The 259,299-nt window shown below is 37.8% G+C and overlaps 11 protein-coding genes and 1 long non-coding RNA gene across 18 annotated transcripts; 5 read left to right on the top strand and 7 right to left on the bottom strand.

Annotated features, from left to right (window-relative positions):
- Positions 1-19,787: 19,787 nt before the first annotated feature.
- Positions 19,788-145,206, top strand: LOC105837671 (angiogenic factor with G patch and FHA domains 1). Of its 7 annotated transcripts, none has more exons than XR_004963953.1 (11): positions 19,788-20,270; positions 21,181-21,417; positions 21,513-21,674; positions 21,863-22,016; positions 37,346-37,506; positions 59,532-59,974; positions 60,083-60,182; positions 66,807-66,926; positions 66,986-67,061; positions 83,810-83,937; positions 84,029-84,148. XR_004963953.1 is itself a non-coding variant. In XM_036289196.1 (8 exons), exons 1-8 carry the CDS (start codon positions 20,103-20,105, stop codon positions 145,084-145,086), a joined length of 1,455 nt encoding a protein of 484 aa, XP_036145089.1. In that variant the 5' UTR covers positions 19,790-20,102; the 3' UTR covers positions 145,087-145,206. The 7 variants fall into 7 exon arrangements, 3 of the variants coding, with proteins under 3 accessions (XP_036145089.1, XP_036145088.1, XP_036145090.1); XR_004963956.1 differs by lacking the exon at positions 19,788-20,270 and adding an exon at positions 20,310-20,490; XR_004963955.1 differs by lacking the exon at positions 19,788-20,270 and adding an exon at positions 20,310-20,572.
- Positions 31,519-37,339, bottom strand: LOC118646410. The gene is made up of 2 exons (XR_004963957.1): positions 32,655-37,339; positions 31,519-32,564 (listed from the first exon to the last, which is right to left on the bottom strand). It is a non-coding gene; the product is annotated as an uncharacterized LOC118646410 (long non-coding RNA).
- A 1,685-nt stretch (positions 145,207-146,891) lies between the features above and the next one.
- On the bottom strand, positions 146,892-149,455 carry LOC118646247 (glutamic acid-rich protein-like). Its single transcript, XM_036288719.1, has 3 exons — positions 149,229-149,455; positions 148,879-149,011; positions 146,892-148,339 (listed from the first exon to the last, which is right to left on the bottom strand). Exons 2-3 carry the CDS (start codon positions 148,985-148,987, stop codon positions 147,501-147,503), a joined length of 948 nt encoding a protein of 315 aa, XP_036144612.1. The 5' UTR covers positions 148,988-149,011; positions 149,229-149,455; the 3' UTR covers positions 146,892-147,500.
- An 850-nt stretch (positions 149,456-150,305) lies between these two features.
- LOC118646125 (putative uncharacterized protein DDB_G0271606) lies at positions 150,306-152,311 on the top strand (the record flags this gene model as incomplete). Its single annotated transcript, XM_036288429.1, is given in 4 exon segments — positions 150,306-150,750; positions 150,753-151,811; positions 151,844-152,106; positions 152,138-152,311. Coding segments are annotated over 4 exon segments (1,941 nt in total), but the record flags the coding sequence as incomplete, so codon positions are not given.
- A 22-nt stretch (positions 152,312-152,333) lies between these two features.
- LOC118646127 (ice-structuring protein 4-like) lies at positions 152,334-153,285 on the bottom strand (the record flags this gene model as incomplete). The annotated part of the gene is made up of 1 exon (XM_036288430.1): positions 152,334-153,285. A coding segment is annotated over exon 1 (393 nt), but the record flags the coding sequence as incomplete, so codon positions are not given.
- Positions 153,286-154,302: 1,017 nt separating this feature from the next.
- LOC118646209 lies at positions 154,303-160,969 on the bottom strand. Its single transcript, XM_036288596.1, has 2 exons — positions 160,711-160,969; positions 154,303-156,289 (listed from the first exon to the last, which is right to left on the bottom strand). The coding sequence occupies exon 2, from the start codon at positions 156,279-156,281 to the stop codon at positions 155,118-155,120; it is 1,164 nt and encodes a 387-aa protein (XP_036144489.1). The 5' UTR covers positions 156,282-156,289; positions 160,711-160,969; the 3' UTR covers positions 154,303-155,117.
- Positions 160,970-177,378: 16,409 nt separating this feature from the next.
- On the bottom strand, positions 177,379-178,590 carry LOC118646358. Its single transcript, XM_036289057.1, has one exon. It carries the CDS (start codon positions 178,588-178,590, stop codon positions 177,379-177,381), a length of 1,212 nt encoding a protein of 403 aa, XP_036144950.1.
- A 14,727-nt stretch (positions 178,591-193,317) lies between these two features.
- Positions 193,318-195,775, top strand: LOC118646204. The gene is made up of 3 exons (XM_036288591.1): positions 193,318-194,947; positions 195,027-195,209; positions 195,325-195,775. Exons 1-3 carry the CDS (start codon positions 194,789-194,791, stop codon positions 195,493-195,495), a joined length of 513 nt encoding a protein of 170 aa, XP_036144484.1. The 5' UTR covers positions 193,318-194,788; the 3' UTR covers positions 195,496-195,775.
- On the top strand, positions 195,659-196,792 carry LOC118646205. Its single transcript, XM_036288592.1, has 3 exons — positions 195,659-195,800; positions 196,389-196,477; positions 196,575-196,792. Exons 1-3 carry the CDS (start codon positions 195,665-195,667, stop codon positions 196,764-196,766), a joined length of 417 nt encoding a protein of 138 aa, XP_036144485.1. The 5' UTR covers positions 195,659-195,664; the 3' UTR covers positions 196,767-196,792.
- Positions 196,793-196,881: 89 nt separating this feature from the next.
- LOC118646203 (putative nuclease HARBI1) lies at positions 196,882-198,219 on the bottom strand. Its single transcript, XM_036288590.1, has 2 exons — positions 197,987-198,219; positions 196,882-197,464 (listed from the first exon to the last, which is right to left on the bottom strand). The coding sequence occupies exons 1-2, from the start codon at positions 198,141-198,143 to the stop codon at positions 197,028-197,030; spliced, it is 594 nt and encodes a 197-aa protein (XP_036144483.1). The 5' UTR covers positions 198,144-198,219; the 3' UTR covers positions 196,882-197,027.
- Positions 198,220-203,972: 5,753 nt separating this feature from the next.
- Positions 203,973-205,557, top strand: LOC118646357. Its single transcript, XM_036289056.1, has 3 exons — positions 203,973-204,087; positions 204,295-204,399; positions 204,725-205,557. Exons 1-3 carry the CDS (start codon positions 203,973-203,975, stop codon positions 205,264-205,266), a joined length of 762 nt encoding a protein of 253 aa, XP_036144949.1. The 3' UTR covers positions 205,267-205,557.
- A 1,129-nt stretch (positions 205,558-206,686) lies between these two features.
- Positions 206,687-209,113, bottom strand: LOC105839190 (putative nuclease HARBI1). Its single transcript, XM_028192732.1, has 5 exons — positions 208,713-209,113; positions 208,131-208,356; positions 207,469-207,579; positions 207,308-207,427; positions 206,687-207,025 (listed from the first exon to the last, which is right to left on the bottom strand). The coding sequence occupies exons 1-5, from the start codon at positions 209,111-209,113 to the stop codon at positions 206,687-206,689; spliced, it is 1,197 nt and encodes a 398-aa protein (XP_028048533.1).
- Between the last annotated feature and the right edge of the window lie 50,186 nt (positions 209,114-259,299).

Here is a 259,299-nt window from a genome sequence, read left to right as displayed (position 1 = left end):
GTGTGTGTGTGTGTGTGTGTGTGTGTGTGTGTGTGTGTGTGTGTGTGTGTGTGTGTGTGTGCGCAATAAATATATTACAAGATAAATAATATTGACTTTTATGAATCATTTTTTTTAATTTATAAATTCATACCATAAAAAAGATACATTTTTGTGAGCACAATTTTGATCTTGTTTAGACATAGAAGCCACATTGTGTTGGATGTAACTTTGGTTTATACTGTTCAATAGTAAATGCAATTTTATTATTATTTTTTGAATATATTATATACAATTTATAATAAAGTCTTACCTGTTATTTGTTGTTAAATTATCCTCTGTGTTCCATGAAAATATTGAGGGTATCGCTGATTGTTTTAATAGTTTTACACTGTAATCTTTGTGTTGTTCAAAACTATCTTTTCTAAAATGTTCGGAACATATACGAGCTGTTTTAGGCACAGGTTTTTGTAATTTGCATGCTTTTTCCCAGGCTGTTCGAATGTTTGTTGTTTTGGGAAATCTGAAATACATAAATTTATAATTATTATACATCTATTATAATTTATACTGTATTGTTTTATTAATCTTTAGAGGACAAATAGATTTTGTTCTCTGAAGATTGATGAACAAATATTTGTACAACAAATTATGATATGTTATAAATATGTACAAAATTTTGGCCAAAAAATCACTATTTTTATGAAAAAATGTCGGTTCTCTAAAGGTTAATATGCATACTTACAGATGAAACGATATGTCACTTTTTTTTTCATAACGCCTTTTACAAATGTAGCACGTTATTACCATTATAAATAGTAACTCAAATCAATTTTAAGTTATTTTTGTTTAATACGGCCCAAGTAGGTAGGCTCGTACCCAGGCCTGCTCGGTTTAGGAGTGGGGGTATAGGTATACGTAGAAAAGGACAAACGTAGACGTTGAAAAGGGACGGAGGATATATCAGGTATTTTCTTCTCTCTCACACGCAGGCGTGTGTAAGAGAGAAGGAAATACCTGTTATATCGTACGTAAGCTTTATCCCCACCCCTGAAATTTGGGACAATCCTCGGTCTAGATATACAGCTCAATGAAGTTAGCCCCCCCACTTTGACTTTTCAAATTTTCTTTTTACCAATCGTTTGGTGGTCGTTTGGTAGTGTTTGGTACCGTATTCCAAACGTTTGGTGGTTCTTCGTTTTTTCAGGAAATCAAAAACCAATTTTGGTTCTTCTGTTAGCCCCCCCACTTTGACTTTTCTTAATTTTTTTTTTACCAATCGTTTGGTGGTCGTTTGGTAGTGTTTAGTACTATATTCCAAACGTTTGGTGGTTCGTCGTTTTTGCAGGAAATCAAAAACAAATTTTAATTCTTCTGTTAGCCCCCCTACTTTGACTTTTCTTAATTTTTTTTTTTCAATCGATTGGTCGTCGCTTGGTGATGTTTGGTACCGTATTCAAAACGTTTGGTGGTTCCTCGTTTTTTCAGGAAATCAAAAATACATTTTACGCGACTGACCAATCAGGAAGCTCGTTTAAAGGCAAACATTGGGTCTGTTCACATTGCTTCCAACGCCCGGATACATATTTATCTCGTTTCAAGTACAAACATTTTTGAGGATTTCAAGCAACGCGAACAAACCTATTAATTAATGATTTCCTTGTATTTTAATGGTATATTAAGTACCCAAATTCAAGCAGTTTCTACATATGGTTTCTAGTAACAATATAATATATTATGATACAAATGCATATGAAAGTGCATGGAAGTATAAGGATTTTGTTAATCTTTTGCATGGAAAGTCGCAAACCCATGTGGTGCAAAGAATGCTTTGCACACACACACACACACACACACGCGCGCGCGCGCGCGCGCGGGGGGGGGTGCAAGGGGGGCCTTCGGCCCCCTCCCGCACCCACCCCGTCCAAGTCGCTAACCCATGTGGACTTTACTTTGCTTGCAACGTACATTGGCAACCTATGTATATTGCAAGCAAAGTAAAGTCCACATGGGTTAGCGACTTGGACGGGGTGGGTGCGGGAGGGGAGGCCAAAGGCCCCCCTTGCACCCCCCCGTGTGTGTGTGTGTGTGTGTGCAAAGCATTCTCTGCACCACATGGGTTTGCGACTTTCCATGCAAAAGATTAACAAGATCTTTATACTTTCACGCATTTTCGTATGCATTTGTATCATAATATATTATATAGTTATTAGAAACCATATGTAAAAACTGCTTGAATTTGGGCAATTAATATACCATTAAAATACAAAGGAATCATTACAGATACACGTACATTTTAAATTCGCGCCTTTATTTCATGCACACATGACTACCGAGAATGCGTATATGGCCGCAAAGCATGTACGTATAACCGTAGAGCATGCGCACATGGCCGCGGAGAGTGTTCGTGTCGCTACATTTCGTCGATGTGACATGTTACATGTACCAAACGATCACCAAAAATCGCCTTATTACGCCGATGTGCAACTAAGGTGTAGTTACATTGTAAGAAAATGGACCAATCCCAATCAAGTATTGTGTTGTCCGGAATTTTATGTGTAATGGCCTTTAGGACAACGCGCTCGAATCGGGTGTTGATGTTATTTAACGCAATGTTGAAATAGTAATTAATGTTATGATAGTAATTAATAGGTTTGTTCGCGTTGCTTGAAATCCTCAAAAATGTTTGTACACTTAAAACGAGATAAATATATATCTGGGCGTTGGAAGCAATGTGAACAGGGGCTCTATTCTTGAATTCATTCGCAAGAGAAACGTATTCGCAAATTCTGATCTTACAGAAAAGTTGGAAATTTATTGGCTATCGTATGGCTATTAACCAATAAACTTACAACTTTCTGTTAGAGCGAGTATTTGCGTATACGTTTCTCTTGCGAATGACTTCAAGAATCGAGCCCCAGACCCAATGTTTGCCTTTAAACGAGCTTCCTGATTGGTCAGTCGCGTAAATTGTATTTTTGATTTCCTGAAAAAACGAGGAACCACCAAACGTTTTGAATACGGTACCAAACATCACCAAGCGACGACCAAATGATTGGTAAAAAAAATTAAGAAAAGTCAAAGTGGGGGGGCTAACTTCGTTGAGCTTAGATATACTATGCTCAGAGAGAAGCCTGAGAGCGGCCACCGCGGCCTTTTTCATGCGACCGAAATGTGGATGTAGCATCAGCGCCAAACGTGGATGTAGAATTACGTACCACATCCACTTTTCGACCCTGTCAATAAAATCGTTCGTTTGGTGTGCGTCCGTGCTACCTAGTTCTGTTCCGTGCTATGTGGACGAAATGACGGTAACAGAGTTACTGATTTTTCGTATGTGTGCGAGCGAGAAAATACAAGAACGAACGAGATATTCAATAAGAACGAGCGAAACAGTAAAAGGAGCGAGCGAGAGATCATTAAGAACGAATGAGATAGTAATAGAAGTGAGCGAGATGAGAATAACAGCATGCTGAAGCCCAAGAATCGGATCGAGCTTTCTTGTACGTTGTTATTCTCATCTCGCTCGCCCCCCTTACTGTCTTGCTCGCTCGCGTAATGCAAATATATATATTATGTTTTTGAGACCAACACCTTTTTTACTTAGAAAATTTAGAATATTAACAAATTATTATATTTAATATTTTTTATATACATCATTAATATGTCATTTTTAAAAATTAATTAAAATAAATTAAATAATTTAGTAATAATATTGTTATTGTGTGGATTTTTTAAGCTTTAAAAATTTTGTAACAAATTATTATAAACACATTTATTTTTAGCATAATCATCAAAGAACGACACAAAAAATGTTATACACATATTATAATATTTCTTTCGTTATTTTTTCTGATTAGCATAATTAGTTTGTACAGTCAATTTACAATAATTTGTTTATAAAAATTTGTTGCAAAATTGATTTTTTCAAGATACTTTTTATATCAATTATAGTTTTTTACACTCTAGTCTTATTTTTAATAGTTATTTTTTGTTAACTTTATTAGTTTAGCTACAGGTTAGAACAAGTTACAATGAATCCTTTTATTTATTTTTCGCACAAAGCCACAACAAAAATGTTATTTACGTTTTCTTCGAAATTTTTTTCATAGAAGCGGCGCAGTTTTTTTTAAGTCAATTTAATATGAATATTAATTATGTGTGTATAATTTACATTTTATACAAATTTTATCTGTTGAACAATTCCACTAATGACATCTTTATTTTTTTTTTGGCCCTGTGATCAATTCCAGTTAAATTATTTGAAAACGTGTAAACGACATTTTCATACATAGTGCACGCTTTGTGTATTACACATTTATTGATTACTTCATCGGAATTTGTTTAAAAAGTTACGTGAATAACTGTTGTTTTTTAAACGTTTGTTTCATTTTTATCATACTAAATACTTTGATAGTGAAAAAAAATATCTAATTAGTGCGGTAAAATTGATAAATTTTTCGACATGTGTGTTTATAAAGATTCTTTAAATGGAAGAATTTCCAATGAAACGCATTTACTCTAATTTCCACTAAAATTGAATTACAGACATATTTTATATGGTTACGCAATAGTAGTAAGTTTCTACGTATTATTTCTTATAATATTAAAAATATTACATGACTTTTTCTTATAGCGTTACTTATACAATTATTTAACTTTAAGGAAGCACATACCTTTCATGAATTTTATTATTCATGAATTTTTTTAGAACCAAGAGACAAACTGCAAAAATGGAACTTTTTGCACAATGAAGTACATCTTTTGTAGTTTTCATACAAATGTTACTACAATGATTTTGTTGAAAAATCCCCCCCCCCCTCCCTTTACCGTCATGTAGACAGTTGTGCATGATTCCGCGATTACAATAATTTCTCTTTCCCTGTCTAAATGAAATACAAAAACCAAACGGCATCTTAAAGAACAGTAAATTTCAAGTTAATGTAAATAAATATAAAATTATTAGTGCAATTTTTCATCACGTACAGTAAAAATATAATCGACGTACAGTACATTATACAAACGTGTTATGAATTGTTACGTCCGGCAGATTCCACGATTTCCCTTCGTCAGAGGAACAAATAATTTTACAAAAGAAATTCCGTTTCAACGGTCTCCGATAATTTTTTACGCGTTTAGGATTAATCTGTTAGGAACGTAATGACAAACATAGATGGACGAAATGACCAAGTAAATAATTCCGATTCCTTTTAAATTGAGTCAACAAATAATAAATTCTGAAGATAGAAATTCAAAAACAAACATGGGATCTAAGCAAAGTTTCACGTTTCCTCACAAAAAATGAGCAATAAAGTATCTAAACATAAGCAAAAAATAAATAACCGTTTCCTCCATCTGCAACCCATACCGTAGCACGTCTAGCACGATAGAAAAAATTATTTATCTCTTAAACCCAAAGGGAAGATAACCTACGCGATAGGTCGGATCCCTTCGATAAAATTGAAAGAATGTGGGAGGAAACAAAGAAACTTTTGACAGAGTATACTCAACGTATGATTGGTCAAAAAGGAAAAACTATTTTTCTAATAAGAAAACGTAGAATTCACCCACCACACAATCCTGCAAAAGAATCCTACCAATTAGAACAGTGCTCGGAATTAGTTGCACATTTCGCCTCGATTCCTGAGGCACCGCCTGCTATGCCCCCACTACCGCTGTAGGCTCGACGGTCGAGCCGCCGATCGCGCGCATGGCTTTGTGTCTCAGGAGCGTTCTACGATAGATATGCCTGGTCCATTCGCGTGATTAAAAAATTTTCTTGCGCTGTGAATAATTTTTTTATTTTTACAGACAATTAAAGTTATTAATATTATTTTTACGTTTATAAACATATTTGTATATACATATAATGAGCATAATATAACACAATGTAATAATTGCAATTTTGTCAATAGCTTTCCACATGACCCAGGAGGAAAAATATTATTAATAACTTTAATTGTCTGTAAAAATAAAAAAATTATTCACAGCGCAAAAGAATTTTTTAATCACGCGAATGGACCAGGCATATCTATCGTAGAACGCTCCTGAGACACAAGGCCACGCGCGCGATCGGCGGCTCGGCCGTCGAGCTTAGAGCGGTAGTGGGGGTATAGCAGGCGGTGCCTCAGGAATCGAGGCGAAATGTGCAACTAATTCCGAGCACTGAATTAGAATATTTGAACCACTTACATCTGGATCCTCCCCTTGTAAGACTCTGTATATATAATACAAAATCTTGAAGAGAGTCAGTAGTAATAGTAGTAATGGTCAGTAATAATCAGTTAGTTGAAAGTAGTTAGTTGTGAGTTACGTTCAGTTACGTTTAGAGTTTTTAGTCAGTTCAGTTAATAAGAGAGTTAGTTAGTAATCATGTAGAATCAGTGCGCAAGTAAACTTTAGTGCCGTTCCATCCGGTCAAAAAATCCCTTCGATTCCAACGGATTTATTCGAGAACCAGTAATGAGTAAGTCCTACAATAACAATTTCTTTCTTTGTTTTTACGTTACTCATCTACTCCCTTCCGTTTTAATTTTTTAAGACACGTTCCTATTATTTTATAAATAATTTCCAACTTAGTGTTCCTCGACCCTCCTCTCCAGCTACCACCTTCGAAGAACTTAGTGTTCCTCGACTCTTCTCTCCAGCTACCACCTTCGAAGAACTTAGTGTTCCTCGACTCTTCTCTCCAGCTACCACCTTCGAAGAACTCAGTGTTCCTCGATTCTCCTCTCCAGCTACCACCTTCAAAGAACTTAGTGTTCCTCGACTCTCCTCTCCTACCACCCCCTTCGAAGAATTTAATGTTCCTCGACCTTCCTCTTTGCCTCCAATTACTGAAGAATATGAACACGTTCCTCAGATATTCCCAACATATTCTTTTTCTAGTTCACCTCCTCCTTCTTCAAGTTACTCTCCCATAAGTTCCCCTGAATCCGAAGACATTCCACCCCCACTCTCTCCCGCTATGCTTTATCCTCTTATGACACCAAGCATCCATGTTTACCCCATCTAACCATTTAATAAACCCTTTGTCTATTTCTTTGCTCCGCGTTTACCGTTAATACTGTAGAATTAAAAAACAAAAATCTCTTTGTTTCCCTTTCTCCGCCCACTATATACTTATTTAATATTTGTACAACTATATTCATACTTACTATGCGTCTTAAATTTAATTATACCGTTATTACAAAATTGTCAAATCACGACTTCAGCGCTTATTTGTATTTCTTTTTATTTTCATTTTTATTTGTTATTAGAATAAATACTTTTGTTAATTTTATGTAAAATTTTATCATTTATTTTAATTAATAACGACCTCGCCTATCCCGAACAAAGACTGCATCTGGTCCGATCCCGAGTTAAAGCGATTCAATTCGTTGACTCGAAACGGGTTATAGCGGCCCTATCGGCACGTTGACCTATATTTTTGAGTCATAAAAAGTGCGTTCGACCCGAGGCACATACCCTCTCTTAAACTGTGTGCCTACGGGATTTCTACACGTTTTGTTACGTTCTTCCCTCCCTTACCTGTTCTCCCTGAAATATCCTTCCTACCGAATAAAGAGTAAAATTCCATAAGGCTGGACGTAACAAATTAAAAGCGCAAAAAAAGCGGTGTTAATGAATGATTTAAGTATAGAGAAATGCAATTGGCCTAAAAATGCATTCATATTCTTTGTAGAACCAATAAAATAAAATATTAGATTACGGAAATATATATACATACATAAATATGAAATTAACACATTCAAAAGTATGTATTTTATTTGTTCTGAAAAAAATATGAATGCATTTTTAGCATTTTGAGGCCAATTGCATTTCTTTATACTTAAATCATTCATTAACACCGCTTTTTTTGCTCTTTTAATACATAACATATTTGTATAATGTACATTAATTATATTTGCACGTGGTGAAAGATTGCATTAATTAATAATTTTGTACTTATTTACATTGACAGATGTCTTTGTCGTAGGTATAGATTTAATATTTAGATTTTTAATTTTTTTAATACAAATTTTGAATAACATAGTTTAAAAATTAAGAATATTGTTTGATTTTATTACATCAGTTTTTTCAATTATAGATTTAGTGTCACAATTAGTACATAATTTTCTTACGTTAATCTAATGTGAAAAATTATATATATATATATATTAAATATTAAATAAAATATATTAGATTATAGAAATATATATACATACATAAATGATAGGATATGAGGGGCGAAAAGAACAATTTAGGATCACTCGTCAGATCAATATGCTCGGTATATTTTCGCACAACGGTACAAGAGAGCCAAATATGGCGAACGCGACAAGAAGAAGAAGGGGCGCGCAGAAAGAAAGCGGAAGTGAGCATTTAGTACATAGAGAATCTAGAAGGGGGACTCCGAGGTACGCGGCATGAGCGCCGCCGCTGAGGGCGCCATCCAGTAGGGCGAGTCCCCATGACGGGTCGCATGATCGAACTTAGGCCAACACTTCCCCTCGAACCTGGCATGCTCGACTCTGATCATTGGATGGAAGCGAGCCCGAGGAGTTCCATGCATTTTCCGTGTCTTCCTCTGGGCAGTCCTTTGGTCAGGATGTCCGCCGTCATCTCGTCGGTGGATACATGCTGGATCGTGATCAGGTTACTATTGACGGCATCGCGCACGAAATGATGTCCAATATCGATATGCTTGGACCGTGCGTGGTGAACCGGATTCATGGCCAGCCTTAGAGCGCCATTATTGTCGTTTTTGATGACGATTCCGTTCAGAGCAACTCCGAGTTCTCCAAGTAACCCATTGATGTATAGGGCCTCCTTTGTAGCGTCTGACAAGGCCATGTATTCGGCCTCGGTCGATGATAGGGCCACCGTTTGCTGCTTCCGGGACTCCCAACTGATGGAAGCGCCGCTCATGACGAAGATGTAACCCGTGTATGACTTACGGTCGATGCCGCAATTGCCCCAGTCGGCATCCGTGTACATCTCGGGAGGATTGCTGGAATCAGAATAAACCAAACCAACATCATTGGTGCCCTTCAGGTAACGCAATACTCGTTTTGCCGCCCTCCAGTGAACCTCCGTGTGACAGTTGTTGAACTGGCTGAGCCGACTGACGGTGTGAGCAATGTCAGGTCTGGTTGATGTCGATAAATACATCAATGCTCCTATCAACTCCTGATAGGGGGCTGTGTGGGCGTCGTCTCCCCCAGGGTCTCCTTTGATCAGTTGGACGTTTGGACCCATTGGTGTGGCGACGGGTTTACAGTCGAGCATGTCGAATCTCTTGAGAATGTCGTTGATGTATCCCCTCTGCTTTATGGCAATCTTCTTATCGTCTCTCGAGAACTCTAGGCCCAGGCAGTATTTGACAGTGCCAAGGTCTTTAATCTCGAAATAAGAATTAAGGTGACTTTTTATCCTTTTGAGTTCTGCATCATCTCCTGATGCAACGAGTAAATCGTCAACATATGTGACGATAAAGCTTCTGTTGTCGATGGGTCCGACGAGGTAAACGCATGGATCAGCGTTTGACGGGACAGCTCCGTAATCCCGAAGCACCCCATCCAACTTAGAGTGCCAGGCTCGGCCTGCCTGGCGAAGTCCGTACAAGGCCTTATTGAGAGAGCAAACGACGTCGGATCCTTGAATCTCCTTCAGCATCTTCTTCGCTGCTTCTTTGATAGGTTCGCTTGTCCGTCTGGATCGAAGCATGTGTTCCAGGATATCTTCCAGATACTCTGGTGCTTCCATAAAAATGTCCTCCTCGACGTCGCCATTCAGATATGCCGCAGCAACATCGAGTTGTTCGATTTTAATGTCTCTTTGGGCCGCGACAGCTACCACGGCTCGTATGGAACTCATCCTTGCTACAGGAGCGAACGTTTCGTGGAAATCAATTCCGGGTCTTTGGGAGAATCCCCTTGCAACAACGCGTGCCTTCCGCTTCTCGATTGATCCATCGGAGTTGAATTTGTTGCGCAGAACAAATCTGCTTCCAATTACCTGTTGATTTTTCGGACGCTCCACCATCTTCCATACGTCATTCTTAATTAAGGACGTCGTCTCCGCAGCCATAGCGTCCATCCATTCGGAACAATTTGCATCCGACATCGCCTGTCTAATGGGAACTTCAGTCACACATGCAAATTCTGCTTGCTCGTCCGCGTTGTGACTATAATCTTTTCGAGGCCTTCCGGGTCTTCCTGTCCTGATAAGGCGTGGACGTCCTCTTCTTCGGATTTGTGTCTGCTCTACGTCCGGATCATCGACTTCCTGTCGTTCCTCGATATCTTCCTCGACTTCTCCCTCGTCGATACTGTCAGGCCCCGAAGACAACTCGATGTCCGTGCCGTCTGTCGTTGGTTGATCCTCGGATTTATCTTGTGAAGAACCTTGCGAATAAAAATCTTCAAGAGCTCTAACCTCTTTTGAGGGGGTTTCCAAAAATTTCACATCTCGAGTGATCTCGACCCTTTTTGAATCCGGCAGCCAGATCCGAAAGCCTTTTGATTCCTCGGTGTATCCAATGAACACTCCTTCCTTGGACCGAGCGTCAAACTTTCCTCGCGTAGGAGTCTTATCGACGCAGAAAGCCTTGCACCCAAATTCCTTGAAATAGCTTACGGACGGAGCCCTGCCTTTCCAAACCTCATGAGGAGTTCTACTGTCGAGTTTCTTCGTCGGACAACGGTTTCTGATATAATTTGCCGTAGAAACTGCTTCGGCCCAAAACGACGCAGGCAGGCCCGATTGAAGTAGAAGACATCGCGCTGAATCCACTAAGGTTCGATTCTTCCTCTCGGCCACGCCATTTTGTTCCGGACTGTAGGCAGTGGTCAATCGATGTTGTATTCCTTCGATCTTCAAATATTCGTCGAATTCCTTGTTTACGTATTCGCGACCGTTGTCCGATTGGATCGCCTTTATCTTCACATCATGCTGTTTTTCGACAAACGCTTTGTAAGCCTTGAATTCTTCGAGTGCCCGATCCTTACTCTTAATGAACCTTATCTCCGTCCATCTCGAATGATCGTCAGTGAAGGTTATGAAGTACCGTGATCCGCCGTTCGAAGTGACTCGCATCGGTCCACAAATGTCAGTGTGAATTAGCTCTAACTTCTCGGTATTCCGTTCCGACTTCTTGGGAAACGAAGGTCGCACCATCTTCCCCTGAATGCAAATCTCGCAGTCCAAATCTTCGGATCCGTGTCGTAGGTCGATGCCCCGAATAGCTCCACTTTTGCTTCCTTGGACGAGATCTCGAAAGTTAAGATGACCCATACGACGATGCCAAGTTTTGCTTATGTTCGTCGCCGTCGCAACCTGGCTAATTTCTTCCGCACTTTCGCGACATTCGGATGGTCCCCCATCGACGTAGTATAGGTTGTTGATCCTTCTGGCGATCAGTTTCGTGCACCCCTTTTGATCGGTAACCATTGCCTTCTGCTTGTCGAACGAAATTCTGAAACCTTTATCTGCCATCTTCGAAACTGATAACAAATTCATGCGCAATTCTGGAACGTGTAGTGCTTCGTTCAGGGTTACTTCACTTTTCTTTCCGTTCATCGTGGTTGCAATCTTTGCCACGCCTTTGGCTTTAATCTCCGCTGACGTATTGCTGGCCAGTTTCAGTGTACCGGACTCATCACTGTTTACTTCAGAGAATACACCGATGTCCTTGCACATGTGGGACGTGCACCCGCTGTCGAGACACCACATGTCTCTGGTCGAGCAGTCTGCGATTTGGCAAGTGTCGGACGAGCCTTCAGTCAATAGAAGAGATATGCGAGAGGAGTTTTTGTTTTCTACCTTTGACGACGGGCACTCTGAAGCTTTGTGTCCCTTCTCGTGGCACTTATAACACTTGAATTTGAAGCTCTTATCCCCTTTCTGTTCCTCCTTACCAATGGCGTTGTGTTTCGAATAGTTCCGCTTCTTTCTGTTGACGAGCAAAGCATCTTGCGATTCGGTCAATGTACTTTTCCTTGCGTCGAATTCTTCCACAATTTTGGTACGTAGGTTCTCGGGAGTCGGAAGCTCATCACGACTTTCAATTGCAATCCTGAAATTTTCGAAACTTGAAGGCAAACTATAGAGCATCATTACGGCAAGCTGATCGGGATTTATAACAACGTCCATTTCCGATAATTTATCCACGGCGTCGAAAAAGTCATGCAAATGCTCACGTACGTCGCCGCCCTCGCACATCTTCTTCAAAGTAAGTGTTTTCAATAGCGTGGCTTTACGAGCGGGTCCCTTTGATTGGAATGTACTCTCCAATTTCATCCATAATTCTCGCGACGTCTCGCAGTTTTTGACTAGCTTTAATTGACTCGCTCCTATAGATAAGATTAAATCTGACCTCGCTTTCTCGTCCTTGGTGCGCCATTCTCGTACGTCTGCTGCGTTCGTTCCCGTTGGCTCAGGCTTCGGTATCTCGCCGCTGACATAACCCCACGCGTCGTTTTTGATCAGTAGCGCGCGCATTTGCAGCTTCCAAGTGTCGTAATTTTCGCGCCCGAGCGCCTCGATACGCACGATGCCACTCGTGTTCATTTTCACGTGTCGAACTGTCTGATTTCCACGAAACGGTGTAGATACGTTGATGCGCCCGACAAGGAGTGACTTTACCGATCACTTCACGAGACGATACGGTAGCTTCAATATTTTCGACGCGAAACGACCGACCTCCTTCTTTTCGCCGGGTACGCGACGACTTCCGTGTACGCACGACGAGAGATTTTTTTTTCTTCACGATCGCGTCGTTGTTGTTCTCTCTCGCGTTCTCGCGACCGCACCGAAACTTCTGGAACCGACGCTACGAGCCCTCGCTACGAAGCTGGATGTTCCCCCGTATTCCGCTAATATTCACGAGTTAATACGATCTCGGATGTCTGGGCCCATAACCTGATAGGATATGAGGGGCGAAAAGAACAATTTAGGATCACTCGTCAGATCAATATGCTCGGTATATTTTCGCACAACGGTACAAGAGAGCCAAATATGGCGAACGCGACAAGAAGAAGAAGGGGCGCGCAGAAAGAAAGCGGAAGTGAGCATTTAGTACATAGAGAATCTAGAAGGGGGACTCCGAGGTACGCGGCATGAGCGCCGCCGCTGAGGGCGCCATCCAGTAGGGCGAGTCCCCATGACGGGTCGCATGATCGAACTTAGGCCAACAATAAATATGAAGTTAACACATTCAAAAGTATGTATAATCAAACTTAATGTAATTTAAAAAAGACGTAATTCTTTTATTTTTACAAAAAAAGTAAAATTTCATTAAAAAATTTTAAATAAAAAGATAAAAAAGATATGCCAAATATATAAATGCGTGATTTCAAAAATTTTGAGATTGATAGTCTTCAAGGGTCTTTTGCTATGCTGGCGCGGAGCGAGGTCTTCCACCACCTTATCTAGGGATTTGGTGTGCTTTAGCCTTTTAAACAAGTCTTCCCCAAATAAATCTCCCGTTATTTCTGACTTTTTGAGTAGTTCTCGATATTTCTCATCGATGCTAGGAAGTATAAAATGAACCAAGTATATTTAAAAAAGAGACTTAAAGAAATTTAATAAACATCGTCTTAAAAATTATATAAGTAAAATTAACAAATAATAAGATTAACCAAGTATATTTTTAAAAAGCTTAGAAAAACCGCTTAACTTAAAAATTTATTCAAAAAGTATTTAAAAATGATAATGTTATCAGTGATAAGAGATAGTGAAACAAAAAACTTGACATTTCCGGCTCGTGTTTTTTCTGTATTTCCAAAGCTCTATGTTATAGTATTGATAAATGTATATACAAGAATGCAATTGATACGAACCAAGTTTTTGTTTCACTATCTCTTATCATTGATAACAGTTTTATTTTTCAAATAATTTTTGAATAAATTTTTATGGGGTTTTTCTAAATTTTTTAAATATATACTTTGTTAATTTTATTATTTTTTAATTTTATTTATATAATTTTTTAATCAATTTATTAAATTCCTTTAAGACTTTTTTTTTAATATACTGGCTAATTCTATTGATCTCAAAATTATTTTTGAAAGCACGCGTTTATGTACTTGGCGTTACTTTTTTAAGATTTTGTACACTGGAAAAAAAGTTTTGTTGTTTTATGAGAAATTCTGGTTGATTCAACCTGTCCGTTTGTTCGAAAATGGACGATACAAATTTTGTAGTTGGAATTACCAGAGGATTCTGGTTAATTCCATCCTGTTTGAATCTACCAGAATTTCTTGTTAATCTTACTACATCGTTTTGTTAGGTTTACAAAACTCTACAAAAATTTCTTGTTAATCTTATTATATTGTTTTATTAGGTTAACACAATTTTTTGGTTAAAAAACGAGTTTGGATAGAGTTTTTAAAATAATAACAATATATCTTGGTTTAAAGTACACTGCATATATTTTACATATATTTTACTAACCTCTAAAAATCTCTATATAGCTGTCGAAATTCCATTCGCGCAGAAGAAAAGACGTTTTTTCGTCCGCCATGCCGTTGAACAGAATAATGTAAATACACGATTGTAAGATACACGAAACAAATATAAAAGCTACCTTATGGGTACGTGATATTAGTATCGCATCGATACCGCGTTGGTTTGCGCGAGATTGGCATGCACCGACTTGCGCTGCGAGAACGAAGGCGCCAGCATTATCGCTATTTTTGTAAATATAACAAGAAGTTTTGTATTATTTTGTAGATTCAACAAGAAGTTTTGTAGATTCAACAAGAAAAACTTAATCAAATCCTTATAGTACAGTTAACCAAACGATGTAGTTATAAGCTGTAAAATCTTGTTATGATAACCAGAAATTCTGTTTCGTTTACACTGGAACCCCGCGTTAGCGTATTCCGCGTTAGCGGAAACTATCCCCTCCATATGCACTCGGCCCACATGAGTAGCGTGTGTGGGGATAGCAATGAGCAATGCAGTCGCGTATTTTACGGAGTGGGAGTGAAACCAAGCAATGGCCTAGTTTACATCGTGCATTTGATACGCGTATCAAGTAGTGAATTTAAGCTGATCAGCCAATGATTAAACACATTCACTAGTTATTTACTATTTGATACGCGTATCAAATGCACGATGTAAACTAGGCCAATAGGAGATAACCCCGCATTAGCGGACCAAAGCCCCGAACAGTCCGCTAACGCGGGGTTCCAGTGTAATAAGAATACGCTCAACCAGAACCGTTTTATTATTATAATAAAACCATTTTTCTCAGTGTAATCATATCAGAAATATATGTATTTAATACTTTATTTGTAAATTGAAGTTATATTAAATAACAAAAAAATGTTGTAGTTTATATAGAAACGTATATGTTTTTTATATTTTTTCTTTACACAGATAAATTTTTAACACTGTGAAAAAGAGATAAAAAAAATTAAAATTGTGTTTCAAAAATACCCAAGTTAAAGTTAAAAATCGTTTTCATATTAGTTTTAAAAAATTATCTGTGTAAAAGGAAAAATTATAAAAGAAAAAATACATTTTTACATAAACGACAATATTTATTTGTAATTTTATATAAATTTAATTTATAATAAAGTAAATTAAATAATTAATTTAAATAAAGTATCGAATATATTTCTGATCTAAATATAATTGTTTTAGTAATTTTGTTTAATAAATTTATGATTTTTTAATTTAATATAAATATATTAATGTTTTGAAAATTAATTTTAAATTTAACTTGTTTTAATTTAACCCAACTTTCAACTGACAATGAGTCAGTTTTTTGTTTATATAACCTTTAACTTGTTTATATAACGTTAACAAACAAAATGATTTATCCTTCTCTTCAACTAAAATACAAAAACTAAACAGCATCTTAAAGAAGACTTGTCATTGCCGTATCCGATTTTTAAAATTAGAATTTTAAACAAAATGACGGTCCTTTAAAATTAAAGTGCTGATTTTTGGTAAAAAGATTAATTTTTATTTGTTAAAAAAAAATAAAAAGAATTTAAATTTAAAAAATGGATACGACAACTACAAAAAAATTTACTATTCGTCAAGATGCCGTTTGGTTTTTGTATTTCATTTAAAGGAGAAATCATTGTAATCGCGGAATCATGCACAACTGTCTACATGACGGTAAAGGGAAGGGGGGATTTTTCAACAAAATCATTGTAATAACATTTGTATGAAAACTACAAAAGATGTATTTCATTGTGCAAAAAGTTCCATTTTTGCAGTTTGTCTCTTGGCTCTAAAAAAATTCATGAATAATAAAATTCATGAAAGGTATGTGCTTCCTTAAAGTTAAATAATTGTATAAGTAATGCTATAAGAAAAAGTCATGTAATATTTTTAATATTATAAGAAATAATACGTAGAAACTTACTACTATTGCGTAACCATATAAAATATGTAATTCAATTTTAGTGGAAATTAGAGTAAATGCTTTCCATTGGAAATTCTTCCATTTAAAGAATCTTTATAAACACACATGTCGAAAAATTTATCAATTTTACCGCATTAATTAGATATTTTTTTTACTATCAAAGTATTTAGTATGATAAAAATGAAACAAACGTTTAAAAAACAACAGTTATTCACGTAACTTTTTAAACAAATTTTGATGAAGTAATCAATAAATGTGTAATACACAAAGCGTGCACTATGTATGAAAATGTCGCCCAGTGAACAACACGTTGTCAAAAAGATCTCTAAAAGATATTTTGTTTCTGAAAATGATAACATAAAGAGACTTCTAAAAGATAACATAATGATGTCAGAATGTTAACCAATGCGCCGTTTTTTGAGAACAGAAAGATATCATAAAACTGATATCTAAAAGATTTCTTAAATCGGATATCTAAAAAATTTCTTAAATCGGATATCTAAAAGGTTTCTTAAATCAGATATTTTTAAACTGCAACTAAAGATAAAAAAATAAAATAAAAATTCATTTTTTAAAAATTATTTTTATCAACAGTAACATACTAAATTTAGGACAAATTTTTATTGATTAATTAAATTTAAATTAAATTATTTTATTCTTACTTGCCGCTGGTAGGTTTGAACCCGGAACCTTAGGATGACGAACCTTGTACTCTATCTGCTACGCCAATTTGACTTATCGATATGGGTACTTGTTATTGTCTTATACATATAATACCAATATGTTACAAACTGACGCAATTATATTATTTTTTATAAAAGCAATTAAATTTTGCAAAACATTAGAAATAAATAGCATTAATTTATTTACTTATTAATTTCATATTGTTAAATTTATCTTTTTCCATAGCCTTAATAATTTGATGGAAATTGCGATCTATTTTTAGCATTAATAGTTTGAAGCGTTCAAATGGTTAATTAGATGGTTTTTATTATTCTGTTTTTGTTTAGTACATGATAAATTTAGATTTTGTGCATTTTTTGTGCACAGTAATTGTAGGCAAACCGTTATTTTTGAAAACATTATCTTTATAATAATTTTTAAATAATATCAAATGGATTTCTCATTTAAGATATTATAATGTTATCTAATTTATGAGTCAACTACAACGCGCATGGACGGCTCAAAAATCGGACAGCATTGTGATATCTTTTATGAGACATCAAGCTGATATCATTTAGCTGATGCTATAAAGATAACATTTTCAAGAAACTTAAATGAGACTCTTCAATTAGATATCTCAAAGACCTCTTAGTGTTGTCTGATTTCTGAGTCAACTACGACGCGCATGGACGGCTCAAAAATCGGACAGCATTGTGATATCTTTTATGAGATATCAAGCTGATATCATTTAACTGATGTCATAAGGATAACATTTTCAAGAAACTTAAGTAAGACTTTTCAATGAGATATCTTAAAGACCTCTCTTAGTAGACGTCTCTGGTAAATGTTATCATTTTGACATCATTTCCAAGATATCGAAATGTTTTCTTAAAAAAGTTCTCTTAAAGTTTTCATTCTGACAAGCGTGTTGTCTGAGCGTTTACACGTTTTCAAATAATTTAACTGGAATTGATCACAGGGCCAAAAAGAAAATAAAGATGTCATTAGTGGAATTGTTCAACAGATAAAATTTGTATAAAATGTAAATTATACACACATAATTAATATTCATATTAAATTGACTTAAAAAAAACTGCGCCGCTTCTATGGAAAAAATTTCGAAGAAAACGTAAATAACATTTTCGTTGTGGCTTTGTGCGAAAAATAAATAAAAGGATTCATTGTAACTTGTTCTAGCCTGTAGCTAAACTAATAAAGTTAACAAAAAATAACTATTCAAAATAAAACTAGAGTATAAAAAACTATAATTGATATAAAAAGTACTTTTTATAAACAAATTATTGTAAATTGACTGTACAAACTAATTATGCTAATCGGAAAAAATAACGAAAGAAATATTATAATATGTGTATAACATTTTTTGTGTCGTTCTCTCTCTTTGATGATTATGCTAAAAATAAATATGTTTATAACAATTTGTTACAAAATTTTTAAAGCTTAAAAAATCCACACAATAACAAAATTATTACCAAATTATTTAATTTATTTTAATTAATTTTTAAAAATGACATATTAATGATGTATATAAAAAATATTAAATATAATAATTTGTTAATATTCTAAATTTTCTAAGTAAAAAAGGTGTTGGTCTCAAAAACATAATATATATATTTGCATTACGCGAGTGAGCAAGACAGTAAGGGAGGCGAGCGAGATGAGCATAACAACGTGCAAGGAAGCTCGATCCGATTCTTGGGCTTCAGCATGCTGTTATTCTCATCTCGCTCACTTCTATTACTATCTCATTCGTTCTTAATAATCTCTCGCTCGCTCCTTTTACTGTTTCGCTCGTTCTTATTGAATGTCTCGTTCGCTCTTGTATTTTCTCGCTCGCACACATACGAAAAATCAATAACTCTGTTACCGTCATTTCGTCCACATAGCACGGAACACAACCAGGTAGCACGGACGCACACCAAACGAACGATTTTATTGACAGGATCGAAAAGTGGATGTGGTACGTAGTTCTACATCCACGTTTGGCGCTGATGCTACATCCACATTTCGGTCGCACGAAAAAGGCCGCGGTGGCCGCTCTCAGGCTTCTCTCTGGTGTAAACTAGGTCCATGCTCTAGTTTACACTAAAGACTTATAATCAAAGATTCGCCAATGGCGAACACAATTTTGGTTGGTCACTTGAATCACATGGTTTATCCGCCATTGCGTACCCACGCTGGGCGAGGAAAAGGGGAGAGTGCTCTGTGTTGAACAGTATAGATTAAAGGAATATGTGTCAGAAATTATAAGGTAATTCAATCTCTGCACTCTCGAAGGTCACTATATTTTGACGGTACACTCAGGAAGAACAAGAAAATTTAAATTTGCATCTGTTATATGGCTGCGTACAACTTGGAGCAGGCTCGCATTGTTTACTATCTACTAGTTTACACCGAGCACTTGGTACGCGTATCAAGTAGTGAATTTAAGCTGATCAGCCAATGATTAAACACATTCACTAGTTATTTACTATTGGTTTGTTCGCGTCGCCATGCTCCGACATGCTCCTACTCACTCCAACGCATTCTAATAGGTTGGCGTCATCGGAATCAACGTATGAGAGTGCGTTGGGGTGAATAGGAGCATGTTGGGGCATGTGACGCGACAGACCCATGATGTAATAAGAAAGGAGAACCAACACACGTATGCGCAGTAGTCGACCAATAAGAATTTGGTTCAAATGTTCGAAAGAAGATTATTTGCGCGGTGCATTTGGACCCAAATTTCATTGGCTCCGCTCATCGTGCCGGCATCGCTATATGCGCAATGGTACACCTTTCTTATTACATCATGCTCACTACTCGGTGAGCTTTACTACACTGACGTTTCCGAACGCAGCTTCTGGCAGCCTAGACTTTGCATTAAGGAAGTTTTTATTGTATTATCTTAACCTCTATTAACCTTTCGTATTATTTTTCTTAAGATAATACAAATTTATGAAATTTGTAGGGAAAATTAAAATTTGAATTTGTAGTTAAGCTAAACTATTTGCTGTATGTTTTAATTTTGTCTTTGAAAAATTCTTGTGGACGTGATGTATAAGATGTTTTAAGATATTGAATTATATATGAATGTAAAATGCATAGTGAAAGTGAGGAAGGAGAAATTGTATCAGACTTCGAAGAAGATTTTGCAGAAGAGTTATGCAGTTTACCTCATGTTCTAAAATTCATACATAAACGGAATGAATATATAAAAAAACAACGGAAAAAAATTGATAAACTTCGAAAGAAACTCAATCAGAAGGTGTATATGTTTTCAATAAAGTTAAATTAATATTTTACATTCAAAAAAGTGATTTTGCAACTACAAAATTATAAAAATTGTATATAAAAATTGAGATAGCTAAATGATGAGTAAATACTGTGATGAAATATGTTATACTTAATCAATCTATGTGATGCAAGGTTTACAATGTCAGCAGGAGTAATGGAGTAGGAGTAAAGCGAGGTTTACAATACATGGAGTAAGCATGGAGTAAGACGTAAGAGTAGGTTTAAGCAGGCGTAAGCATGTCACTTCTGGCGTAAGAGAGCTGGCGTAAAGGCGTAAGCGAAATAAATTTATTTTATTTCTTACTCTTACTCTTACACTTACGCTGTTATACTCAGCCAATCAGAGCAGTTTGTTTCCTACCCTTGACATTGCTAATTGGCTGTATTTCTTACGCTTACTTTATCGTTCTAGACAAGACTGTTGTAAGCATCTTACAACAAAATTGTTACTCATACTCTTACGCCTTACTCTATGCTTACTTCGTGTATTGTAGACCTTGCTTAAGAAGTAAGAAATATGAAATGAGATTTGCCTATTTTGTTTAATCCCGGTTTTTAATTGATCAATTGTTATCTTACTTCTTACTCCATTACTCCTGCTGATATTGTAGACCTTGCATGACAGAAGCAAAATTTACAAATTTTACATGTAACTGCAAAAATTCTACCAGATAAAAATTAACGATATATTTTGGTTGTGACCAAGAAATCTATCTATATTAAAACATTTTTTTGGGTGTATTACATTTTCTAATTAACTTTATTTGTTAAGAGAATATATATTTTTTTTGTCCTTTTTTATTCTCTTCTTACTTCTTAAATTTTATTAATATAAAATATTACTAATATTAATATAAAATGTGATGTATTATTTTTCACAGAAACAGCAAAACTTGATATGTACAAAAACATTTGTACACTGCGGGACTCAGACAAATCCTTTAATTTTTAATGACTTATTATCACAAGATTGGAATATTAATCACAATATTAATTCATCAAGTATAGTAGATCAAGTGAAGCAAGTAGCAGAATCAGCTTTATTACAGACTGGATTTGTTTATGAGCACACATCAGGAATGTATTATGATTATAAAACTGGATATTATTATGATACGGTATGTATTTAATGAATATTATGATTTTATATCATATATACATACAATTTTTTATATGCTATATACACATGTACCAAGTTCTATTGTTTTTTTAGAATCAAGGTTTATATTACGATGGAAACACTGGAATATATTACTATTATGATGAGGATAGTAATACGTATCAATTCCATAGTCAAATCTGTATAGACAAAACTATTCCTACATACCTTTCAACTTTCCAAAAGAAGGGAGAAGATACTGAAAAAATATATAAGGTGGATTGTGATTTATCAAATTTTATATAATTTGTTATTTTGAAGAAATATTTGAAATATTGTCTTGAATTAAAAGTTTTAAATAGATGAATTAATAAAAGACTTTTTAAATCTAATGGTTGAAATATACAAACAATAAGCTTTTGGTAACTGACTTGTGTATTTTCATACATGTGTCTTTCTTGCAGGATGACATGAAAAAGGGAAAATATACAAATGAAGAAAATTTTGAAGATAAAGAACCAGAAGAGGGTGAATATTTACAGAGTGAAAATGAGGGCATTTCTGACAAAATTATTCCTGATGTATCTACAAATAGCGAAAGTGATGATGAAAAACAAGGTTTATTATTTATATATTGAATTTTTTCTTAATATTCTTTATGTTTAAATAGACGAGGTATTTAAACCATTAAAATTTTCTTATTTTTTAAACAAAAGCAGATAAAAATATTTGATATCTTACAAGGGAACCCGTTTGCTATATACGTAAAAGTCAATTTTATTGAAAATTTATTTTAATTAAAAAAATTTTTTCTCGAAAAATCAACAGCGTAGTTAAATGAAAGTATTTATGCTGTAAAACTTTTGTATAAAACATTTTTTTATATTTTGTTTAGTTTACGAAATATATCGAAAAAAGGTAAAAATATCTCAACCTTTGAAGGATAGTTTCACTCCTTCAAACTATTTATAAGCCTAAACGGAAAATTTTTTTATTTTAATGAAACTTGGCATAAATGTAGAGGGGGTAAATACATTAATTTAGAAATGTTTTATTTTGGTTCAAAACTGGCTTGAAGGGGTGAAAGCACGCTTCAAAGTTGAGACATTTTTGCGTTTTCTCGATATATCTCGTGAACTAAACAAAATATAAAAAAATTTTTCATACAAAAGTTTTACGGCATAAATACCTCTATTTAACTATTCTATTTATTTTTTTCAAAAAAATTTTTACAAAAAAAAAAAATTGTTTTTGAAAAGAAATTTTTTTAAAGAAATAAATAACATCGTTAAATAGAGGTACTTATAATGTAAAACTTTTGTATGAAACATTTTTTTATATTTCGTTTAGTTTACGAGATATATCGAGAAAAGGCAAAAACTCTAAATTTTTGAAGGATTGTTTTCAACCCTTTAAACTGTTTATAAGCACCAACTTATAATTTCTAAATTCATGTATTTACCCCCTTTAAATTTATGCCAAGTTTCATTAAAATCAGAATTTTCGGGTTCGCGAGGTTCCCTTGTTAGATCAAGCAGACATTTGTTGAAGATTAGTAAAAAAATTTGCATTTGGTTTAAGTGTATAACACTTTGTGTCACTATTTGAGTTGGAAGCATTTGTAATAGAAATTTAATGATACAAGAATGAAACAATTGAAAATTGAGCAATCGCACAGTGTTTTCGGAAAAAATCAAACATGTATTTGCTCTGTGCACATTTTACAGGCAGTACCCCTTCGTTGCAAGTGTTTAAAAGAATGGATCATCAAATAAAGTATGAAAAGTGTACGAAAATTATTAATATTGAAGCTTTTTTGCATTGATAACGTCAGTATATTTTTTTTACAAACTAGGCATAAATTAAAAATGTATACTTGATTGTCAATCACGCGGAAAAGCGATGATAAAACGCACACTTCTCGTGTTTACACGATTTTTATATATATATATATATATATATATATACAGGGTGTCCTGCATTAGGTCTGCAATACTTCATGGAAAGATAGACGGGATCAAGGTGAACATAAAAGTCCATTATAGTTTTTGGATATCTCCAATGATAGCCGAGATATTAATTTTTTATTTACCTGATGTGTTTATATATACAGGGTGTTACAGAAGCATCGGATTTGCTTAGCACCGTGCGATAGAGAATGAAAATCTAAGAAGAAATGTCTAATATTATTTTTCAATACGGTAAATAGTTTCGCCTTAATTTATCATTGTAATAAGTCAATAAGCGCGGAGGTACAAGAAAAAGTCAGTGACGGAGAATGCGTGAAGTTGACTCCTTGATATTAAAAATTGAAAAATGCTTCTAATGCTAATAATTATCGATAAAATTTTTTGAAAGGCTACCAAAATTTTCAATAGAACTGTCAATTACCGAAAAATATTTCTATTTTGACGGAAAGTGTCATAAATAGAGCAAATAAATGTTTGGAAGCTAATGGTGGACACTTTGAGCACTTGTTATAAGAAGCACTTGTTATAATGTTTTATTGTTTTATAATAAATAAGTTTAATTACCATTAAATTTTTTCTTACCTTGTCTGATAGACAAATCTTTGTAAGACCTATAGCGGTAAAATTTTTTTCGGTAATTGACAGTTCTGGTAGCCGCCTGAAGAATTCTATCGATGATTACACAGGCACACAAAAAAAAGTGGTTGGTCCGGCGGATTAGACTAGTCAATCTTAATGTATTTCGACCCGCTGAATCCGAATCTAAAGTCAGAATTGCAAAGTTAGCTCGCATTTTCTAACCACAAAAAAAATTCTTTTTTAATTACACAGGCACACAAAAAAAAGTGGTTGGTCCGGCGGACTAGACTAGTCAATCCTTATGTATTTTGACTTGCTGAATCCGAATCCAAGGTCAAAATTGCAAAGTTAGCTCGCATTTCCTAATCTAAAAAAAAATTTTTTTTGAGGTTAGGAAAAAATGTGCTAATTCAGCAATTCTGACCTTGGATTTGGATTCAGCGGGTCAAAATACATAAGGATAGACTAGTCTGGTCCGCCGGACCAACATTAAAAAAAAATTTTTTTTTTAGATTAGGAAAAAATGAGCCAATTCAGCAATTCTGATCTTGGATTTGGATTCAGCGGGTCAAAATACATAAGAATAAACTAGTCTGGTTTGCCGGACCAACATTAAAAAAAATTTTTTTTTGAGATTAGAAAATGCGAGCTAACTTTGCAATTCTAACCTTAGATTCGGATTCAGCGGGTCAAAATACATAAGGATTGACTAGTCTAGTCCGCCAGACCAACCACTTTTTTTTTGTGTGCCTGTGTTATTAGCACTTGAAGCTGTAAACTGCGGAATAAGAAATTTCTTTAGTTGAAGATACAAATTCGAAAATTTTCTAAGTCCCGTCAAAATGGAAATATTTCTCGATAACCGACAGTTTCATTGAAAATTTGGGTAGCCTTTCAAAGAATTTTATCGATAATTATTAGCATTAGATATTAGAAGCATTTTTCAATTTTTAATATCAAGGAGTCAACTTCACGTATTTTCCGTCACTGACTTTCTCTTGTACCTCCGCGCTTATTGACTTATTACAATGATGAATTAAGGCGAAACTATTTACCGTATCGAAAAATAGTATTAGACATTTTTTTTTAGATTTTTATTCTCTATCGCATGATGCTAAGCAAATCCAATGCTTTTGTAATACCCTGTATATACATATATATATATATAAACTCTGTAAAAAAAAGATAACATTATCAAATGTGTGATATCCAAACAAAATTACTTAAAAAAAAAAATTTTTTTTAAGCGCTAAGTGTGTGTGCGTGCGTGCTTTTTTAAAGAAAACACCATAAATAAAAGGATAAAAAAATTGTTTTCTTTACAAAAATAATAATATGAGACCAATTATGTATCAATTATAAGAACAGATACAAAATTTTTTTATTATTACTTTTTAATGTTACAAAAAAAAACTTAAACGGGCTTAATGATTAAATAATCAAATGATTAAAATCAACCAACAGGATTATAGTGAAGCAAAAACTTGGCGTGCTTGGCTCGTATTTTTTCTATATTTTCAAGATTATGTTATTGATATATATATATATATATATATATATATATATATATATATAATATCAATAACATAGTCTTGAAAATATAGAAAAAATACGAGCCAAGCACGCCAAGTTATATATATATATATATATATATTTAGGGACACCCTGTATTATATATACCTATATATATATAGATAGATAGATAGATAGTGAAGTAATAACTGATAATAAAACAAACCCAAGCCACATTAATCACAGATAATATATTTTAAATAATATAAATTTAAAGATGTGGGATGGTTTGTTACGGATTTCGCTGTTTCGCAGATAGGTATCGAGTGGTAGAAATAACCTGGGAGAATTGTTTAAACGCTCTTAATAAATATTATTTCAGCCTTTTATATACACTATATTTAATCTATGTATTATCTTTTGCTTGGTTTAAGAGCCCCCATTGGGTCAAAAAAATGGACGCCTAAAACTTAGGCTTCTACGCTATTGGCGGAAAAACTTTTATTACCCTGTAGCCGACGGAATTGTTGGCGTCTAGAGTGAGAGAAGATGCTATTTTCAGGCACGGCCGGTCCGAGCGTTCCCTGTCCCTTCGCTTCTTCTCATGTCGGCGGCCTCGGTCTTTGGTTCGGTGTCGTTTTCTCTTGCGGAGGATACTATTTTCTTCCTTGGCCTTGCACGTAAGTTCACTCTGGTTGTCGGCCATCGCCGGTGTTGTTAAGTCGTCCTCGAAGGTTTGCATCCCGATTTGTTGCCGCTCCTGTGATCCCTCAGCCTGGGTGCCTCTCTCCGTTACCATGGCCTCTACTTCTGTCTGCATCCCGGTCATCCTAGTTTCCTTAATCAGGGTTTCCAAGAGATCCGGTAGCTGGTACCTTGGAAAGGTATATCTCCACACTTGGGGATTGTCCGCAGCCAGCAGCACTCTCTGTGGACACGTCCTGGAGATCGGTCCTAGCTGGGTGACGGAAAGCTTCCACACTTTGTTGTCGGTCGCCAAGTTGTCGTGGTAAAGTATTACCTGTAGTTGGGTAGAACTAGCGCTCTACTACGAAAAAATGACTCGTCTGCCTTAACGCAATGAGTGACTCAACTCTCTTTGCTCGCTTCTTATATGTCCTGTGTGCTGTCATTTTACTTGGGAGAATCGCGGTCCTCTGGTGGTAGCGGCGCATACTTCCCATTTTCTTACAACTCAGGTGCTTACTCCCGAGTGCTCCGGAGTTTGCCGGGTTGCGCGATGACTAGGCGTTGTCTGCCTTATGTCGTCACAATAGGATTTATTTAAACTTTTGTTTCAATACTTGGCTAATTGTATTGATCTTGTATCATTTTTGAATGCGTTTATGTACTTAACATCTTTCTTATCTTTGTAAAGTTTTTGATAGGTTATTATTTTTTCATTATTTTATTTTTACAAATAATTTTCATATTGTATAACATTGATGGGTTATTGCGTTTTAACGATCCGGGCACGCCAAGTTTTTGCTTCACTATAATTCCGTTGGTTGATTTTAATCATTTAATTATTTAATTATCAAACTTGTTTAAGTGTTTTTTTTTGTAATATTAAAAAGTAATATTAAATAAATTTTGTGTAAATATCTGTTTTTATATTGGTGCACTTACTTTATATTATTATTTTTGTAGAGAATTTTTTTGTCCTTTTATTTATAGTATTTTTCTTAAAAAAACACGCACGCACACACACTTGGCGGTTTTTTTTTAAGGGAAGACCCCATTCTTGGTTAACTTAAAAATCAGTTTGCGAATTTTTTTGGAGAAAACGAATGATTAAAAAACTAATTTAAGGGTTTTATTTTAAAAACCCTTAAAGTAAATTTTTTTTAATGTAAAAAAAATTTTATTTTGTTTGAACTACAAAATGGCGGCTTTTTGCTCCAATTATGAAAACAATTTTTGTGAGATGGGTTCAAGCGGTGCATGATTTTGGCAAAACAGTTTAATCTAGGTAAATGTAAAAAAATGACATTATCTACACTGTTATAGTTATCGGCTCACGTAGATTTTTTAAAATATTGATTTTTTTTGAATTCGCGATGATTTAAGAAAAGTTTTAATTTTTTCGAAAAAAAATTGTCTTTAATTATCGATTTAAAAAAACTACAAAATATTTTGCAAATAATCCTACGCGAGCCGATGGAGAATGTTGCTAAGAATATTTACTTAAAATTTGAAATTAATTGGATGAAAACTTTTTTAGTTATCTTGCACACTGTTTCGGAAAATGCAGTTCCGAGAAAAACGCGTTTAAAGTTTTTGAAACATTATACTGTGTCACAGCAAGAACTTCCATCTTATAATTAATCTGCAATATCTGCTTTATAAAACTGACCTGTCAAATCATTAGTCTCATCAGCTTCCTTTCTGATCACTAATAATGATTTAGCCTCTTTTGTTTCTCTGTGGGACTTTTTTCTTTCTTCCTCGCGCGCGCTGCGTCGTGCTTCTTGCTTTGGAAAATTCACTTTCGCGACACTTTGACTTTGAATTTCGCTTTTGGACCTTTTTTCTCGTATTCTTGAGGGTTTAAATTAATGATTAAAGTAATAAAAAATTTTTGATTTTTTGAAACCTCAAGGGTGAGGTCCCTTCTTAAGTAATTTTGTTTAGATATTACACATTTTATAGTGTTAAGCTTTTTTTTACAAAGTTTATATATACTAGACACCACAGACGTGCGCTTCGCGCGCGCTATTTGACTTTTTAGTTTTTATTTTTAAAAAATATATTACAACAATAACCATCTATATAAATTTGACAGCTCAAAATACAATCGCAATGACAGTTATTCTCGCAACACGAAATAAGCGCAGTGAGAGAACCAATTAGCATCGCGGAAAAGAGGCTTCATTATATGCTTTTTTAAAGATAGGATAAGAAAAGTCGCGTAGGCCCGAGAAGTGTTTATCATCGCTTTTCCGCATCCGTGATTGACAATTAAGTCCGCGACGAGTTTCATGGCAATTATGTGACAGTTTGTATTTACGAATATTTATTAATATTTTTCACTTTGCAACATTTTTATTACTTTTAATTAAAAAAAAAAAACAATATTTTTGTTTATAAATTTTTATCCTTCCTATATATTTACTGGGGCCATTAGTTCCAAAAATTGCTATGGATATTACTGCAATCAATTTTAGAGATATGCACGGAGCGAATAGGTACAAAGTAAACTTGAATACAACACATTATGACAACGTACCTTGATGACCAATTTTTAAATATTTTTTATTTTTTATATTAAATTTTATATTTAAGATAGATCAGAATAATAATATTAATAATAATAATGGATCGGGAGATGGTTCTCAAACAATGTCTTACCTCTGGCACTCAGCTTGGGTCTATTGTGCTTCCCTGTTTATCAGCTTCTCTTAGAGAATCCCGCTTTCTCCTAAAAGCGGAACAAGTCCTCCACGGGCAGCTGTTCCTGACCTGGTTCCAGAATGTGTGATCCTAGCAGACACGTTCTTGGTCTGACTAGTGCTGGACAGTACCAAAGAATATGGAAGCTAGTTTTCTTCTCTTTGTCACGCAACCTGCAGTTGGACTGTAGTCCTTTGTCAGGATATTTCCCTAACAGGGCTCTGGCCTGTCTGCATTTGATCTCTGTTTCCTTCCTCCAGTATCTCAGGTGCTGGTCCCGGAGCCAGCTCTTAATCTTCCTCCTTGACAGAAGGAGATCCCAAACGTCGCACATTGGGGCAAAAAGTACTTTTTGTGATTAAAATTCAAGCCGCACTCTAATTCTTAACGGATTCAAAGCATTTTTTTTTAATTTGTTGGAAATTGTATAGCCTATACATATTTTCTGCGGAATTTTGTTTATGTTTTAAATAAAAAATGGCGCATTCAAAATGCTGGCATAAAATGTCAAAACCGTACGATTGCGGATAAATTTGCAACAAAAAATGTATATATTTACAGAAAAACGTTATTATGTGTTGTATAGTCAATAATTATAAGCTTCAATTTAAATTTAAAAAACGGCGGATCCAAGATGGCGGAAAACAACAACAGGATTTTATGAAATATTTTAACAAATAACAGAATTTTTATGAAAAACGACTTTTAATAGGTTTTTGAAATTGCTAATTATGAATCAGAATAAAATGATAAAAATTAATAAGACGAATGCAGTATAACGGATAAGAAAAGAAAAATCGTCTTTTGTTGTATTAATACATAATATGAATGCTATTGTATCATAAAACAATACATAAATATTCTATTACATATAACATCAAGATTAAGATATTAATCATGAGGATAGGTTTTTTAGGCTATATACACATATATTTTTTAAATTGTATTGTTTATATTAAACATTTTTTTGGTTTATTATTTTTTAGCTTTTTTTACATTTTACATTTAATTTTTAAGTGTTAAGAAAAAAATTATTTTACATTTACCTTACTAACAACTGTAATATATCCTCGTCTAATTCTATTACAGTTTTCCGAGAGTTACTTCTAAGACTTGTAATATATGGATCCGATGTAAAAAGTAATGTATGAAACACATCTCCGTTTGTAGCCAATCTAGAACATTTCCTGGCATGGTGTAACCTGAACTTTTTATAATCTTTATTTCTAGATTCTTGCGCATCTTCGGACAACTGTCCAAGTGGTAAAATGGCATTATAACGAATAATATCCTCTCCATGAATTAGTACTTTATGTACAGATGAAGGCATATAATACCATTTATATTTATTTACATACAACTCTGCTGTTCTATAAGCATATTCACCAAATTTTTGAGCATTTATTTGTATTCCAGAAGCCATAGTTTGCAATAAAACATGAAATCGTCTTATCAGTTCTTCATTTACTCCTGTAATGTCAGCAGTACAAGCTTCATTGCCAAAAAATCTACGCGCAGTATTACCATCATTACTGTTTCCACTAACTTGGCGTGGTTTATCAATGATTAAACTGAACTTAAACTTTTTGTAATGCGTCGACTGATGGCAATTGTATTGTATATTATTCAATTTGTCGATATTTTTAGATAATATCTAATTTATCGATATTTTTACATTAGATATATATTATATAGAACGGACCTGTCCGAACTCAGCTCGCGAGCCAAAAGCGCTTTCCCCCTCTCCATCTTTTCAAAAGAGTGAGACGAAGAGTAAACAAAGAATAAAAGCGCTATTCTTTTGTCGTTAAAGCATCTATCCTTTGTTGTTTACTCTCCGTTTCACTTTCTCGAGAAGTTGACGCGTAAATTTTAGTCGCTTGCGAGTACTCTTTTGAATAACTTTATCCACACAAACATAACGGTATGGCATTTTTCAAAGTTATTAAACGTAATATCTGTCTTGCCTTAATAGAACACGGCAAGCATTTATCTACAGCTGAAAGATATATCAGGAAAAATTTCAATCTTTCTGAAAACGAGCTGTTGTGCGTACTTAATAGGATACAGAAGAATTTGCTTCCTGAATTTAAAAAACGTTGGAATCAAGCTTATAGAAAGAAAGAAGTATTTCTGCGAATTAATACCAGCTGGTTAAACAGCGAATATTCTGTGAATTTTCACACATTCGATAAATCTTCTACATCTGGGAAGAAAGCAGGAAGACCATGCAAGACTTTCGAAGAATCGGCCGAAGTAACACAAAGACAAAAAGCTACAAAATTATTCCGCGATTCAGGACTGGATCATATCTATCACTCATACATTCAAGGATTGCGTTCAATTGGTGAGATAAAAGAATCAGAAATTATTCAAAAGTTACGGTCTGCATCACCAGAAGTAAAAGAAATAGTACACCAACAGCTAACAAAAGCTCATACTTCTGTAGTTCCATTTTCTAATGAGGAAGCCTTGGCAATGTTCGTTGATTTAGATTTAACAAAAGATCAATATGTACACCTTAGAAAATGCTTAATAGAAAAGGAATGTAGATTATTGCCATCTTATAAACAAATAGGACAAGCGAAAGAGAAATGTTACCCGGATAAATCAAATATTAAAATATCCGATACTAGTGCAAAAGTAAGTTTGCAATATCTTTTAAATCATACTACTAATCGATTGCTAATGATAAATTCCCTTCAAATAATGAATTCACAAAACTTAATTTTATACAGTAAATGGGGTTGTGATGGTTCATCTGGACAAAGTGAATATAAACAAATACTTTCCGGAGAGAGTGAATTAATTTCTGATGCCAATTTATTAATATCATCTTTGGTCCCAATAAGATTAGTTGATGAGGACACAAATAATGTTATTTGGCAAAATCCAACCCCTTCTTCCGTTCGATTTTGTCGACCTATTTCTATGGAATTTGCGAAAGAGACACCAGAAAAAACAAACAATCTTATCCATGATATTGAAGCACAGATACGTGTACTTATACCTACTTCAGTTATAATTGAAGATAAAACAGTGGCGGTAAAACATAAATTGTTCTTAACAATGATAGATGGAAAGGTAATACAAGTATTAACAAACACACCATCTGCTTCAACTTGCAATGTATGTCAAGCCAAACCATCACAAATGAACGATTTAAATTGCATAATACAAAAGGTTCCAAATGAAGAAACCTACAGATTTGAACTTTCCACGTTACATGCTTGGATTCGATTTATGGAGTTGGTTTTGCATATATCATATAACTTGTCCTTCCAAAAATGGTCTGCAACAACTGATGTACACAAAAAGGAGAGAGAAATCAAAAAGCGATATGTACAAAAACGGTTTCGAGATGAACTAGGTTTAATCATTGATAAACCACGCCAAGTTAGTGGAAACAGTAATGATGGTAATACTGCGCGTAGATTTTTTGGCAATGAAGCTTGTACTGCTGACATTACAGGAGTAAATGAAGAACTGATAAGACGATTTCATGTTTTATTGCAAACTATGGCTTCTGGAATACAAATAAATGCTCAAAAATTTGGTGAATATGCTTATAGAACAGCAGAGTTGTATGTAAATAAATATAAATGGTATTATATGCCTTCATCTGTACATAAAGTACTAATTCATGGAGAGGATATTATTCGTTATAATGCCATTTTACCACTTGGACAGTTGTCCGAAGATGCGCAAGAATCTAGAAATAAAGATTATAAAAAGTTCAGGTTACACCATGCCAGGAAATGTTCTAGATTGGCTACAAACGGAGATGTGTTTCATACATTACTTTTTACATCGGATCCATATATTACAAGTCTTAGAAGTAACTCTCGGAAAACTGTAATAGAATTAGACGAGGATATATTACAGTTATTAGTAAGGTAAATGTAAAATAATTTTTTTCTTAACACTTAAAAATTAAATGTAAAATGTAAAAAAAGCTAAAAAATAATAAACCAAAAAAATGTTTAATATAAACAATACAATTTAAAAAATATATGTGTATATAGCCTAAAAAACCTATCCTCATGATTAATATCTTAATCTTGATGTTATATGTAATAGAATATTTATATATTGTTTTATGATACAATAGCATTCATATTATGTATTAATACAACAAAAGACGATTTTTCTTTTCTTATCCGTTATACTGCATTCGTCTTATTAATTTTTATCATTTTATTCTGATTCATAATTAGCAATTTCGAAAACCTATTAAAAGTCGTTTTTCATAAAAATTCTGTTATTTGTTAAAATATTTCATAAAATCCTGTTGTTGTTTTCCGCCATCTTGGATCCGCCATTTTTTAAATTTAAATTGAAGCTTATAATTATTGACTATACAACACATAATAACGTTTTTCTGTAAATATATACATTTTTTGTTGCAAATTTATCCGCAATCGTACGGTTTTGACATTTTATGCCAGCATTTTGAATGCGCCATTTTTTATTTAAAACATAAACAAAATTCCGCAGAAAATATGTATAGGCTATACAATTTCCAACAAATTAAAAAAAAAATGCTTTGAATCCGTTAAGAATTAGAGCGCGGCTTGAATTTTAATCACAAAAAGTACTTTTTGCCCCACTGTGCGTCGGCCCCGGTCCAGCAACTTTACCGCCTCCCTGGCAAATAAGTCGGCCGTTTCGTTGCTCTTGATCTTTGAATGCCCGGAAACTCATACTAGGCCATCGTTGTCCTTGTCCAGTACGCACCCAGACCAGCCGCGAGTTAATTCTCGGACACTCCAGTGCCTTAAGCACCGCTTGACTGTCCAAGCAGATTTTGATGCGCCTTTCTACTCTATCGAATTTCAATAGGCTGGGCACATCTCATGATTGCTACCACCTTCACTTGAAAAACCGTAGCGTATTCTCCAAGTGGAACGGTTATCTTTATATCATCACGCTGGGAGTACAGACCGACCCTGGAGCTCATGCCCATTTTGGAGCTATCTATAAACCAGACGTCCCCGTCTCGGGGGACGGATTCCTTGGAACCGTTCCAATTCTAGTGCCCGGGAAAGCTTATCCTGTACCTCCTCTCGAAGATACGAATCACCGACCTCCTGTCTTATCCCATCACAAAAATGGAATTTGACAGTATGTCTCCGAGTAGTTTTGTGTGCAAGGCTCTTGCCTTCCACCTCGATTCACACTTCAGCCACCATCACCCGATCGAGTGTTCCAACGCCAAGCAGCACTCTCATCGCCGCTACCAGTGTGGTCCGCATGATCCTCAGAGCCCCTCGTAAAACCAGAAACCTGACGTGCTTCAATGCTACCTTGGCGGTTTTCTTTAGCACCCTCGACTACCCACGACAGACGCGTATAGTAGCCTGGGTCAAAGTACCGCCGTGTAGATTCAATAGACTATTTTCGGTTTCAGACCCCATGTCTGACCGAAAGTTTTTCTACACGTCCAGAGGTAAGAGCACATGCTCTTACAGCGTTTCTCAAAATGTTCCCCCTATGTCAGCCTCTTATCTAAGGTTACTCCCAGATATTTAACCGACTTGGCAGGGACCAATCTTGTTCTACTATAAGAATCGGCCCTTTTACCGGGCCTATTTCGTACCTGCGAGTGAATACTACAAGCCCGATGTTTAGTGAGTTCATCGACAGTCCGATTCTACTGTACGATTTCGAGAAAAATGCGTTTATAGTCTTAAGTAACGGTATTTCTTAAATAAAATAAAACTTTAATTTATCACTAATCTGCTATTCTGGCACTATATAGTTGCCTTTCTGGATCGATATTTTGGGAGCATCCGATTGACCACGTTGCAATTGACCACAATCATTTACAGCAATGAATACTTAGAGTTTTTTTGTTAGACCGCCAAAAAAAATTGTGGTCAATTGAGATGTGATCAATTGGAGCGCTCCCAGAATTTTTCACAGAAGTACATACGGATTTTTAATTTTATTATAATTTTATTATAAAAATAAAGTAGTCGTCTCACAGACCTATTACTCGTGTGACGTGAGTTGTCATGTCTCTGCGTTAGATATAAGTTCTGCGACATATAATACACACTATGCGTAATCGCAATTTACTTTTAGTGCTTATCATGTTAAAAATGACATAACATGTTTTATCTTCGCTGGTCCGAAAACGTATAAACTGTTATGTCATAATTAAACTTTGTATGTACACCTGAAGAGGACCAAAATCAATGGTCGAAACGTTGTGTCTCTAATAAACGGATTGCCAGACAGTCGACTAATAAATCTATCAATTTATTATTTTTATATACCACTGGCGACAAAAAGCATCACTTTAATATTTATTATAAACCTTTTCTGTTATCAACAATTTTTATCTTTTTTTTTTCTAAAAATAAAACTTTTTAATATGTACGTCATTTTCGCAAAAAAATGGAAAAAAACTTCCGTATATACTTTGTAATCGCGTTCACGAGCGACGAACAACTTCGCCTTTTTGTCACGGCCCTGCATTATCCGGGTCACGGGGCGACGGTAATCTGATAAGTGTCGTAAGAAAGAAAAGTTGGGCGCCAGGTACGAGGGAGCGTACCACTTATTCGTGTAAACGCTAATCAACAGGCGAATAATTAAAAGTAACGCGGACATCACCCTAAAATTTGGTAGAGGGAAAGATTTGGTACGGACGGATGGAATCGGGAAGGCGAGAGAATTATCTGAAATCACACAAATTTTTAACAAGAATAAAACAAGTGTATCTACGATCGGAGATGACTACTTTTTGGACACGTAACGATTGGACACGGTTCGATTGGACACACACGATTGGACATAGCACGATTGGACACGCACATTGTACGATTAGACACCGCACGATTGGGCACCGCACGATTGGACACCGGACGTTTGGATACCGTATGATTGAATTACACTAGTAAAACATACATATCGCATGATTGGACACCGCAATATTGGACACCGTACGATTGGACATCGCATTATTGGACACCGCACAGCCTTTTAGTGAAAAACATTTATATGACAGATTATCTAACCTTAGAAAAAAGCGTCGCTCTGCCAGAAAAGATGTGAATTTTTACTGTCTATATACGTATTTTTACGAGCATCTTGTTTTGCGTGGAAAGTCGCAAACCTATGTGGTGCAGAGAATGCCTTGTTTGCGGTGTTTAATAATGTGTCCAATTGTGCGGTGTGCAATAATGCGGTATGTATGCTTTACTAGTGTAATTTAATCATACATATTCAAATGTTCGGTATCCAATCGTGCGGTGTCCAATCGTGAAATTTGCGTAAAATGAATCAGTAATATAGTCAGTAATTTATTGATATTATAAATTAAGTTTCAGCATTATTCCAATGTCTGGAATATGCCTGCAATTTGTCAGTCAATTATATTATTATTCCTCCATCTTTTTTGTAACCTCTAGTAGTGTTGACATATAATATATGTCATATATGTATAGGGGAACCTGGGGCAGAATGAGATAGTGAGGTAGAATGGGACAGTATTATTATTTTTATTGTACGCTGCCGCAACGGTGTTAAAAATTTGAATTGCTTCAACAGATCGTATAATAAGACTGAGATAACTTTGTTGATTGTAACGAATTTTTTGTACGATTGCGGCACCATACAATGAAAATAATAGTACTGTCCCATTTTACCCCGTTATCCCATTCTGCCTTGGGTTTTTCTACATCTTTTCGTAATTTTACATAGTATAGTTTAAAAATACTATGGCCTAGTACTGATTTGTCAACTTTAAAAAAAGAAGATAAATTTGATATTATTAAAATAAATTTTTATACTATTTCTCATAAAATTTATAATGAATATCCAATAATTTAATAGCAACTTAATAAAATAGCGTCACTGGACTATGTGTTTACATTTTTGATTGACCAGCTGGACACTGACATTCCAAAGGCTGCTCACTCACAAGCCGTGAGCCAAAATCCTTAAACAAATCAATCCATAATTGAATCAAATATGGATGCTAGCTGTTCAAGTATAAGGTTCTGAGTGGAAGCACTTGTACATGTGTTGCAGTGGCTTTTTTTGCCAATAGAGATGACTAACCCACTTTTCAAAACCTCTTCACTTTCACGTATTGGTCTCACAAAAACATCTGTGACTTTATTACGTTTATTACAAACATTTTAAAATAAAATAAAATTACAAATTTAACAATGTATATAATAAATCTGTCTAATTTACGCTAATTTGATATTTTGTTACCAGGGGCTCGGAAAATCTTTGCGTTGCCAATTTTTTGCTTATGCGAGTGAACGTATTCCAACGAAATAGTCAACTTTTTTCACTTGTAACACAAATATGTATTTTTTAATTAATTTTTGTTATAATCAAATTGTTTACAATATTCTTAAAAATTTGTGATACTAATTCAGATATAAAGAAAAACAAACTTGTTTTGTGAGAAACTCTTTAGTTGTTATCTCTTTTTTTACATAAGATAATTTTTGTATGTCATTTTAATTTCAGATTTAGCGAAAAGTTATCCACCATGTATGAGACTTATTGTTAAGGAAACAGATTTAGCAAAATTAAAATTGGGTTCTCTCTTTCTCGTGACATGTACAGGAGGTACGTTAGGTCGAGAGGGAGATCATTCAGTGCTGATATCGGATATAAATATTAGCAAGGTATATCAATAGAGAAAACACTTTTTATTACAATAAGATATATAAGCATTATATATTCCGTTTATATAAATGGAATGATATCACTAGTATAATGAAGTCACCTTAACTTTAACATGTGTTATACGTGCCCAAAAACTGAGTAAAAGATTTAAAAATCACCAGAAAATAGTAGTAAAAATGCGTTAAATGACTCCGCTGAAGTAAATATACGAAAATATAATTTTATGTGAAAAGTTTTAAAAATTTAAGTCGAAAATCACTTTTAATTATCTACGTTTGAATTTCTTAAATTATAAATATGTATTATTAAATGAAAAACCAGCGTGCCAGAGAGAGATGAATAACTCCAAGTTTTTATTTGTACTATTGAGTTTTATACATAATCAAAAATGTTGTCTAGAAATAAAAAGAGGTTAGCGCCTGAAAAATAAAACATTATTTTACTTTGCTTACAGTGAGTTTGTGATACAAACAAAAAACATATTACCTTACGTGTAACAATCTTTTCATATAATGGAAACCAAACAATATTATCATTTTAATATTCAGACAATTTTTATGACAAAGACTCACTCGTTTATCTCACACACATGCGCGACAGGTAAACTAATTACATGTAACGTGGCGCTTTCTACTATTCAAATCCAACAATATGAAATATGATACAATTATAGAATTTTTTGGTTTTTTAATAATATAAGAAGCGTAGCACATTTATATGCATACGTAAATCATAAAAAACTGTTAGAAATATACAATAATATTTTAAAAATAAGTTAATAGGTGTCAAAATGTTTATAAGATACATAAAATCTTTCATTATTGATAAAATAATTAACTGTGAATATTAAGATGAGTATTAAACAGTTAAAAAGTTAAAGATGAAATAATAAACTTGTTTAAAAAGTTAACTTATATAAATATATAAATTAACTCGGGAATTACATATCTATTTTTTTCTACCTCAAGTGTCATACTGGGTCATACTAAAAATATACCCCATTTCTTCTGAAGCGTTTTGCATTGTCAATTCCTAGGGTATTAACAATTAATACATTTTATTTAGTACATGATCTGAACTTTTAATAATATAATCTTTTATACAATGTAATCGAAATGCAAAATGTACTTAAATAAAAACTACACATTTATAGAGAAATTCTAATTTGTATCTTATAGAACATTTATGCTGTATACGCACATATACTTAATTCAGCGAGAGATGCCGTTCGGAGTGCGCATAATGGCGGATAAAAAGATCAGAGTGGGAAGGGTGTACCGTCTTACTTGATACCGTATATAGGGGGATTCAGAATGAGTCTTTGCAATGACATACTTCTGAGTTAATTCTGAGATGATTTTTCCTTTACGAAAATTTTATTTAAAGCTTACTCTTTGAATTATTAAATAAAATAGTTACCGAATCACGGGAGACATACAAAAGACAGCGGCGGTGCAACTCACCATCGAACACGGGTGATTATAAATTTGATGTCTTTATACTGCTTGACGGATGAATAATTTTACCGGGAACAAACATTACTTTACATGTAACACTTTACATGTAAGAAACTTAAAAGTATCGATAAGTCATAAGTTTTTTCTTTTTTGCCACATAATACGTATCGAATTTACTCACGCACTTGATTGAGTGATTTATAAATCTATTGGTTTATTAATGACTACCGAGTAATTATTTCGCGGCTTATTTTTATTAAGAAACAATTTAGATTACAGTAGTTACAGATTACGCAATTACAATTATCAGTCAGAAAATTATTGTTTTTTACAAAATGTATCACGTATTAATCTTACAAATTTACACACACTTATACACAACAAATCTATCTGTTTGTTGCTATTAATTACCGATTAATTATTCTGCGACCGAAAATTGTTTGAAGAAAACGCGTTTATACAACGCACGCAATTCGACGCGGAGAATCGATGTCAACAGAACGAGTCAAGGTTGTTTTTTGAAGAGCCATTAAGTGTAAATCTGTCCATAATTGCAGTTGATAAATCAATCACTCTGATATTATGATAATACAGAGTTAATTAATTGACAGTACAGTATTTAATTTAAGAGCATAGACTTTTCTACTCGATAAGAGCCCAGATTGAGGACCAAAACGTTGTAGTTTTTCAATAAATTATTGCCAGTCTGGACTGTTATTCTTAATTTTTTTTAACTTTCTCCATAATTTTGTGTCCATAACAATCCTTGATTGAAAAAAATAGCATGATGAAGTTTGTTATTTAATTTTTCAACGTTCTCAAGAGGCCGTAAATTATTTCCTTGCAGTAGCCCCATGAAAATATCCAATGGATTGAGTTCTGGAGATAACTTGCAGAGCAACATATCCAATGTTTGGTAAATCGCTGATTAAAAAAATTTGTGACGATTGTTATGGGTTATGTGGACTAGCACCGTCTTGTTGAAATATAATTTTATTTCTATTTAGTAGTGGTATTTCTTCAAAAAAATTAGGCAAATTTTCTGCAAGAAATTTTATATACGATGCGCCAGTTAGTCGTTCAGGAAGAATAACTGGACCCAATATTTTTAACCGTTAAATTTACAGACGACCTCCTGAGAATATCGAAGAATTAAATGACAAACTTTATCATGCCATTTTTTAAATCGAAGATGAAGTTATGAACAATGTTTAAGAAAATTTGTTGAAACGCATGAAAGCTTGCATTACAATGAACGTCGGACACTTCGAATATGTACTATAAAAACAAAATTAATCTGTCCTTTCCAGGGCAACCAAATATTTTATCTACGAGGAACTTTTTTTTGAGTTTGCAATCAATTATTTTTAAAAAATCGACCTTCGATGTACACCTTCGAGGCAGACGCTTGATACTTTAACGTTATCTACTTATTCACTTGGATCACCAATATTATTTTGGATTTAAGATGGATGAGATTTATTTTTTTAAAATAAAGACTGATACATATTTAAGTTTCGCTTAAGGCTAAAATAAAGTTGATGTACGTTAGCAATAAGTGTATAATGCTTTGAGGCGTTCTAATACCGATTAATTGATACTCTGCATTATCATAGTATCAGAATGATTGAATTATCGACAGATTTACACTTAATGCTTTTCAAAAAACATAACCTCGACTTGTTCTATTGACATTGAGCCTCCGTGTCAGCTTACGTGTGTAACAAGCCGTTTCTCCAGTGCTACTAAGGCAAACAAATAAGGGGCCGTTAAGGCCCTCACACATAAATTGACATAACCATAACGTAAGGTTTTGACGCGTCGGATTGGGCGATCATAACCGTAACCTGCCGTAATCGGCTAATTCAAGTATGTGATTGGTCGAAACCTTACTGTTACAGTTATGTCAATTCATGTGTGAGGGCCTTTACTCCTACCCTACGTAGTCCCCTCCGCTATATTGATCCCCCGAACGCCTCTATCCCTGTTGCCATCAAGGATTGCAAATTCCTGCCCCGGTAGTATACGGTCGCATGGGGAAAGGATGAAGAACCAAGGACCAATCATATTAAAGAATAAGTGAATGCTTAGTATATGATTGGTTCTTGCCCTTAGTTCTTTATCCTCTTCCTATACGACCGCATGCTACCGGAGCCGGAATCTGCGATTCTTGCTCGCCACGAACGAGGACTATAAAAGTCTTCCACTGATTCACATAAGACAGATCTCCCCAACCTAGCGCTGAGTTGGTTGATCTCCCTGACGTATTGAGTTGGGCCTCCTGGTGCGCGCATTGAGCCGGGCCTCCTAGTGCGCGCATTGAGCACTGAACATAACCTAAACCCGAGTCCCGTCCGAGCACGACTTGAGTGCCTCCCACGCGAATTGAGTGACACTACACCGCCCGGGTCACGATCCGACTCTCGGTCCGCGAATTGAGCGACCGTTTCTCGATGCCGTCCTCGGGGACCCCGAAGTTAGGGGAAGCCGGTAACCGAGTAACCATCCTCGCAGGATGGACGCGACAGCTGATCAAAGCGCGAGCACACCGCACTAACAAGGAGATGCCGCCATGCTAACCTACTTTTGAATGAGCCATAGTGCATTCAAAAGGGGAGGTGAATAGTAAAAACCGTGTTTTGGCTTTTGGATGAATGGGCCTTAATTTCTGAAAAAATTGTATCTAAATATGTGCAATTATGTCCGGTGAGGTAAGTATGGTGAGGAAAGCCATTTCTCGACATAAAATGCGTAAAACAGTAGCCGCGGGTGCTAAGTGCGCGACTACTGTTTTACTATTCGCGAACTTGGTTTGAGAAAGTTGTGACACTTTTTCCGTCTGTATCCCAATTAAATTTATTTTTTTATTTTTAAAATAAATTGTTTTAGCAGTTTTAGGGAGGGAGGAAGAGAGGGAGGGGAGGAAGGGTGAGAGAGAGGGGGGGGATTGATTGATTGATCTTTTATTAGTTTTCTCAGCTATTTTTAATACGTACATATAGAATCTTATGCTACATCATTTATAACACTCTTTCAACATTTGTTTAAAGATTTCTAAACGATTACAATGTTTAATTTTGGGTGGTAATGCATTATACATTAACACACCCTCATAAAATATACTTTTTCGCGCGCTTCTTGTTTTGCAAAATTCAATAGCAATGTTCCCCGTCTGCCTAGAGAGAGTTTCACGTTCTTTTCCTACTATTTTAAGTCTATTATTAAATTGCTCCGGCATCATATTATTTAAGATCTTAAAAATAAATATGCACATAGTATTGTAGTACAGCTTTTGTCTTATGGTCATAAATTGCATACATTTAACTTTGGTACGTCTATTACATTGCAATATGACTCTCATTGCTCTATTTTGTGCTTTTTGAAGCCTACTTAGCTGTGTATCCCCCATATCAATTAGTAGCGTCGTACAATATTTAAAGTGAGGTGCTACAATTGTCTTATATATCGTACATCTAGTGTAAGTTGAGGTATAGTTCTCTATTCTATTTAAAAAACTTATTTTCTTTCCTATTTTCTTTAGCATGTAATCGCAGTGATCGCTGAATCTAAGTCTATCATCAGTAATTACACCTAAGTACTTTATTATTTCTACGCGCCCAATATCATTTCCATCTAAACATCTCACAATAGTATTGCCTCTCAATTCTTTTCTTATACTTTTAATTAACATATATTTAATTTTCCTCGCATTCATCTTCAGTTTATTAGTATTCATCCATTCCTCCACTATGTTAAATGCAATATTCAATTTTCTCTCTACCTCCGCACTACTCTCACCTGTTACGTATATTAAGGTATCGTTCGCAAACATTTTTATACTATACACATCCGAGCAAAACATTAACAATATCATTCATACATATTATAAACAACAATGGGCCCAATACCGAACCTTGTGGCACTCCGTATTCCGTAGTCAGTATCTTAGATCATCCATTATTAAACTGAACTTGTTGCATTCTATCTTTTAAGTACGACCTAAACCATTCTAGGATTGTTTCTGTAATACTGTACTGATATAATTTCTCTAATAATCTTCCTCTATCAATTGTCTCGAATGTTTGTTTAAGATCTATCGCAAAGATAACTCCTACTCTTTGTCTCTCACTAATAGTCAACTTCCATTCATTTATAACTATTTGAATTGCTGTTTTACACGAGTAATTCTTTCTAAAGCCCGACTGATGTTCTGTTATGATATTATTACTTTCTAGGTAAACTTGGGGGGTGGGTTGCGCGATCGAATTTGCACATTATTTAAGCGATCTGTTTTATATTTACAGGTAATTATTCAAAACAGATCAATCAATTCTACTCCTATTTCTTCATCTTGTTGATTGTTCCTATTATCAGCATTTCTTATGTAATTATAATCCAACCGTCAATCTCCATTGCACGTGGTGCACATCGGGTTACTTTGATAACGGCGGTATGATTGAGTTAGACACGAATAAAATCAATGTGCAATATCATATTGATATTCAAAATTCATGATATTCAAAAAATACTTATTCGCTAAAATACCCTAAAATGCAGTGCAAAATTTGAAACTCGTGTACAATTAATAAAAAACATCGTGTCGACATGTATTTTCTTTGAAATTGCTTAGAAAAGAATGATCTTAAGAATCTGGATTAATATTAACAAAATTTTAACAAGAAACTTGTGAAAAATGATAACAAACTTTTACTTTTTTCAATAAAAACAACTTGTTTGGTTTTTATGCCATACAAAAGGTTTGCACTTAACAAATCATACTTTTGTGTAGGGATTTTTAAAGTAGAGTCTTTGCCCTTTAATTAAAAAAAAGTACATGTAATTTGGATGGTTTTTCGCGAAGTTGCATCACTTTAAAGATTGCCTAAATATTTGGTCAAAATTTTTGTCTCGTTTTTTTTTGCGCCAGTGTATATCAGTTTCAGCTAATTTGTCTGTACCTCCTTTTTTATTTGTTTTGTGCAAGGTCCTTTATTACAACCACAAAAAAATGTTTATCTTAAAGAATAAAAGAAATAAATTTAATTGGGATACAGACTGAAAAAAAAATGCCACAACTAGTCTCGAACCCAATTCGCACGGATAGCAAACTGTAGGCGCGCACTTAACACCCGCGGCCATCGCGCTTTATACCGAAAAGTGGTTTTCCATTGTACTTACCTTACCGGCCGAAAATGCACAGATTTAGATGCAATTTTTTTTAGAAAATGAGGCTTACTCGAAAACCAAAACACAGTTTTTGCTTTTTACCTTTTTTTTCGAACGCACTATGGCTCATTCGAAAGTAGAGTCAGCAGTCGTGGCATCTCCTTGTAAGTATTATAATAAAAATTTACTCGTAATATATAACTGAATCGTTCGACGGTATTTACATGCCAAATATTTCCTGCGTTATTTGTTGCTAGCACTGGGAATTAGCGCGAGCAATAAGATAGTGTGGTTGGGGTTGTTCCTGCGCGAACCGGATGAAAACTCGTCTATCCCAAGCGGCGCCTCTTGCTGAAGCAAGTATAGTAAAGTGTCTGATTTTTAAATAATTTTTTCAGTTATTTTATTAAATACTGCATGATTTTGTTTAATTTAGTTCTAAATGCCATTAAAGACAAACAAATACAAAAATGATAGGTAAGATCGACCCTTACAGGAACAAAATTGTATGCGAAATCACTTAAAACATTTTTGATTTTTATAATAAGCGTAAACATTTTTCGAAATAATAATTGTAAAAATATGATGTATTGTCACTTCCGAATAAAAGTTAATTCAGAAGCCGTTTGAAAAGAGCGTTAACTCGGAAGCCGATTAAAAAAGGTGTTAATTCGAAAGCCGGTTGAAAAAGACATTAACTGAGAAACTCGTTGGAAAAAGGCCTTAATTTGCGTCGAAATTTTTCTTTTTAATTCGCTTCCAAATGAAAGGATGTTAACTCAGAAACCGTTTGAAAAAGACGTTAACTTGGAAGCCGATTGAAAAGGGCGTTAACTCGGAAGCCGGTTGAAAAAGGCGTTAACTCAGAAGCCGATTGAAAAGGGCGTTAACTCGCGCCTTCATATTTTTCGCTTCAATTAAAATTTTAACAGCATTGTTGAAATAATTTTGGTACTCTATCTATATATATATATTAATTTTTGTTTCAATATGTTTATGTTTTAAATCGAGCGCCAAAATTATTTCGGCAGTACTGCGAAACTAAAATAAAGCGAAAAATCCTAGTAGGCGAATTAACGTCTTTTTTAATCGGCTTCCGAGTTAACGCCCTTTTTAATCGATTTTTGAGTTAACGTTCTTTTCAATCTGCTTCTGACAAGGGAACCTCGCAAACTCGAAAATTCAGATTTTAATGGAACTTGGTATAAATGTAGAGGGGGTGAATACATGAATTTAGAAATTTTTAGTTGGTGCCCAAAAACGGTTTGAAGGGATGAAACCACTCTTCAAAGTTGAGACGATTTTTCGATATATCTCGTAAATTAAACAAAATATAAAAAAATGTTTTATACGAAAGTTTTACAGTATAAATACCTTTATTTAACTATGCTATTTATATAAAAAAAAATTTTATAAACAAAATTTTTTTTTGAAAAATAAATAGCGTAGTTAAATGGAGGTATTTATGCTGTAAAACTTTTGTATGAAATATTTTTTAATATTTTGTTTAGTTTACAAGATATATCGAAAAACCGCAAAAATGTCTCAACTTTAAAAGGTGGTTTTACCTTTTCAACCGTTTTTGGGCACCAACTAAAAATGTCTAAATTCATGATTTTACCCCTCTACATGCCAAGTTTCATTAAAACCAAAATTTACGGGTTCGCGAGGTTCCCTTGTGAGTGAACGTAATTTTAGTGGTTGATTTAAAACATAAACATATTGAAAGAAAAAAATAGTATGCACATAGATTTTTGAGGGTGCTGATTACGAATTTGATGTCAATCTGATATTTACTTTTCTTTTACCTCAAAAGTTATTTTAACTAAATATACAAGTACAAATTTTAGTATAAATATTTCAAAGCTATTAAAATTTATTATTCAGTTAATTTTTTATAAACACAATCTAATTTTTTTATTATCATTAACTATAGTTACATATATTATGCTTTTACACAGAGGAATTTTGTAATCATAAAAATGTTTTAAAAATAACAAATATATTGGAATAAAATTGAAGTCGCAATATTATACTTTTAGAAAATACATGTGGGTGTGTTTATTCATATGTATGTAATAATATGGTTCACAATTGAAAAATTTAGCTAATTTAAATTTTCATCTAACCAAATTAATTTTCTTTTTTTTAAAGAATATATATATATATATATATATATATACACACACACACATGTAATTATTTTTTTTAATATTTTGATGCTGTTTTTCATATCAGTTTTTTGATAAAAAAAAAATAGTTTTTTGCGATTATTTTAATAAGATTTTTAAATCAAAACTTTTATTATTAATAATTATATTAAAAGAAAAAAGGACTTTCGGTGATGGTGTGAGTGACAGGGTGAGAGAAGTGTGCCAGTGTGAGAGAGAAATAAAGGTGTGATTGACGAAGAAGGAACATTTGGGGGGCCGTGGGAAGAGCCGGAGTAGGAGGTGGTCGTAGGGAAGAGAAGGTTGCGGTAAAAAAGTTGGGATAAGTTGGAAAAATAGAGAAAAAGAAGAGTGTACCGGAGTTTAGTCAGATTGAGGAGTATATGTAGGTAAAGGATAAAAAGGAGTGAGTACAGGCGAATAGGAGGGCGACGGCAGCGCCGTGGATGGACAGTCGGAGAAGCGTAGAGTAGACAGGCGTGTTAACTGAATCAGAGGTGTGTTCGATAGTAGGAATAAGGATAGAGAAGTAAAAGACATAGGGATGGAGGGTAAAAGAAAGGAGATTAAGAAGGCCTTCAAATTTAGAAAGGTTAATAAGGGAGAGAACACGTACCACGGGAAGTATTGAAAAGTTATTACGCAAGGAAAAGAGGAAGGAAAGAGAACATGAGCAGGGGGCAGAAGGTAAAGAGCAAGGAGAGGTAGAAGAATTGTGTAAAATGAGCAGGATAGGAGAAAGCTCATTAACGAAGGGCAGGATATTAAGGGAGATGTGGAAAGGTTGCTAGAGGGAGAATTTGAGAGAGGACATAACAAAAGAGATAGAAAAGATAGGGAAGAAATTGGACGAAGGGAGGGCAGAAATGACAAGGCAGTGGATGGGGTCGAGAAGTGGGAGGAAAAAAAGAAGGGAAGTGAAAAAGAGACTGAGTGATTTGGAAAGGAGGGTGGATGAATTGGAGAAAAACGGAAGTGGAAGGGGGAGTGTGAGGATGGTAGAAGTGATGGTAGTAGAGGGGGAAAGTGTGGAGTAAGGAGATTGAGAGAAGTGGAGATGAAATAGGATAAGGGTGAAAGAGGGGAGAGAAGGAAAAATATGGTGATTAAAGAAATAAGATTGGAGGAAGGTAAGATAAACGAGGAGCTGTAGAGGAGTTTTGGAAAGTAATGTATATTAGGGAAAGAATGAAGGAAGTAAGGAAGATGAGAGGTATAGATAGAGATGGGAAAGGAATAGTACTGGTGAAGCTGGAGGAGCTGGAGGATAAGAATAGGGTAATGGAGGCGAAGAAGAGATTAAGGCCCGCATTCATACTTATAAATAAGACTCAAGTTGATGCAAGTTCACTCTTTGATTCATCATTAAAATTTCCAGTGAACTTGAGTCGATGAAATTAAGATTTACTTGGCAAAGTTAGACTTGTTTGTTTATAAACTCATTGCACTTTTGTGTGTGTGTGTGTGTGTGTGTGTGTGTGTGTGTGTGTGTGTGTGTGTGTGTGTGTGTGTGTGTGATGTGTTCATAATACCTATTTATTTCTAATAAGTAATTTCTTAAGTATAAATGTATTCATAGTTTATTTAGCATAAACTTATTGACTAATACATTCACAAATAAGCCGTACTTTGTTAAGTCAAGATCCAACATGACTTAAGCACGATCAGAAAGATGAGAATGAAATTTTTGACGTGCAAAATAGTGTCATCATGGATAATGTTTGTGAAATTAATCTTTTAATTGATCTTCCTGACATATCTGAAATATTGGAAAATTTAGAAGAATTATTAGAAGAAAATCCGATTATATGCATCAAAAAGATATACGTAATGTGCAAAATCCATTTGAGTATTACAATAATGTGGACTTTAAGAGACGGTATTGATTCAATAAACATAGCATCTTGTAATGAATATTGTTAGAAATTCGTGAACCATTTTCAAAAATTAATAATCGTGGACTACCAATATGTTCAGAATTTTACCTTCTGACATGCCTACGAGTCTATGCAATTGCAAGTTTTCAGGTTAAATAAAATTGAATTTTATGTTTATGTTTTATAATAAATATAAACAAAAATTTTGAATTTTTTTAATAAATAAGAACGATTGTTAAAGACGACGCAACGTCACAATTTATTAAAGTACAACGGTTACGACGTTTTGGCCTTCACTTTGGGCCTTTCTCAAGTAAAATTCAAACCACTATAAATTTGTGATTTGTGTCAGCGTATCACGATTTAAACTGCAAATTACAAATTAATTACAAATATAAATGTGGTGAAAGGATTAATATCTACGTGTACATAAATAAACCGCAACGCTTGCAATTTACTTGTTAATGAGAACTAAGAATCAATTCGATAACTTATAGAGTGAAGAAATAATAATTTAACAAAGTACATAATACGAATACAAACGTTGTACGTTTTTACTGATAAGCAGTAACCGTCAAACTGACTTAAAATAAAAAATAATAAAAGAAAAAGAGCAAAATACAAGTAAAAATTTGAATATTTATGTGTATTTGATGACTTGGTTGTAAATCGAGTTTAAATTTTCCCTGTCTTTTTGCAGGTTTAAGTATTGTTTTTTTTAAATGAGAAACATTTTAGCGATTTTTCTCTTGCGAGTGTTTTTCGCTATGTAATATTGGGTTGATCAATTGAAGTCATGGTTTTTAGAAATTCGATGAGCTGACAACTGATCTGAGTGTCCCAACTATGAATACATTACTTATATAAGGCTTGTTTCTACCAACGTAGATTAACTTTAATCTTGGTTTAACTTGCTTGTTATCTCATTCTAGTTCCAAAAATTAGAAAAAGATAAAGGTCAAGTTGAACCGAGATTAAAGTTAATTTACGTTGGTAGAAATGGGCCTAAGTAAAACTTCGTTAATAAGCTAAACTTTATCAAGTCAATCTTAAGTTAAAATATGAGTTTGGATTATGAATACTGGCCTAAGAGATAGAAGGGAGAGAATAGAGGATGATCTGATGATGGGGGAAAGAAAGACGAGGTGGAAGAGCGGAAGGCAGAAAGGGAAAGAGGAAAAAGAGTGCAAATAGGGTACATGAAAATGTGGGTAAACGGACTAAAAAGATGGGATGAGGTGGAGAAAGGTTGGTTTGGGGAAAAGAGAAACCAGTGAAGAGGCGCGAAAACAGGGATACGGAAGGTGATGTGACGAGAATGAAATTGAACAATGAAATGACGCTAATGAAATGACCCACTAACTATCCTGAAAAGAACTATTAAAAAGAAATTTCTCAGAATGCCAACCGCTAATGAAATGACCCATCAACTATCCTGAAAAGAACCGTTAAAAAGAAATTTCTCAGAATGCCAACCGCTAATGGAATGCGCCATCCAGTCAATTGCACACACAAATTGCAATTTTCTGAATTTCTTTACTCAGAAACAACGCATTTTAGCAAAAAATCGCAAAACACTTTATATTTGAAATTTTACTTAGAGAGAGTCTTGTGGTTAGTTTAATTTGATTAAATTGGTAAGAGATTTTCTAATTTTGCTATTATATGTAAATATAGATGGCTGACAGTAAAAATATGGAATACAAACACATTCTGGTGATGTTTTCTGAAACTAAGTTTAGAGTTCTAATTGTTTCAACAAGAACGTTACACGGTGGAACTCAGTGTAGCGTTAGCGCGTCCTAGTTGGAAAACAGCCATTATTTTGTATGTACGGCGTTGTTAAAGTGGTTAAAGTTAGTGTAGAAGTAAATATGGTTATAAGCGGAGTGGGAGATCGCCTGTATCCCGCAAGGGACTTGGTGAATAAAGATTATTATTAAAATTATTATTTTATTAAAAGAAAAAATTGCTTTAATTAGACTCTGAAAATTATGACAGTTTTTTATGAAATTATAAATACCTCAATAATAATTATTTAATCGCATCTAATTATTAGAGATATATAAGAAACGTTAAGGTAACTTAAAAAATTAAATTAATTCAGAACTAAAAATCTAAGATGCGATTAAACGATTATTATTAAAGTATTTATAATTTTATTAAAAATTTCATAATTTTTACAGATTAGAAAAACAAAAAATTCTAAAGTAAATTGTATTATTTTTACAGATATGTTAAAAATTTAAAGCATACACAACAAGATGTACATAAATAAATCATGATTTTTGACTATCGCGTGTTTTGTTAATGTTTGGACACTGCAGTGAATGCAGTGACTTTTATGTATACAAAAAATGGAATTTTATCAGAATACATTTTTCATGTAATATTTACATAGATTATTGTAATATATTCTTTAAATCAATTGCTAAAATTAGTTAGGTTTTTCTTCGAAAGTTCTTTTCAATTTATATAATAAAATTTATATTTTGGTAAATTTGAAATAAAAACTGTATTGAATATTGTAGATACAGGTGCTGTTTGATACATTTTTTCTTATTTCTAATTTATCTGAAAGTGTAAATTTAAAAATATAAATTTTATTTTATAAATGAAAAATTTCTAAAAAAAAGATACTAACTAATTTATTAATTTGTTTAAAGAACGCAATATAGTTATCAATATAAACATTGTTTAGGGCTTCCGCTTCCGGTGCGACGTATGCGAACACGCGGTTTTCTCGTGAGAGCTTTGTCAGTGTGCATGGAGTGAAGGTAAGTGTGAGTGCAAGGTGCGAGTGTGAAAGGAAAGTGGAGAGGAGAAGGAGAGTGAAGAGAGTAAGTGGAGAAAAAGGTCATAAGGATAGGGAAAGGGCACAGGGAAAAAGGAGGTAAAAAAGTAGATAGCGAAGTATAAGGTAGAGCATGGAATAAAAGTTGGTAAGAGGGAAGATAAAAGAAGAGTAGGTGACAGTTAGATATAGAGTATAAGTAGATAGAGAGGAAGAGTGTGGCCGGAAGGAGTAACCTAGAGAGCGCAATCATGGAGAGAGAACTAGGAATAGGTAATATGTTATAGAAGAAACAGAGGGAGAAACGTAGTAGCATAGGGAGCACGTATAGATGAATATATGAAAAGAAAAAGAGAGAGGCCGGACGAAGAGAAAAAGGAGGAGGGGGGAGTCCATTTCATAGGAGTAAAAAAACACCGAGGTCCCCGACGATGGTAGGGGGGGGGGGAGGGAGGAGGTAGGAGAGGAAGGTAGAAAAGATGGAAAAGAGGGGGAGGAAAGTATGAGGGAGAATAGAGGATATAAAAAGGATGATGGAAAATATGTGGCAGGATCAAAAGAGAGGGAATGAAGGGGTAAGAGGGGGGTTGAATGTCTTAGAGAAAAAAATGGAAATGATGAGAAGGGAGCAAATGGAAAGAGATAAAAGATGGCAGGAAGAGAGTGGAGATGGAAGGAGGGGAGAGAGATAGAAATAGGGAAGGAGGAGGAAGAGGAAAGAATGAGGAGGTTAGAGAGGGACTGGGAAATAAGGTAGAGAAAAGAGAGAAGGAAGAACCTGATAATTAGGGGGCTGGAGATTAAGGAGATTAAGGGAAAGAAGAGAGAAGCTATGAAAGGTTTGTTAAATGAGATAGGAGTAGAAGCAAAATTGGAGGTGAGTAGAGTAGGGGGGGGGGGGAAGGGAGAGACATGTTGGTAAAATTAGAAAATGAAGAGCAGAAGAGAGAAGTAATGAATAAGAAAAAGATACTGAGGGGAAGATAGGAAAAGATAGGGGAGGATTTAACATGAAAAGGAAGATGAAATGGAGGTTGGAAGAAATAGCAAGGGGAGAGAGAGAGAGGGGGGGAGGGAGGGGGGAGAGAGAGAGAGAGAGAGAGAGAGAGAGAGAGAGAGAGAGAGAGAGAGAGAGAGAAGAGCATAGGTACGTTATGAAAAAATAAACATTGATAGAGAGTTGTGGGTATGGGATGAAGGCGAGGAGGTATTAAGAAACCAAGAAGGTAAAGTAAGGGAAGATGAACAAAAGGGGGAAAGGAAGTAGGAAGAGAGAGAAAGGAAGAGGTAGAGTTGGGCGATAGAGGGGGGAGGAAAGGAGAAAGGAGAGTAGAGAGGAGTAGAGGGTATGTTTCTGGAACGTGGCAGGATTGGCAAACAGACAGATTTTTGGAAGGAATTAGTGAGATAGGAGGTGATAGTGTTGTTGGAGACATGGGTGGAGGAAAATAAGTGAAAGAAGTTGAAAAGGAATATGCTGAAAGGATATAAATGGAGGGTGCAGTTCGCGGGAAGGAAGAACAAGAAAGGAAGGGTGATGGGGGGGTATTTTAATGGGAATAAAATTGGAGTTGATGGAAAAGGTGATGGAGATAGAGACGGAAGTGGAGATGATTGTGGGGAGGATAAAATTGGAAAGGGAAAGACTGAGGAATAGTAGGAGTATATGTTAATGATATAGAAAGAGTGTTACAGGCTTCAAAGAAATCGGTAGAAAAGAGAGAAGAGGGGGTAGTGAGGCTAATGGAGATGGGATTTTAATGCGAGAACGGAGGAAAGGGGAGGAAGGCGGAAAGGGGGGAGAGGGAGAGAGAAGGAGAAGAGAAGGGGAGAAGATCGAAGAATAAGAAAATAAATAGGGAGGGGAAAGATTAGTGGAATTTGTGGAGGAGGGGGATGGAGTATCTTTAGTTTGGTGGGATTAAAGGGGATGAAGAGGGGGAGGTTTACGTATACGGGAAGTAGGGGAAATATAGTTATTGATTACGTTATACAAAATGAGGAAATAAGATTGTTAGGTTAGAAATAGGAGAGAAGACTCGGATCATTATTCTGTGGTGACGCTCGTAGGCGGAAGGATGGGGGGGGGAAGAAGGAAGAAAAAAAGAAAGAAGGGAATGGAGAGGATGATGAAATGAGGAGGAGGCGGAGATGTTTAGAAGGGAAATGGAGGAGGTACGGTTGGTGGAAGATGGGATTCAAGAGGAATGGGAAAAGTTAGAGGGTAGGGTTAAAAAAACGGTAGAGAAAGTAGAGAAGGAAAGGGGAGTTAGGAGGGGTAAGAAGGGGGTGGTAGGACGAGGAATGTAGGGTGGGCAAGAGGATAGCAAGAAGGAAAGGGAGTGGAGGAGGGGAGAGAAAAGGAGCAATAATATAAAAGAATGAAAAGAGGATACCGAGAGTTATGTAAGAGGAAAAAAAGGGAAGAAGCAGAAAGGGTAAAGACAGTTCAGCAGACAAAAACAGGGACAGTTGTGAGAGATAGTAAATAGGGAGAGAAGGGAAAGAGGGAATGAGGGGATTGAGGGAAGGGAATGGAGAGATTATTTTATGGACTTGCTGGGAGGGGTAGAAGGGCGAATGACGAGGGAAGAAGGAAGGGAGAGAGAGGGATGAAGAAAAGATAAGAAGAGAGGCAGTGGAAGAAATAATAAGGAGGTTGAAAGGAAAAAAGGCAGCGGGTAGATGGAGTAGCAAATAAGGTATGGAAGTATGAGGGTAAAAGGATGAAAAATTGGATTTGGAATTTTTGCAATAGAATATAGAAAGGAGAAGGATGGCCGGAGGTATGGAAAGAGGGAGTGGTTCCCATTTTGAAGAAGAGAGAGGGGGACGTAGTGCGGGATTATAGAGGGATGATACTGATGCCAACGGCATACAAAATATACGCGGCAATACTAGCAGAAAGGCTAAAGGAAGAGATAGAAAAGAGATAATCTCGCATAATTAGACAGGCTTTAGGAAGGGAATGGGAACGATAAATAACATATACGTTCTGAATTACCTGATTAATAAGCAAATAGAAAAGGGAAAAGGTAGACTGGTAGCGCTATTTGTGGACTTAAAAGCAGCGTTTGATACAGTGGATGAAAAAGTATTATGTAGGACAATGAGAGAGAGAGAAATTAAAAAGGAACTGGTAATGAAAGTTGAAGAATTGTTGAGAGAAACAAAGAGCAGAGTAAGGGTGGGGGAGAAGGTTAGCAGAGAATTTTGAATAGCGAGAGGGTTAAGACAGGGGTGCCCATTAAGTCCGATTTTATTTAATGTATTAATAGCAGATTTAAAGGAAAAAATGAATAGAGTGAAATGAGGAGGGATAGAGTTGGAAAGTAAAAGGGTATTACGTTAGCTTGTGCAGATGATATAGTGTTAATGGCAAAGGAGGAAGGGGACATGCGGAATATGATAGGACAGGTGTGAGGAATTGGAAAGATGAAATTTGGAAAGGATTGGGAAAGGAAAATATGGCTATTTGATAAACTAGTATGGACAGTTATTATGAGTTATGGGGTGGAAATTTGGGGATGGAAAAAGAGAGAAAAGGTGGAGAGACTAGAAGAAAGATACCTAAGGTGGGTACTAGGAATGGAAGGGAAAATACCGGGGTATATGATAAGGAAGGAGCTACAGAGGGACAAATTAGAGGGAAGAGCAGGGAAAAGAGCGTGGAATTTTGAGGAGAGATTGATGGAAGGGAAGGGAAGTGTGTTGGCGAAAGAGTGTTTAATGGAGATAAGGGAAAGATGGAAGGTTAGGATGGGATGGGAGGAGGAAAGAAAGGAGAGTAAAGTCTTTTTTGAGAGTAAAGGGGTAGGAATGGAGGAGGCGGAGGTGTGAGGAGAATGCGGGTGAAAAGGTAAAAAAGGTTGTAAAAAAAGAAAGGCAGAGGAGGGACAGATGGAGGAAGATAAGGGAGTTGAGATCTATAATAGATGGTACATCAAAATAAAGGATAAAGGAGTTCCAGAATATTTGAAGAATGGTTGGGGGGAAGTAGGTGGCAAAGGGTAGCGAAATTTAGACTAGGGAATGAGATAAGGGAGAGTAGGTACTGGGAAATGGAGGAAGAAAGGATGTGTAGGTTATGTGGAGGAGAAATAGAAAGCTGGGAACACGTATGGGAAAGGTGTAGAGATTGGGGAGCAGAGGGAGGAGGTAGGCAGGGTGTTGAGAGATGAGGGGTAGGGAAATGGTGGATGAGGTTGGGGGAAAAGGAAAGGTGGGAGAAGAGAATAGGGGGAAATGGAAAGAATAAAGGGAGGGAAGAAGAGAATGAATGATAAGGAGAGAATGGAGATGTACCTGACTACAATGTAGATGACTATAAGATAAGTAAAGAAGTTGAGAGAAAGAATAATAATGCAAGAGGAAGCGGAAGTCCGATCGAGGGAGTGCGCGTGCGCGTGTCTCTCTCTCTCTCTCTCTCTCTCTCTCTCTGTGTGTGTGTGTGTGTGTGTGTGTGTGTGTGTGTGTGTGTGTGTGTGTGTGTGTGTGTGTGTGTGTGCGTGCGTGCGTGCGTGCGTGCGTGTGCGTGTGCGTGCGTGTGCGTGTGCGTGTGTGTGTGTGTGTATGCAGGGATAGGGTGTTGATGCATGAACAGGCAACTGGCATGCGGCAGCACTTTTAGGATAAGTTAGTTATAGTTGTAAGATAGAATAAGTCAGTTATAAGGTGTTTTTTTTTGTAATTGAATTATAACTCTGAGGGGAAACAATAAAAACCTAACCTAAACTATAAACATTGTTTAAAAAGTACTTTCCGTTTCGATAAATTCTTATTTTTTATTTTGATAAAAATAACTATAAAAGAAAAATTCTTAAGTAAAGAAGCATTCAAATGCATTGATGGCTTAATATATTAAACATTACGTCTGCTAAAACTAAATATATTCTTGTAACAGGGTACAGTTTGTACTTGTTACAATTTGATAACATAAATTTACCAATATTATACATTAAAAAAGTTATTTTTTCAGCGAGTTGCTACGTGTAACTGAACGTTTGACTCGCGATTTGTATAGGTCATAAAATTAATGATATACTTAGATAACTTAATATTTAGAAAAATATACTCAGATTAAAGAAGGCCTGAGATATCTTTATCTAATGTGTATATTAATTTTTTGTTTCAATATGTTTAAAATTTGAAGTGTAAATCAAAACTATTTCGGCAGTGCTGTAAACTTAAATTGAAGCGAAAATTATGATTGGATCTTATTCAATCAAATAAAATTTCTATGGTAATTAATATGACGTATAATACACTAATAACGTTACACTATGACGTTACATTGACTTCCAATGTAATTTAATAATATTTTATAATATTATTTTTTTTAATAATGTTGAATATGAAAAAGTTTATGTCAGTTAATATATTTTTTTACATAGAAATTTTATTAAAAGTTATTCTGTAACATTGTATACAAATAAGTTTATCATGATTTATGTCAATATTTCTAGAAAATCTTGATTCTCACGATTAATCAAATTTAATGTAAAATTTTTATCTATTTATGTTTTTGTATTGTACAAAATTGTTAATACCATATCATAAAAATATACTTTAATGCAATCAATTTGTATCATAGTCCAACTAAAAAAAAAAAAATTTTTTTAATTTTATTATAAGTCATATTTTATCCATTTCTGTACTCCAGAAATTACCTCTCACACCGTAAGAGTGTTTTTGACCGTAAGGGGAAGTTTGTGAGACCCGGTGCATTTTTCAACGTGTAAAAACTATAGGAAAAATTTAAAAAATTTTATAAAGTATGATTCAATCTTGTATATTGCTGTATCTAATACTCATATATTGGGGTCGGAAGAGGGTGAAAACATTACGGTGCTATTTGATGTACCTTGACAGTTTTACGCACGCGCAAAAATCGTTCCCGGTCCACGCCCCGCGCGTGTCTACTAACCATGTGCCACTCTTGCGTATAACGACGCAGGTACATGATTTTTACTACGTCTATTTCTCTTTGATTTCACCCATTTTTCTTATGGGATAAGTCCGACGTTAACAATATAGTCTTATTACATATATGGTTATACTACAGTCTTCCTCCGCAATGTAATATGCATACAGAAGCTAAACAAAAACTTACTCGCCACTAACCTTGCGCACATCACATCATTAATCTCGAACTGTCACATTATCGCTGTGAAACTCGCTGTGGACTTGTCTGCTAACGTCAAAGCATATATTCGACAACGAACGTGCACTTCTCATCGGATCTACGAGACTTTTCTTATAAGAAATTATTAACCGTACGATTTACAAATATATCACTTAATATTGTTTATTCTCACAAAGCGATCATATCACGAACAGCGATTTATCATATCAATACATAGTGTACATTAACACTTTATAAGAGACCTGTCACAGGTAAATCTTAATGCCCTTCTTGTTGAATTTATGTACTGGACATGGACGACGATGACGTATCTTACATGAAAAATTTAAAATTCGTTTTTGCGTCACAATATCTCCATTCGTAAGGCACGTAGAGTAAAAATAGAAACAGTTTTCTTATACAAATCAAACCCAAGTTTTCTATTGAGTCTAGTTAGAACTTGATCGGTTTAGTCGTTATTGAAATCTGATAATCTTAGGTCGCAAGTCGCGTACTCGCGTATATATACACGGGATGATCTTGCGCTGCGCGTTCACTTGGCGCGAGACACTACTGTTTTGTGATGATAGAGGTGCATACACACCTAGATAACTTATATCACTGAGCTACACACGTAGATAGGTTTACATAGAATTATATACATACTTAGATAGAATATCATAGAGTCGCATATATGTACTTGTAGGTACAATTACATACGCACGTATGTAAAATATTATAAAATTACATGCTCACGTAAATAGAATATGATAGACGTGCATACACACGCAGATAGGATATCACTGCATACAAACATCGATAAGTTTAGATACTTTAGATAGAATTATATACACACTTAAATAAAATATCATAGGATTACATTTACGTAGATAAAACACCGTAGAGTCATATACATTATACATTTTTTTATTCATATTAATAATAAATGTCATTTATGATAAGAACTTTGTTTTATCATAACATATTCTTATTAAATTCACATAGAAAAACAATTATTATTATTATTAAATGTTATAAAGTATATGAGAGGCAAAAGATTAGTTAAGAAACACATCATTTGTAATGGATATGACAATATCAGATACGACTCGGTTTATGTCAAATTTCGCAAGTGCCATACGAAATATGTGATTCAAAATCACCATTGAAAATAATAACCAAAATTTTTGTATTATTTTCTATCTGTTATTTTAAGCAACGCGCCCTTTTCAAATGGCTTCTTAGTTAAGGCCCTTTTATTCGGAAGTGATATATTCATTACTCTTTCATATAAATAAAATTTAGTCAGTTACACATATAGGCTATTTTTGACTCTTATAGGCTCTCCTTACCTAGGTCAACAGAATTCAGTTTGTTTATGAAAAGTTAAACTATTGAAATATATTATCAAAAAACAAAAGTAGTATGTTATTTTTTATTACTTATCTTTAATTTTATTTAGTAACATTTATAATGTGATACATGAAATCTATAATTTATATTTTATGATAACATTATACAGGGTGTCCCAAAACATACTGGCCAACGCTTGTAAAAAGGTAGAAGGGATCGACATGAACATAAAAGTCCAATATTGCCTTTGGTTAGGTCTTGAATTAGGTCTTGGGTTAGGTCCACCAATAATCGAGGTATTAATTTTTCAAATTATGCGAATGAGAGCGCGCCGAGAGAAGAGCTCGATCCGCTCGAGCCATAACACAGAAGAAAAGATCTATCGTGAATGTATAATAAGCTTTCATTAATTTACTGTTCACAATTACGATAGAAATTAATTAAATTATTTGCCGATTCCATACGTTAATATCTCGATTATTGCACCTAACTCAAGACAATATTGGACTTTTATGTTTATCTTGATCCCTTCTACCTTTTTACGAGCGTTGACCAGTATGTTTTGGGATACCCTGTATATTTATTACAGTGCAATATAAAGATTCCATTTCTGTTGTTATTGTAATTTATGTTAAAGATTAAATAAGAGGGTGTCATCTAGGCTGGTATTCATAGTTGAGTCTTATTTCAAGATCCGTTTGAAGTAATGTCTTAAAATATGTATTAATACGGCTCTCTGATTGGTTGATAACATCTTAAGGCAGTACTTAAGACAATCTTAAAATATATTTGTCTATGAATACCGGCCTTAGTGTACATATTAAACATAATTTGAGATATCCTACAATTTTAGTGGGCGTAATTCAAATTATTTGAGATATTTAATTTTTTTGTACATATAAATAATTTTGTTTATTTTCAATTTTTATGTATATTTTTGCTAATTTACTATATAAATTTTTATTGAAATTTATTCTCTTATACGTATAGTATTTTATTATTTGAAAGTAATTTCTCAAAAATTAGTTTTTATTACGATACTCTGTTTATCTTATTCATATTGTAATTATATGTATTTACAGTATCATGCACGTTTTATATACGATGAAACTAAGAAACAGTATCAAGTGATAGATTCCGGTTCAAGAAATGGTACTTTTATAAATGGTAAACGATTGTCAGTAGCTAAACAGGAATCTGAGCCTTATGAAATAACGCATGGATCAGTTATAAAAATTGGTGGAACGAAATTACTGTGTCATATTCATCACGGAAATGAAACTTGTGGTCATTGCGAACCAGGTCTTGTTCAACAAAACATTAATCTCAATGAAAATAAAATTTTGAAGACAAAACTTTATAAAGAAGAGTTGCGACGTCTAAAACATAAATTTGGAATTGAAAAGGATAATGTTGTGTCTAGTGGTCAATTAGCTTCAGGTTACCAAGATAGAGCACAAGCTAGACGGCTGTATGTAGGTTCGTCGGATCCTCACGCTAAGACACAACAAAGTTCTGTTCACACGTGAGTATCGCTGATTGTAAATGTAAATTAAATGTAAAAGTGACTGGCTGTGCGTCTTATGTAAATAATTTATATAATAAGTTTTACTATAATTATTTAATTAACTAGATCAATAACAAAGGACAATAAAGGATTCAAATTGCTTTCGAAAATGGGTTGGTTCGAAGGTCGTTCTTTGGGCAAGGATGGAAATGGAAGGACAGAACCTGTAAGTTTTTTATTATACTAGAACATTACATTGCCTGCGTTTCGTGCGCTATTTAGCCTTTTTATAATGAACGTTGCACTTACATTTTTTCTGTATTTATATTTAGTTTATTTACAAACAATTTATGTCTCGAATGTAGTTTTTTTTTCGTGCATGTTTGAAAATAATTTTACTTTTTCTTATAATATTATATTATATTTTAAACTTACATTAATATTAGAATTTCTTTATTTTATACATCAACAGTAAAAGAAACACAAATCTTAAAAATTATAAACTACAACTGTATTTAAGATTATATTTTATTAGTTTAAATAATACAACTGTAAATTAAATTAATAAAATTAAATAATTATAACTTTATGTTGGAATAATATATATTATATTATATTTTTAAACTTTAAAATTAAATAATAAACACTTTATATTGATAAAAGAAAATAATTATATTTTAAGTAGAAAAAGAATTATTATATAATATATTTAATGAATATTTTAAATTAAATTTTTAATTATAATATATTTAATTATAATATAAATTAAATTATAATACTATTCTCTATTATATTAATACAGAATCTTTTTAATTCTTAATTCTTCTCTCTCTCTCTTTCTCTCTCTTTTTCTCTCTATCTATATAGAGAGAATTCGCTTATTTCTTTCCGATGTCCCAACTGTAATGCCCATCACTCTCATGGCTTGTGCTTGCAATATGTTTACGGCTCTTAATATTCCTGAACTGTCTTGCCACATTCTGGATGTAAGGGTTGTTGTTCATAAGACTCGACCTGTGGCAGCTCGTGATCGACCATTGCCTATCTCCACCACAGGCTCGATCATTGTTACTTTAGCCTCGCGTGCGATTTGAGATATTGTTATAACCAAGAACTGTGTGCGGCGTACGCTTGTTCAGAAAGATATTTGCCCCAATGGCCCTGACCGGAGCGTTCACGTAAATGAGTTTCTCCCTAAAGATATCTATAAGTTGCTTCAATTAACTAAGCATATGGCTAAAAATAAATCTTATGCGTATGTCTGGGTCAAAGAGGATCATATTTATGTCAGACGCTCTAACGGCGAGCCGATTATTCACATAAACTCTAAAGTTGATCTGGATAAGTTTATTTGACGTATGCACCCTGTTCGCTCCTCGACATTCGTCTCACGTTGTCGCATGAACTCTAGATATCAGTTTTGTATTGCTCAATTTAATGCGAATTTCCTTGCGCGACCATATTGATTTTATCAGATTACATTTTAATAGCAATTTATATCACATAATTTCTGTCTCTGAAACTTGGTTCAATGCGGGCATCTCTGACGACCTTGTCGCCTTGGATGATTATTTTTTAATTCGTAATGATCGAATTGGCTGGATGGGCAGTGGTGTGGCCTGCTATGTCTATAAATTGCTCAGAGCATCTATTGTTGTCATGTCTGACGGGTGTCACGTTAACGAACCTGAATGTCTTATTATTGATATTTGCTTACCACACAATGAATCCGTATTGTTCGCATCCGTTTATAGGAGACCCAAAGGCTACTTCCTTCAAGATTTTGTTGCGTCGCTTACCAGTTTCTTTTACTTGTATAAAAATATAATTATTGGTGGCAACCTAAATTGTAATTTGTTAACAGATCAAATTAAAGCAACTTACTTGCGAAATCTCATGTTTAGCCTATCACTTTACATCGTCCATTCTGATGCCACCTTTTATACTGCCATCTCCGACTCAAGGCTTGATGTTTTAATCGTTGATGATTGTGACAAAATTTCATCTTTTATCAAATCCTTATGTCCTTTTATTGCTGGTCATGATCTTTTTTCTCTCTTGTTGTCTATTAAGACTCATGTCAATACTGAGCCTTCCATTTTGCGGCGCTGTTATAGACGCACTGTGAACTTTGAATTCCTTGAACTTCTTAGTGCTAGTGTTAATAGTGCTTTTACCATTATTAATAATTTGTCTGATAAAACTTATGTTCATGAAACTTGTGCAATGCTTTCTCGTGCCCTTTGTGATGTGTTTGATGTTTGTGCGCCTGCCCGAGCTTTTATGATCAGGAAGCCACCTGCCCGATGGCTCACTGAGGATCTAAGGAACCGTGCTCGTAATACTTTATACACGCAAGTCAAGCGTTCGAACAGTCTGCTCGGATATCTTAGATATAGACATTTTAGGAAATCAGCTAAATTTTGATATAAAACGTGTTAAGGAGGTAAAGGGGTTTAGAAGGCCAAAAAAAGCCTTTTTGCATGAATTTTTTTTAGAAAAACTACTCGATGAATCTTTTTGCGTTTTTTACCACTTATTGTTCATATACTGAACTGTTTAAATAAATTTTTATAAACAATTATGCTGACATATACAAAAGTTAGAGCTGGAACACGCAGGCGCCTTAAAAAAATTTCTTCAAATCTGCGAGCACTCTAGCGCCTGAACGTAGAATCGTCTGAAACATAAAACCCAAAGATTTTAGTTTATATGTGAACCTAAAACTTGGGAAAATTTTTCTAATGAAAGTTTCAAAATGGCGGATAAAAGTGAAATTTTTGATTTTTGCCTAAAATTTTTGCCTTATTTTATTTATAACTTTTTGCAAACATTAAATTTAGCTAATATCGTAGGTTCACATAGAAACTAAATTTATATTCTTTTGTTTAAAAAAAGAATCAAGTGGATCCGTCGATTAGTTTTCTCTCAATCGTGCTCGCAAATTTGGAAAACATGGTTTCAAGAAAATCGCGTTTAAAGTTTTGGAAGAGGGAAACAGACTGATAAAAGCTTAATAACAATTGCTTACGTGGTTTTTTTTCGTTAGTCGGCTATTCCTGGTCCATACTTGGTCCATCCTGGTCCACAATAAGCCCTCAGTTTTTTCATATCTCTCATTTTGCTCTAGTTGCTTTTGTTTTTGATGTAATCGTCTAATTTGTGAAACGCTCCTACTGCGACGCTTTTGGGCATTTGTGCGATTTTTGTCCATTTGACTTGAAAAATTTCTGCAGACTGATCCTATAACTAAGCCCATGCTTTCCATAATCCGCAAAAAACTGATAAAAATCCTTCGTTAAAAATTCCAGCAGCAATATAAGATGCTATTTCTATAATTTTTCGTCCCGAATTAAGATGTTTTGGTGCGAGCCGCCACACCGTCGCATTGAAGCTTTCATTTGCATTTTGCGTATGTTCTCCCAGGCATCTTTCAAGTAAATCTTCTCTGGAAAGATCTTGGAAAATCGGTAAAATTGCTTCCGCGACGTTTTTATGCAACGGAGCTGGATATTTGTACTCTTCACCGAGACTTTGCACGCGACGATACTTGCACCAGCTGTCTTCGTCTTCGGGACAATTTTCGTGCCTTGGATTTTCAGTTGAGATCATATGCAAATAAGTTGCCATTATATCATTTTGCATCGCTTTTACAGAGTCAACATTTCTTATTATAGCTAAGTTGTAGTACTTAGTTATTTTTTTAATGAGGCCGTCGGTCAATTTTCCCTTACCGCCGAGTTTTTTCTCTTTTTTTACGTTGCACAGTCGAGTGCCCATTCTTTTTTCAATGTGATTGACGCACTCACTTTTCACAACAGGAAACTCATCTCCGTAGGGATTTAGATCCAATACTGCTTTGAACGTTTTTGAGTCGCCATCGCCGATATAATTGAGATACCGCACTCCGTATTTCTCCTCCGATGCCGAAAACATTTCTTTTATTGCATCCATCTCCATTTTACCCGCACTGCCCGTGTGATTCAATGCACACTCGTCCTTGTGTTCTTTAAACCATTGGATGTACTCTTCGTTATCTTTATTTTTCCAACAAGCACAGGCTTTACAAACACTGCTTTTCACAACAATATCTATAACTTTTCCAGTATAATATGCGATTAACGTTGTCACTCCGTATAAAGAAATAAAGCCTCGCTTTTTTCAAGAGCCATCTCCTGACATTTTAAAATTATTACGCGGCCTTTCCTTCTTCTCGTTTTCTTCTTTCTCTTGCTGTACGACTCGTAAACACATAGCATCAAACACAATTTTCGACGCATTATACAGATGAGTTATTACGGACTCGTAAGTGTCTTGGCACATACCTTTGCCGATATCCATCATGTTACAAAATAAATTTAGACCTTGCAAATCCACACCTAGGAGTCGTATGACAAGCACAGTACGTTTGTTTATTTCAAAACCGTTATTTATTAATGATCTTGAATTAATCGAGCGCGTTCCACAGACACATCTAGCAGCAATTTTAAATCCAAGCCCTCGAGGGCACGTCTCATAAAAGTTAATATTTCTCTTGCAATTACGGCATATAACGAACCCTTGAATTGCTGCAAATACGCTTACGAACTCGATAATACGGTAAAAGATTTAATTTGACGACTACATCTTCAGCTGTTGCCGTAGATATTTTTCGTGCGGTCGCATTGTCTTCAACAGACTCGTCGCCTCTCTCCGAAAACCGATTGCCTCGAAACTTCCGTTTTTTTGGCCTTGCTGATCGTGTTGCAGCTGCTTTGCTTTGTTTCGGATAAGTAGACATTATTTCAAATATATAAAATCAAATACACGAGCACTGTACGAAGTAAACAACGCCACGCTCGACTAACGGTTATATTCTAAAGGTTATGTCGAACTATAGTCATCTACACGCTCAGTTGCTTTAGAAACACCTAGAAGTGTGCACGTATACTTTACTATGCTTTTGGGAACATTCAAAAGCGAAAAAAGATGGTAGAAAATGCGCGCCGAGCGCCCTGCTCCGAACCGTTCAGGAGCGCTCGGGACACGCCGGCATTTGGCGCTCATTTTGAACTGTTCCGGTGCTTATTCATACTTAGGGCTTTAGAAATATGTTCTCTGGACAGAATATTATCGATTTAACCCATTACTTCCCAAGCGGACATTTTATAGTCGATTGGTTTTCGGCTCAGAAAAGTAATGAGATCACATGAAAACTTAAAACAAAATATGCTCTTCTACGTAGAAAGAGTTGCTCTTTCGGATTCCGAGGTCAAAATTTCAAAATTTTCTATTGGAAATTAAATATAGCGGCTCAAAGTTGATATAAATTTTTTCATCGACTATTGACTTTTTATAGTAGAAAACTTCGAAAAATTTTGTCCATGACTGTTGTAAACGATTGAAGTGACGGAGTTTGCCTCTTTAAAGTATAAACAGTGATTATTAATTGATTTTTTTAAGTAGTTCAAGTAGTTTAAGATGGTGGATGCAGTATGGCGTCTAAATACATGGAAATTATATTTTATTGTGATATATGTGAATGAGCAGTCATTTCTCACGTTTTTGAGGTCGCTGAGTACGAATCTTTGATCAATTAGTCATTTTTCAAAATGGCGGATACAATATGGCGTCAGAATACACGAAAATTAGTTTTGTTGCGAACTATGTGTATCATATTACATCCGCCTTTCGAAAGATATAAATCAAACTCAAGATTCGTATTCAGCGACCTCAAAAACATATACAATCATTACCCACGCACATAGTTTACAGTAAAATATGATTTTCGTGTATTCTGATGCCACATTGTATCCTCTATTTTGAAAAATAAAAAACAGACCCAAAATTTGTTCTCAGCGGTCTCACAAATACATAAAATAAGTACTCGGAGGCATAGTTTTTAATAAAGTATGATTTTTATGGCATATTGTATCCGCCATTTTGAAAAATGAGTAATTGACCAAAGATTCGTACTCAACGACCTCGAAAATGTGAGAAATGACTATTCACACACATATATCGCAATAAAATATGATTTCCATGTATTTGGACGCCATACTGCATCCACCATCTTGAACTACTTAAAAAATCAATTAATAATTATAGTTTATACTTTAAAGAGGCAAACTCCGTCACTTCAATTGTTTACAACAGTCATGGACAAAATTTTTCTACTATAAAAAGTCATCAATAGTCGATGAAAAAATTTATATCAACTTTGAGCCGCCATATTTAATTTTCAATAGAAAATTTTGAAATTTTGACCCCGGAATCTGAAAGAGCAACTCTTTTTACGTAGAAGAGCATATTTTTAAGTTTTCATGTGATCTCATCACTTTTCTGAGCCAAAAACTAATCGACTATAAAATGTCCGCTTGGGAAGTAATGGGTTAAGCAATAAAAAAAAATTCGATTTTTTTTTGTTTCTGAACCCCTTTACCACCTTAAGAGTGAGTTTCTTTTTGTTTCTCTTGATAACATCGCTGATCCGGCTAAGCTATGGAGAGAGCTCGCCCGTCTTGGTCTTGTCAAATCCACCTTAGTTTCTCCTTTTTACTTTTTTACGTCGTTTTAATTATACTTGTATTATGTCTCGGTTTCTTCTGCCTCGCCACTATGTTATTCTGACTTTATTTCGGGTATTTCTTCTTTTACTTGTCCACCTTGTCATCCTGAGTTTACGTTTTCTCCTGTTACACCTAATATGATTTATAAGTTTATAGCTGCCAGCCTCCTCCACTCTTATGCTTCTGGTGCTGATGGCATTCCTTTTTTTGTTTTACGTATTGCTTGGCCTGGCATTTCGTCCTGGCTTATCGATCTCTTTAATAACTCATTGAAGCTCTTTTCTTTTCCATCTGATTGGAAGCGTGCTCTTATTCGTCCGCTATCTAAAATTCGTACATCTATGTTCCCATTTGACACACGACCGATTGCCAACTTATTGGAAATGTCTAAACTCCTTGAAAGGATTGTTGCTGATCAAATAGTTGAGTATTTAAATGAACATAATCTTTTTGATCCTAAGTAATCTGCATATCGTTTCAGCTAATACGCAGTCTGCTCTATTACGTGTGTGTAACGATATCAAGGCGGGATAGATGGTGGACTCATCACTATCATGGTATTTTTTGATTTTAGCAAAGCGTTTGACACTGTTCCGCATCTTCGACTCCTTACCAAGCTTAAAAGAACTTGGGTTCTCTGACTCTATGGTCACTTGGTTTTATTTTTATTTAACTGGCTGTTCCAAGCTGTAATTGATGAAGCCGGAAATTGGCTACTTCCTCAGAGTTTCATGCTTGGTCCGCTTTTATTTTCTCTTTTTATTAATGGTATTAATAATGTTTTGTCTTTTTCAAGCCACACGCTCTTTGCTGATGATTTGTAAATTTATTTTTCTTGCTCTCCTATAGATATTCTTTGTAGCCTCGAATTGATCTTCAGGGATGTGAATGCCATATTTGAATATGTAGTCTCAAACTAAATCTTACCAAATCTAAGGCAATTATTTTTGCTAGTCAGTCTCACACTAAAAATATTGATACTTCTCTTTTTTCTCCGATTATTGTTGACCGTACACCTTTGCTTTTTGTTAGCAAAGTGAAAAATTTGGGTGTTATCTTTATGTCTAATCTGTCATAGAATAAACATATCTTGCAAGTCTCTAAAAATGTTCACTACGTTCTGAATAAGCTAAAGTTTAATAGGAACTCTCTCTTCACTGATTTTAGAATTAAACTTGTTAATAGAATTAACCTTGATCCTGCCTTATATTGACTACTGCTATCTGGTCTATCACGGATTGAATAATGAACTGAACATCAAGTTACAGAGACTTGTTAACTGTTGTATCAGATTCATCTTTAATCTGAGGCGTGATGAACATATTACATCATTCAGACGTCGTCTTGAATGGCTTTCTGTTGAAAATAGGAGGCTGTATTTTCTTGGCTTCCTAACCTACTGTATTCTTAATCTCCAGTTTCTTTCTTACTTACGTGAACTATTCATCTCTCTTGGTTCCTTATTAAGGAGATCCAATCTCATCATCACAAATTTTTCATATTCCTCGTCATAGAACCACTGCTATAGAAATTTTTTTTATCTATCCGCGATCTATTTCCGCCACTCTCCCTGACATGATAATATGATAACATTGTATCCGCATCTTTGCTGCATACTTTTAAGGCTCTTCTCCGTTCATTTCTGTTGGCATCTGAATTAGTCTGATATTGCTTTATCCTTCTTGCAGTCTGCCAGGACGCTATTATTTTTATTCTATTATTTTCATTTTAATTTTATATTTACCCTTAAGTTTTAGTTTTGCTTATGATTAGTTTTCTTTTGTATTGTTAGTATTAGTATTAGATTAACCCATTTAGGACCAAATATTAGGTCCACTATTTTTTCTTTACGTTCAACGCTAAAACTTTTTACATAGACGTAGAAAAAAAATTTAGCTTAGCGTTTTTGATAGTCTAAAAACTCCTCTTTCGAATGTCGGCCTTCAGAATTGACATACAAAGCGAGTAAAAAAAGTTAAGGACCCATTTTTCCAAAAAAGAACAACATTTTTTGACATTTTTTTCTAAAAATTCCACATTTTGGATGCAAAAATATTATTGGGATTATTGCAATAAAGATAAATCGTGGAATAGATATCTGTTTTTTCTAATCCTATTGCGATTTTTCAAAAATTTAACATGGCGGATTTAATATGGCGGTCAAACGATGGAAAAACCGTATATAACCGAAATATTTTTGATTTTTTGATTTTCGTTTTTTTCTCGTAATATCTCTTTAAAATATTTTAAAAGTACATAAGTTTATTATAATATTTTAGGGGAGTCGAGATTATAATAATACATAACATAGACACACACACAAAAAAGTGGTTAGTCCGGCGGACTAGACAAGTCAATCCTTTTGCATTTTGACCCGCTGAATTCGAATCTAAAGTGAGAATTGCAAAGTTAGCTCATATTTTCTAACTTCAAAAAAAATTTTTTAATGTTGGTTTGGCGGACTAGACACGTCAATCCTTATGTATTTTGACGCGCTGAATTCAAATCCAAAGTCAGAATTACAAAGCTAGCTCACATTTTCTAACCTCAAAAACAATTTTTCATATGTTGGTCCGGCGGATCAGACTAGTCTATTCTTATGTATTTTGACACGCTAAATCCAAATCCAAGGTCAGAGTTGCTGAATTGGCTCATTTTTTCCTAACCTAGAAAAAAAATTTTTTTTTAATCTTGGTCCGGCGGACCAGACTAGTCCATCCTTATGTACTTTGACTCGCTGAATCCAACTTCAAGGTCAGAATTGTTGAATTGGCTCATTTTTTCCTAACCTTAAAAAAAACTTTAATGTTTAAATGTTTCTTAACCTAAAAAAAAACACCTTGTAAAAGCAATTTGGGTTACAAATGTATAATACAGAACGTGCAAGCTTGCGTAACCACATTTCCCGGGAAAAATTTAATATGTATGACAAGTCTGAGTTTTTGTGAATAAATAGCGTAGAAAATTCACTTTTTTTCTATTATATGTATATAACTTTTTTATTCTCGAAGGTTTGGACTAATGAACAAACTGAAATCTAGATGTTACAAGTTGGATGAGTAGAGACTATTCATCAATTCTTCTGAGAGAAGCTTAAAAGCAGTGTTGCTACACAATACTAATGTATATGCCTCCATTCCTGTAGCGCACTCGGTAGTGATAAAAGAAGAGTACGAAAACAGTAAACTGAAAACAGTTTTTGAAAAAATTAAATACACAGAATATAGATGGCAAATTTGTAGGGATCTGAAAATTCTTACCATATTATTGGGTCAACAATCAGGTTACACAAAAATTTCGTGCTTCCTATGTGAATGGAATAGTAGAGATCGAATGAACTATTACATAAGAAAAGAATGGCAACGACAAGGACGTCTTTGCAATCTGGGTATAAAAATATCATAAATAAACCGCTAGTTGAGCCTTAAAAAGTTCTTCTTTTATCTCTTCAAATTAGAACTCATAAAACAATGTGAAAGTTCTAAATAAAAAAGGTGAATGCTACCAGTATTTACAAGAAAAATTTTCCAACATCTCTGATGCAAAATTGCGGGAAGAAATTTTCGATGGACTTCAAATACGTAAAATGTTGAGAGACAACAATTTTGTCACCAAAATGAATGAATACAAAAGAGTAGCATGGCTGAGTTTCAAAGATGTCACAGACAATTTTTTAGGAAACCACAAAAGCCAGGATTATAGAAAAAAGGTGGCGGAGATGATGGAGAACTATAGAAAACTAGGTTGCTTAATGAATCTTAAGTTGTATTTCTTGAATTCTTATTGATTACTTCCCAGAAAATCTAGATTATAGTGAAGAACAGGGAGAAAGATTTTATCAGGACATCAAGGAGATAGAGCATCGATGTCAAGGCAAGTGGGATGTGAACATGATAGCTGATTTCTGCTGGACGCTCAAACGAGATGTCTCTGTGAAAGGGAAGAAACGTAAGAGAAAGCCATTGCACAGAACCTTTGAAAATAAAAGAGTTAGATACAATAGAAAAAGGGAGTAAATTTTCTGCGTTATTCATTTACAGAAGCTCAGACTTGTCATACATATTTTTCACTTGTCATATGAATTTTTCTTGTGTAATATAGTTATGCAAGCTTGCACGCTCTGGATTATACATTTGTGACCCAAATTGTTTTTATAAGGTGTTTTTTTGAGGTTAGGAAAAAATGACCCAATTCAGCAATTCTGACCTTGAATTTCGATTCAGCGGTTCAAAATACATAAAAATAGACTAGTCTGGTCTGCCGGACCAACATTTAAAAAGAATATTTATGAGGTTAGAAAAAAATAAATCAATTAAATAATTTTGACCTGGGATTTGCATTCAACGAGTCAAAATACATAAGGATAGACTAGTCTGGTCCGCCGGACCAACATTAAAAAAGAAATTTTTTTGAGGTTAGAAAAAATTATCTAATTCAGCAATTTTATCTTTGGATTTGGATTTAACGGGTCAAAATACATAAGAATAGACTAGTCTGGTCCGCCGGACCAACATTAAAAAGACTTTTTTTTAAAGTTAGCAAATATGAGCTAACTGCAAATCTGACCTTGGATTCGGATTCAGCCGGTCAAAATACATAAGGATTGTCTAATCTGGTCCGCCGCAACAATCACTTTTTGGTGTGCCTGTGTAATCAATATAAATAATGGTGGTTTCTTTCAAGAAATGCGAGAAAAACATTTATCGTCAAATAATGGAGAAAAGTCATAAGTAAGTGTTCATATCTGGTATTTCATTATGCTCACATCTACGCATATATATATATATATATATATATATATATATATATATATATATATATATAATTGTATCCAGGTTATCATTTTTATATTAATTATTAAATTAGTGAATTATAAAAACCAAGAAAAATACCCCATTATATATAGCAGCAATAAAACTTAATAATCAACAGTTTCTACTATTTTAAATTTACTTCCTAATAATTTTATGAATTTGTCCATTAATACATATTAATAAATAAATACATAAACTGATAATAATCCATGCATAAAACAGTTATCACTCCAAATGAGTTGATTTTCACATCAACCGATAATGGAAATACTGCAACTTTCTTATTTTACTCCATATTCAAAGTTAAAATAATCACTTGTGAAAATCTGCTTTTCACAAAAGTGATTGTTTTAACTCTGAATATGGGGTAAAACATGTTACTCATTTTAAAGTGAATATTCACTCGATGAGAAAATGAAGTCTTCACTATTTCTTCGAGTGAATTTTTCTCTTATGTTACGAGTGAACAGATTCCACTCATATTATAGGACCTTAGCAGAATGGCTTATAATTTTAAGACAATATTTTATGGTTTAAGTCTTTGTTTTTAAGTAACACACAATAACTGTTTTGACACACGCGAGACACATTAACGTCGCGAGACAACGAGCCGACTTGTGCCGTATGGTGTTTACTTACGTTATGACTTTCGTGTAAGCGTATAGCTGTGAGAGCGCGCTGCCGCAGCGCCGAGGCTTGGGGCTCAGTTCGACTTACGCTCCCATCGCGTTAAGGCGCACTGACTGTAATACACTTGTATCTGTATTTTGGCGTAATAAACTCGAGTATAAGTAAACGGTGCCCAATCCTAATTAACGAATACCACATTCTGGTGACGAGGATTAGTGAATATAACATTCAATAGTACAGCGACACGATTAAGTTTAAAACATATACGAATACGAGTTAAACACGTGCACGACGCTGATATTCGTTGTAATCTAAATTTTGAAGCAGTGTCGGTTAAGTAAAACGAATTAATGTCGGATGGGAGTATCAGTGATCAGAAGGAAGAGGGTAGAACATCGTGGATGTATAGATTAAACAAAGCGGAAGCTATAGAAGTTATAACGGGCAGGTTATAAATCGCCTCCTACAACTACAATCGAGGAGTTGCGAAAGCGCTCGTAAAAATTGTGAGAGAAAAGAGGAAAAATTCCCAAAGAAGCACTGCTCATAGCAGCGCAGGAAACTCCGGAATTCAAAACGCGCAAGCGACCGAAGGACAGCCAGGAGCAGCGAGTACAAAACGTAAACACATCGATATGGAAGATCCTCAAAACCGCTGGGAATTTAACCCCAACAATGACGACTGGGAATCGTCAGAGCGCATGGAATTATACTTCGTAACGAACGACGTGAATGAGGACCCAAAAAGGGTCGCAATTCTGCTCACAAAAATCGGACCGGATATGTATCAGCTGATTTAAAACTAATGTGCACCAAATGCGAAGCCAAAAACCAAAAGATATGAAGACTTAATAAAGCTAGACAGTAATCATTTGTGTCCAAAATTGTCCGAACAAATGGAAAGGTGTAAATTTCACCAAGCGAAGCAGTTTCCGACAGAGACATTGGCTGATTTTGTAGGTCGCTTAAAAGCGCTAGCACTGCACTGCAATTTTAATAAATTAGAAGACAGACTGCGGGACTAACTCGTGTGTGGCTTATCAGCCTAGGATGCGAGAACGAAATTATTTAAACAAGAAATTTTGACATTTGACCAGGCATACAAAATTGCAGTAGCGCAAGAAAACGCGAAGAACGCAGCGAACACGGAAAGTATGCAGTCAAATATAGAGAAGCTCGACGTCAATTTTTCGACGTCGACACGCAAAGCGTCAAAGCAACACTCGCCGCATGTTAACAAAACCAACTATCAGAAGAATAAAGCGAACTTTAGTTTAGGCAGAGGAAGGAAAGGAAGCACGGAGACGTCGGTTTGTTATTGTTGTGGGAAGTCCAATCACTTTGCGCGCGAGTGCCGAGCCCGGTTTCAAGCATGTACAAAGTGTAATCGACGAGGACACCTGGCAGTTATGTGCAGGGATAAAACAAAAAATCAGCTGAACTTACAGACAGAAGACGGAGGCGAAAAAGGAAAATTTGTCTCAGGACGACTTCTTGATGCTGGAAACGCCCGAAACGAAGGCATTGGACGCGAGTTTGAATAATAGGGACTGTATGATGTTACGAGCGGATCCTCAATATTTACATCCAAGTAAACGGCGTAAGACTAAAAATGCAGGTAGATTGCGGCACATATTTTGCAATTATTTCAAAATCACAACAATTAAAATTATTTCTGAACACGAAGTTATCAAATACAGATCTCGTTTTGTATGTATACGGGCATACGTCTTTAAAAACAACGAGTGTTATGAAGGACGTGGTTGTAACGTTAGGAGGTAAAGAGGCACGCTTAGATCTGTATGTATTTGATCAGGAAGGTTTGGTGCTAATGGGAAGATATTGGCTTAACGCTTTCGGATTGTGGCCATTAATAGAATCAAAATTGCAAGCATCGGCGGAAGACAGTCAAAATTTTAATATGCAAGAAGCAAATATCGTAGATTGTAAAAATATAGACAAGGCTAATAGGTTATTACGGCACCTCAAAATTAAATTCCCTAAACTTTTTAGTCCAGGAGTAGGCTTATACAACGATGGAACGGTAAAACTATATGTAAAAGAAAGTACTGTATCTGTGGCGCTAAAAGCACGTCATGTTCCTTTCGCATTACGAAAACGAATAGACGATGAATTAAAGCGGTTAATTAAACTTGATCATATAGAAGAGAGAGGGATGGAGATAAGTTGATGGGCGACGCCGATTATTCCCGTTATTAAGGCTGATGGATCAGTACGAATTTGCGGAAATTTTACACTTATGGTAAATCCGAATTTAATCATAAATAAACATCCATTACCATTAATTAACGAAATATTTACAGCACTCAGTGGGGGAGGGTTGCATCTCGCAGATCGACTTGTCTCATGCAAATCGAGGTTGATAAAGCGTCGAGGGAATTGCTGACTATTATTACTCACAAAGGCTTATTACAAGAAACTAACAAATGGTGTAGCTGGTGGGGACCGGGGGAGTTCCAAAGAATCATGGAATTAACAATTAAAGATATTGCCAATGCGGTTACTTACTTGGATAATATTTATTGTCTCGGGGCAACGGATAAGGTACATATGAGAACCTTATACCTAGTCTTTCAACGATTAGAACAAAAAGGCTTTAAAGTAGATTTGCAGAAATGTGATTTATTTAATGAAAAACTCGACATTCTGGACTTCACAATTGACAAAACCGGATTGTACAAATCGCGAGAGAAAGTTCGAGCCCTGATCGAGGCACCGATTCCAAAAAATGCTAAACAATTATTATCCCTATTAGGCCTCGTTATTTATTACGAAAGATTTCTCCCAAATAGAGCCGAGATGCTCAAACCATTGTATAACGCGACTAAGGAAGAAGAAAAGTTTACTTGGTCAAAGGCCTGCCAAACCGCATTTGACTGGTTAAAAACGGAGCTTGTGAAGCCTAAAATCCTAACACATTACAACCCAAATAAAGAGCTAATACTAGCGTGTGAGCGTCAAATTATGGTCCGCAATATTGTCGTATAAATATGAAGATAACATAGAAAGACCGATCGCGTTTGCATTGAAAGTAATACTCGACAAAAAATTAAATAGGGCACTGATTGATAAAAAGGCCGGAGCGATTGTGTTTGGGTTTAAAAATTTTATAATTACATATATGGACGAAACATTACATTGCGTACGGACCATAAGCCGCTCATATATATTGTTGTGTTTGCCCGGCAAAACTGCCTTTCGCTTTCTCACTCACGCACTCCCGCACGAAATAAGAAAGACGTTTTCTCTCTTTCAAAGCTCTTTAATGTAAAGCTTGTAATACAGAACGTTTCCGGACAAAGGAACGGAGCACGTCCGTTTGGGTTGACAGCTCCGGATCAAATCTGACGAGCGCGTCCACGTAAACAGCGTGGTTGCTAAGGAGGACGCCGCGCAGCCGAGAATCGAAATGCATCGTGCGTCCAGCGCGATTGTAACAATATATTTAGATTAAAACAGGAGGTATCACTCACGATTGCAAGTCGGTTGCTCCAGAGGTGGACGTATTTCTTGTCTAGGTTCACTTACAAGATAGAATATATACGAACGAAGCAAAACGGAAATTGCAATGCTCTGTCGCGCCTTCCGGTTAACGATAATGTACCGATTTTCGACAGTGAATATTCATGCATTAATTATATCGAAGGAGGTATAAATGTATTAAAGACACACGATTGCGGATTACAGTAAAAAAGATCTAAATTTAAGAAATATAATTAAATTTGTAATGCAAGGTTGGCCGATGAAACACGTATTAATCCCAGATGAAAAACCCTATTGGGGAAAAAGATTTGAATTAACTGTAGAAAAGGGATGTTTGCTTTGGGGCTTCAGGGTGGTCGTGCCTATGGCATTACAACCAAGCGTCTTAAGTGAGATGCACCTTTCACACTTTAGAATCGTTAAAACAAAACAGCGAGGTTATATGTGTTGCGACGTTGCTTTCCCTCGGGAACCGCCAGGTCCGAGGGGGCTACGCCCAATTAAACGGTAACCTTTACTGAGAGTGACTAGTAACGCTTTCTCAACGAAAATCGGAAGCTTCGGAAAACGGTATCCCCCAAATGGAACTTGAAAAATTCCCCCAACGATATCGGTAGCTCGCGGGACGGTATCTTCAATATATCGCTCGAGACTGCTCTCGAAACGATAGCGGTAACTTGCGTAAGCGGTATCCCCCAATATATCGCTCGAGATTGCTCTCGATACGATAGCGGTAACTTGCGTATACGGTATCCCCAATATATCGCTCGAGATTGCTCTCGATACGATAGCGGTAACGTGCGTAAACGGTATCTTCACAAAACTCTATATTTTGGGCGCCAGGCGCGAATTCTCGCGCCACACAATAAATAGCGATAATGCGGTAACACAAGAGAAAACGTTACTACAGCCGGTAGCTCTTTTACTCGAAGCGGTAGAGGGGCGTGCTTCTTAAGTAGATGAGACGTGTGGAGATGTCGGATTGAGACAGGTCGCAGAAAAGATTCGGTACTCAATTTTTAAACAAATAAACAATCAACTATATTTCTTCGGTGATTAGAGGATACGGTAACAGTAAAAACAATTGACTTTAATCAAATGATCTGAACACAACAAATTTGTAAATATTTTCAATTGAGACGGTAACACGACTTCCAGACAAAGAAAATGCGGAAACTATAAAATCTTACACGAAGCGGGAGGCCGATGAGGCTCTCCGCCCGAATAACAACAAGGATAATATATGCGGAAACAATTTCGCGGTAACAATTGACTCGACTATAACTAAATATAACTGTCGGTGCCGACTTTGTCCGAGAGGGACGTACTTAGTTATTACTATTCGGGGCTGGTCGGTTTAAGCTCTCGCGCGGCCATGAGACTCTACTTTCTATTTCGAGTTACTCAACACAAAATAACCGCAATAACGGTAACGGATGTCAGATGACCGGTAACACAACAATAAACGGTATCCTTTATCCGGACCCGCACGAGAGTCGACCGCCTTATCCGAATCTTATGTAGATCGATGGCTGCCGAGTGATGGCCTTACAAAACGGTATCTTGGTCCTTCGAAATCGGTAGCTATTTCTCCACAATGCGGTAACTTAGGGGCTCGTCCTCGTCGATGCGCAAGATAGCGCATGGCTTACCGAACAGTGAGGAGCCCCGGTCCCGCGCCGGCCGGCTCGAGCCGCCGCGCAGGCGCGTGCGCGCTTCGATTTTTGATAGGTGGATCCGCACGTGTCGCAGGATTCTCGGCCTATCGCAGCGCCGCCTCACCCCTCGAGATCTCCGTGATCCGCGCGTGATGACTTCCGCCGGCGAGAATTTTCTTGCCCTGCTGCTTTCGGCTGGTCCGACTGGTCAGGCTGCGACCGAACCGATCTTGGTTGGCGGGCGGTTGGTGTTGGTCGCTTCCCCGGTCTGCAGCCCGGTAGCGTGCCCTCGGCGTGATTCCTCCAGAGAATCGTCTTGTAGTCATGCGGCATCCTTGCGGGGTCGGTATCCTCGTAGCTCAGGGGCGGCCACGCACAGCGGGGCCCGACGCACGGCTCGGCGGGAAAACTCTTTGCGAGGCACCTCGTCCACTGTCGATAGCTCGCTACAAAGTTTCCACGACGGCTGCTCCTCCTCCGAGTTTAATACAATCCGACATGAGCCCACACTCGGCGCCTTAACTCTAGTACAAAGTAGCTTAATTAATAGTACAAATGGAAAAACGGTAATACGGAAGCTAGAAAGAAAAAAGATAATAAAACAAAGTCGTATCCCCCTCGGTTCGTCGAGGAGGAGCCCCAGACCGACCCCTTCGGTCGGGCTTACGCCCTTGTGACGAGCGCGGTCGGACGCGCCACATCAGTGTGGTGGCCCACACTCGATAGCGATATCGAAAACGGGATGCTTGTAGCATGTAAAATCTGTGTAATGAATATAAGAAAAAACTCGCAAAACCCAAATTTTGTTTGCTGATTGGCTACGGATAGCCACGGGATTCAAGATTTGGGCGACGGACGTGAATAAGTGAAAAGACAGGCGGTATACGTTTTATTATTTGTTTATTGTAGAAAGATAAATCCTAAGCTAATATAGTACAGGTCCCAACGCTAATATATACAGGAAGGTTTTCGTTGCAAGGCGAGGCGCAGTATATCGTTGACGGCGTGTTTGCCGTTGTGCTGTATGTGCGTGCCAAAGGTCTGTAGATGAACAACGGGAGGGGAAGGAAGGTCTTCACATGAGCGCTATTTTAGGGCTATAAAGTGTAGTGTTTGTTGTACAGGAAGAGTGAGTGAGTAGTATAATAGTAAAAGTGGAATGTGGGGAAGGTGGAATTGATACATCGTACTGGCCTCGGCCATGTTGGGGCCAAATGTGTAACAATGCAAAGATCTTTCTTCTCCTCTCGTCGTTTATCTACAGACCTTGTGCATGCCTGAGAGTGGAGTCCCATGGAGCGGATTATGCGGAAGTGGAATGAGCGGATCACAAATCACAGGAGTTGTTTTGAAGGAATCTTTGAAAGAGGTTCTATCAGAATGATCCATGATTGGTGATCCGCACGTTCCGTTTCCGCGTAATCTGCTCCATGAGACTTCACCTTGACGAGTCGTCGGCGGTGACGCGGTGTCCGGACTGACCGCGGCGGTATCCGGATTGTTTGCGGTGGTGCGGCGGCGCGGTGTGGTTTTAAGGCTCGGTATTCGCGGCGTTACGGCGCGTGGTGTCGCTTGCGTGCGGTGGCCGGCCTGACGGGTGACACGGCACAGTATCTTAAGCGGTGCGATTGGCAGTGCGGCGCGCTTACCCGGTGTCAGCTGTTCGGCGCATTAGTTGATGTCGATCAACGCTATCGGTGATTCCCTGCGCGTGGGTGATTGTTCGCGGCACCGGTTCCCCCCTTAATACGAGGATTTCAGAATGGGACGATGCGTGACTGCTCAGTGCGCGGTCGAGAACTCGGGGTGCGGATCGGGATAGTGTGTGGCCGGGAAGGCGCTCACTGTGTGCCTAGGCAAGGATTCGGGTTGTTAGGTTAGGGCACTCAATGCGCGCACTAGGAAGGTTGATTCAATCCGTCAGGAGGTACGACCAGCTCAGTACGCTTAGTCGGGAAGCTCCCTGAAGTCGGTGGAGGGCTTATATACTCTCCACTCGGTGATGAGGGGAATAGAGAAGAACGGAGAGGACCGCGCGAGGTAGGAAGTAACGGCCTGACGCTTGTATCTTCGTAGGCAGCAGTAAACGGCTCGTTACAATATTTTACTCTTTAAAATGCAATCAGTGTATTGCCATTGATTTACGGTGGCATACTTATAACTAGCATTAAATAATTAGCATTTAATGTCTTAGTGATTTTTACTTTAGAGTTAGTATATAACCAGTAAAAGATTAAAGTGCTTATTTTACTGATTGAGAAGTGTACCACTGAAAATATGTATATTTTTACTGATTTCACTGATTTTTTACTGATTGTATTTTAAATACTATTTTCAATAACACTCACTTAGGTTTACACACTTAAGTTTACACACCTTTATTCAATTCTTATTGTCACACTGTTACGCGCTCGTCTTATGTTTATGCAGATGAACGGATGAACTATCTCGAGACCGTGACCCGTTACTTAAAGGGCGTTCGGTGATCTTGTTACGATTGTTGATTGCAGCTGCTGAGTATTAATTCTTAATCGTAGCAATTAGCTCTTACGTTATTGCGGGATGATCTCCTTTTGGACATATAACGATTAGACACGCACGATTGGACACCGCATGATTGGACATCGCATGATTGAACACCGAACGTTTGGATACCGTATAATTGAATTACACTAATAAAACATACATACCGCACGATTGGACACCGCATTATTAGACACTGCACAGTTTTCTAGTGAAAAACGTTAATATATGACAGATTATCTAACCTTAGAAACATCTGGCAGAAAAAAGCGTCGCTCTGCCAGAAAAAAATGTGAATTTTAAATGACTATATACGTATTTTTACGAGCATCTCGTTTCACGTGGAAAGTCGCAAACTCATGTAGTGCAGAGAATGCTTCGCGCGTGCGAGGGAGGAAGACCTTCGGTTCCTTTCCCGCACCCACCCCGTCTAAGTCGTTAACCCATTTAATAAATTTTATTGAAAATCTGCAAATGCATGTGAACTTTACTTTGTTCGTAATGTATATGGGTTAGCGACTTGGACGGGGTGGGTGCGGGAGAAGGGGCCGAAGGCTTCTCTTTGCACTCCCCGTGTGTATGTCGTACGGTATCCAATCGTACGGTGTCTAATTTCGCGGTATCCAATAATGCGGTGTCCAATCGTGCGGTATCCAATAACGCGATGTCCAATCATGCGGTGTCCAATCGTGTGATGTCCAATCATGCGGTGTCCAATCGTGCGATGTCCAATCATGCGGTGTCCAATCGTGCGTGTCCAATCGTGCATGTCCAATCGTTACGTGCCCAAACGAGATACTCGCGTCATTGCGTATACACCTTTTATTAAGTGACACTCATTTTGAAAATGTATCTTTTCTTTGTAGTGATTTGGTTTCGTACTACCATTACTGAATGTGGCAATCACAACAAATAATAAAGAAAAAATATTTAAAAAATTAATGCCACATATTTAAATACCGATAAAGGTCAGGTTACTGTAGTAATGGATAAAAATGTATATCTTAATCAAATGACTTCTTTACTCATTGACCAAAAGATTTACAAACGATTATCAAAAGATCCGATCAATTGCATCACTCACAAATTAAATCAACTAATAAAAAATTGGCGAGACAAAAAGATAACAAAAAATATATATAAAAAACTTAATTGCACTAATGGTAACCTCCCGCAATGCTATGGACTACCCAAAATTTATAAGAAAGATTTTCCACTGCGCATCATAGTATCGACAATAGGTAGCCCATTATATAATATTTTACATTTTATACACGAAATTTCAGAAAAATCTGTACCGAAGCCGAGTTCATTTATCAAAGATAGTTGGTCGTTCGCGACAGCGATAAAGAATTTTACAATCTGTCTTGATGAAACTTTAATTTCGCTAGATGTAACGTCTCTATTTACAAACATACTAAAACAATTAGTTATTAAAGCTATTGAAAATAGATGGGAATATATATCCACGCAAACTACAATGCACTTACCACAATTCTTACACGCTCTACAGCTCATATTAGATTCGACGAGTTTTAACAATGGCAATATTTATGAACAGATACATGGTAGTTCTATGGGGTCTTCCCTTTCATCTATTCTAGCTGATATGGTGATGGATGACCTCGAAACACATTGTTTAAAATCATTACAATTTGATATAAAAATATTTTATAGATACGTGGACGATATTTTTGCTGTAGTACTGACAGCAAAGATTGATGAAATTCTTAACATATTTAATAAATATCATACACGCCTTCAATTTACACATGTAGAACAAAATGGAGTTTTGAGTTTTTTCGACACTCTTGTTATTAGAGACAACGGTTTTTTAATCACTGATTGGTTTCACAAACTTACTTTTTCCGGACGATATACAAATTACTTTTCTAATCATCCGCTAAAATATAAAATTAATACTATTATTAATTTGGTGGACCATGCAATTTTATTAGCAGTTGAATGGTTCCATACCGATAATATTAACAAAGTTAAAAAAATTTTAATAACAACTACCTTATGCAATAGTCATTTATTAAAAGACATATTTACAACCGTGTTGGGATACTCAATAATCCATTTAACATCACACAAAACAAAACTCGTGACTCTGTCGGATTTATTGCCATTCCTTATATCAAAGGTATTAGCGAAAATATTAGTCGAATATACACTGGCGCAAAAAAAAACGAGACAAAAATTTTGACCGATTTTTAGGCAATTTTCAAAGTGATACAACTTTGCGAAAAATCATCCAAATTACATGTACATTTTTTAAAATTAAAGGGCAAAGACTCTATTTTAAGAATCCCTAGGCAAAAGTTTGATTTGTTAAGTGTGAACCCTTTGTATCGCATGAAAACCAAACATGTTTTTTTTTAATTGAACAAAGTAAAAGTTTGTTATCATTTTTCACAAGTTTCTCGTTAAAATTTGGCTAATATTAATCAGGATTCTTAAAGTTCATTCTTTTCTAAGCAATTAAAAAAAAAACATGTTTATACGATGTTTTTTGTTAATTGCACGCGAGTTTGAAATTTTCACTGCATTTTAGAGTATTTTAGCAAATAAATACGGTATTTTTTGAATATCATGAATTTTGAGTATCAATATGATATTGCACATTAATTTTATTTGTGTTGAACTCAATCATACCGCTGTCATCAAAGTGACCTGATCTGCACCACGTGGAAAATGACGATCGGATTTTGTACATCATGTGGCTCTGAAATTCATCGGTGGAAATTTGTACTTACTGATCTGAATGTAACGGATAGCTGACGCACCAATTTCACTGAAGTCAACAGAAGATCACATTCATCTATACTCATAAATCCACACATAAACATACATACATATACACATACTCACACATAAAAAATAAAAATTCAAATTTTATTTTAAAAAATCAGTCTTTTCAGGGCCACATGATGTACAAAATCCGATCGTCATTCTCCACGTGGTGCAGATCAGGTCACTTTGATGACAGCGGTATAATTGAGTTCAACACGAATAAAATCAATGTGCAATATCATATTGATACTCAAAATTTATGATATTCAAAAAATACCGTATTTATTTGCTAAAATACCCTAAAATACAGTGCAAATTTCAAACTCGCGTGCAATCAACAAAAAACATCGTATCGACATGTATTTTTTTTTTAATTGCTTAGAAAAGAATGAACTTTAAGAATCTTGATTAATATCAGCCAAATTTTAACGAGAAACTTGTGAAAAATGATAACAAACTTTTACTTTTTTTAATTAAAAAAAACATGTTTAGTTTTCATGCGATACAAAGGGTTTGCACTTAACAAATCAAATTTTCGCCTAGGGATTCTTGAAGTAGAGTCTTTGCCCTTTAATTAAAAAAAAGGTACATGTAATTTGGATGATTTTTCGCAAAGTTGCATCACTTTAAAAATTGCCTAAAAATCGGTCAAAATTTTTGTCTCGTTTTTTTTTGCGCCAGTGTATAACAATTTAAATTTCTCCGTCTTATACAAAATTCCTAAGACACTAGGTTCCATTATTATAAAAGGTAAAGATAAGCTCGATTTTATAAAAAACACTGACATTGTATATAAAATTAACTGCGTTTCCTGTAAAACATTATACGTCGGACAGACCAAACGACACCTTTGCACAAGAGTTAAAGAACATCAACGTGATATTTTAAAAAATCCGAAGAATTATTCAGTAGTTAGTGAACATCGTATATCACACGGACATGATTTCAATTGGTCGAAACCTACAATTTGCATAAAGAACGGTCAACTAAAAAAAGTGAGATAGCAGAGATGTTTTTCATTAAAAAATTTGACCATACTATTAATTGCAAAAAGATACAGATAGTTTGACGGCTATATATGACAAAATAATAAAAGTTACTTAGCATTTATGTCTTCGTACTTCCTAGAGTATATTTACTGCGATTCTTCATATAATGTCAATAACCTGTTGTTAGTCTTCGTGACATAGAATTTCTGTATTCTCCCATCAGTACGGTATTATACCTCGATCACAACAGACATGTCATACGAATTCAATTCAAATTATATGATGCACGCGAAACTATTTTTTGTAAGTTTGTCTAATGTTGTAATGTAACCTATGCGCTTTTTTAATTAAGATTAACTTAATTGTTCTGTGTTATTTGTTGCGATTGTAGATGATGTACTTGGGCACACATCACAAATGATGTACGCGTGTCCTCATTAATTATTGTAACACTTGAGAAGGACCCAAATCTATGGTCGAAACGTGTGTGATATCTAACTAATAAATTTGGCCAGAAAGGTCGATTAATCAATATATTTGTGCTACATATTTAATATTTAGAAAATTAGATAATTGTTTTTTAATAAAAAGTTTCTATTTTTTTTTACAGTTACTTATCGGATGCAATCATAACAAAGTTGGTCTTGGATCGACACGAACAGATGTTGCTACCCTCGAGTTATATCCCAACATGGAAAAGAAACAGGCAATTTGGCGAAAAACACAAAAACGTTATGAAGAAATAGTAGACTGACTTCTTAACTAATAAATTAATTTAGAATAATGAGCTAATTTAAGTTCAATACACCCGTCTAGACGGTATCGTAATAAATCAAATTAATTTTTTAAATTAAAAAAAGATTATTCTTTATTATTTTTGTTAAATAGTAAATACCGACACTTTAAAACAATAATCTAAAATTTAGAAAAATATTTATACAAATGCAAAATACAAAATGTGTACATAATTCACATTTAAATTTAGGTCTTATTTTGTACATATTTATATACTAAGCAACAAAATTAACGCAACAAAAATTTATACCAAAATTTCAATTAACTTGAAATAATCATAACTTTACGAAAACTTATCGCATTGGAAAGTTTTTTTTTTTCATTTTAAACCTTGAAGTTTTTACTTTAAAGAACATCCCAAATAGCACTGGATGTTCCAAGAACGTCCATTTTAAGTCCAATTCAGGTCCTCATGTCCATGGACATAAAATGGACATTCATAGGATGTCCATTATTGGAATTAAAACGGATGTTCTATTCAGAACGTCTTATGCTGGATATCTGATTTATGTCCGCACTTGGATCTTACTTTTATGTAATTTATTTTTATTTTTATTGTATAATCTAAAAGAAATATTGTAAATTATATATATATTATTTACAATAGTTCTAATTAACATTAATTTATAAATAATAAATTATATTATTTTTAATTTTTAAAAGGTTTATTTTAATTGTTTTACTTTTAGATATAATATGAAATAATATGAAATAATACGTATTATTTTTTTATTTATTATTAACACTATTAATTATATGGTATTTTTTTAATGTTTGTTATAATACATTATTGTTTCTTTTTCGTTTTTATCGTTTTGTTTTTTTATTTTTGTTTCTTTTTCTCTTTCTTTTTTATTATTGTTTCTTTTTCTTTTTCGTTTTTTGTTCGTTTCTTTTTCCGACCAATAGAGGGACACAGCAATTGGTCTGGGTCAAGCGCTGTCTTTGTCTAACCAGTAGCATAATGGGCGCTAGACAAAGGAAAAAATTGACCCGGACGATGTCTCCTCTTTGTCTTTCTGTCGGACACTTTTCAAGAGCTTTTTGCAGGAAATGCGCAGTCCATGCTTTATGTCGATGATTTTTACAAAATGTGGATTAACCCACTATTGCAGTAAGCCCTTTAATTGGAAAAAGGCCCAAAAGAAATAATCAAACCATAATAGGTCCAAAATTTGGTTTATTTCGGACTTTCTATGAATGTCCGAAATTGTGACAAACGTATATCCTATGGACGTCCATCGATTGTCCGACGGACCTTATTTGGACTCTTAATGGACGTCCGAATGTCAAGAAGCGGATATCCATTGGACATACAATGGATGTCCTTGTGCTATCTGGGATTTGTCAGATTTTGATCCTCTTTTTTTTTCTCTTTTCGGCATCTCTTTAAAAGTAAGAACGTGTTTTGTGTTCAAAAATTTTCATACTTTGACGCGCTCCATGGGGTGCAATAAATTTTTTTCGTAAATTTTATAAGAATTACACAGGCACACCGGAAAAGTGGTTGGTCCGGCGGACCAGAATAGTCAATTTTTATCTATTTTGACTTGCTGAATTCGAATCCAAGGTCAGAATTGCAATGTCAGCTCATATTTCCTAATCTTAAAAAAATTTTTTCTTTTAATGTTGGTTCGACGGACTAGACTAGTCTATCTTTATGTATTTTGACCCGTTGAATATAAATCCAAGGTCAGAATTGCTGAATCGGTTCATTTTTTCCTAATCTCAAAAAAAAATTTTTTTTAAATGTTGGTTCGGCGGACCGGACTAGTCTATCTTTATGTATTTTGACTCGTCGAATCCAAATCCAAGGTCAGAATTGCTTAATTAGTTCATTTTGTAACCTCAAAAAAAAGATTTTTTTAAACATAGGTTCGGCGGATCAAACTAGTCTATTTTTATGTATTTTGACCCGCTGAATCGACATTCAAGGTCAGAATTGCTGAATTGGCTCATTTTTTCTTAACCTCAAGAAAACATCTTGTAAAAGCAGTTTGGGTCACAAATGTATAATCTAGAGTGTGCAGGCTTGCGTAACCACATTACCCGGGGAAAATTGAATATGTATGACAAGTCTGAGAAAATTCACTCCCTTTTTTTATTATATACTCTTTTATTCTCGAATGTTTGGATTAATGAACAAACTGAAACTTGGATATTACAAGTCTGATGAGTGGAGACTATTTATCGATTCTTCAAAGAGAAGCTTGAAAGCAGTGTTGCTGCACAATACTAATGTATATGCCTCCATGTGCCTTTCCTGTAGCGCATGCGGTTGATATGAACCTTGATATGAACCTAAAGTAAAGGTTGAAACGTTGTAAATTTTGCCCAACTGGCAAAATAAAATTTTTGCCAGTTGGGTTGACAACAAGATCAAATTTATTTATTATTTATCCTGGTGACTAAAAGCTTGAGATTTACATTATATTTAAAGTATTTTATTATTTTTTTTACCTTTTTTTAAAGTTCTGGCACGTCGATATCTTTTGCTAATAAATTCAAAATATGCGCTGAACAACCGTATGCCATAATTGGCATACTATTTCCTCATATTGTGAAAATTGGCTTCGCATTTTTGCTATATTACTTGCATTGTCAGTCACAAAACTTAATAGAACAACGAAATTTTTGACAACTTTTTATTGCTGTGACAGCTAATTTTAACAAGTAATCTGCAGGGTGCCTGTTGTCAGTAGTATCTATTGTATCTATCAAATGAATACTTCCTTCTAACACGTTGGTTATTGAGATGTAAACTATTGCTCGACATGAAGATTACTCCAGCCATCCATCACCATACAAACTCTTATCTTTTAAATTGTTTTCTACATTTTGTTTTACGGAAATAAAAATATTATTTATAATAATTTATTAGCAATTTGATGGCAAATTGGCGATTTGTATCCTGGTAACAAATCAACCATTTTTTGAAATTCTTTATGTTTAACAAGTCGAAACAATAAATTTGTACTGTATATAAACTTTGCTATCTGTAAATCAATATTCTTTTTCTCTAAATTTGTTTTTATTACAATAGAATTTAAATTTTTGCCTGATATTTCTGATTTTAATGAAGTTGTTGATAATGATGTTGCGCTTGTTGAACATGAGGTTTGCAATTGCAACAGTTCCAAAGAGATTAACTGTTTTGCTACGTTTACTTTAAATGTTGAATTCAGTCCTGGTGACGCTGGTGTCATAAGATTTGTTAACAGTTTCGTCAGTTTCAGTATTATCATTCAAGCTTTCATTATTTATTGGACGATCTGTAAAAAAATTATTTGCTAAAATAAGTATATTTTTTATTTTCTATAGTAAAAAAAGATAATACGTAGTATAATAGTAAAATTGAAAAAATATTTATTATATAATATATAAATATTGTATATGGTAACGAAGAAGTAATAATTTCTAGTAGCAAATAGCAAATTGGAAATGTTATTATATATTTATAATTATTTAATTTTATAATATAATGTGTTTATGTACTTACTGTTTTCTTTTGTACCTTCATTATATGTAATGTCGTCAATGTCGATCTCTTCAGATTGATTGTACGATTTATTTTTATTTAAGACATTGCATTTATTTATATGCGTCTTCATACGTGCTACTAAAGAACACATTTCTTTTTAACAGTGTTTAAACTTTGCTATCAACGGTTTATCATCACCTTTAATTCTTATAAAATGTTGCCAAACCGCACCCTGCCGTCTTCTGGCCATATTTCTTTATTTTTATACGTAAATCTTTACAAGAAAACAATGTACGTATAAGTGCCGCATGTAGCAAAACTTTTATACTACGCTCCCAAGTGTGCTCTGCATGCTGTGCTTGTGCTACGTGTAAAACGTATTTAGACACGTTTTCACTGTGTCGACATCTGATGTACAACGTCTGAATTGCGTCGTACATGTTGTAAATATGTTTTAAACATGTTTTTTCCCGCACTTGTTTAAAACATGTTTAAAACTAAAAAACAGGTTTTTAAGAAAAAAAACGTAATGTTTTGTTTTTTCTTTTTAAATGTTTTTTTAGCAACCCTGAAATTTTGTCGTTTTATCATTTCCTGGATTGACAGCGAAACGCTATGTGGAGGAAGTTTTGCATCTTCACGTCATTCCGATGCGTTGTCAAATGGGACGCAATTTCATCTTAATCGCCGCGTCGTTCATTCTCTCCCTCTATTGTTATTCTATCTCTCTTTCCTGTATATGATCTTTATTTTACATACGGTTAGATAGAAGTATAAGATGATGGAGAACGCAATGCTAGAGAACGCTGGTATGAGAGAAATCATGAATGTGAAAGAGAGAACGGAAGCGCAAGAGAATACGAGAGAAAGAGCGAGAAGATAGTACTGCGGACGTCACGCGATCTCGTGGCGCGTCAAAATGAGTTGGAAGGGGGATCGCGTTTTGCGGTCACGTTTCGAAGTCCGTGACCGTAACTGAGGAACGGCTGAATAAGAGGGGGAAATCGCGCTCCGGAATCCGCGCCCGTCCACCACTACAGCTATGATGCTCCAATCTATTTGTAATGTTTCCGGTCGCATGCTCTATCCTACTCATTATGTGAGTGTGAAAGAGCATGAGAGTGTGAGAGAGAATGAACGAAAGCACGAGAGAACGCGTGAATAACACTGCGGCGGAGGACGTGAGCGCCAGTGAACATGAGTGTGACGGGAGCAAGAATATATATCTAGGATGGAGTGTGTGAAAGTAAAGGAATACAACAAAAAAATATACAATAAATGAGCAATTCTGTTGCGTTTTTGAATTATTTTTGTTATATTTTTTATTTTGATAATATATTTTATGATATTTGTTTATTAAGATAATTTATAAGATAATCAGAGTAGGTAATAATATAATACGAGATAATATATAATAATACAATATAAAATATGTGATAATAATACAATAAAATAATAATATAAAGTAATATATTAGGTGTACAATTTTGCTTCTGCGTTTCGATTATACTCGATTGTTGTCACTCCGTCCCCAAAGTGTCGCGTTAGTTCTCTAGGCGGTCGAAGATTGCCGAAACTGTCGAAATATGCGACGCGATTTCCCCTCTTTGCGTACGTCACCCAGTGAGTACCGGAGCCCGCCGTATCATTTAAATTTACGATATCATTCTCGTTTAGACGCGCACCACTCGTCGGTAACGCGTTACACATGAAAACATTCCTGAAATATGGAATACGCGCGGGGTTTGCCAGTTGCGATAATTGTACGTTTGTCGTCGCACCCGCGGGCAGTGTTAATGTGGTTTCTTTGACGTTTTTTTTTCTTCTGTACATCTTTTCCATGTTTGTACGGGGCGAGATACAGTTCTCGTCCGCGTTTGTACAGGGTGGGGAAAAATTATTGGCCAAGCTTTTGCCAGTCGGTTCTATTCGTCGAGATCGCCAACATTGCGTTATAAACAAGATGCCGCAAAATTAACTTTCAAGGTCATTTTCAATGTCAATTTTTTTTTATCAGCTTAATCGATTCTACTCGTCGAGCAAAAGTCTTAAAGGGATCATATGCCGGAAATCAATATTTCATAGATTCAAATTTTCGTTTGAAGTTTTTAGAAGCCAAAAAATTTCGTAAAATTGTCATGGGTTTAAAATCTGCTTAATCTACTCTTAACGCTATCTAAGAACAACGAAGTGGTCATGGTAGATTTTGGTTCCCTTCGGGTATCTTGGTACCCAGTAACATTTTAACGGCTGTTGGTTCCTTAAAGCAACGGTTATTTGCCTCAGAGTGGAATAATATATCGCTCCATAAATCATTCGTTACTTGTGCTTAAGAAACTTTCCATCCATATTCAGACCTTTTTCGTGATTATTAGAAGACCGCCGCTGATTTTGAATCAATTTTCAGTGTAAAATTAAAAAAATTATTTTAATTTTTTACCAATTTTTTTTCTAAGAATAACGTTGCTGTAGCATGCTTTGACGTGGTAGTCGTGGTGGTTGTGATCTGTCGCAGAGGAGTGAGGCCCGATTGCGCACATAAGCGATTGGACACAGTAGTATTTCCCGATTGGACACAGACTTGATTGGACACGGACGCGATTGGACACGGACTCAATTGGACACAGACCCGATTAAACACAGACCCGATTGCGCACCGACCCGATTGCACACGACCCGTTTGCACACGGATCCGTTTGCACACCGACCCGTTTGTACACAGACCCGATTGCACACGATACGATTCCGCATTGCAGAATAATACAAAAACAACCTATATATATATATATATATATATATATATATATATATATATAGCATAGAAAATTTAGAATAAATTTTTTATAAATATTTTACGAATTTATTTTTAAAAAACATTTTTTAAGTTATATAATCGTTTTCATAAATTATTTAGAAATTATTATTAACAATATTTAAAATATATTTTTAAAATGTACTAAAAAATATTTATGGTATATAAACCTGAAATATTTTTGTATTTTTGAATTATAATAGCATAAATATTTATTTTTAAAATTTTCATAAATATTTATCATAATTATTTTATACTTGGCAAACTCAGACATAAAAATACGTACAAAATATTTATTATAATATTTTTCTTTCTTATAAATATTTTACATATATAATATTTTATATATATAAAATATTTATAATATTTATAAATATTATATATATATATAATCGCAAACCTATGTGGTGCAGAAAATGCTTTGTGCACACGCACGCACGCACGCACGCACGCACGCACGCACACACACACACACACACACACACACACACACACACACACACACACACACACACACACACACACACACACACACACACACCCTCACACGGGGTGCAAGGGGAGCTTCGCTCCTCTCCCGCATCCACCCCATCCAAGTCGCTAACCCATGTACTATCTGAAATGCGGAATCGTATCGTGTGCAATCGGGTCCGTGCTCAATTGGGTCGGTGCGCAATCGGGTCGTGTGCAATCGGATCGGTGCGCAATCGGGTCCATGTCCAATCGGGTTTGTGTCCAATCGAGTCCGTGTCCAATCGAGTCCGTGTGCAATCGGGTCCGTGTGCAATCGGGTCTGTGTCCAATCGGGTCTGTGTCCAATTGAGTCCGTGTCCAATCGGGTCCGTGACCAATCGGGTCTGTGTCCAATTGGGAAATACTACTGTATCCAATCGCTTATGTGCGCAATCGGGACAGTCCCGTCGCAGAGGGATGGGCGTGACCAACGTCTAATGCTTCGAGCAATTGATCGTGTTCATGCTAATTACACACGCGCATGAGCTCTTTATGCTAGATGGTTGCGACGCCAACCTAATGGCAGATTATTACGTCTAGGGTCCGTGCCTGATCGTCGAGAATTTCAACGACTCGATGAACGATGATCAGGAACAAATTTTGCAGGTGTTGGCCACCATAGGGCAGGTCGTCCTCGTGTGTCTTGGAGAATTGAGGAACGTGTGATTGCTTTAGCTCGAACTTATCCTGTTATGAGATCACGACGCATAGGCGCGCGAGTAAGAGTTGATCTTAAAACAGTCTTGCGCATTCTCCGTGAGGAAGGTCTACGACCCTACAAAGTGCAGGTAGTGCATGAGTTACGACTTGGTGATCGCACAGCTCGTCTTCGTTTTTGTCGGTGGATGCTTCGCAAGATTCGAAGAAATCGGCACTTTTTGAAAAATATAGTGTTTTGAAAAATATACTGATGAATCCAGTTTTTCTACCACTTCCATTTTGAACCGGCAAAATGTTCGCATTTGGCGCAGACGCAATCCACACGCAATAGTCCAAAAAGTTCAACAGGGCTGTTTTTCAGTCAATGTTTGGGCAGGGATATGATTGTATTGCTCCTGTGTTTCTCAAACCGATTGTCAAGCGTTGAGTATTTCTACGTCATACTCTCCTGAATTGACTGCGACGTATGGTTCCGAGGAATGCCCGTAATCAAATTTTTTTATGCATGATGGTTCTCTACCGCATTTTGGGCAGGCAAGTTCGCGCTTTTTTACAACGATCTTTTGAAACTCGATGGATTGGTCGTAATCTTGCGCCACTCTTATGGCCCGCTCGTTTACCTGATTTAAACCCTCTGGACTTTTATTTCTGGGGAGCTCTGAAAGCCATTGTTTATGGGCCAGGCAGGACTTTAAAGACGGCTTAGGATTTATGAGATCGTATTGAAGAGGCGGTTGCTACTTTAGCACGAAATCGACCTGTGCTTCGTAGAGTGCGAGATAATTTGGTGGAAAGTCTTTAAGCTTGCATTGATAAAGGTGGTGGTCACGTTGAAGCTGGCAGACGAGCATAACTGGTTAGAGCTATTGGGGTCGATGGGTCAGTTCTGTTTGTTTGTAGGCAGCATCGACGACAATAAAGTGAGAGGCAAGCGGAACTCACAATAATTAAGTCACCCAGAAGTGAGAGGCGAGGGGAACTCACTATAATCAAGTCACTCCGAAGGGAACCAAAAGCTACCACGTCCATTCGTTATTCCTAGATAGCGTTAAGAGTAGATTAAGCAGATTTTACACCCATGACAATTAATTAACGAAATTTTTTAGCTTCGAAATACTTCAAACGAAGATTTCTCTATGAAATATTGATTTCCGGCATATGGTCCTTCTGAGACTTTTGTTTAGCTCGACGAGTAGAATCAACTAAGCCAATAAAAAAATTTGACATTAAAAATGATTTTGAAAGTTAATTTTGTGGCACCATGTTTATGATGCAATGTTGGGGATCTCGACGAGTAGAATCGACTGGCAAAAGCTTGACCAATAATTTTTCCTCACCCTGTACGAGGCGAGATATAAGCCGTAACCTTCCATCGCACGATTGTGACGCTGCAACTCCTCGAGCTGATGTCGCACGGCTTTGTTGTCGTTCACCGCCTTTCCCATACCGGCCGCTCCACCAATCAAGGATCCGAGTGCATCCAATATTGGTAAAACCGGTAATGCACCACCTCGTTTTGCAGCTTGAAGTATATGGTTTTTTCATCGATTTTTTTGTTGAATTCTTTTTCATATCCATACCGATCTTTATCTTGGCTTTTATGACTGCCCAGACAGCAGTAGCAGCGGCTGCTCTTTTCTCGACAGGCGAATCTTTTGGTATTACTTGTCTTAGTGCTTTGTCTGCGAGTATCTTGTTCGCCGCGTGTCGGCGAGCTCGTTGCTGTGGGAGTACGCAATGTCGTGTTTGCGATACGCTACGTCGAGTGGATTTATACCTTGGTCACCCTCCAACTCGTCGGTCGGTGTTTCTTCTTCTTCGGTGTCGGTATCCCTCTCGGCTCCTCGTCTCTCGGATCCGGTTTCAGGTCTTGCACGTGGACTCGACGGTGCCATATCCCCTGGCGTCTTTTAGGTCCATGATTACGGGCGAGATGATGCGCCATACCTCCATCGGCCCGTCGTATTTTGGGGCTAGTTTTGCATTGATGGCGTCGCTTTTGCTTGACAATGTTCGGTCGCGTTTCCACACTAGATCCTCTATTTGAGGACACCATGCGCGCCGGCGCAGGTTGTATTGTCGTTCCTGCTTCTGGAATGTCTGTACCAGGTGGATTCGGGCAAGTTCATAGGCCTCCTCTAATGCTTGCCTGCGTTCTTCCGGGGCCATCCCTTCTGTGGGTCGCCGATCCTCAGGATGCGCCAATTCCCTCCCGTGGACCAGGAATTCGGGAGACCCGGTTGTCGCATGATTTGCAGTGTTGAATGCGAACTACAGGGCCTCCAGGTGTTGGTCCCATTCGCGGTTCTCCACATATTGCGCAATCATCGTCTTGATGGTCCGGTTGGCTCGTTCTACCGGGATCTCAAAGTCATACTGCTGGAGGTCAAAGAGCCAGCGGCCCAGTTGCCCCGTAGGTGCTTCCAGCTGTTGTAGCCACTTGAGGGCTTGATGATCTGTCAGGACGGTGAATCGATAACTCTTCAGGTAATCGCGCATGCGTTTGATCCCCCAGACCACGGCCAGGCACTCGAGCTCTGTCGCACTATAGTTGCGCTTAGCCTTGTTGAGCGTCCGGCTGGCGTAGGCAATGACCTTCTCTCCCTGTCTGTGGTTCTGGGTTAACACGGCTCCCAGTCCCTGGGTGCTTGCGTCAGTTTGCAGCAGGAAGGGCCTGCTGAAGTGGGCATGCTAGGACTAGGGCGGAAGTCAGGGCTTCCTTTAGAAGTCTGAACGCCCGTTCCTCCGCTGTCCCCCATGTCCAGCGTGCGTTTTTCTTGGTGAGCGCCATGAGCGTGACCGCCAAGGTGGAGAAATCAGGGCTGAATCTCCGGTACCAGGATGCCATCCCGAGGAATTGACGCACCTTGCGGAGGGTGGTTGATGCTGGCCATCCGGTGATGGCGCTTATCTTCTCGGGGTCTGTGTGCACTCCCTTTCGGTCTATGATGTGTCCATCGTAAGCGGTCGCGGCAGAAGCAGCATTTGTCGGGGTTCAGCCGCAGCTTGGCCTCCCGGAACCGGCGGAAGACTTTGGCCAGGTGCTGCAGGTGCTCCTCGAAGGTCGCACTGGCGACGATAATGTCGTCGAGATAGACCAAGACGTTAGGTTCCAGCTCTGGCCCGAGCACTGTGTCCAATAGCCGTTGAAAGGTGGCGGGCGCGGAGTGTAGCTTGAACGGCATGACCTTAAACTGGAACAACCCCCTCCCGGGTACTGTGAACGCAGTGGCCGGCCGGCTTGCCGAGGTGAGCGGGATCTGCCAATATCCTCTTCAGATCCAACGTCGAGAGGTATCTGGCTCCGCGAAGCTTATCCAGCATGGCGGTGATGTGAGGGAGCGGGTAAGCATCCTTTTCGGATACGACATTAAGCCGTCGGAAGTCTATACAGGACCGGTGGTTCCCGTTCTTCTTTTTGACGAGCAATGGGTCGCGAGCTCCAAGGGCTGCGTGAGGGCTCGATGACCCCCTCCGCCAGCATCTTGTCAACCTCCTGGTTGATCATGCTTTGCATGGCCGGGTTGCGTGGCCGGTACCGTTGTTTGATTGGAGCTCCGGACTTGAGCCTGATATGGTGCTCCACTCTAGAGGTTGGTCCGCGTATCGTTTCGAAGCGAGGGAGCTCCGTGGCCAAAAAGTCGCGGAGTTGCGCCATTTCGCCACCGGTCTGCTATCGGAGAGCTCCAGCGGTCAATCTCCTAGTCGTTTGTCCCGTTCTGGCGCCGGGCGGGGGCGGCGTGAGTGTCCGCCGTAGTTTGCTCCAGAGGTCGACTCCGATCAAGACCGGGCTTTCTAGGCGCGGTAGTATAACGAACCGGTGCCGATATGTCCTTTCCTGGACGTGTAGTGGTAGGTGGAAAACTCCGGTGACGGGCACCGTTGTTCCATCGGCCAGGTGTACGTGCTCCTCTTCTGGTCCGGGATAAACCCGGTATCGGGAGAGCGGTTTGGCTGTTTTGTCGCTTATGTGCGACATCTCCGAACTTGAGTCCAGGAGTGCCTGCAGAGTGCGACCGGCGATGCGTACGATTAGGTGCGGTCGAGGGTTGTATGTTACTGGGTGACGGGCTCGGTGACGGCCGCTACGTCGCCGACCCTCCGCTCGTTTCCCGGTGGGTGACAATCCCTGGTCAAGATTCCGTCTTTTCCACACCAGGAGCAAAATTTCTTTGGCGGACGTTTACAGTCGAGCCACGTGTGGCCGCGTTGTTTTCAGCGCCAGCAGCATTCTTCCCGGCTGTACGCCGTAGTGGTTGCGGTTCCTTGGGCGGGTCTAGACTCGGCGGAGCGGGCTTTACGTCGCTGGTTAATCTTTTCGTATTGGGAGACCCGGGCGGTTAATTCGGGTAGCGTAGTCTGGTCGGTGAGCTGGATGTATAGTTGACACTCTGGGTCCATGTTTTCGTAGAGTTGCTCTAACCGCTCCCGCTCGGAGTATCCTCCGGCCCGGCGCATCAGGGTGATTAATGCGGTGGAGTAGGCACGGAAGGTTTTGCTCGGTCGTTGACGGCGGTCTTGTATCTCCGCTTTTATCCGGCGCTGGTATCCGGGTGGCAGGAAGGCCGTGCGTAGCAAAACTTGTCCCACGTAGCCCATTGCCCGGCGTTGTTCCTATGCCATAGGAGGGCGTCGCCTCGTAATAATTCTGGCAGTCCTAGTAGGTGGTGTTCCGTCTTGAGTCCGTAGCTGAGTCGCAGTTCTTCGGTCCGCTCCAGGAACGTGAGGGAGTCTTTCCCATCAACGTGATGGCCCCACTTCCGGATTTGATTAATGATCTTGATTCGTTCTATTGGTCCGGGTGTCACCCTTGGGGTTTCCAGGCAGGCAGCTCCTTCCTGCATCGTCGGGTTAGTTACTGGTGCGGTGTCTGGTCGGTTTGGCATGCTGTCGTCGGCTAGATCGATATGGATCTCTGGAACGTTGGCGGTCTAGAGGGCACCAGGGTTAGCGGTGTGAAATTGTTGTAGCTTCTTCCGGAGGATGTCCAGCGGCGCGGCGGTGTCTATTCCGTGTTGCTGGGCGAGCTGTAAGGCCTGCTCTTTGGAGAGGTTATGAATCCACGAACTCATTCAGTATGGGCGCAAGCTGAGTTCCTACTAGACTGGTCCCTGTTCGGGCGCCATGTAACGGTTCGCCTTTCCCGAACGCCTCGGACAGGCTTGCCGGGTACCAGGATTCGAGAGAAGGGGGGAAACCAACTTGCGCACACCGATATTAAATCGATAAGTCTTTATTAGAAAACTTAGCCTAACTTATACATTGCTTATGCTACCTTATATACTACTTAGTCTACGGGTATATGTACAAAATATACAACTTAGCTTAGTAACGTCAGCCGGACGGGAGCGCGCTAGTGCACAGTGCAGCCGCCAGGGACACCCGTGGCTGCACCGGTCCGAGACCTGTCCGTGGCATTGGAACGGATGGAGTTAAAGCCGAAAAGCGACCGAGGAGACATCGACGTCGGGGCCGAAGCCGAGACGATGCCAACGCTGAGATCGCCGAGAGCGGAAGCGGGCGAGCCGACGCCGACCCCGAGACAGCGAGCAGATGCGCCGAGCGCGCACACAGCCGGCGACGATGAGTCAGTCGAGAGAGCCGATAACTACCCGAGGATTCCCCGAGGGGGACGAAACAGCGACGACGAAGACGGCATTCCGACCTCGTCGCAATTTATCGAAATGTGATACCAAAGAGTGCAAAAAGCGTTGCACGAATCGCGCGTATAAATATCGTAATAATCGTGTTTATTTTATTAAGATTTATTTGTTTGTTAAAACATGTTTAGTTTATCTCGTTCCGGTAGCCGCGCGAGACGCCACAAGCCGTGCGAGAATGTATGTGTGAAGCATGCGTGTGATCGCGTGTATTATTAAGTAAACGTGCGATAGAAATAAGTTTGTAATGTGCAATCGCGAAAAATATATATTTTTATATTCTTATAATAAGATTAAGTTTGTTAAATTCATATTCTTTATTACGAGCGCCAGTAAAAGCTTGTCAATACATTATTAGTAGTTTCTTTGTAATGAGCGTTATTAAAGGCTTGTCAATTTATTATTATTATAAATAATTATTTTGTAAGACCCGATTGCTACCCATATTACAGGAAGCGCGACGAGAACGACGAGTAAGAGACAGGTACCGTCACACAGAGCCCCTGGCGTATAGGCAACCTGGCCGACGCGATAAAGTGACAGCTTGAGGTTAGGGCGCCCATGGTCGTAAATCGGGCGTAGCGTCATGTATCGTAAACGCATTGCTGAGCAGGTAATTATCGAGATCCCAAGCTCAGTTACGCTGTATTTACGAGTACAGTGGAGAAATGTCATATATGACATATTAATAACAATTACGGTCTCAAAGCGACCGAATGGGATAGCGATAGTTACTTGGGAAGTTTTGACATTACCGTAGGAAATGCGGAATGAATTTTCATTTATTTCATTAAATTGATATGTGTTTCATTGTTCTTAACAAGTTTAACATAAGTTTAAGCTAGTACGCAAAGGCTCAGGTATATTGACCAATTGGAAGTCTCGTTTTCGTAAACGAGCTATAATTTCATTATTTCTTGGAAAACTGTTTTGTTGCAGTAATAATTTATATTGCCCACGTCAATAATGGCCACATCAATATTGGTCACGCGTCATTATTGCCCACGTGTTATTATTACCTACGTCATTATTGCCCACGTCATTATTGCACACGCGTCATTATTGGCCACGCGTCATTATTGGCCACGTCATTATTGACCACGTTAATATTAGCCACGCGTGATATTGCCCACGTTAATAATGGCCACGTCAATATTGGTCACGCGTCAATATTGCCCACGTCACTTGATCACGCGTCATTATTGCCCACGCGTCATTATTGCCCACGTCAATATTAATCAATTTTTTTGCTTAGCGTGGAAAGTTGCAAACCCATGTGGTGCAGAGAAATGCTTTGCACACACACACACACACACACACACACACACACACACACACACACACACACACGGGGGTGTGCAAGGGGGCCTTCGGGGCCACCCGTCCAAGTTGCAAACGCATATACAGTAATGACATGGGCAATAGTGACGCGTGGGCAATAATGACGTGGGCAATATTGACGTGGGCAATATCACGCGTGGCCAATATTGACGTGGCCAATAATGAAGTGTGGGCAATAATGACGTGGGCAATAATGACGTGTGGGCAATAATGACGTGGGCAATAATGACGTGGGCAATATTGACGTGGGCAATATCACGCGTGGCCAATATTGACGTGGCCAATAATGACGTGGCCAATCCACCCCGTGGTCAATCGGGATCGTGGCCAATAATGACGTGGCCAATCGGGACCGTGGCCAATATTGACGTGGGCAAACGAAACGCTCCCGTAGCAACGACAACAGCTTCGGATCAGCCCTTATATGTTCCAGAAGCCTGTCCCATACGTGTTCGATATAGTTGTCACACACGTAGCAAAATAGGTTTCAGCACGAATTGTAACTGTTCGACAGTTAATTCGAAATGCTTTGCACACACACACACACACACACACACACACACACACACACACAGACACACACACACACACAAACACACACACACGGGGGTGTGCAAGGGGGCCTTCGGGGCCACCCGTCCAAGTTGCAAACGCATATACAGTAATGACATGGGCAATAGTGACGCGTGGGCAATAATGACGTGGGCAATATTGACGTGGGCAATATCACGCGTGGCCAATATTGACGTGGCCAATAATGAAGTGTGGGCAATAATGACGTGGGCAATAATGACGTGTGGGCAATAATGACGTGGGCAATAATGACGTGGGCAATATTGACGTGGGCAATATCACGCGTGGCCAATATTGACGTGGCCAATCGGGACCGTGGCCAATATTGACGTGGGCAAACGAAACGCTCCCGTAGCAACGACAACAGCTTCGGATCAGCCCTTATATGTTCCAGAAGCCTGTCCCATACGTGTTCGATATAGTTGTCACACACGTAGCAAAATAGGTTTCAGCACGAATTGTAACTGTTCGACACTTAATTCGAGTATATCAGAGGGATGTGACAGTGTGAGATACATATTTGATACTGAGCGGCGCGCGATTTTACGTGTCTTTAAATAGTTCCGTGAAGTTAGTGAGTAATGACGCGGAGAAAAACTTATACGGATTACAGTTTACCTCGTAAGTCTTCATGGGGATGCTAAATTGCTCATCAAACTTGATCGATGTCGATAATGTAGAGTCATTTGTGCACGTCATTACCAAAATTTTGTATATATTCCTTTTATAGATTTAGAAATCCTTTTCCAGAATTAAAGTTTATGTTTTAATATCAGCTTATGAATTGAATTTCATACCAAGAATTAAGAAAAATTTTTCAGATTACTCTTTTGAGACTCGAAATGTTTACTAATGCGTATCTTTTTTATTAAAACGCCTACGCTCAATCAGAAAGCATAGTCTTGTTCTTTAATATCCACTCGTATCCGGATCTGACTTGATTTATACGTGCAAGGTGTACAACTTTTATATCAAGCACATTTTGTTACGAGTCTATGTCACACGCCAACAATTAAAAAAATTTTATTGTTTTTCGTATAAATTGTTACGTCCGTACACTGTTATCGTCTATACTTTAATTGTGGAGAAGGATTTTTAATTCTGTAAATGCAATAAAAAGATAGGCATTGGTAAAAATTGTTGGTAAAACAGACGACTTGAGGATCTCTTTAAATTAAATAATTGATTGCCGTTTAATTTATTGACGTATTGCAACGTTAGAAATAGTTGACATAGTTGAAATATAATATCCCTTTTTCCTGGAAATTATCTCAAACGTATAGTGACATGTTTCGTTCTGAATAAAGCAAAAAAATATAAGAGATGTAAAATATACGGTTATATGTATATAAAAAACGGTTATACATGTACGCAAAGATAAGGATGTTTAAAACAAATGTGAAATGAACGTGAAAAGTACGTGAGCAAACGTTAAACGAATGTTAAAAGTACGTGAAACGAACGTGAAAAGTATGTGAATGAACGTGGTATAATAATAATAATATAATAATGTTCTCGGGGGCGGTCCTCCTACAAAGCCCACTTTGGCACTCAGACCGGGTTTATTGTGCCTCCCCGTAATCAGCTGTCCTAGCGGGGCCCCGCTTCTTTCCAGAAGTAGAGCAGATCCACAGGCAGCTGTCTTACCTGGTTTGGTTCCAGAAAATCTGAGACCAGCAGGCGTGTTTTTAGTTCGACTAATGCTGGACACTCCCCAAGATCGTGGAGGCTAGTTTCCTCCTCTTCACCACACAACCTGCAGTCGGGCGTATCGCTACGACCCAATTTATACAGGTGGTAGTTAAGGTAGTTAAGGGTACTCCCCAAGGCAGGTCTCTAGCCTGTCTGCATTTGCCCTCTGTTTCATTCCTCCAGTATTCAAGATGCTGGTCCCGGAGCCAGCTTCTGATCCTCCCCCTGCCCAGACAGAAGGAGATCCCAACAGCCGGCTCAGATCCCAACAGCCTTGTTTCAGCCGCCTTTTTAGCAAGCAGGTCCGCCATTTTGTTGTCCTTGATCTCTGAGTGCCCGGGCATCCATACTGGGCCAACATCATTATTCTTCGCCAACTCATCCAGTACGCACGTGCTATCCCAGTCGCGAGTTAATTCTTGGACGCGCCTTAAGCGCCGCCTGACTGTCCGAGCAAATCCGGAAGCGCCTTCCCACCCTATCAGACTCTAATAGGTTCTGGGCACATCTCATGATGGCTAACACCTCCGCCTGGAAAACCGTAGCGTGTTTGCAAAGCGGAATGACGATTCTTGCTCAGTCGCGCTGACAGTAAAGACCAGCTCCAGAGCCCACACTCGTTCTGGAGCCATGGATTCGGGTTTCGAGTGGGGATGCCACCGATTCGGCTTTCAAGCCATCTCAGCGACTCCGTATCCGTGCACTTTACAACCGCAGCCCTCCCCCCTCAGAGTGGTGCTGTCGAATCCGGGTAGGGTACCCTCTTGGATCGCCTGGATCTCCTTGAAGACCGCACCCCTTAGCTGCGACAACTGCTCAGCAGTCATCACAGCGTCAGGGTACCTCTCCCGGACAATCATTTTCGTCAGAGGGTCCGCGGCGTCGACGTAAGCATGGGTCTCCTGGAACCTCTGCTTTTTTTTCGCCCGTTCCGCCGATTGTGGGGTCCCACTGGAGTCCTTCTGGCGTTTATTGCCGGAGTTCCCCTGAGGCCCCCCAACCGGTGTCCGGGGGATAGCTGAAGACGAGGAAGAAGAGGTCCCCGAAGCGACCGGCGGAGGTCCAGTCCCAGTCCCAGCCTGAGCCTGGGCCTGAGCCCCCTCCTTCCGCTCCCGAGCCCTCCTCCTCTTTGCGGCTCCGGAGACTTTGTTCTTGCGAAGATCCTCCTTTGCCGGTTCGTCCGTTGCGGCTTCGGTGCTTTCCGTGCCCTCGGGGGCCTGCTCGGCACTCGAAACCGCCTCCCCTCTGTGGTCTCGGTATTTCCCGTGCCCGTAGGGGTCCGTTCGGCTCCCGATCCCGCTTCTTCCACCCTTCCGGAGTCCTAGGGCGAAGCCTCCATCGGGGTGTCTTCAGTGAGTTTTAAGTTTATAAAATTATTCATCTCCATTTTGTTCCCACGAGCAGCTAGGGAAATATACGATTCACCCACGCAGAGCTCCGCATGCGTGAGTAAGGCTAAATACTCTGGGGTTTCGCCTGGTTCCCCAGAGGCATCGTTCGAGACACTGCTCCTCTAGTGCCACGCAGCCCTCGCCACGATAGCTTCCAGCTTGGCTTGAGTGAAGTTGGTCCGCAGCTTTTCCCACCCCTGGGCAGGGTTTTACGCCCGTCGGGGCAGATATAACCGTTATTACCCGGGGCAGATATAACCGTTACTACCCGGTACCGCCCCGGCACGCGGCGGTTTAGGCCCAGACCGGGATTTCCTACCCGGGCATCCTCCTATCCGCCACCCGGAGACGCGCCCGCTAGGCACTCAACCTACGGGAACGAACGTGGTAAGTATGTAAACAAACGTGAAAGGTACATAAACGAACGTGAGAAGTATGTGAACGAATGTGAGAAGTACGTGAACGAACGTGAAACGAACGTGAAAGGTATGTGAACGAACGTGAAACCAACGTGAAAGGTACGTAAACAAACGTGAATTGAACGTGAAAGGTACGTGAACACACGTGAAAAGTACGTGAACGTGAAAAGTACGTGAACGCACGTGAGAAATATGTAAACGAACGTGAGAAATACATGAACGAACGTTAAAAATACGTGAACAAATGTGAGAAATATGTGAACGAATGTGAGAAGTACGTGAACGAACGTAAAACAAACGTGAAAGGTATGTGAACGAACGTGAAAAGTACGTGAACGAACGTGAATGGTACGTGAGCGAACGTGAAACGAACGTTAAAAGTATGTTAAAACGTTAATAACGTGAATAAAACGTTGAGTCCTTGCTGACTCTTTATGTTGGCTGTACATAATGAAGAATACATATTAAGAATAAACGAATAAAATTTATATATCAATATATAAATTTTTTATACAATGAAAAACATTACATACATTAATTTACGTTGAATTATATTAATTTTATATTAATTCAGCAGTCGTCTTCAACAGGATCATCTATTAGTAACACCCAGCCATTGCAAAATATAGCATCACCCCCGCGCAGCCATTGATACACGCCGCAATAAGCTTATCTTCTTTCTTTGCGCTTTCTCTATCCGTACACTGTATTCACACACACGCACACATACTCTTATACATAAAGCATACGCTGCACTCACCCACCTATAAATAGAGCGTTTGATTGCACCATAGTCAGATTCCGAAAACATGAGATTCGTGCGATAGCCGTTGACGATATACGTTACGAATTACGATGTTAAGTTACGAGTAATGGGGGATGACGGAGAAAGGCAAGCATGGCGCGATGCTGCCTACTACCATACGTGTGATCATTTGCGGCCCGTCAAATTGCGGTAAAACCAACATTATGATAAACTTTTTGGAATGTCCACACGATGTACGTTTTGAGAACGTGTACGTGTCCTCGAAATCTTTGCAATTTTTGCGAAATATCGATATTTGGAGAATTTGTTGAGATCGATGAACGAAATCAACTATTTTACGTTTTCCTATAACTGTGACGTCATTCCACCGAGCAAAGCGCGTCCAAACTCAATTTTTGTCTTCGACGATATTGCGTGCAATAAGCAAGATGCCGTGAGAGAGTATTTTGCGATGGCACTTGAACATCGACTGCTTTTATCTTTGTCAGTCGTACGCGGGAATACCTAAACATCTTATGTGCGAATCTGCTTATCCCGTTTAAACAGGATGGTGTTAACCTAAAGCACGTGTACAACGATCATGTTAATACTGATATGTCGCACGATGATTTTTGTGCGTTATGTCGTGATTGTTGGCAGCGCGATTATGGATTCCTAGTGATAGACAAAGACAGCTCGCTTACTAACGGACGATACAGAAGAAGATTTAATGAGTTCGCGATGCCGTGAAGCAATTAGTCGTCGTCGATACCTCATCGGGGATGAAACGGAAAGGATTGACGCACTCTGTCAACACAATTGGAAATAACGATACACGCGAGCGCGAGGAAATCGCAAAGGAGATTGAGAAAACGAGCGAATCGATTCGTAAGAAACATCGCGCTTTGAAGATCGGTAGGATCGAGAAGAATATCGCGGCGAAAACACACTTCGAGCCGCTGCAAAAGATCGTCGATAATTCCGGCGTCCGCGCGATAAAAGACGAACCGCATGTTGATGACGTGGGCGCCGAAACGTCGTTACTCAGAAGGATGCGATATAGAATAAGATACAGAGGAAACGAAAAGACTTTTCGGTGAACCATGCGTTAAACGAATCAAGCAAATTACGTAGCATCTTACGAAATTTAGTAAGGCAATACCTATACCGAACCAGGAAGCAAATACCGTGAGCAAGGAATTTGTCAAGAAAATTGTACTGGAATACGGAACGCTGGAATACATATTAACGGACCAAGGCACAAATTTTACGAGCGAGATATTTAAAAATACTTGCAAATTATTAAAAATAAATAAGATTCAAACTACCGCCTACCACCGAGAGCAATGGAATACTCGAACAATCGCATCAGACTCTAGCCGAATATTTGCGACATTATATAAAGACCAAACCGACTGGGATGAATGGATCCCGTACGCGATGCACACGTATAATACAACGCCTCACACGGCAACAGGCAAAACTGCCGACAGCCCTCGAAACAGCCTAAATCCACCTATAATTACGACGACTATGCACAAGAATTAAGGGAGAGGTTATGAGCCGCAAACCGTGTCGCACGCGAAAACAAAAGAAAGAAAGGCCAAAGCCAAAACGCAGTATGATAAACGCATGAAAGAAACGAAATTCAAAATTGGCGAAAAAGTACTATTATACGATGAAACGCTCCGATGTGGACAATCTAAAAAACTAGACGCACAATGGACTGAACCGTATATTGTAACCGAAAAACATTCTGATGTAAATTATACAATAAAAAGAGGAAGAACGACAACTCGCATACACGTGAATCGATTAAAAGCATTCTTAGAAGCGTAAGTTAAAATTTTTAATACGTGTAAGTGCGATTACAGACAGTCAATTTAGCGCATACAAGCGAGCGCACTTTTCAAGGTGCATACTTATGTCAATGTGATTGTATTGATTTGTAAAAAAAAAAATTTATTTTTTTTAATAGCGCAATGTACGACAAAGCTTTAAACATATTGCGAGATATATATATGTATGTATGTATGTATGTATGGACATATGTGTTGTGACGTGACAGCCGCAGGCTGCTGTCCGTCACAAGGCCCTGAGGGCCCTTACGCGTTAACATCACGCGGGTCTTGCGTCCTCCCGCTCGGGAGCGGACGCAAAAGCGTATTATCTCGTGTTTTTGTGTGTGTGATGTCCCACGTGCTGTCCATTCAAATAATTATCAAGATTTTTGCAAGCGCTGCATCGCGAGTGTGGTGGAAATCGGTGGCCACAGCGATCGTTCTTGTAATTTTTTGGCGTCTCGTCTCGATGGAGAACATTCCCGGAGGTCACCAGGTGAGCGGACACCGAGGGAATAACGGAAACCCTTTTTGAGCGGGGGTCTGCAGGTAATACCGCCCTTGTCTTGCCTACAATTCATGTCGTTCGAGAATTCCGATACTGCCGCCAAATCACGCTTTCAGGATCCAGCGAAGGGCGCGAAGGCACGCGAGGCCGATGTTCCGACGGGACACCTACGAATCCGATCCCGCGCTAGTCCCGGCGGACATCATGACAATTGGACATCAACGAACGCCCTCGTCGAGGAGGAAATAACGTCCCGGTAGCGGAAAAGGCGCCCGGCCAGGAGAAAGGAACCTGCCAGAGGAAAGCGCCAGAAATTCCCGCGCACGGGGCCCAACAGTATCGACCACCGCGCCTGGATCGATCAGCCGGCGACGGCGTGCACGCCGCGCGCTGCGCGAAAATCGATTTTTGGAAAATTGACCAATAAAGGCCCGGAGTATCGGGGGCAAGGTGGGGCGCGTCGCTGAGCGGCCCCCGCAGGATCCAGGATCCCGCACTCGAGCTGTGGATGTTGTATTGTCTTGTGCGTGCGATCCAGATCCCGAGCTGAGATACCATGTAAGAGGACGCAGGAACCGGAAACCTCCCGATCCGGACGAGGCCGAGACGAAGGGGCCGGCTTGGTGAGACGAGCGTCGTAAATTGTAAAGCCATCGATTTCGCGATTGGGCGACTCACGAAAGAGTTATGGATTTATTACGACCTTGTGGTCCTAAGATTAGAGTCGCGAATTTATTAGCGTATCGCTGCTTTGCCCGATGGCGCCCGCCCGCGTGAGTTCGTTCCGTGCTGTTCGTTTCGTATTCTGATTACATTGCACGTGCGTCCCGATCCGCAGCCGAGTCAACTGTGATTTCGTCCTATAATTGTGTCGCGAGCTATTAATCGCGCTGTGAATTGTTGCGCATTTATGATTTATTGTTCAAAGAATTTGGTTTAATCTATCGCATCGATATCGCGAATCGTTGTTAATTGCGCTTTCGTCCGATTACATATTCTTGTCTTGTACTACTTCATTGGCGAGCTCAGAATAATTATCGCGCATATTACTTGTGGGATCTTGTAACGTGCGGAGGAGCACGAGCCCGTCGCGTGAACTCGGAGCTACTGTTCGTCCCGATCGCCCTTGGCGACACTGTTATTCCATCGGGAGTTTGGCGTCCACTAACAGTGCCGGATAAAAAGCGTAGACCCGTTGGAGAATTCCCGCGTACGTCAAGTCATCCGTTCATTGATTATCTCGTATTCGCGACAGGTAATGTTAAGCGATCGTCAGCTTGTAACGCGCGCAGGTCACCATTGCCGCCACATAGAGCCGTCTAATCCTGTACTACTTACTGTTAAATATATTTGTTAATTTTATTGTTAAATTTAGGTCGCTTCAATAATTCTCTCGCCTTCCTGATTCCATCCGCCCGCGCCGAACCTCCCCCTCTGCCATTTTAGGGCTGAGCAGCTGGATATTGGAGCCGCTAACGCCCCGGTCGCCTAGCGTGCGCCCGTCTTTCCCGCGATTCTGTTACCGTAACGTTCATTAGCGATTTAGTGCACACAGAGTGGTACGCTTAACGTACCTGGCGCCCAACTAAGCATTGCAGTGGAAAATTTTGCGGAGGCAGTCGTCCCGACCCGGGCGGCTCAGGGCCGCGACCAGGGACGGAGGCGAAGTTGGCCGTCGCTCGCGAGCGGCGGTTACAGTGTATAATAATGTACGAAATTAAATATAAAAAAAAAATTTTTTTCCCTGCGAGGGAGGGATGTGGTAGCCCACAAATATAATTTTGCATTTTAGCCTATAATACAAGATTGTAATTCTATGAATAGCGTTCGTCCACAACGGACACAACAATACCAATGTATTTGTGTATGCGTGTACGTATGTAAAAAAGAAAAGATTTCTTTTTAGGGCTACAAATCATGTAACATTATATTGCGCGAAAAAAATTTATACGCGAAAACATTATATTGAACACCTTGCGAAAACTTTTGCGTAAACGTTTGCGAAAACTCAGCCTCCTCGTTTTCTTTTTAATAAGGGGGAGGGATGTTGTGAGTGTGATGCACTCACACAAGAAATGTTGCAAGCGATATAAGGTGTCAAATGATACGTCGCATACGGACATCGCCCGGCCCACATACTGGGCGTCGCACCGGGCAATGCACCTGGTTGCTTAATAAACAACACCCGAAATCTCCTGATTTTGGGGTGGAATCTGCATAGCTAGCAATTGCTGGCTAAGCATTGACCAAAGGCCAGTGACCGGGAAGTAACCTCCCCGCTTATACACCAAAAATCGTGTATATAAACACCGAGGTACAGACAACGAGCGGGTTTGCTACACATTATACAGCGACGACCGTATGTCGCACGACACGATACTTTGTCACGGGTATTTCAATACAATTTAGTGTAACCTAGTAGATTCAATGTAACTTACAATTAGTAAAAGAATATATACTGTGTTCAAAACCTCTACTGGCTCATCTCTCACGGAACCTGACCCGATAAGTACCGACAGACGATTCCAACTACCGTGTCCCTTATTCTAATAAGGGGCACAACAAACCATACATAACTTTTCTATAAAATTTTCTCCGTGTAGATTTACGAATATATGAATTTATAAAATGTTTGAAAGCTTAACCACGAACTATAAGAAGAAATTTTAGAGAATTATACCATACGAGTGGTATAAATATTATCGTAATTTGATGCAAAATATAATGAAAATTTCTATAATTCCTTCTTGGTCCGCGTTTACTACTTACCATAATAATTTTCACTGTAAAGTTTTCTCTGTGTATTATAAGTCTATTACAGGGATTAATTTTAATAAAAATATAAATTTTTTAGTTATTTAATTTTTAATTGTATATAAGGATAAAACAAAAATTTTATTTGGTTTTATCCTTATGGTTGTTATTTTGATTTTAATCAATAAAATTTTTTAATGTTTTTTGAAGAGGTATAAATTCTTTTTTTGAGCACATGATAACAGTTTTTTTATTCTATAAAGACAATTTACGACGTTTAAGACTATCATCAAAAAATATATTTTTTATTAAAAATAATTGTTATTTATTAAAAACAATCAATTTAGTAATCGCTTCTTCAAGCTTTAAGATTGATATTTCTTGGTACACATGTATGTACACGTACACACATACTTTTTGTTATTAGAAAATATTTTTATTTAAAAAAAAAGCAAGAAACTATCATAACTCAAAGGGAGAATTTAGCGTTACGTGTCGCTCGTACATAGCCATTACCGTTTGTTGTAACAACTCCCTCCGCGCGCCTAGCAATCTCAAGGCTCAAGCGTGGGAGAGGGCGGCCAGGCACTCAATGCGCTTGCATTTGTCGGTAGGCCGGGCTAATACAGCAAATTTTACAAGACAATAACTCGTTAACTATTGCTAAAATGGAAAAACGATAAAGGAATTTTCTGTTCAGTTTAATGTACTCTACCTGCACATAAACGTGCTCATAAAGTTTTATGGAACACCTTGTATATTAACTTGACTACTTTATTATAATTCTAATAAGAAGGTAACGCGTGAATACATATTTGACAAAAATACAATAGACAAATGTCGTGTGGACATGGCACAAGGCGCGTGCACAATCGGGCGGCGAAACGAGAATGCAGTATTTAACGTAAATATAAATTTAATTACAATCTGACGAAAGATAAAGTACAGTTAAAATTCGACAAGTGTGCGGTACCCGGAATATACTACGGCGGTTGCGCTTATACGTTGAAAGAATTTGGGATTCGGTCGCGAGGGAACCAGCGGCCGAAGTCGCTGGTTCGAATGTGTAGGGCGGTAGCCGTACCGTTTTCCAAATTCGCACGGTGGGTCTAGGCGCGGCGTCGAAGAAGCCTCGAAAAGTGAAGAGTCGTTAGTTAGGTTAGGTTAGAGCGCGAGGTATAGAGATAGCGTACAGAGGGAAGCGCATGGGTGAGGCAAGTAGGAGCGACGGTAGCGCTGAAGTACACGGGCGGGAAAGCGCGGAAGGAAGGCGGGTGTGTTAGTTGATGATCGGGAGTATGTTCACTAGTAGTGAGAAGGATTGAGAGACATGAACGAGATAAAGATTATAGAGTTAGAGGGGAAGGGAGAGGTGCTTAAGAAAAGAGGAAGGCCATCGAATATAGAGAGGACAGGACAGGAAAGAACGAATAGTATGGAGAGCATAGAGGACTTGTTTAGTAGGTTAAAAAGGAAGGAAAGAGATCATGAGGGTACAAAGGGAGAAGAGCAGGGGAAGGGGGAAAATAGTGTAAAAGGAGTAGACGAGGGGGAGGCTCATCAAAGGAGGGGAAGGTGGTTAATGGAAATTGGGAAGGGGCGCTGGAGAGTTTAAGAGAGATTGTCCGTTTGATGGTACAAATGCTTTGAAGTATTTGTTTTCACTTTCCTTTTAACAAAGATCGAAAGAGAAGAAAAACGCTTTGAAGTATTTGTAACGTCAAGTGAACCGCAACCTGTATAAAGTTATTGTAAGTTATAAGTTAAACTATTAAAGAGTTATATAACAAATTATACAATATAAAACTAATAAATGTATATATCAATATGTAACACATAAAATTAATGTGTGTGTTTGTGTGTGTGTGTGTGTGTGTGTGCATGTATGTGCGCATGTGCATACATGTATACAATTTTATATTTAATTTGCCTGAAGATGAACAGCAGCATATCCTTTGCAACATATGTAATCATCACCATTTTCTATGGGCTTATTGATCTCTATAACAGTTCCATCAATAGCTCCAATAATACCATGTAAAAAAAAAATCCACTTACATTATAAAACTCATTCATCTCTTCAATAGCTTTTTGTCCAGTGGGTCATTGAATGAATTGATGTGCAATTTGGAAAAGAGCACCTATTACTGTCCTTAATGCTCGAAAACAAGTTGCTTTTCCAACTCCAAACCTACTATCAATTACTGATCTGAAAACAAAAATTAATCGTTAGATCCATTAAAATAATCAATGTATATAAATTAATAGCCACTATTAAAGAAATATACCAAAAACTTTTAGGTGTAGCCATAAACTACAACGACATTAATAACTACTTTTTAGCTGGAACAGGTTTACTTCCATAATTATTGTTTCTTTGTTTTAATATTGGATCAATTAAAAATAAAATTATTTCAAATGATGCTGGATACAATCTATTAACAAAATTTTATTAATATTATAATTTTATTATTTAATTTTATATTTATATTGCATATTACATTTTTATTTTATATACCAAAAGTGTTTTTTTAAATCTTCAGCATTTAGATGATTGACTATGTCTTCGATATAATTCTGAACTTTGAGTATTTCGTTCAAATCAGATCTATCATTCTGAATAATAGTACTTATTAACATTAAATCTTCTTCATCATCACTTGAACCAGAAGAAAGAAATTTGACAATATCACTGTCATTACCACTGTCGCTATCTTTAAAACACAACTTTATTAATAATTGTTTCATTTTTCCGAATATAATAAAGATATCGTTATTTTCACAACAAATATAAATATAAGAAAACTTCAAAATACTTAAACTTCTAATCACTTTACGAATCATGAGTTGTAGAGATTAATCTTATATGTAATGCGCTTTACGGAATGATCGCGCCACTGCGCGCAGGAATGCGCTCATGATGCGAATTGCGGAACGCAGCCATTGAGTGAATTGGAAAGGAGGGTGGAAGGATTAAAGAAGAAAAAGGAGAGTATGTGTGTAACATTCACTGCACCGCATGGGTTTGCGACCTAAATAGTGTGCAATTAAATGGTGCGCAATCGAACGGTGTGCAATTGGACGGTGTGGAATTGAACGGTGCGCAATTGAACGGTGCGCAATCGAATTGTGTCTAATCGAACTGTGTCCAATCGAACTGTGTCTAATCGAACTGTGTCCAATCGAATTGTGTCCAACCGAACTGTGTCCAATCGAACTGTGTCCAATTGAACTGTGTCCAATCGAACTGTGTCCAAACGAACTATGCGCAATTGAACGATGTGCAATGCTTCGTGTCTAATAGCACGGTGGGCAATTGCAACGTGTCCAATTGTACTGTGCGCAAATGAAGGCCTCTCGTTCAATATTTTTCTTACAGACTTCACTTTCTTATTTAATCCCATTCTCTATTTATCGCGTTCTCTTACTCCCACCTCGCTCTCTCTCTCTTTCTCTCACCCTTTCTCTCTCTTTAAACACAAATTATTAATTATATTATTTTTTTTCAATATTACTCTCACACACTTTACCTTCATACTTAATCTCCTTCTTTATCTCTCACGCTCTTTCACTCTTCTCCTCCCTTCCCCTTCTCTCGCTTCTCTTTCTCTATCTAAACACAAATTATTAATTATATTATATTGTATTTTCATATTGTTCAATATTACTCTCACACACTTTATCTTCTTATTTAATTCCCTTCTTTATCTCTCTCTTCCTCCTCCCTCCCTCTCCTTTCTCTCCTCTCTCTCTCTCTCTCTTTCTCTCTCTCTCTCTCGCTGTGAGAGGGACGTGTCAAAGATTGCTCCGCAAATGCAGTGTATTTAAAGTGATCAAGTGAAATAAAATTATAAAAGGGTGTCGTGGCTGTGAGAATACACGTAAGCACCAAATAAGACCAAAGTTCTCTAACGAGTGTGTGGATCTATGTGGAAAATCAGTGTATTTCCTGTGCGGGTCATACATATCGTGATAGGTAGAGACTGATAGTGACGTGTATTTTAATTACAAGTATGTGCGTGAGTGAGCGCCCGTATCGATAGGATCGGCGTTAGCCGATACCTACTAATATAGCCGATGAATATGTAGAATATAGATGTGCCACATGTAAGAAGGCAATAAAAAGTCAGGTCGTGACATGTAAGTCATGTGTTAAAATTTTTTTTTCATCCAGGATGGGCAAGTAAACATAAAGTGTACGATAGAATTCGAAAATATATATGTGTCATGTCTATATGAGAAGTTTACAGTTGATAATTTGGGATATCCTCAGGATAAAGTGTGCTGTGTGGGGTGTTACGGAGTTACAATCATGAATGGCGACCTGCCTCCTCGCCGCGCCGACGGAGGGCAGCAGGAGCGGGGCGCGTGGGTCGCGCGCGCTTGAGGCAAGAGCGTGGCCTCCATCTTTTGCTTGGACGAGAGCGGGTGTGTTGATCGAGGACTTGAGCGCAGTTTTTAAGTAGCGTACCGAAAAAAAGGTGTACCAAACTGGTTCGTACCGGTTGTGTCGTCAGTGCAAGGGAGAGAAAGAAGCAAGATCCCCCGCTCTTAGGGTAGACCTCGAGAGCAGACCGTGGAATCAGCCACCTAACCACACCCATCCCTGGGACCTACATCTCTATAATCGGCGCGGCCGAGCTCATGAGCCAGCGGGCGAAGTACGTGGAAAGCTCCCTCTAACACGTGGAAGCTGCACTGTTCTACCCCCCTGACGGAAGCGCTCGGACAGAGTCGACCATCCTAATCTGAGCCGGGCTCGCAAGCGAGCGTGTCGAATTAGAGGTACGTGTCCTCGGGTTGTCTAAACTGACATCCTCGAGACAACGGCGTACGCCTACGGTCGAACTTCGAGGCACCCTCGAGCAGTCGGTGCATGTCCTCAAGTCGTTGGCACCCTCGTGGCAGTGGGGTACAAGGCCGGGTCCGTCCGTGAGTCGGGAACCCTCCCCTCTCTCCCCACCGTCGCTTCTCGGGTCGTCCTGGCCGACACCCTCGAGTTAATGGTCTCGGGTGGACTACCGAGTCACCCTCGAGTTAGCGAGAATATTCCAGGAAAAAAAGCGGGCCACATAGACTGATTCTCTATTCAGCAACGAAGGATCGCGCCATCGAGGAAGGGAGTGGGGTCCGGTCGCTGTCCTGCGAGCAGGAGGGCACCTAGCCGCCTCTTTCTCCGTTATTCTTCCTGTCTATTGAGGATTACTTGAGGATCAACGATCTACTCGCTCCGCGGAATCCCCAAGACCGACCGCACGAGAGGATACCCTCCCTGCGCAAGCACACCAGATGTTTATGATAATTAATTTGAGTTTTTCTTATATCTTATATCTTTTTGGCTTAACAATAAAGAAATGTTCAACAAACGGCGTTCCGCGATACAGTCAGTTTACTTTCATCACATGTCCGCTTGACGGAACACGTGATATACACGTTTGTGAATCGCTATTTTAAGTATTAAATTATATATATACATTGTTAAATTGTAATTTTCTTAATAATAAGTAAGGACTTATTACTGTTTATTTTGTTTATTTTATCGTCGAAGACAACGTAAGTACATTTTAATTCAAAATTGTATCAAAATCTAAAATCTAACTTAAAAGACTAAACTTAACCCTCAATCCCTCCCGTGTTTTTCGGCACCTTCCATCCCTCCCTATGGGTCGTTTTTGTCCTCGCCCTTATAACCATATAAATAATGGTTTAAAAAATCTGAATAAAATCATGTATACTCTTTAAACATTTCTCTTTAAGAAACTACTATTATATTATCTCTCTCTCCCAAATTTGATATGTATTTTTTAATAAACAATGAGAAAAATCAATAAAAAAGCTAATTTAAAAAAAAAATATATAGCGATGGTAAAAATTTTGAAAAAAAATTTTTTTAATCAGTTTCTGGAAGAAAAAAAGTTCCTCTTTACGAAAAAAATGTCTGATCAACGTAGAATGAAAGCAGATATCCAATTTCAGCGTATAAAAATTGGTATTTTTTGAGGATGATGAATAGTGTTGTAAAATAGAGAAACATCAATAAATTTACAATTCTTTTTTCTGCTTAAAGTTTTAACAAAGTATTATTTAATATATAGTAAAAATACAAAATTTTGTTATAAAAATAGAAAAAGAACAGTTTAAAAACAGTTGCGACGGCAATTTAAACAATGATCATCGCAAACGGGTTTGTTGCATCGAACACAACATTGATTGGTCTTTTTATTATTTTTGTATAAACAATAAAAACATCTTTTTCTTTTTTTTAATTTATTAGTTAATGTTCAATCTTCGTAATATTTGTTGAATGCCGAATTTTATTGCTCAAAGTATTCTGGATTTCTAATTTCCATTGTAGATGTTCAACTTAAAATATATACATTGTAACGAGTCGTTCCTCTGCCACGTTAAGGCATATAGATACGAGGCCGTTACCCTCCTACCTCGTGTAGTCCCCTCCGCTTATCTCGGTCTCCCCGCACATCTCCGCTCCTCTTGTCACCAAACGGGGGCTATAAAAGCCCTCCGCTGGTGATAAGGAATCAGATCTCCCCGGTCTAGCGTACTGAGCCGACCGATCCTCTCAGCGAATTGAGCTGAGCATCCAGAGCACGCACTGAGTGCCGCACTTAACCTAAAACCGGCTTCCTAACTAGCGCGCACTGAGCGCTTCCTCGCGCCACGCAGTGAGTGGCAGAACACCGCCCCGCTCGACACCCGGATCCCGGTACGCGTATTGAGCTACCGATCCCGACCGCACACGGGGACCCCGTACTGAGGGGAAACCGCCGACGCGGAGGATCATCCACGCGGGATGATCCTCGATGATAATAACAGCTGATCGTCGAACAGCTGATCACCGTGGCTGTCGAGCCGAGCTCCGCGCCGTACCGCGCAGTCGCGCACCGCCGTGACCAATCGTGACGCCGCACCGACCGACTCAGCGAATGCGAACGCCGCACCGTACCGCGCAGCTGCGACCGTAACGCCGCAGCCAATCCGGCTACCACCGCGACCGACACGAACGCCGCCACGCATTACACCGCCGCGATTACACCGCCACGAGCATTGTAATCCGTAAGACCGGCCGCTAACGCCGATCGACGCACCGACCGATACACGGGCCATACGCCCACCGCAGCCAATCCGGCACCGAATACTCGACGCGCACATGCGCCCCGCGACACGCGTCGCCATAATAAATCGCCCGCGACTCGCATAGCGAGATCTTAGTTGTAAGTTATTAGAGTAGGGAACTTGTACATATTAGATAGGCATTTAGTGGAATAAATACTATTGCTAAACATACCGCTTGCCTTCGTCATTCATTCAACCAGCCCGCCGCCCGAACCCTGAATTAACCGCGGCTATCCGTAGCACATCATAATTGAAAATTCACGGTTACAAAATACATAATTATTGGGCTTGCTTAGAAGGTGTGAGAGTGAGCGGTCGTGTGGCGATAGCGGTGTGAGAATAGGGATAGGAATAGTCGGAATAATGAGATTTAGGTCGAGAAAATTGTTGTAAGAGGGTAGAGAGGAGAGTCAAGTTGTAGGATAATTGAAGGGAACGCGGTAGAAGTAGGAGATAAGGTCAGAATTTGGATAAATGATTATAGGAATGGAGGTTAGAATACGTAGTCGTGCGCAGGAAAATGTATAGAGAGGAAAATAGAAAAAGAAGTAAAGAATGTTAGAAGAGGACTAGAGGAATCGAATAGGTAAGATATAAGGTAGATACGAGTGTCATAGTGAAAGTGAGAGAGGATTATAAGGAATTAAAGAATGAGTATAGAAATGAGCAAGAGAAAGTTAGGTTAAGTTAACGTTCGAAGGTTCTAGAGAAATGACCAAATGAAAATAAGAGGTAAAGTGTATAGAATAATGAAATCGAAGGTAATATAGTTATAGAATAAGTAGGATAGGTAGAATAGATAATAATATTGTCTCGATAACATAGGAAATTTAGAACAAAGAAGGAAGTGAACTCAGAACACATGCCCTGGATGATGAAAATGACAAGGGTAAGGAAGAGGAGGAGGAAAGGGAATGCAGAAAGGACAAGTATAAGAGAGGACGACGATTCACCTGCAGAACGGTCACGCAAGGAAAAAGTGGAAAAGGCAAATGGATGGAGACTCTGGTTTTGGTAGGTTAACGGCGGTACACTAGAGAAGAGGAATGCAAGGCTCTATGAAGACAAAAGATTGGATCAGAGATGCTGTAGAGAGAAGAGATAATGGGCCTAGGATAATGGCTATATACATTAGAAAACAGGAAAGAAAAGAGATATAAAGAGGTGAAAGAAAGGCAGGAGAGAGGAGTAAAATGAGAAGAGTAATTTAAAGGACTTTCTGGACCGGAATCAAGGAAACAAGAAAAGGTTAGGTCAGAGAGGCAAGAGAGAGATAAGACAAGAAGAAATATTAAGATAAAGGAGTAAAAAGGAAAGGAGCAAAAGATACAGTTTTATTGGGATCCATATAGTACGGACTGCGTGAAAAAGTAAAGAAAAAAGGGTTGCGGTCTTTTTTGGACTATGGATCAGGACTTGAAAGCAGCTCACAATAGTACAGAAAGAGAAAATTCAGGAGATACACGAGAAAAACCTAAGATATAGGAAGAAGTGAAGATCGAAAGAAGAGTCGAGGACACAAGGGTGACAGGAGGGATAGAAGAAGGAGTAACAAGTACAATGAATTTAATATGACGAAGAGTGCAAGACTGAGAAGAGGCTGTGCGATGAGTTCATTGTCTTTCAAAGAGTAGAGAGTAGATAGTGGAACAGGTTAGGTGCACGTAGAGTAGAGGGATAGGAATTATAAAGAGAATAGGAGAGGATAGAATTATTAATGTATGTAGGGAATGGAAGAGGTAGAGTAGTTTAATTATCATATTGTTATGTCATTGGTATATTAAAATATTGGAAGTGTGTAGCGAGAAAAATGATTTAAGTAAGTGTATATTGTATTTTATGTAGGATTCTCTTCTTGGCAATGGGTGCTGAAGAGAAGAAGATCTGTTGTTAAAAGGATCCTTGCGATTATAGGGTAAGATATGATAAGATACATTAGGTTTATAGGTGTATAGGACATATAGGTTTATATGATAGTGAGAAGCTATGCGACTGGAGAATAGGATAGAAGGATAGTTAAACGATTGAAGGAAATATGTAAAAATGTAAAGATTAGGAAGCTAGGAGTATAGGTTTAGGTTAAACTGGTATAAGTTAAGGTGTGGATGAATGCAAGGTTAAGATTTTGAATGTAAACCAAGTCCCTTCTTGGCATTGTATATGCTTGAAGTAATAAAGATCTATATACATAATTATGTTCTAAAATGTATGTATGTGTCCGAAAATACTTAATTTACAAAAAAATTTTTTTTTCGAAAAAGTCATTTTTATTTACGTAATCCCTCCCTATGAGTCGAAAACGTCCTATTTGAATTTTATCTGGCTGGCATTTGGAGTAGAACAAATGGACCGGGCTGGCCTTTTGCACTGAAGACCCTTCCCCCCCAAAGTTTTTTTTAGTATAACTTTGATGGCGCTAGCATCGCGGTTGTACGAGAAATTAACAATAGTAGTTTTAAGCAAGACGAAAACGACCCATAGGGAGGGATTGAAGGTTAACTTAATGCAAACTTTTAAAATTTATGTTTTGCTCTCAGGAGAGATGGGAAAGAGTGCAAAAAAGTGGCAAAAATTAATAAAAAGAGTAAAAAAAATATTAAATTAAAAAGAAAGAGAAAAATATATTCATCTGAAGCACTCCGACGTGCTTTGAAGTCTGTAACTGAAGGTGTTTTTATTAGAAAAGCTGCAGACAGTTTTGATGTTCCTCAAATGACGCTTTTTAGAAAATATAAGAATCCTGAACGAACAAATCGGAAAAGTGGCCCATCGACAGTTTTTTCAGAAAAAGAGGAAGAAGAAATTGTTAACTGGATTAAATATAGATCTGAACGGGGTTTTCCGCTTACTAAAACACATTTCTTAGATTGCATACAAAATTATACAACTAGTATAAGCAAAGAAACTCCCTTCAAAGACAATAGACCCGGTCGTCACTGGTACGAAGGTTTTCTTAAGCGTCACTCCCATTTGGCAATAAGGACAACTCAACATTTAACATCTACAAGAGTTTAATGATGTTTTAATAAAAATTTTAATTATATAAAATGTAAAATGCTAATTTTCAAAATATTTAAAATAACTTTTAGCGACTGTTACTTTTATTATTACCATTGCTGCTGCTGATGAGGCTGCTGCTACTATTACCATTACTAATACTACTACTCCTACTTCTACTACTAGTATTACCAATACTATTATCAATACTACTACCACAACTATTACTACTACTGCTGCCACTACTATTACTACAACAACTTTTGATGCCAACATAAACTTAAATAATAAAATTGTAAATGTTGAAGCCAACAAAGAAAATAATAATTTTTGTATTAATCAAGGTAACGTCTAGTTATAAACATGTTTCACTAAATAAATATAACCATTTATATATTAATTCTTTACAGAAAATAACAATAAAAGTTTAACTGAAATATTTACTTTACCTTTTAAATATTTACCCTCAAAAAAAGAGCACCAATTTGAATGCACGTGCGAAATAAAACCTACCATCAGTTGGAACATCAGATGAATGGTTGAAAATACAACAAGAAAAGGAAAAACAGCAAAGTATCAAAGAAGAAAAAGCAGCTGAAAAGAAAGTGTTGCAAGAAGAGAAAAAAAGTTAGCTGAATAAAAAAAGAAATTGCAAGAACAAATGAGAGAAAACAAAAAAAAATAAAAACAGAAACTGTATAAAATTTTTTCTTATGTGTATAAGAAATCTAACTAGATTTATTTAAACAAATATGTATTTATTGTGAAATTTATTTAGGATAAGTATCAGAGTATAATATAGTTTAAGTATTAATACAGAATACATTAATTATATATTTTATTCATATTTTATATGCAAAGTTACTATTAATAAAGAAAATTAAACAGATTTAAATAAATTTATTATATCAAAGCTTAAATAAAGTCTTATTTAAATTGACATTAAGTGATTATTTAATTGATTGATTAATTTATCAAAAAAATGTTAATGTATAAATAATAAAATATAATAAATTAAAGTAATATTGATTAATTTATTAATTAGTTTAAGTAATAAAATTATAATTTATTTGATTAATCCATTTTAATTTTCCGTTCCACAATAAGGACATTCGGCACGAAAGCAATCAGCAGGAACAGTGGTACACAGTACGCAAACGCTGTTCCAGAATATGTACATTTTGACTGTCTCAGTTTTTTATTAAACTTCTTTTTAAAACAATTAAATTAAGCTTATAAATAATATTTTTGACTTAAAAAAGATAGGTTTATTGAACATCATTAATATTTTTAACATCAATGCACTCATTTATTTATATTTCATGGAAATCTCAAACTCCTATTAATATTTGTTCCGTCATAGGTACTTTTACCTTAAGTGAAGATGCACAGAAGAACATTTGTTGTTTGTTATGATGAAACTACTAATTCAGAGGGTATGAAACAGTTACAAATTTCAATACGATTTTAGTCAGAAATTTTGAATGAAATAGTTTTTTGTCATTTTCAGACATTTTTTTAGGACATGCTACTGCTGTAATTTTGAAAAATTGTATACTCAATGCTTTGAAGAATAGTAATCTTTCTCTTTGTAAAATGTTAATGCTTTCTTGTGATGGCCCCAATGTTAACAAATCTGTAATACGTCAAGTTAATGAGGCTGTAAGGAAAGAGAATACTGATAGAATAGGTTAGGTATAGGAATAGATATAGGAACGTTCATTTACATATAGTCCATAATTCTTTTAAGAAAGCATTAGATGCTTTTGGTTTTGATATAGGCTTTTTTTTTATCTACCTTCATGATTAGTTTCATGATTGGCCTAGCAGATTAGAAGATTATAGAGAAATCCAGAGAAGCCTAAATGTACCTGCTCATAATTTTTTGAAACATGTTCTTTCAAGGTGATTATTTTTGCATGCCCCTTGTAAAAGAGTTCTAGAACAGTGGCCCGCTTTTTATGAATACTTTTTGAAATTTATTGCCTCTAAAATGCCTTTATCTCAAACTTCACAAATGAAGAAATATTCTGAAATTAATAATTGTTTTAAGTCTCCCATAATAAGAGCAGAAATTGCTTTTGTAATTGACAGTGCTGAAATTTTTGAGAAATTCTGTCGTGTATTCCAGAAGGAAAAACCTACGATTCTAATATTATATTCCGAAATGAAATCTTTGGTCGATACTTTAGCAGGCAGGTTTTGCAAAAAGGAAGCTTTAGATCAAATATATAACTCTAATAATCTTTTCACTCTAGAGAATTTACTGTTGGCTAAAGATGTTAGATGTGGAGATTTAACGGAAAGTGAACTGTCCTCTCAACATATTAAAGAAATTGATATTCTCAAATTTCTGAAATCTGCGCAAGACCATTATAAAGCGGCAACATTGTATTTACTTAAAAAATCTATTTTAAATTCGTCAACAGCAAAGCATTTCCGTTGTCTTCTTTCTTTAAAAATAAAAAAAAGCAGAAGTGTCTTAAGTTCAGAAAAAATAGTTAAAATGCTTCCATTAAATCAGATTTCATTAAATACATTTCTAGATGAATGGAGGATTCTTCAGAGAGAGAATCTTCTTGCATGGGACGGTAATCGAATAGATCATTACTCACTGGAGACAAATTTTTGATCTAAAAAATAATTTTGGTGAACCAAAATATCCCAATATTCAAAAAGTTATAAAAACTGCTCTATCTCTATCTCATGGCAGTTCTAATATTGAAAGGAGTTTTTCAGTCTCAGCACATATTTTGACAAATGATGAAACTAGAATGACTGAGAGAACTCTTGAATGCAAAATTAAACATCAAAACAGGTATTTTAATGGTAAACCTGAAATGGTGCTAATGACTAAGGATTTAATTATTTCGGCTAAATTTGCACATAACAAACATAAAAAATATTTAGAAGAAAAGAAAAGATCTGAAGAAGAAGAAAAGAGGAAACAAAAAACAGTGAGAAAGAAGCGTGAGAGAGAAGATCAGAACTTCTAAAAAAACAGAATAAAGCTAGACAAGACATAGAAGAGCTTGAAAATAAAGTAAAAGAAGCTAAAAAAATTGAGAAGCGAGAAAAAGAAGCAAGTGATTCACTTCTTCAAGAAGCAAGAGAGAGACTGAAGAAAGCATTGGATGATAAAGACTTACAAGGGGCTAAAGTAGCATATGGAATGTTTGAAGGCGCGGAGTCAATTAGGAAACAATTAAAGTTATCTGAAGTTGAGCCACTTCAAAAGAAACTTGATAACAAAAAATCGCATTTAATAACTAGCTTTTTTAAAATCAAAGATTCAAAGAAAATAAATAAATAGTGTTATGAGCGTTTGCTCGGAACGGGATTTCTTCCCGGAATAGTTTTGGGATTCGTCCTGCCTTAGGGGTTAGGACCCGAAGGGTGAAGGTTCGGCTCGTTGTTTGAATGAAAAAACACTTCTTACTTGGTTAATTCGTAGTCTTTATTTCTTTGCTTGGTGCTTACAGTCAACTGTTGCGCGTAGCGGTATCAAGTGTCACTTGCGATAAGACTTGTAGTAAATTGACGTAGCTCGGATGTTATCGAATTACTCTCCGCCCGGTCATTGCACGTGCTGACTTATATAGTCGGATGATTTGCTAGCTTAGCGCGATTTTTGGAGGTCAGTGACCGGGTGCGTTGGGTAACTTTCGCGAGGCTGGGCGTTTCGATATTGGTACGCGGTAGCCTCGCGGTTTACTTGTGCCGCATAAGGTTTTTATTTAGCTCGATGCGGAACTGCATTCGGGCTGTTCCGCATCGAATTTTGCGAGATCACGGAAGTTAGCAGGAACTTCCGTGAGCACGGCGGATTTCAAAGACGTTGCGAACGATGACTTCTTTTGCAACGTCTTTCGTTACTAAGCTACGTTGTAGTTCGGGCTACAACATCTCTCTCCCGTTAGACAAGAAAACGAGGGTGCGATATTTTCGCTTACAATTTTGTTCTTAAATGACAACCTACTTTGCTAGCCTTAGTGGTTTACTAGTTGTTCGTTTTGCATATATTATATAAATTATGATAGCTATTGTTACTCGCGCGCTCGCGGAAATGAAGAAACTCTTTTAACTCTCAAAACGAATGACTTTATTGGAAGCGTTTATAATCAACGACTGATCTAGCTCGATGCCTCTTAATAACTGTTTGTTGATTCCCGTCAATTCCGTTGCCCGGCTCTAGACAGCTGACCGCCGCCGCCGATCGACATCGCCGATTTGACAGCTGACTCGCGGCCGGAGAGTATACCGGGCAGCGCGCGTAACACTATTATGAATAAGGCGATAACGCCGCTGGTTATTATTGGATATATAAATTGTTTTTGTCGGAAGAACGGCTCTTCGTCATTCTCTAGTTCCTGTTTTATTTTTTCTATACTCATTCTTAGGTGTCCAAAGCCGTGTGAATTGTCAGATATTCTTTTTAAATGCAAACTATCTGTGTGGTTATCTACAGGAATTTCTTGTAATATTTATTCTGGGCATGTATGTGTCTAAGATTTTGGAACTAAAAGTTTTATGTCGTTTAATAACACAGGCACACAAAAAAAGTGGTTGGTTCGGCGGACTAGACTAGTCAATCCTTATGTATTTCGACCCACTGAATCCGAATCCAAGGTCAGAATTTCAAAGTTAGCTGGCATTTCCTAACCTCACAAAAAATTTTTTTTTAATGTTGGTTCGACGGACCAGACTAGTCAATCCTTATGTATTTTGACCCGCTGAATCCGAATCCAAAGTCAGAATTGCTGAATTGGCTCATTTTTTCCTAACCTCAAAAAAAAATTTTTTTTTATAATGTTGATCCGACGGAACAGAATAGTCTACCTTTATGTATTTTGACCCGCCGAATCCAAATTCAATGTCAGAATTGCTGCATTGGCTTTTTTTCTAACCTCAAAAAATATTTTTTTAAATTTTGGTCCGACGCACAGTGGATCGAACAACGTTAAAATGCGGACATAGACCTCCCCAAAAAATTTGTTTAAATAAAGTCCCTAATAGCAAATTTAATTAGTAAAAAGGTTATAGAATTATTGTATCATCATTATTTTCAAAATTGTTATCAGATTCATATGAAAAATAACCTCGAATATCATGATTTATACAAAGACGGATTTTTGTCTAATTTCAAGCTAGTATATTTCATATCAGTTTAAATATTATGATATCAACTTTTTTTCAATTTATAGGATCTTTTTTAGCTTGAAAAAACTTTGTATCTCGATTAATGAATAGTATTGTTTAACGTTTGGCAATCGTTTTTACAATGTCATAATAAAAATCCTAAAATGTAAACTTTCTTTTAACGGTAACAAAAAGTCTTATAATATCTTGAACTTTGGCTGGTAATAATGGATAAAAAGCATGATCTATTTTATAAATTCACTAATTTTAGCTTAGTATCTGCTACTTTACAAAATAAGTCAAAAAATTATCCGACATAAACCAGAGAAAGATTGTGCCATAGGAGTAATTTTGCATCTTGTGAGTGTGTGTGCGTGTATGTGTGTGCGACATGTGTGTGTGTGTGTGTTTGTAGAAGTGCATACACATGTTAAAATAAAAATTGCTATGTCTCAATATTTTTAAGGTTTGCTATTTCGAAGTTATAAGCATTATTATAAACAGAATTCTGCGAAATACTTTGATATATTATTTATTTTTGTAGATTTTATTCTGCAAATATTAAATATAGAACAAGTATAATAACATTTTACACATTATATTATCAACTATCATGATAATATCTCGTAATTAACATAAAAAAATAATATTTAAGTATTTTGTGGTCTATATATTTGTTGTCCCATTTTATATATATTGTATATATTGTATATATACACTGGCGCAAAAAAAACGAAACAAAATTTTTGACCAATTTTTAGGCAATCTTCAAAGTAATGCAACTTTGCGAAAAATCATCCAAATTACATGTACTTTTTTTCAAATTAAAGGGCAAAGACTCTACTTTGAGAATCCCTACGCGAAAGTTTTATTTGTTAAGTGCGAACCTTTTGTATCGCATGAAAACCAAACATGTGTTTTTTAAATAAAAAAAGTAAAAGTTTGTTATCATTTTGCACAAATTTCTCGTTAAAATCTTGCTAATATTAATTCAGATTCTTAAAGTTCATTCTTTTCTAAGCAATTTAAAAAAAAAATACATGTCGATACGATGTTTTTTGTTAATTGCACGCGAGTTTGAAATTTGCATTGCATTTTAAGGTATTTTGGCGAATAAATACGGTATTTTTTGAATATCAGAATTTTGAGTATCAATATGATATTGCACATTGATTTTATTCGTGTTGAACTCAATCATACCGCTGTCATCAAAGTGACCCGATCTGCACCACGTGGAGAATGACGATCGGATTTTGTACATCATGTGGCTCTGAAATTCATCGGTGGAAATTTGTATTTACTGATCTGAATATAACGGATAGCTGACGCACCAATTTCACTGAAGTCAACAGAAGATCACATTCATCTATACTCATAAACCCACACATACACGTAAACATACATATACACATACTTATACATAAAAAATAAAAGTTTAAATTTTATTTTAAAAAATCAGCCTTTTCAGGGCCACATGATGTACAAAATCCGATCGTCATTCTCCACGTGGTGCAGATCGGGTCACTTTGATGACAGCGGTATGATTGAGTTCAACACGAATAAAATCAATGTGCAATATCATATTGATACTCAAAATTCATGATATTAAAAAAAAAACCGTATTTATTCGCTAAAATACCTTAAAATGCAGTGCAAATTTCAAACTCGCGTGCAATCAACAAAAAACATCGTATCGACATATTTTTTTTTTTAAATTGCTTAGAAAAGAATAAACTTTAATAATCTGAATTAATATTAGCAAGATTTTAACGAGAAATTTGTGCAAAATGATAACAAACTTTTACTTTTTTTATTTAAAAAAACACATGTTTGGTTTTCATGCGATACAAAAAGTTCGCACTTAACAAATAAAACTTTCGCGTAGGGATTCTCAAAGTAGAGTCTTTGCCCTTTAATTTAAAAAAAAGTACATGTAATTTGGATGATTTTTCGCAAAGTTGCATTACTTTGAAGATTGCCTAAAAATTGGTCAAAAATTTTGTTTGGTTTTTTTTTGCGCCAGTGTATATATATATATATATATATATATATATATATATATATATTGTACATAAAATTATATACCTATATAAAACGTATTTTTTCATTAAATGAATTCAAATTTTATTGATCGAAAGTAATGAGTTGCAGACGAATTTTTATTATTCCAAATAACATTACAATGAATTTAATAGAAACAAAACTAATATAAAAAAATAGCATTATTACATTTTTATTTTAAAATTTTTGCTCGGAATTGCTTTGATCAGAAGGTAGCATACATATATTACAGTTTCACACATAAATGACTAATTTCGCACATATATTACATATTTGCGACTATTATTTGTGTGCGTTATACTTTTTTATCTAATGTTGCTATTGCCCGAAGTCCACTTCTAGCCACTGTATGTGACGGCAGTAATTAAGTTTTCGGCCGCCACGCGCCATAGCATCACGGTGCTCTCGGTGGTGGGGGCGCGCACATTTATAGCCGAGACTCTCGGACCGCGTCTCGACAATGTTTTGTTTTCCTCAGCCAGAAGCTCGAAAACATTACACGAGCCTTTTCTGTCGTCAGACGATAGATTGTTTGATTTACTATCGAGTATTCTTTGATTGTAGAAGTAGTAAGTCTCTTAAAAAATTTCAATTTGGAATTTTTTTTGATAAAGGTCTTTGATAAAGATAAAAAATTCTAAATATAACAGCACTAACAAATAGAGATTTGTTCCTCTTTTTGACAAATGTAGGTTGTACTATAACTTATAAAGAAGAATTCTTCGATTTTATTGTACAAAATGCGCATATTGATTTATCTAAATCTGGGAATTCTGAAAATCTAAAAAACATTTACGATCATTTTGTTCTAATCTTTCTACACGATGGCAGAAATCATGTAGAATATTAATAAAATTTAAGAAGAACAACAGTTTATGGCTAAATAAAAAATTTGTAGTTCCAGTTTGTCACAATTCTGGACATTGCGACACATCTGTGCGTCTTAATTTGCCATCGTGTAATAAACCTTTTAATGAAAGTACAGAAAGGCATAAACGAAGACGAACACAATATTTGCGAGAGTCTAATCCTACTGAAGTCCTTCTTTATGCAACAAAACAAAAATTATTAAGCAGTGGCTCCTCTGATATGGCAAAGATATTAGATTATTTTATAAAAAATCCAAATGAAGCTAAAAGAGTGAGAGCATTTGCGAAAATGGTATAGAAATGCCTTTATATTTAAAAGAGAAATGTTTGGCTTTGCTCCTTAGCTTAAATCTTTTAAAATCACAATATATACATTTAAGAGAGACATGCATCGAAAGTGACAGTAATCAATATGTATCATATTATAGTATACAACAAGCGAAATTAGAATGCTAGCCGCTGAATGAAAAAGTTATAATAAATGAAACTGTTGCCTCCGTTGACATACAAGCACTTTTAGACTTAACAAGTTTTAGATTACTTAAACTTTAAGTCTTAAAGTATGTAAAGAAAATATAGATAATCACACAAATTTAAAGTTCATTTGCAAATGGGGCTTTCATGGTGATTCTGGTCAAAGCATTTACAAACAAAAATTTCATAATGAAAATATATCGGATGATTTTACTTTTATGACTAGTTTTGTTCCTATTAAACTACTAAATGGTTGTGATGTTATATGGAGGAATCAAAATCCGTCTTCAACTCATTACTGTCGACCGATAAAATTTGAATTCGTCCTTGAAAACGTAGAAATTATTAAAAAAGAATATAAAAGAATGCAAAATGCAATAACAAACTTATTGCCTACAAAATGCGATAATGTTATTGTTAATTATGAAATGTTATTTACTATGATTGATGGTAAAGTATGTACAACATTATCAGATATAACATTATCTAGTTCTACATGTTATATTTGTGGAGCAAAACCTACACAAATGAACGATATAAACAAAGTACATTGCAGGACAGTTGATAACAATGCGTATAATTTTGGCTTATCAACCCTTCATACACGAATCCGCTGTATGGAACTTCTGCTCCACGTTTCATACAATTTATCTTTTAAAAAATAGAATGTACGAGATTCAACATTAAAAAAACAATGGGAAGTAACTAAAAAAGAAATACAGGAAGAATTCAGAAAAGAACTTGGATTGCTTGTCGATTATGTAAAACAAGGGTCAGGATCAACTAATGACGGAAATACAGCTAGACGATTTTTTTCCGAAATAAGTACAACTGCTAAAATTACAGGATTAGACGAATCCTTAATAAGAAGATTTTCCGTGATAATGTAAGCAATTTCATGCGGAGAAGTAATAGATGCAAAAAAATTTGGATTATTTGCTTTAGAAACCGCCAAGAAAATTGTCGAAACCTACGTTTGGTACTATATGAATGTCTCCGTACATAAATTATTAATTCATGGAGAAGCAATCATTTCCAATTTTTCAATCTCGATTAGACATTTATCAGAAGAAGCAATTAAGGCGCGCAATAAAGAATTTCGGGAATATAGGAGGCAACATTCACGAAAAATTTGTAGAACAGCCACGAATGAAGACATTTTCCATCAATTATTAATTTCATCGGATCCCTTAATTTTTAGTTTAAGAACAAAAACATGTAAAAAGAAACAAGATTTGCTTCCCGAAACATTCGAACTTTTAATATAAATGTACACGCACGCACACAGGCACACGCACACACACACACACGACACGCACGCATGTTTACTAGATAGGGTTTGGAGTCTTTAAATACTACGGGAGTAATGAACCGTGGAGTCCTTATCTCTACAGTGACGCAGGTACGCACGCACGCACGCACGCACGCACGCACGCACGCACGCACGCACGCACGCACGCACGCACGCACGCACGCACGCACGCACGCACGCACGCACGCACGCACGCACGCACGCACCGCACGCACGCACGCACGCACGCACGCACGCACGCACGCACGCACGCACGCACGCACGCACGCACGCACGCACGCACGCACGCACGCACGCACGCACGCACGCACGCACGCACGCACGCACGCACGCACGCACGCACGCACGCACGCACGCACGCACGCACGCACGCACGCACGCACGCACGCACGCACGCACGCACGCACGCACGCACGCACGCACGCACGCAAGATATGCAAAATCCGACCGCGCAACCTCCCCGTGGGGCATATCGGGTAATGCTAATGCCGGCGGTAGCAGCCCGTACAAAAATTGTTGCTAAAGTTTATTGTTTAATACAATAATGCGAGCAATAATTATTTTAATCATCAGAATACATTTGAAAATATATTTTGTAATTATATATTCACAATTGTAAAGCGTTTGTGGTTGTATATAGTTTCCAAAACAACGATGTGCGCACTTTACTATCTTTCGATCCACTGTGCGGCGGACCAGACTAGTCTATTTTTATGTATTTTGACCCGCTGAATCCAAATTCAAGGTCAGAATTGCTGAATTGGCTCATTTTTTTCTAACCTCAAAAAACACCTTGTAAAAGCAGTTTGGATCACAAATGTATAATCCGGAACGTGCAGGCTTGCGTAACCACATTACCCGGGGAAAATTTTCTAGGAAACCACAAAAGTGAAGATTATAGAGAAGGGGTAGCGGAAATGATGGAGAACTATAAAAAACTGGGTTGCCTAATGAATCTTAAGTTGCATTTCTTAGATTCTCATATCGACTACTTCCCAGAAAATCTAGGTGATTATAGTAAAGAACATGGAGAAAGATTTCATCAGGACATCAAGGAGATGTAGTATTGATATCAAGGCAAGTGGGATGTGAATATGATGGCTGACTTCTGCTGGACGCTCAAACGTGATGTCTGTGAAAGGAAAGAAACGTAAGAGAAAGCCATTGCACAGAATCTTCGAGAATAAAAGAGATATAATAGAAAAAGGGAGTGAATTTTCTACGCTATTTACAGAAGCTCAAATTTGTCATACGTATTGAATTTTTCCCGGGTAATGTGGTTACGTAAGCCTGCACGTCCCGGATTATACATTTGTGATCCAAACTGCTTTTACAAAGTGTTTTTTGAGGTTAGGAAAAAATAAGCCAATTCAACAATTTTGACCTTGGATTTGGATTCAGCGGGTCAAAATACATAAGGATTGACTAGTCTGGTCCACCGGACCAACATTAAAAAAAATTTTTTTCGAGGTTAGAAAATGCGAGCTAACTTTGCAATTCTGACCTTAGATTCGGATTTAGCGTGTCGAAATACATAAGGATTAACTAGTCTAGTCCGCCGGACCAACTACTTTTTTTTGTGTGCCTGTGTAATCAGCTGTAACTATTACAGCCTTTGTTTATAGTTATTTTCCCGAATTATGCTTATCATTTCTTTACCTTCGGGTGGTTTGTGCATTTTATGCTAATTTCTTCGGGTTTTGACGTGGAATACAACCAAGAGTCGTGAGTCTTGATCCAAATTGCGCGTTCGCTTATAAAATGGTTTATATTACAGTGTAGGTTGCGATTGTGTATGTACATTTGAACTTTGCAGATTGCATTCGCGTTTATTTTATTTATCGCATGCGTCGCCTCGCATATGTGTTTGGTGTCTATTTTATTACATTCTCGCAGGTCGCTTTCGCTTATGGTTATGTATGTTTGTTTCTCTGCTTCTACCGCTAGATATTCTGTATTCGTTTTTATAGACGACAAGATGTTTAGGTGATTATGTACCGGTAATGCTATTATTCGCATAAGTTTATAGATTGGTAGGTTCGCTAGTGGAAATCTAAGTATAGTATACATATTTTTCGCGTCGCAGTAGGCGCTGATTTTAATCAATTTCTCTGTTTTCAACCATTCATGATTTTGCATATCTGTGGGGAAGTAGAGTCCCTGGGGTCAAGTTAAACTAGCTTCACGAAGGGCTTCCATTATGCAGTCTATATTCGCGATTTTAGGGTGAAGTATTCCCTCTTTTATATATGCTAGGTACTCGATAATTTGGAGTGGATATAATTTGCCCACGTTCGAAATGGCCACGCGTAAATTTGACCACGTTCGAAATGACTACGTTCGAAATGGCCACGTTCGAAACGGCCAGGTTCGGAATGGCCACGTGAAATATTGCATGGAATTCAATTTGCCCACGTCCAAAACGACCACGTCCGAAATGGCCACGTTCGGAACGGCCACGTTCGAAATTGCCACGTTTGGAATGGCCACGGCAAATATTGCACGGAGTTCAATTTGCCCACGTTCGAAACGACCAAGTCCGAAATGGCCACGTTCGGAATGGCCTCGTTCGAAATGGCCACATTCGGAATGACTATGTTTAAAATTACCACGTTCGTAATGGTCACGTTCGGAATGGCCACGTTTAAATTGGCCACGTTCGAAACGCCATGTTTAGAAAGATTTTTTTTTTGTTTGCGTGGAAAGTTGCAAACCTATGTGGTGCAAAGAATGCTTTGCGCGCGCGCAGGATAAAGGGGGGCTTTGGTCCCCCGTCCCGCACCCCATCTAAGTCGCTAACCCATGTGCATTGTACTGGAAATTATGTAAAACGTGGCCATTTTGAACGTGGCCGTTCCGAACGTGGCCGTTCCAAACGTGGCCGTTCGAACGTTGCCATTCCGAACGTAGCCATTTTGAACGTGGCCGTTTCAAATGTCGCTATTTCAAACATGGTCAAATTTACGCGTGGCCATTTCGGACACTCCCGATAATTTCAGACGCGTCTTGTAGTAAGTCGTTTGTTAGGGCGTTAAGAACTGTAAAATGTTTGTCTAAGTCGTATCGTTTGTTATGTATTAAGTTTTGGTTTTGTATTTTTTCTCGGACTGTCGTCAGTGCGTTTAAGTTATCTTCGATGGTTTGTTCCAGTGTTTCCACGTGGGCTGTTGTGGCGTTGATTACTTTCTGCTGATTTTCTACGGCGTGTTTCGTTGCCGCGTTGTTTTCTAATAGCGTCAGCTGTTCCTTGATTGTTTTTTCGTCGTCGGCGTCCATGGTTCCGAACAGTGTCTTGGCTATTGAATCTACTCCGGCTGGGTTTGGGGTGACACTATTAGCGCTAAAAGTATCATTCTATCCTTGTTGCTCAGTGAATATCGAAGAAAGATAGAGCACCCTCACAGCGCCAAAAGCGTGCTCTCCGAACCCAACCTCCGTCTATCAGTCCGCGTCGCTTATCTGTCGGTGTCTTGTATATCAGAGTAAGACCCGATTGCGCACATAAGCGATTGGACACAGTCCCGTTTTGACACGGAATTGATTGGACACAGACCCGATTGGACACGGACCCGATTGGACACGGACCCGATTGCGCATAGACCCGATTGCACACGACCCGATTGCACACGGACCCGTTTGCACACTGACCCGATTGCACACGACCCGTTTGCACACGGACCCGATTGCACACGATATGATTCCGTATCACAGAATAATGCAAAAACAACCTAAATGGCACAAAAAATTTAGCACAAATTTTCATATATATTTTACAAATTTATTAAAAAAAAATATTTTTTAAAAGTTATATAATAATTTTTTATAAATTATTTAGAAATAATACAAAAATTATTATTAACAATATATAAAATGTTTTTAAAATGTACTGAAAAATATTTATGATGTATAAACTCGAAATATTTTATATATTTTTGGATTATAATAGCATAAATATTTATTTTTAATTTTTTTATAAATATTTATCGTAATTTTTTTATACCTGGCAAGCTAAGACATAAAAATATAAAGTATTTATTATTTTTCTTTATTTTAATTATTTTTTAAATTAATATTTTTCTTTCTTATACATATTTTATAGTCGCAAACCCATGTGGTGCAGAAAATGCTTTCTGCACACACACACGCACGCACGCACGCACGCACGCACACACACACACACACACACACACACACACACACACACACACACACGGGTGCAAGGGGGGCTTTGCCCCCCCTTCTGCACCCGCCCCGTCCAAGTGGCTAACCTATGTAATATTTGCAATGCGGAATCGTATCGTGTGCAATCGGGTCCTTGCCTAATCGGGTCTGTGTCCAATCGAGTCCTTGTGCAATCAGGAAATACTGTGTCCAATTGCTTATGTGCGCAATCGGGACAGTCCCGTCGGTGTCTTGTATATCATCTGGTGTGTATCATATGTTTTGGCTTATTGTGCCCCTTTTCTAGGATTCCGTGTAAATTTTTGCATATTTTTACGTTTGCAAGTAATGATTTGCACATTAACGGTGCGTTCTATGCTTTTAGTTATATATTCTTGTCTACTTGCGTAAGCGATTGGGTAGTCTTGGCTGACGGTGCTTTGCGATAACATTGCTCCTATCGCGTAATCTGACGCGTCGGTAGTGACAAAAAATTCTTCGCTGAAGTCCGGGTATTTTAATAACGGTGCGGTAGTTAATTTTATTTTGAGGGTGTCGAACGCCTTTTGTTGCGTGGTCGTCCAGGCGAATTTTTCCCCTTTTTTTGTTAGCATTGTTAAGGGTTTTGCTATTTTTGAAAAATTTTCAATAAATTTCCGGTAGTATCCCGCTAGTCCAATAAACGCTTGCACGTCCTTTACTTTTGTAGGGGTGGGAAATTTCTCCACGGCGTCCAGTTTTTTGGGATCGGCTAGAATTCCGTCCTCGGTGATTACGTGGCCTAGGTAGTTCACCTCCTTGCGCATGAACTCGCACTTCTCCGGCTGGAGTTTCAAGTTACTGTCTCTCAGCCGTGTCAACACAGCGGCTAGCCGTTTGTAATGCTCGCTCAGGCTCGGCCCGTAAATAACAATATCGTCTAAATATACTAGACATTTGAGACCTTGTAAATCCGTTAAAACTGAGTTTATTAGGCGTTGGAACGTTGCGGGGGCATTCCTTAATCCGAACGGCATTCGATTGAACTTGTAATGCCCGTACGGTGTGGAGAATGCCGTTTTTCCCTTATCTTTCTCTGCTACTGATATCACTGCTGGTGATATCCTGCGGCGAGATCGAGCGTGGTGAAATACTTCGCATTTCCGAGTTGATCTAATATATCCGTTATTTGTTCGGGATCGGGAAAGATTGTAATTTCGTTAAGTTTTCGGAAATCTACCACTACTCGGAATCTCGGTTTTCCGGTAGCGTCAGGTTTTTTCGGGACGATCAATAATAGTGCGTTCTATTGGCTTTTGCTTTGGCGGATTATTCCTTGTTCTAGCATCTCACGGATTTGTTTATCTACTTCAGTTTTTTTGTTTTTCGGACAGTCTGTATGGTCATACATACACGCTCGCAGATTCTGTCCTGGTGTGTATCTCGTGTTCCACGAGAATAGTGAGCGTGAGCTTATCTCCTTCCAAATAAAAGACGTCGCTGAATTTTTCGCATAGTGCTAGGATCGCTTTCTTTTCTTCTTTGTTTAAATGTTTTAATTGAAGTAGTTTAATTATGCGCTCGGTAATGGTGTCTCATGTTTCCATGCATCTCGGATTGCGTTCGCCGTGTTGGTATCCGGTACGTTATTTATGTTTATTTCCTCGATCTCAACACGAAGTAATTATAGATCGACTTTTTCGTCGTTTGTATTTATAATACTTATCGGGCACGTGTGATTTTCAGGTTTTACCAGGCAGCTGCCTAGGAATACTCCCGGTGCTATCTCCTTGGAGTTGGTGACTCTTAGGATATTTATACTTGCTGTGACTTGCATTATCGTCTCGCTCCGTGGCTGCAGAGTAACTCGGCGGTACGGGTATATCTTGAATTCAGTGTCGCCTAGTCTGTTTTGGTCTCGTAATCGCATGTGACATTATTTTTTTTTTGTAAAATCAGCTCCTAGTATGCCCTCATATTCTATTGGGGCATCGTTTCGTATGACGTACATGAGATGCTTGATTTTCTTGTCGTGCATTTTCACGTTCACGGACGTTTTTCCTAGTGTTGTAATAGAATGCCCGGTTATTCCGGTCAATTTGATGTGTTTGTCACGGATTTTGGTTTGTCCTTTCAGCGTTTTTAATTTTATTAATGACACGGTTGAGCTGGTGTCAAACAGAAATTTGATCTTGCCCCGTTCCGCTTCGCGTACGGGCAGTGTGTTTATATCGAGGCCAGTGTCGCTGCCCCGTGTGTGCTTGACGTGTGTCACACGATATGCATCAGCTGAGCGCGAGGAGCTTGTGTCATCGCTCTCGTCGCTGCTTACTGTCTCGGTATGCTTGATCATTTTTACTTCTTTGCTCGCTCGCTTGCCGTTTTCTATCCTTTTCATAGTTTTGGGCTTTTCGCTCCGGTAGTTATCGTCCTCTTTCTTGGGTCAACCGTGAAGGGACCAACACTCCTTTTGGGTGTGGCCTGCCTTTTTGCAATGGTCACAGTATAGTTCCACTGTGTTTACGCGAGGCCGTCCCTCCGGTCGCGTTAACTCGAACCGATTAGCGTATCGGCTGCTGCGGCATTCTCGCCGGTTGTGCCTATTCTTGTCGCACTTCCCGCATCGCAGGGTATTTCGTGCGTATTTGGGGGCAGTGCGAGGGTCTTTCTTCCGATTTCGGTTAGGCTCTCTTACTTTTTCCTCGGCACTTGCGCCGGCTATTGCGCCCTGCAGCATTCTGTATCGCTGGGTGCGTACCAGAAGTTTGATATCTTCGTGCAAACCGATCTGGTAATTGTACAGGGCCTGTTCCTTGATATTCTCCAGAATGGCTCGCTGTTGGTCGATGGTGTGATTCTTGCCCTCCTTCATAGACTCATATAGTTCCATGGCCAGAAGGTCCACTCGTCGTCCGAATTTCTGCGCGCTTTCCGCGGGTTTCTGCTTTAGCGAGTTGAACTCTTGTTGCAGATGGGCGGTGCTTTGTTTGGAAAGGTCCTCGTTTTCGAGCTCTCTTTTTAACTGTTCGAAGTTATAAACGTCACGCGTATAGAAGTCCATCATGGCCTTTCCTTTAAATTTCGTGCAAATGATGGCTTCCAACAGGGTATACTCGTCGGCTGGATGTATATTTTTTATCGTGTATGTACCGGCGCTAATAAATTCGCGAACGCGGTTTCGCTATGTGCCGTCGATGTTCGGTATCATATTTCGCGCTTCTTTTAAACTTAAAAGATTTTCTGTCGATCCGCGCTGATTTCTGATGTCGTTATTCGATCGTCCGTACGACAAATATTCAAGGCGTGATCATTGAAATTTTGGGTTCTCAGGGGTGTTTCTGTTCTTCGCTGATAACCCCGTTCTCTTTCGTTTAGATCTAATTGGAATCTCAGGTCGCATAATTCATGCATAACGTCATGCAGTAACATGGTTTCTCGTGGCGGAAGGTTCGGATTTATCCTCGGTGCCGGTCGTTCTTCTGCACGGTCATTTTCTTCATGTAGGGAATTATGAAGTAATATTTCCCCGTCGACTTCGAAATGAATTCGCGATATATTTTCGAACGCTTCGGCGGAAGAGTGTGCCATTTGTTGGACTGGATGTTAGTCGGTTATTGATCCGGTTTCGTCCGTCTAAGTCACGCGTCGTATTACGTTCAGCGCTTATCAAACTAAACTTGCGTGCGTCCGCTGTGGTCCCTCGTTCGGTGACGACGTGTGTTCCGCGTTCGCCTATAACACGTAGTGCGTGTTGCGTCACGTCTCGTATTTCGCGTAGTGCGGCTTTCACTAGGCCTACTGCCTCGTATTTCGGAGAATTTATTGTATTTCCCGAGGGTCGCTGGCCTTCGTTTTGCGTGCTGTCCCCGTTATGGGACATTTATTATTTATTTTAATTATTTGAAACAGTGTGCAGCTCGCATGCTGTATCCCTTACGGAAAAAACACTCTAATTTTGAGAGTTTACACTCAACATTGAGTGTTAATACTCGATTTTGGGAGTTTACTCCCAAATTTAAGTGTATACGCTCAAATCTTGAGTATTTACACTAAAGATTGAGTGTTTATATTCGAACATTGACTGTGTACACCCAATGATTGAGTGTTCATACTAAAGTTTGGATTTAAATACTGAATATTTAAAAGTATACTCTCAACATTTGGATATAACACACAATAAATGAGTGTATACTTCCAACATAAAGTGTGAACACTGAAACATTGGAGATGTACACTCAATATCTATCGTTGAAGGTATACACTTAATATTGAGTGTACACTCTCAAACATTGGATTAGAAAATATTAAGTAAAAACAAAAAGTAAAAAAGGTAAGTTTAACCGAGATTAAAATTAATCTGCATTGGTAGAAATGGACATAAAACTAATATCTAAAATAAACATTCAATTAGAATGTTCAGTTGGCTTTGAATATTAATTTGAGTATTACCTTTCAACTTGGATGTTTGCCATCTAATTGAGTGTTAATTTCAGTGTTATTCTTAAATTTAGGATTAACATTGAAATTAACACTTAATTAGATGGCGAACATTCAAGTTGAGAGTAATAACACTCTAATTAAAAGTAAATTAAAGAGCGAACACTCAAGTTGAGTGTTTATCCTTTGTCCCAAATTATACTCAACTTGAGTATTTTTTTAAGTGTGTAACCGTGAATCTGATTTACTGCGGATAGCCGCGGGAATTCAGGGTTCGGCGGCGGACTCGATTGAATAAGTAGGCGTCGTGTTGGATTAATTCTAGGTTTATTCAGTAAATGTGTCTCCCTAAGCTAATATTTACAAGGTCCCTACTCTAGTAAGTACAAAGTTCCTCTGGTGAGAGGTGGTGCGCTCGCTATAGCTGGCGGTGTGTTCCGCTGTCGTGTTGGAGCGGTTGGTCGCTCGGCGGGCGCTACGTAGCGCGCGGATTCGCTGGTGGCGCGGGTAGCGCGTCGATTCGCTGGCGGCGCTCGGTCGGCGCGGGGCGGCGCTCGGTCGGCGCGGGGTGGCGCTCGGTCGGCGCGGGGCGGCGCGCGGATTCGTCGGGGTGCTCGGTCCTACGCGGCAGGTGCGGATAGCGTGCGTGGGTCGGTGACGTGTGGTGGTCCTGTGGCCCGGTAGCGGCGCGTGCGCGGTGGCGTCCGGCCCTCGGCGCGGCGTCAGCTGTTCGCCGATCAGCTGTTTCCCTCGGTCGCGGCTCCCGGTGGCGAGTGTCTCCGGCTTCCTCTCATTACGAGAGAGTCATGGACCGACGAGATAGCCTACTCAGTGCGCGGGCCGTTGGTTTGTCGGGATTCGGGTCGTGGGGATGCCGCTCAGTGCGCGGACAGGAGAACGCTCAAGGCGCGTTCGAGACGGGATCGAAGTGTGAGGCAGGCGTTCAGTGCACGCGCTAAGGATACCTGGTTCACTCCACCAGAAGGATGCGGCCGTCTCAATACGTCGGCCGGGACTCGGTGTCTACCGTTCGAGCGCGTCGGCTTTTATACCGTCGAGAGCGGAGGTACGAAGTGGAGGAGCGAGCGAGAGAGAGGGGGTCGCGCGAGGCAGGGGGTAACAGCCCTGTACCAGTGTACATGCGTAACGGCTGATGCGGCTCGTTACAAGTGTTATTTTTAGTGTTTTTTCCGTAAGGGATGTTTCGCGGTCGTCTCCCGAGTGTTATCGGTGGAGTCGGATTACGCACGGCTAAGCGTCTTATCGCGGTCGCGTGACTAAGGCTCCGTATAACAAGCCGTATTATTATTCATTCGTTTTCGGCGCGCAATTTGGTAGGTGGGCAATTCTTCGCGGATAGAATTCGCGTTTTTAATGTTTTTCAACGTGATTTTTTTTTGCTTTTTTGGAGTCACTACGTTTCCGTTTAGTGTTGTTGTCCCATGCTTAGAGCATTACAATAATCACACAACAAATATTTTTTATAATCTGACTTACATTAGCAGAACGGCGCGCATGACGGTTGTCGTAGGTCAGCTCGCTGGATGATCTAGCGCGTACGACGTTGTAGTAGTGCGTGCGGCTTCCCTCGTAGATTGCAGTCTTCTAGTCGTCGCCCCCTGTTGTGTTCTACCTCTCGTTGGTCGGCCGTTTCTTCCCCAGGCAGAGAAGCTCGTTCTTCACGGGCACTTAACACAGTGTAGTGACGCGTTGGTACAGATTTTTTCACTCACGCACTAATATCACAATGGTGTTGTCTCAGCTCGTCTTACAGGTGGCTGGTCTTCTTCTCGCAGGATCGTGCTTCCTTCGAGTTTTGGTTTCTTTTCAGCTTTTTGATCAGCTTCTTCTATCCCTTGTTTCTTACAGCTTCTTCAATCGTCCGCTTTTTCTAGCTCTTGTTCCTAACGGCTTCTTGAATCCCACCGCTACCACCAATTTTGTTGTGAGCGTTTGCTCGGAATGGGATTTCTTCCCAGAATAGTTTTGGGATTCGTCCTGCCTTAGAGGTTAGGACCCGAAGGGTGAAGGTTCGATTCGTTTGAATGAAGAAACACTTTTTACTTGGTTAATTCGTAGTCTTTATTCCTTCGCTTGGTGCTTACAGTCAACTGTTGCGCGAGGCGGTATCAAGTGTCACTCGCGATAAGACTCGTAGTAAACTGACGTAGCTCGCACGTTGTTGAATTACTCTCCGCCCGGTCTCTGCGCGTGCTGACTTATATAGTCGGATGATTTGCTAGCTTAGCGCGATTTTTCGAGGCCAGTGACCGGGTGCGTTGGGCAACTTCTGCGAGGTTGGTACGTTTCGACATTGGTACACGGTAGCTTCGCTTGTGCCGCGTAAGGTTTTTATTTATGTCGATGCAGAACTGCATTCGGACTGTTCCGCATCAAATTTTGTGAGATCACGGAAGTTAGCAGGAACTTCCGTGAGCACGGCGGATTCCAAAGACGTTGCAAACGATGACCTCTTTCGTAATATCTTTCGTCACTGAGCTACGTTGTAGTTCGGGCTACAATAGAAAATAACGATAACTCCGACAATATAATACATACAAATAAAAAATTGTGATTTAATTTAATGACAAAGTTAACTATTAATATGTTTTTAACAAAGAGAAACCTGTTTAATTTTAGAGTTTAAGTTAACAAGAAGTTTAAGTTATTTTATTTCTTTATAATTTGAGACCTCATCCTTGAAATATAGTGCAATATAACGTAAATAAGTTAAAATATTATTTTTTATTTTAATTTAGTAATTATATTGGAAGAATACGAAGAATTTAATTTCTGTTTTTTATAATAAAAATGAATTTTATTATATTTGAATATACTTAAAACTGAATTTAATAAAATAGTTTAAAAATAAATGTTAAATTCTACTTGTTATGTATCTATGTATTACTTCTCTGTATCTTTTTTGTCTTCTTCTCCCCCCGAAATACAAATTTTGCTTTTTACTGGCTCGTACTGTAAGATGAATATTTTTATTCTTACAGAAGATGCAATATATTATATAAATATAAGTAATACATAATAACAAAATTAATTTTTAATGTTCAAATTTTCTGGAAAATACTTATCTTTTACGCACTTTTCTTAAACTGACTCACTATTTTCTCACTTTAAAAAAAAATAAAACTCACTTTTCTCATTATTTTTTACAACTACATTGCTTCCATGCCTGTATTATATATTTTTACATGAAAAATTTTTTATCGGGTATAATTTTTAATGTCGTACGACGTTATTAATTAGTCAGGAATATGACATCGGAAATACGTTGTAGGATGGATCTGACCTAATTCATAGGTCAAAAAATGACGTTACTATTATGTCTTAATTTGGTAACATGACGTTCACGACCTCAAATGACGAATTATTGACGTCCAGTGGACGTTACCTTCAGGGTTCTAAATAATGCATTGCTTTCTGTAATACATTATGGTTTTATTAAAGAATATTTTTTCAATAACCACTACGAAGGTTCTTAATTACGCATTACTTTCGAAATAATCAAGGCATTTCTTTTCATAACGCATTACTTTTGAAATAATGCGATTTCTGTTTATTACGCATTACTTTTGAAATAATTTATTAAGTATTGAATTTTACGTGTTTATTTTATTACGATGTGCATTCAGACGTGATTTAATAGTTGGTAAGTTGTTTTGTCGCGATGTGTTTGTGTAATTGTAAAGACGCCGTAATTCGTTGCCATGCGCGCATGAATCCTTGCGTGTGCATGCTTGATTTTCCCTCACCATTGCCTTTTTGTTCGCGCGTGTTGCCTGCATCTCTTGTGTGTAATCGGCCCAATCTTTTCTGTACTCACGGCTCATTTATTTTATTTTGTTGACTCCCAATAAAGGTGTTAATAATTACTACACGTAATTAACAATCTTTGTGTTATTTCTTCGCAGTATTCTCTTAGAGTCACTTCCAAGAAAGATAATTGTAATATAATTAATGCAATTTTTGTTTATTACGCATTACTTTTGAAATAATTAATGCGATTTTTGTTCATTACACATTACTTTCGAAATAATTAATGCAATTTTTTTTATTACGCATTACTTTTGAAATAATTAATGCGATTTTTTTCATTACGCATTACTTTTGAAATAATTAATGCAATTTTTTCCATTACGCATTACTTTTGAAATAATTAATTCGGCATTAAAATATTTTGCAGACCGAGTTCAATTAGATCGAATAATATTTATTAACAATGATACTAACCGTGAAAAACAACATTTCGAGTATTTTTCATACATTTATTCAACATGAAATAATGAGCATGCACTTGATTTAAACCGAATTAAAAATAAAATGTAACATAAAATTTAAATTATGTGATCATGAACCAGAGTTCTAAATAATGCATTACTTTTTGTAATGCATTTCATTGCGGTTTTATTACAGAATATTTTTTCAATAACCAATACAAAGATTCTCAATTACGCATTATGCATTATTTTGAAATAATTAATGCGCTTTTTTCATTACGCATTACTTTTGAAATAATTAATGTGATTTTTTTCATTACGCATTACTTTTAAAATAATTAATGCGATTTTTTTCATTACGCATTACTGTTGAAATGATCAATGCAATCTTTTTTTATTACGCATCCCAGAGAACATTATGACGTCTTAAAGACGTCTAAAAGACGTCTTATATTTCTATAAGACGTCTTATAAAACTATCAGAAAGACGTCTTTTAGACGTCTTTAAGACGTCTTATGACCCGATTTAAGACGTTTTTAAGACGTCTCAAAGACGTCTAATTTTTTTTATTTATGACGTTTTTGAGACGTCTTATATAAAAATTATTTTAGACATCCCTGGCGAAAAAATTTCTACAAAATTCTAAAAAACTACAAAAATTTACAAAAGTGTTCCAATTCTGGCATTTTTTTGTAGTTTTTACAGAAAAATGCTAAATTTGAAACACACTTTTGTAAATTTTTGTAGTTTTTTAGAATTTTGTAGAAAATTTTTCCGCCAAGGATTCCAAAAGCTAGGTTTATTATTTTTTATTTTTTATTATTTTAAACAAAATACTTTATATTTATATTTCCTTATTTTTATTTTATTATTAAGATAAGTTTTTTTTATAAATACAAAATTTTATATTATATATTTCAATTTTATTTCATGTTTTTGTGATTGGAAATTACAGAATTTTACAGAGATACTGGATTCAGTCACATATTTTACAGCAACTTAAGCGCAACACTATTATCGTCCGGTTTATTAATTGTCAAAAACTGTTGTCAGAAAGGTTAATTATTTCCAATAACAGCCTACACACGCGATACGTACGAGAGTTAAAAAGTTGTGTTGTATTAACGTATCCACACTCGGCTGCGTTACACAGCAAACTAGGACAAAACGTCCCAACACACACGCGATACGTGCAAGAGTTCAAAAATTGATACGGGATAAGCACGTCGATCGACTTGATCGCATCACACGGCAGATTTGGTTATGTGCGTCATTCGACGTCTTAAAAACGTCTTTCTCAGACGTCGTAAAGACGTCTAAATGGCGTCTCAAAGAATGTCTTAAAAAAGACGTATTTTAGACGTCTTAAGAGAGACGTCTAAAATAAGATGATTTTAAGACGTCATAAAGACGTCTTTTGGTAAAGTCTCAAAGACGTCTCTTTTAAGACGTCTTAAAGATGTCTTTTAGACATGCGTGTTGTCTGGGATTACTTTTTAAATAATGAGTGCGATTTTTTTCATTTCGCATTACTGTTTTAATAATTAATGAGTAAAGAAATAATTACTTATTAAAAAATTAGTAAGTAATGCATTATTTTTTAATTTGCATTTTCATTACCCTGATCACCTTGCTATGTGGGTCGGTGGTCACCGAACATATTTTGTTCGAAGATCATATGTTTGATTGGGATAAAGTGGACATTTTAGGAACAAAACATAATTACCAAAAAAGAATGATATCTGAAATGATCCACATAAAAAAACAAAAGAATGGAATCAATCTTAACAGGAACACTGAATTATTGGACGAGTCTTATTTTGCCATTTTAAAAGAACTAACGAATAATTTTCGAGTACAATAACACAACTTAGCATATAGGACGTTATGAATTTTTCCAATCATTCCGCAAACTGACATCAATGTAAGTCTAACCACATTTATTCACTGTCGGATATTCGAATTGACCACCTCGCCATACTTGGATATATTTTTTAACGGCTTGTGAGTAAATAAATTTACACTTTTTTAGCATCTTTAATGATGGACAATAATCATTATTTGCTCTCCTGCCTAATGGATTTGAGGAATCTATTCCCAAATCGTGGGGTCAGTACCGTCTTATTATAACGCACTGCTTGTTATTTCACGTTAGATTTTCTGACATTTTATTTCAACTTCGTACTTCCTACCAAATGAGCAAAGAATTCAGTAGTGATATTTTAATACGATCACGTTCGCTTGACCATTAACGTAAGTTTCACCACTCTTATATACGTTTAAGTGACCTTCCCATTTTTGTGAATGATATTGATTTGCGATTGAAGTTATGACGTTCATCTTTTTAGTATCATTAGTGATTCGGCAACAATGCAGGCATTTTAATCTTAATCGCCTCGGAATGTCACGTTCTGATTTTATGTTCGTTTTGGGTCAATACATTTAAGTAATTTATCCGGGGATGGACAAGTTTGTGAGAAATATTAATCTTCACCGAAAAGATAGCGAATTTTATAAGTTTGATATCTAGAATTTTTTTTCTTTATATTTTTAAAATGAGGAAAGTTAATTTTAAAATCAATCCTGATAAGTTTATATTTGTTTAGTTCTTTAGGCTTTTGGGAAGGTTGAATCAAGAGTTTATCTAATTCGTAAATAAATTTCAGAGGATCGCGATTAAAGATTATCGCTTGATTAATTTGATATCTTAGTTTTTTAATTCTTACACGCCTACCACCCTTTTTGGGCATTTAATATTAGAGTTAGGTTTAAATTAATTACATTCAGTTGCCACACCTGAGGAAGAGTCAGGATTCAGGTCTGTTGCCACACAAATGTCAGCGACAGGGCCTAAAAGATCTGCCTCGATGCTCTCGGCAGCGACAGAGTTTGAATTGAATCTGTTGCCACTCAAAGGCAGCGACACAGTTTTGTTTTAATCTGTTGCCACTCAAAGGCAGCGACAGAGGTTGAAAGGAAAACTAAATGATCTTGAGAAGTATTTAACTTAATTACCTTTAATTCCAAAATCCACTTCGAAACAACAAACTGAGCCTGAATTCTAGGATTGGTCCGCTAAGGACTACGATTTAAGATCGCTCAAGTTAAAGATCACGACAATCCCAGACTAACTGAATAACTGTCGGACTAACCCGAGAGGTATCGCAATTGACAATAGACTAATACAAGGCTGATTTACAGACTTACAGACTTACTAAAGACTGACGCTGAGCATTTGGCTCATTTATTTATACTTAATTTCCCTCTACTTAAGCCGCATTTTTTCCCCTACGCAAACTTATTTTCTTGTGGAGGAGGAAGGTTTAGTCTCAGGGTGTAACCCTATGCTCAATCGATTTTGATTCCGATATCGACCTGCACTTGATAATACCAGCAACCGAATAAGAAATCAATACAGCAACCGAATAAGAAATCAATGCTCATGTATTCTATTATTTAAATTCAGTTTTTAAAGTAATTATTACAATTTTAGTTTAAATGTTCCCGCGTACGTTACACCTTGGGTGCGTTCCGTTTCTTGCATGAAATGCATGAGTAGCAGGGCAGGGCATGGAGTGTAGAACCCGTTCCGTTTCTTGAATGCACTACATGCGTTTCTGGTAACGGAACAGATTTCATGCAGCTCATTTTGTTTAGATACTTCAAACATGGAGAATCAAGATTTAAGATTGAGCGAATCGGAATTAATTTCTACAATTGCTACAACATTTTCTTTTACGATAAAAGAAGAAGACTCATGCATGTCAAGAAGTAGTAGTAGTGATGAAAGTGATGAACTTTCGAGTGATGAAGAGGAAGATACGGAAATTTTATACGCTATTCTAATGGTGCAAAACACAAGAGGAGTGACTATTCCAACTGAAAAATTATCAGATTATATAGAACGAGTTGTGCCAGGTTATTTACCACAACAATTCAAGGAACACTTTAGGTAAGTTGTATAATGCAATATTATTATTACACAAAAAGATAGTCTTTTTTGTTGATTCAGAGTTCTTCTTTGTCATTAAAATGTTCATTTTTATTACTAGTGTTACTTGAAAAACATGAGTTTTTTTAATCATAAAAAAGAATGTAACAGCAATTATAGAACTTAATTTCGATTTAGTTAATCTTAAATTGTCATGTTTATTATTTGTAGGATGTTTCCTGAAACATACAACATGATATTGCATTTAATCGGACCAGCTTTATCTCAAACGACAATTGGAAGAAAACAAATAGACCCAGGAAAACAACTGTTAATAACATTATGGTTTTTAGCTACACCAGACTCTTATAGGTATTTTTTTATTCTTATAATAATATATAATATTTCTTGTTATTTTTTGATTGTGTCAAATCATATTTATTTTATCTTGACAGATCAATTCATGTTCAATTCGGAGTTGGCAAGGCAACTGCATTCAGAGCAGTAAGACGGATAACGTATGCTTTACATTGTCTCGCACCAAGGTTTATTCAATGGCCAAAAGGTGAAACAGTAAGATGCACAATTAACGAATTTTCAAAAATAAAAAATTTTCCAAATGTAATTGGAGCTCTTGATGGTTCGCACATTAAAATCAGAGCTCCAAAGGAAGATGCTGCTTCATATATATGCAGGAAACAATTTCATGCAATTCATTTGCAAGCTGTGTGTAATGCAAAATGTGTGTTTACTCATTGTTACGCAGGACATGTCGGCTCGGTACATGATGCAAGAGTTTTTAGAAATTCTACCCTTGCTCATTACATTGAGGTTCCAAATGAATATTTTCCGTTTGACACTCATATTGTAGCAGATGCTGCATATCCAATTCATCCGCATGTGATGGTTCCATTTAGAGATAATGGTCATCTCACAATATTTCAAACAAATTACAATACTCGTTTGTCTTCAACTAGGATGGCCATAGAGCGAGCTTTCGGATTACTAAAAGTGCGGTTCCGTATTCTACTAGATTGTTTACCTTTGACTGATGTAAAAAAGATACCGCAAGTTATATTAGCTTGTTGTGTTTTACATAATATCTGTATGCTAAGAAATGACGAGTTTCCAGTTGTGATATATCCAGAAGAAAACGCTGTACCTGATGTAATAAGAGCAGAGGCAGAATTAGGCAACATTAAAAGAAACCGAATTATGTATGATTTAAGAATGTAGCCCGGATTCATAAACATTTTATGCACATTGTAAATGAAATTCAATAAATTTATATCATGAATATATAACACGTGTAATTATAATATAACCTAGATTAGATAAGATAGATAATAGAATAGAAAATAGAATATAAGAATAATAAAATATATGTATATAATAAAACCAATTCATACATAATAATAAAATAGATAATAAAATATAGAACAAGTACAAAGTATAGTGTGTATAGTATATAGTACAATAAGTACATAAGCAAAATTGCATTTTATATCGTAAATACAATTACATTTATAATAATTGAGGAATGTGAAGTAAGATGGTTACATGGATAATTATGAGCATTTTATTCATGTAAAAATGATAGTTTTTTCATAATACAAGTTATGAATAAAATAAAATTACATAAAATGACAAAATCACATCACAAAACATATGAAAATAATATAAATGTTTTATATTTTTTTTAACTTTATAATATCGATTAAGCGGATATCATTGAAAACAGTTTTCGTATTTAAATAAACTAACTTAAAGTTGCAACTTTTACGATACATTTCAAAAATCTAAAACTTAAAGTTTAGAATTCACTTACTTATAAATATTATAACATACATAATTAATATTAGCAAACACAATACAAAATAAAACTTGAGATCAGATAACTTGAATTAAAATTAGCGATTTGGTTTTTTATGCTTATAAAAAAATAAACTTGTTTAAACTTACAACTGTTTCAATCTATTAATACATCTTTGGCATAAAAATAAGAATATTATTTAATATAAATAAACTTAATGAATAATAGCACAAGTAAAACTTGAGATAGCACTTTCATTGTTACAAAATGGTTTTTCTATATTTAAAAAAAAAACAATTTTAATTATATATTTATAACAATTTTAATTATATTATTAAATATATAATCATATATAACTTATTTGGATTCGTTCTGTTTCTCTACAAGTTTACCTAAAAGGCAAACCAGAGATTTTTGAATTTCTGTTGTTTCTTTATGCATTTCCTTTTTTTCTTGCCTATAAATTTTCCATCTTTGCTCTTTTTGTTCATCCCTTTCTAATCGTTCTTTTCTTCTTTCTTCTTTTATTTCGTTTCTGTTACTTTTTAAATCCGATATAAAAGATTCCAAGACGACTTCTACTTTCCTTTTCTTAGTTTTTGGTTCAAACGACAAGTTATCTTGCAATTCAGAACTATCCATGGGGGATAAAGAATGAGATGTTGAAGATGTCGACGAAGATGATGATGCACTAGGTGCAATTGGCCCATCACTGCTGGCTGTAGCTGGGGGATTTACCCAACCTTTATTATTAAATAAAGAATCCATTACAGAATAATATGCCCAAGAACTATTATGGTTGCCACTCTTAGCATTGGAATCCTTAATTTTTTTATACGATCTTTTTAAACTCGACATTTTATTTTGTACTTGTACAGCAGAAACATTGTAGTTAGAGTTTTGTAATTCTGAAGCAATCTCTGCCCATATTTTATTATGGCGTTTTAACCCAACAGTGAATTCCTGTTGTCTTTCACGATATAATTCGAAAAAGAGCATAACAGCTTTATCTGGCCAATTAAATGACTCTGTTTCGCCATCATCATCTTTGTCGTCTTTGTTTACGTGACTTTTTAATGATATCGTAGTTTGTACATTCTTCAAATTTTTATTATTAGTATTTATAATTTGTTGGACCGCAGTAGTACTTCTTCTTTCATTTTCTTCATTAATTAATCGTTCAAGTACCTTGTTATCTAAAAAATCAATAAAAAAACAACTATTAAATGTCTTAAAGAAACAAAAACATTTAAATGTATTATAGTAAATGTATCATAGTAAGAATCATAACGATCTTAAAAGCAATTTTCTCTTTTTTTTTAATAGATTAAGAAAACTGGATTTTATTCCTATAAAAAATTTGAAAAGTTATTAGAAGTAGAGAAAAAATATAGATTAAAAAAAGAATTTTCCTTGTCTCTAGAAATTTTATTATAATATTAAAAAAACTTTTATTAAGACATATGTACGTATTCATATTCAGACCTTATATTTTAGCTAGACCTCTTTAAGTTTACCTTTAGATGTTCTACGAATCTTTTCATTGGCTACAAAGTATCTAAAGATGAATTTAAGTAAGACCTTAACTATAAAGCCTGTCTATGAATAGTTGCATTTTTTCTAAATATGTTAAAAAAAAGAACCATTTAATTTTGTTTAATAACAGTACATTATAAGATTGATAAAGATAAAATGCATTTCATTTATAAAAGAAAAACATTAATAATCAATTTACCTCCTTTAATTATTTGCTCATATTCTTCAGTTGAAACAGTTAGTGAATATAATTCTTCATTTTCACCGACAAGAACTGAAATGTCCATTGTATTTACCCTTGAAGTCATCACAGAGAAGTAATTTATCACAATCTACACAATGCATATGAATGTTTTGATTAAATTTAATTTGAGAAAAAATAAAATGTAACCTTAAATTGTAAACCTAGCCCCAAACTTAACTCATTAAATTTTGATAATATACAAATAGAATTTTTACACTTCACGCTTGATAAAAGAATTGTAAAATTTGGATCCTTTCTATCATATATTTGGGAAAAAGTATCAATTATTTACATTTTCGTCTTACCGTTATCTATTTCTTTCGAAGCGGTCTCTATTTTTTGAAATACGTGCTTCAAAAAGCAGTACTGCATGAATTGCATGAACTGCCTCACCTCGCGAGTTGAGGCACTCCATGCAGTCTCATGCACCGGAAGAGGCGGAGCATACGGCTGGGCTATGCACGCATAGAGTGTGCATGAAGAGAAACGGAACGAATTTCCATGCACCTGTGCGCATCATGCAAGAAACGGAACGCACCCCTTCCCTCTTAAGTCATACGTAGTACTTTATTACTACGTATGAGCTTGATCTTTAAAACATGATATTCATAATAATAATAATAATAATAATAATAATAACAGCAGCAGCAGCAGCAGCAGCAGCAGCAGCAGCAGCAGCAGCAGCAGCAGCAGCAGCAGCAGCAGCAGCAGCAGCAGCAGCAGCAGCAGCAGCAGCAGCAGCAGCAGCAGCAGCAGCAGCAGCAGCAGCAGCAGCAGCAGCAGCAGCAGCAGCAGCAGCAGCAGCAGCAGCAGCAGCAGCAGCAGCAGCAGCAGCAGCAGCAGCAGCAGCAGCAGCAGCAGCAGCAGCAGCAGCAGCAGCAGCAGCAGCAGCAGCAGCAGCAGCAGCAGCAGCAGCAGCAGCAGCAGCAGCAGCAGCAGCAGCAGCAGCAGCAGCAGCAGCAGCAGCAAGCAGCAGCAGCAGCAGCAGCAGCAGCAGCAGCAGCAGCAGCAGCAGCAGCAGCAGCAGCAGCAGCAGCAGCAGCAGCAGCAGCAGCAGCAGCAGCAGCAGCAGCAGCAGCAGCAGCAGCAGCAGCAGCAGCAGCAGCAGCAGCAGCAGCAGCAGCAGCAGCAGCAGCAGCAGCAGCAGCAGCAGCAGCAGCAGCAGCAGCAGCAGCAGCAGCAGCAGCAGCAGCAGCAGCAGCAGCAGCAGCAGCAGCAGCAGCAGCAGCAGCAGCAGCAGCAGCAGCAGCAGCAGCAGCAGCAGCAGCAGCAGCAGCAGCAGCAGCAGCAGCAGCAGCAGCAGCAGCAGCAGCAGCAGCAGCAGCAGCAGCAGCAGCAGCAGCAGCAGCAGCAGCAGCAGCAGCAGCAGCAGCAGCAGCAGCAGCAGCAGCAGCAGCAGCAGCAGCAGCAGCAGCAGCAGCAGCAGCAGCAGCAGCAGCAGCAGCAGCAGCAGCAGCAGCAGCAGCAGCAGCAGCAGCAGCAGCAGCAGCAGCAGCAGCAGCAGCAGCAGCAGCAGCAGCAGCAGCAGCAGCAGCAGCAGCAGCAGCAGCAGCAGCAGCAGCAGCAGCAGCAGCAGCAGCAGCAGCAGCAGCAGCAGCAGCAGCAGCAGCAGCAGCAGCAGCAGCAGCAGCAGCAGCAGCAGCAGCAGCAGCAGCAGCAGCAGCAGCAGCAGCAGCAGCAGCAGCAGCAGCAGCAGCAGCAGCAGCAGCAGCAGCAGCAGCAGCAGCAGCAGCAGCAGCAGCAGCAGCAGCAGCAGCAGCAGCAGCAGCAGCAGCAGCAGCAGCAGCAGCAGCAGCAGCAGCAGCAGCAGCAGCAGCAGCAGCAGCAGCAGCAGCAGCAGCAGCAGCAGCAGCAGCAGCAGCAGCAGCAGCAGCAGCAGCAGCAGCAGCAGCAGCAGCAGCAGCAGCAGCAGCAGCAGCAGCAGCAGCAGCAGCAGCAGCAGCAGCAGCAGCAGCAGCAGCAGCAGCAGCAGCAGCAGCAGCAGCAGCAGCAGCAGCAGCAGCAGCAGCAGCAGCAGCAGCAGCAGCAGCAGCAGCAGCAGCAGCAGCAGCAGCAGCAGCAGCAGCAGCAGCAGCAGCAGCAGCAGCAGCAGCAGCAGCAGCAGCAGCAGCAGCAGCAGCAGCAGCAGCAGCAGCAGCAGCAGCAGCAGCAGCAGCAGCAGCAGCAGCAGCAGCAGCAGCAGCAGCAGCAGCAGCAGCAGCAGCAGCAGCAGCAGCAGCAGCAGCAGCAGCAGCAGCAGCAGCAGCAGCAGCAGCAGCAGCAGCAGCAGCAGCAGCAGCAGCAGCAGCAGCAGCAGCAGCAGCAGCAGCAGCAGCAGCAGCAGCAGCAGCAGCAGCAGCAGCAGCAGCAGCAGCAGCAGCAGCAGCAGCAGCAGCAGCAGCAGCAGCAGCAGCAGCAGCAGCAGCAGCAGCAGCAGCAGCAGCAGCAGCAGCAGCAGCAGCAGCAGCAGCAGCAGCAGCAGCAGCAGCAGCAGCAGCAGCAGCAGCAGCAGCAGCAGCAGCAGCAGCAGCAGCAGCAGCAGCAGCAGCAGCAGCAGCAGCAGCAGCAGCAGCAGCAGCAGCAGCAGCAGCAGCAGCAGCAGCAGCAGCAGCAGCAGCAGCAGCAGCAGCAGCAGCAGCAGCAGCAGCAGCAGCAGCAGCAGCAGCAGCAGCAGCAGCAGCAGCAGCAGCAGCAGCAGCAGCAGCAGCAGCAGCAGCAGCAGCAGCAGCAGCAGCAGCAGCAGCAGCAGCAGCAGCAGCAGCAGCAGCAGCAGCAGCAGCAGCAGCAGCAGCAGCAGCAGCAGCAGCAGCAGCAGCAGCAGCAGCAGCAGCAGCAGCAGCAGCAGCAGCAGCAGCAGCAGCAGCAGCAGCAGCAGCAGCAGCAGCAGCAGCAGCAGCAGCAGCAGCAGCAGCAGCAGCAGCAGCAGCAGCAGCAGCAGCAGCAGCAGCAGCAGCAGCAGCAGCAGCAGCAGCAGCAGCAGCAGCAGCAGCAGCAGCAGCAGCAGCAGCAGCAGCAGCAGCAGCAGCAGCAGCAGCAGCAGCAGCAGCAGCAGCAGCAGCAGCAGCAGCAGCAGCAGCAGCAGCAGCAGCAGCAGCAGCAGCAGCAGCAGCAGCAGCAGCAGCAGCAGCAGCAGCAGCAGCAGCAGCAGCAGCAGCAGCAGCAGCAGCAGCAGCAGCAGCAGCAGCAGCAGCAGCAGCAGCAGCAGCAGCAGCAGCAGCAGCAGCAGCAGCAGCAGCAGCAGCAGCAGCAGCAGCAGCAGCAGCAGCAGCAGCAGCAGCAGCAGCAGCAGCAGCAGCAGCAGCAGCAGCAGCAGCAGCAGCAGCAGCAGCAGCAGCAGCAGCAGCAGCAGCAGCAGCAGCAGCAGCAGCAGCAGCAGCAGCAGCAGCAGCAGCAGCAGCAGCAGCAGCAGCAGCAGCAGCAGCAGCAGCAGCAGCAGCAGCAGCAGCAGCAGCAGCAGCAGCAGCAGCAGCAGCAGCAGCAGCAGCAGCAGCAGCAGCAGCAGCAGCAGCAGCAGCAGCAGCAGCAGCAGCAGCAGCAGCAGCAGCAGCAGCAGCAGCAGCAGCAGCAGCAGCAGCAGCAGCAGCAGCAGCAGCAGCAGCAGCAGCAGCAGCAGCAGCAGCAGCAGCAGCAGCAGCAGCAGCAGCAGCAGCAGCAGCAGCAGCAGCAGCAGCAGCAGCAGAAGCAGCAGCAGCAACAACAACAACAACAACAATAACAACAACAATAACAATAATAATAATAATATTGGTCGGAAGATTTATATGTATCGCTTGTTTGTTAGTGAATTCCGATATATCGCATGGTGTCTCGTTGCTAGGAAACATTTATTATTTAAAGTTGATTGCAAAACGACTACATGTTATCTTTTTCTTTAATTTATTTATTAATTTTTATTTATTTAATGTTGATTCGAATTATTTTAATTATTAGAGCAAGATTAATGAATTAATTATCCAGTTAGATGTTTTGTATACGTTCGCTTAATCTCTTTTTGTATGGAGAGACGGACACTGAGAGAGAGTGAGAAGGAGAAAGAGAGAGACACACTTCCTAGCTATTACATCATGCGACATGGAGGGACGATTGGACTCTTCGCGTAGGAGGAAGGTATTCTCCCAAGGTGCAATCTAACACCTTGTCCGGTATGCTACTTCTTATCTTTGCCCGCTTAATACATCAGGCTTATTTTTCAAATGGTTAATGTATTAATGTACCTTCCCCCTTTTAATCATACGTGGTATTTAAATTACCACGTATGAGTGTTTTATATTTATATTGAGATTAATAATAGTTACATTTGATATAAGTTTAATTGTTTATACATTTATATTCAAGATTATTATAATGGTATAAAAATTGGTTATTAATATATAAATGTTGATAATGAATAATTAATAATATATTTGGATAATAATTGCTTAAAAGTAATGGTTAGTAATAATAATAGTACTTGTTTTGATAATAATAGTTAATAACATAATATAATATACAAATATGTTTGAATTATTCAAATTTTTCATAACTTAAAATATCTACAGATACTGCGTCATTTATTTCCTTCTCATTTTCTAAAAATACTTCTAGACATCTTCTGTAATCGTGGGCAGGTTTTACGTCCATAATTTGCCTTGGGCATCGAAAACACTCCGAAATTGTCTCAAAGCTCTCATCCTCCGAAAGCTTTGACTTGTACCCATGAGAGCGTTGGTTTCGAAAATGCATCCGTAATCTGCTCGGTCTGTAACACCTCAGGCACACGTGTCTCCATGGATATTCTTCTTCGACGAAGCACCTTTCCTTTGGTGTTATGCAGGTGCTTTGTAGGAAATGGTGGTACCTGACCGGGTGGTCAATCGGCTTAACTCCGTCAATTTCTTTAATATCTACCACGATTTCCGCAGGAACGGGTGGAGCCATCCTTGAAATTTAAAATTCACGACAACTTTCGTTGTTTAAAATTATTATTTAAATTTGAATTTACCTTTTGAAATTAAAGTCCTTTTAATTTAAATTTTCTAAAAAATGTCTTATTGTGCGGTTTTTTTTACTTAGATTCACTGAGACGTAGCGTATTGTGCGGTTGAATTTGCACTGAATTATTTCACGACTGTTTCTTTCTGATTCTCTTATCTATTGACACCTTATTTCTACCTGTATAATTCGCGTGTCTTCTTTCGTTACAGGTGGAGGCCTGAATTCCATTTATTAATTCAATAAGTACAATAAGCGGTTATTTAAAAATGTAATGAATAATCTATTTAAAAAATTTTATTTGAAAATTTATCAATTAGAAAATGTTATTAAAAAGGGTTTTCCACTTATTGTTCTTTTACAAAATTTAAATAATTATAACGATGGATATAATTTTGGTACTTCATTGTGATTATTTTTTCTTTTTCATTTTCAATATGATAACTTGCAACTTGTTTATGTTGAATGTTGTAAGTGTTTATTTTTGCGTTTTCCTTTTCAAGTTTAGGTGTTTGATCTTCTTTAAATTCTACAGAGTTCTGATTTTTTTCTTTAGGTTCTTCATTCTTGTTTTCTCCTGATTTTTCTTCATTTCCTATTTTGGCTAGATGTAATAATAAATTTGTCACTGCTGAGTCCCATAATGCTCCGATAAGATGAATTGACTATCCATAGATTGTATGTAATGCATATCCATGAATGACAGTGTCTATGATAAGTTTAACTGTTCTGATAAAGAAGTATATACCAATTACTCCTGCGCTTGCGTTTCCGACTGACAAAAATGTTCCCCAGATTTTCTTCCATGTACTTTCTGTTATTTTTTCTAAAGAATTTTTATCCAAAAGGTGCGACAGTGATATTCCTTGAGATAACGTTGGCTCTCCTTTTACGCCGCGTGCCATTGTATTTAATATACTGTTCTTTTCTGCCGAAAACATAATGTGATCTCTCAAATTTTCAAATTTATTATTAGTATAAATGCCGCTCACTGCTAGAGCTCCTGGATCGTTATATTGCCATGTTGGTTTTGACATTGGTTTTAAAGTTTGTGGTGTCTTGCTGAATTCTATTGCTGGAGTTATTTGATACCATTAGATAATATGTCGCTGGGATTACTCTATTACAAGTAATCTGAGTTCCAGTTTTGAAGAGATATGAGTTTTTGGGGCCCAGAAATATGTTTCATTTCCTTTTAGTACTGGTAATTGTTGATAGCACTCTTTTGTTTCTCGAATTTTTACTTACACTGGCGTACACTTAATTATGTGCACTACCTCTCCTGAGATTACTGCCATATATCCTGGTCCTTTCATAATTTGATATGCAAAATTATCCGGTGATTGTATTGCCAAGCTTAATGCATTTTTCATTATTTGTCCTTCCAAATTACAACTTTGTTTTAAAATATCTGTGTATAATTGGTTTATTTGTGTACGAATGTGTCTTTTAACATAAACAAATTTTGAATTTACATATGCAAAAATGTCTAAATTTTCTACTGAAATTTGGCGTTTATTTGTTACAATTTCTCCATTTTTAATTTCAAAGATTAAGAGTTTTGGGTATTCCGTTTTAACAAATGTATATCCACAAAGAAGTTCTTCGCCTGTTTGTTTTAATGCAAATATTATTTCTTGCGTTGACAAGGAATAAATTATTTCTAATTTTTCATCTACTTGACTGACCATTTTATTTGCTTTTCCTTCAAATAAAACGTCATAATGATTAAATTTACAATGATCATTTTTTATGGTTTCCCAAAATGTATATCTACCTTCAATATTTATGCAATTTCCATCCGAATATTGACAAATTGTTCCCGACTTTAAATGAATTTTATTTGCTTCAATATTTACTGATGCCTGATAGGAATTTAAAGTAATTGTTATTATTCCTTGTACGACTACATTTTGCCAAGTTCCATAAGGATCTGAATATTGTGTTCCATAACATAGTCCGTTTGAATTTACGGATCCCGCGAAAGTTATTGGTCGCGAAGCTGTTTGATTTACTCTTAATCCATTAATAATATGGTTTACGTTTATTACAAGTGTTCCTGTGTTATGCATTCCTTTACATTGATCTAAAGTAGTTTCTAAAATATATTTTGCCTGCGCATTTGATACAGTTGAAATATGTGAGTTCATTCCGCAATAATAAATTGTTCTTGAAATTACAATTTTACATTGTATTATGTTTGTTGTTTCGAATTTTGACAATTGTAACAATTGAATTTTCGTTTCTTGTACATGAGGTTTGATTACAGGAATTTCACAATCTTCTATGTCCAATAATGAGATTGTTGTCACATTGAGGTTGGTTGTTGCGCAGTCATATCCAATAATTCCTTGGGCTCCTTGAATGTTGCAAATCCAAATGATTGTTAACCAAATTATTATCTTCATGTTCAAGCCTATAAGATTAAGGATTTATTTAATTTTTCGCAATTTATTTGGATGAACAATTTTAAATTTACCCTTATTTTGAATTTTAATATTTCCGTTAGGTAAAATATCTATTACAAAATGTGGTCCTGAATATTGATCTCCTAATTTTCCCTTTTTAGGTTCACTTAATAGAAAAACCTCGTCATTTATTTGAAAGGTTTGAGGATTAATTTTCCTATCATAATAATGTTTTGTTTTTATTTTTGATTCAATTAAACATTTCCTTGCTAATTCTTGCAAATCATGTATATTTGTTATTAATTGAGATAAATAATCATCATATGTTTGTTCTTTTCTTATATCTTCTATTATTTCACTGGATGGTTGTCTGGCTATTTTGCCAAATACCAACTCATAAGGAGTATATCCAGTCGATTCATGAGTACTTGTATTATATGAAAATGTTGCATATTCTAGTAGTTCATCCCATTCTGTAAATTTATTTACGTATTGCTTTAAATATTCTATTAATATTAAATGTGACCTTTCTAAAGCTCCATTAGCTTGTGGATAAAAGGCCGTTGTTTTAAGTTGTTTTATTTTGAATTGTTTTGCAAATCTTTTCATTAAATTACTCGTAAAATTTCTTCCTTGGTCTGTTAAAATTGTTTTAGGGGCTCCGAAAATACATATAAAATATTTTAAAATTGCATCAGCAACTTTAATTGCAGTAATTGATTTAAGAGGTATTGCAAGAGAAAATTTTGTTAAATGATCTTGTATTGTTAAAATATATAAATTTCCTTTTGAAGTTTCTGGTAATGGTCCTACTATATCTGTTGAAATTTTTTCAAAAGAAAAATAAGGAGTGTCTGTTATTATCATTGGCTGTTTAGTTTTAATTCTTACTAATTTTTTGATTTGACATTGTAAACATTGATTAATATAATTTCTAATATCATCTTTAATATTATTCCAATAAAAATTTTGTCTTATTCGATTATGAGTTTTAGTTATTCCTTTATGACCTCCTATTTTGGATGAATGTGCTTCTTCAATAATGTCTTTCCTATCATTTATTTCTGGTACTTTAACTAAGCCATGACAAATTATTATTTTGACTTGAATTCCGAGAATTGATTCTCATATAAAACTTAAGATTTCGTCTCATAAGAAATTATCTAACTCTTTTGTTTTGGCTATATTTACTATTTTGATTGAATTTTCTTTAATTACTTGACGAAGTTTACTTGTAAATTCTAATAAAATTTCTTTTGTTATCCTTTCTTTATTATTTTCTTTACAAATAAAAATTAAATGTATTTTGTTTCCCTTTTTAAAAATTTCAAAATTACCTACTTTCTTTTCTTTTATTTTAGGTATTAAATTTTGTTTTTGAAGTTGTCTCGACCCCTCATCACAAGGTTTTCCATCCGCGGTTAAAAAGTATAAATAATTTTCTTTTCTCATGTAAATTTGATCACGACTGTTTATTATATTATGTCTCTGTCCACGCGTTATTATTTGTCTTTCAATATTATCTGTTCCTTCGTCCAAATTGATTTCATTATATGTTTCATCGATGTCTTTATCACTAAGGTCGTCGTCACTGTCTTCGTCACGGTCACTGACTTCGTCGTTGTTATCTTCTTCTATTCCTTCTTCTTCTCTTTCGTTAATTTCCCCGCTCTCAATTTTTTCATCCTCATCTCCTGTTAAATTGTTTTTTATTTGTAGAAGATTTGGTGGTATTATTATTTGTGAAGTGTTAAAATTATTGTTGCTACAGTTTCTTAAAGGTATTGTTTCTGTTTCAAGTGTTTCTAGAATTTCGTTCTCGATGTTTTCTGTTTCTGAATGAGTATTATTTGTTTCTGAATGAGTGTTATTTGTTTCTATGATTGATAAGGTGTTGTTTGTTTGATTTGTTGGATAATTATGTATTTGTGCTTGAATTGTGTGTTCAATCGAAGATGGCTCTTCTAACTCCCTGCGAGTAAAAGGTACACTTTCTCCTTGTGATTTTTCAAATTTCCTTGTGTGTGTGTGTGTGTGTGTGTGTGTGTGTGTGTGTGTGTGTGTGTGTGTGTGTGTGTGTGTGTGTGTGTGTGTGTGTGTGTTTAGTATATACTTTAATTTAGTTCATAAGGAAGCGATTTTTAATATCGCAGTTTCTTATGCGTACGTACGTTCGAATTTCTTTCTCTCTCTCTCTCTCTCTCTCTCTCTCTCTCTCTCTCTCTCTCTCTCTCTCTCTCTCTCTATCTATCTATCTATCTCTCTCTCCCTCTTTCTTTCTCATACGTGCGTGTATGTTAATATGTATTATTTTAGTATATAAATTAGATTGTAAGAAAACGATTTTCTATTAAAGCAAATTATTTGGTTTAGCAGCGCCAAGTTTTTGTAGTAAAATATTTATTTGTATGAAAATATTTATTTGTAATATTTGTAATTTATTTGTATTATTTTGCATAAAATATGTATTTATAATATTTGTAATTTGATATGGACTTCAAATTTGTCTTAAAAATCTTTATATATATTATAAAAAGAAATGAGATACCTGTCATTATAAAATGAGTGAAATCACAACAAAATTACTTTTTTAAAAAAATATAAAAAAGCGCCAAGTATACACGCGCAAGAAAAGCTCTCAAAAATCTATTCTTGTTCAAAATAATTTTAATTTGGCACTACAAATGTATGAAATTTTAATGAAATTATCTTTTCTAAAAAAAAATTTTTTTTTTTTTTTACAAAACTAATGATATGAAGAAAATGCGCCAACTATGAAAAAAAAAAGTTATTTATATGAACTAGAACATTTACTTTTACTAATAATTATTTGTACACATATTATAATAAATATTTTACTACAAAAACTTGGCGCCGCTAAACCAAATGATTTACTAGCTCTCTTCCTTTTTCTTTTGTGCATGCATGTGAATGTGCGTGTGCGTGTGTGTGTATTTAGTATATAACTTTATTTATAAGGAAGCAATTTTTAATATCTCAATTTTTTGTGCGTGTGTTCGTTTGAATCTTTCTCTCTCTCTCTCTCTCTCTCTCTCTCTCTCTCTCTCTCTCTCTCTCTCTCTTCTCTCTCTCTCTCTCTCTCTCTCTCTCTCTCTCTCTCTCTCTCTCTCTCTTACATGCGTATATAATGTTATACGTATATAACACCATTACAATTTCGATTGTAAAAAATCGTAATTTTAAATAATCATTATTTTAGTATGTCAGTTAAATCGTAAAAAAGCGATAATATTCGTTAAAGTTAATCGTAAAAATACTTTGTATTAAAACAAATTATTTGGTTTAGCGGCGCCAAGTTTTTGTAGTAGTATATTTATTGTAACATATGTATAAAATTTTTTTTAGGGAAAATATAATTTTATTAAAATTTCATACATTTGTAATGCTAAATTAAAATTATTTTGTACAAGAATAGATTTTTGAGAGCGTTTCTGGCGTGCGTATACTTGGCGCTTTTTTATATATTTTTTTAAAAAGTTTAAATATACAAAGAATATAAAAGTACATGTTGATAAGAGAGAACACCCAAGAAGGACGAACTTCAGAGATCCATTTACGTTGCAGAGTAGAATAGAAACAATCAAGTTTTGAAGAGTGACTTGGGTGGGGGCATCAAAGGTTGAACGAAGGGGCGAGCGGTTTCAACAACTTTACTGAGTAGCTATTAGGCACTCCCAAGCAAGTGTAATTTGGTGTAATCATTACCATTCAGAATCTCAGGGCCAAGAGGACCTATTTCTTCATTCATTTCTTTTGCCCCTTTCGACTAAGAACCGTTAGCTTATACAAGTATCATTATCAATGATGAATATCTGACCACGAACGCACTTAGAACCATCAAAACTGTCATGTAACATGGTAATAGCTACAGTATTCAGCAATGATATACAAATAAGCTATTGCAAGATAAAGATAAATAATTAAGAAAAATCTCATTAAATTAAAAAACCAGCAAATGAGCCAATACTAGATGTATTGGCTCATTTGCTGGTGTAGATTATATTTAATGTATTATGTCTATAATAGTTTGAAACACATAAATAAACGTTTTGATCTGTAATCAGATCATTATCAATATTAACGATATAATCATTGAACGCAGATACTTAATACAAACATTAACTGTAGATAATTAATACAACAATTTGAGTCGGAAGTAACATAGAACCTAACAATTTTCTTACAATTATAATAGATGTAAAGCAGATCCGTAGATCAGAACGTCCAGTAATAGAAGTCAAAAATTTGAAAGACATAGGTCTTTCAAATTTAGACATATATCGAGGACTGTAAAAATTCGTTAATTACGTGTTTCATATTATATGAAGTGAAAATGGAGTATAAGAATAACCAAATTTTAACTGTTAACAGAGATAGAAACGCAGTGAAATAAAAAATTAATACTTGCATGGTAATGCTGTATTTAAGAATGTGTGCTTCCTAGGTGGAAAGAAACCAACGATTTAAATGTAACGAAACAAACGTGGTCTTTGGAGTCAAAAACATAAGTGATGTGTATTGTAATAGGCGAAAAAGTAATGGCATAGAGGTAAAGAGAAAGGTAGGGGGAAGAGGCTAAAGTAGGGAGTAAAACAAGGAAGGGATAAACCAAGACAGTTAAAAATAAAAATAAATTAAATCAATTAAATAAATAAAATAAATTAACTCAATTAAATATATTAAATTAAATAAATTAAATAAATTAACTCAATTAAATATATTAAATTAAATAAGTTAAAATAAGGAATAACAATAAAAAATAATAAAAATATTAAATAAACTAATAATAAAAAGGAAATTTAAATAAATGAGTAAATAATTAAAAATTAAAGCCAGTAATAAAAAATTAGAGAAAAATTAAAAAATAACCATATAATCTGATTGCGGATATTATTATGGTAATATGTTTAAGACCTGTAAATGCGAATCTGGTAGGAATTTAGTATCAACTTGTTTATTTAAGCTTTTTTTTCTTTTGATATGTAGTATCTTGGATATAAGTCTTTTTTTGGTAAGAAATTCTTTGTCTAAAATTTTGACATGCTTCCAGTTAAACTCACGAGACATTTTCATCTATGAGCAAAAATTACAGATAGCGATAGAGTCACTTTGTTTATTAATATTTTTTGTGTTCTTTAACTCTAGTAATAAATTTTCTTTTGGTTTGGCTTACATAAGATGCTTCACAATCATGGCAAGATACTCTGTACACAACATTGCAACACGACGTACTATCTAACGGGTCTTGACCATTTTTGATAAAATGTTTTAAATTGTTCTTGGTAGAAAATGTTATTCTACAATTCAGATTTCTAACAATGGATGTAAATTCTTGAGCAACAGTTTTAACGAAACGAATTGTAAAAAATGGGATCCTTTTTTTAGATTTTTGTAGGTCACTATTCTGGCCATTATCCCAAGAGAGTTTTTTTGCACAGATATTTCAGTCTATTATGTAGTGTTTGTAAAATGAAAGGAATAGGACTAACTATTTTCAATTAAAAGAAAGAAATAACTATTTTCAATTAATATATTGATAATAAGATTTATGTTTTGTTCATGAAACATGGGATGTGACAAATAGAAAATCCTATCTATTAGACCAATAATGACCCCTTTTTTTGTGTGTGTTTAGATTGGTGAGAAAAATAATTGAGATGTTTGTCAGAAGAGGTCTCTTTTTGGTGCCAGTCAAGTATTATTTTGTTGTTAATTATTAACTTGAGGTCTAGAAAGTTAATGCAGTTGTTTGTGCTCAACTCAATGGTGAACTTAAATCTATTATTAAGAGAGTATCTAATAGAATCTGTCTAGAAAGAAGGTATCTAATAAAATCTATACCGAATCACTTGGTAGCTGCCAAAATAATATCATCTACATATCTGAAATGTAAAAGCAACTCTCTTTGAGTAAAAAAAGGTTTTTTTATCTGTTTTATACGTAAAATAAATTTCAAACCGTGCTAATTTTTACGGCATATAATATTGTTCATTGTTGTAATATTGTAATAGTCGAAAATAGTACATAAATATTTCATTAATATTTCAATTGTAACTTTGTATCCGAAATATTTCAAAAATGTACTTGTCTTGTTTTTCATAATGCAAATGCAATATTTCTGAAATCTTTTAGAAACATAAAAATGTTTGCTTTTATATTTGAATGTTTATGTAATATTACCAAAAAATGTGAAAAATAGAATATTTTTAAGACATTGTAAAAGTAATATTATATTTACATTGCAGAAATAATATTTCCATAAAATATCAAACGCAATACTGTATTTAAATATTTCTGAAAACTCTGAAAGATTGTATACAAAATGTCTTATTTTGTATCTAGAACTGTATAGACCTATCATTATATTTCTCTTCTTTTTAAACTTGTAATTTATATATCGACTCTAGTTTGTACACGTTATATTATATATAACGATTATCATTGTATTTCTCTTTTTTATACGTGTAATTTATATTGACTCCTGTCACACGTTTTATTTCTTTATATTATGACTTGTTAATAGCTTATGCACGAAGTATTGTATGATTCGTGACTTGCGGACACAAGTTTATTGATCGCCGTACTTCTTAGCAAATTTTGTCAATTCTATACTTGAGAAGGACCTATTGATGAGGTTGTAACGTTGTAACTAATAATAATATTAAGTGTACAATCTTGCTTCCGCCGTTTTCCAATAGATGGCTGTAGCGGTAAGTGGTGGTCCAAATAAATAGCTCGTAGACATCATACAATAAGCTTAGGCATTTGTAAACATAACGCCATCGAAGTATTAGTTAATTTGTGTCTGCATCATTTTCGATTGAAAATGTCAGCTTACGAGCAAATTCTCGTCATTTGCGGGAGGTTTTAATTTTTTGCTTCAATATGAAGAAATCTGTGGCTGAGGCTCATCGAATGCTCTCAAATACGTATGGTGAGACCACTATTAGTGAAAGAACATGTTGAGAGTGGTTTCAAGAACGGTGATTTTGACGTCGAAGACCGGCATAGCGGTGGAAGAAAGAAGGTTTTCGAAAATGCAGAATTGGAACATTACTTGATCAAGACTCGTGTCAAACGCAAGAAGAATTGGCAGGATCATTGAAAGTGACTCAACAAGCCATTTCAAAACGCCTGAAAGTCACGAGAATGATTCAGAAGCAAGGAAATTGGGTGCCGTACGAGTGTTGAAGCCGAGAGATGTTGAACGGAGTTTGTTTGCTTGTGAACAGTTGATTGTAAGGCAAAGACGGAAGGGATTTCTGCATTGTATTGTGACTGGGGACGAAAAAAGGGTTTATTATGAGAACCCCAAGCACAGAAAATCATAAGAACTTTCCAGCCACGTCGACGGCCAAACCAAATATTCACGGCTCCAAGGTCATGTTCTGTATTTTGTAGGACCAGCTCGGCGTAGTGTATTATAACTAGCTACTAAAACTAGTTACTATAACTAAGCTACTAAAACTGATTAAAATAATCACAGGCGATCGGTATCGAAAGCAGTTGATGCGTTTGAGTCGAGCACTAAAAGACAAACGGCCACAATACAACGATAGACACGATAAAGTGATTTTGCAGCTTGACAATACTCGACCCCATGTCGTAAAGCCCGTCAAAGCATAGTTGGAAACGTTGAAATGGGAAGTCCTATCCCACCTGCTGTATTCTCTGGACATTGCTTCTTCTGACTATCACGTGTTTCAATCAATGACACACGGTCTGGCTGACCAGCACTTCCATTCTTATGAAGAAGTAAAAAATTGGATTGATTCGTGGATTGTCTCAAAAGATGACCACTTAGGCGTGGAGAAAACTTACTACCGTCTCACCACTCGGTATTATTGGCCGCGGATGTTTGAGGACGTCGCGAGTTACATACGTCGCTGCGACACTTGCCAGCGCACTAAGGTGGAGCAAGGGAGCGTCCTAGATGCGCACAGTAATAAACGGACACAGCAGGCTGAGTGAAACGGACACAGTAATAAACGGACACAGACCAAACGGACAAAGTGACAAATGCGCACAGACCAAATGCGCACGAACCAAATGCGCACAGACCAAATGCGCACAGACCAAATGCGCACAGACCAAATGCGCACGGACCAAATGCCCACGGACCAAACGGACACAGTAACGAACAAACTTATCACATGGGTTGTGACTTCTCAGGGCACCCTTACCGACGGGGTGGGAGAAGGGGCGAAGACCCCCTTGCACCCCGTGTGTGTGTGCGTGCGTGCATGCGTGCGTGTGTGTGTGGGTGCGCTAAGCATTCTCTGCACCACATGGGATTGCGACTGTGCGCATTTGGTCCATGCGCATTTAGTCTGTGCACATTTGTTTCTGTGTCCGTTTCATTCTGCCTGCTGTGTCCGTTTATTACTGTGCGCATCTGGAACTCACTCTGGAGCAAGACGTTCCCGCGGGACTTATGTGACAGCGAGTTGTTGAGTCGCCGTGGACCGTGTTTGCCGCGGACATAATGGGGCCGTTACCAACGAGTAAAGCGGGATTCGCGTATCTCTTGGTTCTGCAAAACTTATTTACGAAATGGGTGGAGTGCCGCCCGCAAGGCCACTGGGAAAAAAATTCGAGAGACCGTGGAAAAATTCGTGATATTTCGATTAGATGCGCCGCGCGTATTGTTAACCGATAACGGGACGGAATTCGTGAACAGGGAAATTAAAGCCTTGGCCCACCAGTACGGCATCGTGCACTTTACATATCGACGTAGCATCCCCAAACAAATCCATTTGAAAGAGTAAATCGCGTATTGAAAGCAATGATTACGGTGTTCTTAGGGCGAGACCTTAGGGAGTGGGATCGTCATATTACTGAATTTTGTTTCGCGTATAACAAGGCATAGCATTCATCGTTGCAGACGTCCCCTGCTTTTCTGAATTTCAGTAGAAAACCGCAGTAGGGTTAGCTCGCAAGCTAGACGAGCCTGAGCCGGAAATCGAAGCTGCGAACCCGCAATCGTGGCGGGAGAGAATGGAACGTATTCGTCTCGTAAGAGAATGGGTCGTGGGAAATTTCGAGGCTGCCCGAGAGAAGCAAGCCAGGTACTACAATCTGCGTCGACGGGATTCGACAGTTCGCGATCGGAGATCGCGGGTTGAAACGTCAGCACGTGCTGTCGTCTGCCACGCAGCATATAACGGCGAAGTTAACGGATAAATATCACGGATCGTTTGTGATCGCTCGAATCTTGTCGCCCGTGATGTATAAGCTCGCAGAGGTCTCGGGTAATCCGGTAGGCAAGATCCATGTTAAAGATCTGAAACCGTATAACGCTCCTATTCTTCCGAGCGACTGGTGACCTGGAGACCTTGGAACCGACAGGAACATCGTTCTAAGTACGCGATCGATTCGCCGTTGTTGAAGAGTGATTGCATAAGTACGCGCGAGCGACATCCGCGGAGCACCGAAGTCACCCGCAGACCGTAAATACCGCGAGACCGTGGATCCGAGCGCGGTAGACCAAAAAATACGGCGAGGGTCCGAACGACTTCGGCGGGGCCGTAATTACGGCATCTTCACTCCTCATTAGGAGGGCGTAGCAAGCGTGCGCGATATCGAAAACGGGGGAAAGACTGACCGAGGTGGGATTCCTTCTGGGGAACACTCGGGAGTCTCTCCCGGACTTCCTAAGGGTAAGGTCGTATAAAATCGGAGTCTCCGCCATCGAAGATCTCGAATTAACGTCGAGAGAATCGCGAGTTTTTTGTGACGCGAAAAATACGTCGTGCCCGGATTTCCGAATACGCAACGACGAGCGTGCCAACGAGCATGCCTACGACGAGAGGCGGATTAATTCCGATAGAACGCGTTGCGCGACCGCGAACGCGAGAACCGTGCGACCGATGGCGCGAAGTCGGCCACGGATGTAACGAAACGAACCGCGAGTGATACGCGACGGCCCGAAAGCGGCAAAGCGATCGATTTATTCGACAAGCGATAAGTTTAGCGAGCGAGGCGCGAGTGAGTGAATGTGCGAGTGTGCGAGGCGAGATAGTGGGAGAAGACGCGAGCGTGTTTGTGAAAAAAGGCAGAAAATAAAGACTTGAGTGTCACGAGTCGAAATCTGTTGACCGCTTATTTGCGCCACACCCATTCCCCACGCGAAGCGACGCACGTATACGCGAGGTCGTCGGCTGACGCGGACTCGACGCAGCCGACGACAGCGAGGGACGATCCGGAAGGTGATTTGCCCGGATTACATCATTTTCCTTGACGGTTGGAGGAGAAACCGATCTGGCGACCATGAGCAGCGCGAGACAACGCGAAATCAAGCAACCGGCGGACGAGGCGATCATCCAACGCGTGTGTCTATACAACAAGACGGTAAGTCCACTTAGATTACGGGAAAACGCGCGGATGGCTAGAAAAACACGCGAAATCCGAAGATTTCCCAACATTTCGCGAGGTATCTAGGCCCGTCCGGCCACAATCTAACCTCTATTTTCGCATGTGTGTTGTCTATTCGACGCTTAGGTTGCGTGAGAAGGCAAAACTAGTTCTGACCCCGCCCTAGAGAAGGGAGGAAAGGACCCCGCATACATCTTATGGAAAAGTGTTCCCGGTCAAATTGGCTGAAAGTGAGATATAATGTACTCCATGACGTGCTGATCAAATATGTCCATAGGAACAGGGTCTGAAAATCTCTACATTTTGATATACGGAGCTTTGAATGTTGAAAATATGGCATTTTTGATTATCGTGTCTGGTAGATGATTGGGTTCCTTGATGCGGTGGGCCGTGCTATAGCTAACATACATGTATATACACTATATATAGTGTGTATATACACGTATATAGTGTATATAGTGTATATAATGTATATACATGTAGTGTATAGTACTGTAGTATAGTGTATAGTACTGTATATAGTGTATATATATGTATGTTAGCTATAGTACGGCTCACCGCATCAAGGAACCCAATCATCTACGAGACACGATAATCAAAAATGCCATATTTTCAACATTCAAAGCTCCGTATATCAAAATGTAAAGATTTTCAGACCCTGGTCCTATGGACATATTTGACCAGCACGTCATGGAGTACATTATATCTCACTTTCAGCCAATTTGACCGGGAACACTTTTCCATAAGATGTGTGCGGGGTCTTTTGTTTTCGTGTCGTCCCCCCTTCCCCTCAACAGCGCGGAAATTTGCGCGAGTTCCGGAGGCAGGCTCGTTCTGTGGGATCGCGAGTCCGGCGGTCGTGCCGCGGGTGGGAACGCGGTTTGAAAAATCGCTACGAACGGAAAAAATTTGTGCGAGATTTTTTTGTGTTCTTTGTTCTTAAGTTTCGTGTTTGAATTTGTGCTTATCGAAACTATTCTTGGTGGCCCGTTAGCTGGGGATCTCGATCGCTACAGCATATCGGAATGGCGTGTGCCCCGAAAGCGAGTGGTTAGAAGGGGCAACTGCCGCACAGCAGCCAGTACGGTCCTTCTTGGCGCGGGAGAGTTGTGACGTTGTAGTTTTGCTGCGGCATCGCAGTGTCTCTCCGCCGTCACAAGACCAGAGCTCGGGCTAGTGAGAGCGGCCAGGAGGTGCGAGGAGCGTATCGCAATCTTTGGCGGGCCACATTAGCGATATTATTTGCGATTACTATTTATAATTTCTTTGTATTCTGCGTATCGGGTGCCTCATTCGTCGAAATACGAGGAAAGTACCGCGGAGACTTGAGAGACCCCGGCGGAGGCCGTGGAAAAAACGGCACGGCAGAAAGCTCGATGAGGCGTCAACGGAAAAGTCGACAAGACCAGCAGCGGCGGACCCTCTAGTTATAACGACTCTCCCGTATCGGCCCCGGAGAAATTGGATGAAACGAATGGCCGCCAGCAAAGGAGGAGGATCAAGGGCACCGCAATCGAAGGACGTCTCGCGAAATTGGGTCGCGTACGTCATTGAGAGCGAGCTATCGCGAAGCGCGTAACGCGTACCCCTTATTGGCTGACGTCACGCGTAGTCAAGCAGCGCACCCCCTGCGTGGGGAGCATCATCGATTTGCACCTCTCATTTCGATCGCTCTCTTCCGCACCAGCCATTGTACCTACTGTTTTGGCAATCCGGCCGTCCTCTAAATTATCGTGGTGAGAGCACGAGACAACATCCGAACGGAGAGCAAGGGCCTTGGCAAGGACCCGGAGGGACGCGGAAGCCGGTGAGGTTGCCCGTGCAATTTGATGACAATTGTAAAGCCACTCGCGAGTTGGCGGATCGCGCTCGCGTTCTGGAATCGAGGTCTTTGGTGTAGTGTAGTACGCGAGGACATACTAATTAGTGTTAGAACGAGCGATCGACCCCTATGTGCAGCGGGCCGCCGAGAGCTTGTGGAGGCTAGGATTCGCGTATCGAAGCGTTGCATACGGGGAACGCGCTCGCAGAGGATCGTGGTCCACGGCGGTGGTAGCGAGAAGAGCATCCGTTCGCGGGAGAAGGCCGCTATCCCGTGGCACGCCCGAGGTGCGTGCTCGTCGGATCGTAGTGCGTGCGTCGCGCATTTGCGCCGCGGTTCGTGTGATTGTGCGTGGGGATCCGGCTCCTCTAATATCTTTGAGTCATTGTTATCTTGGTTCATCCCGTTCCGTTGATATTACGTCTTAACCTATTTAGGACCAAATGTTTATTATTTTTTCTCCACGTTCAACGTTAAAACTTTTTACATAGACGTCGTAGAAAAAAAAATCGGCATAGCGTTTTCGATAGTTTGAAACCTCCTCTTTCAAATTCCGACGTCAGAATTGACGTACAAAGTGGGTAAAAAAGGTTATGGCCCATTCTTCCAAAAAAGAGCAATATTTTTCGACGTTTTTTTTCCAAAAATTCCATATTTTGGATGCGAAAATGTTTTGCAGGATCATTGCAATAGGGATAAATCGTGGAATAGATATCTGCTTTTTCAAATCCTATTGCGATTTTTCAAAAATTCAACATGGCGGATTTAATATGGCGGTCAAAAGACGGAAAAACCATATATAATCGAAATATTTTTGATTTTCTCGCTTTTTTCTCGTAATATCTCTTCAGAATACTTCAAAAATACATAAGCTTATTATTTTATGTGAGGCGAGATTATAATAATACATAATAAATACAAATAATGGCGGTTTCAAGAAATGCGAAAAAACATAGTTTATCACCAAATAATGGAAAAAAGCCATAAGCAAGTGTTCATATTTAGTTTTTTATCATGCTTACATTTACGCATACACCTATGTACATCAAGTAAACAAAACACACACTAACAAACCAAAACACACACACACACACACACACACACACACACAAAAGGTGTAAATCCGACCGAGTAGCTTTCACATCATACACCTTGAGTAATGCTAATGTCAGCGGTCCTGAAACTTTCAAATCCTATAACTTAAAAAGTGGTTGAGCAAAACACTTTTAATAGTGTTTTGGAAAGCTCTCGAAATAAGCTACAAGAATATGCAATAAAAAGTAGAGGACTTTATTTTAAAAAATTAAGTTGACCTTCAAATTTGATTCCAAGGTCAAGGCCAAGGTCACCATCTTATGTCCCCCTTGAAGCCATATAATTTTTGCGTGAAACATTTTTCTCTACGACCGCTCTCTGTAAGTTTCGAGGGGTGATCGATTAAAATGGGACACCCTGTATTATTATGTTTTAATGTTTTTTAATTTTTGTCTTTACAAAATTTTCAAAATGTTGAAAAAAATTGGGTGGGGTAAATTAAAAAGTTTGAAATTTAAAAAAAAATAAATATATTATTGTAAAGAGTATAAAATGCCATAAAACTTTTGTATAGAACTGTGTGCACGCGCGAGCTTCAATCTTGCTCGTGCGGTACACGTTCATGAGGGTGGCTCGCGCTTCGAATGGTGCGCTGAGGAACGCAGGATCGTAGCAGGCTGATAGAGACGTCCTTTAATGGATGTATAAACTTTATAACGTGCTGAGATCGCACAGCTCGCGATCTCCGCGACACAAAACAGGATTAACTTCACACTCTACTTGTTCACGTGCATGGCACGCGTGTTCACAATGGCGGACGCAGCACAATGCGATGTTCTCGCGCACATCACGTGCACACGGAGTGTTTGCAATGTTCGGACGCAACGTGATACGCCTTTCAAGCGTTTACAGAAATGATCCGTAGCGAAACTCACGGTAGCTGAAACATGGTGCGATACGCCTTTTCGCGTATATCACACGAATGTCTTGCAGAACTGGAGACGGCCGAACGCGCGGCACGGTACGTCTTCCGACGTGCTGTAACCGTGAATCGTGCTTGTAAATTATTAGCGCGGATAGCCGCGGGATTCAGGGTCCGGGCGGTGGACTTAGTGAATAAAGAGACGAGTATGACGTTCGGTTAACTATGATTTATTATAACGATAATACCCTACGTTATTACAATATATGCCCTATTCTAATATTTACAGGTTCCCTACTCCAACAACTTATAACTAATATGTACAGGTAGTGCGAATGTCGTGATGTGCGAGCGCGTACGGTGTTCCGATTGGTCGGGGTGACGGTCGGTGTTTTAGTGGCGGTCGCGGGCGGTCTTGCAGATCGCGGCGTTCGTGGCGGAATCGTTCTGCCGTGCGGCGTCTGTGTCGGCGGCGACGGTGCCGGGATTGGCCCCTTGCGTCGGTCGCGCCGGCGTCGTGCGGAGTGTCGCTATGGTTGGCCGTGTCGATCGGTCCGGCCCCGTGATTGGCTACGGCGGTGCGCGGCTGCGCGGTACTCGCGGTGCGGTAGACGGCGGAGCGCGTGTCTCGGCGGAGTCAGCTGTTTGTCGACATCAGCTGTTCGCGCGGTCGGTGATCATCTCGCGAGGATGGTCTTCGCGGTGCCGGTTATCCCCTCACTCCGGGGTCCCCGGCGGTGGTGCGGGACCACTCACCTCGTGGTCGGGACGAGGATCGTGTCGGTGTGTCGCCGCTCACTCCGCGACTCGGGAGGCACTCACTTCGTGCCGGTGGGATTTTAGGTTAGGTGACGGCGCTCAATATGTGCTCGAGGAGGCCAGGCTCACTTCACCTGGAGGAAACGATCAGCTCAGTCCGCTGATCGGGAAGATCTGCCTTTTCTCGATCGGTGGAGGGTTTTTATACCTTCCACAGGATGACGAGAGGGGCAGGAGAGTAAGGAGCGGGGTGCCTACGCGAGGTAGAGGGTAACGGCCTCGTATGTTTTTACCGGCTTATCCCGGTCGCGGATAACGGCTCGTTACAGTGCAACCAAAAATGTCCGCTACGAGACTTAAGATGGCCGATCACGACGGCGCAATACGCTTTCGCGCATATTATCAAAATTCGTTCCGGAACTATGGGCGTAGCACGGCGCGATACGCTGATTAGCGAGATGTCCGTTTCGGACTAGAGACGGCCGAAGCACAGCGCGATACGCAGTTGCGTATTTCACAAAAATGTCTGCTGCGGGACTTGAACTATAGACGGCCGAACGCGACGTAGCACGCGAATGTCGCGTGTATTACAAGAATTCCGATGCCGAGCGATATACGACCGAACACGCGGCTGGGTACGCTTTCGCGTAATACAAAAATGCCCACTGCGGGCGTAAATTATTGAATGTCAACACGGATGCGGCATGCAGCACGGAGGACTAACGTTGCGCACCCGCTCCTTCGCACCCTTTCGATTTTACTGAGTCGTGAAGAAGACGGAAATCCTCATCCTGCTTGCGTCAGTAGGATGTCGCAGCAGAATCGATTTCCAATTGGATCGTGTCACGCGTCGAAATGTGACGCGACGCTTATTGATTGGGTTTCGCGATTTCGGTAGTTCCGCGAACGCCACCGGGCGCATCGTCGATTTTCACGCTTGATCCGGGTAGGTCCAGTAGGTGCTGCCGCGAGCGATTCCTGCCGAACTGAACTATAGCTAAGGGCGCAACGAGTGCTCTATTTGTGCTGCCCCCTCTTGAGTCAAACTTTATTTGGCTTGCGGTGAAATTTATTTTCAAACAGAACATTTTTCAAAAATATAAACCTTATATTTTTAAACTTTATATTCGCCAAAAATGAAAAAATGCGTTATTTTCGAGGGGTAATTTCAATCTTTAAACGTAGAGATACGCGACTAAAAAAATACGGGTCTAATATTTTTTTGTTCTACAACATATCCAAAGCTCATTAAAATCGGTGAGGGTGTGACTGGATTATTGATATTTACGACCTGGCTGGAAATGAACTCACATACCTTTCTTTGCCCTTTGTTCATAGTCGCCAGCTCCTTTAATCACTCAGGAGCAAGGAACAGGATGCCCCGTGTACTGGAACACTTGTAGAACACCCGTTATAGCGATGGGAACCACGCCCTTGCTGAGATGAGTATCCGCCTTTAGGTTATGTGCTCCCGCGCGGCATCGTATTTTCCAGACGCTTATGGATCTCCTTGATTTATTAATCTCCTTTTCTTTTTTCTTCCAGGTGCTGCCCGCTTCCCTCTAGGACTCGTCTGGATTCACAGGAATCTCCCAGAAACACCACCAGGTAAGTATATTTTTTTAGGTTATGTATCACTAGTGCCCCAGTTTTTACGAGATTCTTTATTTTCAGGACGCTCAGAATTCGCCTTCAGGAATGGATTCGCACGCACAGGAAGGTAAGTAACCACACATTATTTATAACAGTAACAAAATATCAATCTTTGTGTTTATTAACACTTATCAGTATGTTTTAGTTCACAGGTCCCGATCGCGACGCTTCTTCACAATCGCGTAAACGAGTGAATTATTTCAAAAGACGAGCCTACTGGCATTCAGCTCGAACTTCCAATCATTTGGAAGAAAACAGATTTAACGTGACACGCACGGAACTAACGCTCGCATTCGCGCTGTCAATATTCGCAATCTTATATGCTTACAACGGTTTTGGCGCGAAACTTATGGCTAATCTCGTGAGGTTCTTTCCTCTTGATGTATGAGACGCGAAAGCTCCCGATGGCTCCCGCGTTTGCTTATACTCGGCCTTGTCTCCCTTCCGCCGATTCATCCGCCAATCAGCGATAGCGTCGGTCGCTGCCGCTCGGGGTCTTAGGCTTCCCCCACCACTCGCGCTGCGTCCACTCAGCGTGAAGCCTCTTCTCGCGCGGTCGTGCGCTGGGGTATCCCCTCTCCTGTGGTATTCTCCAATGGCCGGAGAGTGCGGATGGCGAGAGCTGCTCCGAGTTACTCCCCGTTGCTCTATGTTCTTTTTCAGGTATTTTTTGATATTGCACTCAAGAAAGTGCAGTACGTCAGGAAAGTGTACCACTCTAAATAATTTTTTGTTAATGCTTAAAATAAACATGAAATATATTTTTGGCTATGTTACAGCCACGTACATACAAAACGCGTATGATATTAAGAAAGAACTTAGTAAACGTAACAAACTTACTAAATACAAAAATAAAAAACAGTCCGCGAGTTCCTGACGCAAGTCTCGCATTTTTGCATACTATTAAGCGCTTATGGCGATTACTAATAGACTAGGCCTTGTGGCTACATATATTCTAAGTTAACAGTAGTTAATACTAAGACAGTTCTAACTACGGGGCTCCAAGGGGGGTGCGGGGGGTATCCGTAGGCGCGGGGGTATGACGTCACGCGGGGAGGGGGATCTCGCGGTGCGGAAATTGCTGACGCAGGATTTTCGGGTCCGCGACCCGGGAGCGGGAGAGGGGGAATCGGGGTCCGCGACCGCCGTCGCCGCCGCCGCCGCTGCTGAGCGAACGAGAATATGTACTACATGATGGGTGAGAGCGAGAGAACGTGATGGATTGGTCGCACGAACGTTCTAATACATCGTCGTTCTGCGCTCTTAGTAAATCCCTTCTCCAATACGTCCAAAATTTCCTGTTAATATTGATAAAACCGGGTATTCTGATATCCTCTCGGTAGATCCATGGCTAAAAAATTAGCATTTTTTAAAATCTTATAATTTAACAACTTTTTAAAATATAAATGTCTAAAAACTTACTTGATTACTTATTGACTCGTGCACCGACAATAACCCTCCTAAAGGGATGTTGATTGGAGGACCTGGAAGTGGTACCTCCACGCGTACCTCGTTGTTTATAACGACCCGTTGAACCGGCATCCCATCAATGCATACATACTAAAAACAGAATAATTATTATTTAATTTTTTACACTTCACCTGCACATAAACTTGCACTATCACTTACGCCGGTGACAGGATATCCAATGCGGATGCTCTGCATTTTCACAAGTTTTGTTCACAGAAAATCTTCGTATGCACGATCTGTCTGCGTCGTTAAGAAGCAGTAGACTAAAGATGTGCGCTACTCTCACTTGAGAGATGAATTTGAAAAAGCTATGTCAGCTTTGTGGAATTTTTTTTATCTGCACGCATTCTCATTTTAAAGCTTTATAATGCTGTCTCGGTTAACGTCTCAGTCAACATTTCGTTCGAAATAAAAATCATTAAACATATTCCAAACCATTTCATACATCTATATCATACAGTATCAAACTGCATTATACAGCTATCGAACCGCTATCAAACGTAGCTATTGAACCGCTATTGAACCGCCATTGAATTATTATCAAACAACATCATACAGCTATCGAACTGCATCATACAGCTATCAAACTGCATCATACAGCTATCGAACCGTTGCCAAACTGCATCATACAGCTATCGAACCGATATTGAACTGCATCGTACAGCTATCAAACTGCATCATACAGCTATCGAACTGTCACTTGAATTGAAAAAAAAGTTATGTTAGCTTTATAGAATTTTTTTCTATCGTACGTTATTTATCAACGAGATCGTCTTATATGAGTTATCTCGGTCAACGTCTCAGTCAAAGAGCATATTAAATGTATCATATTCTATTTCATACATTTATATATCTTATATCTAATATGTACAGGAAAGGTAGAATTAAACATTTTATTGCGTTTTTATTTTTCTTTATTTTAAAAATTTCGCAATTATTTTGGTATTGCGACCACCAGTTATATATTTTAAATACATTTTGTAGTGCACAATTCTTAATATGTTTTTCACATCGTATAGTATTACTGACATCTAGATTATTTAAAGATTCAATGTCTTTGTAATCCGCATCCAATGTCTTGATATATATCCTATCATCGGTATCGAGTATGTCCATCAACCATTCTCGTTTCTGAAATCCCTTAACGTATATGATAGTATTGCTGTCATCCGTGTTACACACAACAGATGTAATCAGACGTTTCGCCATGTTGTACGGGATCATCCCGTCCTTCCATTGCAATCCATGATGATAGGCAATCAACCAAGAAGCGCAAGACTTGTCGGATTTTGTAAGAATACGCCATGGCATGGGGCTAGCAAAAATGTAATGCATGAGAACAAATCCTTTTCTCAGTACCGCCACTTCCTTCACGACAAATTTTTTATCGACAATGAATCCTTGCAGATCCACAAATGTCGGTACGATCATGACGAGTAACTTTTTAAGACTGTTGTACCCCTCGTTGTGAGTAAGATTTGGGATCGCTGCCAGAGATCTCGCGAGGAAGGTATTTGATCACTTACACCGTTATTTGTATTGAAGACTTTTATTCTTGTATTCGTTTACAGTGAATAGATCGCGACTCCGCAAGGCAGAGTGTCGCGTCTATGAGCTCGTTGTCCACGACCCCGCAAAGCAGAGTGTCGTGTGTTGTCTTAGTTTGTCTACTTCGGATTGACCCGTTCCTCACCTTCTTTCGCCGGTTTATATATCCGATAATTCGGTAGTTGAATTGAAAGAAGGGGAGGATTGCGTGAGGGCGTAAATCGGTCAGTATTCCAAATTATTGCTTAGACAGCAAGTGCTGTTTAAGGAGCATTGCGCTAATTGTCGAGCGGATTGCGCGAAACCTCGCGCGATGCGCTCGATGCTGACTGCTACAGCTGACCGACTTACGTCATCGTGCTACTGACACCTTTTTTATCGTTATGAGTGTGTCACTCATAACAGACTGTACTTTAACGCCAAATATCTCAATTTTTATCAGTTTGATGTTACATGATTTTGCGCACTACGTTGGACAACGGAAAATATTCAATTACACTGTAACGAACCTCCCGTCCGCCGGCATCACCGACCGCGCGCGGTCCGGCCGAACATCCGCCGGACCGCACAAACGGGCACCGGCCCGTCCTAATCGTCCGCATTAAAAGCGTCGAGACGAGACATCGTCTCCGCTCCGCGTATTTCCCCGCACGCTCCCAACCTCCACGGGGGGGGAGCAAGTGCGGGGAAACCCGAAGATCCGCGAGGATCCCCGATCCTCCACACGAGCGGGTATAAAAAGCCGCTCCGGTGGAGGCTGCGACACTTCTCGCTCCGACCGTACACTGGATTCCGATCCCGACCAGAGTACGATCCTGAGAAGCTTCCTGCGACCGGCAAATAGAGTAGAGTGTTCTCCGCCTTAACCGAGAGCTCTCGGTACCGCTCGCACTCCAGATCCTAGTCGTCTCCGTAGCAGAGGGTAGAGCGTACTCCGCCTTCGCCGAGAGTTCTCGGCTACGGACTTTCCTTAGTCGCCCGATCACCCGGCTCGAACACAACGGGGGTGGAGAGTTCTCCGCCTCCTTCGAGAGATCTCGAGATCGACCGGCGTTTCCTCAAAATCTCCGAGAAATCATCGCGCGGCGTAAACACCCCGCGCTTCACGCCGCACACCGCGCATCACCGGTCTCGAGGCATCGGCAGTTACCGCCCGCCGTACCGCTCGCCTCACCGCGCCACGAAGCGCCGTTTCGCGCGCCAGGGCATTGCCCGCCGGCCCGTCACCGCGTACCGCGATCATCACCAAGCGAACTACGCACGCGACAGCAAAACAGCTGTTTTGCCCGCGACGCGAAAACTCACATACACACCCACACACACACACACACACACACCACACTTGTAAATAGCACCTTCCGTCACCCGACTCACCGACACATCAACGACTGTAAATAATCTGTACATAATTACGAAGTATTAAAATACATATCTACTCTTTATTTCGGAAGAAAACTGCGTCTATTGTCTCAGGGACCTTCTCACACCCGATCCTAGCAGACTAAGCCCGCGTGGGAAATACGGTCCGTTACAACACGATCATATAAAATGAGACAATAAGCGGTAGTATTCGCGGGAACATTTTCTTTGCAATCAAATTCTATGCGCACATCTACGGTATCACTCTTGACGGATTCATTTTGTCGCGAACAGTCAATGACCGCAAAAGGTTTTTTTTCCAGAAATATGATTACATTGAGCAGCGTTTCACACTCATATCCATAATAAGATTTACCAAAACGTCGATACATGTCATATAGAATAGCATATCTAGATTTACGAAAGTCTAAATTTATATCGTCATACGGATAAAATTCGGAGTTTAGATAAAGTTTTACATTGGTTAAATTACAGTCGTCAAAGATTGTAACATCTTGAGACATGATATTTTTTCGACCAGTTTGCAGTGTGAAGATAACGAAGCGCGGTTTCTCAAGTTGAATTGCAGTTTTAACAGCCCATGAATGTTTCATCGTACTCTGCAGCAAAGGATACTCATACAGGTCCCAGGAGCGAAAACTCATAGTTAGACATTGTCCACTCTCCAAAGCTCGCAGCAAAGATAATTTGTTGACTTCGTTTAACGTAACATGCGGCATTCGCCACTGCACTTTAAATAACTCAATTTCCGGTTGAGCCGTAGAATTTCCAACAATAGAATTGTTATCGTTGCGCGCTTGTATCAAAATCAATTCATGACGAGCGTAAACAATCACGCGTTTGTAATCTTCACAAAAGCCTAATAATACACTAAGCGGTATGCAAAAGTTGAAGTATCCTTCCGGTAGGTTATACGAAAATTCCCATCTTGCATTCTGCATAATTACTGCTTTATCATATGATAACGATACATGGTTCTTGAGGGTGCTGGTTATTCCAACGTTTCTGTTGCGATCAATTTCCACACCGTTGAATTCATATCGAATTTCATCAAACATGAACGCCACGCAATTATTTCCGAGATTTATCTCATCCTTATCCTTATCCTTATCCGTATCGTCTTTCTTCTTCATTACCAATCTTCCTTCAATGTAGAGAAAACTTTCACATGGTAACGTGTATAAATCCTGCTGTTGTATGGGTATCCTTATTTCGTCGCTGTATCCAAATGTGGTGTTGGCGTACGGATTGTATGTATAAGTCTCAATCTTGACGATGCTGTCGTCAAAGATCGGCTCGCCTCCAATGTTCAAGATGTTAGACATCTTAGATATTTTGTACGATGAATCCCAATGATTTTAAAAATTCAACGTTTGACGCGGTGAGTTTCTTCTTATCGGACGATCGAATATTTTTAACTGTCGTATTTTACAATTTATTTCACACGGCCGAATATTCTTGATTGGCGTAAAAATTGTGTCTTTCACTTGCTCATTCAACACGAGCATCTCACGTTATCGTCTTCGTACGTGTAATCTAACGGTAAACTTCTCTCCACGAAAATCGAGTAATTGACCGTCCTGATCCACAATGCGAATCGTCAAATCAGTAATGCTCCGTGCGACGATTGGAAGGTAAATGATCTGTGCAGGCGTTTCCGATATCTCATATCCTGGTGGTACCCTCGGCGAAAATTCGTGTATCATGTGTACGCACTTGTCGTTGCTGTACGCACCCGCAGTCACGTTACATTCTATGCGAATAATGTTTACGTTTATGATATTTATAGGTGCATCCGATTCATGCCACATTTGCGATTCAAGAATACGACGCGATGAAAATCCCAACAGCGATTCAATGTTGTTAGGTTTAATGAAATTTATCCAATAAGCACACATAATCTCGCTCTTCATTGTATTATTGTTAGCACGAATCACCAGTGGATATTCACTCTCTTCTTCATCTTCTTTGCGAAACGTCCTCTTTGTCGCTACATCGGAATGAGATTGTAAAATTGCACGTTTCAAATATCTATCTATATCACGCAATTCATACGATCTTTCGGGAATTGTAATTTCCTTGTCATCTTTGTCGTAATAAAATTTGTTATTCGACGAATTTACATTAGGTATGGTATAGTATGTTTCAAAATCTGTGAGACCGAACTCGTAATCGCCATCGCTCAAATCTACGGCTGGAAAATAGCTTACCGCGACGATGCTACTCTTGCCGGTTAGCGTAAACGTTTAGCGTAAACGTCAATGACATGTTGAAACGAATACTGAGTTAAATTGCGCAATGTTAGCCTTTAAATTGATTAACTGTTTGAAGAAAACGCAGACATAGTTGGCTGCAATTGTTTTGATCATAACGTTGATAAGGCGTGTGATTGTACTCGATCCGCGTTACATCTAAATATTGCACCAGTTTTTTCAGTGTTCTAAGATTGCCGAAACTATCAAAGTATATAGCGCGATTTCCTCTCTTTGCATAGGCCACCCAGTGTGTACCCGATCCTTCAGCCATTATCTAAAATTACAATACCGCTCTCATTTCGATTTGTTCCTGCCGTTGGTAATGCTGTACGCATAAAAATTCCTCTAAACCTAAAGTATGGAATATGCATACGTTTCACTAACTGTAATAATTGTATGTTGGTAGTTGCACCTTTTGGCATTTTTAACGTCTTTTTGGCGTTTTTTTTTGTCGACACTCCTTGTCCACGCTTATATGGAGCGAGATAAACTCCATAACCTTCCATGACACGATTATGACGTTTCAATTCGTTCAGCTGACGTTGCGCTGCCTTGTTATCATTCACAACTTTCGCAACTCCCGCCGCTCCGCCGACCAACGATCCGAGAACGCCCAACAGCGGTTCGCTACCGGAAGTATTCGTTTACTCGCACTTTTCTTTTTATTTCCTTTTTTTTCAAACCCATACCGATTTTGAGTGGCACCCGTTTGGCCACGTCAATATTGGCCACGGTCCCGATTGGCCACGTCAATATTGACCACGTCAATATTGACCACGTCAATATTGGCCACGTCATTATTGACCACAATCCCGATTGACCACGGGGTGGATTGGCCACGTCATTATTGGCCACGCGTCATTATTGACCACGTCAATATTGGCCACGCGTGATATTGCTCACGTCAATAATGGCCACGTCAATATTGGCCACGCGTCATTATTGCCCACGTTATTATTGGCCACGCGTCAATATTGACCACGTCATTATTGCCCACGTCATTATTGCACACGCGTCATTATTGGCCACGCGTCATTATTGGCCACGTCATTATTGGCCACGTTAATATTGGCCACGCGTGATATTGCTCACGTCAATAATGGCCACGTCAATATTGGCCACGCGTCAATATTGACCACGTCATTATTGCCCACGCGTCATTATTGCCCACGTCACTATTGACCACGCGTCATTATTGCCCACGCGTCATTATTGCCCACGTCAATATTAATCAATTTTTTTGCTTAGCGTAGAAAGTTGCAAACCCATGTGGTGCAGAGAAATGCTTTGCACACACACACGCACACACACACACACACGGGGGGGGTGCAAGGGGGGCCTTCGGCCCCTCCTCCCGCACCCACCCCGTCTAAGTCGCAAACCCATATACAGTAATGACGTGGGCAATAGTGACGCGTGGTCAATAATGACGTGGGCAATAATGACGCGTGGGCAATAATGACGTGGTCAATATTGACGCGTGGCCAATATTGACGTGGCCATTATTGACGTGGGCAATATTGACGTGGTCAATAATGACGCGTGGCCAATAATGACGTGGCCAATAATGACGTGTGGCCAATAATGACGTGGCCAATAATGACGCGTGGGCAATAATGACGTGGGCAATAATGACGCGTGGGCAATAATGACGTGGGCAATAATGACGCGTGGGCAATAATGACGTGGGCAATAATGACGCGTGGCCAATATTGACGTGGCCATTATTGACGTGGGTAATATCACGCGTGGCCAATATTGACGTGGCCAATATTGACGTGGCCAATATTGACGTGGTCAATAATGACGCGTGACCAATAATGACGTGGCCAATCCACCCCGTGGTCAATCGGGATCGTGGTCAATAATGACGTGGCCAATATTGACGTGGTCAATATTGACGTGGCCAATATTGACGTGGCCAATCGGGACCGTGGCCAATATTGACGTGGGCAAACGGGACGCTCCCTCGATTTTTGTCTTAGTTTTCATAGCTACCCAAACGGCTGCTGCAGCAGCTCTTTCTCCGAAAGTCGAATCGTTCGCTGTAATGCGTTTTCGCGCTTCCGCAGCGAGTATATTATCAGCTGCGTGTCTATCGGGGAGTTCGTTGCTCCGGGAGTACGCAATGTTATGTTCGCGACACGCCGTTTCTAATGGATTAATACCCCGATCGCCCCTGGCCAATCGCTTTTTCAGCCTAGTACCCGGACCGCAAAATTGATATCCTGGTATGTGCAGTTCGAAAGGAAGCGCATTTATCAAGCACGATTTAACAAGCCGCGACCTACCTCTTGCATTCGCGACAATTCTTTATCCACGGTGCGGGGCCGTCGATGTGCGTTTGGTGCAACGATTGATTGTAATGTTCGTAGCAACGACGGTGGCTTCGAATCTCCGGATCAGTCTTTATATGTTCCAGAAGCCTATCCCACACGTGTTCGATATAGTTGCCACACACGCGTAGCAGAATAGGTTTCGACACGAATTCGAACTGCTCGGCACTCAAATCGAGTATATCGGAGGGATGTGACAATATGAGAAACATTTTACATACTGAGCAATTTTGCTTGGTGCGTCTCTATAAATAGATCGGTCTTATTATAATTTTTTATCAGTTTTTATCAGAGCATAGAGGGAGAAAATATGCGGTTCGTACAACATTCACCAGCGATTAAAGTAACAAATTTCGATGACAGAATAATGTCCGAAAGAAAAATACGGAGGCATGGAAACATGTTGCCGAGTTCTATACGCGGAATAATTTGCGGCCCATCAAATTGTGGCAAGACAAACGTATTAATAAGCTTGTTGGAAAGTCCGCATGGAGTACGTTTTGAGAACGTGTATGTGTACTCGAAATCATTACAACAACCGAAATATCGATATTTGAAAAATTTATTGACACCAATTGAAGAAGTTAGTTATTTTGCATTCTCCAATAACTGTGATGTCATTCAGCTGAGTGAAGCGCTTCCGAATTCCATTTTTATTTTTGATGACGTGGCGTGTAATAAGCAAGATACGATAAGAGACTACTTTGCAATGGGGCGACACGTGGATGTCGACTGCTTCTATCTCTGTCAGACGTATGCAAAGGTACCGAAACATCTTATACGCGACAATGCGAATTTGCTAATTTTATTCAAGCAGGATGGTACCAATCTAAAACATGCGTACAAGGATCATGTAAATACCGACATGTCTTATGAGGATTTTAGCAATTTATGTCATACTTGTTGGCAACAAGAGTATGGATTTTTAGTGATAGATAGGGATAGTGCACTCGCCGATGGACGATATCGAAAAGTATTTAATGACTTCGCAATACCATAAAGCAGTTAGTTGTTAGTTGTTTTTGGTACGTTGACCAAGTAGCGTTTCTCAACATGAATAACACAGATAACAATATGGGTCCTGAGAAGATTGTGAAAGAGATTGCAAAAACGAGTGATTCAATTCGCAAAAGATATCGCACATTGAAAGCGGGTAAAGTGCAAGAAGAAATGGCGTTGGAGAGACACTTTAAGCCCATTGTCGAACCATTAAAACAGATTGTTGAAAACACCATTGGTGATGTATCAGATCCGATTAAGAATGAAACGTTCTTCTCGGGGGAAGACGAATACGCAGAACCAAAACCCAAACGAAAGCGATCAAACGCTTTGTTTAACCATTCTATAATGGCCTCTACTTCTGTTACAAAAATGAGACGATCAAAAACTATACCAACTAATGTGAATGAAACATCACAAATATTACATGATAGTGATTTATCGTACAGTCATGTACCTTCCGTCGAAGACGTTTTTGAAATCGCAGCCAATGAACCGCTTGTGACGTCTATTCGACAACAGTTGGAAACGCGAGAGGTACGTGAAAAGTTGCACACGCACTATGGTCCATTAGGTCAAAAATATATGGGAGCTGTTCTGAGCGGTAAAAAACCAGTCATAATAGATACTGTTTACGTAGTTTATTTCACCGACTTTGGAACGATGCTTGGCGATAAACGCATTAACATACATAAGAATGATAACATAGTCATAGATGGTAAAATATACGCGGGAACGCCTGGTCCGTACGAATTAATTTTCATGAAAATGCCCAACACGTACACGAATAATGACCTGCAAAATTATAAAAACATTCTATTGGCGACAAATGCATATAGACGCGGACATATAGCACATAATCAAGTAATGGGCAACAATGGGTCTAAATATAAAAATATAATTGCGTCCTTAGTAACAGATGCAAAAGTTGGACAAGGTCTACCGAGCGCTATTACATTAAATGATAACAAGATCGATTACGTTCATTGGGATGATCCCAACGAGCTTGTGAATCGCCTTCGATTGCTTGAGGCCTCACACCAGGTAGGGCACAATGCTCATGACAACGAGATTCTATCAATTATTGATGAACTTCGCGAGGCTGGTTTTATTATAAATTAAAACTGCGTGAAACAAATCATTTAGTCAACATCGAAATGTCAATCAACAAGTTTGGAACATCACTCGGAAGAGATGGTGGGTAACCATATTATCAATGGAGTGGATTAGTCAGAAATTACGTGCGCGATAACGCTTTTTGCATGGTTGTCACCGATTTTGATGCAAAGTTGCGCAAGATTCGACGTTTAGCTTTACCTGTAGACAATAGTGATGCAACCAATAAACGATACGTGCAACAAACCGCGAAAATTTTAAACGATCGACAAGATAAAATCGAGAGGAAGATTGAGACACTTCAAAGTAAGGTTGAAATTACAGCTCATATGCTAAACGAGATTCAAAGACAGCTCGACGCAGTGACTCATCGTGCAGAGTAAAAAAGTCGGTACATTGAATATATGCACCATTTACATGTCATACTTTGAATATGTCTGAGAAACAATTGTTGGTTGACGAGTTGCATGCTCCGGCGAGAAGAAATTTTCCTCGAAGACGCGTCATAGTTCATGGATACGATGACCTGTGGCAGGCGGATGTGGTTGAGATGCGTCCTTACACACGATTTAACCGAGGTTATCACTACATACTCACCGTTATCGACGTACTGAGCAAGCATGCATGGGCTGTGCCGCTGAAGACCAAGAGTGGTAGCGAAGTTGCTATTGCGATTGCAAAGATAATTCGGAGAGATGGAAGATGTTCGAAAAATTTGCAAACAGACAAATGAAAGGAATTTTATAACGCCAACGTGCAGAAGCTATTGAAAAAACATAATATCAATCATTATTCTACATACTCTATAATGAAAGCATCAGTTGTCGAACGCTTTAACCGAACATTAAAGAACGTCATGTGGAAACAATTTACACTCAATGGAAATTATAGATGGATTGATTTGCTGCAGCGTCTCGTGTCAGAGTATAATGCACAAAAGCATCGAATTATCGGCATGCGACCCATCGATGTTACGCCTGCAATCGCTAAAAAACTCTTAACCACGGTGTATAGTCACGTAAAAATTGCGGCATCCGCGCAATTTAAAGTAGGTAACCTGGTGCGTGTCAGCAAATTCAAAACTGTTTTTGAGAAGGGCTATACACCAAATTGGACTACGGAGATATTTAAAATTATTAAAGCACAGCGTACCAATCCTGTGACATATGTACTGAAAGATTCCTGTGGAAAACCTATCGCTGGAGGATTCTACGAATATGAACTGCAGCGTGTTGCGAATCCTGATGTGTATCTCGTTGAAGAAATATTACGCAGGAAAGGAGATGAGGTTTATGTCAAGTGGCTGGGATTCGTTGGATCGCATAATTCATGGATACATAAAGACAATGTTATTTAACCCATATAAAAATTGTTTTTATTATATTCGCATAAAAGTACAATGTAACATATAAACATATTACATAAAATACATTAATTTTATATTATGCGAGATTTCTTTATCATCAAAATACATTCTTATTAATACCTGTTTTTAACATAAAAATATATAATTATTTTTAATGTAAAATGTAAAATTTATAACTATATAATGTTAAAGATATAAATATATTATAGCGGTATTCGATTATGTCTCCATGGTAACGTTTCAACTGAATCAGGTATAAGGTATCTCTTATCGTGGTATGGACTCAAAGCAATTTTCGTTTCGGACACTGTATATACTTCATGCAGCTTGGATTTTATGCATGATTGGCGACGCGTCATCTCGATTTCATCTCTCAAACACCGGGTATAATCATCGAACGTTATTCGCGCTACTACATTATTCTTGACACCTTTCGCCTTTTTAGTGTCCTTTTTTCCATCAACCTTCAACGCATACATCTTTGCTCTAAGTCCAACAAAATCAGTCATTATCACGCCATTATTCTCATCTTTCATTAGGCCTGGAACTTTTTTATTCTCGAGAGGCATACCGTACGCGTTGTTGACCGGATAATCGCTCGTGTCGAACCTAGCGATATCGCGTTTCATCGTCTCGTAGATATCCTCACACTCGACGAGGTATATGAGACTGTCAGTGTCGGTGTACATGACTCTACATTTGTCGCGATATAAAGGTAGCATGTATTCGTGGTGAAATTCATATAGACACGTCTTAGAAATATCTAGGATACACATGCCTACGTAAATCGGCTTATATAATTTCACCTCGACTTTTCTAAGTTCAACGGCGATTAAATTTTCCGCAAAAATACTTCGACTATGAAAATTTGGTTTTGCGATCATTGTCTCCGCACCATACCGCCCCGCCCATTTCGTCAACAACTTAACGTCAACATGATTGCGCACATTCTCCATGGTTTTACGAAACACTGCATTATTCATTAATTTATACAAGTTTTTTTCGAAATCATTTTTGGCGAGGGCCCGGAATCGTGTATTTAACTCTATGTATTTACAGAGCCATGGAGATTGTGCGAATTGTAATATACGGTGTATCTTCGCGATACGAAGACCGTGACGCGTGCACTGCTGCAGGTTGCGGTAATGTATGACGTAACGTTCCTTATCATACAGCGTAGCGAGAAGTTTACATTCATGCTTGCCTGGCGGTTTATCGCGTGTTGGGCAGAAAGGTAGGTCAGCGTGCTCGTCGTGAAGGTCTCGGGGATACTCGAGATCAACTTCGAGAATGTATCCCGTTGGAGAATCAGCAGCTATCGCATTTATGTCAAAATTCGAGACTTCGATCCTATGAAATTCCCCGTATGGCAGCGGCTGACACATCGCCCAACCGTACAAATTATTAACGTCAAAATACATAAGATATGAGGATGGTTTCGATAGGTCGTACGTCTGCATGTATTTGTTGTGATAGCCTGTGCATATCTGCCTGAACATTGAGACCGCCGCGTATACCGCGTTCGATGAACATTACCATGTCAATGTCAGTAAGCAGTTCGAAAGTAATTTTTGTATATTTTAACATAGCGTCCCACGTGTATCCGGGGAGAGTGTAATAATGTGCTGGATCGAGACCGTAACTTTCTAAGCATTTATCGCAAAAATTTTCAAAAATGTTAGCTAACAATAACACATCCGTTTTCAAATATAGATCGCTGTATTCACCCAACGTTCGAACAGAGAATTGCTTCCAGATTCTCGTCGTGCATGTAATCGCTCTCGGATACAGTACCAAAGGTCAGGGAACTGAAAAATCATTTGCGCGGCGGTAAACACGTATCCTGCAGCTTGTTCACACAGTCAACGTAATCATACGGAAATACACCTTTTCGTGTCAATAAATCAAAATCCTCGTCAGATAAGTGTAAAAATTCGGAACGTACAATTTTTAATTTTTCTTTGCCTAGAAATGATGCCAATTTTTCGAGACTAGTATTAAAAAATTTATATGAATCTATGAACCGTAGTTTTATGTAATTGTGTGGATCTAATTTATCAGCTGTGTCTACGGCATGTTTTATAAAAGAAATGTACTTTTCTTTCGTGATGGGAAGTACGTCGGTCTTCCCTTTGAACGCTGTGGCTATTTCCTTAATAATGAAATGCGAATTGTATTCAGACAAGTTATGAAAAATAATTGGCATGTATGATGCATTTCGATCATTTAAATTACAGAGAGAATGTGCAGGACCGCGGTAACGACCAGTCAAATGACAATGATCGCGCACCCGCGTATCATCCGACGCGAATGGCTTATCGCAGATATGACACCGCGTCCCGCTACGGTATGCCTCCAATTGTTCCTCCGATAACGTTTCCATGGGGACATTAATTGATAAACGAGTCTTAACATTATACGCTAATTCTTCAAGTTGTTTAGTGAATCACGCGACGCAATCTTTATCGCGACGAAACCGGTACGCGGATAACGCGTTGTCGTACGAGCATTGCACGTAATATCCGATGTTGAATACCTCATGTTGTTGATATGTGTACGACGCTTGCTATGTATCATGTTGCGTCTTCCGCAGCACACACTCGAGGTCCGCGTAGACAATAAAGGGCACTCGTTCCTTGTGGTTTACATTCCGGAAATTCAACCACTTGTCGTCTTCAGCGGGCAATGTGATAGCGCAGTCGTTCATTCTCTGACAGTCTACAGCGTGTGATTGCAACCTCTCGCATGATGAAAAATAGTGCAGGCACCTGTAAAAATAATTAAAAAAAATTTTAATTATTTTTTTTGCTAGATCATAAAATTTATTTTAATATATTATACATACCGATCGCAAATGTATCTTTTTCCATCATGTTTGCTCAGTTGGGATCTGATGAGGCGGGACAGATTTTTTATCCAGACAAAGTGGCCCACGCTGTCTTCGCGCGGATTTTGCACGTATAATAAATTGACATGCTTCTCTTTCTTGTCATTGAAGAGCCGCAGCGGAAGAATCTTGAGCATTGCCATTTCCTTTTTCATCCCGTAGACTTTGATCGATATATTGTTAAGACTCTCAAATTTTTCAATATCCTATACTGTAACGGGAAACACAATATCATCAAACTTTAGGACTGTTGCATAATGCGGATATGACAATTCCAATCCTGTGTTTCTTTCAGCAGGATGTAGAGCGGCGACCACTGACCACGCGAAGCATGCATTGTCCTTTGAATTAACGTTCACTACTGCACGCTTCATCATTATTTCTCGCGGTAATATCACATGACACCCCGCATGTAGAGGATTGTACTTATTTATGTTTAGAGTCAAATTAAGAATTCACGACAACGCCCACCCGCTTTTTCACTATAACTTTTTCGTGAATAAATGCATGCACACATACATGTGTGTGTTATATAAAAACATGTTTTTATATAATATTATGTACAATAATTATTTATAAATTTACATAATTTTACACACATACACACACAGGCGCGCGCGCACGCACACATAGAAAAAAATACACACACAGTAAAAAATATAGCCCATAATATATGTAATTGCGGGCTGCCAACTACATAAAATACTTAACACAATATTTACTGTTAACGCAAGTACAATGTTGATACTGCAATAACATATGGTATTCCATTGAGTAGGCAGTCCTCAACTACATATCTTATTGGATACATTATATTTTTTTGCAGTGTATATATGATTTCACGTCAATATCAGTTATATTAATTGATTTTGGAACAGCCATAAGAAAATCAGTATATCTACCAGTTTGGAGTCAATGTTAATTACAACCAAACAATATATTGATTTTCTACACCTGACATTCATTAATATTATGTAAATTTTTATTTCTATTTTCTGTATATACCTCTTTAATATTTCTTTTTTTCTTCTCTTACTCTCTGATTCCTCTATTTCTTTTTTTCTTTTTTTAATATAATGCTTATTTTCTTTAACCTTAAATAATCACGTTCTTGAAACTCTTTGAGTGATGCTAATGTGGGCTCGATAACGCGTCGCTCGTACCACTCGTCCAAGTCCGACGTTTGGAGTAGTTTACAATTTTTAGTGTTTATACTTTTGTTGGCACGTTTATCACTCTTTACAAACACGCCGTTGAATGCTGTATTCACTTTTACACTGTTGTGTTTCTCTAGAGCGTGACACACTCGTTCGAGCACTATACCGCCTGCGTCTTCTAAAAACGTTCGCAATTCAATATAGTTTGTATTTATCACTGCACCTGTCTGAATGCGATTCTCAATCTGTATCTATCTCTCGCCACATGAGTTTGTTCGCGTTATTACTAGTGCTCGCGTAATTACCACCTACATGCACGAAACGTCTTTGTAATTGTGTCTTTTCACCTTCGAGTCGCGCGATCCTTGCCACCAATGATTGTCTTTGTCCGATGGCAAGCCGAGGACGCTTTATGCGGCTATGTTCCTCAAGCTGTTGTATAAACTCGTTGCATCGCTGCAACCACATAAAACACTCGTTCAAAGTAGTGACTTCATTTGCTTGCTCCAACAGCTCGCGTTCCACTTGCTCGAAATTATTCTCCATTTTTATATCTTTTTATCACTGTTTTAAAACAATACCGCACAATCTTCAACAGGACACTCGCATGTAATTTCGTAGCACCTAATGCAGAATCGAAATTTGTTTTGAATTTCAAACTGCATTAGCTTGCCTTGTCTTTCACACCGAATAAAAAAACATATCTCCATCTTTTGCTCAGACAGAACGTATTCATCCTCATCATTGTTCAAAAGATTTGAAAATTCGTGGTATGTGCGCAGCATTTTCTCTACATAAGGATTCTCAGTATCATAACAAAAGTGGGTCATTATTGCTATCACTTCGATATACTTTCCAACACCTGCTGGTAACTCAATGAGATGGTAACAGTATTCCTGAGTCTTTTCTACGATTTGTTTTGCTATATCATCTTCATTTTCATCGGTGTCAACCCAATTGAGTATCTCTCTATATAATTTTTGCTTCGTATGATGAGGCCAGTTATGAACAAATTGGTCGTGTATGTAAACTTCCTGTATTACGGTGCGTTCATGCGTTCCGTGTATACCGAGTTCTCGATCACGTAGGAATTGCACTGGTGATATTCTCTGCACATGCTTTCGTTTTTTGAAATCATCATTATTGTTAAGAACATAAATGGCATCTTCTACGATATCGTCATTCATGTTGTAATAATGTAGTTTTTATACTAAGAAGTCTCTACTGTGCGCACACTGAACACATATTGCACTGAATTATTACTCCGGATGACGGTTTCAAGTTGCACTCGGATCTTAAACTTCACATCAAATGCGATATTATGCGTTTCCCGACCGCTTATATATTTTTTATAACTCTTCATTTTCTTTGTCTTAACATCGGTGCTTGACCTCTGCAAGATTTGCATTATTTGAATGTGCGATTCTGAATGATCTCATCAAGTAAGTATCAAATGATTTATGTACGTCTTTAAAACATATTTTGTTACAGCAGCCATACATCGGCGTTTGACCTCTCAAAAATTCACATTATTTAAATGTGTGATTTTCGTATGATCTCATCAGTAAGTATCAAATGTACGTGCCTAAAACATATTTTGCCGCAGCAGCCGTACATCGGCGCTTGACCTCTGAAACGTTAGGCATCCTTGAATGTGTGAAGTTTGAAATATGTGATTGTCTCCTCTACTGAGATGTGTGAAGGGCGTGCAATATAAGAAGAGTTCTGACAACAGTATTACATCAGTTAATCAGTGGAATACGGACGGTAAAGTTCCAATCATTAGTTAATCGGAGGAAGTCGGAGTTTCCCCTAAAAATGAACTATTACGTTCCGATTCAGCAAAATGAAACGTGTGATAAACCGTAAGTATTTTTAAAATTAATTAAATCAAATTTTGTTACATATTTAGTTGGATTTTATTTTTTATATCTTGCAACACTTTTTTTCTTTACAGATCAATGTTGCAGCCGCGTCATACTCCGCGCATTCTGGGGAGGAAATTTGCTTTGACGGCTACATTCTACAAATATTTGGATATAGGAATTAGTGTGACTTGAGCCTTTTGTAGAGATGATTCTTGGTGACAACAAGGGCAATGAGATACCGCTGTCACGTGATACCTGGGTAATAATGATTGAGAAACGGACGGATATCGAGCAACTCCTGCAGTCGGCAACCGCTACATCGTTGTGGATTAATGATCTTTTCATCGAAGTCGTTAAAATACGTAACGAGAGTATCATAAAATTTACTTTAAATAACAAAATTATGTACATGAAACCATCGACTCTACAATTTTTACTAAATCCTGAAGATGTTATCAATAATGCATATTTTAAGTTATGGGATGATATGCATATAGTAAAAGAACGATGTAATCAATTTGTAAACTGTTTGCGGCGAAATAATATTCATAACAAGTGCGATGCAGTCAAATTGTTAAATGAAATATGTGTAAAAACTTTGCTCGTAGATTGCGAACTGATGGTTTATGCATCAGACAATATTGTATACGACGCGTTACAAAAGGAATAAATAAATAAAATTATAAATAATTATTCTAACTTATTTTCTCTCTTCCCTATTCCTTTGCGGTATAATGGCGTGCGCAGAACCGAGTAGGAGGTACATAGATAAGATGGGTGGGAACGCATGTATGTAACCGCATATGAAAGATCGCCACGAATGAAAGAAAAAGACCGAGAGAATGATAAGACTGTATGGTTGGAAATATCGCGTACGGATGAGAGAGAGAGAGAGAGAGAGAGATTCGCAATAGAGGGAGAGAGCGAGCACCGCGGCGATGGCTGCTGCAGCAGCGGCAGGCGGCGGCGGCGGCGGCGGTGGTCGCGGACCCCGATTCCCCCTCTCCGCTTCCGGGTCGCGGACCCGAAAATCTGCGTCAGCAATTTCCGCACCGCGAGATCCCCCTCCTCGCGTGACGTCATATCCCTGCGCCTACGGGTAGCCCCCCGCACACCCGCACCCGCCTCGGAGCCCCGTAATTAGAACTGTCTTAGTATTAACTACTCTTAAGGGGATGCTGGACTGCTTCTCAAACTTGATCGAGGTCGATAATGTAGAGTCATTCGTGTATATCATTAATGAGATTTCGTATATATCTCTTTTATAAATTTGGAAATTCTTTTCCAGAATTAAAGTACACATATTAATATCAATCTGTGAATTGGATTTTATATCAAGAACAAAAAAAATTTTTTTTATATTACTCTACTTATTGACTTCTTCCGAATCCGCACTCACACATACATGAAATTTTCATAGACATTTTTCTCTTATACCAAAAGCTTCGTAGCTGTTCTGAAAGCACATTATTATTCTTTCCTATAGTGACAACCCTGCATAACGGTTATTTTGTACGTAAAGAATCTTTAAAACTTAGTGTTGTGGATGAAAGTTACGAGACGACTGCACAAAAGTATAATTTTTTAATTTTTTCTTGTTTTTTAAAGAAAATTGTATCTAGCAGGGTTTGTTATTGTCTATACTGTTATGAGTGACACACTCATAACGATAAGGTGTCAGTAACACGATGACGTAAGTCGGTCAGCTGCAGTCAGCATCGAGCGCATCGCGCGAGGTTTCGCGCAATCCGCTCGACAATTAGCGCAATGCTCCTTAGACAGCACTTGCTGTCTAAGCAAAAATTTGGAATACTGACCGATTTACGCCCTCACGCAATCCACCCCTTCTTTCGATCCAACTACCGAGTTATCGGATATATAAACCGGCGAAAGAAGGTGAGGATCGGGTCAATTCGAAGTAGACAAACTAAGACTACACACGACACTCTGCTTTGCGGGGTCGTGTATCGCCGAGATAACTTATTGTAAATATACAACCGTGACACTCTGCCTTGCGGGGTCGCGATCTAACTATTGTAACTGAATACAAGAATAAAAGTGTTCAAGACAAATAACGGTGTATGTGACGAAATACCTTCCTCGCGAGATCTCTGGCAGCGATCCCAAAATCGTACTCACAACGAGGGGTACAACAGTGGTGGCAGCGGTGAGGATTTGCACTGCCAAAAGGAAGATCCAAGAGGAACCAAGCGTCACCGAGCAATCAGCTGTACAGGCCAGGAAGCCAGCCACGCCGGAGCGTACATAGCGCGTCAGCGATAAGAGTGAAACTCGAGACGACGCCGAGACCTACCGCGACAAGGCTCAGCTGATCGCCGCACCATGCAGCTCATTGTACTTATGTAAGTCCGACAAACATTAAATTGTAACGCGAAACGAGCGTAGGACGACATAAAACTGTAACACGAATAGAGCAAAATATCGGTTGACCCCCGGTAACCGCGATTACCGTAAAAAGACATAGCTAAGATAGCTACTGTACTTCAAAGGCATACGAATGCAAACGCACTAGCGCAACGCGACATACGATACCGCGAAATAAAACGCGAACTCAGCACACGCGCTTACACTCGAACGTAAATGTCCGACCAAAACACTGATACAGCGCTTAACGTTGTTCTTCGGCAGTCATTGTCCTTTTTTTTAGGTCGACCGTGAAGGGACCAACACTCTTTTCGGGTGTGGCCTGCCTTTTTGCAATGGTCACAGTATAGTTCCACTATGTTTACGCGAGGCCGTCCCTCCGGTCGCGGTAACTCGAACCGGTTAGCGTATCGGCTGCTGCGGCATTCTCGCCCGTCATGCCCATTCTTGCCGCACTTTCCGCATCGCAGAATATTCCGTGCGTACTTTGGGACGGTGTGAGGGTCTTTCTTCCGATTTCGGTTAGGTTCCCTTACTTTTTCTTCGGCACTGGCGCCGGATATCGTGTCCTGCAGCGTTCTGTATCGCTGGGCGCGTACCAGTAGGCCTATTCTGTAACTCGTTAAAAAGATAGCGACAACTATCGTTAAGTTACCGTTATCGAAATTCGTCGCTTGCGCTAGCGACGGCCTAGTGAAATTGGTATTCTGTAACTGAAGGAAGCGAGGCTAGTCGTTACATGACATTGTTAACGATGTCGATAGCGACGTCAATGCGTTCTTAAAAACATCATGAAAATTTTGCTTGTTGACCAATGAAACGTCGCGTATTCCACTGTGCCTGGGAAAATACACACATGGCACTCTTAACCATAACCTTATTTCGGTGTATATTTTTGTAAAGTGGAAATTGTGTAATTACACGAAGTTTTTCTTAAACTTGTTTTTAGGTTTACGAGAGAATGTAAGTATATAACAGTCAATAGTAAATTGAGTTTTATTTGCAATAAATAAATAAATTCTAAAATTGGATGCTTGTAAAGTAGAAGCTGAATAGATCGAAATACGTGTTTAAGATTACATTTTTGTGAAAGGTCACAACCACCAGCAAAAAAAGCGAGACAAGGGCGAGCAACAAAAGAACAATTGGAGGCAATGGTGGATTATTTTGTTATTAATCCTCATGTTGCAACCGGCAAATTTATATCGTTGCAAGGGCAAGCTGATCTTCAAGGAAGTTGGGAGGAACTGGCCAACCAACTAAATGCAATGTCCAAAAGTGGCAAGGAGAAAGATGTTGCTTCTTGGAAAATTGTAAGTATATATTTACAAATAATTGAACATGTAATTCTGCAAAAATGAGAGTTGTCAAATATGTATGTGTTTATTGCAGACATGGAGGGACAGCAAAACGAAAGTTTCAGAGAAGATCTCGAAACTTCGCGCCGCTCGTGCACAAACAGGCAATAGGCCAGTTGAAAATCATCTCACGGAGATGGATAAAAAAATTCTGGGAATTATTGGCTACGATTTTGAAGGAGTTAATAATTCCATCGATAGCTTTCCTGAAGAACAGGTGATGCAGCAAACAATAATTAAAATTATCAAACGTCGAAGGAATGCCTATATCGGTCTGCAGTAATTTGCAATGGTTTTTGGTACTTAATAATAATTTTTGTATGAATTTGCAGGAGTTTGCTAATGAGGTACTGGCAGCAGGAAACTCAGAGATTCTTGATAGGGCACCTATTGTCATCTCGTGTCGTGCCGAAAATGAAAATGCAATAATTTTCAACGAAGACAATCCCACGACTTCTGGAGAATTGGTTTATGATGCCGGTAATTATTTCATGATAAAATAACGTCCATGTGAAGTTAAATAGTGTTATAATTCATATTTAGATTTTTCAAATTACAAGTTATCGCTGAGTTTCTAACTAACTTCTCCTATTAAAGTAACAAAATAACCAACTAGAAACACGGCGATATCTGGAAATGTAAAAAGTCAGAAAAGCAAAGTAACGAAGAAGCATGAAATTTGTATATACCATGTTGTACAGAGAAACTTTAGTGGGAGATAATGACGATGTCTACAATAATGCACCGGAGGAAATAGAAAATACACCACCTGTTCCTACTCCTATGAAAAAAATTGCAAGAAGAAAAAGTGAGTATAACTCAATCAGGAAACAATTGACGTAAAATAAAAATAAAATTGTTTTTACAACACATGTATAAAAACGCGATTTTTTGCGACATTCGGACTTGCTAAATCGCAATTTTCATCAGTGTATTAGTTGCGAAAAATACGGTGTGTATCTTGTGCGAAATAGCTTTTCTACTCATGTGATTGCCGTCTTATTATTGCCGTTCTATTATTAATTATAGTAAGATAAATGATTAATAATAATAATAAAATAACTATTAATGTAAAATAAATATTAAATTAATATTGAGTAAATATTAAATATATTTTTCTTTATCTTTATTTCAAATGATTAATTAATATAAAGTAAATGTGTTCGGTTAATGTGACATAAATAAACATTTATTTATGTCACATTATTAAATAAACATTTATAGGATTATTAATTATAATGATTAATTAATATAAAATATTGAATAAACGTTTAATAAAATTTTTTTTATTCATTATTTTAAATGACTAGTTAATGACATGTAAATACAAGTTCTTCGGATAAACAAATTGTTTCATAATCAACATATTACTGTACGTCTTTATTATTTATTTAAGGAATTAGTACCGAGAGAATTGGCGTTCAATTCTCAGAAGCCAGAGAAGTATTTCAGGCGATCGAGGCGCAAAATGCTAATACGATGAATGTGAGTTGTAATTATTCGCTATTGTCACCTTTTTATAAATGTATATTTATTTGAGGCATTTTCATTAAATTAATTATCGCATTTGAATGTAAAACAGGTTTTAGCCCAAAGTACGCAATTGCAGGCGGAAGCAGCATCTAAGCTTGCAGATGCTGCTTTAATGATGGCAGAAAACGATAAGAGAAGGAATGACATTTTTGAAAGGATGGTCGAATATGATCGCGTACGAAATGTCTTGCTCGATAGTCTCACTAGAATTCTAGAAACTTCGCTTTCAAGAAAGTCATGATAAATAGTAGATTAATATCGTAGATGACAGATAGCACATAGTCATAGTATTGTCAGTATTACTATTTTATTAATATAATACAATGTTTATTAAAAGTTACAAAAGTTTAATACTATAATGTTTAATACTATAATGTTTATTAAAAGTTACAAAAGTTTATATAATTTAGACAATAAAATATGTGTACAATTATGTGATAATATTATCGGCTAAATAAAATGATCAAAAATTAACATCACTTGATTTTGTTATTTCGTACATTTAGTTGGCATTCGCATTACCGTCGGGAAGGTGTTCATATCGTTCGCGCATTAATTGACTCTGAATGCGCTGCGCTAGGGCACGAGGGCCTTGTCTAATATTTTCATCACCTTGATCATTGTCTCGTATTTGTACATTATTATTATTGACACCATCATCAACGGCATCATAGTAGTCGGCTGCAGGAAGGCGATGATAAAGTCGCATATTATGCAATACAGCACAAGCATTCACGATATGTCCAGCAAACGTCGGATCGTACATCAATACGCGTTGATACGATAAATATCTCCACATACCCTTGAAACAACCGAAAAATCGCTCGACTACATTTCTTGCTTTACACAAGTCCCTCGTGTATTCGAATTGCCGAGTTCCTTCAGGGTAATGTGGCAAGGGCGTCATGAGCCACGGTTCCAACGGATATCCAGCATCACCTGTAAAAAATGTACATTTAAGATATAAAAATATATCTTACTCTTGTCTAAAAAGATGTTTGTCTATATTTGCAACAAACTGCGTAAATTCCTTATAAAATAAAATATTTTTATTTATTCATTAATATTTATGAATCTAATTTCTATTTCTTCACATTAGTGAAGAACATTAGTGAAACGAGCAATTCTCCAAAGAATTTTCAGTACAAAACAAAGTACACAATTTTTGTATAAAAATTGTAAAATAAATTATAAGAGATACACAATAAAATTAACTGTATACCATTTACTGTATACATTATTCATTTATATACATATTAATATATTTATTATTATTATATAATAATTAGTTTTTCATAAATAATATACCTATAAAATATTTTAACTTTAGATTATAATTTTATTATTCAGTATTGCTACTAAAATATAGTAATATATTGAGAAGAGATATTTTAATTAATATAAGTCATTTAACTAATGTTTAAACAAATTTATCCTATTTTTTTTATCACAGCCATTTACCAATTAACCAAGTTCGACGCTCGCCTCTGTCGTAATGAAATTGCATAGCTCGACGGATTGGAGAAGTGCTCCAAATGTATGCATCGTTTCTTGCTCTTGGCCACCTTGCATTGATATTCAATATTTTCATATCTGTATCAACTATCTGAAAGTACATACATAATTATGTTACAGACAGAATAAAAGTGTCCCACAGTAATACATACACATGTCAAGTTACTCACGGCTTGCACATTCAACGAATGATTCCCATGATGATTTACAAATGCTTCTTCGTGTTCAGATGGCCCCAAAATGTTAACAAAGGTACAATCTATTGCTCCAATTGTTCCCTCAAATGGTTATGGTGCATTTGCGAATTTGGCACGCGCCGCCTGGCGTTCTTCCCAAGTCATCGGAAATTGTACCCATCGACGTAAGAGTCGCTGATTAATCGAAGCTGTCACTGCGTGGAGACATCGACTAACTGTTGGCTGACTTACGTTAAAGTTAAATTGATCTCCCGTTGGCCTTTGATAACTGCCATGCGCATAAAACTCAACTGCTATCAACGTCTACAAAATAATATAGTATAACACACAAAAATAGTTTCAGTTTTCAGTTAGTACATGTTAATAAAAAAACATTGTCACACAAGAAGAGAATTACCTGTATTTCCGAAGATATACCAGTAGAACGTTGGCGAATCAAATCAGGCCTTATCAAATTTGTTATTTCCAATGCAAGATCTGGACTAATGCGAAAAATATTCATAAACTCGTTACGAGGGAGATCAAATGGATTCTGTGCGTCTCGCAATACTCTCCGCTCTACGCGCCTTTCCATCTGTCGTACTCTTTTTCGTAGAATCATAAGTTCCCAAGCGAGAAATCCGACAGCCATTATCATGTTCCTTGAAATATATATTGTTAGAGCATGGTAATACTTAACGAAATGGTGTTACAAAGATTGTAACGTGCTGGACAAACAACCTTCATATTTTACTGTTAATAATTCAAGAGGCATATGAATAAGGTTAAATTAATTCAAATTTACTTACCCTTGCTTTCCCTTTATTTTAAAAAAAGTTTCTCTAAAACACAAATCACCATAAGAAAAATACGGGGGTTTTTCAAGGTTAGTTTCGTCCGGAGCAGTCCGAAGACAAAAACTAAACGTGCTCAACCTCTAATCTCCAACGGATATGAGAAAAGTACGCACAGTTTAATGGTTACGCACGCTATCGAGCCTCGTTACACGTTAACGAGGGTTCCCGAACCCCTCGCTTCGGTAATCGTCGCTATCGACTAATTTCGTTAACTTACCGACTGCGATACCGACAAAATTCGTTACCACGATTTACAGAATATCATTTCTCGCTACCGCGTCGCTTCGGTAACTTAACGAACCGAAACCCGTCGTTAACCGTCTTAACGAGTTACAGAATAGGCCTGCAGGAGTTTGATGTCTTCGTGCAAACCGATCTGGTAGTTGTACAGGGCCTGCTCCTTAATATTGTCCAGGATGGCTCGCTGTTGTTCGAGTGTGGTTTTTGCCTTCCTCCATGGACTCATATAGCTCCATGGCAAGCAGGTCCACTCGCCGTCCGAATTCCTGCGCGCTTTCCGCTGGTTTCTGCTTGAGCGAGTTAAACTCTTGTTGCAGATGTGCGATGCTCCGTTTGGAAAGGTACTCATTTTCGAGCTCTCTTTTCAGTTGTTCGAAGCTGTATACATCGCGCGTGTAGAAGTCCATCATTGCTTTACCTTTAAATTTCGTGCATAGGATGGCTTCTAGCAGGGTATGTTCGTCGGCTGGGTGTATGTTTTTCATAGCGTATATACCGGTGCTAATAAATTCGCGGACGCGGTTTCGCTGTGTGCCGTCGATGTCCGGTATCATATTTCGCGCTTCTTTCATACTCAAGAAATTTACTGTCGATCCGCGCTTATTTCTAATGTCGTTATTCGATCGTCCGTACGACAAATTTAAGGCGTGATCGTGAAAATTTTGAGGTCTTAGGGGTGCTTTCGTCCTTCTCTGATAACCCGGATCTCTTCTATTTACACCTAATTGGAATTTCAGGTCGCGTAGTTCATGCATAACATCATGCAATAACATTGTTTCTCCTGGCGGGAGGTTCGGATTTATCCTCTGTGCCGGTCGTTCTTCTGCATGGTCATTTTCCTCATGCAGGGAATTATGAAGTCGTAATATTTCTGCTTTGACTTCATTTCGTGGTATATTTCCGGACGCTTCGGCGGGAGAGTGAGCCATTGTCGTAGGACTGGATGTCAGTCGATTGTCGGTCCGATTTCGTCCGTTTAAGTCACGCGTCGTATTAGGTTCGGCGCTTATCAAACTAAACTCGCGTGCGTTCGCTGTGGTTCCCCGTTCTGTGACGACGTGTGTTCCGCGGTCGCCTATAACACGTAGCGCGTGTTGTGTCGCGTCTCGTATATCGCATAACGCGGTTTCCGCTATGCCTACTGCCTCGTGTTCTGGAGAATCTATTGTTTCTCCCGAGGGCTTCTGGCCTTCGTTTCGCGGGCTGTCTCCGTTTTGGGACATTAATTATTTGTTTGAATTAGTCGAGACAGTGTGCAGCTCGCATGCTGTATGTCTCGCGGTCGTCTTCCGAATATTATCGGTGGAGTCGGATTACGCACGGCTAAGCGTCTTATCGCGGTCGCGTGTGTACGTGCTAGAGCGTTGTACTTGAATCAAAGTTTTATTCGCTGATACTGTATTATTGATTGGCGCGTATAAAAAAAAATCTCTTTCTTTTTTTTTTGACAGGCGTTTTCTTTTGCAGTTAAACTTCGCGTTGCCTCGTTTTTTTGCGCGGTGTCAATTTTCTGCTGTATTATTATTTCTTGATCGCGTTGCCCTTCGCACAGGACATTACAATGAGTGCGTAAATATTTGTTACAATTCTGACTTACATTAGTAGAACGGCGCGCATGGCGGTTGTCGTAGGTCAGCTCGCTGGATGGACTGGCGCGTACGGCGTTGTAGTAGTGCTGCTTTTCCTCCGTAGTCTACGGTTGTTTAGTCGTCGCCCCTTGTTGTGGTCCACCTCTCGTTGGCTAGTCGGCCGTTCCGTCCCCTGGCAGAGAAGCTCGTTCTTCAAAGTCTCTTGGCAACGTGTAGTGATGCGTTGGCACAGATCTTTGCACTCACGCACTGAATAACACGATGGTGCTGTCTCAGCTCGTCTTACTGTCGGCTGGTCTTTTTCTCGCAGGATTGTGCTTCCTTTGAGTTTTTGGATTTGCTGGTCCTTTGTTAGTTTCAGCTTCTTCTATCCGTTTTTCCTATCCCTTGTCATTGACGGCTTCTTGGATCCCACCGCTGCCACCAATTTTATTGTGTGCGTTTGTTCGTTTTGGGAATTATTTCCTGTTAGTAGTTGGGATCGTTCTGCCTGAAGGGTTAGGACCCAAAGGGTGAAGGTTTGGCTCGGTGTATGAGAGAAAAGAAGACGCTTCTTACTTTCTTGTTCGTTGTCTTTTATTTCCTTCTTGCGCTTACAATCAGCTGTGTTGATGTCACGTAACACTCGCGATAAGGTTTACGGTATGCGACGATGCTCGGTCGCTGTTATGATACTCTCCGCTCGGTCACGGCGTGGTCGCGTTTATATATTATGATATCTGGCGCAATTTCGGGGGCCAGTGACCGGGCGTCAGTAGCTTCTGCGAGGCTAAGCGTTTCGACATCGAAACGCGGTAGCCTTGCGATTTGATTTTGCAACGTAGGGCCTATTTCTAGGGCGATACGAACTGCTTCCGAGTGCGCTGTTGTAATCTCACGGAAGTTAATTGGGACTTCCGTGAGCGCGGCGGATTCTTGTGCGTCTTTCGAAAGAGGTGCTTCTTGCAACATCTTTCGAAAGATGCGTGTCGCAATTTTAATAGATATAGTTGTAATCTGCTTACAACATAATAAAGAAATTTTAATATTCTTGTAAACATTAGTATGTTTAGATTTTTGTAAAGCTTTGTTCACGTATCAAATATGTTATAAGTATTTCTTATTTAGCTTCGACAAGAGATAACTCGAAAGCGGACGAGCCGACCGTAAGCCGTGGACCGGCGAGAGGCACCAAGAGCGCCTGAAAGATAGGCAACCCAACGAGCACACTTTGACAGGTGTAGGTTAGGGCGCCCAGGAACGCGAGGGATATACGCGTATCATGTATGCAAGGCGCGTTTGTTAGACAATTAGAATCGAGATTCCACGTCATCGCTGACGATGTACTTTGACTTATCATAGGTTTGTTCTGGTTGCCTTTACACTTTTACACTTCTACGAAAAGTATAAGTTCTCATTGGCTGGTTAAAAATATAAACCAATAAGAACTTATATTTTTCGTAGAAGTGTAAAAGTGTAGGCAACCAGAACAAACCTCATGTGTTTATTACAATTTCTATTATTTATCAGCCAGTTGGAATCGCTACGGTGATATGGAAGATATACGACGCGATAGTCGAGGATAATATATAATTTTACGTTGAATTTATATTCAGTTTAATGATTAAAAGCATTTATAAGCGTGCGAACAACGCGTGAGTTCAGGTCTGTGAACTGATATTAATTGTGATTCCATATTTTATATATATTGATTAAATCCATGTTTTTTTGCATTAATTATGCTCAATTAGAGTCAGTTAACTCTAAATTTCTGATATGCGCGAGAATTAATAAACGCAAATTAAATTCATAAAAATTAAGCCTCGTTTGTGAGGCATGTCGAACAGACCCGAAACTCAAATGTGTATTTACGAACGCCGCTTGTCACCATGGGAACTATGAAAGCCCAGTCGCACAGCGCATGCGAATTATGGTGTGCAAGCGAGAAGGGAGCATGAGTGAGTGAGAATACCACTCGAGGCCCCCCGATTGGCGGAACATCACGAGATAGTAACAACGAGCCAATCGTAGGACCTCGAGAGGGGGAATGCATGGGGAAACGGCATACCATGAGTAAAGACCTATAATCAAAGATGCGCCAATGGGCCCCCACCATGACTGCTATCCACCATCTTGTACCCATACGGTGACTGGATGGGGGCTGGGGCCGGGGGCTGGGATCTGGGGCTGGGGTCTGGAGTAGTGGAGATAGTAAACAATGCGAGCCTGCTCCAAGTTGTACGCAGCCATATAACAGATGCAAATTTAATTTTTCTTGTTCTCCTGAGTGTATCGTCAAAATATAGTGACCCTAGAATGCAGAGATTGAATTACCTTATAATTTCTGACACATATTCCTTTAACCTATACTGCTCAACATAGAGCACTCTCCCCTCTTCCTCGCCCAGCGTGGGTACGCAATGGCGGATAAACCATGTGACTCAAGTGATCAATCAAAATTGTGTTCGCCATTGGCGAATCTTTGATTATAGGTCTTTAACCATGAGGATTGCGTAAAAAGGTCTGCATCGAGATCGTGTAGAGTGCGGACATGCGAGAATCCGTTCTCCCGCGCGATTATAGGATCGCCCAATGATCCATTAAAGTGTGTTAGGCAGAAACGGGCGCGACATTATTGTGATCGCGAAACAACCCGCGAGCCTTCGCCAGCAGGCTATTCCGCGTCGAAAAATATCGCGAGCGCGTAAAATATTGCGATGTCGAGGTACGTTGTGCGCATGGTGGAAGAATATAGGTGTGCTCATACTCAAGACGAATTTCAGTACGGTTCTGCGCAGATTTCAGATGCGGCCATTTTAAAGAAAGAGAGAAAGAGAGAAGAGATCCTTTCTCTCTTTCATTATTTCTGTTCTTATTGCCTGTTGTCTGGCATTGTGTTTAGGCTCTATTATGAAAAAGTTAGTCTCTTAATTTTTATTCTATCACCTTCAATTATTTTCATCGCTAATAATTTGTAATTATTTAGACTAACGCCTTTTTCCGAATTATTGAGAATTGGAGTCTGAATACTCTGGTCTGGATGATATTGAGGTACTATTATGATATAACAAATTAAAAATACCGCGGCAAGATGGCGGTATCTGGAAGCAACTTTTCATTGGCTGTTAAAAAGCATATGCGTATGAGCATACCTTATATCCTTCCACCATGGGGTGCGTTCAAAAATTCTACCCTGGGTAAAGAAGGTAACCCACTGCCGTTCAGAAAATAACTCGGGTCGAATAAAATTAACTCGCCAGTTGCGTTCGGAAATACTGAGTAAGGTCATTAAAATTTACCCTGGGTTCATTTTTCAACTTCTAAATTTTCAGAGGTTAAAGAAGTAACTCTCTACTTTTGGCGCCAATTATAAAAGAAGCAATAGACGAAAATAGATTAGAACGAGACTATAGCAACTATTATTAATAAGCCTATTCTTGGGCGTCATATTCCTTATTGTTTAGAAAATGGTGACACAATAATTCAAAACGGTATAATTTTAGTAACTGATCAACACGGTAAGCATGGCAGATACTTCTATTTTTCCATGATTTTGAATATTAGGTTATGTTTTCCATTATATTTAATTCTAACTTTTATTTAATATTGAAGAAGAAAGTAACATATATAAGTAGTTTAGCTTTTCAATTAAGTGTGTTTTTGTAAAATTGTTATATAATTATATTTTACACTGAGGAGAGAAGTAATGAATTCAATGAAAGCAAAATGATACAGCGCTGAAAGCATAAAAAAAAACGTAGCCTTAGCATGCTATATCTCTGTGAAAACTGGTTAAAATATACATTATAAAAAAATTGTTTATAATATTCTGCTTTATTACAGATGGGTTAGTCTATGCTTGTCAAGCTACAACAGAAAACCTCAAGTTATTGAAGGTTATTCCTACATTTGCATTTGAATCCTCAGCTTCTCCAATGCTTGTTGTATCTTTAGAGCCACAAGTAGATTCAAACCAGATTACAAAAAGTTCAGGCACAAAGTGGTCAAAAGATGCCGTACTTTTTTTAATTAAACAGTGGAAAAAAAATTCGTCTAAATTTGCAAGTACAACAATTAGAAATGATGAGGTGTGGAAGGATATAACCAAAGCATTAGAAGACGCAGGTTTCACCGGGTATACCTGGAAACAAGCTCAAGATAAATGGAAATATATTCGTAAAGGATATATGAAAATGAAAGATAATATTGGGGATAAAAGTAGTAGTGCATCAAGAATAACATGTAAATTTTTTGATGAACTTGACGAAGTTTTTAGAAAGAGTCCAAGTGTCGAACCAATAAGTGTAGCATCTTCTCGTAACTTCACAAGTTTGCCAAGTGAAGACACTGATTCAGATTCAGATAAAAAATTTTCTCAATATTAGCCTGAGAAAAAGAAGAGAAAGCTTGATAAAGATACTTCTACATGGATGTCAACTTTTAGAGATGCTGCCAAGGCAAGAGAAATAGCACGAGAGGAACGTCATCAGCAAACATTAGAGGTCCTTAATAGAGCTGTTGATACCTATGAAACTGTAATGCAAAAACTAATTGATAAATTGTAAGCCTACTTTTGCCTCTAATTAGTTTGTTGCAATTGCTTGTAATTTTTGAAAGTTCCTACTTTTTTGCATTTCTTAATTTTTATTAAAAATGGATGATCGTACCATTTTTTTATTTTTTAATAGAAAGAATTTATTGTATTCATTATAAACATTGAAATATATAGATATACAGGGTATCACAAAACATGTGGGTCAACGCTCGCAAAATGGTAGAAGACTTTTGTTTATCTCAATCGCTTTTACCTTTTTACGAGCGTTGACCCACATATTTTAGAACCCTGTATATCATTAAAATATTCTAGATATAAGTATGAAGATTATAGAAAACAAAGTAGCTTTTTGTTTGTTGCAATGTTAGATTGTTAGGTTTATGTAAGATATCCGTGGCTGTGTAATTAGTTTTTTTAGGCCGGTAGTCAGATGTTATATTTCAATCGTTTTAAGTTTATGTTCAGATGTTGTGTAGCCAATAAAAAATGGCTAGTGTGGCACATGAAACTTAAGATGACTTTAAATGTAAAATCAGACAATAAATACGGTATTAGTTTTCTTTCCTTTTTTAATGTGTATAAACTTGTCTGCACTGACGATTTTCATATTGCATACAATCTAGCAAAAAAATATTTTATAAGTTTTAATAATGTGCAGGCACTTATGTTTAACTGTATTAAATTTCTTTTATAATTTAATAAGTTGTTTTGCCAGAATAAAAAATATTGTCTACATGTTAAAATACACTGTTTTAAGACAATTGTTTTGTTTGCTTAAGTCTTTGCAGCTTAATAATGTTTCTTTTATTAATTAAAATGATTACAATACAGAGTAATTTTATGTATCTAAAGTTATATTAAATATAAGTTTAAAATATTATACCAAAAAGGTCTGTGATTTTAATAACATTGTAAGTGTAATTTCTAGGTTTTTATCTAGAATGCTATGTATTTTATGCCGATAAAAATGAAAAATAAACTTTGTATTTTCTGTGTTATTATTTATTTCTGACATTTTATTTTGGTCATTTCATTTAAGATACAGTACATTAATATAATACATAATATATATGTAGCATATTAAGGCATAATACAGGTACTTTTAAGTCAGTATTTACAGTTAGATCTTATGTTTAAGATCGTCTCAAATTTATCCTTATATGATCTATAGTCAATAACACCTGGCCATAGAACATCTAAAAATAAACTTAAGATGGTCTTAGTATAAAATTAGATTATGAAGATCAGCTTTATTGTCTTCCAGCAACTCGAAGACACAAATAATTTTGCTTAATCTCACCATCATCAAATTCATCTCTCCTATCATTGTATTCTGGATTAACTATATCGTCATTATCTTCTCCCTCATATGGTTCCCATCCCTCTTCTATAAATTCCCCTATGTCATTATCGATGCCTTTCAAACAAATGTTGTGAAGGACACAGGCTGCCATAATAAAGAATGGTATTAAATCTAGACGGGACATATCTAGGAATTTTAGTCGCCTAAATCTCCCCTTTAAAAGAGCAAACGCTCTCTCTATGACTTGTCGTTTTTGTGATATTACTCGATTAAATATTTTCTGGTTCTAAAACAAACAATAATTTATGACATAAATTTTATGTTAATAAGAAATCAAAGAAAATTATTTGGAATATTTCTAACAAAATATCAACAATTTCTAGCAATCATATTCTCTATCGACCACTCATATCGACTACTGCACGTTTAATACGTGTTGTTGCACAACTTTTTTGTATCATAAAAAAGCTGAGCCACGACGTATGAACCGATAATCGTCGATACAAGTGTACAGAATAGAGTACTAGAACAAGCAATGTCTGATAAAACGCTGGCTCTCTGAACTTACTTGTGTAAGACGTCCATTGTTTCTAAATGGAGGAATACACCATGTCAGACAAGGATACGCTTTATCACCAACTATAAATTCATCTTCCGGAAAAAAGCGGGGAGATTTCTGTGAACTTCTCTGTATAGGTTTGAGTTACAAAAAATTCGGTAGTCTCCTACCGATCCCGGATAACCCGTAAAACAATCTATGAAGGCTAAATCTGTATCACAGATTGCCTGAAGGACCACAGCATATTGTAATTTCCTACATTTGTAATGAATAGCAACTTCCTACAAAGAAAGATAAACTATCAGAAGCAGCAGTTCTTTTATCAAATAAGACTGATATTAAATTTGTCACGACAAACTTTTAAGCGCATTGATTGGCTGCAGAACAGAAAATTTCTAGCCTTTAAACATTTTGTTTTGTAGCCAAATAATGCGTTTAAAAAGTTTATCATACGACAAATAAAATAGCAGGCTAATGCTTGATTCCAACGTAGATTAATTTTATTTCGGCTCAACTTTCTCTTTATCTTTGTCTATTTCTTAGGGTCAATTTCACCAATTCCAGTTAACAACCTGTTATTTTATTGGAATTTACCATTCACATTTATTAATTTTGTTTAACGACAAATGCGATTGGTCAATTCCAATAGAATAACCAGCTAGTTAAGTTAACTAGAGTTGATGAAACTGACTCTTAAAACTAAACAACATGAAGAGTAAGTTAAACAAAGATTAAAATTAATTTAAGTTGTTAAAAATGGTCATAAAACAGGATTTGAAACAATTGAGAGAGAGAGACAGAAAGAGAGAGAGAGAGAGAGAGAGGAGGATACCTCAATATCTGGTTTCTTTATGAATATGTAAGAACCATCAATCGCTCCTATCATACCAGGAAGAGGAGTTTGTCCGAGGTGCATAAATTTCTCCTTTGAAGATGCCAATTCTAAACCTATAGGCCATTTAATGATTTCATTAGCAATACTGTTCAATGCTTTCACAACACGGCGCACACAAGCATTTAAAGAAGATTTCCCTAAGTCAAATTTTTCACTCACAGATCTGTAACAAAAAGTTTGTAATTATTATAGATACTGCGTGTTTAACTACTTATACAAAATGATTTAGGTCACTTGGAGAAGCCGGCACATATGTGTTTCTCATGAAAAACTGAGTAAAAAAATTCTCTACCATTTTGCAATGTTTTAAAAAAACATTTCATCACTCCAAGAGCGCGGATTCATTTCTCCGCACTCTTGGAGAGATGAAATGTTTTTTTAAAACATTGCAAAATGGTAGAGGATTTTTTTACTCAGTTTTTCATGAGAAACACGTATATGCAGGCTCCTCTGGGTGACCTAAATCACCCTATATATAAATATATATATATATAATTAAGAAATTTTATATATGAATACCTGAATGAATCTGGTGTAGCAAGAAGCCAGATTGTTGACAAAAGTTGTATACGCACAGGTATTATTGGACGTCCGCGAGTTGGTTCATTGGATAATAACAATTGTCCTAGACGATTTTCCAAAATTTCAAACATTTCAGGAAGCATCCGAAAATGATGCCGAAATTGTTTTGTGGTGTAACGGGGAATTACATTTTCAACATAACCTGCTATACGCACAGGTTTCTGCTGTTTTCCTCGGATTCGCCGAATTTTTTCAATTAATAGACCCTCCTCAAAATTATCATCGCTTTCAGAGCTTTTAATTTCGTCCGTAATTCTCATCAATATTTCGAGTAACTTTTGACTAGCTCTTGTTGTAGAAAACAATATTCGATTTCGTCGAACTCTTTGTGTTGCCATTATTATTAACTTACTTGATACGTTCAGAAAGTCGTTTAACTCGATACTCCCAGAGGTGAGTTAGTGGCGTAACCTCGCTTAACCCTACTCTACCCAACGAGTTGAATTTCTGAACGCACCCATAGTTGTGCGAGAGGCGTACTAAGACAAAGGAATCGCGACACACGCGTATGTGATAACGAAGGCCGCAGCGCGAATGTGTGTGAATGCGAAACATAAATAAATATAGTTTGGTGATACATGTGAAAGCCTATAGTTATTCGTGCGACCCTGAAATCCATCCCGGGCAAGTCTAGCATTTTGGCGGGAGATTGCATCATCTCACGCGGACCACGCAGGAGGGCTTCCCAAAGGATTACGACAACGCGAGAAGTCTCAGACAAGCTTAGGACAACGAGGCGAGCGAGGACTTCCGCAATATACAGCCTATTGGGCATGTTTCAGCATCCGGCCGAAGGACGCATTAGGCCGAGACCACACCTTGGCGGCGGGGCAAATCACCGACCTGGCGACCGTATAAGTAAGAAATCTTTAGATAACTTTAAGTTTTCCGGGATTTTGATAATTCCTAAGCTGAGTTCGGTCACAATCTAATCTAAAATCGCCGCTCCTTTTCTAATTCTTTCCTCCACGTGCGCATTCCTGCCTCCCGTTCGCCGTCACCGTATATCCTAGGTATTTGAAACTATTCACTTCCTCCACCTTCTCGTCCTTTCATCTCCAGTTTATCTTCCTCTTTCTCCTTCCTCTCTTCCTACATTTCATTACTTTCCTGTATTCACTTTCAATCCTTTTTTACCTAGATACCTTTCTAGTTTTCCTAACATTTCTTTCATTCCTTCATCCTTTGCCAGTAACACCACATCGTCCGCATAAGCTAACGAATAAATTTTTCTACCTCCTATCTCTACTTTTACTTAGCTCCTCATCCATATCCGCCAACAACACTGTAAATAAACATGGACTTAGCGGACACTCCTGCCTCAACTCCTTCTCCGTCCAAAATTTAGTTCCCTCGCACCCTCACCCTACTTACTGATTCCCTCAACACTTTCTCACATCTTCAACCCTTCACTAATCCCTTTCTTTCTCATCGTCCTTCCTAATATTTACCCACCGAGTTAAAGGCCGCCTTCATATCCGTTGTACGAATATTAAAACCAGTCTTCCCCTTTTCTTCTCTACTTGCCTACTAATTAAATAATTGAGCACGTATATATTATCTATCGTTCCTATGCCTTTCCTAAATTCAGTTTAACTCGGCGGAAGAATTGCCCTCTCCTCCAGTTCTTCTCTCAGCCTTTTCGCCAGCACTGCCGTATATATCTTATATGCCGATTGCGTTAACGTGACTCCCCTGTAATCTTCTACCTTATCTCTCTCTCTTTTCTTTCTAATTGGAACTACCACTCCCTTCTTCCATGCCTCTGGCCAACTCCCTCTCCCTTCCATATTCTATTGCAAATTTCTCACAACCAACTAACTACCTCTACCCCTCCATATTTCCATATCTCGTTCAGGATCCCATCCTCTCCTGCCGCCTTCCCATCCTTCAACTTCCCCACTATCTCCTGTAACCGTGCTCGCGAGCGACGGCCAACTTCGTCTCCGTCCCTGGTCGCGGCCCTGAGCCGCCCGGGTGTCGGGGCGACGCACAGTGATGCCAAACGCCTAAATTCTTGGACATGGTTTGAAAAATCTCAAAGACTCGACTGATACGCATACAATTTGGTACATAAAGGTTTTTGGGGTTGCTAATTTTGAATTTGGTATCAAAATTAAAAAAAACAAAATGGCGGATTGAATATAGCGAACAAAAATTCAAAAAGTACATGAATATTGATTTCTATTTGTAAGTTTTTTTAGTAATATTTTAGTCAGTCTCATGGAAAATAGTATAATAATTCTAGGCACATATTCTCTAAATTTCCTAGAGTGAAACATTACTCTAAAAGAGTAAAAATTGGACATATCTAAGTTTGAGTGATTTGTCACTCTAATCAGAGTTCGAATGACAAAATATGACGAGATATGTTCGAATGACAAAATATTTGATTTAAAAAAGTACAAGAAGGCTTTTATAAGATTATATTTATTTTTTTACCAAAATATAAAAAAATTTAATTTTTAAATTTGATTAAAAAAAAACGCTAAATGATGCTAAAGAAGAGACAAAGTGGAAATTAAAGTACTCATCCTAAAGAACGAAATTTTATTTGAAACAACTGCAGCCGAGTGCAACTTTTAAAAAATTGACATTATGTAAATTAATATAAATTAAGATATATGTCTACTTTGGGGGTCCGTGCACTTATAACACGTAACATTATAGAGGGAAAATAGAGGGGCAACCCGGCAAGTCTGGCAGCTTTAGTTGTGACAAACATTACAATCTCACTCGCAAATCAAACTTGTCGAGGCGGACTCGCGAGCCAAACTCGTACATGAATAGAGCACTTTTAAAAGTGAATTTTTTTAAAAGTTGCACTTGGCTGCAGTTGTTTCAAGTGAAATTTCATTCTTTAAGATGAGTACTTTAATTTCCACTTTGTCTCTTCTTTAGCATCATTTAGCGTTTTTTTTAAATCAAATTTAAAAATTAAATTTTTTTATATTTTGGTAAAAAAATAAATATAATCTTATAAAAACCTTCTTGTACTTTTTTAAATCAAATGTTTTGTCATTCGAACATATCTCGTCATATTTTGTCATTCGAACTCTAATTAGAGTGACAAATCACTCAAACTTAGATATGTCCAATTTTTACTTTTTTAGAGTAATGTTTCACTCTAGGAAATTTTGAGAATATGTGCCTAGAATTATTATACTATTTTCCATGAGACTGATTAAAATATTACTAAAAAAACTTACAAATAGAAGTCAATATTCATGTACTTTTTGAATTTTTGTCCGCTATATTCAATCCGCCATTTTGTTTTTTTAAATTTTGATACCAAATTCAAAATTAGCAACCCCGAAAACCTTTATGTACCAAATTGTATGCGTATCAGTCGAGTCTTTGAGATTTTTTAAACCATGTCCAAGAATTTAGGCGTTTGGCATCACTGTGCGACGGTCTTCGTGAGATTTTCCGATGCAATACTTAGTTGGGCGCCAGGTACGTTAAGCGTACTACTTTGTCTGCACCAAATCGCTAATTATCGTTACGGTAGCAAAATTGCGGAAAAAACGGGCGCACGTTAGGCGACCGGGGCGTTAGCGACTCCGATATCCAGCTGCTCAGCCCTAAAATGGCAGAGGGAGAGGTTCGGCGCGGGCGGATGGAATCGGGAAGGCGAGAGAATTATTTACACAACGTAAATGTAATAAAGAAATTAACAAATATATTTGATCGTAGGTATTACAAGGTTAGACGACTCTGTAGAGCGGTGATGACGCGCGCGTTACCAACTGACGACCGCTGAGTATCGAATATCGCGAAAACGGAATGTTTAACGAGCGGGTTATTATGCGTACGCGGGAATTCTCCGGCTTGTCTACGCTTGACCCGGCGTCGTTGGAGGACGCCAAACTCCCGATAGGATGACGGCTTCGCCAAGGGCGAACGGGATGAACAGTAACTCCGAGCCCGCGCGGCACGCGACGGACTCGTGTTCTTCCGCGCGCTAAAGAATCTTGCGAGTAATAAGCGCGATAATTATTAGTCACTCGCCAACCAGGCGGTTCAAGACGATTACATCAATTATTACCAGAGCGCAATTACCGAAGGACTCGCGACATAAATGCGATCGACCAAATTAAACAATACTAACGATAACTTACAAATGCGCGACAATTTACAACACGGGAATAACTCGTGATACGACTACCGGATGAAATTATGATTGACTCGGCTGCGGATCGGGGCGCACACGCAACGCAATGATAACACGAAATGCACAGCATGGAGCGAAATCACGCGGGCGGGCGCGACCGGGCGAGACAACAATGCTCCGATAATTCCGCGAGCTCGTGGCTTTACTTAATACGTCGGAAAATACAACGGTAACTACGCGACTCTTCCGCGGCTCGCCCAACCCGCGAAATCGGTGGCTTTACAGTATTTTGACGCTTGTCTCACCACGTCGCCTCTCTCTCGCTCGCCTCCTCCGGGTCGGGATAATCTCGGCTCCTGCGTCCTCTCTCACAAATCTGGGCTCGGGACTCCGGAACACACGCACAGTATATATAATACGTCCGCAGCACGAGTGAGGAATCCTGGATCTCGCGGGGACCGCTCGGCGGCGCGCCCCACCTTGCCTCCGGTACTCCGGGCCCTTATTGGCTGATTTCCCGAAAATCGATTTTTGCGCAGAGCGCGGTGTACACGCTGTCGCCGGCTGATCGATCCAAGCGCGGCGGTCGATAATTAGAAGCCCCGTGCACGAGAATCCTGGCGCCTCCTTCCGCGGCAGTCTCTTCTCTCTTTGCCGGGCGCATCCTCCGCCACCAGGGTGTTATTTCCTCCTCGACGGGGCGTTCGCTGATCATAAGCTATCGCGATCCTTCCGAACTTCATGCGGCATTGGGTCTGCACGCCCCTTCGGGAGCTTCGCGCGCCGTCGCTGGATCCTGAAAGCGTGATTCGGCGGCAGTATCGGAATTCTCAAATGACACGAATGGTAGGCAAGATAAGGGCGGCATTACCTGCGGACCCACTTAGAAAGAGTCTTCTTTTACTCCCTCTATGTCCACTCACTCTGCGACCTCCGGGAAGGTTCTTCGTCGAGACAAGACGTCCAAAAATTACAAAGAGATCTCCAGAGCCACCGATCTCCGCCGCACCCGCGATACAGCGCTCGCAAAAATCTTAATAATTAACAAACGGACAACACACGGGACGTCACATACACAGAAACACGAGATAACACGCTTTTGCGTCCGCTCCCGAGCGGGAGGACGCAGGGCCCGCGTGATGTTAATGCGTAAGGGCCCTCAGGGCCTTAGCGGCTGCGGCCTGTGGCTGTCACGTCACACTCCTTTAATTCCTCTTTTTTTATCTTTTCAACCTCCTCAACCATTCTAACCTCAACCCTATCTGCACGTATTCTTCGATCTACTACCCCTAAAAGCTTCCTAAAATACTCGAATAAGAAAATTATTGAGAGGACAAATTCAAGTAGGCTCAATAACAGCCAAAGTCGAAAACTGCAAAATAAAAGTAGTAATGGACACTAGAGCTGAATTCAATGCGATCACCACTAAAGCAGTCGAATTAATCGAAACGAAAACCAAAAGACTAGCTCGAACAACCGAATCAAACAACATTCCGGCATACCTAAAAAGAGAAAAGTGGACGACGATCGAGGCAGTTACTGTTTGAACCCAAATTTTCTCCACCGAACTCGATGTAGAAGCGATGATATTGGAAGAAGAAGAACCAGTATTATTAATAGCCAGGAATACCAGAAAACAGCTAGCAGCCCTAATCCGAAGCCCAACAGCGAAAAAGTTCAAGTGGCAGCGGGGGGAGAAACCTAAAACAAATTTAGCAATGTTTCAGATTGACCATCAGTCAGATGAAGCTGAGCGATCCGAAGGGAACACGGAAGCGTCAAACGAACTACCTCAAGGCCTCTTGCCTCGTGCGGACCAGCCCAAAGCCAAAACTGGAGCGGAGGACGGCGCAAAGGACAAAAACGAGGGACCAAATGGTAATGACAATGGCGAGCTAACCCAGAATGTAAGCGATTTTACACGTTCCGCAGCCAAAGGAGTTGATAAGATTATAGAAATCGTTAACACTCCGAAGTGTAATGCGGTAACACCTACGGCACTTAAAAGTGCATTCCGCGAAAAAACATCGCGATACACGATAGAGTCAAATAATAAAAACCATGATAGCACTGTCGAACTTGAATCGAGTCCCGAGATCAATATAATATCAACGGGGAATGAAAATATCAAATCGTGCGAAAAAATAGCGAAGCGAGCGACAATATCGTGCGTTCATACAAAAATAAATTAATAATTCCTAATAAGAATCTTTCTGCATGCAAAATAGTTATTTGCGACTCGCAACAAGAAGCGTACGAATGGTACGTTAAGAGTAACCTAAATGTTAAATTCGACGACGTTAAAAAACCGGCGAATACAAGTAATAATAAATATAGTTCGGAATTAGATTTAGTAGCTAAGCGATAGGCGAGAGATTCAGCGAACCAGCAGAGCTAACGCCCTGCCGAGTAATGACCAATCACGAACCACGACGGGAAACGAAGCACCCCAGCATATAAAGGCCTCAACACGCAGCGACCCAACAGCAATAATCACACGCGCTCTAAAGCACGCAAATTGTGAAAACGAAGAAAGCGATCAAATCGAAACCGTGTGCGAAAATAAAGTAAGAAAACGATTACTACGAGCCATGGAGGACATCCGAGAATTAGGCTTAGACAGCGACGAGGAGAAATTGCTCCAGCAAGCTATGGCAAATATACTAACCGAAGAATTGGCAGCCCGAAAACAAAAAAGAATAAAGTTCCTAAAGAAACTAATGAAGGGAACCGAAGCTGCCCAACCAATTTTCACTAAAGAACAAGTAATGGAACAAATCCAGAAGAATAACAAACGGGACAACGCAATAACCGAGCTACTTACCAAAGTCTCGAAAGAAGAAATACCATTTTTGACACGATTGACATCATCGACGAAGATAGCAAGCCCATTGGTAAAATAAATCTTATGCTTGATGTTGAAATGTTCGACGACACACAAATTAAACAACCGCATGTGGAAATAATCACGACAATCTGGGAAACGGCACAAAATTTTACAACATCAACGACAAACAGTCGCAGGCACAAAAACCAGACACACAAACGTCACAACAGACAAATCAAGTCAACTTGATTCCAATGACTTGAATCAGTTCCAAACGACGGAACACCAAACGACCAGTGAGGCAAACAGAACAACTCTATCGATAGATAAACAGTACAGCAAAAATCAAGGCGCAGGGGAAGTACAACAACACGTTGAGCAACATAACCTACGAAGCCCAACCTCAGACGATTTAGCACTTGATGACGCAGCCGATCTGGAAATAAATAATAGCGACGATGTCGAAAACAACAGTGAAAAAGAAAACCTCAGCAACAAACAACCAATTGAAATCAGCGACAACGAGTCAACTATGACTTTAAACCTGAGAAAATCTCCACTACTAAAGAAAACAAAAAGGCGAGTTTTCCGTAAGCAAAACAATTCAACACGAAAGAAGATTCAAAAGCTATACCAAACCGACAGTGAATCCGATGTGGAAGTACCGCTAACGCCGTCAAAGAAAAAGGCGCTTAGCCAAGACCAAAAGTCTCGGCAAAGCCCCTTGAAGGGGGAAATGCGACCGACCCTAGGGACCAGGTTTGAGGCAACACCGTCAACATCTGGCACACAGAAGACAGGAGGCGAGGCGAGGAAATATGAGACCGCCAAGACTGAGAGGAAGATCATCAGGGGAAAAAGCGTACTCAGCGTTACGCTTCAGCGATCCGCCGACTGCATAAAGACGCGTCCGCACTGACACACTCTGCTTGAAACAACACACATGTCACATTTTGTTTAGTTTGTTTGTTATATTCCAAGTTCAGTTTATTCTCTTACACCAAATATTTTAGTTCGAGTCCCTTATATGATAAAAATACACCTAGTATATCTATAATTAGTAAAAGATATATCATTCGGTAACATAACCTCTATATAGTTTAAGATAAAATATATTCGTTAGGCTGAAGCCATATATTAATAACTTTCTAATAAATACATATTCTATAATAAAACCTATTCTATAATTCGCCAACTATTAAAAGCTATGCGTGAGTTAAGCGAGCAACTCGCAGAACATTTTTTATTTTTATATATATAAGACAATTATGTGTAGGGTGATAAAGCAAACGTATGTGTTTCACTATAAACAGAGTGGAGATTTCTTTTATTCACTATTTAACAATGTTAATTTAAACTTAATTACAGTATTTCTAGTCTTACCTATAAACAGAGAAACGACAATTAGAGTTCCCTATTATCACCTCTCTGCTTATACCGCGAATCTTGCTTCTTATGTCTGTTTCAATCAGAAATTCTTTTCCTTTCTTATTGTGTTTTACACACGTGTTCTCCTCTCCGGGAAAGTCCCTCTCTCTTCTCTCCTCGTTACTCTATCTGCCGGCGATTGGCATAAAAGGCGCGTGGTAGCATGAGCGCGGTATATTTGAACTGAAGAAAGTATACTTTCTTTACATCTCCCCTCCCCAGGAGGACGTTACTAACATTGTCAATCTTCGTCATCATCTTCTGATGTTGGAAGTAATTTTGTTATGTGGATGAGTTCAGCTTCTTGTTTTCGTTTTCCTGTCTTTATTCTGTATAATGAATCTGATATCTTTTCCATTATTTCGTAAGGTCCAATTCTCAATTCATCTAATTTTTTCCTGTTCAATCTGTTGCCATTTTCTATATATACTAGATCTCCTGTGTTAAACCGGTGGTCCTTTCTGTTCCAGTTAAATATTCTCTTGTTATATTTGTGTGATTTTCTTGTTCTTTCTAAGGCTAGTTCTTTATCTTTTATCCAATTTTCTCTATTATTTCTCTTCTTCATTTCATCTGGAAAAATGCTGGTATCTGTGCCATTTAACAAATATTGAGGTGTAAAACCAGTTACCGTATGCTCTGTTTTATTGTATCTGTCTGTACATTCTCTGGCGATTGTTGTCCAGGCTTTTTTCCTTTCTTTCTCATTTATTTTACATCTTATCTTATTGACTAGAGTCTGATTCAGTCTCTCGTTCAGACCATTGGAGAAAGGTGCATTGACGGCTGTAAAAATTAGTTTGACGTCATTTTCTATCAGGAATTCCTTAAATTCTCTTGAGTTTAGTCCTGGATATTGGTCAGTAAGTATTATTCCAATTTTGTCCGTTTCTAACACCTTATCTACCAACTTGATGAAGTCGGTTGCACTCTGAGTTTTTGATGTTGAAATAAATGCATATCTTGTAAAATGGTCTACAAGAAGGTGGAGATATCTTTTTGTTGATCTTTGTCCTCCAAAACCTCCAATGGTATCTATTGACATTATTTCGAATGGTTTTGTTACTGGTCCTAATTGTTTTTAATGCATATTTTGCAGTTTTTACACACTCTCTTTATATTTGCAGTTATATTTTTAACTGTATAATACGGACATATCCTATTCATCGTTTGTTTAATCCCTATATGGCACCATTCAGAGTGTATTGTTTTTATTAATTTTAAGCTCAATTTCTCAGATAAAACTATTTTTTCTTTATTTTTAACTTTTTTATAGAGCACTCCATCTTTTTCTATTAATCTTGTTTTGTTTTGCTGCAATGTTTTATTTTCTGTTTGATCTAATTTTATCTTTTTTATTTCTATTAGATTAACTATTTTCAGCATTTCTTTTGTATTCTCATGTAGTTCCAGTACTGGATTTCTCCAACTATCTGCTTCGGCGTTATCTTCTCCTGGGATGTATTTTATTTCAAAATCGTATTGCGACAAGTAATAAGTCAACTCACCAAGTTCTTCATCGGTCCTAGCTTTTATGTTCATATTTTCCAATGGTTTGTGGTCCGAAAATATCGTGAATTTTCTTCCAATCAGCCAGTGTTGCCAATACTTTACCGCCTCTTTGATTGCCAGGCATTCTAAATAGATTGCTTTTTTTCTTTTTTGTGAATCGTTCAATTTTTTTGAAAAGTATGCTACCGGTTTTTCTTTATTATTAATCTGCACTTGTTTGAATACTGCACCAATACCTTCTAATGATGCATCCGTGTAGATCCTTATTGGTAAATCCTTGTCGAATATTTGCAACACTGGTTGAAAACTTAGCAGTTTTTTTATATCTGTAAAAGATTTTTCGCACTCTTCGGACCATATAAATTTCTCATTTTTCCGTAATAGTTTGTGTAACGGGTCTAGCAATATTGAGCTTTTTGGTATATATTTATGATAAAAGTTGACTTTTCCAAGAAACTGTCTAATATTTTTGGGGGTTTTCGGAGTGGGAAAATTTTGTATTGAGATTAAGTTATCTTTCTTGGTCTTACTGTGTTGTGTTCTATTATGTATCCGAGGTATTTTATTGATTCTGCTGCAAATGTACATTTTTTAAATTTTAGTCTGAAACCTTCATTTATTATTGCTTTTATTACTTTCTCTATATGTTCTATATGTTCTTTGAATGATTCCGAAAAAATTAAGATATCATCTATATAATTTTCTGAAAAGTTTTTTAAGTTGTGTTTTCTCAAGATATTGAATAAAATTCTCTGGAAAATCGCTGATGTTTTTAATCCGAATGGTAAACACGTCCATTGGAAGTGCCCCTCTTGTGTAACAAATCCAGTTTTCTGTCTATCCTCAATGCGTAGTGGAATTGACCAAAAAGCGGAATTTATATCTAGTGTGGTGAAGTATTTACAATTTCTTGTTTTTATTATTAAGTCATCTATTAATGGGAATGGTTGAGCTTGTGGTATAATTATCTTATTTAATTCGCGAAAATCTATACATAATCTTGATCGTTTGTTTTCATTTCTTTTAAATGATAGAGTTACTGGTGCCGCAAATGGACTGTATGATTCTTCAATTAGCTTGTTTTCCAGTAGTTTTGCCACTTGATTTTCTATCTCTTTCATATCCTCTATAGTGCATCTATACGGCCTCTTACTACAATATTTATCAACCATTAAGTCTATCCGAGCTTCGTAGTCTGTAACGGTGCCTACATCATATTTATTTTTAGCAAATACTGTGTTATACTTTTCTATCAATTTTTCAATCTGTATTTTTTTTCCTTATCTAAGTGATCTAAATTCATTGTGAACTCGTCTTCGTTCACATGTTCGTTAAAATTTACTTTAAATTCTTCTATTTCCTTATTTTTATCTAATGTATTTATCTCTTTTTCTATCTTTATTTCTTTCTTTTGTGATATTTGTAAATTTTCATCCTGAATTAGTTTAAATTTTTTTATTATATCCAAACCAATAAGAAAATCTTCAAAATCCTCTCTTTCTATAATGAATACATCAATGTATTCCTCTTTCTCCAAAATTTTTATTTTTATGGTTACTAAGCCTTTTGTTTGAGTACACCATTGATTGTTTTTAAAAATATTTTATTTACATCTTCTATTTTGTTATTTATTTTGACGAATTTTGAATTTATCAGAGAGACTTGAGAACCTGGATCATATGTTTCGTTTATCTCTAAATTTTCTTCTAATAAAATTTTTACTTTGATCAATGGTGTGATTATTCGTTTTTTTGTTCTGTATTTAGATCTACTTCTATTACTGACAAGAGAAGTATCACAAGTGTCCGACGCCAATTTGATTTTCCTTGAAATATGTTGTCAAACACACAAATCTAAGAGACACGTATTTTTTTTTATGAGCGGAGTTTCATGTTTAGAGGGTGAAACACCCCTTTGAAAAAAAACAATTTTTTTCTTTCGGAGCGAATATCATCGGAAGTATAAAAAATAGAAAAAAATTTTTTAAATAAAAGTTGTACGGTTTCAAGAGTATTTTAAATTTGTAAAGAAAAAAAAATTATTTTTAATTTTTTTGTTTAACAAAACACCCCCCACCATTATTTTTTTAAATTAAAAAAAATTTTTTTGCTATATTAAAGGATTTCTTTTTTTTAAATTCAACCATGTATATTACAGTTATGTTACGAAATATCTTTTTTGAGAATTAATTATAAAGATTTCCGTATATAAGCTATCCGTGCTCATATGCGCTTTGTATTATAATTTAAAAACAATTTAACAAATACATATACTTATCTTGAATATACATGTAAGTCTAATAAGAGATAAAGATTAATTAAATTTGAAAACATATTAATTGAAAACATTTAATTCATCACGTTCTTGATATGAGGGATGAGTTCATTATATATATAAAAGAAAACGTACAAAAATTATTGCTATATATATATATATATATATATATAATAAAAGTCACGTATCCCTCATATCAAGAACGTGATGAATTACATGTTTCAATTAAAATGTTTTCATCAAATATAATTAATCTTTATCTCTTATTAGGCTTACGTGTACACTCAAGATAAGTATAAATTGACAGTATAAATATAGTCATGTAGCAGTCTTACGTTCAATCAGTGCTATCGTTTTGTAATAATCATATGTGTGCAATTTGTTAAATTGATTTTAAATTATAATACAAAGCAAAGTTTAACATCTTTACAAATGATTCTCAATCCGCTTAATGTTGTTAGACTTTTATTGGCATCTATAAGTTCAATATATCTAACAGAAGCGCCAGTAACTGAAGCAGAAATACAATTAAAAGAAGACATACAAAAATTATTGCTAGATAGCATTTTTCACTATAATGGATTGGAAGTGATGGAAGAAACCTATCTTGATTATCAAGAACCTTATAAATTACACAGTTTCGAAATAATTGAAGATGACGAAGCATGGAGTGAAGATAATTTAAATTCTCATCTACAGTGTTCAAACAGTGAAGTAAATTTTGACAGTACTTATAAAAGACGAGTTGTTGAATATTGGCGGAATTTAGACGATAATAAAGAAATTAACCACAGAAAAAGGCATCGTTCTCTAAAATCAGTACAAAGTAAATTTAAAAGAGTTTCATCTGAACGTCAGTTAAGACGATGGGAAGAACAACTACAATCAACTGGAAACCGTTTGGAAAAATTATCTTATATCTCCAAATTTACACATGATAAATTTACTGCAGCTATTGAATCAGGATTTATGGTTTATGATATCGATTTAAAAAGATGGGCTTTACAAGCTTAAGAAGAAATAGGAAATGTAATTCCAATATTTAAAGCATCTCACAGCTGGATATCAAGATTCAAAAAATCCCATCGAATTGTTTCAAGAAAAGTTACGAAGTTTGTAACTAAAAGAACAGTGGAAGATTCTATTGATTTACAAAACTCAGTAAATAATTTTTTAAAAACAGTGAAACCACTTATTGAACAGTTTGGAGCAGAAAATGTTTATAATTCTGATCAAAGTGGTTTTTAATTAGAAATATATTCTGGAAGATCATTGTCTCCTAAAGGAATAAAAAAAGTAGGGCGTATCGTACAATCTGTGTCATCAACAACCCATTCATACACGATACAACCAATAATATCATGTAATGGTAATTTGCTGTCACCTTTATTTATTGTTTTGAAAGAAGCTAACGGCGAATTTGAACCAAGAGTACAAGAAACTTTATTTAAACTAACAAATGTTATTGTAAAAGCATCGAAATCTGGTAAAATGACATCAGGTAATATAAATTTCCTTTTATAAGGTTTTAGATTTTTAAATATTGATAATTAAAAAAATATATAAATTTGGATAAACAATTACATAAAATTATATAACAAAATTAATCTCTGATACATAATCAATTATCATCTTTATAAAATTTTATATTTAATTTAACAATTTAATAACAATCATAAGAAAGTTATTAAATTAATTTATATTTGTTACAGATCATTTTAAAATGTGGTTAGAAGCTTATTTTTCAAACATGGTTCTAATAGCGTTCTTCTTATCGATTCATGGACCGGACATTGTCCCAATATCATTTCGGATTTAACACCTCTAGATAAACATATTACTACTATGATTATACCGAAAGGTACTACAGGAAAAATACAACCATTAGATGTTTACGGATTTAGAATTTGGAAAAATTTTGCTAAAAGATTTTCAGATATAGTTTTATTATTGGAATGTGATATAAATTTGCATGAACGAAATAATATAATAAAATTGCAATCTTTGATACATAATCAATTGTCATCCCCGCGATATCGTAACTTATTTAAATATTCGTGGTTTAAAAGTGGTTATACGAACGAAAGACTATAGGAATTTAAAAATCCAGTAGAATTTAGTTTGGATGATACTTCAACAACATGTGATATCGAAGGTTGCAATAATATAGCTATAGTAAAATGTTCATGGTGCAAAAAATCATTATGTTTAAAACATTTCTTCGTTGAGTATCATTATTGCAATGAGTATAATGAGTAAATGATACAATACAAAATGTATAAATTTATTGTATAAATATTTAAAAACTATTTTATTAATAAATATTTAGAAATGATTGTGATGATGTAAATCACAATCTTATTATGTAAATAAACAAAATATAAAAGCATAAGACCAAAAATAGCTTTAAGAAAATAATCACAAGATATAAAGAAATAATGTACAGAAATTAGTAAAATAAAAAAATTTACTAATTTTAAAGAAAAGTAATAAAAACCATTATAATTCTTAATATTATTTATAATTTATAATTTGTGATGCTAGAATCAATTATATAGATTTCTATTATATATCTTATCAAAATTGTGTATAATCTTGTTTAGACGATAATTATTTGCGTACATGAGCACGGATAGCTTATATACGGAAATCTTTATAATTAATTCTCAAAAATGATATTTCGTAACATAACTTTAATATACATGGTTAAATTTAGAAAAAAGAAATCTTTTAATATAGCAAAAAAATTTTTTTTAATTAAAAAAAAATAATGGGGGGTGTTTTGTTAAACAAAAAAATTAAAAAAAAATTTTTTTTCTTTACAAATTTAAAGTACTATTAAAACCGTACAACTTTTATTTAAAAAATTTTTTTCTATCTTTTATACTTCCGATGATATTCGCTCCGAAAGAATAAAATTGTTTTTTTTTTTTCAAAGGGGTGTTTCACCCTCTAAACATGAAACTCCGCTCATAAAAAAAAATACGTGTCTCTTAGATTTGTGTGTTTGACAACATATTTCAAGGAAAATCAAATTGGCGTCGGACACTTGTGATACTTCCCTTGTGAGTTGCTTCCAATTACTCTTGCTTCATTTTCATTTTTCTTTTTAAACCAGCATGAATTCTCTGGATGAAACCTAATACCTTTGTTTAGTTTCTCACAGTTTTTGCATGGTTTCTTCTCCCCAAAGTTTCTTCTATTGTCTTGTCTCTCTTCTTTCTTTTGCATAAAACTATTTTTATTTACTAGATTTTCGCATTTCCTGACTTCATGTAATAATTCGGTTGAATTTTCACAATTTTCTCTATCTATCCTGTTTCTAACAAATTCAGGTAACCCTGCTGCTATAAGCATCACTAGAGTCTTTGTACCAATATCCTTGTCCATATCTAGCAATAGCTTCTCCTTTCTCATAGCATATTCCATCAATAAACCGTCTTTATATCTGTAAGATATAGCATATATTCCTGTATTCCATCCTTTATCCGCGAACGTCTCTAAGAATTTTTCCTTCCATTCGGACCATCCAGCTTCCATTGTCAATGTTGTTAATGTTGCTGAGTGCCAGTTTAAACACGATTTGTCCAGGAATAATCTTAATATCTCGATCTTTGTATTATCTAATTTCAAATCTTTCACATTCCTTCTCAAATGTCTGTAACCATTGTTTTGCGTTCGAGTGTTTACATATAAATCTTTCATTCATAAACCTTTCTGCTACGTGTTTCAAATTTAGTTGATTTTCTTTCCTCTGTGTGGGTTCTACTGTATTTGCTTCCATTATCTGCTCTAGATATATATCATCAAACATTACATTACCATCTTGGTCGAAATAAATCTTCTTCATCTCCTATGTGCATGTAACCCATATCATCTTTTCTTGACCTCTTCGATTAAAACTTTTTTTCAATCTTTTATAATTTTCTGTTTTTATTAACTCAATGTGGTTACCTGCAAATTTTCCGGTGTCTGACAGCACATATTTCTTATTGTCTTCTGTTGTAATTGAGGTTATGGTTATTATGCTTGTCTTTTTGTCGCTTGGTGATGCCTCATATTTGAATGCGAATAGCAGTTTTTTCATTATGAACAAGAATTGTCATTTTATAAGACAATTATGTGTAGGGTGATAAAGCAAACGTATGTGTTTCACTATAAACAGAGTGGAGATTTCTTTTATTCACTATTTAATAATGTTAATTTAAACTTAATTACAGTATTTCTAGTCTTACCTATAAACAGAGAAACGACAATTAGAGTTCCCTATTATCACCTCTCTGCTTATACCGCGAATCTTCTTATGTCTGTTTCAATCAGAAATTCTTTTCCTTTCTTATTGTGTTTTACACACGTGTTCTCCTCTCCGGGAAAGTCCCTCTCTCTTCTCTCCTCGTTACTCTATCTGCCGGCGATTGACATAAAAGGCGCGTGGTAGCATGAGCGCGGTATATTTGAACTGAAGAAAGTATACTTTCTTTACATATATTTTAAGTCTATTGCGATTACTAACATCATTTACGGTATCGTACGCATTTTGCATGTTTGTGACTATTCTGTAATCAAAAAAATGTTTTCTGTTAATGTAAATATTTTTAGAGCATATCCTTAGTAATTAAAAAGAGTACACTCGGTGCAATCGGTATGCACTTTCGAGTGCAATCCCTAGAAAACGCGGGAAGCTATTCGCAACACCAAGGGGGCGATTCTCAACGCTCTCTATCAGCCCGGAATACGCTCTGACGGGATTGGTCAATACCGAGATGGCGGGGGAAGCCCAGCGGTGCCCGCACAACACATCAACGCGCGAAGGACGATTGGACGAGCAAGCTGGAGTGGGGAGACGCATTACACTCCACGCGAGCCAGACCGACGCTACCGCCGATTGGTGGATGAGCCGGCGGAAGGGAAACGACGCCGAGTATAAGAAGAGAAACCGAAAGCAATCGAGAGCTTTCGCGTCTCGACTTTTATGAGGGAATAACCTCATTATTAACACAAAGTTTTCGCGCCAAATGCGTCGAGAGGAAAAGATCCTCGAAAAAATCGATTGCGCACGCGAGCAGGAGTTCCGTGCGTGACACGTTAAATTATTGCGGATTCCACTTAAGGGATCAGAGCCGAATGCTAGTAGGCTCAATTAGTTTGAAAAGACAGGCGTTTACGCGAGTGTGAATAAGCGTCGCGGTCGGGTACATGTACACATTCGTTGTGACTAAGCGAGATATTTTCCATCCGATGACCCGAGTGTGAAAAAGCGACGCGGACGGGCACCTGTGAACTCAAACATAAGATTAAGTGAATAATAAACGTCACATTGATATTTGTTTTTGTTACACAAAAAACAATAAGTGTTCTTACTTACCTATCCGGATGCGTGTCCTTTCCTGAGGGGAAGTCCTGGGCGATCTCTGCAAATAAGACAATCTCATTAAAATCTGGCGTACCGGTGATACACAACCTAAAAGCGTTTTACTTATCTGGCGATGTTCCGGAGAGATTGCGGCGATCCAGACGAATCCTGAGCAGCTACGGGAGGCACCTAAAAATAAAAGAAAAGGGATTAGTGTAAGGCATTGAACCACGAGCGTCGGGGAGAACCGACGCAACGCGGGAGCACATAACCTATAAGCGGGATAGTAATCTCAGCACGGGCGTGTTTCCTGACGTCGAAGCGGGTGTTCCGGACGAGGTCCAGCACAGCGGAGCACCCGAACCTTGCTTCTTGAAGGTGAAAGGAGCTGGCGACTGTGGACAAGACACGAGAAAAGGTACGTGAGTTCGTTTACAAGTAGGTCGTAGACTTTTTGTAGATCGATTAACCGGTTACAACCTAACCGAAAATACCACACTTTTCCATTCTTTTTCTACTTTTTCCCTTATTCTACCTCTGAAATTATTATTCTCACCTATCGCCCTGCTCTCCTATTTTCTCTACTATCTCTCCGACACACTCTCTCTGTCACTCACACCTAAACCATAAAACTCCTCGCACGCTAACACACTGCTTTCACTCCTGTCACTCGCACAGTCACTGAAAGCGGAAGTCTATTCAGAGTATATATATTTTTGCAATAAATAATTATTATATATAATCTTATTTAACTTAACTAAACTTAAATTGAGTTACATTACACAATTTTTTATATCATAATTCCCAGGCTTTGTAAGGATGTTAAAGTTGTCCTTTTACCGATATTTTTATTTCTTACTAATCCTTTAATTGTATTTTTAACAGAATTAAAAATCCTTCTCCACAATTAAAGTATAGATAATAACAAAGTCGGGTCGTAACAATTTTGTAGGAAAAACGACAAAAAATTTTAAAATTGTCGGCTTCTGGCGTTGATTCGTAAAAAAATGTGTTTAGTATAAAAATTTTAAATCTTATACGCACAAATAAAGTGCAAACATTTAGGAACAATACTACGCTCTTAGATTGAACATAGGCGTTCTAATAAAAAAAGTTTAATGAGTACGAAAATTTCGTGTCTGAAAAGAGCAATCTGAAAAATTTTTTTAAATTCTTGATATGAACCCAAATAGCCAGTATGATATAATAAAGATATTAGCATCTTGCTACGCATTTATGTCGTCCCTTGTGCTGTTGTTTGCTAACATTCGATGTCGGAAATAAAATTCTTTGCACGTTTCAAACATTATGCTAGCATTACTTAAGATTAGTGTTGAATGCTAGCAAATAACAGCACAAGAGACGACGTAAATGCGTAGCAAGATGCTAACATTTTTATTAGCAACATGAGAACAATTTGTGCTCATACATATATTTGTGGCTATCTGGGAAATTCAATTTATAAGCTGATATTAATACATAAATTTTAATTTTGGAAAAGGATTTCCAAATCTGTAAAAGAAATACATACAAAATTTTGTTAATGATGTGCACGAATAACTCTACATTATCGACCTCGATCAAGTTTGACTAGCAGTTTAGCATCCCGTAGCCCCCCCAACTAAAAAACTTGCTTGTAATTCTCTCAACTCAATTTATAATTACACTTTGTCAAATATTTATTAAAATTGACGTTTATATTTTATTATATATTATCCCAGGTAGCAAGGTGACGTTAATACGACGTCAATAATTCGTCATTTAAGGTCGCGGACGTCATGTTACCAAATTAAGACGTAATAGTAACATCATTTTTTGACCTATTAATTACGTTAGTCATTTATCCATCCTACAACGTATTTCCGACGTCATATTTTTGACTAATTAATAACGTCAGTTAATTGATCATTTTACAACGTATTAATAAGGTTTTATTAGTGACTAATTACTAACGTTAACTGTAATTCTCTGTAATAATTGACGATTTGACCACAAATGACGAATTATTGAGGTCTAGTGGACGACACCTTGCTACCTATAACTATTAATCATTATTTAAAAATTGGTTAATAAACAACATTATTAAAATTAATATAATATTTTATATAATTAATACTATCAATATTTTAGAATCATCCCAGGCAGCACATAATATTTATGATAAATATTTATTAATATTTATTAATATTTATTTTTTCAAAATATTATATAAATATTTTACACATATTTTATATATGCGAAGAAAAAATCTTTATTCAACATATTAAAATATAGATTAAATATTTTATATAATATTTATGATAAATAAAAGATAAAGATTTGTATAAGTAATATTTTGTAAATATTTATAAATATTTCATAAATATTTTTATAATATTTATGATAAATCTTTATGATTTGTCAAATCTAAGACCACAAAAATATTTATAAAATATTTGGATAAATATTGATAAAATATTTAAATAAATATTATAAATATTTTATAAATATTTTATAAATATTTTATAAATGTTACGTTCTGTCTGAGGTGTAATTTAGCTTTATCAAAAGAACAGAGCAAAAACATATTTCTATAAGTTATCTCTAAGAGCACAGTTGACAGAAAGTCGACTAAATGTCGACTTCTAAATAGTCGACTTCTAGAAGTTGAGGAAAAGTAACGACTAGGGCTGCGTTCGGGAAGCACATATATCCTGTGTGTTATCAGTGCTATTGCTCAATCTGCGTCATTCATTAGACGTGAAAGATTTCGTGCTTGAGCCGACAAGAAAAAGAGGATCGGCGTATATAGTTACTAATGCATCGGAAAACGAAACGTCTGCCAAATTATTTATTGAGTTATCATAAATCGCAGATGACTTAGGAATAAGAATATCACCACCATAATGATTTGTTTGAAACAGGAGGTTCAGAATCACGATAATAAAGCAGCAAATTACGTCTATTTCTTTGATGTTTTGGGAATTATCCCGAAAACTTTTCTTTATATTTGACAGAACGAGTTAAACATCTACTCATAACCTTAAAAATATACTTTCATCCATAATTTCCGCGTTTTCGATCTGAAGCCTTATTCTGTACCGGCTACTGACAACTATCGGCGTCGTTGTGCAGGCTTTTTGCCATATAAAATATCTGTGCAACAACACCGATAGATGTCGGTAGTAACAGTACAGAATAGAAATCCCCTGCATAGAAAGTGACTGAAATCTGACGTTTAAAGTTGACGGAAAGTCAACTTTTCGTTATGACGGGAAGTCGACTTTTAGTCGACGTTTTTTAGGTCATTCGCCAACTATAAGCCGACTTAAAGTCGACTTTCGTCCTTAAAAAAGTCAACTTCAGGCCAAGTCAAGTTTCGATGAAGTCGACTTTAAGTCGACTTAAAGTCGACTTTTTGCTCTTAGGGATCCCACATGTTATTTCGCATATGTAAAAATCAGGAAAAAAACTGTAAATTTATATTTATTTATAAAAATATTAGTTAACTACAAGTTTCATGTTTCTCGCATCTATTGAACTGATCTATAACAAATATGTATTCATGATCATCAAGTGTTCATGGATCATCACAAAGTGCTAAGTAGCGTACGATCTTCGAAGTCAAGCAACGTCGACGGCGGTTCAGAGTTGGATGGGTGGTGACCGTGGAAGTTAGGCAATTCCAAATGTGACTATGGTGTGGTGGGTCGCGATGCTTGTTGAGAAACAACGTAGATTTTTTGTTTACATTATAAATTATGTTATTTCGATATTTTCATAATGCAAGTACTGCATATATAGGACATGTACCCGAAATATTTTCTAAAACGTCAAAATAACGGCTTTTACTACCTGGGATAGTCATAATAATGACGTTAAAATGTCGTCTGTATTAAATGTAATCTAAAAACCTATGTTTTGTCATAAAAATAACAATAAAATATCGTCAAAAGTACGATACTAGCTTCTTGAAAATGACGTCAATAATATGAAAATAATGACGTATTTTTGACGTCAATATATGACGTCGTTAAGTTGAGACAAATGTACGTCATTTTACGACATTTAGACGTCATTTTATCTCGACATTATGACGTCTGGTTCGTCATAAAATGACCAAAAAATGCCGTCAATTAGACGACACCTTGCTACTTGGGATAACATATTAATTAATAAATATGTATTATTTATTACTAACTTTTTCTAAAAATAGTATATAAATCATTTTAGCACCTCTAGGCCACTGCTTTTTTGTAATTTGCATGTCATCAATTTCAATCCAAATATTAGATAATGCTTTTCTACACATATTTGTAAAATGACCGTTTTCAATACATAAACCGTGATGAAATGTAGCATTCATAACTTTATATATCTGTCCAGCTATTAATATTTTACTTGTCGGTATAAATTAAACTTTTGTGGTACTTTTACTAATGGGTCATTTTGTAATAAAAACAAATTTAATAAATGTATAATAACTATCTGTTTTGTTAGATTTATCTCATTCTTACACAATAAGTCATTTCCTCCAAAACGTTCACATAATTTATTATATAATTCAAACCAATGTGAAAATGAAATATTTAATAAATCATTAAGATTGAAATTTTTTTCTTTAAATTATCAATAGAAATTGAAAGAATAACATTATTAGTAGTAGTAACTTTTGCATTACCACATAATTTGCATTGACTATAGAAATAACTTAATGCTCTACCAAATTTTTTATAAAATCATATTTTATACAAAGAAATGTAAGAAAATCAAATGCATCTCGTTTAACACTGTTTGAAAAATATTCCTTTAAATATTCCCGTATTGTATAAATATTCAAATTATGTATTCCATTTTCATATCGATGCGTTAATATACTTAAAACATCTAATTTATCAAAATTAAATAATTGTTTTCTAATAATATTTAAATTAAATAAACACTGCAATGCAGTATTTGCATAGCATGAAACAATGTCAATATTTTGAAAACCATGTAATATCCAACAAGCTCTACTTTGTCGAATTTTGACTGTTGACGAGAGTTGACTGTTGAATGGAAGTAATTATCTTCGATAATGTCCATGGCACATCTTTAACTTTATAAAAACGTTCTTTGTGTCGCCGCAAAGGCGCGCCAGTGCGGGGGGGGGGGCATATAGTTAGGGGGCCGATAGTTATGCTGGAAAGCGATTCCTGGGCCTCCCAAGTCGCGCTGTCTCGGCCATCCGAGGTGGGTTTAGTGGATATTGCACGGGTATTGCACGTGAGTGGGATGGACTAGCCTCCCACTCACAAACCCGTGAGTCCCACATAACCCTCGCCCGTGAGACATCGGCGGCGAGGGTATTCGTAAATGCATTCTCATCTCGTAAAAAAAAGGGTTTCTCCCCGAATGAAAAGCGAGTCGGCTGGTTCTCCTCCCGAAGGAGGGCCGCCCAGCTAACTCTCTCTCGGCGTATCGCCAGATTTGCCTGTTGGACGAGACGGGCAAGCTCTTCGAGCGGGTGCTGGTTGGGGAGCAGTGCACTTGCACACGGTTCAAATGGACACAGTGCATTTGGACACGGTGTTTTTAGACACGATATCTTGCGCACGGTTCAAATGGCCACGGTGCATTTGCACACTGTGCATTTGGACACAAAAGAAATTTTATTAAAAATGTACACGAGTTATATGCACACGTAAAATTTGACCACCGGATATTTGCACATGAAAAAATGTCCACCGTTCACTTGGACACGTAAAAGTTGCACATCATTCATTTGCACATCGCTCACTTGCACACCATTCACTTGCACACCGTTTACTTGCCCACCACTCATCTGAACACCAAAAAATGCGCACCGATTATTTGCACACGGAAAGATGCATATCAATCATTTGCACACGGAAAGATGCGCACTGATCATTTGCATACGGAAATGCATATAACAGTCCTCCGTGTGCGGGCTCTCGCGGAAAGGGTAGCGTCCCGGGGCGGGGTGGCGATTGCTGTGTCCTTGAACGCAAGCAACGCATTGAACACCCTGCCCTGGGGCAGGATTGGGGAGGACTACTACATCCTGTGGATGTACAAAGGATGTTTTATGTCCCGCCAAACAACATATCAAGAACATCCTTAGAATGTCTACCGGACGTAAAACGGTCATCATTTGGACATATATAATTTTGCTTAAAATACACTGAAACAACTAAATAACGTTCCAATAATGCTTATTAAAAACTATTAAAATTGGTTTGATTCATAAATAAAATGTTGAGATATGTTAACAATAGACAATTTTTTATATGTCGGTAGTCGAAAGTTTCTATGATGAAGTTTTCATCGGATAGATGTAAAATTTGGACTATAATTTTGAAACTTTGGTAAAAATATAGTAACATCTTAATTGGTTTTTTTATTGTTTTTGAGATTATAAAAAAATTAACATAAGGAAAAATTATTTAGTTAAACATCTGTTTTTAATTTTTTTCAAATTTTAATTTTTTATATGAAAGCCTAGCTAGCTAGTTTTAATATATTATTTCAAAATAAAAGAAAAATAATACATTTAAATAATTCCAATCAGTAATTTTACTAGTTAATAAAAAAGACTAAATATTTTAATTAATTATAGAGATGTATAAAATTAATAAAAATGAGAAAATTATTCAAAATGTATGTTAATATTATGTTATAATATTATTATGTTATAAGTAACGTTTCAACAATTTTTTTATAATAATTTTTATATTGTTTAAAATATGTTATTTGTATTGGGTTATGCTCAATTTTTATTTAATAGATTTTATTTAATAGATTATTCAATAGATTTTATTTAATAGATTTATTTAATAGATTTATCACGCGTGACTAGCTAATTGTGAAGGAGCCTTTCATCACGTGGTTGCACATGATGAGCAGCGAAAATGATAATCATTTAATCACGCAAATAAAATAACAATAAATAATATTAATATAAACCCAGATAACCAAGCGAGATTGAGCATATCGGGCAAATTAATGCACTGCATGTATGTTGTGAACTTGTCCACAATTTGCTGTCATTGTAATTTAACGTGGAACAAAGTTAGCATCAGGAGGGCAAATAACCTTTATGAGTTTATGAAATTGTAAGTGCATGCATTGAAGAATAATAAACTTATCACATTGACAGCAAATGTGCGTGCATGTTGATAACTTGCCGTCAGTTTGTTGAATTCTAACGAAGAATTCTACATAATATCAGAACAATAGACAGTTTGAGGAAACATCTTGGCTTTAGTTTGATGAAATTAATAGGGAATAAGTGACAGCAAAATGACAACACGTTGCTTTCATTTGGCTATCTAGGAACTTTACCGCTTGATCAACACTATTTAATTTTAAAAAAGACGTACTCAGCCTCTCACGAAACGTTACGGCTATTATATGGATCGATCAACACGTGATTACAAAACTTGAGGTTGTCTTAGACTAAATTATCGTCGTTCAATAATACTTACCTTCGTACTGGCGTTGAGAGTAGAAAAGGCTGCTTGTTTTAGTAGTGCAAGCCGTAATCTTTATTGTAATCCTTATTTATTGTAGAACAGTCAGATTATATACTGATATATATACGGAATAGTCAGATTACATAACAGACAGATATAGACATGCACAGAAAGACAATGATAGAGAAAGAAAAGATAATTTATGGGTGCGAAGCGCGAAAACGCAGGACTCGACCGATTAGCAGGGCATGCACAATAAACGCTCAAAAAAAGTTACCGGGACTCTAGAAGAATTGAAATTGAATAATAATTATTTTATTTCATTTATCATCAAAACCATAGCAATACTAATATAATTTGTATATACCACATAATAACTTATAATATTTAAATTTTATGAAATTTATATAATTATATTTTTATATTTATTATTTTAAAATAAAAGAAGAATAATTTTTATAATTTTTTATTGTTTAAATAATTTCAATTAGTAATTTTTAGTTAATATAAGAAACTACTTACATAGCACGGAATATTACAGTAATATCGCAGCAAAATTGCAATATATCAACAATATTACATATTACAGTAAAACATTACAGAAATATTATTGACATATTACACGTTTATAAATAACCACTGGCGCCGACTTAGGGGGGACAGAGCACTTTTGATCCCCACAATAAAATTATTGGGAGGGCGACGCCCTCCCCAATAATTTTTATCTTTTTGAAAAATAGTTTTTTTTAAGAAACCGCGCGCACGGCTTAAGCTTGTATCAGACTACCAACTGCGAAGGCCGACCCGACTGCCGAGCATAATGGAGAGACATCGCGTTTACTTTCTCGGTCGTTTTCATATTCATGGCCGTAGTCGGCTGGTCCATATGGTCCTACGGCCATAACCATAAAAATAACCGAGAAAGTAATACGCAATGCCAAAACAAAGTTGGAAGACTTGGAAGGCATTCCTTGCCTGAATGTACAGCTAGAAAGCCTCTGGGGGAAAGAATTGGCTAACTCAATCACTTGACGTGCGTGGTACGTACGCAGAACTTATATACAATAGTCCCCTCCACCGTGCTGCTGCGCGTTGTAAATACCGCACGTTGCGAGGGCCGCGCTATCTAGCGTTTTTCAAATTTTTTGGACAGTTTAGATAATAAATGACGCTTATTTGACATTTTACATTATAGTATCTACAATACGACAGCTCTTACGGAGATAATCTTATTATTATAACCTGTCTATTTGCCTCGAATTGAGTGATTTTTTTTTTCGGTCTTTTTCTAATTCGTGTAAAATGGATAAGTTTATCTTGCGTAGGCCTACTAGTACAGAGAATTCTCATAATACTAATGAATTCAATAAATCGGCCGACACTCAGGCTCAAGCTACTACATTGAAGAGCATGGGCCCATGTAACACTAACAATAAAGGCTATTCTACAATTGCGTAAGCGTGGTCGCAAGTGGTTGTAAGAGTGTTGTAGGTTGTGGAAGATGGTTGAATTTCATCTTTCACGACTACAACAGATGTGAACGTAAGAGCCAACCAATCAGAGTGCTGTTCAAGTTATCATGCCTCACACCGCCATAATTTACTGCACTCTGATCAGTTGCTGTAATCAAGTTTACAACGTATCTTTACTCTATTGTAAATTGATCCGTTGTAAAACATTTACGAGTACTACTATTTCTACTCCTATAACCTTATGCTTACGCAATTGTAGAATAGCCTTAAGTCTACACGCCATTTCCAGTCTTCTTGGATTGAAAAATTTTCGTGGTTGATATATGATTCCAAAAAGAAGATAGCTTTGTGTAATGTGTGTAAGACTATGTACTGCGACGTTACTTTTTCTGGCGTCTACAACTTCGTCGTGCTCGTCACTTCCTTACTCTAAGTTGGGCGCCAGGCGCGGAATCCGCGCCGCACAAAATCGCAAAACTCGGTACTTTGCACGACGGCCGAATGCCGGCTAGCCTGCCTCCACACGAAATGGCAGAGGGGCGAGGTTTTTTCTCGGTACGCGGAATAGAAGAGGAGAGGTCTCGCGTGAATAACTAGATCGAGTTAATAGATATAATCAGCGTGTATTGAAATTGGGATGGCAACAACGTTGTCATCGGATACAATTTAATCGTTTGACATGACTCTCTGGTACGGCTGTAGCATACTTAACTCGACATTTACAATATTTCGAAGATTACTCTTTATAGGCTACACTCTACATTCAATAATACGACACGCGACGTTAACAATAGACGATGGACGGAATAGGCCGCAACGTAACGTGAGCATTCCGCGTGGATATTCTCATCTATGAAAGCTCGTCTCGGTACTGCGCACCTGGCTCACACTCTCGGTATGTGGCAAGTGAATCCCGGTGATATCAATCCACGCACTATCCCGTCGCGAGACTTTAATTCTTACACAATTACAAAGATCGACTGTCGGCTCGACATACTCCCCGAGGGAGGAGACAATAAGCGTAACAAATAATCTATACGAGGCGGAGATCGATACGGCCCTGCTACGCCCTGGATTCACGAATTGGAAGAAAGCGATTGAAAGGTTTCGAATCCAAAAAGTAACTTCAATAACTTATTGAATCTGAGATCCGAAGATTCAATAGAATTACAGAACTGGTTGAATCGAAATTTGTGTAAGTGGATATCTCACGACATCCAGAACGAAATTTTGAACATAATGAGTCATTCTATTTTACGCAAACTGATTCAGAATGTGAAAAGCGCGATTTACTTTTTTATTATTGCGGACGAAACGAGCGATATTATTACTAAAGAACAGTTTAGCTTTTGCATCAGGTATAACACTTTAAAAATAATCTACTTTATTCTAAATAAATTATGAACTCATTAAAATACTGATTGATAAAAAATAATACACTAGACGAGAAAATTTGTTTTAACAAAATTAAGGTAAAAAACTTATTGTAATGTTAATTGTACGATTCATAGCTATTACAGTATAGTAATTTTGAGTTGGATTTATTTATCTATATCTATTTAATACTATATTCATGACGTGTAATGATTGAGTTTAGGTTTACTATTTAGTGTTATCAATTAAATTTAGTGTTATCAATTGTTTGCATTAGGTTTGTTAACGATTCAATGGAGATAGAAGAATTGTTTCTTGGATCTGCCAGTACAACATCCAAAATATTGACGGATATAATTCTTGATATTCTACAACGTTTCGACTTATCGATCTCTAATATTCGTGGACAATGTTATGACGGTGCAGCAAATATGGTTGGCATTTTCAATGGAGTGCAAGCTAAAATTTTAGAGATTGAAGAAAAGGCTCTTTTTGTTCATTGCAATGCACATAATTTAAATTTAATTGTTCAAGATTTAATCAGGTCCATAATAGAATGTCGAGACACGTTAAATATTGTAAAAGATTTAATAAATTTTGTAAAAAATTTGCCTAAGAGATTGGCGATTTTTAAAGGTACGTACTATAACGGACAAAAAATCTTTATTCGTCATTTTTATTATTTTATTTTAGTACTATAATTATAATATATACTATTGATTTATTTTTTGTATCGTTATGTTATTTTAATGTACAGGTATGAAAGAAGAAAACTCAGATAAGAAAACAAATTTAAGACCATTTTGTCCTATTCGCTGGACGATACGATATGAATCTTTACATTCTATTTATGAAAATTACAACACTTTAAGAGAATTTTTCAGTAATTATTCCTCATCCGATACATCCGACGCGGCTGCAAAAGCAAATGGTTTTTTAAAAAGTTTGGAATCCTTTGATTTTTTTTATGATATTCGTTTTACATAAAATTTTCTGCCATTTAGATGCGGCAAATACCGCTATTCAAAAGAAACAGCTTTATTTTACAAATGTAAAATTATTAATTCAAACTTTACATAATACTATAAAGTGTTTTAGAGATCAATTTGAGGAATTCTGGAAAATAGTTAACGAGAAAAAAGTTACGCTTGAAATTGATTCGCCCAAGCTAAAACGCAAGAGAATGATACCAAAGAAATTTGATCAATCAAAAAATATTTTGAAAGATTGTTGTACAAATATTGTAGATAAGTATAAGAGACTGTATTGTGAAATAATCGACAATATTATTAATTGTTTAGAAAGAAGATTTGAAACAAAAGTAAATACGTTCTTCATGAAAGCAGAAAAATTTGTTTTGGGAGATGATGCGTTTTAACGTGAAACCATAGAGCATTTTAGTTCAGACGTTGACAGCGAACGACTAATTCTGCATCGCAATATGTTGCATGACATTCTACAAAATAGAAATTCATGCTTAAGCGCGGAATCAATAACGAGTTTTAGTAATATAACAATTTGTTTGTTACAGCAGAAACGACATATGCTGCCAGAGTTAGTAAAATTTATAAAATTACTGTTAACAATCCCTGTAACCACATGTACAGCCGAACGGTCATTTTCTTCTTTAAGGAGATTATTAACTTATTTACGAAGTACTATGACGCAATATCGGTTAAATTCTGTAAGCATTTTACATGTACATATGGAAGAGGCGATGAAATTAGATTTAAATAACATTGCAAACGAATTTATTAATCGACATAAAACTCATTGTGCGACTTTTTTGCAATTATAAGAAATAATAATTCTTGACGGGGATAAGCAGGATAGCATTGCGGCCTAAAAGACCTATTGTATCTCCAGTTAATTATAAGGAAAATAAGCTTCCTTTTTCAAATATATTTAAAATAATTTTTTTCAATTTTGTGCAATGTAAATAAAAATATATGTAAGTACATAAGATATTAAAGCTCGCATACTTATATGTAAAGCTGTTTTTATAGAACCTGCGGCATCATTCTTGCGGGCTGTTTGTAAAAGGCTAGGGAACTTTCCAACTTTTAATAAGAAACGACATAATGCAATATGTGAAAGTCTAGAAATTTAACTTTTACCACTCTAGCCTAAAAAAAAGGTCGTTAGAAATTTTCTTCTTGCCCCCCCAAAAAGTCTTCTAAGTCGGCGCCACTGTAAATAATATTAAAATATTAGGTTATATTGTAGCGATATTACATTTTAAATCCCACATAGCACATGATATTAGAATATCTTGTACTCATACTGTGAACAAACGTACCGTATATAATGCACTGAGAATATTCTTATAATATTTTCTATAATATATCATTATTTATATATTATTAGAACGGACCTGTTATGTCTAAATTAGTATATTATTAGTACATTCTTAGAATTTACTTTTGCAATCTAAATATCTTTTAATGTTCAAAGTTTATTTTTAGCATTAAAAAATGTAACGTTACCAAAAATAACGAAATAATTTCTTTATTTTGATTACCGTACTGTGAATATATATACCGTACATAATATATTGAGAATATTGTTATAAGATCTTCTATTATATATATACAGAGTGTAATTTTAACTTGGACAGCAAAATATCTCAAAAACTAAGCTCCGTATACAAAAATATTTCAGACAAAAGTTGTATGGTTTCAAGGGAGACATAAGATGGTACTATTGGTTTGACCTTGAAGAGTTTGTTGAAGGTCACGTGAAGGTGAAATATTTTTGTATACGGGGCTTAGGTTTTGAGATATTTTGCTGTCCAAGTTAAAATGGGACACCCTGTATATATATAGCATTATTCCGCAACAGCCGCGAGTAGTTCGCGAGATCGCTGCTAGGCGAGAGCACAGCGCTTCTTCTCGTGAGAAAATTTACATCAAAAGGCTTATAAAAGAAAATCACACACAGTAACAAATTATCTCTCGATGTGTATAGTGAGCTCAATAGGTTTACCTAACAGCAAAGTGTAGTATCATTTTTGTCACTCGAATAGAATTTCTTGGGCCTTGAATAGAGCTTCAGAGAATTGAGAAAATATAAAAATAAAATTTTAACCCTTGATCCTTGTAGTGATCACAATGATCTTATGTAGTGGCCAAGAAGGAGCGAGGAACACTATAGCTACTTCCTGGACAGATTATATGTTTAGGGACTAAGATTCAGAAAGTTACACATACAGCTTGGTACTAGCCATTTTTTCTAGATAGATGCTAGACAGAATCTAGAAAAACTATCCAGAACCTAGCTATATGCAAGGCGAAATTTCCACGCGGGTATTGTCATTGTCATCGTCGTCATAACCCAATGCCCAGTTAACATAATATACCGTACATATTTTATCATTGGTTCTACGTTGATATTAGTGATATTCTTGGTATTTACTGCAAAATATTCTCAGTATATTCTACGAAGCAGAAAAAGGTGAAAATAGGAATGTGTTCAGTATGTTCTCAGAAAATAGTAGTACGTATCTCGAATTTTCTCAGAATTTACGCAACGTATTGCTGCAATATCCTTCGAACATTCTTAGCATCTACATGTGCTGTATGGGTAAACATTTTAGTTAATTTATATAGACGTAAAAATTAAGAACGAGAAAATTATTCAAAATAAATATTAACATTGTGTTAAATAAAAGTTGGTCATAGTCCATTACAAATAACGTTTCAATAATTTAATTTTTTTACAATAATTTGTATATTGCTTAAAACACGTTATTTGTAATGGGGTATACCCAACTTTTACTTAATATTATAATATAGTTTAAATTATTTTCTCATTTTTTAAACAATTTTATACAACTATAATTAATAAAAATGTTTAGTTTTTTCTCTTGGGCCTGTTTAGTTTTTTTTTCGGGCCTCTTCGCCCGTTCCTCGGGGGTCGATTGGACCGCCCAACGTGGGGACGTGAGCGGCCCGCTTGCACACCGATTCCCTAAGAAGGGACGTCGAGGCGGCGTGGTTGCGTCTCAGCGCCACAAATAGTGTAGGGCAGAGGAGTGGCCGGATTTGTCCGGCTACCCCTTAGAGACGGGTCCTCCCTCGGGTGGGGGGAGGGGGACAATAGGCGCGGCGGACCGCGGTGCATGCCTGTCCGACCCCGCGACCCGCCGTAACGCCAGTGGTAGGCAATCACCGAGGGGTTTAGTGGGTAGGCCCATCCCGAGGAAGGATGGGGAGTCCCACATATCCCCCACCCGATCCCCAAGGTGGGGGAAATGCGTAAAAAGCATTCTCCTTGTTAAAAAAAAAAGGTTAGGGTTAGGTCCCAGCGCTGCTGCTGGGAAGCTAGAGGCTTTCTGGCTGCGCGCGCGCTGTGCCCGGCGCGACTGGGCGCGTCCCCGGGTTGCGGATAGGGAAGTGGTCTCCATATATGGGGATTACCCGTGAATAACCCTTCGGGGGAATAAACGGGCGCGGACAGCAGGGCACTCACGGTGCGTCACCATCCAAAGGGTGGTGAGAAAGTTCTTTTGCGGCCTTTGCTTCCCGGATCCCGAGTGGGCTTGCCTGCTCGAGTGACGGGTCGACGGCCCTAGAGAATCAAGAGCGCGCCGTACGGACCGCCAGTAATGGGGGTGCCGTACCAGAGAAGGCCAACGACTAGGGTCCTTCAGTGGACCCGTTTGTTGGTAGAGGATGAGACACTCCGACTTCAAACCTCCGGTGACGCGGCACCGATAGGGGAGGATTTATTCTCTCCCCGGCGGGGGGAACTACCCGGCATAGTTCGGAGAGCTTAGTGCAACGGGGTGTCCCTGGGAGGTTGCCGGTCCGGCTCCTTTCTCGCCCGCATTGCACGCTAGTGTTCCAGCAGTGGGCGGGAGAGGAATGTCGGGGTTTCCCGTGCATGGTAAAGGGTCCTGCTAAGGACCAAGAGGACGGCTGGCCCTCCCGCCGTGGGGGGTCGCGTCGGGATCCTTCCTCGGGGCCTGCTGGGCCGGCGGGGCATCTGCCCGGACTTTACTGGTTCCTGAGGTGGGGTCCCGGGCGTTGGCCCTGCTGGGTGACCCAGCTCTAGATTTCCAGTCACCCCAGCGAAACGTAAAGGGTCTTGCTCCGAGACCCGAAGGGCTGAGTCCCTTCCATCGTGGGACAGCCGCGGCGGTTTAGCCTAGCTTCATTACCGTCGTGGCAACACAGGAACGTTGGCTCGGGCACTGCCGCAGAAGCGTCGCGACGCCGCGGGGGTGCGTGGACTGGCCGGTGTGGGGCCTGGGTTTCGGCGTCGGGCGGGCTGGCGGAGCATTTGCCTGGGTTCGTCCGCGGTCGGGTCCCTTGCCTGCGCTGCCGATCTTCCCTCGCGCCGTCCGAGCAGAAAGTGGGGGCTGCCCGGGGCCGCTTGGACATATTCCGAGGGCGGGGTCCGGGCGGTAAGGCCGCTGGGACCGCCCTGAGACCGGCTCGGGGCGGGGTTCAGCGGTCGCAGAGCGGACGGGGCGGCTGGTGCGGCGGCGGTTCCGGAGGCTGGATGGGCCGACGGGGTATTTGCCCAGGCCCGCCTGGCGTTTGTTCCCGTTGCCGTTTGTATGTTGGCCTTCCCTCTTCGCGGACACGTGCGGAAGGTGCCGCTCGTGGCGGCTCGGATGTATTCCGAGGTCGGGTCCCGGCGGTCGTGTGCGTGGGTAGCCCAGTGGATCGCGACTGCGTCCCTTCCGAAGCGGTTAAGTGGGCAGGCGTTGCCCGCGTCCTCGGGGAGTTTTCTTAACCTCCGGGAGAGCGGACGGCTGGTCGCCACGGCGAGCAAGGCTCTGGAGGGGTCGCAGCTTCCTGAGCCCCATCCATCCGTGGGGCTCCCCTGGGTAGCACCACCCGTCCGGGTTGTCAAAGACTCGGAAAAAAAAAATAAATATAAATAAAAAAAAGGTTAGGTTAGAGTTAGGTTAGGTGAAAGGTTCCTGGATCTGTGGCGGGAGCGCTTGGCGCATGCGCGCGCGGGTCTGAGAGCCGTGGTGGCGATCCGCCCGGTCCTCAAGGACTGGGTGGCAAAGGCGCACCCCTCTCATTTAGGCTGGTGCAGGTGCACACCGAACATAGTTTCTCCTTCCTTCATAGGCTGTTTCGGTGAGTACCTGCATCGTATAGGGCGGGAACCCGACGAGCGGTGTCACTACTGCGGCGTAGCTCGGGACACGGCGCAGCACACGCTGGAAGCGTGTCCGGCGTGGGCGACACAGCGCCGTGTTCTGAGCAATACAATAGGGCAAGACCTCTTGCTACCGATCGTGGTTCGGGCCATGTTCGACAGCAAGGAGGCATAGGTTGCAATAGCCTCCTTCTGCGAAGTTGTTATCTCGCAGAAGGAGGAGGCGGAGCGGGAAACGGAGTCTGACAGGGCTGCTGATCCCGTCCGCCGAGTAAGAGGCGGGCGGAGGAGAAGGGCTTACATGAAAAATTCGTAGACCTGTTCTTCGCCCGTCCCTCGGGGGTCGATTGGGCCGCTCTATGTGGGGATAGTGAGCGGCCCGCTTGTACACCGATCCCCTGGAGGCGTCGAGGCGGTGTGGTTGCATCGAGGCGCCACAAATAGTGTAGGGCAGAAGAGTGGCCGGACTTGTCTGGCTGCTCTTTAGAGACGGGTCCCCCTCGGGGGGAGGGGCAATAGGCGCGGCGGACCGCGGTGCATGCTTGTCGGATCCCGCGACCCGCTGTAACGTCAGTGGTAGGCAACCACCAAGGGGTTTAATGGGTAGCCCAATCCCGAGAAGGGATGGGGAGTTCCACATACCTCCCACCCGATCCCCAAGGTGGGGGAATGCGTAATAAGCATTTCCCTCGTAAAAAAAGAAAAAGAAGGTTAGGGTTAGGTTGTGACCGATCTACGCCACGTTGAAAATGCATTCGCTTCGGAAAAACAAGACCACAAACCTTTAGATGATCGTTCTTTATGTCCTTTCGGTCCAGCTCCTTTATCCTCCAAGAAGCAAGGATTTACGCACGACAACAGATTTTTTTCCTTCTCGTCGGCTGCCATCGGAACGCTGAACTTCGTGTCTCGTCGAACGAACACGCAAGTATTATTTAAATATTGTTATATTATTATTCACTCACTCGAGCGGATCACTTAAATCTGTTTTTAATTTAATATTTTAATTTCTTTTTGTTTCAAATGCTGCTGCTGCTGCCGTCGGACCACTTCGGACTGCCAGGATCGCCTTGTCCCTCCAGGAATACGCTCAGGTATTAATTTATGTATTGAATACGCTCGACCCTTTGCTCCCAGAATAATAGAACTTTTTTTCAGGACCTCCCGGATTCGTCGTTGGATCGCATGCAGGTACGTCGCAGGTAAGTATGAGTAATCACACAGTATTTGATTTTCAGGCAACAGTAAATAAATTGTTTATTATAAACACAACACTTATTCTACTTAACAAACTCCCGTACGCGTCGCTTTATCACATTCGTTTCCGTTTTGGTTATGGTGCTGATGCACTAGTTACACTTTCCCGAACGCGTCGCTTTATCATATTCGTTTACGAATAGCGCGTTTTGTTCGCTCGGATAAATGCTATCAAAAGATTTCGCAAGCTCGCCTACTCGCATTCGGCGAGTTGTATCGGTTTGATATCGTGGTTGAACTTTCACGGAATTTGTTAATCTCTATTTCCTATACGCGTGTTAAAATAACGCGGAGATGTTACCACGAACGATTTCGGGCTTCAACAAGCTGGTGGGACGCAGTGTTGCTAGATGTGCCGCTTTTTTCGCGCATGCGCAATGGTTGCAGCCGTTAATACAGCGGTGTATGCGGTGGCTACAGATGGGCACGAAATCAGGGTCCTGGCGGGAGGCGGAAGGAGGTTAGAGGTAAGTAATAGGATAAGTAGTTAGTAAGGCAATTGGTTAGTATGTTACTTAATTGTTATTAATACATTTAATTAATAACAATAATAAGTAGTATGTAAATAAATAATATATTTATATATATGTACCCCTATAACCATTTCTGCTGTGACAAATGTTGGCAACAGATCCTGTTGCCAAAAAGGCGACAAATGAGAAACATATCTTGTCATTGCAAACACTATTAGCAGATATTCAGCAAATATTTAGCAACGTCTGTCATCAGAATATATGACAAAATAATAGTGAACTGCGAGCAGATTTATTGAAAGTATTGATAACAGATTAACGACAAACACCAAAGTGAAAACAATGTCAGCAAATTGCCTGTAGAAATGCAACAACATTTGTGTGTCAAAGTACGCGACAGATTGATACCAGAAATGCAGCAGATCTGTCGAAATGTCAAATTGGCAATAAAAAGTGCGGCACCGTCAATAGGCGGCTTACTTTCTCGGGAGTAAAATGCAGTCAACTCGCTACATAAAGACCACTCGCAACGCGACTAAGGTAAGCAAAAATTATCTTCCTTCGCTGCACCTGCGGAGGAGTTCGATGTGACGGAAGACCGCCACATTATACTTTTATGATACAGAACTGGTAGTATTTTCATTTTTTTGGGAGTGAGATTTAACTACAAAGAAATTTAATGAAATTAATTGCACCTAGAATAGATGATATACCTGCGATATAAAGGGAGAAAATAGATAGGTCAATTGAGGCCCTCCTATAGGAAATATTAGATGCTAAGGAGAGGGTTGGGTAAATTATTTAATCTGTTTTTACTCCTGAATTAATAAATCTTCCCAGGAGATTGCTTACATTCGATTCTCAAATAAAATTATAACTGTGATGAAAGAAGAAATGAAAAGATTCAACAAATCTGTCGCCAATCTCTCATCATTTATGAATACAGATCTGTTGCATATTTGGCGTAAATCTGCTGTGAGTTTACGTTGCAACATCTGTTCTCAATTTGCTGCGTGAATCTGTCATTGTATTGCTAGTGACAGGTCTGCTCTGGTGTTGCACCCAATTTGATATCAGGATTTGATAACAATTTTTGCTTGCAATTTGGGCGCACTCGAGGACACAGTAGGCCATGGTTTTGGCAACCTGATTCCGCAAGAAATTTTTAGCAGTCTGCTGACAATTTGGCAGCAAATGGTTAGCTGGGTATATATTATTTTCTAAATTTTATTTTGTTTATTATATATTTTATGTTATGTACTATTTTTTATATAATTTTAATAAAAATGAATTCAAAAGGAGCTATTAAAAAAGTAAATCATAAATTTAATAATTCATGGTTAGACGAAAGTAATTTTAAAGCATGGTTGGCTCCTCATCCTACTGAAAATATAGCACTTTGTCTTTTGTGCGATACGTCCATCAGATGTGTTAAAACAGATATAGTGCGCCATTCACAAACGGTCAAACACATCGAAAAAATAAGCTGTCTATCAACTCTCGAGAGTAAATAGTAATTTAGATAAAGAAATAACACATAATGAATTAGTAGAAATTGCAGAAATAAGCAGCATTTATTGTTGAGCACAATGTTGCATTTTATACGGCAAATCATTTAATACCGTTATTAAAAACAATTTTCGTAGATTCAAAAATTGTACAAGATCTTTCAATGGCCCGATCTAAATGTATTCAAATTACAAAAGAGATAATAGCTAAATACGGAACACAAAAACTTGTTGAAATTTTAAGAAACCAGAAATTTTCAATTTTAGTTGAAAGCACAGATATCGCAGATTCTAAATTAATGTGTGTTCTTGTACGGTACGTATTATTAATTAATAAAAAAATTAAAACACAATTATTAGATTTAATATCTTTAGATGTTACAAATTGTTCTGCGATAAACATTTTTGAATGTTTTAAAAAAACTGTTAGAAGATAAAAATATTTCTATAAAAAACATAATTGGAATGGCAAGTGATAATGCTTCAGTTATGATTGGACGTTATAATTCTTTTGCATCATATTTAAAATCAGAAGTACCAAATTTAATATTGTTAAAATGTATCTGCCATTCCTCCGCAATCATAGCTAGTAAAGCTTGCGAACAATTACCTGAATCTTGTGAAACTTTGATTAGAAATGTCGTGAATTATATATCGGGCAGTGCTAAAAGATCTGCAATTTTACGTGAGTTTTAAGACTTTTTTGATGTTGAAAAAACTAAACTTTTAAAATTATCTAACACAAGATGGCTTGTTTTGCATAAATGCGTCATTAAACTTTTTAACAATTGGGAAGTTTTAAAACAATATTTTCTTTTGGCAGTAACGGAAGACAAATTACAATCTGCAAAAATAATTTTAACAAATTTAAATAACGATAATATTAAATTATATTTTCTATTTCTAAAATATTCTTTAAATATTTTTAATCAGTTTAATGCACTTTTTCAATCACGCACAATTTTAATTCACAAATTGTTTGAAAGTAGTTTAAAGTTAATTCTAAATTTTGCGCAAAATTTTGTTATTCCCGAGGCATTAACAGACATTACTAGATTAAATGTAGAAAATGAAAAAAGTCTAGTACATCCGAATGATATAAATGTGGGACCTGACTGTGAAAAACTTTTGGCAGCACAATCTTTAGAATGCGCACAAGAATTCAAATTAAATTGTTTAAAATTTTATAAAACAGCAGTTAAAGAAATGCTTAAACATTTACCATATAATGATACCTTTTTTGAATCATTAGCTTTTATAGAACCTGAAATAGCGTTATATAATGAAGGCAGATTAAAAATTAGTAATTTAAATGATGTTGTGCATAGAGCAATTTAATATTACAAAATTAGCGCTTGAATGGGCAATTCTGCCTTTGATGTTTAATGAGATAGAAAAAAGAAATTTAGCTTCTTTAAATATTGAAGAAATGTGGAAAAAAAAATTCGAAGTTAGAGATTGTAATGGTGATAAAATATTTTTAATCTTAGAATCATTAATTGAAACAGTGTTTTCTCTTCCACATTCAAATGCTGAAGCAGAACGAATTTTTTCAATTGTTTCAGATGTAAAAAATAAGAAACGGAATCGATTATCAAATGATACAGTTTCCGCTATTTGCATTACAAGGTCCAGTTTACCAACGCAAGAAACTAATTGTTTTAATTTTAAAGTTGAGCCCGAACATTTAAAACTACATAATTCAGGAAACTTATATTCAAAGTAATTTATATTTAAAGTAAGCCCTTTTCATCTGATGGACTTACTTTTACAATTTTTATTTTAATATTAGTATCTTTTTCTCATGTAGAATTTTTGTAATTGTAACATGCATTATTTATGTATTATTTTTATGTATTTTTTAATGTATTATTTTTTAAACATACTACTTATTATTATTAGTATTATATTAACTATTATATATTAACTGTTTTTAGTTGCAAATTTTACGTATACTTAAAAAATTTATGTTTATTTTATTATTATTAACCATTGTTTTTAGTTTCAGGTTGTTTCAGGTTTTATTTTTTTCATGGATATGTATCTGGTACAATGCACTTAAAAAAGTTTCGTTTTTGTCATTTTTATTAATGTTATTAATCATTACGTTTCGTTACAGGAATTATTTTTTGTTATGACTGTGCATTTAAAACAATATACTTAAAAAAGATTTAATTTTCTATTTTTTAAATTACATAATTACATTATATAGATTTGTTTAATATTATAAATATAATATATAATATTAGTTATTAATTTGCATATATATTCATGTTTTCGATTTGGAGATCGGGAAGATGGCGTGATTGGGAGAGTTTGCGATTTAGAAAGCTCCGGAGTGAAAAGGTAGTGAGTGGTGAAGAAAATAAAAGTGAGAAGCATGAGTGAGAAATTCGGAAAGAGAAAGTTGGAGAGTGATCGGGCAATTAGAGGGAAAGCAAGGGAAGACGGAGGAGAGAAGAAATGAGAAGAGAAGTTGCGGAGAATTTCGGAGGCGAAGATTAACATGGAGTATAGAAGCAATGTACGGGAAGAAGAGGTCAGGAAGAGGGCAACAGGAGAAAAAGTGAGGATGGAAGAAAAGTGGTCCGAAGATGTGGGGAGATGGCGCGGTGGTGGAGCAGTGGAGAAGAAAAGCATCGCCATTTAGAAGAAGGAAGTGTGGACAGCAGAGACATGGCGGAATACCTGGCTGGAACGTAGGAAGATGTGAACAAGGTTAGCAGGATTGAGGAGGAAAGACGGTAGCGAGTTTGGGAACGCTGAGTTTCAAAACACGTGGTCTGTCGGTGATATATGAGTATAGAAGCAGAGGCAGTGGAAAGTCAGTGTTAGCGGCGAAAGGAGAAACTGAGCAGAAAGAAGAGATAAAGAGAGCTAAACAAGGTGAGGGGTGAGGAAGAGAAGAGGAAGAGACGAGGGGAAAGAAGGAAGGAAGAAACCAAGGAGGAAGGAGAGAAGAGGGACGACAGTCAGAAGGAGACAACGAGGAGAAGAAGAGCACGGGGTAAGAAGCGGAGGGAGAAGAGACCTAACCATGGAGGAGAGGAGAATAAGATGGAGGATGCTGGAAAGAGCAAATGAGGAGAGGAGAAAGAGAAAAAAAGGAGGAGAAGAAGGAAAGTGGAGAGAGGAAATTTCAGGAGAGAGAAGTGCGAGTAGGACGGTGTAACGTCCTGGACGACGGACCTTCCTTTATTCCACTTACCTCGGCAGTAGATAAAGGGGCGCTCTCTCTCTTTTTGGGCTACCTGCTGGGCCGGCAATACCCTGGGATATGAGAGCTAGGGTTGATTCAATTATTAGCTGTTGTAAGACATTTGGACAAAATAACTGGGTTTACTCCTCTATGCGGAGTTCTTATTCAAAGGTCTTGGGTAAGCTTACTCTATAGTAGCAAGAGTGACAATGACTTACGAGTAACAAGAGTGGTAATAAGGGCGATAAAATCAGAATAGTAGTAAGGTAGTAGCAACTATGGATAATTCTGGCAACAATATGATAACCTTTTAATAAAGATTATAAAATAGTCATGACAATAAGATGATAACTGAATAATAATAATAATAATAATAATAATAATAATAATAGCGAAGTTGGCAATTGTGAGAGCTCAATAAAATTGTAACTAGTAATGACGAGATAAATTGATTGGTGGTTGGATAATAATAAAGATAGTCGCAACAAAATTATCAATTACAAGAGTTTAGTAAAATTGCACACATAATGACAATTGAATAATTAGTTGATAGTTGAATAATAATCATAATAATAGCTGAAAGTTGATGACTTAAATAATAAGGATTGTAAATCAACAATAATAATATGATAATTAAATAATAATAATGATTACGACAAAATCAGCGACTACAAGAGTTCCGTAGGATCTTAAATAATAGTGGCAGTAAAATAGCTGGTTGGTAGTCGAACAATAATAGTTGTAGCTAAAAGTCGACACTATATATAGTAATAAAGATTATAAATCAACAATGGTAATGAAATAGTAATCAAATAGCAATAATAGTAATAATTACTGAAAGTTGGTAACTTCAATAATAATAATTTAATAATAATAATGTAAATCAATAATAATAATATTGCAATTAAATGGTAATGATAATACTTGTGACAGAACTAGCAATAATATAGTAATAAAGATTATAAATCAACAATGGTAATGAAATAGTAATCAAATAGCAATAATAGTAATAATTACTGAAAGTTGGTAACTTCAATAATAATAATTTAATAATAATAATGTAAATCAATAATAATAATATTGCAATTAAATGGTAATGATAATACTTACGACAGAACTAGCAATAATATAGTAATAAGATAACTGATAATTGAACAATAATAATAATGGTAACAGCAAGTTAGTGTCTATAATAATAAAGATTGTAAATCTATAATAATAATAAGATAATAATTGAACAGCAGTAGTGATAATAGTAACGAAATTAGTAATTGCAAGAATTTAGAGAAATAGTAAATAGTGATGATGACAAGAGAGTTCATAACAGGAAATTGACAATTAGGTAACTCTAATAAAGCCAGACTACGAATTAATAATATGGGTTTTAATATAATGGCGGTCCTAGGAGTTGTAACCGAAGATGACGAATAATGATTATCTAAATATAAATTTTCCTGGTGGAGGCGCGTTCCTCAAGATGTTCTCCACTTCTTCGTCGAGCAGTTGTTCCTCGATGTACTCATCAATTTTCTCCAAAGTAAAAATTTGCGGATTGAAGGGGTATGTTAATGTTCGGGATGTGGTAGGGTTAGCTGGGGGTGGATCGTCTAAGGGTCGGCAATGGTTGTCTATAGGGGATATCAAAAAATTTATAGGGACGGTCGGATCTTCAATATCAGGGATCTCATCTAAATTTGGGAAAAAACTGTCTTCAAAACTGTAAATGTCCGTGGGTATGAATTCGGGCGTGTTATCAAGTTTCAATCGTTTAGTAGGAGGAGGCAGGGTGTGGGATTCTTCCACCTCTTCGTTTGGCGGAGGAGGCAATTCCAAATTGAGGAATTCTTGGATTTCGCGGTCGAAATCTTTAAGCTCCTCCTTTGTTAAGGACCTTGACGATACGCGGTTTGCTGCGCGCCTACTGAGGGGAATGAATTTCATCAACCCTTTTTGTTGAAGGAGGAAAGAAAATATTTTGATGTTCTCGGAACTTAATTAATTAAGTCCTTACTTGGCGACGCTTCGCCTCAATGGCCCGGACGAATTAAAGGATGTTGTAGCCATTCGATCTACATTGATAAGGAAATGAGGGAAACAATTATGAGTATCGGCTCGAAAATTAAATCTGGGGGAATGGTGTTTGCGACTATCTTGTTTTATTTCATTTTTATTTATTTGGGCAAAGAGGAGATAAAGACAGAGGGAAGCGGGAGAAGGAAAGTTGTGGCCTTAAGATCAATATTGAGCGGCTTGACTAGTAATTTCTTTAAGTTAATGAGGAACAACGACATTCGTGCTTGGTAGAACCTCGCAGTTGGTAAACGAACGCTTGTTCGTTTACTATCGCACCAGAGATAGAATAAGAAAACTTAAAATAATTCTTAAAATTAAAAAGAAAGCGGCGATATACATGCGTGGCAGAGCCTCGCAATTGGCAGATGAACGCTTGCTCACCTACACTATCGCACCAGAAAGAGAATATGAAACCTTAAAATAATTCTTAAGACGAGAAAGGAAGCGGCGATATTCGGGCGCGGCTGAGCCTTGCCGTCGGCAGATGAGCGCTTGCTCACCCACTATCGCACCAGAGATAGAGTATGAAAACTCAAAATAATTCTTAAAATTAAAAAGGAAGCGGCGATATACATGCGTGGCAGAGCCTCGCAATTGGCAGATGAACGCTTGTTCACCTACACTATCGCACCAGAAAGAGAATATGAAACCTTAAAATAATTCTTAAAACGAGAAAGGAAGCGGCGATATTCGGGCGCGGCTGAGCCTTGCCGTCGGCAGATGAGCGCTTGCTCACCCACTATCGCGCCAGAGATAGAGTATGAAAACTTAAAATAATTCTTAAAATTAAAAAGGAAGCGGCGATATACATGCGTGGCAGAGCCTCGCAATTGGCAGATGAACGCTTGTTCACCTACACTATCGCACCAGAAAGAGAATATGAAAACTTAAAATAATTCTTAAAACGAGAAAGGAAGCGGCGATATACATGCGTGGCAGAGCCTCGCAATTGGCAGATGAACGCTTGTTCACCTACACTATCGCACCAGAAAGAGAATATGAAAACTTAAAATAATTCTTAAAATTAAAAAGGAAGCGGCGATATTTGGGCGAGGCGGAGCCTCGCCGTCGGCAGATGAGCGCTTGCTCACCCACTATCGCACCAGTGATAGAGTATGAAATCTTAAAAATAATTCTTAAAATTAAGGATTTAAAAGCAAGAATGTCGATAGTGAGCTTTAGGAAAGGGAGAGGGAAAGAGAGACAGAAGAAAGGAGAGATCTATTGGCCTAGTGAAAGAGGGTTCGATGGAAAAACCTGGCTGAGTTGCAAACACGCGGAATTATGATGGTAACTCAAAAGGACTACTTTATAGTCAGAGCTGCCAGATTTTGCCGGGTTGCCCGGCACGGTAGGCCGACGCATGCGCTTACGAGTTGAAATACAGTAACGTATCACAAATCTGTAGACTCTTGTGACTACACACTCAGGTGTGCGTGGATAAGTAGAGAGTAGAATGTTCACATAATGATAAAAAATACACATTTTTCTGTAATTAAGAAAAATATTTTATTTGGCAAAAATACTACTGAGATATCCTCTGTACTGAGAGTACTGGGCCCGCCAAAATTAAGCGCCCATAATACACATAACTGTATTTGCCATCCATTACACATGCGCGGCTTGACCCATGGCGGGGGGTCTGGCAGCACTGTTTATAGTTTGACTCTGCGCGTCGCTTAGTATACGGTTTAAGGACACTGTATAGGCTTCTCAGAACGATAAATAATTATCATTGATTATAGTTTCAAGATTTATTTATTGTATTAATAATTATACTTTTATATGTATAAAATAGGGTTACAGGATATTATAATAAGGCTACTTGAACAAAAGCAGAAGAGAAGTGTAGTACAATAATTCGTGTTAACGGACTTACCAAGATAGCAGTGAGGAACAGGGGTGGTTCAAGACTTCAAAATCGAAGTTGCTCTTTCAGGTTCGCTCTAAGACTTTGTTCTGCAAGACACGACTATGCACACGAAGTACACGCACGAATCAAAACGGCATAAAAGCGTGTCGGTCTTAATTGCAGGGTTTATACCCTTAGATGCACATAGATCGAGCCTCCCTTACCCCTCCATGACTATCTTAGCTAGTCGGATGCATAATGCGGCTTTTCTTTGAAATGTACGTGACAACCGACCTCGTCGCATGGTGTAAAAATAGGTCGTCCCTGATGGTGATCCAACAGGATTCGCGATCTAAGTCGATCGAAAATTTTCATGGTGTAATTTAAACGGTAAAAATCTTAATTTTAAGGATGCATAATCTAACTTTATAATTAAATTTAGTTATTAAACTATCGATTAATTTTCGGTTATATATTTTATGTGAATTACATTTTGGATTTTGTATAGGGGTGGTTCCAATTCGGTTAAAAATTGGCGCCCAAGATGCTCGGGTAGCCCCCACGAGTTATCGCCTTACGCGCCGCAAGAATACATCAGTGAGCGTGATAATCGGTGTGAATGAACATACATGTGGTAGATACGCTACTCACGGTGTAGGTCGGCCGCAAGTTAATCAATCGAGTTAATCAATTTTGATTATTCCGTTTTCTTGAGTGAATCATAGTTATCGGTGGAGTGGCGCAATGGCATAGAATTATTTAAGAATTTTAAAATAATTATTATTGTTTACTAGTTATCGCTAAGAATAAAATAAGAATAGCAATAAAGTGAAACAAAACGATCGATCGTATTAGAGCATGAGCGAATATGTGCAGTGGTCGATTGATTAACCTGTTTACAAAATTGATTTTAAATTATTGTTTGTCGATTAGTTTAATTTGTCGTCGTAAATATTCAGTGTTTATAAGACTATGTATTAGTGACTATTGTTTGTTTATTCGCAATTCTAAATCTTACTACAAGCTTTGCGCTTACATATCCTTACTCTACTCGAGCTGATAGAGATATTTCAAACAAGAATATTTACTTCACCTGATATCTGGTTTGCTTATTATCTGGGGTCAGTTTCTCCCCAACAAGGTTTCATAATAATTCTGAAATAATATATTTGGTTTTATAAAGTCAAAATTTCTAAAGTTTGTCCAAATATATGTTAAATTATTACAAATAAAAGGAGTAGTAAAAAAAAAGAAAAAGAAAGAAAGAAAAAAAAAATATATATATATATATATTCTTGTTTGAAGAAGGTTATTAAACAAAATATGTAAATGTTTTCTTAATTATAGGACAATATTCTTTTGCGTGAAGCAAAAGCCTTAAATTTAATTTTCAGGTGATCGGAGATTGGAATGTGTATACATATATATATGTGTCAGTGTGCCAGCATATATCATATGTCGCATCTCCCGAGACATGACTCTCGGCAAGGCCTTCACAACATCGGTTTCTGATGCTACGATTCTACTTGCAGTCAAAGTTATTAATTTATCGAGATATTACGTTATAATTTCTGGCTACTTCCTATTTGTTTATAAATTATTTTTGGGGAATTAAAATTTTCAGATAGTTTATTTAATAGTTCGTTAATTTTCAATATGCCGATAGACATATATTTATATGTACACATTCAGGTGCGAGCGCGACGGAGTTTCATTCCTTCCTTATCAGTTTATAAGATAGTTCTCTAGAGTACGTGTTACTGGTAGTTGTATTACATTGGGCGTGCATATTATAAGCGAGTCGATAAGAATAATATAAAACGACATAATATATCATCGACACCATATAATAATTGGTAATATATAAAGTTGACAATATATAAGAACTGATAATATAATAAGTAATATAGTGTTCATAAAAATCGGTAACGTATTGGTAATAGGAATGATAATATAAGGTTGTAATAATGATTAACAATAGTATTATTTAATATTTGTTAGTAATGATTAGTAGTGCTATCCATTGACAGTACACAAAAGGTGAATGTAGATCAATTCTTATAATTATATTATTATTTGCACATGCAATGATGCTTGATTTCCTTGGAAATCTTGAATTCTGCGGATGATTATAGTTTTGTTATTGCAATAGTCTCGAAATATAATTTTAGTAATTTTATTATAAGAGTTATGATCTTTAATTTTTGAATATTCTTATTTCAAGATTCTTTCCGAGGACAATATTCCCTTTTGTGTAATTAATAATAGTATGTTAATAACCATGGATTAATCTGGGATGACCTTTTATATTTCATTAGGCTTATTCATTATCAGAATCATGTTGATAATTATGCTAATATAATAATCAATGTTCGTAACAAAATTACAATGATATCTATAATTTATAAATTTGTATTTGCAATTTGTTGTCCTCGTTAATGAGACGTTTTAAGGAATAGGAATTGGTGGGGGTACTGTCAGGGGTAGGGTATGGTATGATTGGAGAATGTATTGCCTCGAGAATTTCGAGATATTATGGTCTTGAGTTTGGGCTGCAATCTACTCTTCTGAGCGCTTTCTTCCCAGAAGGATTTTTGAGCTTCTGAATTCATATTTTTAAGTTCGAGGTCGTATAATATCTACATAACGACGTATGCAGTTCCTTACAACAGACCCTCAGCGTGCTAGCGACTTTGTACATTTTCAGGTCATTTTATAATGACTTTGGCGTATTTCAAAGTCGTTCAAGATTGCTATGAGTGCTTGGTCTCGATATGTCGAAAGTATAACTATTATACTTTTCGTTATATTGGGATATCGTCTTAGATTGCAGATTTATTATTGGATCATAAGGATTTGGAAAGGTAATGGAGAAGGAGGAATAGTCGTTTGTCGGGAGGTTTAGGATGAGTCATCAAGGGAGTGGTTCTAGTGAGAATCTGTATAGTTCCGAAATAGTAAGTTCCAATGGATTCTCTTTGATGGAGAAGTCCCTTCTTATGTTATTATAAGAGCGAGATCCAATAATATTTAATAGTTTGAATTAGGTCCAAAATTATAGTATCTAGGGATTTATTATTTTGGCCTTCTGAACGTGGTCATCCGAGTTTGATCGTATTTCTTAGGTTTGTTCTTTTAGATAGAAGACATTTACGTGCGTTACTTATAAGAAAGGTTAGTTCTGTTAGTAAAATAGTTTATATAGGGGAGAAGTGACGTCCTTGCGAGAATCTGACTCCTTTAGTCCTGAAACAGAGGAACATAGCTGAGTTTTTAAAGAAAAGGGAGAAATAAAAAAAGAATTTTTTTAAGACGACGTCACAACGGAAAGGGAGGGGAGAGAGAGGGAGGAGGACAAGGAGAAAGGAGAAAGGAAGAGAGACCCACAGAGAGAGAGCTGGAGGAGGAGAGCGAAGAAGATGAGGTCAAGGGAGCAACAGAGAGGAAGGAGATACAAAGTTGGACCAGGAGGAAGCGTAAAGAGGAAAAAGGGACAATAGACAGAGGTCGAGCAACATGGAAGAGGAGTAGAGAAAAGAGAAATTCAAGGAAAGAGACGGGACAAAGGAGAAGTGGAGAAGAGAGGTCACCGAGGATCCCGAAAGAAAGAGGGTAGAGAAGATGACTAGAGAGAAAAGGGAAACAGGGAAGGAAATGAGGGAGGTGAGGGAAGAAAGGGCGTGCGAGAAGGGGGGGTACGAGTATGTAGTGGCCGCCAAGGGCCAGGTCGGATCGGAGGAGAGAGGAAATCATATGTGAACGGTTCGAGAACGCTCCTTGAAAAAAGCGCCATTGTGACTCCAGTGATGGAAAACAATAAAGCTTCAATTCATGTTTTCGATTTGCTTCACATATATTATTTATGTTTCACTTCTGTTTTTAGATTGTTAATAAAAGATTTTATTTTTGTTCAGTGTTAATAAGATTATTACTTTTATGTATATGTATGTTATTTTGAATAACTATTAAAAAATGAATACTTTTTGTTTTTGTAAAATATGTACTTTCATGAATACTGGTAAGGTTTTTGGCAGTTCTCCTTACCCTTGCAATGAATGTTGGCATTCTTTAATACGAGACTCTGTCAAATAAAATATTTTTATTAGATTTAAAAAATAAGTTTTATTATTTAATATTCCGTCTTCTTTTTCTCCTTTTTTCCTTCGTCTTTTTAATGAATATAATAGTGTGTACACACACACACACACACACACACATATACATTTGCATGCACGCGTGTGAATTACACACATTCTTTTTTGTTTACTTATATCTTTTTATTGATTTTTTAAAATTCTTTACAAATTTTAAAATTTTTACAAAATTTTTCAATTATTTTATTTATTAAAACAAAGGATACAAAGGTACCATTTTTCATACTGTTGTTATACGTTACTGAGGCCTCTTTTCAATACGCATGCGCAAAAAAAGCGGCTCATCTAGCAACACTGGTGGGACGCCGCTGCGTCCCGTTTTATACTGCGTCGCGCCGCCGCGCTCACGCTAGGATGATCGACCAATCAGCGCTCAGCCCGTCCTTCACTCGGAATCTTAGCCAATCACGCGCTGTGGTTCGTCTCGGCGTCTCTCCAATCCCTTCTTCGGTGTTTTCACCAATCCTCGCGCTCATGGTAGCGTCGTACTCGTAGCTCCCCTCTTCTCGCGCTTGGACCAATGAGCTCATTTCATTTTCAGCTACGCTAGCTGCCACAGCTGCTGTCAGTTGGCACTGAAAAGTGCGTTTAGGGCACTTAAAAGTACCTTTATCGTTTCAAAGATGTTTATGGGCTTTCAGCCCGTCAATGCGGCTGTACTTTCGAGTGCCACCGCTATGCACTCGCCCCTTTTATTTTTATTTTTAGGGACTGTCTTATAACTAACTTAAAACTAACCTATAAACTAACATACCATTATCAGTATGCAATATGCGTATGATATTAGAAATGAAATAATCAAAAGTAAAATTATAATAATTGTTAAGAGTAAAAAATAATCAGTCAACTGCTCTTGCAGTGTTAGCATTTAACATAAAGAAATATAAGATTTATAAAAAATAACTTAATTTCTACGCGATTTTTTTCTGCCGCTATTAGGCTTATATTTAATAAACGATTTATCAGTAGAATAATAGAATAAACGAAAAAAGATGTACTTTTATATATCGCGTCTCTAGTCTTTACGCGAATCGCTAAGTAAAAGAATTTTGATAAATTGTTTAATATAACATAAAGAAAAAACTAAATTTTAATTGATCGCTCTAATTTTACGTGAAAAGTCGAGTTGCGCGTTTATTCCGCTGTGCGCTTGACCTCTAACCTTTGCAGCTTCACGCAAGTCGATCTGGTGTCCTTCCGGTATTTCTTTGGAGTCGTCTGGGCTGCTCTCCGCCCGTCGTCGAATCGTGCTTCGCTCGTCATTGGTATTGCTGGGATTTCGGGCTGTGCGTCCCCCCTAGGGACGGTTTCAAGGTTAGGTTGTGGCCGGACGGATCCCGCGCGCTCGCGAAATCCCCGGGAATCTCAGAATTCTCCGCGGGAAGCCGGATTCGCGTCGCGATCGCCGTAATTTGTTCGACTTACTCAACGGTGGTCTCGTCCTCTAGGCCTCTGGGACGCCCGCCGTCCTTCCGTCGTTCGGTCCCGCGCTGCTGCGCTCTCGTTTACGGTCGCCAGGTCGGCTTAACCACCAGCCGCCGAGGAATCTGTGTGCGGGCGCGTCCCGTGGCCTCGCTGCCCGCGTCGGTGCGCTCGGGGAAGTAGAGGCGGAAGGAATTATCAAACAAGCGTGTTTACACTTTCACTCACAGAGCCTTTATTTATCACTCTTATATCGCGTTACGTTTAACAGGCACAGTCACGTTGGCTCGCACACGCACACGCTCACTCCCGCTCTCGCACACACTCACGTCCGCTCGCGCTAATCGCACGCCGACCAACTACGCGTCGGCGCGTCTCGTAAAATCGTACGCATCGTCGGGTTACGTTTTGATACAACGTCGTCGCGGTCCGAGTTGCGCTCGGCCGTCGATCGACGCTACGCGTCCGCGTCGCACTCGCACCGCGTCCCCGTTGTCTCGTAAGGCTCGACGCTTCGAACTCGCGAACTGGCCTTCCTCGCGGTGCACTAGTACGCTTTCTCGAAACGCCCGTCGTGGCTTGTCCGGTAATCGGGCACGACGCAGTTAACGCGCTCGACGAGTTTCGCCTAGTTCGGATATATTTGCATATATTCTCG

Source organism: Monomorium pharaonis, chromosome 6 (genome assembly GCF_013373865.1).
Source record: "Monomorium pharaonis isolate MP-MQ-018 chromosome 6, ASM1337386v2, whole genome shotgun sequence".
NCBI classification, from domain to species: domain Eukaryota; kingdom Metazoa; phylum Arthropoda; class Insecta; order Hymenoptera; family Formicidae; genus Monomorium; species Monomorium pharaonis.
This window is presented reverse-complemented; position numbering and strand designations above follow the sequence as displayed.

Excerpts from the sequence above, each read along its gene's own strand:
- LOC118646358 (XM_036289057.1), bottom strand. The coding sequence starts at position 178,590 with ATGTCTAACATCTTGAACATTGGAGGCGAGCCGATCTTTGACGACAGC.
- LOC118646203 (XM_036288590.1), bottom strand. The coding sequence starts at position 198,143 with ATGTACTTTCAGATAGTTGATACAGATATGAAAATATTGAATATCAAT. Across the intron at positions 197,465-197,986 it reads GCGTCGAACTTGGTTAATTG|GTGATGCTGGATATCCGTTG; the intron begins GTAAATGGCTGT and ends CATTTTTTACAG.
- LOC105837671 (XM_036289195.1), top strand. The coding sequence starts at position 20,103 with ATGCATAGTGAAAGTGAGGAAGGAGAAATTGTATCAGACTTCGAAGAA. Across the intron at positions 59,975-60,082 it reads CAACAAAGTTCTGTTCACAC|ATCAATAACAAAGGACAATA; the intron begins GTGAGTATCGCT and ends TTAATTAACTAG. Across the intron at positions 60,183-84,028 it reads GAAATGGAAGGACAGAACCT|TTACTTATCGGATGCAATCA; the intron begins GTAAGTTTTTTA and ends TTTTTTTTACAG.
- LOC118646205 (XM_036288592.1), top strand. The coding sequence starts at position 195,665 with ATGAAATTTGTATATACCATGTTGTACAGAGAAACTTTAGTGGGAGAT. Across the intron at positions 195,801-196,388 it reads AAAAATTGCAAGAAGAAAAA|GAATTAGTACCGAGAGAATT; the intron begins GTGAGTATAACT and ends TATTTATTTAAG. Across the intron at positions 196,478-196,574 it reads AAAATGCTAATACGATGAAT|GTTTTAGCCCAAAGTACGCA; the intron begins GTGAGTTGTAAT and ends AATGTAAAACAG.
- LOC118646357 (XM_036289056.1), top strand. The coding sequence starts at position 203,973 with ATGGCGGTATCTGGAAGCAACTTTTCATTGGCTGTTAAAAAGCATATG. Across the intron at positions 204,088-204,294 it reads TTCTACCCTGGGTAAAGAAG|CAACTATTATTAATAAGCCT; the intron begins GTAACCCACTGC and ends ACGAGACTATAG. Across the intron at positions 204,400-204,724 it reads TTTAGTAACTGATCAACACG|ATGGGTTAGTCTATGCTTGT; the intron begins GTAAGCATGGCA and ends GCTTTATTACAG.
- LOC105839190 (XM_028192732.1), bottom strand. The coding sequence starts at position 209,113 with ATGGCAACACAAAGAGTTCGACGAAATCGAATATTGTTTTCTACAACA. Across the intron at positions 207,428-207,468 it reads TTACGGGTTATCCGGGATCG|AGAAGTTCACAGAAATCTCC; the intron begins GTAGGAGACTAC and ends AAACCTATACAG. Across the intron at positions 207,026-207,307 it reads ACAATGGACGTCTTACACAA|AACCAGAAAATATTTAATCG; the intron begins GTAAGTTCAGAG and ends TGTTTGTTTTAG.
- LOC118646204 (XM_036288591.1), top strand. The coding sequence starts at position 194,789 with ATGGTGGATTATTTTGTTATTAATCCTCATGTTGCAACCGGCAAATTT. Across the intron at positions 194,948-195,026 it reads ATGTTGCTTCTTGGAAAATT|ACATGGAGGGACAGCAAAAC; the intron begins GTAAGTATATAT and ends TGTTTATTGCAG. Across the intron at positions 195,210-195,324 it reads ATAGCTTTCCTGAAGAACAG|GAGTTTGCTAATGAGGTACT; the intron begins GTGATGCAGCAA and ends ATGAATTTGCAG.
- LOC118646247 (XM_036288719.1), bottom strand. The coding sequence starts at position 148,987 with ATGACTTCAAGGGTAAATACAATGGACATTTCAGTTCTTGTCGGTGAA. Across the intron at positions 148,340-148,878 it reads TGAGCAAATAATTAAAGGAG|ATAACAAGGTACTTGAACGA; the intron begins GTAAATTGATTA and ends TTGATTTTTTAG.
- LOC118646209 (XM_036288596.1), bottom strand. The coding sequence starts at position 156,281 with ATGAAGATAATAATTTGGTTAACAATCATTTGGATTTGCAACATTCAA.